We start from the raw sequence: 283,058 nt of genomic DNA on the forward strand, positions 1-283,058 counted from the left end.
TGAGTTTCCCATATTGGCTGGCATATTGAGTGCAGCACTTTCACAGCATCATCTTTCAGGATTTGAAATAGCTCAACTGGAATTCCATCACCTCCACTAGCTTTGTTCGTATGATGCTTCCTAAGGCCCACTTGACTTCACATTCCAGGATGTCTGGCTGTAGGTAAGTGATCACACACCATCGTGAGCATCTGGGTCATGAAGATCCTTTTTGTACAGTTCTGTGTATTCTTGCCACCTCTTCTTAATTAATATCTTCTGCTTCTGTTAGGTCCATACCATTTCTGTCCTTTATTGAGCCCATGTTTTCATGAAATGTTCCCTTGGTATCTCTAATTTTCTCGAAGAGATCTCTAGTCTTTCCCATTCTGTTGTTTTCCTCTATTTCTTTGCATTGATCACTGAGGAAGGCTTTCTTCTCTCTCCTTGCTATTCTTTGGAACTCTGCATTCAGACGGGTATATCGTTCCTTTTCTCCTTTGCTTTTTGCTTCCCATCTTTTCACAGCTATTTGTAAGGCCTCCTCAGACAAAAGCCATTTTGCTTTTTTGCATTTCTTTTTCTTGGGGATAGTCTTGATTTCTGTCTCCTGTACAATGTCATGAACCTCCATCCATAGTTCATCAGGCACTCTGTCTATCAGATCTAGTCCCTTGAATCTATTTCTCACTTCCACTGTATAGTTATAAGGGGTTTGATTTAGGTCATACCTGAATAGTCTAGTGGTTTTCTCCACTTTCTTGAATTTCAGTCTGAATTTGGCAATAAGGAGTTCATGATCTGAGCCACAGTCAGCTCCCGGTTTTGTTTTTGCTGACTGTATAGAGCTTCTCCATCTGTGGCTGCAAAGAATATAATCAATTTGATTTCGGTGTCAACCATCTGGTGACGTCCATGTATAGAGTCTTCTCTTGTGTTCCTGGAAGAGGGTGTTTGCTATGACCAACGCGTTCTTTGGCAAAACTCTATTAGCCTTTGCCCTGCTTAATTCTGAACTCCAAGGCCAAATTTGCCCGTTACTCCAGGTGTTTCTTGACTTCCGACTTTTGCATTCCAGTCCCCTATAATGAAAAGGACATCTTTTTGGGGTGTTAGTTCAATATACAGCCTTGATCCTGAAAGATACCAAATATGGATTGTGAACCAGGCAAATTAAAATGACTGGCCAAAGGAAACCCAGAAGTGCCCCACAAAAGTAATTCAGACTGCCACCAGGGTACAACTCAGGGACTCTTGAGTCCACCCCTTGTATATCCACATGTACTATATTCTCTTCCTCCTAATAAAAACTTCACTTGCTTCACCACTTTCCATCTATGGAAACTCTTTTCTGCAAAGCCAAAGGGTCAGTGGCCTGGTCAGTGACCACTGGCCCAGTGGATAGGATCTGGTGCTCTCACCACTGCAACCCAGCCTCAGTTTCTCGCTGGAAACCCAAGGCCCGCTCCAACCTGTGGTAGGCCAAGGCCACCCCAGATCAGTTTGAGTTACAACCAAATGATCTGGACTGAGGTGGACCTTATATTAGAAGGCAAAAGCCCCAGGGTTACCCTCTAGTCTATAATGTGTTCTGAACTCTTTGAATCTGTCTAGTTTAAGTTGAAGTATAGTTGATTTACATGTGTTAGTTTTAGATGTACAGCACAGTGACTAGGTGTTTTGCAGATGAATTTCCATTATAGGTTATTACAAGATATTGAGTGTCTAATGTTTCTTTGTAGCCACTCTGTCAACACTGTGGGAGAGGAAAGCGTAGATACCAATGAATCTGTCCTTACACAGGTCACTGCATGGAAGCAGCTTGCTAATTCGGTGTTCAGGAAGTGGCAAAGACTTATTCTGTTTCTAGTGCGCTGAAAATAAAACATGGTTATACTGAGGCCATTTTTTATGAAATACAGAGCAATCACCTCTCCACACATGCATTTTGTAAATGGAAAAACAGGCATAGTGTGGTCAGGTTCTGGCTGAATAAGGTTAAATAGCTCATACCCTGGACTTCTTAGCAAATTAGATTGGGAATGTCATTTAATTATATGTCAATCCTCAGACGTTACAGGTATTTTGATCCTGGAAGTAAGATGTTTCTTTAGGACAACACTGCAGTTCTGGGAATTCCCTGGCAGTCCAGTGATTACAACTCCATTCTTTCACCGCAGAGGGCTTGGGTTCAATCCCTGGTCAGGGAACTAAAATCCTGTAAGCTTTGCAGCACAGCCAAAACGAACAAAACAGAAAAAAAGAAAAACCAGTGTGCAGTTATAAAGGTATATTTAAAGATTCATTTTTAAGTGGGACTCAAATATATAAGAACTTGCAATCATGGTAAAGTTCCTGGAAAATCTAAGTTGATTACTGAATAAATATCATCATGAATTTACCAAGTTTTCCATTTTCATTTTTCTGAATTGATCCTGTGTTGTCAGTAACATCTACTTTCAGTATCCCAGCCTCCCCTTTAGTCATCAAGTCATTCAACACAGAACATCATGTAGAAGCTAAAAAGTTGGCAATGCTAATAGCTAGGATAGGGTTAGAAAATACGGTTAGTACTGGGTGTTGATATATGTGTATTCTACTTACTTCTAAATTAGCAACTTATTGGACCAAGATGGCCACCACCACCACCTATGAATAGAAACAAGGTCAGCAATGAAATACATGGTGATAAGGAACCACTGTGGTAACAATGAGTTCTGGTGCACAGTTATTGATTTTCTAATAAGTTATTAGAAAAGCACTCACCTTAGAGCTGAATATAATTTAAAAGGCCTCTGCTAACATCCTTGGAGTCATGTGACTGGAGCTGAGAGCAGTGTGCTAGACTTGGGCTTCCCCAGCGCATTCCAAAAACTCCTGCACAGCTACTGTGCCTTCCTTGTCTACAGTTGTCTTATTGATGTAATCATTCATTATTTGAGAGCGTGTATAAAATCCAAACAAAATTAAATTTTAAAAATAACCAAAAATTACCTTTCCTGCAAAATGCATTTCTTTAAAATGATCTCGTGAATTCCCTGGTGTTTTCCTAAGTCATCTTCCACAAGATAACGGCAGAGGCTAAATCTCTTGTCCTTTTTAGGACCAAAGATACTTTCCTTGCAATGAGACCTTAAATCTGTCTGCATGGAAACTGCTTCCAGAATCTGAGTGTAGTCTGTTTCCAGAATCTGAGTGTAGTCTGTTTCCAGAATCTGAGTGTAGTCTGCTTCCAGAATCTGAGTGTAGTCTGCTTCCAGAATCTGAGTGTAGTCTGTTTCCAGAATCTGAGTGTAGTCTGCTTCCAGAATCTGAGTGTAGTCTGCTTCCAGAATCTGAGTGTAGTCTGCTTCCAGAATCTGAGTGTAGTCTGCTTCCAGAATCTGAGTGTAGTCTGCTTCCAGAATCTGAGTGTAGTCTGCTTCCAGAATCTGAGTGTAGTCTGTTTCCAGAATCTGAGTGTAGTCTGTTTCCAGAATCTGAGTGTAGTCTGCTTCCAGAATCTGAGTGTAGTCTGCTTCCAGAATCTGAGTGTAGTCTGCTTCCAGAATCTGAGTGTAGTCTGCTTCCAGAATCTGAGTGTAGTCTGCTTCCAGAATCTGAGTGTAGTCTGCTTCCAGAATCTGAGTGTAGTCTGCTTCCAGAATCTGAGTGTAGTCTGCTTCCAGAATCTGAGTGTAGTCTGCTTCCAGAATCTGAGTGTAGTCTGCTTCCAGAATCTGAGTGTAGTCTGCTTCCAGAATCTGAGTGTAGTCTGCTTCCAGAATCTGAGTGTAGTCTGCTTCCAGAATCTGAGTGTAGTCTGTTTGACGTCATACTAATGTGTGTGTGTCAGTGTCGTTATTTCACAGACAATGTAAGATTTTCTGGGTCTTCAAACAGTTCTGAAAGCTGCTCCACAGGGGTTGGGGAAGCAAAACGAGTCAACTTATCTATAAAACCCTAGCAAAACTATTGTTTTTATTGATTATACAATTTAACACTCAAGATAGATCTATAGAGAAACATTAAGAAAAACTATTGAACTGTTATAGTTTGCTATTATTCAATTTTCTCTAGCTTAGACAAGTGGTAAATTATCTAACATTATATTAAACTTTCCATACCATGCACTGTAAACCGTAAGAAACTAATTTTTGAAAAAATATATTTATGACAACTAATTCTGAATTTGCATTTGATAATATGACCACGATCTTAGTTTATCTATAGCAAACACATCTATATGGCTGAAGTAGCATTAATAAAGATTAATAAAATTTTCAATGTTTTATTATTCAAAGTTTTATCTCTGAAAAGGAATTTATGTAATTTTTGTTTGTTTAAAAGTAAACAATCATTGCTCATATTTTATGGGTGGGATAAAAAAAGTGGTTTCTGAAGCACCTTCTTTAATAGCATGTGGGAAACAAATGTTACCTACTATTTAGCAGCATTATTATATATATTTTACCTTTTGAAAGGTGAGCTAGGTCATCTCCGTGAATGGTGTCAGTTTTCCACCTGCCAACATAGTGGCCTTAGAGATCCCAGTCATAAAACAGATTTTTATTTTGATTTTAATCTACTTTACATGGTGACCCTCCTAGATATCTGATCCCAAATAAGCATAAAGTTTAGACTGCTTTCATATGCCATTATCACAGGTCTTTGTGGTTGATAGTGCCGGTAAACTGTCATCTTAACTGTGTATTATAAAAATCTGGTAATTTAGACTTTAACCTTCATCAGTGTTGACACCTTTTACTCAGATGGTTCATGGATCACAAATTTTAAAACTCCTGGGGTTAGAATCTGAAAGTAACAAGAACTACTGGGCACTGTTACAACTAACATGTTCTCGGGGCTCACTCATTATAAAGAGTTTCCCTGTATAAAATTTTCATTGCTATAATGATTTCTAAATTTTTAAACTTTAAAAACTAGGTAATGAATAGTAACAGTGTGATTCCATAAGTGTGCACCAGCAGGAGCGCTACAAGGTAAGGCTTTGTATTAAGGACTGTGTGTTTATATGTTTACTCACCACCTACAAAAAAAAGAATTGCTTTCAGGACAAAGATGACATTACATTGAAATTTTTAAAACTTAGTTTTCTGGCAGTACCTCGTAGTTCAAATTTGTATTCCTTGGTTGATAGTTCAGCAGGGGCTCTGTTTAGTAACATGGGGAGACATTCCAAAATACTGAATGAAATAGCAAATTTGTATTTCTTTTTTGTTGTTCTAATCAAAGACTTCCCTCCTTTCACTTTTCATTCAAAAAATGTCACCTCACTGAGCTCATCACGCATTCAGACAGTACCGGGCGCGCAGGGCACCGCTGCTGTCGCTGCTGTGGCCATCCAGGGCACGGTGCCCTGCGCCTCCACACCAACAGGGCTACGTGCACATCCAGAGAACGGACATTTAGGAGCGATAGTACTGCATCCCTTAAGCGATGTGTCGCTGTGGGGAGGCGAACTAACCCCTGGGTAGGGTGACCAACTGGTCTCCATTTGCCTAGATATTCCCAGTGTTGGTACTAAAAGTTCAGAGAAATCCCTCAGTCGTGAGCAGACTGCAACAGTTGGCCACACTACCTTGGAATCCACATCATCTTGAAAACACAGGCAAAATAATACCCACTCACAAGAGTACTGAGGCTTAAGTAGGGACCTATTAATACAGGACAGAAGAATGGAGCACAGCAACACTACCTGTCACCTCCCTACTCCTTCCACCTGACTAGCTCCCTGCCTTGGGCAGCTTACTTAACCTCAGTTTCCTTTATATTGAAAAAGGGAAAAGAACTTTCCGTTTTCCTTATGTATGAATACTACCATTCACCTCCTAGGTCTGTCGAGTGAAAATGCACATCAGCTGCATCAACACAGAGCCAAGTAAGGAAAGCAGACCATCACCATCATCATTAGAATACTCAGCCCATTTTCCAGCAACGGTAAACTGTTGATAAATGCTTATTATTAGAAAGGCGGTTTAAAACCAATGTATAAACTAGGTTAGTGTTTTGGGGCTCTTTTTTCTTTTCTTAGTCAGGGCTGCTGCTTCCTCAGAGAGGAAACAGAGAGCTACACATAAGCATCAGATGTGAGGCTGCTGGAAAGGGTAACAGAGATGGGTTACCACCAACACATGCCTGGGGACTTGGGGCAGAACCATCAGCTCCCGCAGGCCTGGCGCAGCTGCTGCTCTGAGAACAAAGGGAGGTGGCTGAGCAGCAGCCACAGCACAGCATTCCCAGAGGCCTTGCTGCAAAGCTGAGTGAAGCACAACCACGTGGCTTCTGCAGGGAGACAGACCTGGCCCGAGCCTGAGGGAGAGGACATGTCCACCACCCCGGGAGGCCAACTGCAGGGCTGGTGTGAGCAACAGCCCTTCCCTGGGACACACCTGCACCAGGGCTTCTGGAAGAGCGCCTATGCCCAGGATGCCAGTCCGGGGGTGATACAGCAGCCATTTTTGTGGTTACCTGGTGGTAGGTGGATGACGGTCTTCTGTCCCGTTGGCTTTCAGGACCAGCCTGGCTTCTTCACTGACTGCTGTGTCCTGTTTGATCGCACTGGTGAGGGTGAGGGGGCAGGAGTGGGCAATCCTCTGTGCCAGGTCATCTCCACGCTCCTGTGGTGCTGACACAGCCTGGCACCAGTGCTGTCCTCGGCACAGCGTCCCGCAGTGTGTGCCCTCGCACCGGCCTGTGGCCCACAGCCCAGAAGCTGGAGACTCGACTCCCACCTCTTCGTTGAGCTCCCGCGGTTTGTGGCGCAGTCAGCCCTGCAAGGCCTTGCTGCCCGCTAGAGCCGCGGGAGCCACGCTCTGCCCGTCCAACCTCACTCGCCTTCAGCTTCTTAGAGGAAATATTCAAGGGCCTTAGGATGAGGCAACACCAAAGCCGACCTGTTCCTCAGCTGAGTTACCAAGGCCATCTGACAAAGATTTGCAGAGCTCCATTCTGGAAGCAGCACGCTAACAGGCAGGTGGGAGGGCAGTCACCAAAAGATCAACCACAGGAGCAGTGGTGAAGGGGCCTGCCCTGTTACCCGGTGAATGAAAGGCTTTCTGGGGCCTCCGGAGTTGTTCTCATTTACTATTCACTGTAACAAATGAAGTGACAAGGTTCCTGGCTGTTAAAAAATAATACATCCCCAAACCATGGTAACAGAATTCAGAAATTACACTAATATGCTACATTCTAATTTGTCTTTCACTGAATAGACTTCAAATATGTAATCTGGGGGAAGAGGGAAGGAGAAGGAAGCATTTATTACTTGAAGCAAAAACACTGGGGATATTTCCCAAAGCAGTGTCTCCAAATATGTAATAGTTTTAAAGTTCATGCATAGATTAAAATTTAAATATATACCTTTTTGAAACCATGAAAATAAAAAAAGAATTGTCTTCTTTCCTTCTCAATTTCCAATCTTGTAAATGACAGCATAAAAATCCCCCACCACAAAACTATTAATCTGAAGTTTAGTTTTTCATTTTCAAATAATAAACTTAGGAAATTCCCAGTGTTTAAGGGCCCACACTTCCAGTGCAGGGAGCAGAGGTTCAGTCCCTGGCTGGGGAACTAAGATCCCACATACTGCATAGCATAGCTAGTAGTAATAAATTTACTCCCTTTTTACAAGAACTCCCATATGCTTTTTGAAGCTCAGTTTATATCAAGTTTTGATCTGTAAGCCTAAAAAAGTGTTTAAAAACCAGTAACTAACATATAAAAAGACTCCACATCAAAAGCTGGACTACAGCTAGCAACCGAAATTCCTTCATCACAGTGGTTCTGCTCAGGGCTGTTCCTCTCTGCTGGAGGGACACAGCCTGGGGAGGGTGCAGGGGCCATGGCTGGGAGGGAAGAGGCTGGCGATGCTGCTCTGATCCTACAATGGACAGGACAGTCAGTCCGACAGACTGACCAGGCCCCAAACGCAAACAGAGCCCCAAAGTCTCACAACTGAAGGAGCGCAGGCCAAGCCACATAGATGGCAAGCTGCGCCAGTCAGCACAGAGTTCAGCCTGGAGAACGGCAACTCCCGGCCACCGTCACACAAAGCAAGGATCTCCAGCCACAGCTATTTCGTGACCCTGTAATTAGTCAGCCTTTTGGAGGTGTGCTTATTTTCACAACAACAAATATGGTATCTACTTCCATGTTTAAATTGTTTCTGAATCATCACGATGTTTTAACATTTAAAAGAATTAAACAGTTCTACTTGCAGTGGTATAACAAGTTTTAATTCAAAATAGACACTCTGAAAACAATAAGTAAAAAAAAAAACAAAAAAAAACAACTTGAACAAGCTCTTTGAATTTACAACAGAGCACACCAACAATCACACACACGGCAGTTTCACAATTGCCTCAAAAATGTACATTACAGCAATGACATGCAAGAATTATACTTTAAAAATCCACGTGGTAGACTGTCACATCTTCCAAGCACGAGGCACAGGGGCCTCTGCCATGCATCACTAGCACTGCAGCTCAAGGTCAAACAGGCTGGTCTCCATAACTGCTTCTGATGCTTTATTTCAGATTTTGTGGAAAAAACAAGGCCTAGTTGGCCGAAGGACAGTAACACACTTGATTCCTTAGCAATAGCCCATCCCAGTAACCTGGACACCAGGCTATGGGAAAGCCCATTTTCCCAGAATGAATAAATTTACCTCCAGGAAACTGTCAGATTTAATACACCAACTAGGAGACTAGCTCCAGTCCATACATTTCACCTTGTTCCCTGAAAACCTGTGTTTAAATCTTAGTAGCCACACTCAGGGGTCAACATTTTATTCCTGAGTAACACAGACTTTCCCGTTCACTGGTTTATGAACAGTTAGGTTAGGAGGAGAGCTTGTGTGTGTGTGTGTTTTCAGTGTTTGTTCTAAAGGCACTAAAGATTTATTGTCTTGTCTTTGAATGGAGAAGACTTATCACCATATCAAAAAGACGGGGAAAGTCTACAGTGAGAAGTATTTTGTACCTACAGAATTACTTTATTTGTAAAATAACTTGATTTAAATACCGGTTCAGTATATTTTTAACAACTGAAAACATTTGGTTTTCTGAGTTACAATCAAAAACAACTGTTAGGACGTAAACAACTGAAAAAACGTAAATCAAAATTATAATCTAATAAGCAAATACCTTACAAGAAGAAATCAGCATAAGTTAATGCAGTGCATCCTTAAGGAACCAGACATGTCACGGAGGCTGCTACTCACTTCTCTAAACATTTACTGTATCGTCTGCTGCTACTTGGGAAGCTGAGGGAGAGCAGTTTTAATTTGCAGTTAATCAAGTGTTCTGAAACAAGCTGAAATTTCCTTAAATGAAAGATAAACATAGATAGATTTCGGTTTTTATCATACGATACTGACACTACTGGGAAAACAAGGCGTGCATGAATTATCAAAAGATTTAATTTACATGACAGAGGAAAAAAACAAAAAATAATTGTTACAAAATCAAACTGCAGAAAACAAATTTGAAAGAACTATTCACTTCTTTATACAGAAGTCTTTCTGAGCACCTGAAAGAAATCTAAAGAGCAGCATAAAGACCACTGAAATCGATTAGTTCAACATACAGTGAAGAAAATAACATTTTTAAAAATCTCAATTGAAAAAACTACTAATTATCTAATACTTTAGATTTCCTTTTTTTTTTTTTACAAGTTTTGTGGTTCATGCTCAAAGTTCAATCTGTGTTTAACATTTTTAAGTTCAGACATGTCAAAGCCTAAAAGTACAGAAGGCTTGTGATTTTTTATTGCTTTCATGCAAATATACCTTCTTTTTCCAAAAAATGAAGCCACATCAATTTTCCACACCCATAAAAGTGAGGATAACAATTCTATTTCCTTTTTACTAGGATATGGTCTCTTGTGGAAATAATCCCTAAGAAACTGCTTTTTGTCTTCGTAAGAACGGTCTTCGTACTTTTTAGGATTTAATGCTAAAACCTGAAGAGCATCGTCACTAATGGGCGGTCCCTCCGTCCTGCCCTCACTCCGCTGCCGTTTAACAGGTGCAGCGCTTGGCGCCTTTTCCGGGGCCGGGTCTGCGTCCGCGTCTATGATGAGGGGCCGCTCCGCGCCATCCCTCTGGTCTTCGGCCCCGGAGTGACCATCGGGCAGCTTTCTCTTCACTGAGAAGCTGGCGTCATGGATCACCTCGCCGTTGACTAAGAGCAGCTCGCTGTTCTCCAGGAGGCCGGGCTGGCCCTGCAGGTCGGGGCTGCTGTCCTTGGGGGCGCTGCGGCAGCGCAGCAGGTGGATGGCAATGGCTGCCAGCGTCATGTTGCCGGTGTAGACCCCGCAGCAGTGGATGCACTTGAAAGCCGGAGACTTCAGAATCGTGTGGACTGTGGGCGTGATGTGGTGCCTCTCCTTCAGATGCAGCTCGTATGCCTCCGTTGTCACAAAGGTGCCAAAGCAAAAGGGGCAGGTCAACACCTGCTTGCCGGGCCTCCCAGATGCACCTTCAGCCTGGGGCCTCACCTTGATGTACACGGGCACCAGCGACTTGGAGTGTATCCCCGCCAGGATGGCCAGGTAGACCTCCCGCTCGCCCAGCTCCTCCCTGGGCAATATGGTAATAAAGTCAAGGTGGGGAAACAGCAGGTTGCCGTTGGCGTCGATATCCAGTTGAAAACCTTTGTTACTGTAATCCATGGGCAGCTTCTTCTTCCCCAGGTGCATGGTCCGACTGTGCTCTGAGAGGCCTCTGATATCATGGAAGGTGCACGGGCAAAACAAGCAACCCAGGCCATGCATCAGTAAGTGATGGATAAGCTCCTCCTCCGAAACTAAGCACTTACAAGACAGACACCGCACTGTCTTCTCTCTCATCCACTTCAAAAACGGCGCACATGCCGCCAGCTTCTCTGGCTCCAGTTTATCGGCAGCTTTGGACTCACTGTGCTTATGCGCCACTTCCATATGGACCTGGTACACGTTGGAAGGGAAGAGCTCGTTGCAAACGGGACAGGTTTTCCATTGCTTGGCCTGTTTGAGCACGTGATTCGCCTCTGCCACAGACGAAGAGGCCTGAACAAACATACTCTGAGTGGCATTTACCACCACGGGAGGGGAGGGCATGCCAGCCATGGAACTGGCCATTTGGGCAGCTGTGCCTGACTGCAGGAGCTGGATGGGCATCTGGGGAGGGGCAACGGTGGCGACGCTTCCAGGGGGCACAGGCAGAGTGACAGATACCGGGGCAAGTGTGTATGTGGGAATGCCGTTCACTTGTTTCCCTGTGGGGATGAGTTGTCGAAGAATAGAGCCCGACGTCAGGAAAGTGGTGTTTGGCGAAGCACCGGGTCTAATGGTCTGATTTGCAGGCAGAATGTTGGTATTCACAGACTGATTAAGCTGTAGGACCCCAGGCCTCACTGACTGGCCCACAGGAAGAACTCCTGACATGACCGGCTGACTGAGCTGAAGAACACCAGAGTTAATGCCCTGGTTCACAGGAAGAACGGCTGACGAGACTGTCTGGTTGGGGGGAAGGAGTCCAGGTGGGACTACCTGGCCAGGCGGGAGCACCCGCAGCGGGACCGTCAGCCCTGTGGGTAGTGCTCCCGAAGGGGCCGTCTGTCCAATGGGGAGCACCCCTGACTGAACCACCTGGCCAGTAGGGAGAACCCCAGAAGTCGCTGTCTGTCCTGAAGGGATGACCCCAGCAGGGGTCACCTGTCCTGCAGGAAGGACCCCTGACGGGACTGTCCGACTCACAGAAATCACCCCTGGCGAGACTGCCTGAAGCACTCCAGGAGTGACAGAGGGGTTGACAGGGAGGACCCCAGACCCAACGGGTCTGTTCACCGAAAGAACTCCAGGTCCAACTGGCCTGCTTATGGGTCCCACAGGCTGGCTGAGTGGCAAAACCCCCGGGCGGATGGTCTGATTTATGGGGAGGACACTGGTTCCAACAGACTTATTTACAGGTCCAACCGTCTGACTCAAGGGCAACACGGGAGGGTTTGCTGCCTGATTAAGTGGCACTCCATGAGAGAGAAAGACAGGCTGAGGCGTCGAGGGCGGCAGAGTGAGGCTGCTCTGGCCCACTGGCAGAGGGCTGGAGACCAGAGTCACGTGAGGCTGGGCTACGGCCGGCGGAGAGTGGGTGACACTGCCCACAGCCCCCGCAGCCCCCGCAGCCCCCGCAGCCGGAGGGGCTACACCCTGAACCGGCTGCACCATGGTCTGGCTCTGGCCATTCTGTGGCAAGGAAAGATGGAAGCAAGATGAGGCTGGGATGCCCGGAGCACTGCTATTCGGTGGTACGGCCATGTGTGCAGCTGGTTTGGGAGCAATATGCATCTGCTTCAAAAGGCCAGTCTTCTTAATATGTTCTGAGATCACAGACCTAAGCTTATTCTCCAAGTCCCGGTGTGTATCGGATGTCAAAATATGATACATTAAAGCGTCCTGGCTGCTGGCATTGGCGTTGCACTTTTTACAGTAATACCTGTCAGAAGGGGGCAGCTTCTCTGCACAGAGGGTGTCGTCAGCTCCTGGATGCTCACCCATCTCCTCAGTTCTCAGGCCAAAGTAGGAGTTAATCAAGTAGTGGAAATGTGCTACCAGCACATGCTTCTTCATGCTGTAGTACAGTGTGTTTGAAAAGTTACATTTTAAACATGTAAAACTTATCACATCACTCCTAGATGATTTAGTTTCACCTGAAATATTCACTGTGTAATTCTGGACTTTCCGAGCAGGTGCATGGAACATTCTGAAGTGCCTTCCCACAACTCTGGGTTGAGAGGAAAACACGCAGTTTGGGCAAGGGATCACCAGCTCCTGGTCAATTTCATCTTCATGGTAACGATGTAAATGATTTTTGAATGAAGTAAGCACTTTTGTGGAGTATTTACAGAGGCTACAACAGTATGGTTTTGTTCGATATCTCTGTTAAAAAAAAAAGTCAAGCATAGTTTAATAAAACTACATAGTTTAATAAAAATCAGATGCTACACAATCTACAGTTAACAAGTAAACAATTTTTTTTTCTTCTAACTTGCTGGATCTAGGACTGTGTTGTAAGGAAAAGCACCTACAGATAACACACATCACAAAACCCTTTTCATTTTTTTTCCTAAAATACTTTAAAAATGTAACAACTGTTCTCAGCATTTAGGCCATACATACAAACTGTGTTTGGTCCCAAAAACATAGCTACCTGAACCCCGTTTCCAAAGCCAGCCATAAAAATCACAAATCTCATTATTTAACCCTGTACTCTGAATCATCTGCATCAATTGAGCTCAATTCTCAGCAAGAAAAAATTACTTTCTCCCTTTCTCATTCCACTTTTCTCAGTTCCAAGTTGCTTTTACTCCAAATTCTAAAACTTCTGGAATGTTCTAACATAACCAAAATTGATAATTGTTAAACCGATCACCCGTCTTTCATTTCCCAGATTCCAGGAAAAGTTATGACCAACCTAGACAGCATACTCAAAAGCAGAGACATTACTTTGCCGACTAAGGTCCGTCTAGTCAAGGCTACGGTTCTTCCAATAGTCATGTATGGATGTGAGAGTTGGACTGTGAAGACAGCTGAGCGCCGAAGAATTGATGCTTTTGAACTGTGGTGTTGGAGAAGACTCTTGAGAGTCCCTTGGACTGCAAGGAGATCCAACCAGTCCATTCTGAAAGAGATCAGCCCTAGGAATTCTTTGGAAGGAATGATGCTAAAGCTGAAACTCCAGTACTTTGGCCACCTCATGCGAAGAGTTGACTCATTGGAAAAGACTCTGATGCTGGGAGGGACTGGGGGCAGGAGGAGAAAGGGACGACAGAGGATGAGATGGCTGGATGGCATCACGGACTCGTTGAACGTGAATCTGAGTGAACTCCGGGAGTTGGTGATGGACAGGGAGGCCTGGCGTGCTGCGATTCATGGGGTCACAAAGAGTTGGACACGACTGAGTGACTGAACTGAGGAGACAAATGGACAGTGACAACCACTGAAGACAGAGGGGCTGTGGCTCACTCACGGTGAATAAGCCTGAGGTAAGTTCAAGCCACAGATTGCCACTCTGACAATGTGGTATCTCTATGTAAGGCAAATATGGGGAATTCAACAAGCCTGGGGCACATGAACAGACAACTGTACAACAGCTGGCCAACTGAGCAGCACAATGTGTTCTGACATCCAGGAAGCCTTGCTGGTGTGCCGTGAAAGCAGCACGGCAGGCACCAGATCCCAGAGCTGGAGCACCAGAAAACACTGGGCCTAGCTTCACAAGCAGGAAGGCCGGGGCGTGGACAGGTTAGACAACGGGGCAGAGGTCTTCCCGCTCTGCAGCTGTTTCCCGCTGACACAGTGGCTGCTGGCCACCCCCGTCCTTCCCAGACATGTGCCCGGAGACCACTCTCTCACACACACACATACAAATTCCCCTCCTGTGGGTTTTGTCCCTCTCTCTGCTAGTCACGCAGTCTTCCTCTTGGGTCACTGATCAGAGAAAGCACCCGAACACATTCAACAACATGTCACTACTGCCTTTTCAGCAATTAAGAAATCTCAGGTTCTGACACTTCCAGGAGAATCTATAAGAAACCTAGGGGACAGCCAACCACACATCACATTTTAAAAAATATGTTTCACCAATTCGGACACACTTTTTTCTATTTTAATATCTCTGAAATCTGGAAACACCTTACAACTGACAGTTTAATGCTGTACTTTAGTTTCATTTGTGGTTCATTTAAAATGGAGCCATGTTATACTCCACAAATACTGTATTGAAAAACCAGATACACCAGTTAAAGAGTCAATAGAACTAACAACTTGTTAATATCTGTTAGTACCGAACAGATCTTTGGATCAAGGAAAGATTTCTTAAATAAGACATCATAAATACAATCCATAACAGAAAATACATGCCTCCTGAGAAATCTGTATGCTGATCAAAAAGCAACAGTTAGAACCGGACATGAAACAACAGACTGGTTCAAAATTGGGAAAGGAGTACATCAAGGCTGTATACTGTCACCCTCCTTCTTTAACTTCGATGCAGAGTACATCATGCAAAACACCAGGCTGGAGGAAGCACAAGCTGGAATCAAGGTTGCCAGGAGAAATATCAATAACCTCAGATAGTCAGGTGACACCCTAATGGCAGAAAGCAAACAGGAACTAAACAGCCTCTTGATGAAGGTCAAAGAGGAGTGTAAAAGCTGGCTTAAAAACTTAACATTCAAAAAACGAAGATCATGGAATCTGGTCCCATCGCTTCATGGCAAATAGATGGGGGGAAAAAAGGCAACAGTGACAGACTTTTATTTTCTTGGGCTCCAAAATCACTGCTGATGTTGACTGTAGCCATGAAATTAAAAAACACTTGCTCCTTGGAAGAAAATCTACGACAAACCTAGACACCATATTAAAGAGCAGAGACATAACTTTGCCAACAAAGATCTGTCTAGTTATGGTTTTTCCAGTAGCCATGTATGGCTGCGAGAGTTGGACCATAAAGAGGGGCTGAGCATCAAAGAATTGAAGCTTTCAACTGTAATGCAGGAGAAGACTATTCAGAGTCCCTTGGACTGCAAGGAAATCAAACCAGTCAATCCTAAAGGAAATCAACCCTGAAAATTTATTAGAAGGATTGATACTGCAGCTGAAGCTCCAAAACTTTGGCCACCTGATGCAAAGAGCCGACTCACTGGAAAAGACTCCAATGCTGGGAAAGATTGAGGGCAGGAGAAGGGGATGACAGAGGATGAGATTGCTGGATGGCATCGTCAATTCAACGGACATGAGTTTGAGCAAACTTTGGGAGATGGTGGAAGGACAGGGAAGCCTGGTGTGCTGCAGCCCGTGGGGTTGCAAAGAGTCAGACATGACTGAGTGAATGAACAACAGTAGAAAAAAATTATAAACAGGATTTTATCAAAGTAAGAAATCTTCTCTTTGAAAGATACTTTAAAAGATAAAAAGACAAACCACAGGCTAGAAGACAATATTTACAAACCACATATCTAATAAAGGACTTGTGTCCATAAAACACACTGTGGACATGTTCAAGTCTCAGTAAGGAAACATATGACCCAATTTTTAGAAAACTGGCAAAACATTTAAGAGTCGAATCCTTTAAACTAAAGAGGGTATCCAGATGCCAAAGAAACACACGTAAAGACGCTCAACAGTGTTAGTCACTAGGGAGATGCACATTCAAACCAGAGAAGACACCACTACGCGCCTATTAAAATGGAAAATAAGCAGCTAAATCCAAAAGCACAAAAACCTTGACAGAGTCCAGTGAGGACGCAGAGCAGCCGGGACACCCACCACTGGTGGGAAAGCAACACGGTACAGGCACTTTGGAAAACAGTCCGGCAGTTTGTTACAGAGATGGACCATATAGTGTACAACCCAGCAAGCTCACACCTGGCAATTACCCAAGAGAAGTGAAAGCAAATGTTTAAAGAAAAACCTGTATGTCAAAATTCTAGGAAAGTGATCAATCAGAAATAACTGGAGTGTGAGACCTTGGTTCACTGTAACAGAAAAATAACCAAGGAGAGAAGCAGAAAGAAGCGGAATCAGGCATCCTGGGCACTGCAGGATGCCTTGTCTCCGAGATCATCCCTGTCTCCCCATCTGCCTAAGGCCATATCTTCAGGTCCCATAACAGCTGGGCTTCATTTCCAACATAACACGAGCATCTCCATCCCAATCCCAGATATCCAGCACGTCTCATTTCTCTGCAGCATGAGCCACATAAGCCCGCCAAGTAGCACATTCCTGCTACCGTGGCCGAAAACCTGTCTGTTCAAAACTCCTATTTCCCAGACACAAATTAAAGAAGGCTATCTACAAATGCAGAGCAAGGTACTAAAACTAGCAGGTAACACAGCCTCTACCACGCCAGGTAACAGTGGTTTATTTTTTCTGAATATGGTACCTATTTAACATATTCAATCTCCACTATTTCATATTGTTAAACTTTTTGTGCCCATTCACACAAACAAAAACTAAACTTCCTAAGGAAAAGAACCCTAACTTTCACCTCTTTGCATCAAGCACTCAGAATAGTTGTAGCAGGAATTCAAAAAATGTTTCTTGATGAAGAGCATATAATTATACATTATACTGCATGTTACATATAATCTTTTAGGAATTCAGATGAGAAAAATCAGACAGGCCTAAGAAAATATTCACGAAGCCACGGTATTCAAAACAAGGCATATTTGAAAAGCCATGAGCTGTTCTGAGCAGAATAGCCAAATCAGAGCAATTTCAAGGAATCTTGTGTCTGTTGGTAGAGAGGGGAATGTCAGGTCAAGGAAGGAAAGAGACACTGAACAGGCAGAAAGCAGGACTCAAGAGGACAAGGTGACAACAGAAATGTTTACAAATAAAATTCTGACAGAAAAACGACTGACGAGTTACAGAAAGCTTTTTTAAGCCAGAATTCTCAAGGGCAACGCTATTTGGACAAATGGGCGGGGGAGGCAATGAGCGGAGGCTGGTCCCCTTGGGGCGAGCTGCCTGGAGTTGAAGAGGTGCTAACCCAGCAGCTGGGCGGCAGGAAGGTTTTCCAGAGGAAACACTTTACAATGGAGAATTCAGCAGTATGACACACAGTTTAGCTGGAATCTGCTTAACTATGAGGTTTCAAATTTATTATAAATTGTGTTCCCTGATTCAAACTCCATATTTTTCATTTTTGAAACCACAATGGATGCTCATACTTGAAGTCATTTCTTTTTACTCAGAATAGTTACATAACTCAGAAGCCCTTCTTATATCAGAGGCATATAATAATAATATAATAATTTCACTGTATCACTTCATCAACTTTATATGCAGCGAACTCTCACAGCATCAACAATCCTGTATTATAAAACATTTAACTTTTTCTACTTCCCTAAATGTTTACATTATACCCTCCTCCTCCCTTTCATTCATCTGCAACCCCGAAACACATGATATTCCTCAAAACTAAACCAACACTTACCCCATGTTCTGAGGAAACATGAAAATTGGAAATAAAAATACATACCACTTTCTTTCCAGAAGGTTCCCACAGAGAAATATCTCCCCATGATGTGTTATAAAAGTACTTCTCTCCTGGGTCAAAGCCTTTAAGGTCCTTTTAGAAAGGGAGAAAAAGAGAGATTATTATGTAATTTCAGAAGATAAAGAAGTAAGAACCCAATGGGATTCTTTGGCACTTAAGAAATCTACACGCAAGGGACTTCCCTGGTGGACCAGACGTTACAAGTCCCAGCACTCCCAATGCAGGGAGCACAGGTTCAATCCCTGTCAGGGAAATGAGATCCCCTGTGCTGCACAGTGCGGAGAAAGGGAGGGAGGGAGAGAAAGAAAGGGACATCTACGTGGGAAAACTGACATGAAAATATACCCCATGGCAAACTCTGACAGAGTTCCCATCAAGCTGGAGACCTGGGGAAAATGCTGAAATAATCCAAGTTAATAGTACAGCTTCTGTACTTCAGCAGCTGCCTTTCAATTTATGTCAAGTCCTTACAGAGTTTATACCTAGTAAACGTATCTTCTGAGTTTCACAGTGTCTTAAATTCAATACACTTTTTTCTTCCTTTCCCACACTCTCTTGTTTGCGCTTCACTAAACTGTCCTATTACAGAGCTGATCTCCTTCCTGGCCACACTTGCTGGGGTGCTAGATTCTTTCCATGTCTTCAGTCTTCCATAAATTCAAAAACATACTAAATATATATATATATGTAGTTTTAAAAATACAGTCTTATAAGAAATAAGCAGATGAGATTTCCCACAAATAATTTCTGAAAGAGAAAAACCACATGAGCAAACACTGTCTTCCCAGTGTGAACCCCATGGAGAAGTGTGTCTGGGGTGGGATGATGTGGGCACGTCAAGTGTTGGTAAGAAGTCAGACAGTGAATATGTAAGGCTTCGCCAGCATGCAGTCTGTCTGAAACAACTCAAGCTCACCACTGCACAAAAGCAGCCACAGACAGTACGTAAACACAGACAGGCAAAGCTATATTTCAAGAAGTTTATTTACAAAATAGATAGCAAGCCAGATTTGGCCCAGTTTGCCTACCTCTAGTCTAAACACTCAAATAAGAAGTATAGAATGTCAGACTGAGTTAAAAACCACAATCCAATTATATGTTGACTGACTGGTTCAAAATCAGGAAAGGAATACAAGGCTGCATACTGTCGCCCTGCTTATTTAAGTTCTTTGCAGAGTACATCATCCAAAATGTCAGGCTAGATGAATTCACAAACTGGAATCAAGACTGCTGGGATTCATCAACCTCAGATATGTAGATGATACCACTCTAATGGCAGAAAGTGAAGAAGAACTAAAGAGCCTTTTGATGAGGGTGAAAAAGGAGGGTAAAAAAGCTTGCTTAACACTAAACATTCAAAAAACTAGGATCATGATATCCAGTCCCATTGCTTCATGGCAACTAGAAGGTGAAAAAGTGGAAGCAGTGACAGATTTTACTTTGGCTCCAAAATCCCTGCAGATGGTGACCACAGCCATGAAATTAAAAGATGCCTGCTCCTTGGAAGAAAATCTACAACAAACCTAGACAATATATTAAAAAGCAGACATCATCTTGCCAGCAAAGGTCCGCTGCATGAAAGCTATGGTTTTTCCAGCAGTCATGTACGGATGTGAGAGCTGGACCATAAAGAAGGCTGAGCACCAAAGACCTGCTTTCAAATTGTGGTGTTGGAGAAGACGATTGAGAGTCCCTTGGACAGCAAGATCAAACCAGTCCTAAAGGAAACCATTTCCTAAAGGAAATCAACCCTGAATATGGAAGGACTGTTGCTGAAGCTCCAATACCCTGGCCAAGTGATACAAAGGGCAGACGCATTGGAAAAGACCCTGATGCTAGGAAAGACTGAGGCAAAAGATGAAGTGGGTGGCAGAGGATGAGATGGTTAAGACAGCATCACCAGCAAGAATTTGAGCAAACTCCAGGAGATAGTGGAGGACAGAGGAGCCTGGCATGTTACAGTCCATGAGGTCACAAAGAGTGGAACACAACTTAAGAGACTGAACAACAGCAACAATTATATGCTGTCTACAAAAATTTCACTTCAAATACAACATCATAGAGAGGTCAAAGATAAAAAGAAGGAAATCCATGTCACGTGACCACTACTCCCAAAAAAGCTGATATAAATCACCAATGTCAAAAAAAGAGAGGGGAGGACTTTTTCCAGTGGCAAGTGGATAAGAATCCACCGGCCAATGCAAGGGACACCAGTCCAATCCCTGGTCCAGGAAGATTCCACATGCCAGGGTGCAACCAAGCCCACAACCTGCAACTGCTGAAGCCCTTGCACCTAGAGCCCGCGCTCTGCAGCAAGGGCAGCCACCGCAATGAGAAGTCAGCACCCTGCGACGAAGAGCCCGCCCTCGCCACAACTAGAGAAGCCCGCACAAAGCACCGAAAACCCAGCGCGGCCAAAAAATAAACAGAGATACCACTACGGTTCCTACAGATGAGAAAATAATATGAACACCATAATGCCAATAAATTCAACAAATTAAACTGACAAGGACAAATCTCTTAAAAGAACATAAGAAAAAGCTCACTCAGGAAAATCAGATAACCCGATAGCCTGATGTCTAGTGTAGAAATTGACTTCATAACTAAAGCCCTCCCCACAAAGGAAACTCCAATTCCAGACAGCTTCACTGGGAATTCTACTAAACATGGTATTATCAATTCTACATAGACTCTTCCAGAAAATAAAAAGGAAGAAACAACTCCCAATTCATTTCACAAGGCTGGCCAAGACTTGACAAAGATGTAACAGAAAATGAAAACTACAGACCGTACCCTTCAAGAACATAGATGAAAAATCCTTAACAAAATGTTTGCAAATCAATCCACATACTAAAAAGGACCAAGTGGAATTTATCCCAGGGATAGAGGTTGGTTTAACAATTTTTTTTCTTAAAAAATAAAAACCATGTAATTCACTAGACTAAAAAAAAGAAAATTGTATTAATATAGAAAAGTCATCTGACAAAATTCAACCATCAGTCAATTTCTGCTCTAAGCAAAGTAAGAATAAGGAAATTTCTCAACCTGAAAAGGGGATCTCCCAAAAATATGTAGCTAACAACTATGCTGCATGGTAACATAAAGAACATTCTTACATCTATTTTAAGTTTCATTTCAAAAATTTTTTGAAAACCAACACTATCGAAAGTTAGTAAGGATGTGAAGCAAGGGAAACCCTCCCACATTGCTGAAAGGAATGTGAAATCACACAACTACTTTGGATAATACCAAATCTAGGTATTTATCCAAGAAATATCAAAACAGCGGTCCACAAAACACACTTTTATAAGAATATTTGAAAAAAAAAAAAAAAGTGCTAGCTGCTTAGCTGTGTCCGGTTCTTGGCGACCCCACCAGTCTCCTCTGTCCATGGTATTCTCCAGGCGATACTGGGGTGGGCAGCCATTCCCTTCTCCAGGGGATCTTCCCGACCCAGGATCAAAACCACGTCACCTGCATTGCAGGCAGACTGTTTACCATCTGAGCCACCAGGGAAGCTCTGTAAGAATATTTATAAGAACCTTACTCATAATAACCCCAAACCAGAAACAGCCTAGGTGTTCACATGAGAAGAATCAACAACTACTTACAGAATGGGATCCTCCACAGCAACAAAAACGACCAGCTACAGAGAAACAACACAGAAGAATCTTCCCCAGGAGCACCTATTCTTTCACTCATGTAACACATCAGACAGGCAAATCTCATCCACAGCGAAAATTTTCAGCATGATGGTAGCCAGTGGGGTGGGGTGGGGTCTGACTTCCACACCGGGTCCTGTGCCCTGACAGGCGCTTGCACCGCATGAGTCAGGCCATTTCCAAACCCGTCGACTGGAGACAGCCACGGTGCATCTCACAAGCATGTAAATTCCCCTCCCACTAAAAGCTGTGAAGAAATACTGGACTCGTGTTACGATGCACCTATGCTGAAAGAGTTTAAGGGGAAATTTATCAATGCCTGAAACTTAGAAATGCATCAAAGTATAAGACAGAAGGACTTCCCTGGTGGTCCAATGGTCAACACTCTGCACTCCCAGTGCATGGGGCCTGGGTTCAATTCCTGGTCAGGAAACTAGATCTCACATGCTGAAACTAAAGATCTCACATGCTGCAACTAAGACCCAGTGTAGCCAAACATAATTTTTTTTTAATAAGGTTGACAGATGGGTGTATATACATATGCATGTTAATTTTATAGAATTTAGGTGGGAGGTACATGGGTTTTCATGGTACAATCCTTTCAGTACTTCTGTAGGCTTCAATTTTTCATAAGAAAATACTGGAAAAGGAAGAAGTAAGCAGTAATGTTCTATCGCAGGAGGTAAGTCGGGTTTAAGGGAAGAAGTGCTTTCCACTGTCAGATGCAGGAAAAGGAGAGCTAGTCTGGGCTTCCCTGGTGGCTCAGTGGTAAAGAATCTGCCTGCCAAGCAAGAGACACAGGTTCAATCCTTGGGTGGGGAATATCCCCTGGAGGAGGAAATGGCAACCCACTCCAGTGTTCTTGCCTGGGAAATATCATGGACAAAGGAGCCTGGTGGGCGACAGTCCATGGGGTCAGAAAAGAGTCAGATTCAATTTGTGACTAAAGAACAATAAAACACAATTATTAGGAAATAAACATTAACTATTTCAATATTTTTTGTAGATTAAGATATAGGAACATAGTGTAACATTAAAAAATCTGTTTATACATATAATGATCTCAGAAGATTGTCACAGGAGTGGGTTTAGTGCACCTTTTTTTAAAGCCTCCCTAATTCAGATCCAACAACATCAAATTTGCAAACACTGGTTTAAATGTTCCGACCTGATCTAATACTTGATGCACAGAAATTAAGTGCAGGAGCTGCCTCAGAAATGGCAGCTCTGCATAGAGCAGCAGAAAGCAACACAGTGTGGTGCAGTGTAGCAAGAGCAGGAGCAGCCAGACTTCCAGGCCAAAGGCAGGCTGCCCCAGGGCTTCCAAAAGCAGGGGCGGGGCCACAGAGAGCTCCAGGGAGGGCAGCGCCACAGAAGACTGAGAGGAAAGGCTTGCGAAGTGACAATCCACAAGTCACAAAGCCAGCTACGACCATGGATCCAAGTTCCTACCAGATGGTCAGCCTTAACCACTTTTAGCTCATGTCGCTCAATAAATCTGACAGATACTTTAACCAAGGGACCTTCTATTTCTAAATCCCCTTTTCCTACCACTTCTTTTAAGATTTCCGGCCCCCATGTGGCAGTATTTGTATCTCTGACAGTTCCTAATTGCGAAAACACAGGATGACAAAAGCTGCTAGGAACAGTAACAGTTTCTAATTTTTTAAATTCATTTATTTGGGCTGCACCTGGTCTTTGTGGCTGCACGCAGGCTTTCTCTAGCGGTGCCGAGCAGAGCCTGCTCTCCAGCTGCGGTGCGCTGGCCTCTCCGGATGCAGAGCACGGGCTCCAGGGCCCGTGGGCTTCAGCAGCTGCAGCTCGTGCACTCAGCCCTTGCAGCTCGCCAGCTCTGAAGCGCAGGCTCGATGGCTGTGGTGCACAGGCCAAGCTGCCCCACACCATGTGGAATCTCCTGGACCAGGAACTGAACCCATGACCCCCGCACTGGCAGGTGGATTCTCAACCACTGGACCACCAGAGAAGTCCAGAACATTACTACTTTTAAATAAATTTGGATACTGTTAATCACCTCAGTATCCATGAACATTTGATATATAACAGTAATTTAATGGAAGAGATTGCTTTCAACTCTCAGATAATGCTTTATTTACCTATGAATTTTTAGCCACCAGAAAAACTGTAATAACTCCCAAATAACTTCATGACTCCTCAAGGGTTCACATCATATATTAGCAATCTCTACCCTAAGCAGCACACACATTCTACACGGAAAGAACATCTAATGTCTCCTCCACTTTCCTGGTCCCACCAATTAGGTGTGGGTGGGTGTGTGTGTGTGTCTGGGTGTGGGTGTGTGTGTGTGGGTGTGTGTGGGTGTGTGTGTGTGTGTCTGTGTGTCTGTGTGTCTGTGTGTGTGTGTGTCTGTGTGTGTCTGTGTGTGTGTGTGTTTAAACTGAACAACCGGTACGAGTCTCCTCTGCATTTTAATTAATGAGATCCAGGCCTGGCCCTGCCTCACTAAGGTGACCAAGCACCAGTATGACTGGGACTGGTCTCTGTCGTGGGTCCAGCACCTTCAAGGTATGCCACATACTCTCCTAGCACAAGTTCTGAGAAGTTTTTTAAGGTTTTACGTGAGGAAATGTGAGTAAAATAATGAAGATAATTGATGTGACTATTTTACAGCATTAAAATGTAACTCTGGGGAAGCTCACATGACATGAGTCTCAGCGTCCTGGTGTTCACAACCGAACAGTTTGCTGGCTGCACACCAAAATTAAAGCAACCTGAGAACTGAACAAAGATACGAAAAGAGATAATCAAAGAAACCAAAAGTTGTTTCTTTGAAAAGATCAACAAAATTTACAAATGTTTAGCTAGACTGACAGAAAAAAGAGAGAAGATAAAAATAAGTGAAACCAGAAATGAAAGTGGGTGTTTTACAACTGACCTTACAGAAATAAAAGGATTAGATGAAAATACTAGCAACAACTGTCTACAAACAAAATAGATAAACTAAATGAAACAAACTCCTAAAAACACACTAATTATCCAAACGTATTCAAGAAATAGAAAATTTCAACAGACCTATAACAAGTAAAGATTGAATCAAGGGCATGATCAAAAATATCAAAACAAAGAAAAGTCCAGGGCCAGATGGTCTCATTGATTAATTCTACCAAATATTTAAAGAAGAATTAACACCAGTTCTTCTCAAACTCTTCTCCCCACAACAGAAGAGGGGGTAATACTTCCTAATTCATTTTACATGGCCAGCATTATCCTAATAACAGAGCTGAACAGAGACATCACAAGAAAAGAAAATTACAAATATTCTTTATGAATAAAAATGAAAACTCCTTAACGGATACTAATGAACAAAACCCTACAGTGACTACAGATTATACACTATGACCAAGTGGGATTTATATCAGGAATGCCAGCAGAGGCAGCGTAAGAAAATCCATCAGTGTAATATACGAAACATAACAGAACAAAGGGGAGAAAACCCCACACAACTACCTCAAGTGGCAGAGAAAGCATCTGACAAAATCCAACACCCTTTCATGATTAAGAAAACACTCAGAAAAGTAGAACAGAACTTTCTCAGCATGACAAAAGGCACTGATGGACACCATGATACTCGACAGTGAGACCGAAAGCATTCCCCCAACACTGCGAACAAGACAAGGATGCCTGCTTTCACCACTGCTACTCAGTACTGTCCTGGAGCCTAGCCAGAGCTCTTAGACAAGAAAAACAAATAAAAGGTATCCACAATGAAAGGGAAGAAGTATAACTTTCTATTCACAGGTGATACGATCCTATTAAGAATCCAAAGTGGGGCTTCCCTTGTGGCTGAGTAGTAAAGAATCTTCCTGCCAATGTAAGAGACATGAGTTCAATCCCTGATCCAGGAAGACCCCACATGCCGAGGAGCAAATAAGCCTGTGTGCCCCAACTACCGAGCCTGTGCTCCAGAGCCCGGGAGCCGCAGATACTGAGCCATGTGCTGCAGCTACTGCAGCCCCAGCACCTGGAGCCCGCGCTCTGCAACAAGACAAGGCACCACAATGAGAAGCCTGCGTACCACAACTAGAGAGTAGTCCCCACTCTCTGAAACTAGAGAAAATCTGTGTGCAACAGTGAAGACCCAGCACCGCCAAAAAAAAGAATCCAAAATAAGCTACCAGAGGTAATAATAAATTCTGTAAAAATGCCAGGTACAAAATGAACATACATAAGTTAGTTGTTTTTCTATACACCTGTAATGAAAAATCTGGAAAGGAAATTAAGATAGCAATTTCATTTACAATACCATCTAAAATAATAAAATGCCTAGGTATAAATATAACCAAAGAGGTGAAAGTCTTGTAGACTGAAAACTACAAAACATTATTGAAAGACATTAAAGACCTAAATAAATAGAAACACATCCTTTATTCATGGGTAGGAATACTGCCAAGATGTCAATACTATCCAGCGTGATCTACAATATAATCCCAATCAAAATTCTGATAGTCTGTCAGAAATAGAAACTCCAATCCTTAAGTTCATATGGAATTGAAAGGGGCCCCTAACAGCCTAAACAATATTGAGGGAAAGAAAAAACAAAAAAGTTGAACAACTCACTCTTTCCAACTTCAAAACTTAACACAAAACTATGGTATTCAAAACACTGTAATACTAGTATAAGGACAAACATACAGATTAATGAAAGAGAACTGAGAGTTCAGAAATAAATCCATGTAGCTACAGCCAAATCATTTTCTACAAAGCTACCAATTCCACTCAATGGGGGAAAATTAGTGAAATCAGTGGCTCCGGAACAACTGGATTTCCACGTGCAAAAGAAGAAAGGTGGACCCTTGCATCACACCACATACAACATTAATATAGATCAACAACCTAAACAAAAAGAACTACAACCATCACACTCTTAGAAGAAAACAGAAAATCTTAACTTGAATCTGGCAATGGCTTCTCAGATACAACATAGAAAGCACTGCAAACACACAAACAGGACTCCATCGAAACATAAAACTTTGTGCATCAAAAGATATTATCAAGAAAGTAAAAAGAGAATGGGAGAAAACATCTACAAATCATACCTAATAAGGGTTTAATATCTAGAATATATAAAAAAACTACACCTCAACAACAAAAGGACAAACAATCTGATTTAAAAATGAACAAGACTTGAAAGCAAATCTCCAAAGATACACAAATGGCCAATAAGGACATGAAAAAATGCTCAAAATCATTAGTGCCCACAGCGGCGAGCAAGGGAGGGAAAGAAAGAGGACGAGAGAAAAAGAACAAACAGCAAGGCTGTGGCTAAACTGGAACCCTCATGCGTGGCTGGTGGGAACTGAAAAGGGTACAGCCACTTTGCAAAGTTAGGTGGGTCCTCATAAAAGCTAAACAATTATTACATGATCCAGCAAAAAAATGAAAATAGGGCCTCAAACAGACACGTGAGCCAAAGTGCACTACAGCGTTATTCACAATAGCCAAAAGACAAAATCAACCCAGGTGTCTATCAACAGATAAACTGATAAAATGCAATATGTGGTTATATAACGGACTGTTACTTAGCCATAAAAAGGACTAACATTTTGACACATGCCACAACATGAACCTCAAAAACATTAAGTAAAACAAGTGAGTCACAAAAGATCCAATATTGCATGCTCCACGCACATGAAATATCTTTAATAGACAAATCTATGGAGACATATAGTAGATTACAGGTTATCAGGGGCTGCGGTGGGAGCATGGGGAATTATTACTTAATACTTAGAGTTTCTGTTTGAGATGATAACAACTAGATGATGGAATCTAGGTGCAAAACAGTGTGAGTGTAATTAATGGTACTGAATTTTACACTTAAAGATGGCTAAATGGGCAATTCCCTGGTGGTCCAGCGATTAGGACTCGGAGATTTCAACACTACAGCCAGGGTTCAGTCCCTGGTCAGAGAAATATGATCCCACGAGTCACACAGCAATGGCAATTTCATGTTATATCTTACCTTTATAAGTACACTTAGAAGATTTAAGGGGAAAAAGAGATTAAAATAGTTCATTACTTACCTTATACTGATTACATACTGAAATAATATTTGTAACATACGAGGCTAAATAAATTAAATTATTAAATTAAAAAAACAAAGAACTGGAAAAGTCAAAGAGCCACTGCAGCCTATGCAGGTGCACAGGGTCCTGGGCTCAGAGAGGTCAGTGCAGGCTGAGTCCCTGCTATCACCATTCTTTAAGTGTTGATAATTTTAACTCTGAATTTGTTCTATGACGTGAAGTCTGACAGGACGATGAAGCACATGCCAGGGGCTTGAAGCTTCAGCTCACACACGGCCTCAGCGCCGCTGTTTCTGGGACAGAGCCTGTCCCTGCTCTCAGCTCCCATACCCTCCACACCCCCCGCCCCACAACCGCTCTGAGGCTCTCGCCCACCACCCGGGGCGCCAGCTGAGCTGTCAGGAGGTCCACATTCCACAGTCGCCCTGCTGAGGGCCAGGTTCAGACTTGGGGAGAGGAGGCAAGGTGGTTACCAGCCTCACCCTGGGCTGGCAGCACCACGCCGTTTGGCAGATAACTTGGCGCCTAGGGCCCACTCTGAATACAAGTACCAGAAGCATCCTGGCTCAGAAGCTGAAATCACGTGGGAGCCATCATCTGCCTGGGACAGCATACTTGTGGGGCCTGCTCATGGCCCCACATTTTCATTTTGCACAAGGCCCTTCAAAATAGCTAGCCTTTAATATAACTGATCAAATGTTGTTAACTTTTTAAGAAACTCTTCAAGATACTCTAAGGAGTTGCAGGGTTTAGGTCTACTTTTAGAAAAGGAGATAAGGTTCATGGAAGAGCCTGTTTTCCCTCAGGTTTACTTTCTTCAGCCAGGTTTCTGACAAGAACTATACAGCCTATGATTTGAGGTCCTAACTCTCAGGATGAATGGAGTCATATACACTTTAGAACTCCAAGAAGGCAGAGTGAATTCTCACTATGAAGTCTGAAATGCTGGATAAGGAAACAGAAAGCACCCTGACAGGTGTCAGACAAACGCCCTCCTGTTTCATTTGGTCAGTGTTGGTTTTCATCACTTTTAACCAAGAACTTTAAGTATTACAATGGATTAAGAGTAAGTACATATGACATTAAAAAGTTCTTAATGTGGGATTCAGTGAAAAGAAAACACAAAGCTAGCACATGGTTAGAGCATGTCCTGTCTCTAAAAATCTGAAAAGGTATTAATATAACAATGTTTACCATGGAAATTCTAGGGTAACAGCGTACAAGCAAGTTATTTTTTTCTCTATGTTTCTATGTATATCTCCTAGTTTTTCTATAATGAACTTTTATATTGCTTGAGTTTTCAGAAAGTCTGCAGAACTACAAATTAATAAAAACAAAATTTCCCCCCAAAAGAATTAGTAAAATTTAACCCAATAGTTAATTAACTAAAAATGCTGGTATGCCATTCAAATGTCTTACTTTTGTGAAATATACATAGATCTGTGTCAGCATAGTCTTGGAAAGAAAAAGTTAAGTCTTGAACAAATTGAGATGAGTAAACAATCTTAGACTGACTAAGGAAGCAAGTTAGTGAGCAATGTCCAGTTTTATGCAATGTCAAAATCAAAGGACTCCACGATGAAGAATTTTAGTTGCTACTGACATTTTATCTAAAAAAAAACACTAAGTTTGTAACAGAATTCCATTTCAAAAGTGAATTCCCATTAAAGGAGACTAAAGAGAGATGACAACCAAAGGCAACACCTGACCTGAGGGACACAGACAAACACACAGCATCAGGTATTACGAGAGGTTTGGAGAAAAACAGAGCAGGTAAGATAATGAAGTGGAAAGAGCAGAATTTTAGGGGGAGATTTTTCTGGGGCAGCAACGTTTGACAAGCGAACTACTTGAGGTGTTTTCTTCAGAAAGTTTACTTTAGAACAAAAATCAATTCTGACCATTAATGAGAATCCTGGTAATTATTAGTCTTTCAGCCCCTTTTTATAAATAAAATCAATCTGGTTCAAAGTCTGAGATTTAAAAATTAAGAAACTGAACTCTTCCTGGGCCAATATCTTGAATCAAATTATTCTCAACTCTGAAAAATTCAAAGCAGACGCAGTCCCTATTTTCAATAGGTATGAATTAAACATGCACAGAATGGCTATAAAGCTACATGCTGCTGCTGCTAAGTCACTTCAGTCGCGTCCGACTCTGTGCGACCCCATAGACGGCAGCCCACCAGGCTCCCCCACCCCTGAGATTCTCCAGGCAAGAACACTGGAGTGGGTTGCCATTTCCTTCTCCAATGCATAAAAGTAAAAAGTGAAAGTGAAGTCGCTCAGTCATGTCCAACTCCTAGCAACCCCATGTACTGCAGCCAACCAGGCTCCTCCATCCATGGGATTTTCCAGGCAAGAGTACTGGAGTGGGGTGCCACTGCCTTCTCCGATAAAGCTACATGGCAAACTTTATTTAACAATTTTTATTTATTTATGCCGGCCATATATTCTCGTTATAAAATTATATGAGAACAGAATTCATCATAAAGAATGTGACTGTGACTTTAATTTTTAAACTTTTGTAAGACTGCATGTATTAAATTCACAAATCAGAAAAGACAAAAGAAAACAAACAACCCTACCATGTAAGTATGCATCCCCATTTGGGATTATTCTAATACTGAAAAACTGATTCAGTCTTTTTCTGTTAAATTTAAGTAATTCAACATATTCCCCTCAAAGATCAAAAACAAATATATGCTGCAACTAATGGCTGCATATTGTCACCCTGCTTATTTAACTTCTATGCAGAGTACATCATGAGAAACGCTGGGCTGAAAGAAGCACAAGCTGGAATCAAGATAGCCGGGAGAAATATCAATAACCTCAGATATGCAGATGACACCACCCTTATGGCAGAAAGTAAAGAACTAAAGAGCCTCTTGATGAAAGTGAAAGAGGAGAGTGAAAAAGTTGGCTTAAAGCTCAATATTCAGAAAACTAAGATCATGGCATCCAGTCCCATCACTTCATGGCAAATAGATGGGGAAACAGGGACTGACTTTATTTTCCTGGGCTCCAAAATCACTGCAGATGGTGACTGCAGCCATGAAATTAAAAGACGCTTACTCCTGGAAAGAAAAGTTATGAGCAGCCTAGACAGCATATTAAAAAGCAGACATTACTTTGTCAATAAAAGTCCATCTAGTCAAGGCTATGGTTTTTCCAGTGGTCATGTATGGATGTGAGAGTTGAACTGTGAAGAAAGCTGAACACCACAGAATTGATGCTTTTGAACTGTAGTGTTGGAGAAGACTCTTTGAGAGTCCCTTGGACTGCAAGGAGATCCAACTAGCCCATCCCTAAAGGAGATCAGTCCTGGGTGTTCATTGGAGGGACTGATGCTGAAGCTGAAACTCCAATACTTTGCCCACCTGATACGAAGAGCTGACTCATTTGAAAAGACCCTGATGCTAGGAAAGATTGAGGGCAGGAGAAGGGGATGACAGAGGATGAGATGGTTGGATGGCATCATCGACTCAATGGACATGGGTTTGGGTGGACTCCAGTAGTTGGTAATGGACAGGAAGGCTTGGCGTGCTGCGGTTCATGGGGTCGCAAAGAGTTGGACACAACTGAGCGACTGAACTGAATGACTATAAACTCCCTCCTAAAAGTAACTAAAAACTGGAGCCTAAAGCAGTCACTTTAAACCATAAAGACATAAATAAGAAGGAATGCTGTTCCTGGGCCTCATTTTAAGAGGTAGCACTTTCCACCTTGAGGCGTCTGACCTTTTCAAAGTCCCGTTCAGGGTCCCATTCAAAGAGTCCCCCTCAGCCCAGGGCCTCCACGGTTGCCGTCTTCTCTTCATCCATTACTCGTGTCCTCTTACCTTCAGCAGCTCCTTGCAGCTGTCAAGCCCAATGTCCACAAGAATGCTTTTCACCTTTTTCCGTACCTTCCTGATGTTGTCAAGATTCTCCACGGGAATTTGAAACATTTTTGAAATTTTCCTTTAAAGAAAAGAAAACAAAATTATAATAAGTGTATACACACACCCCCACACCCTCACCCCCCCACACCCACCCACACGGCACTAGTGGTAAAGAATCCGCCTGCCAGTGCTGGAGACATGAGACGTGGGTTCATTCCCTGGGTCAGGAAGACCCCCGGAAGGAGGGCATGGCAGCCCACTCCAGTATTCTTGTCTGGAAAACCCCATGGACAGAGGAGCCTGGTGGGCTGTAGTCCATAGGGTCGAAAAGAGCCGGACACAACTGAAGCAACTTAGCATGCATCCATATACCCACACACACACACACGTATGTGCATAAAATTTTTAACAGGGTAGGTAAAGAAAGCAGAGTAATTTTCAACAGATTATTCTGGGACAATTAGATTTCTACAATCAAAGAATAAGTTGGATTCTTTCCTATTAGTATACACAAAAATTAACTCGAAATGAGTCCTATACATCCATGCATAAGTGAAAACTTTAAAAGTCTCAGAAGATAACACAGGCATAAATTTTCATGACACTGGATTTGGCAACACGTTCTCAGATATGATATCGTAAAGCACTAGGAACAACAGAAAAAGTAGCCAAGTTGGACTTCATCAAAATGAAAAACGTATATGCTTCAAAGAAAACCATCAAAAAAATGAAAAGAAAATCCACAACATGGGAGAAAACATTTGTAAATCTTACTTCTGATAAGGAACTTATATCCAGAATATATAAAAAAAACTCTGTGACAATAATTAAAGGACAAATATGCCAACTTAAAAACAGGAAAAGAATCTGGATATTTCTACAAAGACCATATACAAATGGCCATTAACCACTTAAGAATATGCTAAACAACATTAGCTATGGGGAAAAGCAAATAGAAATCATCCTGAGATAACTCGTCACACCAACTAGAATGGCTGTCAATCTTAAAAGGAGCAGTAACAGTGCTGGCAGGGATGTGAAGAAAGCAGATCCCCCGTGCACTGCTGGCAGTAACGGCAGAAAAGTGGTGCAGCTGGTTTGGGAAAGTCCAGCAGGTCCTCAAAGGATTAAACATGTAAGTACCATATGAACCAGCAATACCACCTGAGAGAAATAAAAAACCTGCATCCAAACAAAACACTGCACAAGAATGTTCACAGCACTATTGCTCATAACAGTCAAAAACTAAAAAAGCGCAAATGTCCATCAACTGATAGATAAATAAAACGTGGTGGATCCGAAGAATGGAATATTATCTGGCCATAAAAAGTGAAGTGCTGATGCATGTTACACTGATAACCCTTGGGAAATATTATTCTAAGTGAAAGGCATCAGACACAAAGGACCACATATTATATGATTCAATTGACAGGAAATGTCCAGAATAGACAAAATTTACAGAGACAAAAAGGAGAACATTGGTTGCTTAGGGCTGAGGAGAACGGAAGGTGATGTGGACAAGGTTTCTTTCCGGAACAGTGACAATATTCTAAAATCGACTGTGGTGATGTTATGCACAACTCTGTGAATGTACTAAATAAAAACTACTGACTGTACACTTTAAGCAGATGAACTGTATGGAACGTAAATTACATCTCAGTAATGCTGCTTTTGGGCTTTTCTAGATTAGTTGGTAAAGAACTTGCCTACAATGCAGGAAACCCAGGTCTGATTCCTGAGTTGGGGAGATCCCCTGGAGAAGGAAATGGCACCTCACTCCAGTATTCTTGCCTGGAGAACCCCATGGACAGAGGAGCCTGGTGGGCTATAATCCATAGGGTTGCAAGAGTTGGACACATCTCAGTAACTAAACCACCACCAACTCTGCTTTTAAAATATCTGAAAAGGCATAAAAATTAAAATAAATCCTGTGGTAGCTGACCAGGATAAAAGGTACAGCTGTGACCTTATTATCTGTAATAAATACAGATTCTAAAAATATATATTTGTTAATGTGTATGCGTATATTGAACAGCTCAGGCCATTGCAAGAGCCTGGAAGTAGTTACACACCAGTAGCAGACCACGCCTTGGGCTCAAATCTTCCTTTCTAAATATCACTTTCCCTTAAAAGGAAGCAGGGCTCCTTGGAAAAATGGCTGATTTCAGGGCTGGAGCACAGAAGAGACAAAATGATCCTAGAATGTCTTCTGCCAGAAAATAAAGGAGTTGCTCGGAAAATGGGGAGACATGTCAAAAGTACTCAAAAGAAGTCAGCTTGAAGAAGTTTCCACAAGCCAAAAATATGGGACAATGTGGGTACCAAATAAATGATGGTAACAGATTATAACCTGCAGCCCTGAAGTTTCCAAAGATAATGTCACCGTATCTCCCATCTACATGCTTTCCTCAGAACATGTCCATGACATTCCTCCTAAGCAGCAGGGGCATCTACACTCCCATTCCTTGAACCTGGGCAGAACTCGGCAGCTCCCTCGACCAATAAAGCATGGCCATGTGAATGCCCAGGCTAGACCACAAAACGCCACACACTTTCCTTGCCTTTTGGGTACCATTACTCTTGGACTCTACACTCCTTATTGCAAGAAGCTCAACTAGCCCACATGGAAAGGTTCCGCATCAACCACTGGACATGAGAGTGAAGATGCTCTTACAGCCTGCAGCTGTCCACTCACCCCGAGTCTTTTGAGTTTTCTCAGGTGAGGCCCCAGACATTGTGGAACATAAACGAGCCATCTCCCCCTGCTCCCACCTGAAGAATTACTGAATTTTCATATAAAATATTTCACTCCATGAAGTTTTAGGGTGGTTTGGTATTCAGAAACAGTTATCAAAATATAACCCACTAGAACATAAACTCAAGTTCATGATAACAAAAATAATTAAATTTAAAGTTTAGTCAACAACAGGGTGTTTTATATCATTTCTAAGCATCTCCCCACAAAATACTCATTAATAACCAAGGGGAAAAGAGTAATTCACAGAAGTCTGGAAGACACCCAATTAAGAGACAAAATTCCCTGTAAACTTCAGAAGTATCCAGATGATACAAGAGCACCATTCATAATAGCCAAACTGTGGAAAAAATCCAAGGGTCCATCAAATGGTGAACAGATGAGCAAAACAGGACATACTCATACCACAAGACACTGCAACAGTACATATAACTAGGCACTGATGCACACAACAGCATGAACATCAGTATCTCAAAAACATGATGCTAAGTGAAAGAACACAGAGGCAAAGTCCTCATACTGTCTGAGTCCATACATATGACACGTCCAAGAGAAATCTACAGAGATAGAAGGTAGATTAGTGGTCAGCTGTGGGTAACTGCACATGGATAGGTTTTGGGGGAACATGCTGGAAATGTTCTAATACTAGATTGTGTTGTTACTTGCACAATTCTATAAATTTACTAAAAATCAACTAAGTATACTTCTTAAAGAGATGGGAACACCAGACTACTTTACCTGTCTGCTGAGAAGTCTATATGCAGGGCAAGAAGCAACAGTCAGAACTGGACATGGAAAAATGTACTGGTTCTTGGGAAAGGAGTACAAGACCGTGTATCGTCACCCTGCTTATATAACTTATATGCAGAGTTGTTGTTGTTCAGTCCCTAAGTCATGTCTGACTCTTTGGGACCCCATGGTCTGCAGCACACCAGGCTTCCCTGTCCTTCACTATCTCACAGAGTTTATTCAAACTCATGTCCATTAAATCAGTGATGCCATCCAACCATCTCATCCTCTGTCATCCCCTTCTCCTCTTGACCTCAATCTCAAATAACCCAGCATCACGGTTGTTTCCAATGAGTCGGCTCTTCAAATGAGGAGGCCAAAGTACTGGAGCTTCAACTTTCAGCAGCAATCCTTCCAACGAACAGAGTACATCATGGGAAATGCCAGGCTGGATGACTCACAAGCCGGAATCCAGATTGCTGGGAGAAATATCACAACTTCAGATGTGCAGATGATACCATTCTAATGACAGAAAGGGAAGAGCAGCTAAAGAGCCCCCTGTTGAGAGTGAAAGTGGAGGAGTGAAAAAGCTGGCTTAAAACTCAATGTTCAAGAAACTAAGACCATGGCATCTGGTCCCATCACTTCATGGTAAATAGATGGGGGAAAAGTGGAAATAGCAGCAAATTTTATTTTCCTGGGCTCCAAAATCACCATGGACAGTGACTGCAGCCACGAAATTAAGACACTTGCTCCTTAGAAGGAAACCTATGACAAATCTAGACAGCACATTGAAAAGCAGAGACATCACTTGCCGACAAAGGTCCATAGTCAAAGCTATGGTTTTTCCAGTAGTCATGTATGGATGTGAGAGGTGGACCATAAAAACAGCTCAGCACCGAAGAATTGATGCTTTTGAACTATAGGAAAAGACTGTTGAGAGTCCCTTGGACAGCAAGGAGATCAAACCAGTCAATCTTAAAAGGAAATCAACAATGAATTGGAAGGACTGATGTTGAAGCTGAAACTCCAATGCTTTGGCCACCTGATGTGAAGAGCTGACTCACTGGAAAAGACCCTGATGCTGGGAAAGACTGAAGGCAGGAGGAGAAAGGGACGACAGAGGCTGAGATGGTTGGATGGCATCACTGACTCACCGGACATGAGTTTGAGCAAACTCTGGCACATAGTGTAGGACAGGGAAGCCTGGTGTGCTGCACACCATGAGGTCGCAAAGAGTTGGACACTACTTAGTAACTGAACAATACTTAGAAAGAGAACATGCAAGGAAAAACTAAGGAACTGTTTCAGAGTGTGAGAGACTAAAGAAAATTAAATACAATGTGTAATTCTAACTAGATTCTTTACTATAAATGATGTTTCTGGCTGGCAAAACTTCAATGTGGGCTGAGGATCAGATGGTAACAATGCACTGATTTTCTGATTTTGATGGTTGTGTGCTGGGTATGTAGAATGTCCTTATTGTAGGAAATGGACAATATTGGAGTCATTTCGTGTCTTTTCTGGCAACTGAAGTTTCCAGTGATTCAGGGGAAGTTCTCTGTACTACACCAGCAACTTTCTATAAATCTGAAACTATTTCAAAAAAGGTTTTAATGCACAAACTATAAAAGCTACGAACAAAATCAGTTAAATTTGAGTTAAAGAAATGTCAGGTAAAATAATGCCAATTTTCAAATGATCAAAACAATAACTTAAAGATTGATAATATCCACTGGTAGTGGCATCACTGACCTGATGGACATGCATTGGAGCAAGCTCCAGGAGTTGGTGATGGACAGAGAAGCTTGATGTGCTACAGTCCATGGGGTCACAAAGTGTCAGACATGACTGAGCGACTGAACTGAAATGAAATGAACTGACTGGTAGTGAGGGTAAGTAGAAAAACATTAATTTCTCCATGTTTACACACCAACTGGCAGTGTCTCCCAAGATTTTTAAACAATTTCTCTGGCTGGAAATTCCACTTCTAAACCTTTTACAACTCCTCCTCCCTCAAGGATAAGCTTGGAACCCCTTCTAAGAACTCCCAGAATGGCCAGTTTATACTTATTTCATTGCACTCACCTCACTACATTGTAATTATTTCCTTATATACCTATTTTCCCTTTTGAACTAAACATCTTCAGGGCAGGAATCATGTTTCTCTGCACATCTGGGCCTATCACAGAGGTTCAAAATGGACAGGCTATTATGGAGGACTGGTGAGTTGGAGTCCAAGACATTCTAAGTAAATAGATAAGCATCAAAAAAAATCACTGAGGAGGAGCCTGGTAGGCTGCAGTCCATGGGGTCGCTAAGAGTCAGACACGACTGAGTGACTTCACTTTCACTTTTCACTTTCATGCATTGGAGCAGGAAATGGCAACCCACTCCAGTGTTCTTGCCTAGAGAATCCCAGGGACGGTGGAGCCTGGTGGGCTGCCGTCTATGCGGTCGCACAGAGTCGGACACGACTGAAGCGACTTAGCAGCAGCAGCACCAAAGGAATATCTGAATGTATTTGGCAAAAGGTAAGTAAACCTGAAAACATGGACCGGAATAAAACGAGACATGAAAGTGGCATCAGAGCTAACAGTGGGAAGAACTTTTCCTACTGGATAATAAGAAAATGTGAAGTATCGAGAAGCCAATTTGGAATGGGTACATTTTTCAGACCAGTTACCTATGTAAAAGTTATACTTCAGGTTCAGTAGAAAGCGAGTTTGAAGGATCACTTGGCATTTTAGAACCAGAAGATACAAAAATCACAGCAAGTAAAGTTTTAAAAAAATAAAATTATTAACAATAAAATGCACTGAACTGGGTTCTAGGCTTCAAAAGCATAATTTAAAAGGCAAGTTGTCAAGAACCTTGTGGGAGCATTCTTAAAAATTAAGCACAGCGTCACTTTCAAGCCCAGACTGGCTTCTCTGGCCAGAGCAGCCTCAACAGAAACTTCCCTTCACCTTTTCCACTCACTCCACCAGATGTGCTGGTCTGTCCTTAAGAGTTCCCAGAGCGCTTCTTTACCAAAAGCTGGCTGATAAATAGGACTGCCCAAGATGAAGACCATCATCCACCTATATCTACAACAAAGAAGCTAAATGTATTGCTTGCAAAGAAATCTGGCCTCACACAGGAAGTGCTGATCTTATCACAGTTGAGAAACAGCAGTACAGGGACTGGCCACATTTCACAGGATGGTTCCCCAGCTGCTCCTGACAGGCCATCTCTCAGGAAGAAGGCACTGAAGAGGCTTCCAGTGACCAGGCAAGTTTTAAAGGGCTCTGCAGGTACTTGCTCAAGGCTTGGGAGAAGGGCCAAAGTCTTCGTGAACCTGCAGAATAGGAGGCTTTTCATTCTCAACTGTACACGCTCCCATCCCCTCATCACTGTTGCTGTGGTTCCCTCCCTCAAAACAAGTACCCAGGTCCATTCTTAATTTTTAAAAAAAGTTTCCTGTTTATAGCATTTACTGTTTTAGGGAAACCAAGTAAACATAATAAAATAAAAGACACGTAAATCACAGAAGTTCTGTCAGGATCCTTGGTCTACTGTTGCCAACCACTTTGGGGTAAAAAAGCTGACTTTTACCATAATTTATCCATTCTCTAAGAGATGCAAGATTCTACACAAAAGGCCGAGTGGATTAATTAACTGGAAAAGAAGCTGCTTAATGCTTCCATGTATCTATAGATCCTTTACTGATGCTATTCTCTATATATTCTTAGTACTCAATTAAATCTGTATTTTCACCATTAGGAAACAGCAGGCTAATGCAGCTGTACTACCTACCAGGTTCAGTTCACAGTAAATTATTCTTTTCTTTTGTATTTTACTATTATTTTCAGCTGTGCTCGGTGCTTGCTGCTGCACACATGCTTTCTCTAGTTGCAAGGAGTGGGGCTTCTCTTGTTGCAGAGCACGGGCTCTAAACCCACAGGCTTCAGTAGCTGCAGCATGCAGGCTCAACAGCTGCACCATGCAGGTTCAGCAGTTGTGGCTCGTGGGCATATTAGCCGCACAGCAGCTTCTGGAATCTTCCTGGATCAGGGATCGAACCTGTGTTCCCTGCACTGGCAGGCAGATTCTTACTCTATCATCAGGAAAGTCCCATAGTAAATTACCTTTAATTTCGCAGCATGTGGTAGACATGAATTTACCAAAAATCGCATTAAAGTGCAAAAGAAAATCGGAGAAAGCAATGGCACCCCACTCCACTACTCTTGCCTAGAGCATCCCAGGGACGGGGGAGCCTGGTGGGCTGCCGTCTATGGGGTCGCACAGAGCCAGACACGACTGAAGCGACTTAGCAGCAGCAGCAAAAGAAACTATTATTTTCCAAAGAGGCACTTAAAGGGTTTTTGTTGCTTTTTAGTATCACAATCATTTAAGAATATCCCGTTATCAAAAAATAAACTGTAAAAAAAGTCATTCTGGTAATAAACAGTAATTTTTTAAGTCATAGAACTTTCTTGTAAGTTCCTGTGAAATCTAAGTTCTGAAACGATTTCACTTGCAAAACAATCCAGAACAATGATCTCACAAGCAAGACTCTGGAGCTACACTGCCTGAGTTCAAGTAAACTCCACAGTTTACTACTAGTTGTGTGATCTTTAGCAAGTTACTTAATCCCAGGGACTGTTTCTTCTGTAAAACAGGGACTGCACAACCGACTCAGTAGTTTTGAGGAAGAAAATTCACTTAACACAATAAAAGCACTTAGAACATAAGACTGTGAGTTTGCTATTATCTAACTCCAAAAACTTAAAATGCAACATCCAAAAAACTAGGATCATGGCATTCTGTGGAAGCAGTCACAGATTTTATTTTCTTCAGCTCCAAAACCACTGCTGACAGTGACTGCCGCCATGAAATTAAAAGACGCTTGCTCCTTGGAAAGAAAGCTATGACAAAACTAGACAGTATTAAAAAGACATCACTTTGCCGACAAAGGTCTGTATAGTCAAAGCTATTATTTTTCCAGTAGTCATGTACACATGTCAGAGCTGGACCATAAAGAAAGCTGAGCACCTAAGAATTGATGCTTTTGAATTGTGATGCTGGAGAAGACTCTTTAGAGTCCCTTGGACTGAGAGATCAAACCAGTCCATCCTAAAGGAAATCAACCCTGAATATGCACCAGAAGGATTGATGCTGAAGCTCCAATACTTTAGCCACCTGATGCGGCCTCGCTGGAAAAAACGCTGATGCCACAGAAAGACTGAATCCAAAAGAAGAGGGTGGCAGAGAATGAGATGGTTATAGATAGCATCACTGACTCAATGGACTGAATCTGAGCAATCTCTGGGAGATATTGGGAGGACAGAGGAGACTGGAATCCTGTAGTCCTGGTGGGGGGAGGGGAGGTGGTGTTGGCAGTCAGACAGGACTTAATGACTGAACAAGCTCCAAAAAATATAAGCGAAATGCTAAAACTACTCGAATACAGGGTTTTGTTGTTTCTTTTTAAGTAACTTTTAAAACACATGATATTTATACAATACATGAAAGCAAGAATCAAAGGTCTGGGTTCAAATACAGGAAGATTCCTTCTCTGACAGGCACCTTCAGCAAGTCCTCATGATTCAGTGTCCTCCTTGTAACACACTGCCAACAGGTCTGTGATAACCAGAGTGGCAGCCACATCAGAATACTGGGGTGTGATCACTCAAAGTGACTACAACCATAAATTCACCAGAAACATATTGCAAACTTGGATCAAATTAAAAAGGTGTCCCAGATATCTTCATATAGATAGGTATCTTCCCTGGTAGCACACATGGTAAAGAATCTGGGTTCCATCCTCGGGTCAGGAAGATCCCCTGGAGAAGGGAATGGCTACCCACTCCAGCATTCTTGCCTGGAGTATTCCATGGACAGAGGAGCCTGGCGGGCTACAGTCCACGGCGTCACAGAGTCGGACACGACTTTCACTCACTCACTACTGGAGAGGAAGGTAGAGTGGTTACAAGAATTTTGTGTGTGTGTGTCTGAGCTGCTCAGTCGTGTGACTTTTTGCGACCCCATGGACTACAGCCCACCACGCTTCTCTGTCCATGGAATTCTTCAGGCAATACGGAGTAAGTTGCCATTTCCTTCCCCATCCTCTCCCGACACCAATCTTCAACTCCTAACCCTAAAACCAGCTCTCACATCCTTACCACTGCTCAGTCAGACGAGTGAGCCTGTCTCCTCCCAACTCCAGTCCCCCTCCAGACTAGCACCAGTACCCTTACGACACACAGATCGGTCACTTCCATGTCTAAAGGCCACTATCTCAACAAACTCCCAATTACAACGAGAATATTAAAGTTCGTTCATAACATGGCTACCTACTCAGTAACAAGTTACACATATTTGTAAACATGTATGTCTAAACAAGTTACACATACATTACTTGACTTCCAACCAAAGCCCAACAGCGCTCTCCTCAACTCGCACTTTTTACGTGGTCCTCTCCCCCAGAGCGCTCCTCCCGACTCCCGGTCCCACGTGCGTGCTGAGCCCTGAGGGGCTCGCCGGTGCCCTCAAGCACTTGCCCATCTGCATCATAAATCACCACACACAAGAGTCCTCCAGGTCTCAAGAGGCTGCCATTACCCATTCCATTCAATTATAAACAGTTTTAAGAGCATTCCGGCAAGCCTCCCATTCAAATTCAAAGAAAATACTTTAAACGTTTAATTATTTAGCAACTGTTCAGTTAGAACTAGCGGCTACTATTTTCGACGTTCCCAAGCCAAGAGTCAGGAGAAATTCTGCGCGCTCTACGTAAGCGCGGTGAGCGGCGGTATGTGAAAAGTTCAACTGTAATGTCAACATCTGCACATCATCAGTATTCACACTGAGAACTCCAGGGTGAAGGAATTGGGGCTCCTCTCAGCTGTGCGCTCAAGAAAAAACCCGCCACAACGCAGGCAGCTGAGCGCGCTTCAGCCCGGCCCGCGTCCGCGCTCGCTCCGGGCGGCCCTCCGGCTCCCAGCCCGCCCCCTTCCCCGGCCCTCCACGGCCGCCGCCCTGTCCCCGCGTTCCCCTCGCCCAGATGCCGTCCCCCGCCCCGCCTCCCGGGCCCCATCCCCGCCCCCCTCGACCCCGGCCCCACGTGACGCGGAGGGACGACGGGCACCCTTCGGGCCGCGAGCCCCGGGCTGGCAGAACGTCGCGGGATTCGAGAGGCGGCCACCGGCCGCCGGGTGTGGGCGGGGTGGGGCGGGGCCGCCGCCGGGACTTCGCAGGCCGGGCCAGGGGCGTCGCCGCGGGCCGGGCCGGGGTTACCTACCGCTGGGCGCCCGCAGCGCCGCCGCGTCCCTCGCACGTCTCGCCGCGCCCGCTGGGGCCCCGCGCCCGCCCGCCTCCGCCCCGCGCGGCGGGACCCCCGCTCGGCGCGCGCCACCCCGCGCGACCCCGTCCCCTCCTCCCAGCTCGGCCAGAAAGAGAAAATGGCGCTCGATTGGCCTCCGGAAGTGACGCGCACCCTCATTTGCATGCCGATGCAGTCAACCAATGGGAGAAGAGCATGCATGGGACCCCCCACTGGGCACTGTCCCAAAGGCCCCTTTGGGCCCCTGCCTTAAGCTGAACTGGAGGCTCAGCAGTGGGAATGGGGTTTTGTGTTGAAGCCCCCTCCCCTGACCCCACTCTTGCTACAGTGAACTGGCCTGCTAGCCTCTCACCATATCTACAAACTCTCGTGAGAGTTTGAGGTGATGGCGTCACTAGAGGGGGCGGAGCCCGTGCGTCGTCCTTCACGTGGCCAATCACGTGGGTTTCCTAGACCTTGGTCTTCATTTGCATGAGGTGGGGTGGAGCTAGTGGCAGTAGCAGGAATAGGTGGCCCCGCCCACATCTCAGAGCCAATGGGAAACCAGCTGTGAGGGGAATCCTGCCCTATCATTGGAGGATAGAACTTGAACTATCAGAACTTTGACAAGGATGCTCTTGGTACATCTTGGTGAACTGACTGGATAGGGTCTCCTGACTTCGTAATTATATCCTAAGGAAATTAATTTCACACTTTTTCTTGAGAATTCGTATTTTTAAGTTAGAGCTACTACGTGCTGTGTAGGAAAAAAGTTAATTGCATACATTTATAAAAATTCTTAAATGGCTTGAAAGTTCACTTTTGCCCAGCTTTGTAAAAAAAATGTGAAGGGATAATATATTTCTCAAAATGAATGTACCATAACGTGAATGGAGCTTTCAAAATGCCTATGGGTCTTCAACTGTTGAGTAAAGTGCCCAAGGGGTAAGAATAGAACCGCATTGCCCTCTGGGAACTTGAAGTTTAACGGGGAAGCCTGCTGTGCAGGCAAACAACTTTTTTACTTTATCGCTCCTCAGTGACTACTCCAGCCTTTCTCCCTTCACTGAAGCTGCCAAGCCATTACCTGCCCCTCCTCAACTTACTTTTCAGCACAAGACCATGTCTACTTCCAGAACACCAAGACCACCAAAAATGGTCTCCATCTATCTACTCCGGCCCCACGTGCACACGTTTTCCTCAGCACGGTCCTGATCAGAGTATGCGTCGGTTCACGCTCAGGACCAGTCCCTTCATTCCTGGGCCTTGTTTGCCCTGCCCGGCACCTCATTGCCCAGACATTCAGTTCAGTTCAGTCGCTCAGTTGTGTCCGACTCTTTGCGACCCCATGAACCCCAGCATGCCAGGCCTCCCTGTTCATCACCAACTCCCGAAGCCTAGTCAAACTCATATCCATTGAGTCAGTGATGCCATCCAACCTTCTTATCGTCTGTCATCCCCTTTTCCTCCCACCTTCAATCTTTCCCAGAATCAGGGTCTTTTCAAATGAGTCAGTTCTTCGCATCAGACCGAAGTGTTGGAGTTTCAGCTTCGACAGTCCTTCCAATGAGTATTCAGGACTGATTCCATCCTTTAGGATGGACTGGTTGGATCTCCTTGCAGTCCAAGGGACTCTCAAGAGTATTCTCCAACACCACAGTTGAAAAGCATCAATTCTTTGGCACTCAGCTTTCTTTAAAGTCCAACTCTCACATCCATGCATAACTACTGGAAAAACCATAGCCTTAACTAGACGGACCTTTGTTGGCATTCCTCTCCCCTAATTTCAGCTTCTCTCTGTGGGTAACTTCTGCTCAGTTTAACCTAATGACTAAAAACATAACAGGCACTAAGTAAATGTATGAATTAATTTTAAAATATTCTTGAGTGCTGGGTTGATATCACTCAACCACAATTTGTTTTTTTCTCTACAAGAATCCAAGCCATAATTGAAGGAGAATTTGCTCTTTATAGTTATTTATGAATTATGATTTAATTTTATAATAAATCACAGCAGTAAATGGGTATGATGTCCCTATACATCTTTCTTGAAGAAATAGGTGGGATGAAAAGTTACAGCCTTCTGGTCACCCTTGACCCAGACCACGCAGCTCCAGTGGGAGGATCGTATCACATTTCTCCAAATGTCTTGCTGCTTCCACTCCTCACCGTGTGCTCTCTTGCACCACCCTCACCCGCATCTAAGAGTGGGAAATTACAGGTATCCCTTGACCACCAGGGCTTCCCTGGTGGCTCAGCTGGGAAAGAATTCCCCTGCAATGTGGGAGACCTGGGTTCAATCCCTGGGTTGGGAAGATCCTCTGGAGAAGGTAAAGGCTACCCACTCCAGTATTCTGGTCTGGAGAGTTCCATGGACTGTATAGTCCATGGGGTCACAAAGAGTCAGACGACTGAATGACTCTGGCCACCAGTGACTTCCTAACTGTTAAAGAACAGATTTTAATCCTCATCTTCCCTTTCCTGAAGCCCTTCCCTCACATGACCTCTAATCTTCTCCACCCTAGCTAATTAGTCCTCACACCTTTACTAGCTTCCCCTTCTCAGCACATCCTTTAACATTTGCCCCATAATTCCTGGTCCACGTTCATCACCACGTCCTGGGTGCCAGGCATTGTTCCAGGTACTGGAACCCCCATCCCTTTCAGTCATCACTCTCCGTCCTCTCCCTTGTTAATCTCAATGGCAGATTCAAACTTCATTATTTTGATTCAGTGTATCCACCTCTCTCCTGAGTTCTGACTGCCAACGGGGTAGCTCCACTTGGGTGTCCCACCCACACCGCAGAGTCCACGTGCTCAAGGCTGAACGATCACCCCTCCTCCACAGTCCCTCCAACAGTAAGCAGTGTGCTTACCTAGCCTTCATTTTTCCCATCTTCAATTCTCTGACTTTACATCCTAATGCTCCTCTCCTATAGCCCTCCTACAACGTGTGCCTCTCCTGGTGGGAACACCTGCAAAGCTCAGGTCAGCTCAGGCATCTCTGGGAAGCCTTCCAGTCAGCCATCCTAGAGATCTAGCGAAAGCAAGTCTGACCCTGTTGCTTCCCTTCTTCCCTTCAGCCATTCTGACAGTTGCTCAGCTTGAACACAAGCTCTCCAGTGCTGACCATCCCCAGCCCATCTCCCGCTCACACAAACACTGCACTGTATTTGTTCATTGGATTCCTTCCTTTTCCATAACCTGAACTAATTTCTATTCCATTGCCATTCAAGGCTGAGTTCGGCTGGCTTCTCTTCCAAGATCTCCCTGACCACCAGCACTGCACACATACCTGTGGCAAGATGCGATGGGTTCCTCTTGATATTCACAGAACACTGCACTAACTGTATGATCCTCATTTGCTAATGTATCTGTCTCTCTCAAGGAGTGCTGTACCAACAGGGGCCATGTCTCCTGGTCATCACTGTATCCCTGATGCCTAGGTTACTTTAATATAATTCATAATAATATTTTGATAAACATAATAAAACTTTAATAAATGCTGAAAGAATTCATTTTTCTCCCAACACCTTGTAAAAATTTTTGAACATACTGAATAGTTAAAATAAATGTACAGTGAACACCATCACCTAGATCTTACAATTAACAATTTTGCTGTATTTGCTATATCACCCAGCTATCCAGCTATTCATCTTTTTCATTCATTTTTTTATTGAAGCGCAGTTGATTTACAATGTTTGTAAAGCAAAGTTGATTTACAATTTACAAGGAATTGCTGCTTTATAGCGAAGCGTTAAACACATATAGACATTCTTTTTTACATACTTTTCCATTATGGTTTATCATAGGGTATTGAATATAGTTGTCTGTGCTATACAGTAGGACTTTGTTGTTTATCCATCCTATATATAATAGTTTATATCTGCTAGTTCCAAACTCCCGGTCCCTCCCTCCCCTACTCCCACCCCCTGGACAGCCACAATTCTGTTCTCTGTGAGTTTGTTTATGTTTTGTAGATAAGTTCATTTGTGCCATATTTTAGATTCTACATATAAGTGATAACACATGGTATTTGTCTCTTACTGACTTACTTCACTTAATATAACCTCTAGTTGCATCCATGTTGCTGCAGATGGCATTATTTCATTCTTTTTTATGGCTAAGTAGTTTTCCATTTCATATACGTACCACACCTTCTTTATCCATTCATTAGTCGATGGACATTTATGTTGTTTCCATGCTATTGTGAATCAACTTTTCATCTCTTGTGCCATGTTTTTTTTTTTTTAATGCACTCAAAGGAAATTGCAGTTTTGGTCTCCTATGTCCCTAAACACTTCAGCATGCATGGATATGTTACAAATGACATTTAAAACTACAATTAACAACTTTCATGTTGAAAGGACTGTCCCTCCCCATGACAGAGGAATGAGCAATATGACCCAGAGGGACTCAGTCATCAAATCATTCAAAATCAGAAGTTAAACCTGAGGGCGTCTATGCTGGACATGTCACAGAACAAGCAAGTTTGTTCCACTTCTTCTCAGTCTACTTCATTTCAGTACCAGTACCAGATGCTTTGCTTTTAGTTGTTCAGTTGGGTCTAAATAGCCTGTGCTGGACTTTTTCTACACTCTCATCTGGTTCCTTCTATAATCAGCATCAGCTTTTGTAAAAATAATTGTCCACCACAAAAAGAGCAATCTGGGTGACTACCTAGCCCCAGAGCCTGACATGCCAGCCCACAGGGGGAGACCTTTGGGAGGGTGCTGCCTTGAGGGTCCTAGCTTCCAGATAAAAGTGACACATTATATGTGTGTGTGTGTGTGTGTGTGTGTGTTTTCCTCTGGGCAGACCCAGCCCCACATCAGGGGACATACCTTTGCAAGCAGAGTGGGCTGGATTTCCAAGTCACATAGGCAACTATACCTGGCAACGCACAAAGAGACAACTGTACACATGCCCATCTACATAAAATACATCTCTAAGGTTCATCCAAATCCACTGACATTTCTATGGAAAGATATTCTTTGTGAATACCTTAGATGTGATCTTGCCTTTCTTACCTTTGTTTTACATTTATTTGTGTCTGCTAGACACCAAGGAGACAGTAACGAGCAGAAAACAGAAGAAATTCAATCCCTGCTTTCATAGAGGTTAGAGAACCATGAGGGAGATTGTCATTAGTGAAATGAGAACACAGTCAAAGTTTAATTATAACCTGAGCAAACACTCCTGAAGAAGGTAGACTCTCCAAGCATCCACATCCCAGAGACCTGATGGGAGGCGCATTCTTGACAGAGGGGCAACCTTAAGGCAGAAGGATAAGTCGGCACGAGTGGGTCAAGGCAGCAAGTGGTAGTGAGGGGAGGCGACTGCAGGCAGTGGGAACAACCCTGTGAAGTCCTTCCCTTCACTGTACTTCCAGTCTGTCCTCCAACCGGTTCTTTCCGCTTCTCAGGTTCCCCAGAATTATGTCTCACAAGCTGCTTTAATCAAATTAATCCTGCCTTAATGAAGAAATAGCAAAACATTGGGAATTTCTGATCTCCCAGTGGTATTTTTAAGTTTTTTATTAGAAGAGAGATATAAGCATTTTTAGGAGGAAAAAGTCATCATTTTAAAATTGGTTTACACATACTTATTCCCAAACTGAAAAATAAATCATCATAAAAGGTAGTGAAGGGGAAGAAGAATATATAATTTTCAAGAAGCATAGAGATGTTACTGTCTCTCACAGATGAGGAAACAGCAGCTCAGAAAAATTAAGTAGGTATCTGAATTCACATCCCCAGCTGCGTACAGAGACAGGACTTCCAACTCTTCATTCTTGGTCTTCCCATTTTTCTGCCCAAGTGTCCACAGCTATCGATAATCAACCGTGAACATCTGAACCCGCGAGGCAAGCACAGTGTAACCTCCCGCCTGAGCCAGCAAGCCTGCACTGAAGGCTTCTAAACCTCTTTTCTGGTCATCTTCTTCCTCCATGTCTAATTTAGCCTCACTTCTGGGTTTTGCACAAGTTCAGAGCCATCAACAGGCGACACTGGGACTTCATCTACCAAGCCATTTCTCCGTGTCCTCTCCACTGTGATTGAAACAGCTTTTACGGCTCACATGCCTCTCCATTCCTGCCTTCGTCATTGTCTTTCCTTTCATGAAGTGCTGGTTCCAAACAGCTGAAAATGGAGGTGATTTTTGTTCATTTACATATCAGGACATGCTCTGAGTTTCTTTTAAAGAGCCATGGGAAAAAATGATTTCCGAATTGTTTAGAGGAAAAGTTTATGTTTACGTTTTAAAATAAAACATCAGTGAAGCTCACTTTGAGAACTCACTCTGAACCCCAACAAAGCAGATGGCTCTCCAGGGGACATGCTCAGGTTCTCAAGTGCTCTGCAGAGCACCCTGGCAGGTGCAAATGAAATAGCAGGCAGTTAAGAAAGCTTTGAAAGTAGACATTTACAAAAATTCAAACTATATATTTTATATAGAAAACAACAGTATAATACCTAATTCAGAATTTCTCCTTTATCAAAATTGTCAATTAATAAATTTCACTCTTTTCCTGTAAAGGCAGAATGCTCATCATTCTTCTAATAGGCACAAGGCTTAAAACTTAGCCTTTAAGATAAAAGCAATTTCCTCATATCTGTCTCCAACATTAAGTGCATCACACACAAGCTTGTCTGCACAATACAGTATAATGTTTACATGTACTCTCTATCAATTCCTTTTTGCTTCCTTAGTGGTTTCCTCCTATCCTTCTCTTTTGGGTTTTACTGTCCTTTATCTAACTCAAATTGTAAAGTCAGAAGTAAAATTTTTGTCTGGCCTTGCCCTGCTACACTGCTAATGCTCAGAAATCATAAATGGGAACCAATACTGTCTGCCCAGTGGATGGTCTACGTTCGCACTAACTCTTGTCCATCCTGGGGTACAGCTGCACCGCCAGTGGTAGTTGCAGAAGGTGAGGATCAGCTACCAACGGAGCCCTGTTTTGATGCTCTGATAATACTGAACTCCAGCTTTCAGAGGGGTCTCCATGGTCCCAGGAGTCATAGCCACTGTCAACAGCAGTCCCTTGTTCCCCTGCCCCTCCCTCCAAGCCCAGACAGACACCCACCAGGGCCCCTCCCTGGTCTCCCCCATTAAAATAACAAGCAACCCAGTTTAAAAATAGGCAGAGGACCTCAACAGACATTTTTCCAGAAAAGACACACACATAACCAACAGGCACCTGAGAAGATGCTCAGTGTCACTGGTCATGAGAGAAATGCAAACTAAACCGAGATGTCACCTCAGCACCTGTCAGAATGGCTACTGTCAAAAAGACAGTAACAACTGTCAGCGAGGATGTGAAGAAAAGGGAACTCTCGTGGACTGCTGGTCGGAATGTAAATTGGTGCAGCCTATATGGAAATTCTTTCTAAAATTGAAAACAGAACCACCATAAGATCCAGCAGTCTCTCTGGTGGAATTCAGGAGAGTTGAGTGGAGGACTCCTGGCTTGTGGTTCTCAGACCGAGAGAAGGCAAAAGGGTGTTTTGTTTGCAATGGTCAGTTCAGAAGAGACCACACCACCCGGTCCTTCAGCGCGTTCCCTCCCAGGGCGACAGATCCGCTCCCTTCAAAGTCGCTCAGGAGTCTGGCCCGAGCACCAGAGACTGGGTTCACACCTGCCAGATTCTAGCAGGCGGTCAGTTCCCGCAACGCAGGAAACCATTTTCTAGATTTTCTTTTAAACAGGAACCTTGCTTCCATGTTCTGCTTTACAAGCTTGCAGAAGAACGTTGAGCGGTTTTCTCGCCGACAGTCGGTGAAGCGAGCGGGACCCGGCCTGGCGGGAACTGCGACCTGGCGGGCGGGACCCCGAGAGAAGGCTCCCCGGCCGCTGCCCGCCGCCCCCGGGCCCAGAGGCGCCTCTTCCCGACGCCGCCCCGCCCCGCCCCCCAACCCTCTCCAGCCGGGGCTCTGCTCCCGGCTCAAACCATCCGGAGGTGTTTCCCGAGACCTGGAGACCCGCGTCCCCCCCCCCGACACCGCGGGGTCTGCGCAGGGCCCTCGGAGGAGCCTGCCCGCGGCCTGGGGAGGGGGAAGCCGGGGTCTCCGCGCCGCGTGTCCAGCGCACCGGGCGGGGCCGGCAGCGGCTCCCACTCGGCCCGGGGAGCCGGCACACAGCCCCCGCGCCCGCGCGAGCTCCAGGCCGCCGCTGCAGGTGGAAAGAGCGGGATGAGGGGTTGAGGCGAAGCTCTCCCCCTTGGCTCGGCGGCTGGAGTGGTTTCCTCCTCAGACCTCGGAGCCGACGAGGCTTCAGGGTTCCCGCCCTTCAATCCAGTTGCACTGCGACCCCCGCCGGGGCGCGGGAGAGTCTGGACGGCAGACCCCCGTCGTGAGAGCCGAGCGGGGCGCGAGCAGCGGGGCGAGGGCACCGGGCCGGGAGCGCCTCCTCGCACAAGACCCAGGGGACCCACGGAGGTCCGCGCGCGTCTCCAGGCCGCGAGCCAGGGGTCGCGACGCAGGCGTGCCTCGGCCACTCCGCGGCGACCCGCGCCGCCCCAAGCCGGCCTGAGGCGCCCGCGGGGCTCCGCTCCACGTGTGCGGAGGGTCAACGCGCGACCCCGCGAGCAGCGGGGAAGGGCGAAGGGCGCTCCCCGGGGAGATCCTGCCGGAGACGCTCGGTGGGCCACAGCGCGTGCACCCGGGCCGGCAGCGCCGTGTCTCCAGGGAGCTCCGTAGAAACGCAGATGCTCGGGCCTCAGGCCTGCGTCCCCGGAGAGGTGGTCGGCCGCGTACGGTGTTACCGGACCCCGCGGTGTACACTGAAGCTTGGGAACGGCTGACCTACCTGACGAATTAACAGACGCTGATGGAGTTCCTTAGCTTGAGACGCCTGGACTCGGTCCCCGTTTCCGCAGCAGTTTCGCAGAGAAAGAGTTCACCGACGTGCTCATGAGACTGGTTCGAGAGTTTCATTAGGTCAGCTCTTGCTAACTTCTCGTGATTAGCGTGGACGCCAGACGTCTTCCGAGGGCTCCGGCAGCCCTCAGGGGCGGACTGTCCGGCAGAACCCGAGCGGAATTCAGCATCTGGGGGCGGGGGGTGGGGGCTGCCTGCTGCCTTCTCGGGGCACTAAGCACCGGCCAGCAGGAGCCGGGTTGGCCCGTTTCCGTTTGTAAGATGAGGACTGAGTTTGCAAGCCCGCGCCTTTCTGCGCCCCTCCGCTCCCTCTCACCCCCCTGCCTCTTTCCATCCCTGACTTGCTCCACTGCGCCCGCCTCACTGCCCCGGGACACACTCTCCTGTCGCATGCTGGAAAGGACCCCGGAGACAAAAGGAAGGCAACAAACAACCCCACAGGTAGCCAGAAAACAGCCTGCCCACCGGGGCATCTGCAGGTCAGGTATGTAATAGGATGCGCAGTTCCCAACTGAAGGCTCCCTCTTCCCATGATGGGCTCCGCCCCGCAGATAAGGGGGGTGCAGCAGAGGTCAGGACCTCGGGCTGCCTCTGGCTGTACCATTTACCTTCTCATCAACAGTGTGCAAGTGTTCACATGTCTCCACATCCTCGCCAACAACTGTAATTCTTTTTAATACTAGCCATCCTAATGGATGAGTTGCTATCTTGTAGTTTTGATTTATTGTTCCTAATGTCCTGTTGTTCCATCGTCCCTAATGGTTGGTGCTGTTGAGCATTTTTTTCATATGGTTACTGGTCGTTTGTACATCTCTGGAGAGAATTCTACTTAAGTTCCTTCGCCTGTTTTTGAACTGTGTTTTGTTGCCACTTGTGTTGTAAGCACTATCCATTCTAGATTTTAATTCCTTATCAGACATATGATTTGCAAGTATTATCTCCCATTCTGTGGATTGCCTTTTTATTTCATTGATAGTGTCTTGGCACAAAAGATTCTCACAAAGTCCAACTTGCCTGTTTCCTTTTGATGCCTATGCCTTTTGTGTCATATCCAAGAAATCAATGACAAATTGAGTGTTTTGAAGCTCTAGTATTTTCTTTTAAAAGTTTTAGTGTTAAGTCTTTATGTGGCTTATGGGATCTTAGTTCCTCAACCAGGTGTTGAACCCATGCCTTTGGCACTGAAAGCATGGACTCCCAATCACTGGACTGCCAGATAATTCTCTATATTGTTGTCTTGCATTTAGGTCTTTGATACTCCTGAGAAATATATGCTGGTCAAGAAGTTAGAACTGGACGGGGAACAATAGACCAGCTCAAAATTGGGAAAGGAGTACGACAAGACTGTATATCGTCACCCTGCTTAACTTACACGTAGAGTACATTAAGAAAAATGCCAGGCTGGATGAATCACAAGCTGGAATCAATATTGCCAGGAGAAATACCAACTTCAGATATGCAGATAACACTCTTGGCAGCAAGTGAAGAGCAACTAAAGAGCCTCTTGATGAGGGTGAAAAAAAGACAGTGAAAAAGCTGGCTTAAAACTCAACATTCAAAAAAAAAAAAAACCATGGCAGCCAGTTCCATCACTTCATGGCAAATAGAAGGGGAAAGGGTGAGAGATGTTATTTTCTTGGCCTCCAAAATCATTGTGGTGATTGCAGCCATGAAATTAAGATGCGTGCTCCTTGAAAGGAAAGCTATGACAAACCTAGACAGCATAACAAAGAGCAGAGACATCACTTTGCCAACAAAGGTTCAAAGCTATGGTTTTTCCAGTAGTCAGTAGGGATGTGAGAGTTGGACCATAAAGAAGCCTGAGAGCTGAAGAACTGATACTTTCAAATTGTGGTGCTAGATTCTTGAAGTCCCTTGGACAGCAAGGAGCTCAATCAAACCAGTCGATCCTAAAGGAAATCAACCCTGAATGTTCACCAGGACTGATTCTGAACCCTCAATACTTTGGCCACCAGATGCAAAGAGCTGACTCATTGGAAAAGACCCAGATGTTGGGAAAGATTGAGGGCAGGAGGAGAAAAGAGTGGCAGAGGTTGAGATGGTTAGATAGCATCACTGACTCAATGGATATGAATTTGAGCAAACTCTGGGAGATAGTGGAGGACAGAGGAGACTAGTGTGCTGCAATCCATGGGGTTGCAAGAGCTGGACATGACTTAGCGACTGAAAAAATGTCGAACTTCATACTTGTTTCGGTCATGGCACTTGCTTAGTTCCCTGACCAGGGACTGAACCCTTGCTCCCTGTGTTGGAAGTATGGAGTCTTAACCACAGGACTGCCAAAAAAGTCCCCCACTTTCACACTTTTGTATGTGGTATCTAGCTTTCCCGGCATCATTTATTGAGACTTCCCTTTCTCCATTGTTTCCTTTGTCCACTAAACGATCTTGGCACCTTTGTCAAAAACCATCTGGCCATTTATGTGATGGTTCATTTCTGGGCTATTCTATTCCATTAGTCTATATGTCTGTCTTAAAGCCAACACCCAGTTTTGATTACTGTTGTTTTTGCAGTAAGTTTTCAAACTGGAAAATGAAAGTCATCCAGTTTAATTCCTTTTTCAGGATTGTGCTGACTGCTCAGAATCTCAAGATTCCTTATGAAATATAGCATAAGCTTGACAATTTCTAGAGGAAAAAAAATCAAGATTTTGACAGACTGATCTGTAGAGTGCTTTGAGTAATACTTCTGTTTTCATAAGTCTTCCAATCAGTTAACTTCTTTCAGCATGTTTTGCAATTTTCATTGTACAAATCTTTCTCATTTATGCTTAACTCCTAAGTATTTCTTTTTGGCAGTACTGTAAATATTATTGTAATATCAGGTCTTGGGTTGTTGTTGTTGTTGTTGTTGTTTTGCCATACCATATGGCTTGTGGGATCTTAGTTCTCCAACCATGGATTGAACCTAGGCCCCAGCAGCGAAAGTGGAGTCCTAACCACTAGACTGTCAGGGAATACCCTGTAATCACTTTCAGATCACTCATTGCTCATGTATAGAAATGTCACAGCTTTTTGTGTGCTGACTTAATCTTACTGCTTTGCAGGGATCATTTATTAGATCTAACAGCTTTTCTCTGGTGTGGTGTCTTTAAGATAGTCTATGTATAACACCATATCATCTGCAAACAGACCATTTACTTTTCCCTCTCTAATTTGTAGGCCTTTTCTTTTCGCTGCCTAATTTCTCTGGCTGGAACTTTCAGGACTATGTTGAATAGAAATGGTTTAAACAGGCAGGCATCTTGGTCTTGCTGCTGACCTTAGATGAAAAGCTTTTGGTCTTTTACCACTGGGTATTGTTTGCTATGGATTTTCTAATATAGATTTTATATTAAGGCAGTCTCCTTCCATTCCTATTTTGTTGAGTGTTTTTTCATGACAGGTGTTGAATTTGTTTTTTGCATCATTTGAGATCATGTGGTTTTTCCAATCATTTTGTTGATGTGGCATGTTAACACTGATGACTTTCGTGTGTTGAACTTTTGCATTTCAGGGATATATCCCACTTGGTCATAGTGTTTAATCCTCTTGATATGCTGTTGAATTCTGTTTGCTAATATTCTGTTGATGATTTTCACATCAATGCTCATAAAGCATACTGGATTTTACTTTTCTTTGTCATGTGTGTGTGGCTTTGGTGTTGGAGTTATACTGGCCTTCTAGAATAATGTGATAAGTGTTCTCGCCTCACTTTGGGGGGAGAATAGTTAGCATACTATTATGAGCTCTGTTACATGCACAGCCCTGCCAGGCTTTGACAGTTACATCTAGAATTCAGGCAGGATTTCACAAGGACTTTCCTCACGTCTCAGTGGTTCTTCCTCCACTTTTGCTTTTCTGGTCACTAAAACACCCACACCCCACTGCTGGTGGCTTGTGACCAAGATTCACGTGTATCTGATGTAATCTGCTTTGAAGACCCAGTAGTTGAGCATGGGAGCCAGATGGGGACAGTGACTCCTCCCGAGCCTCCTTGGTCCCAGTAACGTGTGACGCAGGCATCCAGCCCGCAAGCCAGTTTGCAAGTCGTGGGTCTGAGCAGGGACCGATATCAGGAGCTCAACTTCTGGAAATGGAAGGACCAGTCTACACAACACGAACGCCACCACCACGCCGACCGTGATGACGTTTGGTTGCTCTTCATGCACCTCTCAGCCCACCCAGAACACGCGTCACCTACAGGGGCCTCTCCCCACTGCACTTCACCGACTCATGTCTGCAGAACCCACATCAAGCACTTCTCCAAAGTCAGTTCATGGACCATCTGCAGAGTGGAGACATAGGGGATTTTATGTTTGGGGCTGAGTGAAGAGACTTTATTGAACATTTCAGAGTTCCTTCCATACATATTCTTCGCAGAGCAGCTTACTTTATTTTTTTTTTAATTTTAGTTTTTTATTTTTTAAATTTTAAAATCTTTAATTCTTACATGCATTCCCAAACATGAATCCCCCTCCCACCTCCCTCCCAGAGCAGCTTACTTTAATAAGCTGGATCTAATAATGTCACAGTTCATGTTGAGAGGTGCAATGCATAAGTCAGTTTGAAAATGAAGACAATGCGGCAGGGACCTGCATTCTATAAAACTGGGAACCGATATGCAGAGCTAAATGAAATAGTGTAGGGTGCAAGTTTTTCCTTCAGCTACTGAAAACTCTGAGGTCTTCAAACACTGGTGAGACTACCTGCATGCAGTTCAGAGGGTAAAGTGAAACATTGAATGGCTAACTCAAGAGCTGCTGCTCACACAGCAGGTTCAGCGAAGCTCCTGGTTAGACAGAGCTGAGTTTTCTAGAGAAAGTGGAGTCCAGGCTGCTGCTGCTGGGATGCTACTAGAGGAGAGTCCGTGGGCACCCAGAGCTGCCATCCCCGGGGAACGTGACAGCACCTCCCTTCTGCCCTCTGCACCTGGGGCTCAGAATCGGTCCTAACACCGTACATGGCTGTTCTAGGAGGGAAGACAGCAAGATTCCTCTCACCAAGACTCAGGGCCCAGCGGCAGGAAGGCTACCAAGAGCCTTGCACTGAGACACTGCACTGAGTGTCAGCTGGGTGGGCTACAAAGGGAAGGGGCGTGTGTATGCATGTGTGTGCTCTCACACTGAGACACTGTGCTGTGTGTGTGTCCGAGTGTATATGAGTCTGTATGAGAGCTGGGAGGACTACAAAGGGAAGGTGTAGAGGTATGTGTGCGCGCGTGCACGTTCTCACACTGAGACACTGTGTTGAGTGTGTGTCTGAATGTGTATGAGTGTGAGAGATGGGAGGACTATAAAGGGAAGGTGCCCTGAGGTCTAGGGAAGCTTGCTGCCATCCCGCTGGTCGTGGCCAGTTTGGGGCTGTCTCTGCTGCAGGGCAGGGCTCCTCCCAACGGAAGCTACAGAAGACGACACAGCTTTTCTTCAACACGAAGGCTACAGCAGCACCATGAACTTTCAGGTAGAACTGAGATGGCATTTCTCCAGCCTCCGAGGGCACGTGTGTGAGCTCTGGTTCCAGCCTGGCAAGACAGGAGCACCAGAAACACCCCGGAGGCACCCCCAGTCCTTCGAGGCGGGCGCTCCCACGTGCGCCACACCACCCGTCAGCGCAGGTCCCGTGCACATCCTCACACTGGCCAGTCCTCCTTCTGGACATCTCTGGTCTGGACAAGAGGCTGTGTGAGCACTCACCTTCCTACGGAAACACCCACACAGGTACCCGCACCCTCCAAGGCACCACACGCACCAGCCGCAGAGCCACGTGCCCAGAGCGGGTACGCACGTGGCTGGCCGGTGTTCCAGGACACTTGCTGGCCCTCCAGCAGGGGCCGCATCCCTGCCGGGCACTGCACCTCGTCCCAGGTGCCGACAGGGAACGGAGCATCCAGGCCACACCACTGCTGCCGGGATATGGGCAACCTTTCCAAGAGATGTTATGAGAAGGGGGATCACACACCCTGAAAGCCGCGCTACAAACGTCTCTTCTGTATCTCAGCAGGAACCCTTCTCCAATCATCTGAACTGGGTTGGAAGCATTTTCAGTACTTCAAGGCTGACACTTGGTGAGTCGAGATGCCCCAAGTTTAGGACACATTCTCTGTGTCAGACTCAGATGGTTATTTCCTAATGAGGCTCATCTAACACATGCACTCTGTTTGGAAGTCACAGAACAGAATCTCACATTCAGAAGAACTCGTCAGCAACTCAGGGCCAGGACCGACATCTCCATCAAAAGGCACTAATATGGCGCTAACCTGACTGCGGAGAGGACAGCCATTTACAGTACAAGGTGAATGAAGCAGGCAAAGCAGCACCTCTGTGAACAGAGGCCACGTGTGCATCCCAGGACTCAAGTGTCCACGTGTCTGTGCGTCTAGGAAGACCAGGGGAGCACGGCAGCCACCGATCTAGGGGCTGTGGAGAAACCAGTGAGTGAGCAAACGTGCACACGTGGATCCCAAATAAGGAAGCCTGACTGCTCGCCATACACCAAGAGGGTTTTACACCCTTCCCACAGGCCTCCCCTGCAACACTGCACAAACGGTGCAGACGGCACCCACAGTGCGCACGCGCCCGGAGCCAGGTCACGATCCACTGCCTCCTGGTCCTTTCTCTCCAACTCAGTTCCTGCTCTGCTTCTTGGAGCCCCACTCGTACCCTGGGGCGCACTCCTCAGGAGGCCCCTCGATCGTCCAGGGGCCTGTCACTCCCCACCCTGCAGATAGTTCTTGGGAGAGAGGTCACCGTCCACGTGGGGCTTAGCCTTCCTCCTCCTCGTCTGCTTCGTCAGGTCAGCCATGTGCTCTGGCCACAGGGGGTCCATGCTCCCATGCCCTCGGTCTCTCCTCCTCTTGTACTCCAGGATCTGCTTGTTGAGTGCCTCATGGTCAATCCCACACAGGTTCAAGCGTGCAGCAGGACCCAGGGTATCACTTGGCGAAGCAGCATCCAGGGCCTCGGGGTCACTGGGGGAGAAGGGGAGTTGTCACACCGGGCACAAATACCACATGGCATACGAACACTCCATCAGCCCCCTGCCCACACACCGCACCGCCACCTCTCCAGTGGGGCTGTGGAGCCAGCACAAAGCGGGCTTTGGTCCAGCGGTCTCCGGTCCAGCACTTCTTAACCAGCACTCCCGGGGCCTGTATGTGGCTCAGGCCCCCATGCTCCTGATGCAGACATTCTGGGCTGACATCAAGTGTCAATGCTTCCCACTTAAACATGGCTAGGGCACTAGGCTAGTTAAAGAGAATCATGGGGAGCTGGTCTTTAGTTACCTGATGAACCAAAAGAGAAGACACGTCCATTCTGAGGGCAAAACCAGAGCAATCTTCACAAAACCCCAATCGCCACAGCACGCCCCTCACTCTCAGACCTGGAAGGGCTCCACACCCACAGGCGCTCCACCTGCCTCACCCAGGTCTGCTCCCCATTGAGCTGGAACTGGAGACTCACTGCCACTCAAGGCTTTTGCCCTAGCTCAGGGGTCCACGTGTTGCCCCCCACCCCCTGGCAGGCTGGCTCCTGCAGGCCCCTGAGACCCTGACGGTGCCCAAGTGATGCGCACATAGATGATCTAAGGACACCGGCTAGACATCCGGCGGAGCTGCTCCCTCACCTGGAATCCTCACGTCACCTTCTTAGAGGCCTACCTTGATGTTCACTGCTTCCTAGCAAAACGCAGGCTCCAAAGACACTGCCATCCACTCACAGCATTCCCCAAGCATTAGAGCAGGCCTGCTGGGAGCAGGCACTCGACATAACGCACGAGGGAACAGGGAGGGTGAGCTGCAACCACCAGCACTCAGCGTCCAGGCCCCAGCACTCCCAGTGGGCCCGGAGGCCCTCCTGAGAGCCTCCCCAAGGTGCTGGGTAATTGGCCAGGCTGCCACTGTGGCCTGCCATGGGCCAACCCTGGGTTGGGCCTCAGGTCAAGACCCTGGGCATAAACCAGGGCCCACTCCCACTACACTGGGCTGGGGGCGGGCAGGACTGTGCAGCGGTTGTGGAAACCAGCACGTCCATAGCTGCATGTGCCCACATCAGAGATACACGTCCACGTTACCACCTGAAGTCACTTTGCACAAAGTCTTCTTTTTCACCCCGGGGTCCAAAATCAGCAATTGCCAGCAGCCGATCAATCTGAAACGGAACAGACAGTGGGTTACTGAAGAGCTGTGCTTCTCCACCGCCTGTGCCCGAGCGGGGTGCCAGCGGACTGCAAGCCTCAGGCTGCCCAGAGCCGCGGCCACCTCAGGGCCCGGCTGCGTGACAGGGCTCCCTCCCTGACGTTGCCCATGCCTGCAATCTTAGTTACACTTGTTCTGATAATGAACCGAGTCTTCTCAAAAGACTGTACTTAAAGCATGTAAATGTTAGTCAAATTTACAAAGGAACCAGTTAAATATTAGTTGAATTACTGACACTGGTTTCTAATGAGGTTTTGTAAAATGCTTCAATTTTGCCACAGAATCTGCTTGAGGCAAATGTGGCTATGTGGGAGTCACAAAGCCCGGCATTTGACTCTAGCCCTGCGCGGTGTGTGGGGCCAAGGCTGGAGATGTACTCTGCTTCTCAGCAGGGCCCAGCGAGGGCCCCCACCTTCACCTGCCTGCTCTGAGTACCGCCAGGTACTCCCACCCGGGCTGGGCACTGAGGCCTGACCTCCCACTTCAGTGCGAGCCCAGCCAGCCTGACCCACAATGGGGTCCTGACATCCACGTGAAGTCATCACCAACAACTGATGCTATTAAAACCACAAGGTGAGAAGAGGCAGAACCGGCCACAAGTCAGTCCACAAAAAACCCAGGAACAGGAAGATGATGCTACATCGAGGACAAACAGGCCTCCTCTGGTTAAAACTGGGAGTTAACTCACATTCCTGATAGCCCATGGTGCTGAGCACCTGAGTGTGCACACTGGTACTACCGCCAGTAATGAGCACCCGAGTGTGCCCACTGGCAGAACCACCAGTGCTGGGCAACCCTGAGTGTGTTCACTGGCAGTACCAGGAGTTTTGCTGAACTACCTAGATTTCAGTTTGGACACAGCTGATTACCCAGCCTCTTTCAAACATCCAGACCTGTGACCTGAAGACTGCATTCTATCCTGAGAATGCAAAGTAAGCTGTTCAAACTGGAGCAGTAGCAACTACTTGCGACTTTTGTTGCAACCAATATTAGAAATAAACTGACTGACAGAAGACTCCAAGTTTCAGAGTTCAGAGTTTCCAGAACTAATTTCAAATTTCTGTGCCTCTCCAAGCTGCTTACCAATGGATGATTTTAAATCTTAAAAATGTACAGAGTCTGAAAAACTCTGCTCTGACTTAGCCAGGGGAAGCAGTGACCATGCCCTTGACGGTCACCTGCCCAAAGCAGAAACCCACTCTGGTCCAGCCTTTACTCCTAACTACAGTGAGACAGAGTGCAGGGCAATGCGGCCAGCCACGGCCTGACCTTCCCTTGATGGCTCCACGTGCAGGACCCGGCATCACCATGTGGCTCGTGTCCGACCCTTCAGCACTTCCCTTGAGCACGTGTGGTAGAACAGACAGGCACGAAGTGGACAAAGGCCCCCCCTAGAGACACACAAGCGTACAGGTGGGAGCATATACCCTCCCTCCAGTGACTTTTCTGGAAAGGAACTTACACAGCCAGGGAGCACCTTGCAACTATGAAATCTTCCTCCACAGAGAGTGAGACGAGTCACAGTTCAGTGAGAGCAGGGAGCCCACCCTCCGGGACAGGCTGGGCTCCTCCCACAGCCCTGCACGGGGACTCCTGCTGGGGTCTGCACACCGCAGCCGAAACCCCACCTGGGCTGACAAGCAGCTCTGCATCTTCACTCCTGCTCCCCTTCTAGCGAGGAAACCACACACCCACGAGGCTATTATCCAAATAATGTTTCCAGTATAGGTTGTACGATGAGAAACGAGACAGCAATGTACAACCGGATCTCTGTCCTCTGTGGACCTGCGCGCTACCTAGTCTTACACTGAACACGCCACCAAATCCCCCTGCAGCGCTGCAGGCTTCTTCAGTGAACCTGTGAAGGTGTAAGACACCTCAATAACCCAGGAACTACCACCAGATGGAAACTGCATGCACGTTGACAGGTTTTTAACCTCTAAAACCTGTACTTAAAACAAGGAAAACAACTATGAAACAATGACAGTTCCAGGACAGAACGTAAGTGTGTCAGCCTTGACGGTGTAAAGTAACCACAGACAGACTGAAACCCAGGGAAACGAGAGGAGGCGGCACACTCAGTGGGCAGCTCTGACTGCGTCACGTTTATGAACCGACAGACAGGGTTGCAGTTTTTGAGTGTGATACTCAAACTACAACTATGGGGTTGCAGTTTTGACAGTGATACCGACGAGCATCAAAAAATTAAAGCTATGTAATGTGGCTTCCTCTGGGGAACCAGGCTGAGGACAGTGGCACAGGAGCCCTACTTTTCATTTGTACCTTTCCAAATATTACCTTTTAAAATCTGTACACATTATTCTTTTGAATATTTAAAACTTCAACGTAAAGCTTTACGCATACAAAAGTTGACACAGTAAAGAGAAAATTATGTAAAAGCCTTACTTCCATCACAGCTGCGTATTTTTTGTCCTGAACAAACACTATAGGCGGCACATTCCTCAGGGTCTGCTGGGACATCAGAAGATGCCTGGAGAGAAAACATGGTCTGAGCAGCTGAGGTGACATCTGGCGGAGGGATGCCAGAAATAGAAATGTCATCCCACAAAGAGGTGAGACGTGAGTTTTGTTCATCACAGTATTCAAAGATGAAGTATTCCTTAGCCAACCGCCACATTTCAACAGGGGTATAAAACTTGGGATGGCCTGCCGGGCATCACTGCCAGCTTCCTGTCCCTCCATTCACACCACCAGCAGCAGCACCACAGAAGGGTGGCCGCCAGCCCGCCCCCCCCACCAGATGCCAGACACAAAAAACACTGCTGGGACAGGCAAGCACAGCTGCTCAGCGACAGAGCGGGCACCCAGTCACGCGGAGACCTTTACACTGAAGCCTGGCGGTCCAAAGAGGTGGGAAACGTTCTGTTCAACTGACTTTTCTGATTGCTGCTGCTGCTGAGCCGCTTCAGTCGCCTCCAACTGTGTGCGACCCCATGGACTGTAGCCCACCAGGGATTCGCTCTGTCCATGGGATTCTCCAGGCAAGAACACTGGAGTGGGTTGCCATGCCCTCCTCCAGGGGATCTTCCCGACTCAGGGATCGAACCCGTGTCTCCTGCACTGCAGGTGATTCTTTACCACTGAGCCACCAAGGAAGCCCTACTTTTCTGATTACCTAAAAGCTAATCAGAAAACGATGCTGCTATCTCAACACTTGTTGGAAATCTCTCGTTTCCTTGTTTCTGTGAAATGTAAAACCTGAGAGTGACTGACCACTCTTTGATGCCCGGCTTCAGAGACCACGACACTGCGAGGGATGCAGAGCGGCTGACGCAAGAACACCAGACCCGCAGGACCCTGCTCGCAGCATCTACCCGCTCGCCTTCTAGAAAGGAAGCATGGGGCTTCCCTGAGGTCCAGGGGTCAAGAACCCTGGTCCAGGAAGAGCCCACACCCGTGGGGCAACTAAGCCCGTGAGCCCCAACTATGCAGCCTGTGCTCCGGAGCCTGTGCTCTGCGACGAGAGTTGCCCCCGCTCCCCACAGCTGGAGAAAGCCCGTGTGCAGCATCGAAGACCCAGAGCAGCCAAAAATAAATAAAACTTTACGCAGAAAAATGAAAGCCTGCCGTTCAGGGGAGGCAGGAGGCCCAGGGAAAAAGGAGAGAAGCATGGAGAAAGCCCAGTTCTGAGGTTTGCCACGTTTTAAAGACTGAGGAGAAAACTGAGTAACTTTTTTCCTACCACCCAGCTCAGTGGTTCTCACAATTTTTGGTCTCAGAACCCCCTCTATACTCTTAACAATTACTGAGGACACCAAAGACCTTTTGTTTATGTGGGTTACATTAATCAATACTTAACACATTAGAAAATGAAGCTGAAAAATGTAAAAATATGTATTCATTAATTCATTTAAAGTAACAGCTGTATTTTAAATGAGATTAAAAAGAGTGACACTGCTTACATGGTTTCAAATTTCTTTGAAACCCAGCATAATGGAAGCCAGCTAGATTCTCACCTCTGTATCTGCATTCAATCTGTCCTACTCTTTTGCTTAAAAAAGAGGGAAATGTAAGCTCACGGATCAGAAACTGAAAAAGGAAGAGTATGTGAACAGTCCTTCAGAAAGGTGTCGATGTTCTCTGATGCTACTCAGAATCTCAACAAAAGTAGTTTATTTAAGGCTGCAATGTGGAATCTGAAACCAGATGGATGGACAAGTCACTCTCTGTACATTAAAATCCTGTGATCCTCTTGCCCTCTGAATTGGCCTTTCCCCATTGTTGATTCTGTAACATCATACATTGGTATTTTTCAGAACGATGATGCACTTTACAATAGATCGTCTCCAATCTCATCAAAAGGGTCTTATAAACTGCAAAGCTGTCAAATTCACGGTAGTGGGTACAGGCTTTCTAAAATTCTCATTTTCACTGAAAGCTTGCATTTTATCACTGGTCAAACATGGTCAGTTGTTTTCTTGAAGTGACAGGTTCACTTTACTCACTTTGGAGAAAATGTCTGTTAAATTCCTACATCTTAATAACCATAATTGGTTCACTTGTTCTTCCAAGTGAAAAATGTATATTCCGGGTCACAATCAGCAACCACAATATTTTTCCAAGACAACCACCAGGACTTCATACTTTCCACCACAGATACTAAAAAGATGTGCTGAAGGGTCAGATTTAATAAAGGGAGTAACTTCTGCTTATTCACCAAGGGTATTCTTAATGAAGCTGGCAGTTGATTACTGTGAGTACATGCTGACGCCACAGTGACGACCAGGACATCCTCAGTGCAAATGTCCACACAGCGAGAAAGGAAAATCACACCTCACCATGAAAACAGCTCTAACCTTATGAACATCCCCCCACAAAGGACCTCAGGGGTCCCTGGGGAACCAGGTCCCACTTAGAGAACCACTGACCTGGCTTGGGGCTTACATGAAGATGTGAATTCTGCTCTGAAATTCAAGAAAACACTTCCCAAATTTTCCTTAAAAGCAAAAGTGGTGAACACACCAGCCGGCAGGCAGGGTCAGGCAGACGGCTCACCTCATGTGCGCAGCACTCCTCCGCAGGACGGCCTCCGTGTGTGCGTTCTGAGTCTCAGAGAGGGAGGCCCTCCAGAAGACACGGCAGGCAGAGAAGTCTGAAGTCAGAGAGACCTGAGCCCCCCACCCCCGCCCCAAATCACTGTCAGTTCACCTGGGCTCTCGTGGACACAGGGGGTCAGGAGATAGGCACTAACCCAAGGGCAGTCCTGGCTTCGCCCCCAGCACCAGCACCCAGCGCCAGGGCCCCAGGCCCCTGCCGCTCCCCGCGCCCTGACCTGACTCCAGCCCCCGCCCCACCCCAGAAGCGCCTCAGTGCCCTCTGCCCTCCCTGGGTGAACCCACTCCACCCTGATGGTGAAGCCGGCAGGAGCCAGCTCCCCGTCCTTACCCCGAGGGGAAGGCACACGGGCCACCACTCATCTGAGCCAGGTCTTCCTCTGATGACCCGCCTTACCCCGGGCAGAGCACCAGGTGTTGTCTGCGCCTGACCCCACGCCTTCCTCCCGACACCTCAAGGCGCACACCGAGCCTCCCTTCTGCCTCTCCCAAGCACGAGGCGCCTGCCGGGGTGTGAAGTCCCGTGGCTACCTTGCAGACCTCCACGTTCAGGTCGCACAACTCCTGGCTCACTTCAGGGGTGCACAGCAAGTCTGTGAGCGCTTTGTAGAGGAGGCCGTTCAGGGCCCGCAGGCGCACCTGGTCTTCCTTCCGGGTTCTCCGAGAGGTGCTCTTCGTCAGGAACTCCAACTGGGAGGACTTGTGGGTCTGCATCAAGAAGAAATGCCAACATTACACAGAGGCCAACATGACACCTATACACGAACCTTACTGACAACGAGGGTCACCTTCAACCACCTTAGCTTTCATGAGGATATACTTCATTTTACAGACCTGGACCCGTCTAGATTTTACCTAGCATCCCTTCAAAATTAAAAGTATGGCCAAGTACATATATTTTTCCAAAAAAATTCTCAGTGAAATGCAATCCACATACCATAAAATTCTCCCTCTCAACAAGTACAATTCAGTGGTTTCCAGTATCAGTTCAGTTGCTCAGTTGTGTCCGACTCTGCAACCCCCATGGACTGCAGCATGCCAAGCTTCCCTGTCCACTACCAACTCCTCAAGCTTACTCAAACATCGAGTCAGTGATGCCATCCAACCACCTCCTCCTCTTGTCCCCTTCTCCTCCTGCCTTCAGTCTTTCCCAGCATCAGGGTCTTTTCCAAAGAGTCAGTTCTTCACATCACGTGGCCAAAGTATTGGAGCGCCAGCTTCAGTCCTTTCAATTAATACTTAGGACTGATTTCCTTTAGGATGGACTGGTTTAATCTCCTTGCAGTCCAAGGGACTCTCAAGAGTCTTCTCCAACACCACAGTTCAAAAGCATCAATTCTTCACCCCTCAGCTTTCTTTATAGTCCAACTCTCACATCCATACATGACTACTGGAAAAACCATAGCTTTGACTAGACAGACCTTTGTCAGCAAAGTAATGTCTCTGCTTTTTAATATGCTGTCTAGGTTTATCATAGCTTTTCTTCCAAGGAGTAAGCGTCCTTTAATTTCACGGCTGCAGTCACCATCTGTAGTGATTTTGGAGTGCAAGAAAATAAAGTCTGCCACTGTTTCCTTTGTTTCCCCATTTATTTGCCATAAAGCGATGGGACCAGCTGCCGTGATCTTTTTTTGAATGTTGAGTTTTAAGCCAGCTTTTTCACTCTCCTCTTTCAGTTTCATCAAGAGCCTCTTTAGTTCCTCTTTGCTTCCTGCCATAAGGGTGGTTTCATCTGCATATCTGAGGTTATTGACATTTCTCCTGGCAATCTTGATTCCAGCTTGTGCTTCATCCAGTGTGGCATTTCACATGATGTACTCTGCATGTAAATTAAATAAGCAGGGTGACAATATACAGCCTTGATGTACTCCTTTCCCAATTTGGAACCAGTCTGTTATCCCATGTCTGGTTCTAACTGCTGCTTCTTGACATGCATGCAGATTTCTCAGGAAGGAGGTAAGGTGGTCCCATTTCTAAGAATTTTTCACAGTTTGTTGTGATCCACACAGCCAAAGGCTTTAGTGTATTCAGTGAAGCAGTAGGTTTCTAGTATACAGTGTATTTTTTTCTAAAAGGGACCATTCGTTACATACACTTCCAGGATACACATACAATGTATTTCAGAGATACTGCAGGTTCCTTCCAGACTATCACAATAAAGCAGATATCACAATACAGTGAGTCACACAATTTTTCTGGATTCCTGATGCATATAAGTTATGTCTGCACTACAGTGTAGTCTATTAAGTGTGCAGTAACAATATATCTAAAGAAAACATACATGCCTTAAACTGAAAACACTTTATTGCTAAAACATGCTGACACTGACCTGCCAAAGCAGGGATACCACAGACCTCAATCCATAAAAAACACAGTAACAAACGCAACACAAGGAGTGCCTGCATACCTACACATATCTGTGTTACACACACACAACTTGAATGGATGTCACCATGTTAGAATCTGATAACAGATACGACATTCTGGAAAACCGTGCTGTAATTTTTTTAAAGGTCAAATCCCCACGTTAGCAGTGATGCAGGCTCACCCCTCCAGTACTGATGCAGACGGACCACAAGCTGGAGTGCTGCCCAAGGCAGGGCCTCCTGCCCTCTGAGATACCAAAATGCTCGTCACTGCTCCTCCTACTTACCAAGTGAGAGCCCAAGGAAGGACCTTCATACCAGAACTTCTTCCTGTGGGAGAAAGTGAGAACTCTTCTGGATACAATGGCAAATTGGGTAAGAAACAGTTACAAATGCTAACCATAGGTTATGATATCATCGCTGTTTCTAAAGGGCTAAGCCTGAACATACACATTAAGTTCCTGGGGTTCTAAAAGATTTAGATATCCACCTGACAGCAGCATGGGTTTTTGGGGAGAGACAGGAGGCAGTTTTAATTCAGCTCAAAGTTTTACCTAAAGTCTACTTCTAGTCCCAAAGATGGATAAAGGGGATCTTAAAAACACACCTACCACATGCATGACAGCACTGTCCTACTCAACAAAGCTGCTGCCTGGGAGCTGGTTAACAACTGACACGGTCACACATCGACAGCTAGGTCAGCAGAGGGCAAATGGGAGAGCCAGGCTCCTGACTGCTGCAGACAAGCAAGGGAAGGGGGTGAGGACCGTCTGGGCACCAGCAGATTAGAGACGGAGGTCAGCAGGAACTCAAGTTCCACTACTTACAGCTACAGGTGGTGACATGGAGAAACATTTATAGATAAGCATATACCCTTGGCTTAACCTGAACACATATTGTTTTCACTTTGTCAGCTGAAACGGTATAAGAGACAAACACCCCAGGAGCAATGACATACTCAGCTCCAGATCATGGTTCTGATGCCAGTGTCCAGTGAAGGAACCAGACAGAGCTCCCTGGAGAAGCGGCTGGTTCTAGCACTGAGGCATTCTGCAGCGCCATAAAGTAAAGAAGTGCTAATAAATTTCTTTAAATGTAAAAACTACTTCACGGGTTTCCCTGGTGGTCTACTGGCTAAGAATCTGCCTGCCAACACGGGACACGGGTTTGATCCCTGATTCCGGAAGATCCCACATGCCACAGAGCAACTAAGCTACTGAGCCCACACGTCCTAGAGCCTGCAATGAGAAGCTGCTCACCGCAGCTAGAGAGTAGCCCCCTCTCCCCACAACTAGAGAAAGCCTGCGGGCAGCAACAAAGACCTAGCACAACCAATAAATAAATAAAATAAAATAGATAAAAACTACTTCAAAACCCCTAACAATGAAGCATGTCAAAGGAACATAGGAGCCACCTTAAAGAGCTACCAATGGTCCAAAGCTGGAACAACTGGAGCAAAAGTAGTAATGGGTTCTAAGCCATGGGTGCATACAGATAGGAATTAACAAATGGACTAAAAGAGACACACGTTCCATCAAAAGTCTCAATAATTCATGAACCTAACTCACACTACTCCTTAGGTGTGAGCGGCATACAGTAACTTTCCCGCAAAGACGACAGTATGGAATCAGAGCAGGGGAGGTAACTTTACAGTGGATAAACTTTGACAGACACAAAGGACCCCAGTCAATGATCAAGACCAACATCAACAGAGATAAACCATGTTGATATCATGTATGTGTTCATATGTGTAATGATGTGATGAAACCATCACTTTACATGTATCGTCTTCCCCCCAAACCAAAACCCCAGTATAATCAAGAGAAAAACATCACACCAGTACCAACGGTACAGAGAGGCATTCTACAAATATCTAACCAGTGCTCCTCAAACTGTGGAGGTCATCAAGCACTAACAGTTGGAGAAACTAACACTGTGAAGAGGAATCTAAAAAGATTTCCCTGGATAGGATACTGGAACAGAAAAAGGACAGGGGAAAAGGAAGGAAAGGTGCACAAAGCTCGGACTTTGGTTAATAATAATGAATCAGTGCTGGTTCATCCATTGTAACACATGTGCCACACCAACATAAAAGACTAATACAGGGGAAACTGTACTCATATGGGAACTCTACTCATCTTTGCCAATCTAAAACTTCTTAAAAACAAAACATATACATATACATATATACACTTACACACACCTACAATAGAATCAAAATGATATGGAAATTAACAATAATTTATTATACTTATCTCTTATACAACGCAAACTATCCTGATTTTTTTTTATTCTTCAAAAAATGCTCACAGAGGAAGCATTAATGTCGAAAGGCAATTTTTACGTATTTTTCTTATTTCCCTATAATGAAACCACTCTCCCGACAAAAAGCTTCTAATAGTAAGAATCACCATCCCTCGGTGTCTGTAAGGAACTGGTTCTAAGACCCCACAAACACCAAAATTCGAGGATGCCCAACGCGTTGCGTTTGCTCACAAACTCCGCGCATCCTCCTGGACACACTAAGTCATCGCTAGGTTACTTACCATACCTAATCCCATGTAAATGCTACCAAAACAGTTGCCAGCAAGGTAAGCTCAGGTTGTGTTTTTTAAAACTTCGTGGAATTTCTTCTGAATAGTTTCAATCCAAGGTTGGTTGAATCCGAGGATTTGGAACCTCGGACCCACGGTGGAAGGTAAACATCACTTTGCTTTAAAAGCTCACTTTGCTTTTAACAGACCTAAAATCATCACAACTGTATCAAAGTAAAGAAAAAACGCAGGGAGGAAAAACTGCAAACGGCAGCCGTGACGGGTGGCTTTCACACGCGGAGACTGCGCTCAGACTTGGCTGCGCGCTCGGGCGCCTACTAGCGCCCAGGCGGAGGCCTCACCCTTGAGGAACCCCATCGGGGCCGCCGCCCCAACGCCCTCCACCCAACTCGGGAACATTACTTGGTTTTCGAAGCAAATTTCTTGAGCAGGTTCTTGCCACAGGACACAGGCGAGCTGTGCAGACCTCGAGCACCGCTCAGGAGCCCCAAGTAGAGCCCCGGCCGCCCCCTGAGAGCGGCCCACATGTTTGCTCAGAGACTACGGACAAATGGCGACGCAAGGCGGGGCGACAGTGACGAGCAGGCGTGGGGCGGGGCAAAGCCAGACGGGGCGACCTTTGCGGGGAGATGCGGGCAGGAAGACAAACGCGGCGGGGTTGTGACCAAGACGTGGGCGGAGCAACGTTGCCAAGGAGACGTAGGGCGGAGAGAAGCGAGGCGGGGCGACGTGTGGGGCGGAGCTACGCTTGCGCGGCGTCGGCAGGGTGACGTTGCCAAGGAGACGTAAAGCTGAGCGACGCTGAGCTGTTCGGGGTGCGGGGTAGGATACTTTGACAGGGGCGTGGGTGTGGGCGGTGTACCGTTGCCAAGGAGACGGGGCGAGGAGCGCTCGGGAGGAGCGGAAATATAGGCGGGGCTATACTGACGAGGAGTCGGCGGGGCGTCGTTGCCAAGGAGGCGTGGAGCAGAGAGAGACGCGGTGCAACGTGTGGGGAGGGGCTACGCTGACTTGTTTGGCGTGGGCGGGGCGACGTTGCCAAGGCGACACTCAGGCGAGCAAGGCTGGGCAGGGCGACGTGTGGGGTGGGATACGTTGACAGACGTGTGTGTGGGCGGGGCAACATTACCAAGGAGACACTCAGGCAAGAAACGCTGGACGCTGTGACGTTAACTGTGACGTGTCGTGGGGCGAAATTGACGGGGAGACGTGGGGCGGGGCGAAGCGAGAAGGGGCGATGTATGCTGCTAAGTCACTTCAGTCGTGTCCGACTCTGTGTGACCCCATAGACGGCAGCCCACCAGGCTCCCCCGTCCCTGGGATTCTCCAGGCAAGAACACAGGAGTGGGTTGCCATTTCCTTCTCCAATGCATGAAAGTGAAAAGTGAAAGGGAAGTCGCTCAGTCATGTCCGACTCTTCGCGACCCCATGGACCGCAGCCTACCAGGCTCCTCTGTCCATGGGATTTTCCAGGCAAGAGTACTGGAGTGGGGTGGGCATGTGTGTGGGGGCGGGGCAATATTACCAAGGAGACACTCTGGCAAGGGACGCTGGACGCGGTGATGTTAACTGTGACGTGTCGTGGAGTGAAATTGACGGGGAGACGTGGGGCGGGGCGAAGCGAGACGGGGCGAAGTGTAGGGCGGGGCTATATAGACTAGGGCGTGGCTGGCCGACGTTGCCAAGGAGACGTGGAGCGTTGCCACTCGGGGCGGAGCGACGTAAGGCCTTGAGGCGACGTGGGGTCTGGAAGACGCGTTAGGGGAACCCGTGAAGCGGCTCTGGGCCAAGTGCTGGGCATGCTGGGAGTCGCCGGGAGACTGTGGGCGGGGCGAAAGGGCGCGGCGGTGTCTGGGGACAAATAGACTGGCCCTGAGGCGGCCGAGCGGAGGCGCGTGCGGGGAGGGGTGGGACTGCGAGTGAGCAGGGGTGTGCGTACACGTATCGTTAGGGAAGTGGGCCGGGCCGGGACTGATAGAGGACCGTGCACCGTGGGCGGGGCGGGGCGCCCGTGGGTGGGGCGGGGCGCCCGTGGGTGGGGCCAGATATCAAGGTGCGGAGCGGAGCGCCACGACGTAACCTGAGGAGCGGGGGCGGGACTTCAGGATGTGCTGGGTGCTGGCGAGCCATGAAGCCGCCGCTCTTCCAGCGAGTGCCGCGTTAGCTGGGCCTTGCTGCTGGGAAGCGCGCAAAACACCCGGAGGCGGAGACTGCAGAGCGAGGAATACTTTATGCACACGCACGGAGCTAACAGAGACGGGGTACAGAACATCAAATGAGAAGCAGGGAAGTAAGGTCCGTCCTCACTAGGTGATTTAAATGAAAACCCGGCGTCCTGAAGCAGAGCTCCTGCTGCTGGCACAACTAGGAAGGATCAAGTTCCTTCCTCTCTATGCTACTAATTCGTTTGCTCACTTCCTGTGACACCTGCTCGTCAGTCTATGTGGAGGAGAAAAACAGCTTCCAAACTGCTGCAAAAAGGAGGCATCCTCACCCCAGACCCCTCTTCGAGGTCACCCCTGGTAATTCCGCTCTAGGCACTCTCTCCCCGCTCCTTTGCTCCCGCTCAGCACAGACCTCCTGGCACTGCTTGGTCTTCTCCCCCACTAGTAAGTAAACCCTTGAGTGGGAACTTGGCACATAGACGGTGCCCAATTATCCTTGGTTTTTTTTGAATGATTAAAACAATAGTGATTAGACTGTCAGGGAAAACTATGTAATCCAGTCAATTTACCAGAATTTATCAAGACTGAAAGCAGCACAACTCACTGGGAAACCCATAGACCGAGTGCAGACTTTTGGACTGTGGACGAGTAATTCCCTGCGCTCAGTTTCATCACGAATGATAACAGAACTTCCCTCTTAGAGCTGCCTTGAGGATGAGGTGGGCACGTGAGGAAGGCATTTAGCAAACTTTCAACAGGTGATAAGTATTATGACTAGTCTTAAGTGTTTCATCTAAGTATTAATGCAGTCTATATAATGGACTCAAACAAAGTATACAAAAGTGTTTCTTTCCCATTTAATCTGCTGTTTCCAGCCCACTGAACTCTTAACTCACATAAATCATTTAAGCAGCACTTCGTTAGGAATAGGAAGGCCACTGAGAGAAGCCAGGATGCTTTCAACCAAATTTTCCATTATCTGTCGTCTTGCTTGATGAGTTGCACTTCCAATGTGAGGTGTCAGAGTGACATTCTTCAACTTCAATAAAGGATGATCTCTGAAATACAGATTAATGGAGGAAAACAGTGTCATTTGGTTTAACTTCATATTCTGGCTTCACATCCCCACTCTGAGATGAAGAAGGCTTCGGGAGGCCTCATGGTGTACTGAGATGATACCTAGATGTACTCTAGATGATCACTCCTCATCTATTCCTGGTTTGGGTGACCCAACGTTTCTGGATGTAAAATAACATATCCTAACTGCACCCACACCATTAGTTCACAATTGCTGAACATGCGTGATGGATTAAATGATAGTGACCCGCAAGATAAGAAAGAGCCTTGGGGAGACAGATGCTGATTCAGGCATGATGGGACAAGATGAGTGCACCTTTAATGGGAATGGCATTCAGAGGGAAAAGATTTCTTAACTAGGATTACCAGGTTAGAAGGAGCTCTCTTCCAGGAAGAAGGCAAAGAATGGGAGACAGCCTGGAAAGATGAGGTTTTAGTGAAGTGGGTCAGGCAGACTCAAGCATAATGATGGATAATATTAGAACTCAGGATTGGAAAAGTGCTGTCACCAACAGAGCCTCTTTATTTCAATACAGACAGAGGCCAAAGTAGCCACGCGACAGTGATTCCACCCCCCCAAGCCCCCCACCCCCGGCCCAATAGCTACTGAGGCTCAAGGGGCATGCCCTTGGGAACTTAAGGACCCCCAAACCTATGGAAGTTCTCTACAGGCACCTGTAATTTATGCCAATGCAGTCCAACCACCCTCACCTCCAGGACTGATTGAAGTAAGTCATTGTGGTACAGTTAGCAGGGATAGGACTATTCTGAAACACTTGTCTAACCCCTATGAAGCAGGTGGGCCCTACTGTATAACAGCACGCAATGGAAAACAGTCTAGGTACAAGGGTGTGAGACAGGGTGATACTGTCCCACCTGACTTGGAACCCAACACCTGCCCATAAGAATATCTGAATGTATAGGCAAGAGACATCGGTGTTGAGAAGGCATAGCAAATACCTCTGCAGTTGTTATTGACTTATGTAATTAAACTGCATTGTACCATGAATGTATAGCAATATGCTGTAACACTGGCACTGTTGGCAAGATTTAACTACCTCATGAAAGTAAGTCAGATGATAATACTGACATTGATGATCAATGGGAAATGACTGGCCTGAGAAATTACTGGATTTCACTAAATATCACCTAACTTTATATACTAAATAGTGCTACATGAGTTCATCATAACATACAAATAGCGGTAGATGAAGACGTTCAGGGCAGCAAGTAATCAAAAATACAATGGATTAGTTGTTTCTTTAAATCTTATCCCTGCCCCACAGTAACTCCTTCAAATGTTAGGCATAGTCATATCAATACTATTGCTGAACCTATCATATAAATACGGTAATAAATGTAAATACTCAAATAAATATCATTTTGGTGTGAGACAGCCTAGGCCAAGGGCCTTGCTGTCCATGGGGGTCTCAAAGAGTCAGACACGACTGAGTGACTGAACTGAACTGAAGGGCCACAGGAGTGGCCTGTGTGATTAAGAACTGATTCAGTAGGCAGGTTTGGAGTTCTTGAATCCTGCACATTCCAAAGACAAGGCTGGCCTTTGACTGGCCTCTGGGAGATAACCTATGAGCCCTTCAGCCTGCCTGGTAAGAGTATCTGATACTTGGGATCTTGGACAAAGTCAGAGAGTTGTTGCTAGTGGTTTAATTTGTGGTGAATGCGGTTTTTGTTTGCCTAGAACTCTTGGCCAGTCTGTACCAGTTTGACCTCTGTAGGAGCTGGAGTCTAAGAAGTCAGTCAGACAAGTGGGTAATCCAAGCCTACATGACTGAGCCCAGATACAAGGCTCAGTGAGCTTCCCTGGATGGAAATACTTAATGTGTGTTGTCTGCATCACTGCTCGAGGTATAAGCACTGTCCACACAACCCTGCTGGGAAGATAGGCCTGGGTCTCCTGGGCTCCACTCTAGAAGTTTTCTGCCTTTGCTGATTTTAAACGTATGTCTTTTCACTGTAATAAACTGTTAACTGTGAGTATAAAAGCTTTTCTGCGTTCTGCAGGTCTTTCCAGCCAATCATTAAAACTGAAGGTAGTCTTGGGGACCCCGGTCCTACTGGCAAATGAAACTTCTTAAAATAATTTGTAGTGAATCCTTTTGTAAAATAAAGAATATTTATGTAGTATGACTAAATAACCCCGGATTTCCTACTTTTTTTTCTCACAGTGAGCAGCATCAAAATGTCTCCCTGAAAAACAAAGATGAAAACTCAAACATATCTGATAAATATCTTGGCAAAAGAGCTTTAACAAAAATGATTTCACATGGGACACTGGGAGTACATCACCTATTAGGATAAACTAAGCTTTGGGATTTAACACTGGTATTTACCCTGTGACTTGTGAGAAAAAGCTCTTTTTAGCAGGTTAGTCAACAGGGGTGATCGCATGATGTCTCAGTTTTGAGTAAGTTGGCCACTGTCTAAAATATTCATGCTTCTTTATTTATATTGAAATTATTTTTTGTTCTAGATTAGCAGCTCTCTTCTAAAGAGCCTCTTGGTGAAAGTGAAAGAGAAGAGTAAAAAAGTTGGCTTAAAGCTCAACATTCAAAAAACTAAGTTTGTGACATCCAGTCCTATGTCTTCATGGCAAACAGGTGGGGAAACAATGGAAACAGTGGCAGACTTTATTTTCTTGCACTCCAAAATCACTGCAGATGGTGACTGCAGCCATGAAATTAAAAGACGCTTGCTCCTTGGAAGAAAAGCTATGCCTAACCTAGACAGCATATTCAAAAGCAGAGACATTACTTTGCCGACAAAGGTCCGTCTAGTCAAAGCTATTATTTTTCCAGTAGTCGTGTATGGATGTGAGAACTGGACCATAAAGAAAGCTAAGTGCCAAAGAACTGATGCTTTTGAACTATGGTGTTGGGGAAGACTCTTGAGAGTCCTTTGGACTGCAAGGAGATTAAACCAGTCAATCCTAAAGGAAAACAGTCCTGAATATTCACTGGAAGGACTGATGCTGAAGCTGAAATTCCAATACTTTGGCCACCTGATGAGAAGAACTGACTCATTGGAAAAGACCCTGATGCTGGGAAAGACTGAAGGTGGGAGGAGAAGGAGACAACAGAGGATGAGATGGTTGGATGGCATCACCAACTTGATGTTTCAGTAAGCTCGAGTAGCTGGTGGTGGACAGGGAAGCTTGGGGTGCTACAGTCAATGGGGGTTGCAAAGAGTCAGACATGACTGAGTGACTGAACTGAGTGGCTTGCTTACTTGGCCTTTACACTCTTAAAAATTGAGAACCCCAAAGAACATGTGTTTATGAGGATTATGTCTATCAACATTTATTGTATTAGAAATTAAAACTGAAAACAATGTAATACACATCATTAACTGAGTGATGATGTCATCACACATTCTGAGGAAACCCTGCTGTGCTCTTATGAGAAAACATGAGTGGAAATGAACAACTGCTTATGAATCAGAAAAACAGTTCTGATGTGGAAACTTCTGTCTCTTTCTAGACAGGATTCTGATTATGAATTATTAATGAAGCCAATTAAACCTTTAAAAAGAAAAATAGTTTTGACTTCATAGACCCCTTAGAATGGTCTCCAGACCACATTTTGAGAAACTATTCTCAATAAATTATTGTTTTTCTCAGAAATGTCTAATTTCTAAGGCCAATCTGGATAAACTTAGATATCAAATTTGGTCAAAACATTCATCTGACAGCAATTTGCTTACTGGATGGAAATCAAAGTTAGGAATAGCTGGTTTAACAAATGACAGCATCAAGATTCAAAATAAATAAGATAATCAAGACGCCAGTCCCACTAGGCTGGATCACACAGTCAAAACATACAAGCAAATGAAATTCAATGCAAATAAATGTAAAATTCCACACTCAAAGAAAAACTTGAGAAAATAACAATTTCAACTTTAACTAAAAAACTTAATGAGTTAAGGTGTAGTGAGGCTGTGAGGAAACATGCTGCTAACACAGCCTCTGTGTAACTTCTCTGCAGTGGTCAGACCACAACATGAATACTGTGTGCAGTCTTCAGCAGCGTATTTTCAAAGGACTGGGAGGCAATAATAAGGACAACGTGTCTGGAAAGGACATCACTTAGGCTACAAGTAAAGGATATGAAGATATTTAGCCTCAAAAGAAAAAAAAAGACTATGGTGAAATGTGGTGAAGGTTTGTAAAGAGAATAATCAAAGTTAGCCTCTGATGCTCCAGAGGGCAAACCAGGATCAACGGGTAAAGGAAGGACTATTTGGCTCAAGCTGAGAAAGACTATTCTGTGCGCTCTCCATCCATGAGGTCTGGGCCCCCAGTGCCCTAAGTGCCCTGTCTGTGGAGGCGCTGAAGCAGAGGCCTGACCCACTGCAGAAATGGACGGGTCACCAGGGGCATGTTCCAAGGCCAAGAACCTACGTGATTGCAACAGGCAGCTCAACGTGGCTGCAGAAGCCAGAAGCAGCAGCTGTCTGAGGCACCTCCCACCCAGAGGGGGAGAACCGTAGATCCAGTCTGGCTTCCTTACCTGGGCAGGGGCTCTGGGTGTGTCACATCCAGCGCTGCCGCCTTAATGAGCCCGGTCTGAAGGGCTTCCACCAGGGCGTCTTGATCAACTAGCAGACCTGGGAGGACGAGACCCCTCCTCTGTAGGCCCAAGTTAGGCAGTGCTCTCTAGTCACCCTGAAACACACCTTGATCTTGTAGGAAGTTTGACAAAAAGCACGTGAACTTCATTCTGCCAGTCTCTTCTCAGACGCTGAGAGCCTGCCATGTGCCAGGCAGTGCACTAAGCCCTTCACAGACGCTGTCTCACTGACTCTGCCTACCCAGCAGAAGACAATACTCATTTCACAGGTGACATACTCAGCCGAAGTCATATGCTTCTCACACGCCCACCCAAGTCTGAGCCCAGGTCTGTCTGGCGCTGAGCCTGGGCCCTGCCGCTGCACCACACCACCTCCCAACCACCAGAGGATTCCAGGAAACAGCCCCCAGATGATAGTTTTATATACATGCTAAAAAACCAAGCAGGCACAAACATGAACCATAACTGCATTTCAAATGTGAAATAGCAGGGCCTGCTTGAACAGCAGCTGAGAAGGAGGCCCTTTCCCTCAAGCAGAGAAGTCCCCTTCCCAGTGGCTGGTTGGGCTGCCCCACTGGTCAAGACACAGCACCCAGCCTGCGCGTGCTGCTGCTGGAGACACCTAGCTCCAAGCTCTGCCTGGGGTGTTTGCTTTTCTAGAATCTTTGTCTCCAACCTCTGACATCACCAAAAGAACATAATGCACTGGTCCTTCGTGCTTGTCGACAGGGTATGAATTTTCGAGACCTTCAAGCGCACTAGCTTGGCCCTGTGGGATTTCACGGCAAGCACTATATTCTGGGTTTTATGGGTGAGAGATCCAGGTAGCTTCTGGTAGTGCCAAGTCTCACACGTCCTCTGGCCCCCAACCCCAAAGGCAAGTCACCGGGAAGTGTGATGCCAGCACCAATCCTCACATGTGCTCATGTCCCCAGCATTGAGGACCCAGTTTTCTCCTTTACAAATGCTCCAGAGAACTTAGTTACAACACAGGACCTATGGCTTCCTGTACACACACACAAAGCTCTATGCCAATGTCAAATAACCAAACAGGCTCAGAAAATTTATCCCCATAATTTTTGCTTGATAACATGTGGAAAGTCAAATTGTGATGGCCCTCCCAAGGAGATGCCCACACTGGGATATGAAACTCCCACAGAGGGTCAGCGTTCTCATTCTTTATGTTACTAATTTGAGGCTCAAAATGATGTGAAGATAAAAATCAGAAATATCTCTAAAGTATAATCCCTTTAACGCACCACCCACAAGTCTAGTGGATTTTTCAGACCATTGAGGGAAAAGGTTGACTGGAAATATTGAGAGAGTGGCCAGGGCTGGGGGTCCTCCTGCACAGCCCTCCAGCCCACATACAGCTGGAGTGGGTACCTCTGCCGATGTTGATGAGGATGGCGGTGGGCTTCATTAACCTCAGCTCTCGCTTCCCGATCAGGCCCTGGGTGTGTGGCGTCAGGCTCACAGCCAACATCACAAAGTCCGACCACTGAAGGAGGTCATCCAGCCTCTCACAGTAAGTGGCCCCAACAGCTTCTTCCTCCTCCAATTTTCTATGAAGGGAACAAGGGAGAAGACCATGTTCTCTGCTTAGAAATTCATCCGTTTGCCCCAGGAAGGAGTTTCTGAGAGGGCTGCAGATTCAGTATGTCCCCCATGGGGCCAGACTCCATGTGGGTTCAGAGGTGGCTGGACCCTGAGCTCAGGGCTTACCCATGGAAACCTGTGCCTCTGGGTGCTCTGAGCCCTGTGTCTATGGCATTTCACACCAGACTGCAAGCCTCTTGTGGACAGGAGCCTTCTCTCACTCAGCTCTGAGCCCCCAGAGGCTGGTACAGCCAATGGTGTCAGACACGCTTTCAGCGACATGAGACACTGCTGGATATGGGCAAACACGTCAGAAACTCCAGAAAAAAAACAACAAAATGGGAGAGGGTCAGGAGTGCCATGTGTTCAACAGAGAGCAAGGACCCAAGGTTCTGGTGCAGGCAGCTTTTGTGCTGTTTGGGGTTCAATCCTAGCTGCTCTGCCCACCCCAGGCAGTTGATTACTCAACAGAAACGCCAAGCTCCAGGAGGTCTCAGCGTTCTTGGTAGCCACTCCTGTCCTACAAATCTGCAATACAAAACTATATGGATTCTTTCTACACATCTTGGCCAGGGGACCACCTGGAGGAAAGGAACGGCCAGCATGCGCAGCCACTATGAAGGCCCTGCTCGTATCACATGCCTGTCCCCGAAGAGCCCTGGCCTCTGCATCAGCCCTCACCACACTGGGAGCCATGACAGCTACTGAAGCCTCACCACTGTCCACTGTGTCCACATCGACTGAAGAGGGTGGTCCTGATGTAAGGTCTCCCAGCTCACCCTGCCTCTGTGAGTAGAAAGCTATTCCAGGGAACAGAAGCCACTGAAAGGCTCTGAACAGCGCCCTCCTCCGGCTGGTCTGCAAATGGGCTGACGTTCAAGAACAGACAGCGCAGCCCCTTGGGGGAGTGGAATGCAGGTGAGAAAAGCCAGGGCGCAGGCAGGAGCCAACAATGAAGTGAGAGCAAACAGGCAGGTCTCAGACAGAATCAAAAGACTGGGCACTGGGCCAAATGCTGCTCATGGAGTATGAGGAAGACGGTTTCAGACCAAACACTGCTGGGGGAAACCCTGTGCCCTTGTGTTATGTGTATTAAAGTGAGGGCAGCATCTCTCATGGTCAGAGAGAATCAGTTTACAAATTTAAAAAGCACGTAAATGTAGGTGAACCAAAATCTCTTTCCTCAGGTGAAATCTCTTCCATGAAGAGAAGCTTACCTGCCACATTTTTAGGGAATCATAAAAATGCTACAATCCATTCTTTGATCATCGACCCTGCTTTTTGGAGACAGAATAAGGGAATCAAATAAAAAGTGGAGAAATACTATATCGAAGCCATACTGAAGGCAGTGATGATGTAAGTTCTGCTCAATTAATTTCAAGTCCATTTTCTGAATTTTACCTGCGTTTCCTATTGTGATAGACAATCTTCATTTCAAATGCTCTGGCCCTTTGAGCAATCTTATAGCCAATGCTGCCCATGCCGATAATTCCCAGAGTGGCCCCTGTCACTTGTTGACCCATATAGTCTATAGGAAAGTTCTCTGTATGTGGTGAAACAGCCAACTGATGACCTAAAATAAACAAGGTGCAGAGTGGGCAATGTGGACAGCACCACACACAGAATCCCCACAACCCTCACGGGACCTCCTGACTGAGAGATGAGGTTGAAGGAAGCCCAAGGTGGACCCTGGGTGCTCAGGCACATCTATACAACAGCAAAATGTTTCTGCAGGAAGAAGGATGGATCGGACAGCAGTTTCCACATCACAAACCCAAGCCTCCTGGCATGATGCTTTAAACGAGCAACTTCTTTCATATTAAGGGAGGATCTGTGGTTAAAATTTGTTGGTTCTGGTGTGTGTGTCTGTACGTTTGTGACCACATGTATGTGTATGTGACTGCGTATGTGTTTATATATGGCTTATGCGCATATGCAAGTGCGCGTATGTATGTGAGTGTGCCATGTGAACCAGCAATCAGAAGAGAACCAGCCTGGTTCTTGCCTCCTCTCCTCAAGCCCCTTCATCTCAGAGCTCCACCAGGATGATGGCCAAGTGCTGAGTGGCTGAGCTGTCCTTCCTAGAACACTCCCAGTGACGTCCAGTGTGTGAAGAGGTGGGGTCTCACCTACTCATGTGTGGGCCTTCACCCCAGGGTAGCAGGCTGACTACCACCCCAGGACGTTTCCATAGTGGTGCTGAAATTACCTCACACGTACAGGTACCCCCATGGCACAGTAAGTAGGATGTGGTGGAGGAAGACAGTGTTCAGACAGACCATGTGGACTGCATGCGTGCAGGTGCTGAGCCCGGCCCTCACTAGGCTGTAGCAACCAAGACTGGCTCCCACCCCAGGGCCACAAGTCGTGGACACAGTGTGAAGAGACCAGGGCTTTACCAGGTGTGATATTAAACATCTGTCATCTAACCTGGAAAACCAACATCTCCTGGCTGTTTACCTTCCACGACTCTCCGAGCTGCGGCAAGCAGCAAGGCCATCCCCAGGTCTGCCGTGGGGCTAGAGACAGCATGTGGTGTGTTGGCCACCTTCACACCAAAGCTGGCCACGAGCCCCAGGTCCAGGTGGTCCAGCCCTGCCCCTGCGCTGGCCACGATCTTCAAGGAGGGCAGGCTGTGCAGGAGCTCCTGGCTGACGGCCGGCCTTCCACCCCAGATGTACACAGCTTGGATCTTGGGACCCAGCTGTGCTTTATTTTCCAAAAAGTCTTGCATGGTAATGAGATTAAAGTGTCTCTTCAGGTCTTCAACATGATCTTCACATATACCATGTGGCCCTTCAAGATCAGACACCAGAACTCCAGGGAGGTCCAGATCGCCCATGGCCTGCAGAAAGACAGGTACAATTTCTACTGTCAGAGAAGAGTTTTTTCAAGAGAACAACGTGTATGCTCTTCTACTATTCTTTAGATTTTCTGAACTCTAAGACTGGAGTTATTTCCTGGATGAATTCCTGTAAAGTCTGAATCACAGCAGACCAGGAGCCTGAAGGCACCGACACCCACCAAGCCACGTTCCTCCTTTTGGACACGGTTCTTTCTTTCTGCCCTTTGGCCGGAGCAGCTGCAGTGACTGACTGATTTGTTATATTGTGAAAGTAAAAGATATTTGTTATTGTCTGTCAAATGAATTAAATGATGTTTTATGCTCCTTGTTCCTAATTTAAAATAAGATTTTTTTTTAACATTTTATAGCTTTCTTCCAAAAAGAAAACCAGCTGCTTTCAAGAGTTGAGGCTAATGAGTGCATTTTATCTTCAGGTCACAGACTTGGCTAAACATGTTTAATATGTGTTCAAAGTTCAGAGCATAATTGGCTAAAAAAAAACTTGTGTTACTTCTTGGACTTTGAGCAAAAGATTAAAAGAGTCTCATTCAGGATAAGACTTTAGTTTTACAGAGAGCAGGTTCAACTTCTGCCGGCTCCCAGTTGGCCATGGAGCAGTGACACACATCCATCACGCCATCACTGTCAGTGGGTGCACACAGTGAAGACCCGAGACCATGCACGTGACTCGCGCCCTCTCCAAAGGTGAAGAGGAGGTGAGAGTCGAAGCGGGGAGAGACGGCGGTAGTGGGGGGGTGGAAGCGTTGGGCAGATTCAAGAGCTCACCCTGCCCCTGGGCTCTGTCCCTTGCTCCATAACTCCTTTCACCAGCACCAGCCTCTAACCATCTCCACTCACAGTTAGGAACTGGCCAAGGAGCATGAGACAGGAAGTGGGATCCCCATTAACTGCTTTCCTAGAAGGGAGCACGGGTCCCACCTGCTGCTGACCCTGGTGCTCAGAGGAGAGGGCAGGGTTCAAAGAGAGAACTTTGGCTCCAGCAGCGCTCTGCAGCTGATCCAAGGTCTCTCAGGCTTCCTGGGTTCTTGGTGAAACTGACATGATATTTACAGGTGTGTTTTACAGCTGCGCCCTGAGATCACATCTCATTCTCCTCCGCTAGTTTCTGCACAGAGAGAAGTAAGTGGACTTGCCTCTAGCAGACGTCCTTGGATGCCCAGTATTGACATGATGGTTGGTTAGGACATTCTGACAACAAAAGAATGCACCACAAAGAAGGTGTATTGTTAGGCACCCACATTTTGTCCAAGTTGAAAGATAAACCCATGGGTGAAATTTTGGAAAAAAAAATTTTACAGCTTTGTTTTTAGTTAAGAGAGTGATAGTTCAGACATGTATATTTTCTAACTGCTATGTGCATGCTCCTTGCACTGTTTAATTTGAACTGCTAACACAGATTTAAAATTAGTTACTTTCTCCTTGCAAAATGATTGCTCAATTAAAAAATAAAAGACTTTGTATTAACTTTGCTGAAATTGCCTTCCACAGACCCAAGGCTCTAAACCCAGGATTTTCTTATTTTAAAGCCTCTTTAAAATTGCGACCCAGAAAGAAAAATAAAGTAGAATGAACTTCCAACCTCTTCTTTCAAGGAAAAGTAAGAAGGACATGTGCATGGCACTCATGAGGGAGGTGCAGAGAAAGGCATGTAGATCCCTGACCAGTGACCGTGGCTGCCCAGCTGGACTCTGAGCCCAGAGCGGGACAGGGCAGGGAGCACCAGGTGACCCAAGTGAGAGCGACTTCAGTTCACAGAAGGGGCAATGGTAGGGCCAGGTAAGGGGGAGGGGAGTAAGAGAGATCTTTCTAACTTAAAAGCAAAAATGAAAATAAAAACCAACTGCAACCAAAGAAGTATTTTTAGTTTTGGGAACAGAGAGAAAGAAACAAAGATGGGGTGAGGGCAGGAAGGAAGACAAAAAAGCAGGACCACAGGCACTGGTTCAGGCCACTCTGCCTGACTGTGATTCTCTCTGAAACTTGCTCTCCTCCAATGCAGAGTGAGGGGAACACACAGCCTTGCATCATGGCCCAGATAATGAAAGACAGCATTCAGAGCCTGCAGGACTGAGGGCAAGCCTTCAGTGAAGGAGGTTGCTGATGTTCAAATCTGAAGAACAATGTAGACATCTAGCTAAGTATCTAGAAACAAACTTACACCAAAGAGAGAGACTGAATTCATATAGCACAGTAAAATTTTTAAAAATTTTCTTAAAACTCTTATTTCCTCACGAAACTTCCTCGCAGTATTTGAGAGACGAGTCCAATACCCTCCCATCATCCTCACATCCCCAACATGCCAAGACTTGCTTCAAGTTGGCGCCCACTGACTTTATCTTCTCTCCCTGCCACTCTGTCCTCTGATCCTCTCTCTAGTCCCTTTCAAAGTCTATCCTCATCTTGAAGGAGGAAACAGACAGAGCTGGACTCCATCTAAGGCCACACTACGAACATTAGGCTACACACATGGTCACCCTCCCAATGGACTCTGAACTTTGTGCCCGGTGTCTATAGAAATGGCATACCAATGGAAAACCAGATCCCCTCAGATAAAAGAACCTCAGGACTTGGACTTGGACTCTCCCTCGCCTAAAAGAATATGCTAATTATCTCTGTAACAGAACAAAGTCGTAAATTCCATTATGTTTACCAGGATATGACCGTACGCCTATTGAAAGGCCTATGTTTAACTATCTAGGCTTATGACACATGAATCATGGGTTAACTTTGATCATATATCTCTTTTATCTTGTCCAGACTAGTTTCAAGGAATTTGGGGAGGTGGGTTTGATCAAGTACGCTTAGGGTATATAAGATTTTCACAAAAACTGGTCAGGGTCGTTGGTTAAGAGAAGACTCTGCCTTGGGCTCGCCAGTGTAATAAACTGCACTCCACTATCTGCATCGTTCTCCTGAGTGAGTTTGTTTCTGGGAACGTGTGGCTACCACAATCTCACCTATGGAGCAGCTCTCTGCCCTCTCTCCCTGGGGATAAAATCACAATTGTTTGTTCTCTGTCCTCTACAGATCCCTGATTCTGCTCTAAAGAGGCTCAGAAAAACAGACTAGAAAAAAAAAAATCTGTAACGAAGAGTAGGAGATGCCATGTTTAGCCCCTCTGCTTTTTAAAATCATCCTTATGCTGATATTCTGGATTTGCTGCAAATGATCTATTCACACATGACTAGATAAAGGGACCTGAAGATTAAGATATACCAAACGGCATACCCTTGAGGGTGTGTTTGCCATTTCCGACTTAATGAAAACTGCACTGTTTACACCCTTGGTGTGAGGCTTCTCCAATCACCAGGTTATCAACAAATGTAACTTAAAACCAACACTGTCACAATGCGTCTCAGCAAAAAACGGTTGCTTCCCTCCTAAGAAATGGTTTGTCAGGGCTTGCTAAATATCAGAGAAAAGAAAGGCAAGATTAAAAAATTAAAATTTGACTAATGTAGGGAACAAACTGTAAAATCTTATGTGGGTACCTGGATCTTATTCATTTAAAGCTTAATCTGCCACTGCCTAGAGTTTAGAAAAAAAAGTACATACCTGTTCAAAATGACCTTGAGAATCTCTGAAGCCACCTTAAGTCTTCTCTGGAACAAGGGAGGTATAAATAACAACATGAGAGTTTCCTTATTAAATTCTTCAGGATTGTGCCCTGGGGGCCCAGAAGGGTCTTAGGAGGCTAATGCTGCCCACCTGCCCCATGTGAAGTCCAAGGTCAGTCATGTCTACGCGGCAGAGCTCGATCCAGTCTCCCCCCACACCGCAACATTCTAGGGGTACATTTACCTTCTAAAAAGACTCCAGATTTAAGGGACGCTCCAGCCAACCCAATCTCCCAGGCAAAACCTGGACAGTGAAGACTCAGGTAGTGCGGAGCCCCGCCCCTCCCCTCCGGAGCCAACCCCAGCTCCGCCCCAAAGCCCACATCCCGCTGGGCCTCCTCTGCGAGCCCCGCCCCATCCAACTACGCCACGCCTGCACTTCCAGCATTAGGTCCAGAGGCCGAGAACTCTAGGCACAAGAAGCCGCCTGAAGGGCAAATGGCGCCTAGATGGACGGCTTTGGTGGAGCCTCCTGCAGGAGCAGAGTCTAGATGGTAGAGTGTGGGGCTGTCCGTGCAGGAGGTTGCAGGCCAGTCTCAGCGTGAGAAGTGTGAAAATCAACATGGAGAAACCTCACTTTAGAGTTGGGAGGCCAGAAGGGATAGTTCTGGGTACCACTCTTCCTTGATTGGAGACCCAGCAGGAAGAAGGGCGCAGCCTCACTGCCTACAAGAAAGGAAACCGTCCTCCCAGTCTGGAAGCAACCCAGCTAATGGGAAGCCACTACACTTTCAACTCCAGGTTCCCTCCAATGGACTCTTTATTACAAGAAGCCATGCCCAGCTCCCCTTTTGTTGTTCAGTCGCTCAGTCGTGTTTGACTCTGTGACCCCATGGACTGCAGCATGTCAGGCTGCACCGTCCTACACCATCTCCCAGGGTTTGCTCAAACTCATGTCCATTGAGTCGGTGATGCCATCCAACCATCTTGACCTCTGTCCTCCCCTTCTCCAGCCTTCAATCTTTCCCAGCAAAAGAGTCTTTTCCAATGAGTCTGCTCTTCTTATCAGGTGGTCAAAGTATAGGAGCTTCAGCATCAGTCCTTCCAATGAATATTCAGAGTTGATTTCCTTTAGAATTTGATCTCCTTGCAGTCCAAGGGACTCTCAAGAGTCTTCTCCAACACCACAGTTCAAAAGCATCAATTCTTCAGCGCTCAGCCTTATTTATGGTCTTAACTTTCACATCCGTACATGACCACTGGAAAAACCATATCTCTGACTATAGGGACCTTTGTTAGCAAAGTAATATCTCTGCTTTTTAAGAACACTACCTAGGTTTGCCATCGGAGAAGGCAATGGCACCCCACTCCAGTACTCTTGCCTGGAACATCCCATGGATGGAGGAGCCTGGTGGGCTGCCGTCTATGGGGTCGCACAGAGTCGGACATGACTGAAGCGACTTAGCAGCAGCAGCAGCAGGTCTGTCATAGCTTTTCTTCCAAGGAGCAAGTGTCTTTTAATTTCATGGCTGCAGTCGCTGTCCGCAGTGATTTTGGAGCCCAAGGAAATAGTCTGTCATAGTTTCCATTGTTTCCCCATCTATTTGCCATGAAGTGACGGGACTGAATGCCATGATCTGTTTCTTGAATGTTCTGAGTATTAAGCCAGCTTCTTCACTCTCCTCCTTCACCTTCATCTCTCCCTTCTCTTCTATAAAAGGGATTCTTCTCCTTTGTTCTCTGGACTTGTCTTTCTTTTGCCATTGATTGCCTGTTTTAAATCGTAGTTTTTGCTGTTCCTGAATAAACCCATTTTGCAAGGCAATGCTCTCTCAAGAGCCTTTTTAGGACCTTGAGATGGAACAGTAAAACACAACATCCTCTTTCAGTCTCCACTCTATTCTGCTCCACTAAAACTCTCCTCTCCTCTTTCAGCTTCAGACAGTTCTAAGAAGTTTCCTACCTTAGCTGCTATTGATTCTTATTATTAGTCTAGTGTACATTTGTCTTCAACTTGGGGCCTCTGAAATTTGAGAGAAAGTCTCACTTTAACAGTCTTACATTTGATTTAAAACATTTCCTCTTTTAAAAATGCAAATCCTTCTAGAAGAGTAATAAGGCTCTTCAATAATTTTTTATTAGTAACAATTAGTTCTGTCAAATTGCCTTCTTTTCAACTCAAGACAGTTGCTCCACAGGAATGAGGGCTCTGTTTGGCCATGAGTGTCCTTTCCCAATTAGGAGACATGGGAACATCTTCTCCCACTAAACATCTGTCTTGCCCTTACTTGAGAATTCCAGACTGCGTTTTTTAATGCTTATGTTTAGTCATTTTTAAAATGAATAATTCAGTTTCTAAAGATAAAATGTAATTCAAGACATCTGATTAACTCAGAGATGATTTAGCCTATTTATTCCCATCTTCTTAATGATCAGATACTTTTAGAGGAAATGAAAGGAGAAATGGAGAGCTTTGGTCAAATAATCAGTTTTTCTTGGCTGGACTAGTGACTTATCAACTCATTCCATGAGGCCCCTATACCAAAATCAGACAAAGATACTGCAAGAAAACTACAGACCAATATCCTTTTGAGTTACAGACACAAAAATTTCAATAAAATACCAGCAAACCAAATTCAGCAACATATTTTGAAAAACTACTGAGACCAAATAGGACTTAGCTTCCCTGGTGGCTCAGAAGGTAAAGAATCTGCCTGCAATGTAGAAGACCTGTGTTCAATCCCTGGGTTGGAAAGATCCCCTGGAGAAGGAAATGGCAACCCAGTCCAGTATTCTTGCCTGGGAAATCCCATGGACAGAGGAGCCTGGCGGGCTACAGTACATGGGTCGCAAAGAGCTGGACATGACTGAGTTGTTGTTCAGTCGCCCAGTCATGTCTGACTCTTCATGATCCCTGCAGATGCCAGGCCTCCCTGTCCCTCACCATCTCCCAGAGTTTGCCCAAGTTGATGTTCACTGCACTGGTGATGCCATCCAGCAGTCTCATTCTCTGACGCCCTCTTCTTCTGCCCTCAATCTTTCCCAGCATCAGGGACTTTTCCAATAGTTTTCTGTTCATATCAGGTGACCAGAATACTGGAGCTTCAGCTTCAGCATCAGTCCTTCCAGTGAATATTCAGGGTTTGTTTCTCTTAAGATTGCCTGGTTTGATCTCCATGCTGTCCAAGGGACTTTCAGGAATCTTCTCAAGCACCATAGTTCAAAGGCATCAACTCTTTGGTCTTCTGCTTTCTTTACAGTCCAGGTCTCACAACCATATGTGACCATGGGAAGACCATAGCCTTGACTATATGGACCTTTGCCAGCAGAGTAGTGTCTCTGCTCTTCAACACACTGTCTAGCTTTGTCATTGCTTTCCTGCCAAGAAGCAATTGTCTTCTGATTTGATGGCTTCAGTCACCATCCACAGCGATTTTGGAGCCCAAGAAGAGGAAATCTGTCACTGTCTCCACCTTTTCCCCCTCTATTTGCCATGCAGTAATGGGGCCAGATGCCATGATCTTAGTTTTTTTTACTAAGCCAGCTTTTTTAGTCTAGCTTAGTTTAGCTTTTTTTAGTTTAGTTTTTTCAGTCTTAAGCCGGCTCTTTCACTCTCCTCCTTCACCTTCATCAAGAAGCTCTTTAGTTCCTCTTTGCTTTCTGCCATTAGAGTGGCATCATCTGCATATCTGAGGTTGTTGACGTTTCTCCTGCTTATCTTGATTCCAGCTTGTAACTCATCCAGCCCAGGCATTTCTCATGATGTGCTCAGCATATAGGTTAAACAATCCTATAGACAGAGGAGCCTGACTGAGAGACTAATACTAGTACTTAAATAAGATTTATCCTAGGAATGCAAGATTGGTTTCAGTTCAGTTGCTCAGTCATGTCTGACTCTTTGCGACCCCAAGAACTGCAGCACAACTCCCAGGCCTCCCTGTCCATCACCAACTCCCAGAGCTTGTTCAAACTCATGTCCATTGAGTCAGTGATGCCATCCAACCTCATCCTCTATCATCCCCTTCTCCTCCAGCCTTCAATCTTTCCAGCGTTAGGGTCTTTTTCAATGAGTCAGTTCTTCACATCAGATGGCCAAAGTATTGGAGTTTCAGCTTCAGCATCAGTCCTTCCAATGAACACCCAGGACTGACCTCCTTTAGGATGGACTGGTTGTATCTCCTTGCAGTCAAGGGATCTCAAGAGTCTCCTCCAACACCACAGGTCAAAAGCATCAATTCTTCGGCACTCAGCTTTCTTTACAGTGCAACTCTCACATCCATTCGTGACTACTGGAAAAACCATAGCTTTGACTAGATGGACCTTTGTCAGCAAAGTAATATCTCTGCTTTTTAATATGCTGTCTAGGTCTGTCATAGCTTTTCTTCCAAGGAGCAAGCATCTCTTAATTTCATGGCTGCAGTACCATCTGCAGCTGACCATACTGACCATACTAGAGCTGAAAAAAGTAACATCTGTCACTGTTTCCATTGTTTTCCCATCTATTTGCCATGAAGTGATGGGACCGGATGCCATGATCTTACTTTTCTGAATGTTGAGTTTTTAGCCAACTTTTTCAGTCTCTTCTTTCACTTTTACCAAGAGCTTCTTTAGTTCTTCTTCACTTTTTGCCATAAGGGTGGTGTCATCTGCATATCTGAGGTTATTGATATTTTTCCCAGCAATCTTGATTCCAGCTTGCGGTTCATCTAGCCCAGCATAGCACACGATGTACTCTGCATATAAGTTAAATAAGCAGGGTGACAATATACAGCCTTCACGTATTGACGTACTCCTTTCCTGATTTGGAACCACTCTGTTGTTCCATGTCCAGTTCTAACTGTTGCTTCTTGACCTGCATACAGATTTCTCAGGAGGCAGGTAAGATTGGTTTAACATACAAAAATCAGTGTAGTACACCATATTAACAGAATAAAGTACAAAACTCATATGATCATCTCAATAGAAAAAGCATTTGGCAAAACCAAACAGTATTTCATGATTAAAACAGACAGGGCTTCCTTGCTGGTCCTGTGGTTAAGAATTTGCCTTGCAATGCATGGGACACCAGTTAGAGCCCTGCTCTGGGAAGATCCCACCTGCCACAGGGCAACAGGGCCCATGTGCTATAACTACGGAAGCCTGCGAACCCTACAGTCCATGCTCCACAACAAGAGAAGCCATAACAACTAGAAGCCTAGGCACCACAACTACAGAAAGCCTGGGCATGGCATGGCAATGATGCAATGCAGCCAAATAAATAAATATTAAAAAGTAAACCACCACTCAACAAAGTAGGAATAGAAATGAACTTCCTTAACCTCATAAAGGATATCTGTGAAAAACCCACAGCAAACATGATATTGAATAGTGAAAGTCGGAATGCTTACCTCCTAGGATAAGGAACAAGACAAAATGTCTGCTCCTGCCACTTCTATTTAACACTGTACTAGAGGTTTTAGCCAGGGCAGTTAGACAGGAAGAAATAAGAAGCATCTAGATTGGAAGAGAAGAACTAAACTGTCCCTGTTTGCAGATGACATGATCTTATATGCAGAATATCTCAAGGAATCCACTAAAAAAAAACCCTTCAAAATAATAAATGATTTATCAAGGTTGCAGAGTGTAAGTGTTAAGTCACTTCAGACATCTCTGACTCTTTGCAACCCTATGGACTGTAGCCCACCAAGCTTCTCTGTCCATGGGATTCTCAAGACAAGAATCCTGGAGTGGGTGGCCATGCCCTCCTCCAGGGGATCTGCCCGACCCAAGGATCGAATCCACATCTCTCATGTCTCCTGCACTGGTAGGCAGGTACTTTACCACAAGCACCACCTGGGCAGCCCAAAGAGTACAAGATCACTACACAAAAATCAATTCTGTCTTGTAATGTATAGAAATATCAGATCACCATGTTGTGCACCAGGAACCAACAGAGTGTTGTAGGTCAATTATGTTTCAAAAAACAAACAAAAAATTTATAGAAAAAGAGAAGATTTGTGCTTACTAGAGGTGGGGGGTTGAGGGAAGGAGAACTATAAGAAGGTGGTCTAAAGGTACAAATTTTCTGTTTTAAGTAAGTGGGCTGAGCTTTGCTGAGCACCGAAGAATTGGTGCTTTTGAACTGTGGTGTTGGAGGAGACTCTTGAGAGTCCCTTGGACTGCAAGGAGATCCAACCAGTCCGGGATATTCATTGGAAGGACTGATGCTGAAGCTGAAGCTCCAATAGTTTGGCCACTTGATACGAATAACTGACTCATTGGAAAAGACCCTGATCTTGGGAAATATTGAAGGCTGGAGAAGGGGACGACGGAGGATGAGATGGTTGGATGGCATCACCAACTCAACAGATCTGAGTTTGAGTAAACTCTGGGAGTTGGTGATGGACAGGGAGGCCTGGCGTGCTGCAGTACATGGGGTTGCAAAGAGTAGGACAAAACTGAATGACTGAACTGAACTGAACTGAAGTAAGTGAGGCTTCCCTGGTGGTTCAGTGGTAAAGAATCCACCTGCCAATGCTGGAGACACAAGTTCATTCCCTGGTCCAGGAAGATCCGTCATGCCTGGGACAACTAAGCCCATGTGCCACAACTACTGAGCTTGTGTTCTGGAGTCCTGGAGCCATGCCCACTGCACCCCAAACCACTGAGCCTATGTTCTGGAGTCCTGGAGCTGTGACTACTGAAGCCCAAACGCTCTAGAGCCTTTGCTCTGGAACAGGGGAAGCTGCTGCAATGTGAAGCCCACACACCATAACTAGAGTGGCCCCTGCTTGCCGGAACTAAAGAAAAGCCTATGCAGCAACAAAGATCCAGCACAGCCAAATAAATAAATAAAGTTACATTTAAAAAGATGGAAAACTACTACAGATGTACAACATGATTAATATAATAAACAAAGCTATAAATTGTATATGAAGGTTGTTAACAGTGTAAATACTAAGAGGCCTCATCAGGGGAAAAATATTTTTTCTTTCTTTTTTATCTATATAAGATAATGGATGCTCACTAACCTTACTATGATAATCATTTCATGATGTACACAAGTCAAATCATTATGCTGTACACTTTAAACTCATAGAATGCTGTATGTCAGTAACAGCTCAATAACACTGGAATAACAAATAAAACCAAATGAGAAAATCTATTTCTCTACATTGATTATGAACAATCTGAAAATATTTAAAATAACAATTCCATTTAAAGAGCATCAAAAGGAATAAAATATTTAGGAACAAAATTAATACAGAGTGCAAGATGACCATTATATCTACTACTGTGGGCAGGAATCCCTCAGAAGAAATGGAGCAGCCATCATGGTCAACAAAAGAGTCCGAAATGCAGTACTTGGACGCAATCTCAAAAACAACAGAATGATCTCTGTTCGTCTCCAAGGCAAACCATTCAACATCACAGTTATCCAAGTCTATGCCCCAACCAGTAACGCTGAAGAAGCTGAAGTTGAACGGTTTTATGAAGACCTACAAGACCTTTTAGAACTAACACCCAAAAATGATGTCCTTTTCATTATAAGGGACTGGAATGCAAAAGTAGGAAGTTAAGAAACACCTGGAGTAACAGGCAAATTTGGCCTTGAGATGCGGAATGAAGCAGGGCAAAGACTAATAGAGTTTTGCCAAGAAAATGCACTGGTCATAGCAAACACCCTCTTCCAACAACACAAGAGAAGACTACACATGCACATCTCCAGATGGTCAACACCAAAACCAGATTGATTATATTCTTTGCAGCCAAAGATGGAGAAGCTCTATACAGTCAGCAAAAACAAGACCGGGAACTGACTGTGGCTCAGATCATGAACTCCTTATTACCAAATTCAGACTCAAATTGAAGAAAGTAGGGAAAACTGCTAGACCATTCAGGTATGACGTAAATCAAATCCCTTATGATTATACAGTGGAAGTGAGAAATAGATTTAAGGGCCTAGATCTGATAGATAGAGTGCCTGATGAACTATGGAATGAGGTTCCTGACATTGTACAAGAGACAGGGATCAACACCATCCCCATGGAAAAGAAATGCGAAAAAGCAAAACGGCTGTCTGGGGAGGCCTTACAAATAGCTATGAAAAGAGGAGAGGCAAAAAGCAAAGGAGAAAAGGAAAGATATAAGCATCTCAATGCAGAGTTCCAAAGAATAGCAAGAAAAGATTTAAAAAAGCCTTCTTGAGCGATCAATGCAAAGAAATAGAGGAAAAGAACAGAATGGGAAAGACTAGAGATCTCTTCAAGAAAATTAGAGATACCAAGGGAACATTTCATGCAAAGATGGGCTCGATAAAGGACAGAAATGGTATGGACCTAACAGAAGCAGAAGATATTAAGAAGAGGTGGCAAGAATACACAGAAGAACTGTACAAAAAAGATCTTCACAACCCAGATAATCATGATGATGTGATCACTAATCTAGAGCCAGACATCTTGGAATGTGAAGTCAAGTGGGCCTTAGGAAGCATCACTACAAACAAAGCTAGTGGAGGTGATGGAATTCCAGTTGAGCTGTTTCAAATTCTGAAAGATGATGCTGTGAAAGTGCTGCACTCAATATGCCAGCAAATTTGGAAAACTCAGCAGTGGACACAGAAAGGAAAAGGTCAGTTTTCATTCCAATTCCAAAGAAAGGCAATGCCAAAGAATGCTCAAACTACAGCACAATTGCACTCATCTCACATACTAGTAAAGTAATGCTCAAAATTCTCCAAGCCAGGCTTCAGCAATATGGGAACCGTGAACTCCCTGATGTTCAAGCTGATTTTAGAAAAGGCAGAGGAACCAGAGATCAAATTCCCAACATCCGTTGGATCATGGAAAAAGCAAGAGAGTTCCATAAAAACATCTATTTCTGCTTTATTGACTATGCCAAAGCCTTTGACTGTGTGGATCACAATAAGCTGTGGAAAATTCTGAAAGACATGGGAATACCAGACCACCTAACCTGCCTCTTGAGAAATCTGTATGCAGGTCAGGAAGCAACAGTTAGAACTGGACATGGAACAACAGATTGGTTCCAAATAGGAAAAGGAGTACGTCAAGGCTGTATATTGTCACCCTGCTTATTTAACTTCTATGCAGAGTACATCATGAGAAATGCTGGACTGGAAGAAACACAAGCTGGAATCAAGACTGCCGGGAGAAATATCAATAACCTCAGATATGCAGATGACACCACCCTTATGGCAGAAAGTGAAGAGGAACTAAAAAGCCTCTTGATGAGTGTGAAAGATGAGAGCAAAAAAATTGGCTTAAAGGTCAACATTCAGAAAACGAAGATCATGGCATCCAGTCCCATCACTTCATGAGAAATAGATGGGGAAACAGTGGAAACAGTGTCAGACTTTATTTTGGGGGGCTCCAGAATCACTGAAGATGGTGACTGCAGCCATGAAATTAAAAGACGCTTACTCCTTGGAAGAAAAGTTATGACTAACCTAGATAGTATATTCAAAAGCAGAGATATTACTTTGCCAACTAAGGTCCATCTAGTCAGGGCTATGGTTTTTCCTGTGGTCATGTATGGATGTGAGAGTTGGACTGTGAAGAAGGCTGAGCACCGAAGAACTGATGCTTTTGAACTGTGGTGTTGGAGAAGACTCTTGAGAGTCCCTTGGACTACACGGAGATCCAACCAGTCCATTCTGAAGGAGATCAACCCTGGGATTTCTTTGCAAGGAATGATGCTAAAGCTGAAGCTAAGCTCCAGTACTTTGGCCACCTCATGCGAAGAGTGGACTCATTGGAAAAGACTCTGATGCTGGGAGGGACTGGGGGCAGGAGGAGAAGGGGACGACCGAGGATGAGATGGCTGGATGGCATCATGGACTCGATGGATGTGAGTCTGAGTGAACTCCAGGAGTTGGTGATGGACAGGGAGGCCTGGCGTGCTGTGATTCATGGGGTCACAAAGAGTTGGACACGACTGAGCGACTGAACTGAACTATAAAAATCATAGAAATTAAAGAAGGCCTAAATAAATGGAAAGATATCCCATAATCACGGATTGGAAGACTTAATACTATTAAGATGGCAATATTCCCTAAATTGGTGTACACATTCAACAAAATTCCTATCAAAATCCCAGGGGTGTATGTGTTTCTTTCTTTTTTTTTTTTTCAGAAATTGACAAACTAATCCTAAAGATTATATGGAAATGCAAGGGACCCAGAATGGCCAAGCCAATCTTAACAAGGAACAGAATAGGACTAACACTTCCTGATTTCACAGCTTATTACAAAGCTATGCTAATCAAGACAGTGTGGTACGACATAAGGCTAGACATACACATCACTGGAATAAACTTGAGACTACAGAAATAAATCCTGATATTTAAAGTCAACTGATTTTCAACAAGAGTGTCGAGGCAACTTGATGGTGAAAAAAAAATCTTTCCAAGAGATGGTTCTGTGACACCTGGATATCCACACACAAAAGAACAGAGCTGTCAATCCCTGGTTGGTGAACTAAGAGCCCACAAGCCACATGGAATGGCAAAAACGAAACAAAAAATCAAAAGAGTGGATTTGGACACCTACCTAACACCATACACAAAAACTTATTCCAAATGACCACAAACCTAAAAAGAAGAGTTAAAACTGTAAAACTTTTGGAGAAAGAGGAGTAAATATTCCTGGTCTTGATTTAGGCAACGGTTTCTTAGATATGACACTCAAAGCACAAGCAACAGAGTGAAAAAATGGTACACTGGACTTCTTCAGAATTTTAAAGTTTTGTGCTGCAAACAATACCAATAAAAAGTGAAAATTCAATCTACAAAATGGGAGGTAATATCTTCATATCATATATCTGATGAGAGATTTCTATCCAGAATGTATAAAGAACTCCTGTGACTCAATAATAAAAAGACAACTAATCCAGTTTTAGTGACCAAGGGAGATAAACAGACATTTCTCCAAATGGCCAACAAGTATATTAAAAGATGCTCTATATCACTAACCATTAGAGAACGTTGTGACGTAATAAAATGCCACAACTAGCAGGATATCATTCCAAAAAAACAGCAACAAAAACACACAAATAACAAGAGTAGACAAAGACATGGAGAAATCCAATACCATCATGTCGCTGTTGGAAATGTAAAATGGTATAGCCACGTCTGAAAACAGTTGGCAATTTCTCAAAACATGTAATTATAATATGATTCAGCTACCCCACCTGTATATAACCAAGAAAAATGAAGACTTAAATCCATACAAAAATTTGTACACAGGTGTTCATAGCAGCATTACTCATAACAGCCAAAAAGTGTAAACAACTCTAATGTCAATTAATTGAAGGACAGATAAAATGCAATATATCTAAACAACAAACAACAAAAAGGAACTAAGTACAGTTGATCCTTCAATGATGACCCTCTGTGAAGTCAAAACTCCTTGCACAGCTATATAGTTGGCCCCTTATATCCCTAGTTCCCCAGATTTACCCAACTGCAGACCATGCAGTGCACACAGTACATGTGTAAGTTCAAATCCGTGTTGTTCAAGGGTCAACTGTGCTGATGCCTGCTATTATGTTTATACAATGTGGGCGAACCTTGAGAACACTATGCTACGTGAAGGAAGTCAAGACTACATATTTATGTTTCCATTTACACAAAACATCTAGGATAGGTTGCCTGCATGCATGCTAAGTCGCTTCAGTCATGTCTGACTCTGTGCAACCCTACGGACTGCAGCCTGCCAGGCTCCTCTGTCCATGGGATTCTCCAGGCAAGAACACTGGAGTGGGTTGCCATGCCCTCCTCCAGGCGATCTTCCCCACCCAGGCATGGAACACAACTGTCTTTTGTCTTCTGCATTGGTAGGCGGGTTCTTTACCACTAGCACCACCGGGGAGGCAATGGCACCCCACTCCAGTACTCTTGCCTGGAAAATCCTATGGACAGAGGAGCCTGGTAGGCTGCAGTCCATGTGACTTCACTTTCACTTTTTACCTTCATGCATTGGAGAAGGAAATGGCAACCCACTCCAGTGTTCTTGCCTGGAGCATCCCAAGAACAGGGAGCCTGGTGGGCTGCCATCTATGGGGTCGCACAGAGTCAGACAAGACTGAAGCGACTTAGCAGCAGCAGCACCAGCGGGGAAGGCCCTAGGATAGATTAGAAGTTGCCAAAAGCCAAAGGGATGAGAAGGATGTGGGACTAACTGCTGTGTCTGCTCTGCTTAATCTCTCAGAAGTGTTTGACTCTTTGAGGCCCCATAGACCGCAGGCCACCAGGCTCCTCTGTCCATGGGGATCCTCCAGGCAAGAATACTGGAGTGGACTGCCATGCCCACCCATAATTGGATTGCAGAGTTCCATAACTCTGTGAAAAACCATCTTATTTTAAAACGGTGCATCACTTGATGGTAGTAGTACCACATAGTGAAAGTCGCTCATTCATGTCTGACTCTTATGCGACCCATGTATAGGCCATGGAATCCTCTCGGCCATAATACTGGAGTGGGTAGCCTTTCCCTTCTCCAGGGGATCTTCCCTACCCAGGGCTCCCACACTGCAGGCAGATTCTTTACCCACTGAGCCACAAATGGTATGTGAATAATATCTCAACAAGCTTTTAAACGAAATAAGTATCTGGAGTGTAATGCTGCACAATGATATGAACATACTAAATGCCGCTGAACTATATAGCTAAAATGGTAACTTTTATGATTGCAGCCATGAAATTACGCCTACTCCTTGGAAGAAGAGTTATGACCAACCCAGACAGCATATTGAAAAGCAGAGACATTACTTTGCCAACTAAGGTCTGTCTAGTCAAGGCTATGGTTTTTCCAGTGGTCATGTATGGATGAGAGAGTTGGACTGTGAAGAAAGCTGAGCGCCAAAGAATTGATGCTTTTGAACTGTGGTGTTGGAGAAGACTCTTGAGATCCCTTGGACTGCAAGGAGATCCAACCAGTCCATTCTAAAGGAGATCAGCCCTGGGTGTTCTTTGGAAGGACTGATGCTAAAGCTGAAACTCCAGTACTTTGGCCACCTCGTGCGAAGAGTTGACTCATTGGAAAAGACTCTGATGCTGGGAAGCACTGGGAGCAGGAGGAAAAGGGGACGACAGAGGATGAGATGGCTGGATGGCATCACGGACTCGATGGACGTGAGTCTGAGTGAACTCCGGGAGATGGTGATGGACAGGGAGGCCTGGCGTGCTGTGATTCATGGGGTCACAAAGAGTCGGACACGACTGAGCGACTGAACTGAACTGATATTATTTAAATTTTATGATAACAATATGACCAACCTAGACAGCATTTTAAAAAGCAGAGACATTACTTTGCCAACAAAGGTCGGTCTAGTCAAGGCTACAGTTTTTCCATTAGTCATGTATGGATGTGAGAATTGGACTATAAAGAAAGCTGAGCACTGAAGAATTGATGCTTTTGAACTGTGGTATTGGAGAAGACTCTTGAGAGTCCCTTAGACTACAAGGAGTTCCAACCAGTCCATCCTAAAGGAGATCAGTCCTGGGTGTTCATTGGAAGGACTGATGCTGAAGCTGAAACTCCAATACTTTGGCCAACTGATGCGGAGAGCTGACTCATTTGAAAAGACCCTGATGCTGGGAAAGATTGAGGGCAGGAGAAGGGGAAGACAGAGGATGAGATGGTTGGATGGCATCACCGACACAATAGTCATGGGTTTGGGTGGACTCCGGGAGTTGGTGATGGACAGGGAGGCCTGGCATACTGCGGTTCATGGGGTCGCAGAGTCGGACACGACTGAGCAACTGAACAACAAAAAATGTTTAGAAATACTAATTTCAATAACTTATTTGGGGGGCATTTGCGTCTTACCAGTACTCTTCTGTTAATGAACCGCTTTTCACAAGTAAAGCAACTGTGCTTGCGTCTGGAAAGCAGGGCCTCCAAAATAATTAGGGGGCTCTGTGTGGGAGTGAACGGCGACGAGCCCTTCTTCAGAGAGGTTATCCTCTTCGTTCACTCCCTGGTCCCAGTCGCACCGAGGAAACTCGAACGCCGACTCACTGGAGACACAGTAGGTCTGAAGCAGCCGCCGCCTCTAAGACGCTCATGACACTAAGCCCACCTTCAGCCCCAGTACCTGAGTGGAGTCCACGCCCCTGCCCGGCCCGGGCGCGCGCACGCACTGGCCGGCGCACACGCTCTGCGGGCGCGCGCACGCACTCGCCGGCGCTCACGCTCTGTGGGCGGGCGGGCTCACTCGCCGGCGCTCTCGGCCTGTGGGAGCGCTCCGCGCCCGGAAGGACTGCTGAGCGGGAGGGTCCGGTGTGGGCAGAGGTGGGTGCGCGGCTGGAGACGGTGGGGAGGGGGCGGCGAGTGATGCGCGGGTGTGCGATTCCAGGGGTCCCCTCGCCTTGGTTTCTTGGCCGGGGGGCAGTGGCGTTCCTGTGGCGGGATCGGGGTCGGAACTTGGTAGACGCGGGCCTGGCCCTGCGGGCGGCGCATCGACTGCCCCTCGGGGTGAGCCCCCGTGAGCCGGGGGCTCCGTGGGCTCCGTGGGCTCCGTGGTGAGGCTCCGTGGGCTCCGTGGTGAGGCTCCGTGGGGTGGGGCCCCCGTGGTGAGGCTCCGTGGGGCGGGGGGTCCCGTGGGTGTGCCATGGGGGGGCTGTGAGGAACTGGCCGGTGATTTCCCTCCACTCCCCCGCAGACCTGTCGGCTCAAGATGTCGTACATGCTCCCGCACCTGCACAATGGCTGGCAGGTTGATCAGGCCATCCTTTCGGAAGAAGATCGCGTGGTCGTCATTCGATTTGGGCACGACTGGGACCCTACCTGCATGAAGATGGATGAGGTTCTGTACAGCATTGCTGAAAAGGTAAAGCAGCCACACCTCCCGTCACGTCCTGCCGCCAGGTTTGGTGTTTGCATCCTGTCGGATTGCTGTTGTTTTGCCGGTAAGAATTAAAAGTACAGCCAGTTCACCGGTTAAGGAGAAGCAGTAGGATTCACAGAAGTACAGACATACCTTGGAGTATGAGGATGGGTTCCCTGAAATTGGTCAGAATAGCTTATATCCTTACTGGCAGAAGTTTCCATAGATTCTCAAATTTTTAAGAGGTTCATGATGTCTCTCCCTGAAGAAGTGATTCTTATTAATTTATAGGGATTTTAACTCATAGGTGTTTTCAAAAATTTACATCTATAGTGCCAGGAGCAAAACACGTTTGCAGCATTTGGCTGAGTGTAGGAGCTTACTTTGAATGGCTTAGTTTAAAAAACTTGACTTTTTTTTGGTACCGTGTTTATTTGTTGTATGTATTGAGCAGAACGTCTATGGTAACAACATAGTAAATTCCCTTCTTTTTCTTTGAGTCCCTTCTTTACCCTAGGGTGCTCTTTGTAAGTGACTTGATTTATAGCTTAGAGTGATACCAGTGTAGGAAACATTGGGAAAAGGTAGAACTGTAATGTTAGAACTAGTTTTCCTAATCCTTAAATTTAGTACAGGGGGTTGTCTGTGGCCCTTTGCTGACAATAAAGAGCAATTGTAGGGTACTGTTGAGTAACTAGGGCTTAATTCTCTTTCTGTAATTGTCTCATGGGTATTTTAAGGTAAATTGATTTAGATTTTTGCAACTGTAGTAATAGGGCAAGAGGCAAAAATATTAGGGTATTAATAAGAAGTTTAATATTCAATGTTAATTTGAGAGGTTATTCATTTTATTAAAGAGTATAAAAATAAGGGAAACATTGAAGCCATCATTTATTTCACAGGAGTAAGATATGCTAGTATGGGCTGGATTAAAATAACTCCTTTGAATAAAGAGTAACAGGTGTAAGGATATAGTTTGTATTTAGGAATTGAAAAGTAGTCTGACCTGCCATCAGTAATTTTCACTGTCTCCTCTTTGGTAGGACAGGCAGAGTGAGGTAGGGGTGATGGCACTCTGAACATTAGGGACTATCTTTCTGTGTCTGTCACCGAAAGTGCATCTCAGAGAGTCTGATCCTGGAGATCTGAGATGAGGTCCAGAAACTCCCCCAGGAATTCTGAATCCCTTCAAGGAGATCCAAGTCAGAGCAGGAGTCTGTGGTGATAACCTTACCCTCCTCTTCCTCTTGGACAGAAAGGTGTTGAGGGAGCTTGAAGAGATGCCTGGGGAACTCAGGAGAGCAGGGTTCTTCCAATTGGGTCCTCCCTGTCAGGTCCGAGGTCAGGAGTGAGGTGGTGCCCAGAAGTCATTTCCCCATGACTTGAGCCACAGTGGTTAAGGGCAGAGACTGCAGAAGTCAGTGATGATGGATGAAGACCCTGTTTCAGTAAGTGAATCACTGCTGTGTGGACGCTGACGTAACTTAGGTGTGTGTTCTGGGTTCTGCCTTGCAGGTGGCGAGTAAGCATCAGGGGATGTCCAGACCCGGTGGCCCTCAGCATGAGGCTAGAATGGCAGAGGCGTGAGGGTTGTTTGCTGTTCATATCTGAGCAAAACTCAGCAAGATACTCTTAGCTAGGAGACAGATTTTGTGTCAGTGTAAGTTTTTAGGGACTTTTACCAGAATTGTTCTTTTCTAATCCCTATGTAGTGGTCAGAGACCAGATTGCTATACTGCTAGCAGGTGGCTCTTTTTGGAATGGAACCTGTTGGTAAGAACAGTTTAATTGGGCTCACTTGGAGTATTTTTCTCTAGTCTTTTAAGTTATTCTTTTTCTTTTATCCCAATTTCTATTTTAATAAACTTCTAATACTATGTAATAGTATAGTCTTTGAAAATGCAAACTTGAAATGCGTTACACAACTGTTAATGTTCTATTTTCTGCTTAGTGTAAGGGCAGAATATGAGTTTATAATTTTGGAAGCCCTTTTTGGGGATGTTCAACAGGAATTTTTGAAATTTAAGGTTTTAGTATAAAGAACAATTTAACTGTCTATCTCCCTCTGCAGAAATGGCAGATAATGGGAGATCTTCCTCATCTTGTTACGAGCTCTGTTTGGATACCCCAGCTGTTTTAAAGTGAGTAAAATTCCAACATTGAGGCTGGACTTGATTATACTATTCTCCTGGAATGTGTTTTATTGACTGACTGCTTCAGCAGCCCCAACCCCACCTCATGCTGGATTAGTTTTGAGCTGTACTGAAAACATAGAGATACGTTGAAAGATTTTGCAGATGTTTGCAGTTTGGTAGAATTATTATCAAAATAAAGTTCCAGGACTTCCCTGTGGTCCAGTGGCCCCGACCCCAGGCTCCCAAAGCAGGGGGCCCAGATTCAATCCCTGGTCAGGGAACTAGCTCCCATGTGCCACAACTAAAGATCCCACGTGCCACAACTGAAGATCCCATGTGCCACAACTAAGACCTGGTGCAGCAAAGTAAATAAAAATAAATATTTAAAAAATTAAGTTTTCTGATTAGTGGGTGATTTTATGCACAGCTTCAAGGTAAGACTATTTTTGTCTTGCCATTTTGGGGGAGTGTACTTTGCCAGCACTGTGACCAAGTCCCATTATGTGTAAGAATAAATGGGATGTTTAATTCTTGTATGTTTAAAGAGTTCATACAAGTAGAATTTAAAATATGCAAAACCTCAGTGATACTATCTCATAGTCAGACCTTCTAATTTGTATATAAGGTAAATGTATTCGTGGAATTATTTAGGAATGACTTCGGGGCTCTTTCTTAAACATGTCATAAAGTAGGTTGAATCTGCAGAAGTTTATGCTCAACTGAGAAATCTCATAGGAACCAGTAACCAATCAGAGCAAATAATAGTTTGAGAAAAGGAAGTTATCATGCAGTTTTTTGATGGCTTTGAAAGGAACTATCTAAAAGTGTAAATATTGATACTTCAAAAATACCTGGTACCAATTGACAGTCAAGAACATTTGTCCAGAATTTTAAGTGGGTTCTTAGCTAATGGAGGAGCTTCATAGAGAAAGTAGAAGGCAACACTGACAGCCTTCAGTCTTAGTGACATGCGTGAGTGGCATTGAGTGGCATGCAGGACTGTGGAACTGCACTGTGACTGTGTGAGAGAGGGGCCAACTGGCGCCGCAGGGCTAGAGGACCTGTCAGGTGACCTCCTCTAGGAAGAACAGACTGTCTTTTAAGGCAGGTCTGTTTGAACTCCGGATTATGTAATTAAGTCCATAGTGACAATAAAACGTTTTCTGAGTTTTGAAATATATGTGTATTTCTGAAGTTCGTTCATTCAGCTAGTGATACTTACTGGTGCCCCGGGTATGTCAGGTCCTGGTTGGCTCGAGGACCACCAGAAAAGACAGCAGATGTGGCTCCCAGCCTTGTGAGGCTTCACGTCTATCGTGATGGGATTTATGTGGAAGGAAGAGATGATGAAGGCCGGTAGTGTCATTTGTTTTTTGACTTCTGAATGAGCTATCGTTTCCTTACTCATCATTGGAGGCAAAAGAAAATAAGACCTTTTTTAAGGGTCTCAACATAAAAACAAACATTCACAGCGTGAAAATTGTACATCATTGAGTTGTCATGCTTTAGGAAGCTATGCGCGTGTGTGTGTGTGTGTGTGTGTGTGTGTGTGTTGGTTATACTGTGATGTTAATACCTAACTTTTACATTGTAGTATTTGTTTTTTTAATGAGAGAAGAAGTAAAATATCTCTGCTTAGTAAAACTTGATGCAGGCAGGACTTATGAAAGGCAGGAAACCTAGGTTTGTTTCCTGGGTCAGGAAGATAACCCTGGAGAAAGAAATGGCAACCCACTCCCATACTCTTGCCTGGAGAATCCCGTGGACAGAGGAGCCTGGCAGGCTATGGTCCTTGGGGTTGCAAGGGTCGGACACGACTTAGCAACTAAACCACAGCCACCAGAACTCATTAACCAGAGGGTAACTTTTACCAGGAGGCAGCCGTGCAGCGGAGCGAGTGGCTGCTCCCAGCAGTCCTCCGTCTGTGTGTGCGTGTGACCCCGTGCGGCTCAGCTCGCCTTCTGCCTTCTGCAGGGGTGTTCTCTCCATTCACCAGGAAGGGAAGATGTGGGAGAGGCTCGGACAGACTGCTTTTCTTCCCCTGCCTTGGCACTGACGTCTGTCAGCAAAAGGGGTGCTCGTGAATGTAAACTTCCTTCCCTCCTTTTTGTGGAAGGTGGTGGTTTAATGTCCATAGTCAGTATTTCTTAATATTCCCCAAAATAGAGAGTAGAGCATAGTGGACTTAATACCTAATACTTAATACTTGTCGCAGTTACCAGTATTCTGTCAGTCTTGTACCATTTAATCCCTCAGTTTTTGTACTGTCGTATTAAACCATATCCCACGCTATTTCACTGGTAAATTACAGTCAGGTTTTTAGAGTTAGTTTGGAGGAAGAAATGCGCATTTTCTGTGCAGTTCCTGGGGCTGCTGTAACAAAGCATCACAAATTGGGCATATTAAAACAAGAGAAATGTGTTGTCTCACAGCTTGAGGGTCAGAAGTCCGAGGCTGGTGTGTCAGCAGGACGTGCTCCCACGGGAAAGTCCCTGCTGTTCTCCCCATCCTGGTGTCTCCCCTCCTGGGGTACTCCTCGACTTCTAGGTGCCTTCCCTAGCCCTCTGGGTTCAGTTGGCATGTTTGTGTTCTCCCTTGGCTTGTTTCAACCAGCCGGGTTGGATCACAGCTCAAACTCCAGTGTGACCTCTTTTGACCTTCACTGATGAGCTCTGCAGGCACCCTGTTCCCAGGTAGGCCACCTTCTGAGAACGAGGGCTCAGGGGTTCAGTTTGTTTTCTTGTTGGGGTAAAAGGACATACATAATTCAACCCACAGTATTTTAAGTTGATAAAAGCTTTCTAAAAGGCACTGAGACAGAAATCATAAGGAGCGTTCAAAATGTCATGTCCTTTATTCTGAAGATTCTATTTTAGGTGTTTATCCTTAAGAAATAATGAAATATGTATATAAATTTAAGGGTAATAATGTTCATATGTGAATAATTGATATTAATGAAATTTTATTTATATTCATGAAAAATTTTTAAAAATAACAGAAGAATGGTAAAATAATGGCATAGCCATTTGATGAATGTTAAGTAGCCATAAAGTTTTGATTGCTTTCTTATATACAGTATACAGTTTATATGAGGACACTCATAATTAAAGTGAGATACAAAATATTGTAGTGTGATCACCATATGATCACATTTTATTAGAACAGCATAAACATATAGACCAGAAAATGTGGGAAAGAATATAGTAAAAATATGTTCTCAGCAATTAACTCTGGGTGTTGGGATTGGATGTAATTTTATTTATGGTTTTCTGGGTTTTCTAAATGTTCTGTGATGGACTTGCAATTAAGAAAGAAATTAAAGAATATTTGTTACCTACAATATGATTTGAGTTGTTAGGCCCTTAGTATGTGCAGGTGTCCAGACCTAAGTTAGAGAGGATTGTGTGGCTGAATTCCAGGGGCATATTTTAAAGCATTTGTTTGCTACATACAATTAAATGTTTGTAAAAGTTTATGTAGCATTTTACTGGAGCAGCATGAATGATGTGTCTGTGGACTTTTCCTGCAGGACTCTCGTAACTTGCTGTCTGGAAAATGTTAAGCGTGCTAATGGACAGTTGCTCAGGACTGTGATGCTAGTGAAGTGATGTCCACATGGCAACTCTCCTGGGAAAACCTGTTGCAGAGCTAGTTTGAAAATTGTCCTGTTATATACAGATTCTCTTGTTTTTGTTTTTTAATGTGCTTTTACAGAAAAAAAGTTGATTTGCTATTTCAGTTCTTTCCCCCCCTCAATCTCCTTTACTTTTAGGTTAAAAATTTTGCAGTCATTTATCTTGTGGATATTACAGAAGTACCTGACTTCAACAAAATGTACGAGTTGTATGATCCGTGTACTGTCATGTTTTTCTTCAGGTATGTTCACTTATCTTAAAATTGTTGTTTAAATTGAAAAGATGGTCTGGGCATTTCATGCAATCAAGGTATCTTTAGAAGGAAGTTGTAATGTGGTCGTATCATAATACAGTTTGTATCACCAGGCAATCAATGTGATCTTTTAAATAATTTTCAAAGTAACAATTCCAGTTTTACCATTTACTCAGTAACAAATTACCCTTTTGAAATAACTGCCCAGGAACCTAGGTGAAGTGTAATTAAATGGAGGACATTCTTTCTGACATTTAAGATACCTTTAAATTTAATCTGTTGATGAAAAATATGTTTACAGTAACTCACTTTTTAAATTGAAAAATGTGTTTACAGTAACTCAGTTTTTAAATATATTACTGACTGTTTAGCATCCTTTTGTGATATCCAAGAGGGAAACCTGTACTTCTTTAGTTTGCTTATAAATACAACATCTTATAAAAAGATCTTTTATCAGCTGAAAAATTCTTTTGTGGACCCTAGTCAGTATCATTGGCTCAAGTAATAGAATCTCCCTGATCGCCTTGAATAAATTTACACCTATGATATGCAAACTTTGCATGAAAAGAGAATGCAGAGTAGCTACTGGTTAGACACAGGAGTCTGATGCAGATATAAACACGGTTTTTGCTTTTTCTGTAATAAAGTTAAGTAACAGCATGAGTGGAAAAAAAATTTCTGTTGTGGAGGTTTAATTTGGAAAGAAATCACCATATGACACTGTTTTTACTTGCCTGTCAGAATTTCTTATGTTACTCCAGAAGTTAGTAGGTAGCAGTATAAACACTAGGCCAGCTCTAGAAGCAGAGCTTCCTAGTGAGCGAGGAAGTCTGGCTGGGGTGTGCAGGGTGTGTACTCACTCTCTGTTTTGTGTAACAAACTTGGTGGTCTGTAGGTCAGAGTCCAGGCAGGGTCAGGGTTCTGACATGAGGTCTCCGAAGGCCAGAGTCACGGTAGGCTCCCATCTAGGCTGTCGGTCAGGGAAGAATCCACTTGGCTCAGGGGGCGCTATTGGTTGGATCCAGTTTCCGGTGGTCACAGGTCTGAGGTCTGTTTCTGCTGGGACCCTCTCTGCTCCTAGAGGCTCCTCTGTCTTTGAAACCCTGAGCAATGAGTTGAGTTCTTTTCATAAGCTGCTCCAACATCCTGTTCTGCTTTCAGAGGGCACGTGTGATTGGATTAGATGAACCCCTTAATCCAGGAGAATCCCCTTATTTTAAAATCAACCAATGAGTAACCATGGAAATAGCTGCAGATCCCCCTGTGCGGTATCAGGTACCAGATGATGGGTGTGGTCGCGTTGCAGCCCAGTTCCGGGGGTTCAGGTGGGAGGTAGGGGCTCTTTTTTGGGTTCTGTGCACTGCAGCATGCCAGGCCAGGCCCACCCTGGCTGCAGAGCTTCATGCCCCCGCCGAGGTCCCCACCCTCGGGTCCCGTTGCAGAATCAGGTGTGGATGAGGCTTCTCTGGCCAGCTTTGGAGGTTGCTCCTTATCTGTGGCCCCTCCTCCAGGACGCAGTGTGGACAGTCCTGAAAAACAGTCTTCTGGGCTCACAAGGACGGAAGATGGGGAGGAGGGACCTGGGGAGGAGGAGCTTTGGTGCAGCACTGGGTCATCCTCCTGGCCCAATGCAGGTTTTTATTTTTTGCCTTTTCGTGAAGGGTGTTTGCAGCTGGTTCATTTTTCAACTGCTTCCTGCCAGCAGCATTTTGGGGTTGTGTCAGCTCTTCTCACTGCATGCTCTTCCCTTTCAGCCTGAGCAAGTAGGATTCCTGTCCTGGGCTCTGGGGTGCCCTGTGCCCAATAGCTGTTTCCTCAGGGAAGAGCCTGTCCTGTGACTGGACACTCTGACTTTAGGTCTTCCCTAAGTTTCCGCAGAAGGTTGTGTGGCCTCTTTGTCAAGAGTTGAGCAGCTGTTTCTGGATTTCAGCACCTTCTGCTATCTGGAGAGGCCGAGAAATTTTTCTGGTTAACAGATCTTACACCAGTTTGTCTCTCTTCTCGTTTTACTGTAAGCAGCACGAAACTCGACAGCGCCTTCTGGACACTTAGGTGTCCTCAGCTGGTATCTGCGTCCATCACTTTGGAGTGTTGCAGGCATCCTCTTCTCCCTGTAACGCATCCCCACTTCCTCCCAGCCCATGTTCCTAGTGACAGGCTGTTGAAGGCAGTCTGGGTCTTTTCTGTCTGCCCCTCAGAATTCTCCCAAAGTCCTCCCATCTTGGATCCTGCCTTCCACCGCGTGTGACCAGCCTTGAGGGGCAGGAGATGCCTTGCTGGGGAAAGAGGTTGAGTAGTGCTGGGGCTGGGTGTGTATTTTGATATTTTAGAACTGATGCTGCACTCAGGAAAGGAGACAAAGCCTTCTGCTGTTCCTGCAACCCAGAATTCTAAGACAAGTAGTAACAATTTTAGTTAATTTATTCACCAAATATGTATATACATAAGTCTTGCTCAGTTTTATGTCTGTGCTGGGACATGAATCAGATCAGACAGGGTGCCTGCTGTCACAGAACATCCTCTGATGGCAACAGCAGAGCAGATAGCACCGGAAACCAGGGAGAAGTGACAGGCGACAGCATGTATGCGTGCCAGTGGGAGGGGCTTCCCCTCACCCACAAGCAATCATAGGATCTAGAAGTGGCCTTCGTTAACATGAACTCCCTTGTAACAGAAGAGGTGCCTAGGAATAGCAAGGCACCCATTTCAGCTTTATGGCCGTGAAGTGTCTTCAGGAACTGAGGACCAGAGTCCAAATATCCCATCACTCTTACTGCAGACAGTTCCAAAGGTTTTGGCAGTATTGAGCCAGGAACTGTGGATAAAACCAAATCCATAGGAGAGTATATCTTTTGAGTGACCGCATATATATTTCTCCTGTGTCACAGTACTGCAGCAGACATTTGCAGAGGCACAAATACTGGTTGTCATCGGGCGGCAGGGAGTGTGTAGAGGTTGCTGAGTAAGTTCGGCGTGAGCCCGGCAGGGGCACAGGGCAGAACGGCCCACACATCTGGGGACCTGCAAAGACACGGGCATCACAGGTCGGGGTGGGGAGTGGCAGGTGTGGAAGGGAGGGCAGGGCCAGGCCCAGATGCCTGGATTCCTGGGCCAGTGTGACTCCTGGAAGCGAGTTTTTGCAGCAGGAGAGTGATGTCCAGTTTGCTTCCTGGAAGCTCGCTCTGACTGGAAGGAGACCTCTCTGCAGCCCCAGGTGGAGCCCACGACAGGAAACAACAGCTGGCAGCTAGACCCATAGCCTCTCAAAAACAGAAAGTTAAATCGATAACCATTAGTACAGCTGATACAACAAGGGTTAATATCTTTATTTCATGAATTGCACATATAAATTCATTTTAAAAAGTAGCTTCTTGAAAGAGCCATCTATGGAGAATCGAGAAATGCAAAATGTCATTCACTTCACAGTCAATAGGACTTTCAGTAACATTTACACTAAGCGTTCATAAGAACACCATGAAAAACTCACACATTGCTTTTTCAGGTAAGTTACTACAACCCCCTGGAAAACTGTTGGCTTACCAGGTGACTGAGGCTGTGTCCTTTAACCCTTGATTGCCCTGTAGGTGATTTGTCCTAAGGAATTACAGAGCACACAGAAGGAACATGTGTCCTTCTTAACAGTATTTAGATGGTTTATAGTCTTCTTCTGAACCATGGTGGATCCTCTTGATTGTGCTGATGTTTGACAAGAGCCTGTGATGGAGGTGGGGATGTAAGGCATGTTTCCGTGTGGTTCTTTTTCAGAGGGATTCTTGCGAGCACTGACCCCTTCCCTCTTACAGGAACAAGCACATCATGATCGATCTGGGCACCGGCAACAACAACAAGATCAACTGGGCCATGGAGGACAAGCAGGAGATGATCGACATCATCGAGACGGTGTACCGGGGGGCCCGCAAGGGCCGTGGGCTGGTCGTGTCTCCAAAGGACTACTCCACCAAGTACAGATACTGAGCCCGGCCCACCCAGTGCACATGGTGCCCTGGGGTCATTCTCATGTGGAAGTATTTTCAACTATTTAAAGCCTTTGAGAAAGCGTTTGGCAAAGTACACGGAGCTTAAGGAGCTGGAGGGTTTTGCAGTGTGGGTGGCATTGCCTCGCCTTTCAGTCTGCCTGGTCACTGTATTTTTGTATCAGCAAATATCTGTAAATATCTAACTGAAATAAATAAAATACACAGTGATGGGGATGGTCAAAATTATTTATTTACTAAGAAACTTAGTGTATAGATTAATGATTTTGGTAGTCAAGAATTGACTCTTTACCATTGAGTGAGGCTCAGTGGGTCTCATCATGCCAGAGGCTGGAGTCAGATCCAGCTGTCAGGCTGGTCCTCCAGGGCCTGACGGGGAGTCTGTTCCCACCCCTCTCCTGGCTCTGGTGGTTTCTGGCATCTTAACTGTCCCTTGGCTGGTGATGCTTCACCGCAGTCCCAGCTTTCATCCTACGCAGTGTTCTCCCTGTATGCATGTCTGTTCAGATGTCCCACTGGGTGAGGGCCGCCCTGCTCCAGCACGACCATCTCCACTCATGACGTCTGCAACAGTCCCATCTCCACAAGGACACATTCTGAGGTCCAGGGGTGAGAACTTGCAGCGCAGGAATTGTCAGGGACACAGCTGAACCCTCAATAGAACCAAAGGCTTGAGTTCAGGAACACCCTTAATGAAAAATTACATTTTATTCTGGTTATAAAAGCAGTACGATAAAATAATGATTTTTGCAGTCTTCCCTTTAGACTAAGAGCTGATTGTTATACTTGCTAAGATCAAATCTAATGTGCGTACATATACTGTATTTTATGTGGAAACCAGACCCTTCAATCCGTGTAGCTACTTTCCTCATCACAGTCTCAGGTTCCTCTCCTATATTGCTTACCCAAGCAGCATTTGTTAGTTGGGATCTTCCCGGGCGCATCTCAGTGCACACAGACTATGAAGTCAAGAGTGGACTCCTGGCGGGGGGGAGCACACCTGGAGCCCACACCTGGCTTCACAGCCATCCTCCGTCGCTTACTGAGGACCTTGGGCAAGTGCTCTCCCGTGTGAAGAGGATGGTAGAGTCTGCTGTCTGACACCTGTTGTACTCAGATCAGTCACAGCATTCCCTGGGGGCCCTCTGCTGTGAAAAGGCTCACTGCCTTATCAGATTGACTCATTGTTGAAACATGAGTGTACTTACCAAAGAATGAAATTTTTAAAAAGCCACACACACACAAGTATGTGCTTTTAGAAACGGATATAGGGACTTTTTTGCCAACATTACTTTGCCAACAAAAGTCCATCTAGTCAAGGCTATGATTTTTCCAGTAGTCATCTATGGATGTGAGAGTTGAAAGAAAGCTGAGTGCCGAAGAATTGATGCTTTTGAACTATGGTATTGGAGAATACTCTTGAGAGTCCCTTGGACTGCAAGGAGATCCAACCAGTACATCCTAAAGGAAATCTGTCCTGAATATTCATTGGAAGGACTGATGGTGAAGCTGAAACTTCAATACTTTGGCCATCTGATGCAAAGAACTGACTCATTGGGAAAGACTGATGCTGGGAAAGATTGAAGGTGGGAGGAGAAGGGGATGACAGAGGATGAGATGGTTGGATGGCATCACTGACTCAATGGACATGAGTTTGAGTAAACTCCGGGAGCTGGTGATGGTCAGGGAGGCCTGGCGTGCTGCAGTCCGTGAGGTCGCAAAGAGTCGGACACAACTGAGTGACTGGACTGAACTGAATTGATAGGAACTTCCCTGGTGATCTGGAGATTAAGACTCTGCACTCCCAGTGCAGGGGGCTCAGGTTTGATCCCTGGTCAGGGAACTAGATCCCACATGCTGCATCTAAGAATTTGCATGCCGTAACTAAAGATGCCAGTACAGCCAAATAAATATTTTTTAAAAATTTAAAAATGGATATAAAACTCAAATGCAAATATGCAGTTTAATGTCTCCAGTTTTAATTTTCCCCAAAATAGTATAATACTGTATCATATGAGATGCTAAAGGAAAAAAAATGTGATCCTAAGTACCTGGCATATGAAAGACATTTGATAGTATACTTCTGACATTTATTCAAGCAAGACCATTAGCCAGTAATTACCTGAAAAGATGCTCACCGTCATCAGTCACCAGGAGATGCCACTTGACACCCATGAGAATGGGTATGAACAGATTCAAGAGTCCGTTACTACAAGTGCTGACAAGGATGTGAGAAATGGGGTGACATGCACTGCTGATGGGAAGGGGCAGTGGTGCAGTCACTGTGGAAACCAGTGTGGCAAAATTCCTCAAAAATATGGCATGGAATTACTATCTGACCCATCAGAGTCACTCCTAGGTATATATCTCAGAGATTCAAACATGTATGTCCACACAGAAATTTGGACACAAATTTTTATGGGAGCATTTTTCATAAGCGCCGAAGACAGGCATCTCAAACATCCGTCAGCTCCCCAGTGGATTGAACAGTGTGCTCTATCCATGCAGCGGACTAGCACTTGGTCATAAGAGGGAACGAAGTACTGATGTAGGCTCCGAGCTTGGAAAACATTAACATAAGTAGAAGAAACTGGTTATTATGTCGTGTGTGATCCCATTTATAGGAGAGGTCTAGAATGGGCAAATCCATAGAGACAGACAGCTAATTAGTGTTTGCTTAAGACTGGAGGATGGGGAAATTGGGCAGTGGCAGCTGATGGGTACAGGATTTCTTCTTAAGATGATGGAAATCTTGCAGAATTGTGGTGGATATACATGTCTGTGAATATATGAAAAATCACTGAATTGTATGCTTTAGTTGGATGAATTGCATGGCATATGAATTCTCTCTCATTGATAAAGCTTTATTAACAACAACAAAAAAAATCGTACTTCACGTTTGTAAATTTACTCTATTATAAATTTGTTTTATTTACAAGTTGTAATGACTTCACATTTGGCTTTAAAAATTATCTTTTCACTGGTGCTGTGTAAGTATAATATCACTGAATTATGATTTGGCCTCTTTATGTTTATATCTTATTGTAAAAAGCTTATTAACTATAATACTAAGCTTATATCTTATTACCATCTACCTCACCCTTAACCAAGTAACTTATAAGTCATTTCTCAAATCCTTCCATGCACCTGCCCGGTAGACAGTTTACAGAGAGGGAAACTAAACCGTAGTTGCCCGTAGTTACAACTGACTGGACTTGCCTGGTGGTTCAGTCAGTAGAGACTCCGCCTGCAGTGCAGGAGGCCCAGGTCCGATACGAGGGTTGGAGGATCCCTCGGAGAAGGAGGTGGCTGCCTACCCACCCCAGTTCGGTTGGTAAAGAGTCCTCCTGCAATGCAGGAGACCCCAGTCCAACTCCTGGATCAGGAAGATCCCCTGAAGGGAAAGGTTACCCACTCCATTATTCTGGCCTGGAGAATTCCATGGACTGTATAGTCCATGGGGTCGCAAAGAGTTGGACACGACTGAGTGACTTTCACTTTCATTTTCACCCACTCCAGTATTCTTGCCTGGAAAATTCTATGGACAGAGGAGCCTGGTGGGCTACAGTACATGGGGTCCCAAGAGTCAAACACGACCTAGTGCCTAAACCACCACCACAACTAATTGCAGAGGACATTAATTCGAAACCTAGATCTGTAGGGCTATCAAACCTTGCCTCATTGCTGTGCACGTTGCTTTTTTCAAGTTGAAATGAGCTAGTAGAGAAAGGTGATGATACCCCCCGGTTGTCTGGGCACAAAGAGACTTCTGTTTCCCATTCTTCCCAGGATGAGTTTTATTGCAAAGTCCAGCAATTAGACAAGGCAGCTAACACAGAGGCAACCAACCTAGAGGTACAGAATATATTCAGTAATAGAATAAGCAGTCAGGTAAACTAGAGAGACAAGCACACACACAGGAGACATGAAAGAGTATTGCAGCATTCAGTTCAGTTCAGTTGCTCAGTCGTGTCCAACTCTTTGCGACCCCATGGACTGCAACACGCCAGTCTTCCCTATCCATCACCAACTCCTGGAGCTTGCTCCAACTCATGTCCATCAAGTCGGGGATGCCATCCATCTCATCCTTTGTCGTCCCCTTCTCCTCCTGCCTTCACTCTTTCCCAGCATCAGGGTCTTTTTCCCCTGAGTCAATTCTTCGCATCAGGTGGTCAAAGTATTGAAGCTTCAGCTTCAGCATCAGTCCTTCCAATGAATATTCAGGACTGATTTCTTTTAGGATTGACTGGTTTGATCTCCTTGCAGTCCAAGGGACTCTCAAGAGTCTTCTCCAACACCACAGTTCAACAGCATCAATTCTTCGGTGCTTAGCTTTCTTTATTGCCCAACTCTCACATCCATACATGACTACTGGAAAACCATAGCTTTGACTAGACGGACCTTTGTTGGCAAAGTGATGTCTCTGCAGAGTTTATTGCAGCATTATTTGGAAACAAACGACAAATAGTCAAAGGACTATTATATTGCGGTTAGTTACATTGATCTAGACCTATACATATTAACATAGGCAAATCTCAAACCCCTGAATGGAAAACTAGGTACAGAAGGACACTGGGTTATGATGCTATTTACATAGTTTAAGACATTCACAACAAAGATCTGAAACAGTACAACAAACAGCTATGTAGGCATCCACGTGTCCATAGGCTAGACTGCCCAGTTCTCTCTCTGCCGAGCCGGTAAGAGATGAAGTGCTCGGGCACCGACAGAATCAAAGCATCTACTGTCTACAACTCTCCTAGAAAATCGCACTGCTGATGTTTCTGAAAACCACACTCAAAGTTTGGTTTCGTGGGTTGCTTAGTTAAAACTCAGGGTGTATATTCGAGACCTCCTCGGACTTCTTGTGACTATATGAGGTCTTGAAGATCAGCCTAGGACCTTGACTTGCTTTAGGTGGGTATCATTTTGAAGAGTTTTCCTACATGATTTTTAAATCCAACTGATCCTAGCACTCTTTTTGGCAATTTTACATTTTTCGTCAACGTTTTACAAAGAACACTCACAGTGCCCTCAGGAGCTCAGCGCTGCCTCCCCATACCACCCCAGCCTACAGTCACTGCTGTTGTCCCCAGTCTTCCCTTTGGCCTCTGGTTTTCTTGTCAAAAAGTGATCAAGCTCTCACACATCTCTGTGGGCAAAAAGCATCATAGAAAAGATTGCAAAGTATTTAGAAACTCTCAAAATTCATTCATTAGTTTAAAAAAAAGTTTGAGTAGCTCGTGGGTCCCAGGGCTGGCAGCTGAGGTGAACAAAATCAAACCGGTTGCTGCCTTGTGGAGGAGATGCAAATGATTACAAAGAAGTGAAATAACAACTGTGACAGTCAGCCAGAGACCACATGAAGGACATCAGACCCAGACAGACATTCAGGGAAAGGACCTCTCAGGAGACCATGTTCAGCTGAGATCAGATACAGGAAGTGCTGGCTGGCGTGGATGTGTGTCTGTGTGTGTGTGTGTGTAACTCCGGTCCAGAAGGAACCTCAGAACCAGGCCCTGTGGTGGGATGAGGCCCTGGGGCTGGAAATATGGTGTGGTTGAGGGGAGCTAGCAGCTGCAGAGAGGCTCTGCTAGGGAAGGTGTGAGTTGATGGAATTTACTTCCAAAAAGCTTGGGCGGGGGTGCTGAAAGGAGATTTGGGGAGAGTTAAAAATCTATGGAGATAGATAAGGGCAATTGTAGAAAAGGAATGAAATGTAAGAATTTAAAACTTGCAGCACTTCTGCCCTATAGATTCAACTCTATTATTAAGCTTTATATTCTCACAAGTTCATAACTTTGTGTTGTTTTAAATTACACATTCATGAATATAGGATTTTATATTGAAGCAACTCCATTTTACTTAGGTGTTCAATGAATAAACTGCTTTCTACTAAAGTGGTGTTAATCCCATTTAGATTAGAATAAGAATATTTAAGTACACGTAAATCTGTCTACTATTTTCCCTCTTTTTCTTATGAAAACATTCTGATTTTTTCTAAATATATGTAACAGGGTGCTAGAAAATAGCAATTCTTCATAAAAGTATTAGGAAGATACTGAAACAGATATGATATTAAAAAATGCCGAGTAATCTCTTTAAAGATAGATATCTGTGGTTTGAGTGAATAATTGAGATGTTAAATGGCCAAATGAGCCAATAAAAGGGGATCAGCTGAGAACTTTCTTTGCAAAGTTAATAAATTTTTGACAATGTCTATGTTTTATTTTAGTTAATAACTAAACAGAAGCTTACTTTCCTACTTACTTAATTTATTAAAAATCCTGGACTTTAAATTATGTTCTGTATTATTCATGGAGATGCAAATCTGTTTGGTTTATTTTAATTCAAGTAATTTTCTCTAGTTTCTGCTAAACTTAAAATTACACCTAAGATGCTTTGAAATCTTTCACATAATCAAATGGAAATATGATTTTAAACCACCAAGAAAACTAAATTTAAAAACTTTGGGTTTAAACTTTGGGTTTGCATTACTGTTGAGGGTATAAAATGACCTTTCCTTTCTTACATGCATTCTGCTCAGTGTGCTTGGCCTGTGGTCATACTTCTGGCCCTAGAGAAATGTGCAGAGAATTCGAGGATAGCCAATGCTCATTAAAGGAACTCACTTATACTAGCCAGAAAGTAAGAAATAATCTCAACCGCAAGGAATGGTTAAGGGGATGGTTAAATTATTTCAGCCACATAATAGAGTATTAGTAACCATACAAAAGTGTATATGAAACTTTCACAAGGGGAAAAGTGTTTATGAGAACAGGATATTAAATTACAAGCAATATGATGAACTATGTAAAATTGCCTGCATAGAAAAAAGTATTGATAGTGTGTAATTCTAAATTGTAGGAGTGCTTTTGACTTTTGTATGCTGCTGCTGCTGCTGCTAAGTCACTTCAGTCATGTCCAACTCTGTGCAACCCCATAGACGGCAGCCCACCAGGCTCCCCCATCCCTGGGATTCTACAGGCAAGAATACTGGAGTGGGTTGCCATTTCCTTCTCCAATGCGTGAAAGTGAAGTCACTCAGTTGTATAAAGAGTATGATTTCTTTTATATGCAGGGATAATGTTATTTTTTTATAATGAGAGCCTACAATGGACCCTGTTTTAGGTGATCATAGCTTTTTTTACTTTGGCTCAGAGATAGGTGAATTGACAATTATTTGAAAGCCTCTCTAACTGACAAGATAAAGATGGGTGCAATCTTTGTGCACCTCTTTGGTCACGACCTCTACGTGGGGCAGCAGGGTAGGGGTGGGGGGCAGGTAAGGGTGTCCTAGGAAGCGGTCCAGAGCTCCTGCATCAACTGCTTCTCTGGTTTTCCTTTGGTTTGGAGAACATACCATCAGGGTCTGCTTGGACTGGACGGGTGAACATGAGTCTTCCCCAGAATCATGTGACTGGAATTATTGAACCGGAATGAAGATGTTGAAGAAGCAACTTCTGTAGAAAACTGCTTATGATATTCTTAAGAAAGTTCTATATAGAGCTTAATTCTGGGGGAAAATTGACCTGTTCTATCTTATTCTTTTCCCCCATGATCCACAAATGTTAGGTGTGTCCTGTCATTTTACAACCATCTTTGTTAAGTGGTTGATCTCTTGCCTAATTACATTCTTATTGCCCTGCCTTTGTTCTTTTAATCTTTTATTTTACTAAAATGAATTCTTAAATACTAAAAATAAGAACTTGTGTTATATAGTTATTACTCAAAAGGTACAGTTTTCACTTCTTCATATTTTCAAATGACTGTTCTGTCTTCAAGTCTATAAGAAAAAAATGGAAAGAAGTAATGATTAATTTAAATATCAGTTAATATGCAGTTAAATAAATTGGAATCCAACACTATCAACAAAAAAATGTACCTTCCTTTCCTGTAATTACTAGAACCGTTTTATACAGGAAAAATTCAGTATATAGAAAACCTGAATGTTAAACAATTCTCATTTGAGTCAGACACTTGTGTGGGTGCACAATTTAAGGCAAATAAACAGTGCCTGCTCTTCCAATGGCAGAACACTACTTTGCATCGACAGCGTGAAGACATTCTCCTGGAACAACTGCCTGCCCGCTTCCCTGCAACAGGACAGGTGTTCAGATGCTGCACCGGAGGGGGCCAGGAGAATGTGAAACAGTAGTTGTGGGGGTCATGGACTCCCCTACTCACAGCAGGAACACAAGTTTAAGGTGCTTATCAAATCCCCTGAAATCCACAGCAAGCACCCTGTGTTAGGAACCCCTGACCCAGCAGAAGCAAAAAGCACAGATTTAGCCAATCAGATTTAGACCTATTCAGGTACTTCCTTTGATTTAAAAGGCATTAGCTGACCTCTCATGCTGCTTCAGATAATGGCTGTATGTGCATTGAAAAGGTGAAGTTTTGATCCTACTTATCCATTTAACTTGATGCCTAACCTATGATGGGTTCTGACCAAACTTAAAACAGCCCGCTGGCATCTGGGTGGTGACAGAAGGGGCCACGTTCCTGGCCACGGGCCCCCTCGGGGAAGCACACCCTGAGAACATAGTGCTCGGCACCCGCAGGGAGGACAGCGTTCCAGGGCAGGTGGGTCTGTCTGAGGCAGCCCCCCACCTGCGTAGAGCCAAGTATCCTGCAGACACAGATGGAGCGCCCACCCCCAGACCTGCAGCTCGTGTGTCCAGGACAGATTCCAGCGATCTTTTCCACCAGAACAGCAGATGTGGAAATTTATAAAGTCACTGACAGGTGAACTTGCTCTGATTCAGCAGGGTAAGCACAGATGATCTGCCAACTGACTTGGGATAACAACTGACAGAGAAATGAAAGCAAGGAAAGCGACCACATCTACCTGTTCAGCTAAAATTAGAGCGTGCTCACAGAAGCAGAATATTATGTCAGTAAAACGTGCTTGAGCATCTTAATAAAATAAGGCTGTGTCTCCAGGTATGTTACACAGACAACGCATTCAGTCTAAGACCTGAGGCCAAGCATTTATCTACATCTTCAGGAAGTGCAGAAAAAACAAAGACACCAATTGGAAAAGATACACACACCCAAATGATCACTGCAGCATTATTTACAGTCGCCAAAATAGGGAAGCAACCCAAGTGTCCAACAGATGACTGAATAAAGAAGACATGGTTACCGTGTCATAAAAAAGAAGACTTGCCATTGGCAGCAACGTGGATAGAATTGGAGGGCGTTATGCTAAGTGAAATAAGTCAGACAGAGAAAGACAAATACTGTATGTTATCACTTGTATTGTGAAATCTAAAAAATATAACGAACTAGTGAATATACAGACTCACAGATACAGAGAACAAGTGAGTGGGGAGAGGGGAGCAGGGAAGAGGCAGTTAAGGAATTCAGAGGTACAAATTATTATATAACATAAGCTACAAAGATACATTGTAGCTTGGGAAATATAGCCAATATTTTATAATAACTATAAATAGAGTTTAACCTTGAAAAATTGTGAATCACTACACTGTACACATTACATGTACACCTGTACATAGAATATTGTACATCAAATACAATAAAAATTTCAATAAAAATAAAATGAAAGTGAAAGATAAAATAGTAAAAAAAGATGAAGCAAAATTCCACCAGAAAAGAAATGCCTGCATTCTGGAGGGTAGAGTGGGACCCTCAGGAAGTGCTCATGAACCACGGGGAGAGCCTAATGCATCTGTGTCTTTTTAAATGGTTCCACGAACGTACTGTCTCAAACAGAAGCCACTAGTCATCATTCCCAATCTCTCACTGCGACTTGTGTTTTGATTGAAGGCTAATTTGAGGGATGAGGGTGAAAAGTACTTTAATAAAATCCACATTTAAATAGTGGTTTTTCCTTTAAATGTGCACTTTTTAAGGAACAATGAGAGAATGTTTCTGTTCAACTTAGAAAAGAGCATTTGTGAATTTTGAAAATCACTCCTGGAGGTTTTTCATGCAGTGCAGAAGCAGTCGTTCCCTTAGTGAGCAAATACGGGGCAAAGGTTCAAGAGGAAAGCAGAGGCCATGTGGCAGGCGAACATCAGCGCCCTAGGAGGCCTCACCTGTGTTTCTGAGCAGGACTGTCAATCCCAGCTTGGGCCATCAGGTCATTCACGTTCTTCTGCAAGTCTTCAATGCGACCCCCCATTTCTTCCAGTACAAGGTCAAGGAGAGCAGAATATGGACACGGGCACCTAGCTCGGCCCCTCAGAGGCCGATGGCCACGCCCTGCGGTGCACGTGAAAGGAGGGCGTCGAAGGCACGAACACCTCAGGGCAGTGCTCGCTAACCGTGTCCTGCACGGGCTCGGAGCTGCTGTCCTGGCACTGTGCGCCCAGTTCTGAAAACTTGGCTCCCTTTCTTTGCACATAGATTCTAGGATGTGAACTTGTCTGGTATGTTTAACTGTGTTTTAACCAAACTCTAATCAGCATGTAAATACGATGAAAATTACCTCTGTTTAAAACAATTTCCTACTGTTTATTTTTATCATGTTCAAGAATCTTCTTTACCCTGTTGGGCCCCATCTACAGGATCAAAAGTTGCAAGTAAAGGGTTCCCTCAGCAAATGATGCCCATGCGTTTTAAGGCAGGAGTTTAATTGTGTGATGTGACTTCACTTGGGGAAGTCTTAGGGCAAGTGTCTCTTTCTCTGGGTCTTCTTAAACCAGAAACAAACAGTCTACCTAACTTTGATTGAATTCACATCTAACCAGATAGTCAGCTGCTGAAGTTACAAAGCAAAACAAGGCCAGGAGAGCCATTATAAAGATCCCTAGGCTGGAGACCTACCCAGTGCATGTTCAGGGTTCAGACTGTTTGAGGGAGTACAAACGCTACTGAGCAGACCATCCAGATTTATTTAAGCCTGCTGGAAAAGCCCATTGGATAGTAAAAATACTATATGTATGTCCTGTGTTTTATCCCTGCCTTACATAAACACCCTGCATTGCTGGTCAAGCAGGAAGTATTACCTTCGGGTAGTGATTAATACGTCAGGATCTTTTGTAAAAGCACAGATGGAAACACCAGGAAGCTCCGCGTCAGCAATTATCCACCAACAGCAGAAAACAGAAGATAGTCCCCAACAGTTCAACAGTCCAAAAGCATTGCAGTATTTGTTATGAAACAGAAAAGGATATTTCTGAGGTTTAATGTTGCCGTCAGAGCTTGAAAATGTTCTTGAAGCTCCTGAAATAGATTTTCTGCCTGAAAAATGGAACAAGACAAGTGAATATATATTTACCTGTGATGCAGAGCATTCTAAGAACCATGGAAGGGGAACCATCCCTATAAACAATGAGTTGATTTCTTGTTTGACGCTAATTTTTTTTTTATTGAAGTACAGTTGATTTACAATGTCATGCCAATCTCTGCTGTACAGCAAAGTGACTCAGTTATACATATATTCTTTTTTCATATTATTTTCCATTATGATCTGTCACAGGATATTGAATACAGTTCCCTGTGCTGTATATTAGGACCTTGTTTATCCATTCTAAACGTCATAGTTTGCGTCTGTGAACCCCATGCCTCCCCCTACCCTTGGGAACCACAAGCCTGTTCTCTGTGTCTATGAGACTGTTTTGTAGATAGGTTCATCTGTGTCTCATTTTAGATTCTACATGTAAGTGATATCATATGATGTTTGTCTTTGTCTGACTTACTTCACACAGTATGATCATCTCTAGGTCCAACCATGTTGCTGCAAATGGCATTACTTCATTCCTTTTTTATGACTGAGTAGCACTCCAGTACTCTTGCCTGGAAAATCCCATGGGCGGAGGAGCCTGGTAGGCCGCAGTCCATGGGGTCGCTAATCGTCAGACACGACTGAGCAACTTCACTTTCACTTTTCACTTTCATGCATTGGAGAAGGAAATGGCAACCCACTCCAGTGTTCTTGCCTGGAGAACCCCAGGGACAGGGGAGCCTGCTGGGCTGCCGTCTCTGCCGCAGAGTCGGACACGACTGAAGCGACTTAGCAGCAGCAGTGTTCCGTTACACACATACGTGCACCACATCCTCTCTACCCATTCATCTGTCAATGGATATTTAGGTTGTTTCCATGTTTTGGCTTTTGTGAATAATGCTGTGAAGATAGGGGCTCATGTGTCTTTCTAAATTATAGTTTTGTCTGAACATATGCCCGGGGTGGGCTTGCTGGATCACACGGTAATTCTGTTTTTACTGTTCTAGGAACCTCCCGTACTATTTTTCACAGAGGCTGCACCCTACCATTAGTTGATTTTTCACACGGTGCGAAGGCTTTCCCACACAAAGAGAAAAGAAAATCAACCAACAGCTTCAACCAACAGCTGGGACAGTGATAGCCAGACGGTAACTAACTAAACAAGCAGGCATGACCCGTAAGGCACACCATCCACAATTAACTCCAGGCCATCAGACATTTAAATACAAGCAACAAACTATCAGACGGACGTTCAGAAGATAGCACGGGAGAAAACCTCTAACCTCGGCTTCTCAAAGAATTCTTCAGGAGTTTTCCCCAGAGCACACCGCGCGGGTGCGCGCCGCCCCTACACTCTTGGGTGCTTGTTCGGCGGGACTGGGTTTGCAGAAACCTGTTAGGGGGCCAAACTGGAACACCATCCCTGTGCCTGAAGGCGGGCATACTCAGGCTGCCCTGAGTTTCCGGGTGGAAGTCTCACCCCGTCCAGGACACACTCCCTCCACGCACAGTGTTATCTCCGCTTTAGAGCCAAGAACACCGAAGCGGGTCTCCCCTGGACTCTCCTTTCCTGCGTGGAACTAGGCCCTCTGTCTGGAGCGCTTCCCGGCAGTCAATCAGATTTTTTTTTTGGTCAGAAAAACGTGGATTCAATCGTGTACTCCTAACCAAATCTTCTTAATGAGACTACCAGCCCTGGGCCGTCTCATCTCTGGCACTGCAGCCCCTTTGCAAATGGGAAGCACAGGGGGTGGGTGGGGTGGTGGCGCCTTGCGGGCTGGGTGGAGGGTGAGGGGGTGCAGCCTCGGGCGCGGGGCGTCCGTCCGGGAGGGGCGCTCGGCGCGGAAGGGTCCCCACTCACCACGTCCCGCAGCGCGCGCCCTCCGGGTGCTTCGGGGCCCCGTGCGTCCATGTCTGCGGCCGGCGGGCCGGGGCTGCAGGCGGGCCAGCTGGTCCTCGGCCGGCCGCTCCGCGGGGTCCGCTCAGCCGCCCTGGGCTCCCGGCGGCGATGGCCGGGGACTCGCGGAGCAAGACCCGAACCGCGCGAGGGTGGCGGCCTGGGCGGGGCGGGATCTCGGCGGACAGGCCTATCCCAGCTCCACTGTTTATTTTCATTGCTTCAGAGCCCAGAGTGAGCACGACCTTTTAATGACCATCCTGGCAGAGAATGCACAGCATAGAAATCGCCGTTTTACACGTTTCTAAGGCACGGTGCAGTGGCGTCAGGTACCACCGCGTTGTTGTACGACCACGACTGCCATCCGCTCCCTGAGCTTTCTCCTCGCCCCAAACCCAGGCCCTGCGCCCGGGGACACCACCTCCCAGCTCCCCAGCCCCTGGCACTCACCCTTTCACCAAGCAGTGCTCTAACCTGCCTCCTGGGAGATCCTGGAGGCGGGGTGGGGGTGTGGGGCTGAGGATGGAGTTTGGCCGCAGCCCACTGAGGTCCTGCGCCTGGTGATCTTCCACCCAGGAGACTCTCTTCTCCCTGAACCTCTGCCATTTCTGCCCCCAACTGTAAGATTAAGAATAGTTTTGTTCTGGGATTTCCCTGGTGGTCCAGTGATTAGGACTCCAAGCTCTCACTGCCAAGGGCCCAGGTTCAATCACTGGTCAGGGAACTAAGATCCCACAAGCCTCCTAGGGTGGCCAAAAAAAAGAAGAAAGAAAGGCTAGTCCTGTCCTGTGACCAACGCAGAATGGCCAACGCTTGAGTCTCTGCTCTGATGTTTTGAGGAGCTGGAAAGAAGTTGTCACTGCTGCCTTCTCTCCCTCTGTGCCCTGCAGGCCTGTCTGGATCGTGGCTCGGGGGCACTTCATGGGTGATGGCCCAGGACCCTGTGCTTGGCAAGTACCTGCTTTGTTTACACATCTGCACCTCTCTGCAGGCAGGGCTGTGTCTGTATGGGTGCCCCAGCACCCCAGGGGTCTTGGCCGAGTGACCACACAGTGATATCTGGCTGCTGGATGTGTGTTGAAGCACAGCCTTGCATGCAAAGAAACCCAACATCCTCTTTCATCAGGAGAATGCAGATCAAAACTACCAGGGGAGCCACTTCACACCCATTGTGTGTAATGTGAATCAAAAGGATAATGACAGGTGTGGGCAAGGAGTGGCAGAGTCTGTGTCACACCCAGGTAGGAAGGTGCCTGGTGCAGCCAGTCCGGCAGGTCCATAAAAGGTTGAACATAAAGCTACCAGGCAACCTCAATTCTGTCTCTGGGTATGTGCCCGAGGGAAAAGACAGCATGTATCCACACAAAAACGTGTACAGAAAAGTTTATAGCAGCATTATTGACTATTAATGATAGTCAACAGGTGGAAATAGCCAGATGTCCACCAACAGATGAATGGATAAACAAAATGTGGTCCCTCCTCAGGATGGAGTACAATTCAGGCATAAGAAGGAATAAATCCCTGACCCCTGACACAGCGTGGATGAACCTGGGGAGCATGATGCTCAGTGAGAAGCCAGTCAGGAGAGGATGAGTGGTTAGACTCCACCCACAGGACAGGTTCAGCCTGGCAGATCCATAAAGACAGGAAGTGGAGGGGGAAGGGGAGAGACTGCATCATAGTTAAGGGGTTTCTTTCTTTCTTCAACTGCAATCTCTGTGATTCAGTGGAAACCTACTCAGAAACTCTCTGATAACCCTGAGAATCCAATCTCTACTGGAGAAATGGGACCTGTCATTCTCTATCTAGCACCTACATGCCTTAAGAAGGGGTCAAATTCTTGGTTCTGCCTTTGTGGAACACAAATTTATTAATATGGAAATGAGAATCACTCAACAAAAACTCATTTTGTTAAGGATGTTAAATCCCAGGAACTAGGTTCAGGGGAAAAATTCTCTAATGAAGCTGATCTCGCAAATCTACAACAGGAGAGTATTCAAGTGTGCTGCGAAGCCGCAGAAACTAGACGATGCTTCACTGGTGCAAAGACAGGCTGAGGAAGAAAACAGAGTCTGGTTAAGAAGTACACAGGGCTTCCCTGGTTGCTCAGTGGTAAGGAACCTACCTGCAATGCAGGAGACCTAGGTTCGATCCCTGGGTCAGGGAGAGCCCCTGGAGAAGGGAATGGCTATCTACTCCAGTATTCTTGCCTGGACAATTCCACTGACAGAGGAGCCTGGTGGGCTACAATCCATGGGGTCACAAAGAGTTGGATGACTGAGCGACTAACACTTTCACTCACAAGAAGTACACAGTGGAATCAGACACAGACCACAAGAGCAGCAGCTAAACATAAAACATAACTTTAAATCTAAAGCTAGAATTTTAACTCTGAGAGATGAGAACATTGGTGTGACCGATGTGACCCCACCACTAAGGCTGAAGAAGCCAAAGCTGAAAGGTTCTATGAAGACCTGCAAAAGACCTTCTGGAACTAACACCAAAAAAAGATGTCCTTTTTATCATAGGGACTGGAATGCAAAAGTAGGAAATCAAGAGATACCTGGAGTGACAGGCAAGTTTGGCCTTGGAGTACAAAATGAAGCAGGGCAAAGGCTAGGAGAGTTTTGCCAAGACAACTCACTGGTCATAGCAAACACCCTCTTCCAACACAAGAGATGACTCTACACATGGACATCACCAGTTGGTCAATACTGAAATCAGATTGATTATATTCTTTGCAGCCAAAGATGGAGAAGCTCTATACAGTCAGCAAAAACAAGACCGGGAGCTGACTGTGGCTCAGATCATGAACTCCTTATTACCAAATTCAGACTCAAATTGAAGAAAGTAAGGAAAACCACTAGGCCATTCAGATATGATCTAAATCAAATCCCTTACAGTTATACAGTGGAAATGACAAATAGATTCAAGGGATTAGATCTTGAGGGATTAGTGCCTGAGGAACTATGGACAGAGGTTCATAACATTGTATAGAAGGCAGTGATCAAAACCATCCCCAAGAAGAAGAAATGCAAAAAGGCAAAATGGTCATCTGAGGAAGTCTTACAAATAGCTGAGAAAAGAAGACAAGCAAAAGGCAAAGGAGAAAGGGAAAGATATATCCATCTGAATGCAGAGTTCCAAAGAATAGCAAGGAGAGATAAGAAAGCCTTCCTCAGTGATCAGTACAAAGACACAGAGGAAAACAATAGAATAGAAGGACTAGAGATCTCTTCAAGAAAATCAGAGATTCCAAGGGAATAGTTCATGCAAAGATGGGCACAATAAAGGACAGAAATGGTATGGACCTAACAGAAGCAGAAGATATTAAGAAGAGGTAGCAAGAATACACAGAAGAACTGTACAAAAAAGAGCTTCATGACCCAGATAATCATGATGGTGTGATCACTCATCTAGAGCCAGACATCCTGGAATGTGAAGTCAAGTGGGCCTTAGAAAGCATCACTATGAACAAAGCTAGTGGAGGTGATGGAATTCCAGTTGAGCTATTTCAAATCCTGAAAGACGATGCTGTGAAAGTGCTGCACTCAATATGCCAGCAAATTTGGAAAACTCAGCAGTGGCCACAGGACTGGAAAAGGTCAGTTTTCATTCCAATCCCAAAGAAAGGCAATGCCAAAGAATGTTCAAACTACCACACAATTGTACTCTTCTCACACACTAGTAAAGTGATGTTCAAAATTCTCCAAGCCAGGCTTCAACAGCATGTGAACCAAGAACTTCCAGATGTTCAAGCTGGATTTAGAAAAGGGAGGGAACCAGAGATCAAGTTGCTAACATCTTCTGGATCATAGAACAAACAACAAAATTTCAGGTAAACATCTACTTCTACTTCATTGATTACACTAAAGCCTTTGACTGTGTGGATCACAACAAACTGGAAAAGTCTTCAAGAGATGGTAATACCAGACCACCTGACCTGCCTCCTGAGAAATCTGTATGCAGGTCTAGAAGCAACAGTTAGAACCAGACATGGAACAACAGACTGGTTCCAAATTTGGAAAGGAATACATCAAGGCTGTATACTGTCACCCTGCTTATTTAACTTATATGCAGAGTACCTCATGCGAAATGCCACACTGGATGAAGCACAAGCTGGAATCAAGATTGCCAGGAGAAATGTCAATAACCTCAGATATGCAGATGACACCACCCTTATGCCAGGAAGCAAAGAGGAACTAAAGAGCCTCTTGATGAAACTGAAAGAGGAGAGTGAAAAAGCTGGCTTAAAACTTAACATTCAAAAAAAGATGATCATGGCAGCTGGTCCCATCACTTCATGGCAAATAGATGGGGAAACAAAGGAAACAGTGACAGACTTTATTTTCTTGGGCTCCAAAATCACTGCAGATGGTGACTGCAGCCATGAAATTAAAAGATGCTTACTCCTTGGAAGAAAAGTTATGACTAACCTAGACCTCATATTAAAAAGCAGAGACATTACTTTGCCGACAAAGGTCTATAGAGTCAAAACTATGGTTTTTCCATTAGTCATGTATGGATGTGAGCGTTGGACCACAAAGAAAGCTGAGCGCTGAAGAATTGATGCTTTTGAACTGCGGTGTTGGGGAAGACTCTTGAGAGTCCTTTGGACTGCAAGGAGATCAAGCCAGTCAATCCGAAAGGAAATCAGTCCTGAATATGCATTGGAAGGACTGATGTTGAAGCTGAAGCTCCAGTACTTTGGCCATGTGATGCAAAGAACTGACTCACTGGAAAAGATCCTGATGCTGGAAAAGACTGAAGGCAGAAGAGGGGGACGACAGAGGATGAGATGGTTGGATGGCATCACCAACTGGATGGACATGAGTTTGAGCAAGATCAGGGAGTTGGTGATGGACAGGGAAGCCTGGCATGCTGCAGTCCATTGGGTTGAAAAGAGTCAGACACTACTGAGCGACTGAACGAACTGAACTGAATGTAAGAGGAAGTTCTATCCTCTGAAGCATGAATGCCAGCGGAAGCGGCCAGAGGCCCCTCTGAGTCCATGTGAATGGCTTAATTTCTAAGGCCTTCAATCTAAGATGCTGCTGATTTTAAGATGCACCATCATTGCTAGAAAGGAAGAAATGCTGCCAATTAGCTGTGCTGGTTTTTATGTTATATTCATTAAAAGAGCTCTTTTATAGTTATTGATGCTGGGTGATGGATACATGGAGTTCACTGCTACTATCTCTACTCTTGTGTATGTTTGAAATTCTCACTTAAAAATTCTGTAATAAAAGAAGAGTTCTTTCAGGGTACTTATTTGAATATACAGATTTTTAAAAACTTCCTATTTTATACTGGCATATAGTGATTAACAATGTGATAGTTTCAGGTGAACAGTGAAGAGACTCAGCTATACATATACCTGTTCTCCCCCAAACTCCCTTCCCATCCAGGCTGCCACATAACATCAAGCAGAGTTCCATGTGGCATATAAAAGGTCCTTGTTGGTTATCCATTTTAAATATGTCAACGGATACACAGATTTTGAGCATAGATTTTTTTTTGCTTCCTTTTATTGGCTGTTGCAATATATCATAATTTTAAATTATTTTTTTAAAAATATTTCCTTTACTTATTTTGCTGTGCCAGGTCTTAGTTGCGCCATGTGGGATCTAGTTCCCTGGCCAAGGATTGAACCCAGGCCTTATGCGTTGGGAGTGTAGAGTCTTAGCCATTAGACCACCAGGGAAATCCCTTAACGTCTATTTTTACTGCAACATAAGCACTATTTTCTAACCCACTAATTATTTATTATACAATGCTGGCCCCATTTATAGCAAGTGCCTTTCCCAGAAGCAATTAACCTGAATCATGAAGACTTCCTGTGTACGTTGTGAATTTTGAAACAGTGGTTCTCAGAGCTGGCTGTACAAAAGAGCCACGCCAGGAGGCTGCCTAGACTCAGCCCTGTAATAACTGTCAGCAACCTGAAAAAAAAAAAAAAAAAAAAAGCCTTCCAGGGGTTTTTTGTGCGAACAAGTGGTCAAATCTGCAGAATGAAGAGACTTAAGAAAACAGAAAAGCGGAAGTGGCTCAAGCCTCCCACAGGTAGAAAGGGTCTTCATCTTCTCAAACTTGGACCAAGCTCAATGTCCTACTGCCGGTTGTTTAGAAGTTGAAACAAGATAGATTTTTGAAAGATTCTTTCTTTTGCCTGCTCAAAACACACTTTGATTTCTCCCCCAGGCCTCGCGCTGACCCTTGGGGCGGCGACAGGACCCGGTCTACGCGGCCACTCGCTACAGAACAGGCGCAGCCGGGCCGCGTGAGCCCGTGGCCCAGAAGTGTCTTTGCCAGGCAACTGTTTCCTGACCTGGCCGACCCCTGACTTCGCCCGGGTCCCGCCCCACCTGGCCGGCTTTCCGGCTCGCACTAGGACCCCGCGGAGACGGCCCCGCCGCCTGGTATGGGCGGGGCTACGCATTGTGACGTCACTCAGAGGCGGGGCCCGCTGCGCGGACGGACAGACTGACAGAGGACAGACTGCGGGGATCCGGCCGCAGGGGTGAGCCGGCAGGGGTCCGCGGAGCACGTGGGCGCGGCTGCAGCGCCGAGGCTGCCCGGCCTGCGGCTGGGGTGCGGGGCGGCCCCGGCGGCGCGTGCGCCTGGGCCGGGCCGCCCTCTCCTGGCCCTCTGAGCCCCAGGCTGTGCGACTCCCGCCCCGGGACCCGAGCCCGCACCCCGGCGGCAGGTCCCCCCGCCGGCCGCAGGCTGGCGGCCGGCGCCTCGGCTCTCCCGCGGAGCCCGGGGTGCGCGCCCGAGGAGGGGTCGCGCCGCGCGCGCGAGCCGGCGGTGCGCCCTGGGCGCGTCCTGGGCCTCGGGCCGTGCGCGGGGCGCGGCTCCTCTGGGCGAGGCGGCCCGGCTGAGTCCTTACTTCTTTTCCTCTCTCCAGGCCCGCGGCGGAGGATGGTCCCGGGCGGCGGCGGCACGTGGGGGTGACAGCGCGCGCCGCGAGCCCGGGAGCGCGGAGGGCGCGCGGGCCGGGTGGACGTCAGTCAGCCGGCGGGCCGCCGGGCGAGCGGCATGGAAGCGGAAGGCTTGGGCTGGCTTCTGGTCCCGCTGCACCAGCTGGTTTCCTGGGGCGCAGCTGGTGCCATGGTCTTCGGAGGCGTGGTGCCATACATCCCGCAGTACCGGGACATCCGGCGGACTCAGAACGCCGAGGGCTTCTCCACCTACGTGTGTCTGGTGCTCCTGGTGGCCAATATCTTACGGATACTCTTCTGGTAGGTGGGGTGCCCCGCGCAGATGGCCTTCTCTTGTCTGCGTGAGGCCAGTGGGTGGAAGTGTCTACTTCCTGGGAAGCAGCTGTGAAACGATGAGACTGTTTCCCAGGGAAAATGGTAGGAATGGAGAGAATCGCATAGTCTCAGACCTGCGTTTTCATTTCGTGTGGCTCCCACCGTCACAAGACACCCAGGGCCTTCTCTGTGGGGCTGCGTCTAGGACTGGGTCCCTGCCTTCAGGCATTTGCGTGCCATCTGGGGGCAGTGGAGAGAAAAGGAAGGGAGTTCATGAACACCAGTGACCGAGGGCGGGCTGCAGGAAGAACAAGGCACTGGCCCAGTGAAAGCTGTCAGGAGGGGCGTCTGAGCTGGACAGGAAGCAGTGCTCCCGGCGTCTGCCTTGAAGGGCCGCCTTTCCTGCCTTCTCTGTTGTGTGTGGGGTTTTATGTTGGTTTTTTTTAATAGTAAGTCAACTTTCTGGCTAGTACTTAAGGGAGTGTCTCTTCTTGCTCCTCCCAGTCAGGTTGCTCTTACTGGCATTTGCATTCTGGTAAGGAGTAGGGTGTTATTTTAACAGCTGTTGAAGCCAGATGTAACTGGGAAGGTACATTTTCAGAGGAAATGAGAAGAGGTCTCCCAGCCTCCTGATTTGGGGAAAACCCGGGACTGTCCTTCCTGCGGGAGAGTCCCAGGCCCTCTGTCAGCGCAGGCGGTAAGGGCGTGTAGTACCAACCTGGCGTCCGAGTGCTGCTTCTGGCTCCTGTTGACTTTCGGGTCACTGTTGGAGAAATCAAGCTTTCCTTCTGATTAATTTTAAGTCAGCCTTACTGAGGTAGGATTTACATGAAAGAAAAGCGCAATCTCGCATGTGTAGTTCGATGAGTTTTGGTCGGTCATCAGGGAGTGAGTCCCCGGAGTACAGAAATTCTCAGCTCCTTCGCCCTCTGGACCGCCTGGCCCCAGGCAGCCCTTGGGCACTCACTGTGTTTTTGCTCAGTGTGGGGTTTTAAAATGTGAGATGGTGAGTGACCCCTTCTTCCAGGAGAATTTTTCAGACCATGAGCCCTGCCTTTGGGCCATCTACTTCTGAAGGAGGGTCACTCCTTCAGATAAGTGACTTCAGAGGTCACTTATCTTTTAACTTGTTTGGCATCTGTTGAAAAACTGCATTTTGAAGACTCTTCCTTTCTGCTTGGCTGAGGGCAGCACTCTCTCACTGCAGCAAGACTCCCCCCTTTCCCTCTCTCGGCTGCTTGCCGCTGGGTCTGAGGGACACAGAAGCAGGGCCCCGGACCGCTGTCATGCTGACGCTCCAGCCCAGGCTCAGCCCAGCCAAGGTCCCCCAGCTTGGGAGCCGTACTTCCTTTAGGCAGGGGCAGGTCTCCTTCAAACAGAGGAGGATTGAGCTGCCTCAACTGGCCTGTGTCGCTTCAGGGGTTCAATGGCTGCCCTGTGAACACACAGGATTGCCTTCAGCCAGGATCCCAGAAGTCTGTGAGATCCTATGGGAAGAAGGGAGGGCTGGCAAGGGGCACTGGTCTCTGCTCCAGCGTCCCTTTCACCTGGGAATGTGCTTTCCCTGTACTTCGCACCTGGCAGTACATTGTAGTTCGTGTGGTTAAGCTCAGCAGACAGGCTAGGCTTCGCCTACAACTTGTAATGAGTGTGTGCGTCTCTGCCCACCTGGTCCTAAGGTCCCTCTGCTCTGAGGGACCTTGCCTGTCACCTGTTTCCTTCCTTTCTCTGGAGCCTCCAAAGCACCTACTCCTGGGTCCTCTCTAGGCTTCATAGATTAACAGAGTCCCCTCCAGGCTTCATAGGTTAGCAGCCCATTTCATTTAACAGGTTTCTGAGGGTTTCCCATGAGCCAGACCCTGGGTGGATGCTGTAGGGTTAAAACTTTAGCAGCAACGCTGTGTGGAACATACAGACACACATACATGGGTTCTGGGTGGTGCCGAGGGACAGAGCTCAGGCCAGGGGCTCCGGGTGGGACGGAGCTGGGTCAGTGTAAGAACAGTGGTGGACATAGAGGAAGTAAAGAGTGTAGTTCCCTAGAGCTTGCCGGGAAGGCAGTCCTAGAAACTCTTATCTGCCTGGGAAGCCCCTGGGAAATTTCTAGCATGCGGCATGTGAGTGGCTCTGCAGGCCTGTTGGAGGCTGACCAAGCTACATAAACCCCAGGTTTCTGAAAGTCACGAGACTCTAATGCTTTCATTCTTATGATTCTTTCCATCCTTTTGCAGAACCAGCATTCAGCAGATCATGCACAGTGCTAATGGACAGGACTTGGCATTTGTGTTGTCAGAAGCCAGGAGGACTGAGTGATATTTGCAGAGAAGGGAGGGAGAGACCCGGGGCGCAGGGATGGTGCTGCAGGGCCTCTGACCCAGGGCCTGATTTATCTGGGAGCTAGTTCTCCAGCCACACCCCTGTCTGATCAGAGAGATTGTAACACTGTACCAGAGGTGTGGTGACATTGTATTGGAGATGTAGTAAAATTGTATCCGAGACTCCTGGACACTGTATCAGAGGGGTAGTGGCAAGCTGCTACTTAGGCAGCAGGCGGTCCTGGTGGGAGCAGGAGATAGATACCCAGCTCCTCTTCCACTTGAGCTTTTCTCTGGGGCTTTGAAGGCGCATCAGAGGTGTTCCTGGTGGAAACTTTTCTCAAGCCCTGTGAAACTTTGCACGTTTTCTGCAGTGTGTGTCTCCCTGGGAATGACAGGTGTGTGCTGCACCCTGGGGGGATGTGCATGGACCAGCTCCCCTGAGCCGGGCTCTCCCATCATCTGCATGAGAGGCTGTGCCAACTTCAGTGTCAAAGCAGGAGGGGAGAAAGGGCTCTCTGACAACGTGCCAGCACAGACTGTAAGGGTTAAATGGAGAAGTTTAACCCACCTGATGAGTACAACATAGGGTCTATTTTAATGAGCTTTTAAAAATTACTAATGATGTTGAATTTTATTTGTTTTGTCACTTGTATATCTTTTGTGGGAAGTTGAGCTTTTTGAGATTTTGTGTCTTGTTTAGCTTGTCTTCACCCTAAAAGCAGTTAAATATTCATCTCTGCCACCACACTTACTTCACTAGAAATCTCTCTCTTTACTGTAAATATTGAATTCACCTAGATTTGATGTTTTGGTGTGTGGTATAAGGTGAAGCACAAACCTTCATCTTTTCCCCAGTTCTTCTAGTCACTCATTGTTTCTGTTGAACAATTAAAGAAAATGGAAGTGGCATTTATTATACAATGGCCCAAATCCCATGTCTTCAGTCTTGTAACTAAATAGAAGTGTTTACTGTGATGCCCACCTGCTCCAGTGCCCCCAGCCCGATACAGACGCTTCTGTGTCTCCTCTTCTGGATTATCTATGGGTCTGTCAGCCCCTGGGGTCAGCTAGGTAACCAGTGGGGGCTAGTTCCTAGAATTGGCTAGAAATGTCCTCAAACGGCCATAGGGCTTGAGGGTCTGCACTTCACAGAAGAGACGAAGCCCAGAGGTGGCGGGTCACAGCACGAGGGCCAGGGCAGCGTGGTGGCCGGAGCAGCCTGTGCAGAAGCACGTGGGTGGCCGCAGCAGCGGCAGCTCTCGGTGACCGCCTCCTTGAAGGGATGGGTGTGAGGGAGGGGCCGGGGAGGTGGGCCACTGTCTGCCTGTCGCCTGGTTTCAGGGTCAGGTGGAGGGCCATCCAGGGCCTCCCGACTCTGACAGTTGGTACCAGCTCAGGTTTGGGAAACTGCTCCCAGTGGACTCTGCCCCAGAAAAGCCAAGTAAGACTGGGGCCTGGGCTTGCAGGGCGCTGTGCCCAGGCCTCACCTTGGGGTGACAGGTTTGCAGGCTTGCAGTGGGCTGGATCAAATGTCCCAGCCCCCTGGTTCTGGTGGCCATGTTTGAGACCCCCAGCTGATATGGGGAGGGCAGTGCTGTGATCACCCCTTGGGGACTGGGGTCTTCTAATGGGCCCACTGGTGCTGGTCACTGGACTGTGGCTCTGGCCTTCAGGAATTTTTGGCCAAGGTGGTAAAATGCTCAACACAAAAGTCAGCAGGAAGGCCTGGGGTCCTATAGCTGGGCAGGCTGGGGCTGGGAGAAGAGGGGGACATGGGGCTTCAGTGGGGGTCTGCCAGGCCTGCACCCATGCCCTCGCTGACTTCACCTCTTCCCTTGTGAAGGGTAGGGGCCTGGTGCCCTGCTCTGCTCACACTTCCGACTGTGCTGGCCTGACTGGCCCTTCTCTTCAGGCAGGGGGCGGGGCTGCTCTTGGTCCCAACCCTAGGATGCACCTTCCTGGGGAGGCAGGTGATCTGGAGCCTGGGCGTCTCACTGGCGGCAGCAGCGTCTCTGCAGGAGGGTGATGGATGCCTGGCTGGGCTTTTGGGGGGTGGGCAGTGGCAGGAGGCCCGCTCACAGTCAGTCCGAGGCCTTGGGAAGGCCCCAGCGATTCCTGGGGAGGGGTATGCGGCATGTCTCACTCCTGCACATGATCCCAGGCGTTTGTGGAGACCCGGGTATGGCTGTCCAGGACTGGTCCAGGCCCTCCCACCCCGGCGCTGTCTGACCAGCACACGGCGCTCTGCCTGGTGCCTCCCTGATGCCACGGCATGTCCCCCACAGGTTCGGGAGGCGCTTCGAGTCACCACTGCTCTGGCAGAGCGTCGTCATGATCCTGACCATGCTGCTCATGCTGAAGCTCTGCACCGAGGTCCGCGTGGCCAATGAGCTGAACCTGAAACGCCGGGTCTTTTCAGGTGGGTAACCAACCAGCAGCTTCGGGGAGAAAGCCCAGTGACTCCAGGAGTGGCACTCAGCCGGAGCTCCCGGGGAGAGACTGGGCTGCCCAGGCAGTCGCGGTCTCACCAAGTGGCGCTGGCGTCTGTCACGGCAGCCGTGTTCTCCATCAGTGACTGACTCGACAACATGTCCATGGAGCTGGGACTTGGGCAAGTGATCAGCTCTCCTTAATGTGCCCTTGGCTGTGGCCGTGGTCACACTGGACCCTCATCGGGCAGGAGGTGGTACTGCTGGTCTGTTTCTGGCTTGACCAGGCCGGAGGCAGACCTTCCCTGCGGAGGCGGTTTATCTCTGAACTTGTGTGTGGCTTGTGCTCTTAACACAGCCTCTCCGTTTTTGTCTTCCTCCTGAGTCAACTGGGATCAGTTATGTACCTTGTTAAACATTCACCTGGCGTCATGCTCTGTGGGCTTTGGATGGGTACACAGGGTCCATGAGTTCAGGTTGGCGAATCCCGTGCTCAACCCACGTGCATTTTTTGGCAGCTTAGAAAATGGAAGATACTGCTCCTGATTTTGCCTTTTCCTTTGACAGTGATCATTCCAAGCAGATGTTCTGTGTTTGACCAAGTGGGCTGGTGGGCTTCTCTCTGCAGGGGGTTCAGTGCTGCACTTCTTTGTCTAATGACTGACTCTAAGACAGTTCTCGCTTTGAGTTCGTCCGAGGCTGTGTGTGCATAGTCTTAGTTGCTGCTTAGGGAAGTGTATTCTCCGGAGTTTGTTTAGTTCTGGGACTCCTGTGGACTGTGCTCCTGCCCTACTCGTTTTCTTTTTCCTGATGGTTATTTTCTTTCACTTTGAGCGAATCATTTCCTCTTGTATAGCTTCTGCTTTTAGTGTGAGTCTGTGTAGAAAATGGGTCGGCCTCCAGCTCCAGTGAGTAGCCTGGACCGCTGAGTGTCGCTTAGGCTGTAAAGGTGATCAGCACTGCCTGTTTCTGCTGCTTCTCCCCATCAGTCACTCCCCGCTGTGACTTGGGAACGCTCATCCGAGGTGGTGCTGACCATGCTGCTGCTGGTGCCCAGGAAGCAGGGCTCCTGTATCGCGGATCCCTCACTAGGGAGGAGCTGCAGCTTAGTTTCCTCTGAGACAAGGGCATCTGTGATATGTGCCCCTTGAACCTCGCCTATAAGGGGTGCAGGATCTCATGGCCAACCGCGGAGTGGGCCATGTGCGTGGTCAGCGCGTCCGTCCTCACCGGGTAGGGGAAGGCCTGGGGAGACGTTGGTGCCCTGGAGGCTCAGCGCCCTGAGCCTCGGGTTCCGCAGCAGTGACCTTGTTAGAAGCCATGTGAGCCATGATGACAGCAGGCGCGGGGCCCCCGCGTCGTGCAGTGAACTCAGAATTTAACACCTAATGGCTGCTCGCGGGCGTTGGCCGGTGTGCTAGCGGGCGCCCTCGGCTCTGGGGGAGGGGAGGGCTGTGGCTCCTGACCCCTGGGCCCAGCGCAGCCTCAGGGAGGGCCGTCTCCTCACCTTTGCCCACACCAGCCAAGAGTTTGAGAATTCAGTACTCGAATCTAGGGTGATTTACATATTTTTGTGTGCACTGTTTAAGAGATACTTAAGTCTCTGCGTCCTCCTAGGGAAGCCTTTAATGAGTGTGTGGGTTTATTTCGTCTCATCTGCCAGAAGCAGGCTGTGAAAACGCCAAGTGGTTTGGGTTGGGAAGCTCTGCAGCCCATGGGCCTCTGTCCTGTGCTTTCCCCACCCCTTTGGCCCCCTCCATCTGGCAGGTGGCCAGCTTCCGCTTCCGGAATGTGTCAGCTAGGGCTGTGAGGGTGCCTCCGGCCCCAGGAGGCAGACTTCCAGGGGAACTGACCATGCACGTTAAAATAACTCAGGAGGAGAGTCTGAGGAGCCCAACTTCAGCTATAGGATGGTCAGGCAGCCTGCAAAAAAGCTTGAATGTTTTCCAGCCATCTTTTATAAAAGTTTTCAGTTCTGAAGGTCACCCATTCAACTTGAAAGTTACAATTAAAGAAACATTAGTGGTATTAAGGAGAAAAAGCAGGTTACTTAGAAAAATATCTAATTTGTTATCTGATGAGTGACACCTGCTCAGTAGACATTTTGGGGGAGACAGGACACAGCACGAAAGTCTCCATCCCACTGCCCAGAGGCCACTGTTTAGAACATTGTGGTGTTTTTCCCCAAGTTTTTCTTCTTCAGTCTCCAACATCACAAGATTGGGATCAGTTTCAAAATTAGGATCAAATGTTTTAAAACCTCTCATTCACAGAAGCTTTTCAGTGCCCTTGTGTGCAGTGGAGGCAGGAACCAGGGGGGTGGGTTCCCCTTTCAGGATGTCCAAGATGGGGCGGCATGCACGGAGGCCACGTGTTTCAGGGAGAAATCAGCTGGAGATGCTAATATAAACCTGCTGTTTAATGTGAACCGGGAGTGGAGGGTGGCGTCTGTCTTGACAGTGCTGTGTTTTCCTTTTTCACTGTTTATTGTGGAGAATTTCAAACATGCAGAAGTGGGAGAGCAGCATATGGTGCTCTGTGTGGGGCCGTGACAGCCTCCGACCATTTTCCAGAGCCCATGCACATCCTCTTCCTGCCGTTTCTGAAGCAAATCCTCGATACAGGCCATTTGTAGATGGTCTGTAGCGTGTCTCTAAAAGATAAGACTTTAAGAAAGCATGACACAATATCATCATTCCATGAGACGTCAGCTCTTCCTTATTATCAAACCACCGTCTGTGTGAGTTTCCAACCGTCTCTTGTGTTTCCTAACTGTTTGGCCAGGTTGTTTCCTTAGATCAAGATCTGGTTATGGGCCATACACTGTGATTGGTCGGTGTCTTCTTGTTGTTGTAATTTGTCTTCTTAATCTATATGGGGGTGCATGCTCAGTCCCTTCAGTCATGACTGACTCTGTGACCTCATGGACGGTAACCCGCCAGGCTCCTCTGTCCATGGGATTCTCCAGGCCAGGATACTGGAGTGGGTTGCCATGCCCTCCTCCAGGGGATCTTCCCGACCTAGGGATCGAACCCCTGTCTCTTATATCTCCTGCATCGACAGGTGGGTTCTTTACCACTAGTGCCACCTGGGAAGCCCTTTTAATCTATAGTTCTCCCTAAATCCCCTTTGTCCTTGGAACCTGTCTGTTGTTTGTTCTACGTTGTACACTTCGTGCCCAGCACGGGGTCAGCGGACCAGCAGCAGCACTTGGAGGGTCAGGGCTGCAGAATCTGCACAGAATCAGGCTGCTGAACCAGGGCTGTGTGGGCTGCCCTGTGAAGAACATTCTGCAAGGTGATTTGATCCAGGTCCACCCTTTTGATTCTGCAGGACTGTTGTGCTCTTCCTCCAGGAGGCACCCCTGGCAGCTGGCCTCTCTGGAGGGTGGCCACGGGGGCCCAGGGCCCAGACCCGACAGTCTGTCCCGGCCGCCCAGCACCCCACTCTACTGTCCCTGTGCCTCTAGAGGTACTTCCCCGTGGGTGCTGATCAGCCTTTCAACAGTTTGATTTACAAAGGAGAGGCAGGTGAATGTTCACTTGTTGTTCAGTCACTAAGTCAGGTCCGACTCTGCGACCCCATGGACTGCAGCATGACAGGCCCTCCTGTCCTTCACTACCTCCCAGAGTTTGCTCAAAGTCACGTCCATTGAGTCGGTGATGCCGTCCAACCATCTCATCCTCCGTCGTCCCCTTCTCCTGCCCTCAGTCTTTCTCAGCATCAGGGTCTTTTCTAACAAATCGGCTCTTCACATCAGGTGGCCAAGTATTGGAGGTTCAGCATCAGTCCTTCCAATTCAGGGGTGATTTCCATATTTCTTTATATTTACTTTTCAAAATCAGTTCCCAGCGCTTTGCAGTGGTGAGTGTGTTTGTTTTACTTCACCCCATGATCCACGTGGCAGAAGTCCCCTGCCCCTGTGGTCAGCTGCCCGCCTCAGACCCTCTGCTGCTGGCTCTTGCCCCTGGCATGGAGGTCCCCTTGCTGTGACAAGATGCTCTGAGCTCGCTGTCCAGTTTCCTGCCCCAGACCTGGCCTTGGAGGCCCCAGTCCGGGCCCCTGGGACGGCTGTTGGATTGGGGTTCTTCGGGGCCCCAGTGGGTGGGGCAGGGAAGTTTCCAGGAGGCAGAGTGCCGTTCTCAGCTTGCTTGCCTCTCAGCTCCCGGCGGGTGCCATCTTGAGGTCGTGCCAACAGCGAGGCTGCTGAGTTGTTTAAATAGGGTCCTCAGGGTCACACGTCCCTCCTGCCAGATGCCTGTGTCCTGCAGTCACTAGAAACAGCGAGTGCCTCCCAGTGAGTGGGCCACCAGCCAGATACCTGAGTGAATTCAGTTGAGATTTGCCCCAAGTCTCAGCACTCTGGTGGAACTGGCTGGGAGGTAGAGGGGGTGGGCTGACTGCGGAAGAGGACAGGGTTCCTTGTGAGCTGATGAAAGCCCTAGAGTTCTGTAGTAGTGGTGGTGGCAGGACTCTGAGAATGTTCTAAACACACTCGAAGTGTGAATTTTTTATGGTATGTAGTTATAGCTTAGTCCAGCTGGAAGAAAATGTTGGGTGGGGAGAATCGCGTACCATCCCGAGAATGAAAGCTGAGGATCCCCCTTCCCAGGAGGATGCTTATCCACAGACTCTTCTGCATTTTCAGGGGCTCCTTTGTGTTCTTGGACCTCAGGGTACAATCCTGCTTCGGTCCAGCCCACTGCCCAGTGCTGACCTAGGGTCTTCTGTTCTTGTGTTGCTGGACCACCATGAACACACCTCCTCGTGGGCCCTGGGCCCCCTACCTCTCCGCTGCAGCCGTTGTCCACCTCCTCCCCCTCCCACACGTAGCCCCCACGTCGTCTCTCCAAGGCGCCCCCAGCAGTGAGTCTCAAACTGTGTTGAGGACCAGAGTGCCCCGGGGCATTTGCAGAGCTGCCTCTTGTCTGTCAAGCACCGTCCTGTCCTCTGGCCGCCCCAGAGCTGACTATCCTGTCTCAGCCCCGCTGAAACTTCTGCTTTGTCGTCTCTGGCTCCTGTCTCTGTGGCTGCTCGACAGGTGGGCCCCAAATTTGGGGACAGGAAAGGACATTTTCACCCCAGACTCTGCAGTTTGGGCCGTTTGCTCTCTCACTGTCTCTTGCCTCTGTCTGTCCTCCCCGTGTCTTCCTCTGGTTCTGGATCTCTCTCTCTCTTTGCCTCTCCCACCCTCTCTCCCTCTCTCTCTGTTTCTCTCTTAGCTCCTCACTCGTGTGTCTACGTGGTGCTGGCTGTCAGCTGGACCTCAGCTGTGCTCTGCTGGAACGCTCCCACGTGGGCTTCTCATGAGAACTGGCCTTCCTCACACTGTGGAGTCATGTTTCATCGGGAGTGTCTGGGAAGAACCGGGTGGACACTGCATCTTTTTAAAGATCTGGTCTTGGAAATCACACAGCGTTGCTTCTGCCGACCTGCACCTCAGGCCCACCCTGAGTCAAGGGAGCAGGGGCCCTCCTCCTAGTGGGGAGCGCAGGCTCTGAGGGCAATGTGGTCTGGAAGCGTTGCAGTCATTTCTGAAGCTTGGTGCCTGGTGTGTCTTCAGTACAGATCTTGGGGGCACGTGATCACAAAACATTGCCAGTGTCTCTCGGCTTCAGAGCGCCCTTTCCTCCATCTGTCCTACATGAAGGTGTTTTTCTAAAACATAGATCTGATCATGTTGCTTTCCAACCGAAAAACCTCAGGTCGCTTGACGCTATGCACAGGATGTGACCTTCCCACCCAGCTTGCTGCTGGCTGCCCTGACCAGGGTGTGTGTCTGGCTGACCCCAAGCCCTCCACCTGGCCACGCCCGATGGTTCTGCTGGGCAGGTGTGAAGCTCTGCTTGTCAGCTCAGCGGGATCAAGCCGGGAGAGAGAAGGGCAGCTTTGCGCCCAAGCCCATAAGTGGCTGAGTGGAACGCCCTGTCCTGTAGCCTACCCCCCTTCCCTCTTTTGGTACTTTGATCTTTAGAGGAGGTGCCCATTAATGGTGAACTTGGTCTAAATCAAAGACAGAAGCAAAAATCTGGGAGAATCGGACCAACTCTGGGGACTCAGAACCCAGAAGGTGCAGAAAGGGGTTTGGAAGGGAGGAGGGGTAAGGAGAGGAGACAGTAGTTCCTGTTGGTTTATGAACCACCCCCTCTATCCCCCCAGCTCTTCCCTGAGCAGTATCAGCTGTCCCCGGGTCTAGGCAGAAAGGCTGGTATTTGCTTTTAGCTGATTACTTGAAAAATTTCCAGTTTGGGGTAGTTTCCATTGCCTAGTGCAGACCCATGACCTTTGCTCCTGCCTTTGCTTCTGACCTTGGTGCCTGACCGCCATCCTCAGCTCCACTTGCAGGTGGAAACCCCCTGGAGGAGCTCTGGTGGTCTTCAGGGCCTCTAGTCAGTCCGTTGTCCTGGGGTGGCCCAGTCTAGGGAAGTCTCAGGTGGGGCGGGAGTGGGTGGGAAGGCAAGGTGGCTGGCAGTGGTCCTTCCTGGGCCACCGCTGGGGGCAGCTGCCAGCCCTGTTCCCTGACTTGATGTGATGTCCAAGCGAGCAGGTTCACATGCTGAACTAGATGTCTGCTCACAGTGGGTGTTGTGTTAAGTGCCCTCGGGAAACAGCTTTGCTCTGAAGAGTCTGGACCCTGGGACAGCTGTCTTGCAGCCAGGGTTTGTGTCCAGATGAGTTTCTGGGGGAAAGGGGAAGTAGGGTCTGCTGTGTCTCGTCAGCACCTCCGACCCTAGAAATTAAGTGAGATTTGGTGACGTGTCATTTTCCCCTCTGTCCCGGGGACTTATTTTGAAAGAGAACAGGTTTGGAGAAAAATAGTTCACAAAGCGGATTTCCTAATGCACAGAAACCAAAAGCTTGTCTTCTGTTCCAATTTTTTTTTTTTTTAAAGAAATGCAACAAGGACTTACCAGTGTTAAAACCGGTCTGTTTTTGTCTCTTCTTCCTTTCTGTTTTCTCTCTCTTTCTCTTTTTAAATGTAGCTGCAGATAATAAAGATGGAGAAGTCAGAGTCCCCCCCGGGCAGTCCTTTCTGGGTATGTACCACGCAGCATGCGCCACCCCTGGAGCGCGGGGGCCGCTCCCTGCTCTAGCTCTGTCTGTCTCTGTCTCCACTCCCACCCGTGCCGCATCCTCTCCTTGCATGGGCATCACCCACCCCGCGTGGCTGCGTCTCCAGCCAGCTAACTAACACAGCCTGCTGTTTTCAAGCATGAAGTAACCACTAGAAACCTACCCATTTTCTGTGTGTGTTAATGGGGGGAGGATGCAGAGAGGTAAAAAGAAAGACGTGATCTGAACACAAGTTTTGGAATTCCGTGTGTTAAGCTTATTCCAAAGTATTTTATTTTTGATTTTATGGTAAATGGTGTTGTTTTCTTAATTTTCACTTTGGATTGTTCATTGTTACTTTGTAGAAATGGAATTGATTCTCACATATCGATCTTGGGACCTGCAGCTTTGCTGAACTCATTCATTCTAATAGCTTTTTAATGGATAGTTGAGGCTTTTCTATATGCAAGATTATGTCATCCACAGATAGAGAGTTTTACTCCTTCTTCTCCAATCTGGAAACTTTTTATTTCTTTTCTTGCCTAATTACTGTGCCCAGAAGTAGGAGAGTAGATGTGCTTGTCTGGTTACTGGTCATAGTGAGAGAGCATTTCCTTCTCGATATTGAGTATGGTGTTGGCTACGGATTTTATAAAGAAGCCCTATATTAGGTTAAGCAAGTGCCCTTCTATTCTGAGTTTGTTTTCATCGTGAGAAGATATTTGAGTTTGTCAAATGCCTTTTGTGTCTGTTGAGGTGATCATGTGGTTTTGGTCATTTATTCTACTAATTACAGTACATTATGTTGATGGAGTTTTGTATGTTGAACCAACCTTGCATTCTTGGGATGAATCTCATCTGATCATGATTTATAATCATTTTTATAAGTTATTAGATTTTGTTTGCTAGTATTAGGTTGCTTGGGTTCCTTTTTTTCCCCCTTCTTCATATGATAATTGGTTTTAGTATCAGGACAGAACTGGTCAGTTGGAAATGGGAAGCGTTCTTCCTCTTCTATTTTTTAAAAGAATTTGTGAATAATTGCTATTAATTATTTATTAATTAAAAGTGTTTTAATTGAAATATGTTTGACAGGTAAATTAAAGGTACATGTTGACACATTTACATACTGTGATGTAATAGCCAAGTAGTGGTAGTGAATACCTCTATCACATTACATCTTTACCATTTTTTTTAATGGTTGGACAGTCACTTTTCATCTCCTGGCAAGTCTGCTGGTTGGATGATCACTTTGAGTCTCCTGGCAAGTCTGCTGGGTACGACTGTACTCGCTGTACAGTGCAACAGACCCGGGGGCTTCTTCAGCAGTTGCTTCACGTTTATCAGTTCTTTTGCGTGTTTGGTGGGATCAGACAGTGAAACCAATCTGGGCTTACGCTTTCTGTGGAAAGTTTAAAAGGACTAATTCAGTCTTTACTTGTAAATCTGTTCTTACTTTCTGTTTCTTCCTGAGTTAGTTTCAAGAGAAATTCTTTCTTGGAATTTGTCCAATTAATCTGTTATTTGTTGGCATATATTGTTTTTATAATCTTTTTTATTTCTGTAAAGTTAGTGGTAATGATCTCTCTTTAACTCTTGACATTGGTAACTCGAGTCTCCTCTCTCTCTCCATCTTGTTTTGTTTCTTGCAGCTAAACGTTCGTGCATTTAATTGATTTTTTTCAAAGAGGCAACCTTTGGTTTTGTTGATATTTCTCTATTGTTTTCTAGTCCCTAGTTTATTTCCACTTTAGTGTTTATTATCTCTTTCCTTCTGCTTGTTTTGGGTTTAGTTTTTTTTTTTTTTTTTTTTAGTTTGTTAAGCTGTAAGGTTAATTTATGGATTTGAGATAGTCCTTCTTTTTTTATTGACATATAGTTGATCTTCTTTTTTAATATAACTTTTATGATCATAATTTCTTTGTAAGTAATGCATTCACTGCATCCTGTAAGTTTTGGTATGTTTTCATTGGCCTTAAAATGTTTTTACATTTCCTTCAGGATTTCTTCTTTAACTCATTTGTTACTTACGAGTGTGTTAATTTCCACATATATTAATGAATCCCCCAAATTTCCTTCTATTATTGATTTCTAGGAGTTTCCCAGGTGGCACTAGTGATAAAGAACATACCTGCCAATGAAGGAGACCTAAGAGATGCCAGTTTGGTCCCTGGGTTGGGAAGATCCCCTGGAGAAGAGCGTGGCAACCCACTGCAGTGTTCTTGCCTGGAGAATCCCATGGGCAGAGGAGCCTGGCGGGCTGTAGCTCATAGAGCTGCAGAGAGCTGGACGCCGCTGAAGCGGCTTAGCCTGCACACATAGCATCCGTGCACTGATTTCTGGTTTAAACCATTGTAGTTGGAGAAAATATTTTGTTATCATTCCAGTCATTTTAAATTGAGGCTTGTTTGATGGCTTGGCCAATAGTCTCTCCTGGAGAGCGTTCCCTGTGCGCTTGTGAATGATGTATGTTCTACTCATCAGGTTGGGTGGAGGAGCGTCTGGTTAGGTTTCGTAGTGTTGTCAGCTCCCTTCTTTCCTTAGTCCTCTGCCTAGTTGTTACGTCAGTTACTAGAAATGTGTATTGAAATCTCCAACTACCTTATTTGTTTCTCTTTTCACCTCTGTCAGTTTTTGCTTTTTATATTTTGGGGCACTGTTGTTAGGTGTGTATGTGTATAGGTTTATCTTAATGATAGATTGGCCCTTTTATCATCATAAAATTTTCCTTTATTTCCAGTGATCGTTTTGTTTTAAAGTCTGTTTTTTTCTGATAGTATAGCCACTGTAGATCTCCTGTGATTGCTGTTTGTATGGTATATCTTTTTCCATTGTGCTTTTGACTTATTTTTTATATCTTTGAATCTAAAGTATGTCTCCTGCAGAAAGTATACGCTGCTGCTGCTGCTAAGTCGCTTCAGTCGTGTCTGACTCTCTGCGACCTCATAGACGGTAGCCCACCAGGCTCCCCCGTCCCTGGGATTCTCCAGGCAAGAACACTGGAGTGGGTTGCCATTGCCTTCTCCATAGAAAGCATATAATGGATATTTTAAAAAAATTCATTCTGGCTGTTCTGGCCTTTGATTAGATTGTTTACTTCACTCACATTTCACGTCACTGTGTTTGAATTTACACTCGTCATTTCACTTTCTGCTTTGTGTCCTCCCATCTATCCTAACCTCCACCAGTTCCTTCTTTGTTACTTTCTTTTGTATTAAGTGAACACTTTGAGTGTAATATTTTAATTCCTTTAGTAAGCCTCAAATATATATATATATATATAATAGTATACTACATTGTATCACGTTATGTTATTTGCTTCGTGTTTGACTCAAACACCAAAGCTTATGATGTGCATCTTACCAAAATCTACTTTAAATTTATACTAACTTGATTTTTTAATCAATTAAAAGAGAAGAAATATGCACTTTTACTGCCTTTTACCTACATGATCACTATTACCTATACTTTCTGTGTTTCTCAAGTGGTTTATAATTACTGCCTGAGGTCCTTTCTTTCAGAATGAATAATTTATTTTTAGTATTCCCTATAAGATGGGTCTGCTAACAAGAAATTCTCCCAGATCTTTTTTTATCTGGAAATGTCCTTGTTTTGCCCTTTTTAAAAAATGTTTTGCGGAATTCCCTGGTGGTCCAGTGGTTAGGACTCTGCTCTCACGGCCTAGGGCCTGGAGCCTGGGTTCAGTCCTTAATCAAGGAACTAAGATCCCATAAGCTGTATGGCCAGCAAAAAAAGTGTTTTGCTGAATGTAAGAATTTTGGTTGACAGGGTTGGTTGGTTTGTTTGTTTTTGCTGCATCTCGAGTGTGTTTTTCATTTTCTCTTGCTAATTGCTCTTTCAGCCATGCCATATGACTTACGGGATCCTGGTTCCCCGATCAGGGAGTGAACCTGAGCCCTCGGCAGTGAGAGTGTGGAGTCTACCACTGCACTGCCAGGGACGTCCTTCTCTTGCTGATTTCAAGGGTTTCTCCTTTGGCATTCAGCAAGTTGACTGTGATATGTGAGGGTGTGGATCCCTTCGCGTTATCCTTTTTGGGATTTGTTAAGCTGCTTGGGTGTGTAGACTGATGTTTTCATCATACCTGGGCGTTTTCAGTCATCATGCCTCTGGCTGTTTTCCTCTCCTTTCTCCCCTCCTCTCCTCCCAGGTACACGTCACATACTTGTGCACTGACTGCTGTCCCTTGTGTCTCTGAGGTCTTGTTCAGTTTTCGGAATTCTGTCTTCTCATTCTCACTGCATGATCTTTATCAACCTGCCCTCAAGTTGGCTGGTTCTTCTGCCAGCTCAGCTCTGCTGTTGTGCACCAAGATTGTGTCTTTTGACCTCAGTTTCTGGACTTTGCAATTCCAGAATTTTCATTTGGTTCTTTTTAGTCATTTCTGCCTCTCTATTGATATTCTCTATTTGGTAAGACATTGTCAGTGTACTTCCTTTAATTCTGTTTTATGAAACATTCATTTATTTGTGGCTGCACAGGTTTTTCGTTGTTGTGTGCAGGCTTCACACTGCGGTGGCTTGTCTAGTTGTGAAGCGCAGACTCGGTAGTTGTGGTGTGCCAGCTTAGTTGCTTTGTGGCATGTGGGATCTTCCCTGATCAGGGATCGAACCTGTGTCCTATGCATTGGCAGGCCAGTTCTTATCCACTGAACCACCAGGGAAGCCTTTCCTTCTATTCTTTATGTGTGGTTCCCTTTAATGTTTTTTTAATGGAACGTTTACGGACTGCTTTGAAGTCTTTTCTGCCAAGTCTAATGGTTCTTCTGTCTCTTAAAAAGTAGTTTCCTTTTTTTTCTTCTCTGTATGGGCCACTTGCCATACTTTGTTGAAAACTGGCTATTTTAGGTAAAATACTGTAGCAACTCCAGACACCGACCCCACTGTGCTTGGGGGCTTGTTTGCTTGTCTCTGTGTTTAGTGACCTGGCCCAAGGGTGCCAGGAGCTGACCTTGACTCTCCTTTGTCCCCCTGTTAAGCTTCTGGGGAGTGGTGGGGTGTGACACTCTGACCAGTAGCTGCTCGCTCTGTTGATCTGACAACAGCCTCAGGCACGTGGGGACCCACCCGTGCCCGCTGCTGGGGTTCCTGGCCCCGGGCTCGCGCCACTGTGTCTGCGTTTGTTGGCGCGCGTTCCCGGGAGCGGCGGGGCGGGCTGGCCGCACGGGGGCGCGCGGGCCACGCGGCCTGGATCGAGGGTCCCCTGCGCGGAGCCGGGTGTCCGCGGGTAACTGGGTCTCGGCCTGATGGGCGGGGCGGGCGTGAGGATGGGGGCGGCTGCGGCCCGGGGCGGCCGTACCCCGCCCGAGACGGGAGGCGTGCGGGTCTGACGCACAGCCTGCCCCGCGGCAGCAACCAGGCCTCCGCGTCCGCCCCGCCGCCGGCCGGGCCAGGCGCCCCGGTCAGAGGTCCGGCCCACGCCGACCCCAGACCCTTTCTCTTTGCGATGTGCCCTCACGATCTGAGAGCCTGAAGCTGTCCACTGAGACTGGCCAGGGTGTTGTGATTTTTTCAAAGTCGGCTCCGCGGAGCTGCGCTTTCCTGCAGCAGAGCCCACGTAGGGGAGCCCTCTGGACCATCCCTGGGGGAACAGGGGCCCAGGCCAGCCGCGCGCATCCTCAGTGGATCCTGGGCCTGGGGCAGGTCACCGTCGCTGACCCGGGGTGCCCGCTCATTCGTGGTCCTGGTTTTCTCTGTGGAGGAAAGCGGCAGGCCGACTGCAGCATCCCCAGGTGGCCGAGTGGCTAGAGCTGCTGCTGGAATCGCTCTGATCCAGGGCAGGAAGGGCGGCCACCCTCTCTCCAGGCCGCTGCTTGCTCCGGCATCAACGGTGGCCGGTCTATACCCTTTGAGACCAAATCTCTTACATAGTCGTTTGGAGCATAAAAATACAATTCGATAGGAAATCAAGTCCTTCTTGCCACTAGGACGCAAACTCCTGGTGCAGATTCTTCAGATAGCAAATGGCTTCTTAACTCAGAAGTGATTGGACTGAGCAGGGAAGGAATGGCTTTGTGGATCCAGGGAGCCTCAGACCTTCTGTCAGCCAGGTGGGGATTTCTCCACGTTTACATAATTGCGAAGCTTTAGGGATGTGCTGGTCACCACCAGGCATCTTTAGCAGCAGCTCAGGGGCAGGCGAGCTGGGTGTATTGGAGGCCCTGTGCTGATTGACTGGCCCCCACACCTGGGACCTTCTTTCAGCTCTGAGTGCCTTGCCATCCAGACTTGCCCTTTGGGCCCACTGACTGGAAAACACATCCGGGGAGAAAGCACATCCCGCTTGAGCTGGGGGCTTGCCAGGGGAGTGAGGAGGGGAGGTGATTTCTGTTAACACCTCAGCTCTCGCCGGCATCCTCCTGTCGGCGTTCTGCCTGCGTCCCTGTTCTCCGAGCACCGTCTGCTTATGCACAGAGTGGGACCCAGCGGCCCAGGAGGAAGGTGTCACCTGAGTGGCTCTATTTCAGGAGGAGGGTGCCAGCCCGCCCCCGTGCCTGGTCTAGAATCAGTTTTGAGAGGGAGTGCAGACCATTCTTCTTTCTTAGCTTATTTTAAAAATTATTAATAAAACAATCTGACGTAGGAATCCCTAAAGAAGTATAAGAAATGCTTGATTCTTCTGATTACAGATCAGTGATCTGTGCATTTTACTAAGCGTCTTCTGGGCTCTTCTAACTTTTTCTGACTGAGCTCTGCAAGCGTCACTCCATGCTTTCCGTATCTACGCAGGGTTATCCTCAGCTGACGTTTTTCTGTATGTAATTGCCTGCCTTTTTCTCCCTGCTGCTTGTTTTAACTCACCACAACACATCAGTTACAGTTAATGGGTAGAAGGGTCATTAAATGTATTTTAAATTGTCCAGGATTCAAATGACAGCACCTCAAACTTAAAGTTTGAAAGAACTATTTTTATCTTCAGTGTGAGAGAATATATTCTCTAAAGTGAATATGTGTGTCTGTATACAACTTGAAAGTGTACCGTTCATTGGTTTTTCGTACATTCACAGCGTTGTGCAGTGACCACCACCATCTCATTACAGAACATTTCCATCAGCCCAAAACAGACCCCACACCACCCAGTTGCCTTACCCCAAGCCCTGGTAACCACTGATCTGTTTTCGTCTCGGTTTTGCTTATTCTGGTCACGTCATGTGAGGGAATAATACAGACTGTTGTGTCTGAATTCTTTAACTGAGCAGGTGTTTTCAGGATTCACCCTGCTTGTAGCCTGTGTTAGTACTTCATTCCTTTTCAAGGCTGAGTAATATTCCGCTGTGTGGCTGGACCACATTTTGTTTATCCATGTGTCCAGTGATGGACATTTGGGTTGTTTCTACCTTTTGGCTTGTTGTGAATAGTCCAGTTGTGGATAGTCATGGGAAGTTTTCACGTGAACAAGAAGGTTTTCAGCTCTTTGGGGGCGTTTACATAGGAATAGAGTTGCTGGGCTGTGTGGTGACTCCACGTTTCATCATTTGAGGAACTGCTGGACTGCATTTTGAAGTGGCGGCACCATTTTACATTCCTGTCAGCTGTGTATGTAGTTCCCAGTTTCTCCACATCCTCATCAAGACTTCCTATTGTCCTTTTCACTTTTGCCATCATAGTAACTGTGGAGTGATATCTCATTATGGTTTTGACTTGAGTTCCTTACAGTTCGTGATGTTGAGCATCTTTTCATGTGCTTGTTGGCTATTTGTGTGTCTTTAGAGGAATGTTTATTTGGGTCCTTATCATTTTTTAATTGGGTTGTTTGTCTTATTGTTGTAAATCATATATATTCAAAAGGAATGTTTACTTCTTTTCTCCCGGGAGTTGTAAGTGGTGCTTGTTTTGTAGACTGTCAGGCTTTGGTGTCCTGCAGAGCCTCTCTTGGTCCTGTCCTCTCCAAGGGACCGGGGCATCTGTGTCTTCCTTGCGGCAGCACTCATGCTTCCTCCCCCGGCCTCTCTGTAGCGGCCGTGGTTGGATGACTCAGGTACTCAGGAGCCCTTGAGTATGGCCCCCCAGGGTTGCCTGGTCCTTGGCCCGTGCACTGAGGATGTGTTGAGAGCATGTCCCTTGGGGGTGTCCTTACCTACCTGCAAGTCCAGGAGGCAGAGAGGTGGACGGGCTCCAGCAGTGTTCCCTCCCGGCTCTATGACCTGGAGGAAGCCCGTCCGGGGAGAGCCGGGGGCTCTGTCGCGGGGTGTGGAGGCCCTCAAGGATGCTGGTGGCGGCCACTGCCCCAGGTTGTGACGGAGCAGGGTTAGGATGCTGGCAGTTCCCTCGTGTGAGGATACGGGACCCGTCCTTGCACCTGAGGGAGCCCGAGTGGCAGAGATGGTCAGGGAGACCCGGGAGGGCCTTAACCAGGAAGCTGGCCCCTTCTTTGCCCCAGAGAACTGGCAGATAAAGCCGCGCCAGGTCTCATCCAGCCCACGTACAGTGCTGAGACTCAGCCATGAGGGTGGGCTTCCCGAGACGGAGGGCCTGTCCCCCCTGCCCTTGCTCTTCAGGCCCCTCTGGAGCTCCCTGTCCACTCAAGCAGCTCTGTTTCCTTTTAGCAGCTTTACTGAGGTCTGATCAGCATGCAGTGAGCGCATCAAAGTGTGGAGCTCTGGTCAGCTTGGGCCTGGGTACAGCCTTCGCCCAGACCAAGACAGTGAACATGCTGGTCACCCCACAGTTTTCCTCTTTGTGACCCCCCCACCTCCCCCGAGTACTAATCTGCTTTCCTTCACCATTCATTTGCATTTACTAGAATTTGACACGTTTACTGGAATTTCACCAGAATTTGGAACCATCCAGTACATACTGTTTTGTCTGGTTTCTTTCACTGAGCATAATTGTTTTGAAATTTGTCCAGGGTGTAGAGTGTATCAACAGTTGGTTCCTTTTTATTGTTGAGTTATATGGTTATATTACAAGTTTTCTGTTTATTAACTGGTTGATGGATATTTGGATCATTTCCAGTTTTTGATTGTTACAAATGAAACTGTGAATGAACTCTCGCGTTCAGGTCTTATATGAACATGTGCTTTCTTTTCTCTTGGGTATATACCTAGCAGTGGACTGGCTGGATCATATGGTAAGTGTATGTTTAATTTTTAAAGAAATTGTTGCACTGTCTTCCAAAGTGCTGTACCATTTTGCATTCCCACCAGCAGTGTGTGAATTCCAGTTGCTTTGCATCCTCATCAATACTTTGTATGGACCTTTAAAAAAATTTTTTTTCCATTCAGGTAGGTGTGTGGTGGCATTTCATTGTTGTCTGTCTTTACATTTCACTGATGACGTCACGTCTTTTCGTGTGCTTCTTTGTCATCCTTATAATCTTCATTGGTGAAGTATCCAGGTCTTCTGCCCCTTTAAAAGTTGTTCTTATTGAGTTGTGAGTGTTTAATGCTTTGGATACAGGTCCTTTCATCGGATACATGGCTTGCAGGTTCTTGTCCCTGTCTGTGCTTTGTCTTTTCATTCTTTCAGTAATTTCTTCTGACGAGCGGAAATTTTTAATTTTTTATGGAGCCCAGCTTATTAGTTTGTTCTGTTGCTGATTGTGCTTTTGGTGTCAGATCTGAGGCATCTTTGTCAAACTCAAGGCCACAAAGGTTTCTCCGTTTTTCTTCCTGGTAGTTTTAGGTTTTACATTTAGATCTGTGATCTAATTAACTGTGAGTTACTTTTTGTTTCTGGTGTGAGGTATGGATTCAGCTTTACTGCTTTTGTGTATGGATGTCCAAAGACTGTCTTTTTTCCCCGCTAAATCACCTATGCATCTCTGTCAGAAGTCAGCTCTCTCTGTGTGGGTCCGTTTCTGGACTCTGTTCTGATGAATTGATTTATTTCTCGGTTCCTGTGCCAGCACCACGCTGTCCTAATTACTGGCTTGGTACTGAGGCTTGGATCAGGTAGTGTTAGTCCTCCGGCTTTGTTCTCTGTTCTGTGTGCTTTGCCTTTCCATGTGGATTTTAGGGTCAATTTGTCACTTTCTACATTAAGCATGCTAGGACTTTGGTTGGGGTTATCTTGAATCTATAATCTGGGGAGACTGCATAATCATTATGATTGTGCAGAGGGCGTTACCACAGCCACGCTGGGGCTGCTGTCCTTAGAGAGGCCTGCCTCCCCAGCAGGCCCCTGAGTGATGTCTGGGAACTCTGATTTTGGGAGACTTCCCATTGTTCCCAGAATTGGCAAGAGGTGCTCTCTGTGCTTCAGTTGTCTGGACACCTGCTGTCCTTCTGGACGTCTGCAATTTCACTGTGTGTTAAGCGGAGGGTGTCACGTGGCCAGCCCCTGGTAAAAACTCTGGGCACTGAGGCCTTGATGAGCTCCCCTGGTCGCTGTCTGTTGCTGGAGGATCAAGCTCATCCGAGGGAGAGGCTCCTGGAAGCCACAGCTGGAATCCTCTGGGCGCTGCCCACCTGCCTTTCCCTTCGTTGGCTCGGCTGTGAGTCCTGTGGCCGTGTGTCACAGCTGGGACTACGCTGGCACGCTGGGTGAGTCCCCCTGAAGAGCACCGTGCCCAGGGCTGGCCTTGGAGGCTCTGACATGACAGCGTTGAGACTTCCAGCATCGGAGCTCCATAGGCTGTCCTCCTACCTGTGGCTTCTTTGGTCGCCCTCAACAGTGTTTTGTAGTTTTCAGTGTACCCGTCTTGCACGTTGTCAGATCTGTCCCTAAGTATTTCATATCTTTTATGGTATCGTGTAAGGTATTGCTTTTTAAACTTAGTTTCTGATTGTTCACTGCTAGTATGTAGAAATGCAGTTAACTTTTATAAGTTGCTCTGATAGCCTGCAATCTTGCCGAGCTCATTTGTTCGTTCTCATGGGCTTTAATGGGTCCCTTATATATTTGATAAGAAGATCGTGTCATCTGTGAATACGGATCGTTTTACTTCTTCCTCTCCCCCCTTTTCTTGCCTGATTGCTCTGGATAGCGCCTCTAGCACAGTGTTGATTAGAAGTGATGAGAGCGAACTTGCTTGATTTGGTCCTGATCTTAGTGGAAACACATATGTCTATTTATAGCCAGCCCACCTTAGTGTAATTGTTATATGGTTAGCTTTCCATGTGCTAAAACCCCCTGCTACATTGTCCTTCTTTGTTTGAGTAGTCCCTGGTCGTGTGTGTGTGTGTATGTGTGTATGCGTTAGTTGCTCAGTCATGTCTGACTCTTTGCAACCCCATGGACTGTAGCCCACCAGGCCCCTCTGTCCGTGGGATTTCCCAGGCCAGAGTACTGGAGTGGGGTGCCATTCCCTTCTTTATGCGGGGGATCTTCTCTATGCAGGGATCAAACCCAGGTCTCCTGCATTGCAGGATGATTCTTTACCCTCTGAGCCACCAGGGGAGCCTTATCTATTAATAAGATTTAAATGATAAGAAAAAAGTCATATGTATTCACCCACTTAGTTACCCTTTCCAATGGTCAGTTTTGATCAGATATCAGACATTGTGAATTTAGTGTACTGAATATTTTTGTGGGCTTTAGACATTCTGAGATTAGTTCTGGGAAATGCAGCTGGTCCTCTGTGGGGCTTTTGGTCTTCTTGATCTCATCACACTCTGCCATCCTGTCTTGTCTCGGATATGTGATAAATATTGTTAAAATGCATGTGAAGGTTCTTTCTCCTTCCTTCCATGTTTCGCTGATGTATCCTCTTGGAAGGGGCCAGCCGCTCCCAGGTACTGGTATATTTTTCTGGAACGTCAGAAACAGTGGTCCACAGGGGAGTTCCTGAAAGAGACGTTTCTCTGCCTGAGATATGGCAGGGATAGGCTTCAGAAAGTGGGAGTTGATTGTGATTTGTCCTCTTTCCCCCTGACCAACTCTGATCCTGCCTCCTCATGCCCTTTCCTGTCCTCGGGGAACTTTGTCTGCACCCCTGGAGGGCACGCAGCGGTCACCAAGTAATGCTGGCCTTGGAGGCACAAACCGGCCTCCTGAATCTTGTTCTTTGAGTGCTGTTTGTCAAATGAGTATTGAATTGGGCAGGTTTACTCCTTTACTGGAATTCATGCTCATTGATGATGATGTCTCACTGCAATCATTAGGACCCTTTGAGAAAACACCCTTGAGTTATTTATTCAAACCATGTCTATTTGGTCCCTTGGCCCCTAACCATAGAACTGTAGGCAAGTTGCATAACTGTTTCTAGGCCCCCTGCCCTCACTCAGAGGCGGGGCCTGGTGATGCTGTGGGACCGCACCCATGTCCCCTCCTGGCCCCTCCTGCCCCACCCTGCTCCGCCTGCCCTCTCGCCTGGGCTGCCAGCTGGTTCCTGGGTGTGGTCCTCCAGCAGGCCTGTGCTTCAGCTTCAGAAGGCGAATGATGGTTCCACGCTGGAGTCGGGTTTACTGCCGGGGGTTGTCCCAGCAATGCTGGTGGTTGCGGTGACCACACCGTCGTCACAGCTGCAGCAGTGGGTGCTCAGGTGGTGGGACTGTCGGGTGGTAATCTGAGAGCTGTGATGCCTGAGTATTGTCTGGAGTGTGGAGTCTGACCCACATGGTTGAAGGTCTGTAAACCTGAACGGCAGGAATTAGGCTCATTACTGCAACTCATCCCAATTACTCCCCGTTAGAAGATCCATGTTCTTGTCGCTGAGGTTCTTGCATTGTATGTGCCTGTTGACTCGTGTCTGACTCTTTGCCACCACATGGACTGTAGCCCACCAGGCTCCTCTGTCCATGGGATTCTCCAGGCAAGAATGGGTTGCCATGGCCTTCTCCAGGGGATCTTCCCATCGAACGAATCTCCTGCATTGTAGGCAGCTTCTTTACCACTGAGCCACTGGGGTTGCCCCTCTTGAAGTGAATTATTTGGCTCTAATCTTTCGGAGAAGGCAAGTCCCTAAGCGTTGAGTCCTGGGAGCTGGCACGTGCAGTGTACCTTGCCAGCTCTAGGTTCCTCCTGCGTGGCCTGGCTTGCCTGCTCAGGGCCCTCGCGGGTGCCAGGCTGATGGGGAGGCTGCTGCTCTGTCTGTTGTGCTGGGGGCAGAAAGTGGGTGAGGGCTCATCTGACTATATGTTTCAAAAGGAATTCTTTAAATTTATCTGAGGCTGTGTTTTTTGTCACAAATGAGTTTAGTTACATAAAACACAATTTTGTATCTTCTTTGTGTAAACATAGATCTTTTTGCAGACTTGGCAAATGGCAGCCATGTAACTGAGCTCTTTGGCGGGTGGCGGCCAAGGTCTGGGCACCTCGCGCTCCCAGGGACGCCCTCTCCCCACATCTTAACCCCACTATTTGGTTTCTGTGTTCCCCTGCATGTCTGTCACGGTGGACTCAGGGAGGGGTCCTGTCCTCGGTGTTCATTGAGGGGAGGGGCTCGACAGGGCACTGGTGCCGCTGAGCACCACGGGGTGACCTTTGACCTTCGCTGGGCCTCATTTCTGGCATTTGTGTGGATGAATGTTTTTGGCTAAAACAGCTTTGCTGAACCTGCCTGTGACATGGTGGGACAGGGGCCAGCAGACTGGAGACAGTGATGGCCTGAAGGGAGCGAGCAAGAGAGGGGAGGTGGTCACATGGGCGCCGCAGCCTGGGGAGCCAGGGTGAAGCCCCGGGGCCCTCCCTGGAGGGTGGGCGGACATGGGTGACGCGAGGCTCTTCTCTGGGCACCATTCCCCTCCAGGCTTGTGCCGACATCCTGGACTGGGGGCGGATATTTGTTCAAGTACCTGAGTACTCTCAGTCACGTCCTCCTCACGCTGACCTCACCCTCCTCACACTGACCTTGCCCTCCTCACCCGCGTCCTCCTCACGCTGACCTCGCCCTCCTCACCCTGACCTTGCCCTCCTCACTCGTGTCCTCCTCACACTGACCTCACTCTCCTCACACTGACCTCACCCTCCTCGCTCTCGTCCTCCTCATGCTGACCTTGCCCTCCTTGCTCGCGTCCTCCTCACACTGACCTCGCCCTCCTCGCTTGCGTCCTCCTCACACTGACCTCGCCCTCCTCACCCGCGTCCTCCTCACGCTGACCTCGCCCTCCTCACCCGCGTCCTCCTCACGCTGACCTCGCCCTCCTCACCCGCGTCCTCCTCACGCTGACCTCCCCCTCCTCACCCGAGTCCTCCTCACGCTGACCTCGCCCTCCTCACCCGCGTCCTCCTCACGCTGACCTCGCCCTCCTCACCCGAGGCCTCCTCACGCTGACCTCGCCCTCCTCACCCGCGTCCTCCTCACGCTGACCTCGCCCTCCTCACCCGAGTCCTCCTCACGCTGACCTCGCCCTCCTCACCCGCGTCCTCCTCACGCTGACCTCGCCCTCCTCACCGGAGTCCTCCTCACGCTGACCTCGCCCTCCTCACCCGCGTCCTCCTCACGCTGAGCTCGCCCTCCTCGCTCACGTCCTCCTCACGCTGACCTTGCCCTCCTCACCTGCGTCCTCCTCACGCTGACCTTGCCCTCCTCACCTGCGTCCTCCTCACGCTGACCTTGCCCTCCTCACCCGCGTCCTCCTCACGCTGAGCTCGCCCTCCTCACGCTGACCTCGCCCTCCTCACCCGAGTCCTCCTCACGCTGACCTCGCCCTCCTCACCCGCGTCCTCCTCATGCTGACCTCACCCTCCTCACCCGCGTCCTCCTCACACTGACCTCGCCCTCCTCACCCGAGTCCTCCTCACGCTGAGCTCGCCCTCCTTGCTCACGTCCTCCTCACGCTGACCTTGCCCTCCTCACCTGCGTCCTCCTCACGCTGACCTTGCCCTCCTCACCCGCGTCCTCCTCACGCTGACCTCGCCCTCCTCACCCGAGTCCTCCTCACGCTGAGCTCGCCCTCCTCACCCGAGTCCTCCTCACACTGACCTCGCCCTCCTCACCCGCGTCCTCCTCACGCTGACCTCGCCCTCCTCACCCGAGTCCTCCTCACGCTGAGCTCGCCCTCCTTGCTCACGTCCTCCTCACGCTGACCTTGCCCTCCTCACCCGCGTCCTCCTCACGCTGAGCTCGCCCTCGACCCCGCCCCCAGTTCACGTCTGTTTCTTTTGCCCTAGACTTCGACCCCCACCACTTCTGGCACTGGAGCAGCTTTGCAGACTACGTGCAGTGTGTCCTGGCCTTCACTGGCGTGGCGGGCTACATCACCTACCTGTCCATTGACTCGGCCCTCTTTGTGGAGACCCTGGGCTTCCTGGCCGTGCTGACCGAGGCCATGCTGGGTGTGCCGCAGCTCTACCGCAACCACCGCCACCAGTCCACGGAGGGCATGAGGTAGGGGCAGACATCAGATGTTCAGGTGTGGCTGCCAGGTCATCAGCTCTGCTGGGAAAACTGCCAGTGCATGAGCAGTTTCGGTTTGCTCGTTGCTCTCCTGATCTCTTGGTGTGCAAGCAGGTGAGTTTTTGTTCAGCAGGTGAGGGGAGGCCAAGAGCTTCCTGTGAGGCAGCTCACTGTGAGCCGTGGATGGGGTGGGGGTCCACGGATGTCTCCAGAAGGCAGAAGGTTCAAGCCCTTTAATGCAGGAGATAATAACACAGCAGCCTCTTCCACTTTGGCACCACCAGGAACAGGTCCAGGCACTCCCCAGTGAAGCAAAAATAGTTTATTTGCAATAACATCAGAAAGTGTAAAGTGCTTAGGAATTAACTTAACCAAGGAGGAGAAAGACCCATACAGTGAAAACTGCAGAGACACTGCCTCTCACGCGTTCAAACGGTGACTGTTGGAAGAACAGCAGGAGTTAGTGAGGATGTGCAAAAATTGGAATTCTTCTGTTCTGTTCATGGGAAGCAAAATGGTACAGCTTCTGTGGAAAACAGTGTGGCATTTCCTCAAAATATTGAAAATAGAACTACTATATGCTAAGTCATTTCAGTCATGTCTGACTCTTTGTGACCCCAGGGACAGTAGCCCACCAGGCTCCTCTGTCCATGGGATTCTGAAAGGCAAGAATACTGGAGTGGGTTGCCATGCCCTCCACCAGGGGATCTTCCCGACCCAAGAATTGAACTGGAGTTTCTTATGTCTCCTGCATGTGACCCAGCAATTCTGCTTCTGGGTGTATAACCAAGAGAATTGAAAGCATGGTCTTGAACAGATACTGTAAGCCCATGTTCATAACAGAGCAACAACCAAGTGTCCATCAGTGGTTGAATGGATAAGCAAAACGTGGTCCGTCCATACAGTGGAAAATTAATCAGTCTTAACAGGAAGGAAATTCTTACACAGGTTTCAGTAGGGTAATTTGAGGACACGATGCTCAGTGGAATAAGCCAATCACAAAGGACAAATACTATGTGATTCCACTTATATGAGCTTAGAGTTGTCAATTCATAGGAGGTATTATGGCAGAAAGTGAAGGGGAACTAAAAGGCCTCTTGATGAAAGTGAAAATGGAGAGTGAAAAAGTTGGCTTAAAGCTCAACATTCAGAAAACTAAGATCATGGCATCTGGTCCCATCATTTCATGGGAAATAGATGGGGAAACAGTGGAAACAGTGTCAGACTTTATTTTTCTGGGCTCCAAAATCACTGCAGATGGTGACTGCAGCCATGAAATTAAAAGACGCTTACTCCTTGGAAAGAAAGTTATAACCAACCTAGATGGCATATTCAACAGCAGAGACATTACTTTGCCAACAAACATCCGTCTAGTTAAGGCTATGGTTTTTCCAGTAGTCATGTATAGATGTGAGAGTTGGACTATGAAGAAGGCTGAACGCCGAAGAATTGATGCTTTTGAACTGTAGTGTTGGAGAAGACTCTTGAGAGTCCCTTGGACTGCAAGGAGATCCAACCAGTCCATTCTAAAGGAGATCAGTCCTGGGTGTTCTTTGGAAGGAATGATGCTGAAGATGAAACTCCAGTACTTTGGCCACCTCATGGGAAGAGTTGACTCATTGGAAAAGACTGATGCTGGGAGGGATTGAGGGCAGGAGGAGAAGGGGACGACCGAGGAGGAGATGGCTGTGGCATCACTGACTCGATGGACGTGAGTTTGAGTGAACTCCGGGAATTGGTGATGGACAGGGAGGCCTGGCGTGTTGCAACTCGTGGGGTCACAAAGAGTCGGACACGACTGAGCGACTGAACTGAACTGAACCATGGTGGTTGCCAGGGCCTGGAGGAGGGGAGACGGGGGAGTTATTATTTAGTGGTTACTTACCTATAGTGCTTTTGAGTGAGTGTCTCTCTGTACAGATTTTTTAGTGACTTGTCTAAGTAATATATTATGCATATAACTTACCACATAATTGTGTCATCATTTTACCACTTTGGATGCAGGGTAGAAACTTTACCTCCTTTGATGATATATTTAATACATTATGCATTATATACATAAAGTGTTCACCTCCGCTTATAATTTTCTTCAATATTTTCTCTTCATATTTAGAACATCAGATAATGTTTAAATTTTTGCTTCAATCAGTGTAATGCACAAAATTGAAGAGGAATGGGAAAGTCTATTGTGTTTATTTTTGCTTATGATATTCTGTCTTCCTTCCTACGCCAATATTCCTTTTCTTGTTGGTTTTTTTTCCCCCTTGCTTTGAGAAATTTCTGGCAGGCTGCAGTCCACGGGGGTCTCAAGAGAGTCGGAAATGACAACTGAACAACAACCCTCTAAGGCTGTCAGGTGGTGGCAGGGTTTTCACTTTTCCGAGAATGTCTCGATACCCTTTCATCTGAAGGATGTTTCTGCTGATGTAGGATCTGGTTTGATAGTTCTTTTCTTTTCGACCTTGAAAAATGTGCCATTTCCTTCTGGTCTCCATGGCTTCTGATGAGAAAGCCATTGTCATTTTGTTGTTTTTCCCTATTGTTGTTCAGTCATTAAGTCAGGTCCAACTCTGCGACCCCATGGACTGCAGCACGGCAGGCTTCCCTGTTCATTGTCTCCTGGAGCTTGCTCAAACTCATGTCCATCGAGTCAGTGATGCCATCCAACCATCTCATCCTCTGTCGTCCCCTTCTCCTCCTGCCTTCACTCTTTCCCAGCATCAGGGTCTTTTCCAGTGAGTCAGCTCTTCACATCAGGTGTCCAAAGTATTGGAACTTCAGCTTCAGCATCAGTCCTTTAAGTGAATATTCAGGGTTGATTTCCTTTAGAATGGACTGGTTGGATCTCCTTGCAGTCCAAGGGACTCTCAGGAGTCTTCTCCAGCACCACAGTCGCATCAGTTCTTTGGCACTCAGTCTTCTGTATGGTCCACCTCTCCCATCTGTGCACGACTACTGGAAAACCACAGCTCAACCATGTTTCCGCTTGCCAGCTCATCCGCTTGACTGATGACCTTGAGGACATGGACTGCATCCCATCCCCTTCTTTCCCCAACATCTGACAGTGTTTGGAAAATTACAGCAGTTCAGTAAATATTTGTTGAATGAACTAATGAAGGATTCAAATAGTTGATTCTCTAAGTCACTTTTGGGAAATAGGAGAACCCTTGGGGATGCGTTTATGAACATGGAAAATTTACCACTGTGGGTACCTAGCCAATTGGGCTAATTCGTAGAGAATTTGTACCCAGTGGCGAAAATTGCAGAAGGCCCCAGTGGGCACCACGTCCCTGGTGGGCACCACGTCCCTGGTGGGCACCACGTCCCTGGTGGGCACCACGTCCCTGGTGGGTACCACGTCCCTGGTGGGGCTGCAGTGACTCATCCAGCTAAGGTGATGTTGGAAAGATGCCTGGCCGGACTGCAGAGGTTGGGGCTGCTCCGCAGAAGTGCCGCCACAGGCGTGGCCATCCCACTTCTGGCCTCAGTGGGGTGGGGGGCAACCACTTCTTGTCCTCAGTGACAGGACAAGCAGAAGTTCCTGGCACTTGGAGGGGAGCCTGGGGAGCTGTGTGGGGGTGGGCAGTGCTGTCTGAGGAGGTCCTGACTTTAGGACATGAGGGATGAGCGTGGTCTTGTGCTCTGTGACCGCAAGCCCCTCTCCCCTGGTGCCCGCTCACCTGACTCCGCCTGCCCACCTCCTGAGGGTGCTGGTGTGAGGGCCTTGGGGCACAGGCTGTGATGAGATTGAGGTGCTGGTGTGAGGGGGTCAGGGTGTGGGGTATGAGGGGGTCAGGGTGCTTGTGTGAGGGGTGGGGTGCTGGTGTGAGGGGTCGGGGTGCTGGTGTGAGGGGTTGGGGTTTATGGGTGTGGGGTCAGGGTGTGAGGGGTTGGGTGCAGGTGTGAGGGGTTGGGGTGCTGGGGTGTGAGGGGTTGGGGTGTGGGGCATGAGAGGTCGGGGTGTGGGGTGTGAGGGGTCGGGTGTAGGTGTGAGGGATCGGGGTGCTGGGGTGTGAGGGGTCGGGGTGTGTGGGTGTGATGTGTCAGGGTGTGGGGCGTAAGAGGTCGGTGTGAGGGGTCGGGGTGCTGGTGTGAGGGGTCGGGGTGTGGGATATGACGGGTCGGGGTGTGGGTGTGAGGGATCGGGGTGCTGGGGTGTGAGGGGTTGGGGTGCTGGGATGAGGTGTCAGGGTGCTGGGGTGAGGTGTCAGGGTGCTGGGGTGAGGGGTCGGGATGCAGGTGTGAGGGGTCGGTGTGGGTGTAATGGGTCAGGGTGATGGGGTGAGGGGTCAGGGTGCTTGGGTAAGGGGTCGGGTTGCTGGGGTGAGGGGTCAGGGTGCTTGGGTGAGGGGTCAGGGTACTGGTGTGAGGGGTCGGGGTGTGGGGTGTGAGGGGTCAGGGTGTGGGTGTGAGAGGTCAGGGTGCTGGGGGGTGAGGGGTGGGGGTGCTGGGGTGTGAGGGGTCGGGATGTGGGGTGTGAGAGGGGTCAGGTGCAGGTGTGAGGGATCAGGGTGCTGGGGTGTGAGGGGTCGGAATGCTGGGTTGTGAGGGGTCGGGGTGTGTGGATGTGAGGTGTTGAGGTGTGGAGTGTAAGGGGTCAGTGTGAGGGGTCGGGGTGCTGGTGTGAGGGGTCAGGGTGCTGGTGTGAGGGGTCGAGGTGCTGGGGTGTGAGGGGTTGGGGTGCAGATGTGAGGGGTTGGTGTGGGTGTAGTGGGTTAGGGTGATGGGGAAGGGTTCAGGGTTCTTGGGTAAGGGGTTGGGTTGCTGTGGTGAGGGGTCAAGGTGCTAGTGTGAGGGGTCAGGGTTGCTGGGGTGAGGGGTCGGGGTGCTGGGGTGAGGGGTCAGGGTGCTGGGGTGATGGGTCAGGGTGCTGGGGTGAGGAGTTGGGGTGCAGGTGTGAGGGCACAGAGGCAGAGGAGTTCCCCTGGGGCTGCAGGCAGCGGGAGCCCGCACTCTGGCTGAGTGGGTATGAGAAGGCCTGGAGGTGCCACAGTGCTAGCCCTGCGTAGGGTGGAGGCCCGGTCGTCAACCAGCGGGTCCTGAGCAGGCCCCAAGCTTGCAAAGGAGGCCGGCGTCGCTGCTCCAGTTGGCTGCCTGTGCAGGGTCCTCTCCAGACTGCGCTCGTCCTCTTTAAGGAGACTGACCTGATAACAGGCAGCTGCCGGCCCAAGAGCGGGCTCTGGGGCAGCGTGATGAGGATGGATGGTTCTGCGAGGACAGCCGGGCTCTGGGGGGTCTGCAGGGCCGGTCCTGGGGCCATCCTGCACTGCTGCCCGTGCCCCCTGCCAGCTGATGGTGCAGGTGACGTGGGGCTGTGCCAGCAACGGGTGGTGATGGGGCCCCGGGCCCTGGGCTCAGGGCAGGGCTGTGCTCCTTGCTCCTGGGCATCGAGCTGGGGTCTGTGCAGGGTGACCTTGCTCTGTGTGCTTTTAAAGACCCAGCACCCGGGGACTGAGGAGCCTGGCAGGCTACAGTCCACGGGGTCTCTAGAGAGTTGGAAATGACAACTGAACAGCAACCCTCTTTCTTAGTGAGCAAGCTGAGTGCTTGGAGAGAAGGTGCAGGTGTGGAGCCTCATGCAGTTTTGTTTCCTGTAACATTAGTTCTTCTTCGCAGAAGTCTGTGTAAGAGAACCTGTAAGATGATGGGATGTTCACGCGACAGTGGAGTAAATCTGAATCCGCTGTGTAAACAGGCCGCCCCAGCGTCTGCTTCTCTCAGCCCAGCTCACGGGCACCTGGGCTCTGCATGTCCTCTCAGGGGTCTTCCCTCAGCCCCAGCCCAGTCTCTGCTCTGTCCCTGATAAAGTTCTTCAGTCTGGTTGCGGCACTGTCCCCAGGGCAGGGGCCGCCTTTCCTTGCCGTGTCCCCAGCACCCAGAAAGGCTTGGCCATCGAAGGGCAGTGAGCCCGACTCCATGATCCTGGGCAGGAGGCGCCAGGTGTCCCTGTGCAGCTGGGGCTGGTCTGACCTGTGCCCCCAGGTTCCGCGCCCTCTGCCTGAGCCGTGGCGGCCGGAGTTCCCTGAGCGTCCACCCCGACACGTTGCAGCCGGATTCCTGGGGGGCAGATGGCTGGCTCCCAGGCGGAAGTGAGGACGGTGGGGTCGTGAGGGAAGTGCCCCTCACCTGTCCACACCCCGGCCTGGAGGAGAGAAGGTGGCGTGCCGGGTGTGCACGTGGTGGCCCGGTTCAGCCTGAAACCAGAACCTGCCCCAGCCCGCGACACTCTGGCTGGTGGACAGCCCCACTGGCGAGGACACAGGAGCCCCCTGAGATTGGCTTCTCCCATCCAGAGCTCAGGACCAGAGCCCTCCCACCCTTTCCGGTGTCCACGCCTGGACTCCAGACTTGGGCTCATGGCTGCCCCTGGCCCCCATCCCCACTGCCCAGCAGCTGCACCGCATGGGCTGATCTGAGCATCCTCAGGTGTCCCCCAGCGAGGTTTCTGTTTCACCCCCAAGATGGAGCAGCCCTGGACCTGCTGGGACTCAGAACTCTCGAAGCCCTGCGGTCAAGGCCAGCTCAGATCTGCTGCGGGACACTCGGCCTCAGACCATCAGGGGGTGCGAGAGGGGAGGGACTGTGAGGTCCTGCTCAAAGACCAGCTTCAGCCATCTCCCAGGGGCCCTGCTCAGAGGGTGTGCGCTCACACACACAGGTGTGCACACTCATGCACACATTCACACACGTGCACACACATTCACACACACTCACATGCATGCTTTTGCTGCCTCTGCCTTGGAGGAAATGCAGGAGGTACTTTTGAATGATTTCCCTTTACAGAATGTTAAGCGATTGTTGGAATGATGCTTCTGAACCAGTAACAGAAACTGACGCAGCTTTGAAATAAGGTCACTAATTAGCACTGCGGCCCTGAATGGCAACTTGTAGCCAGGTTCCCTCCTCCTTCCTCCGCATTTTGCTGCATGAGAAGATGTTCCCCAACAAGTAATTACTGGAGAGCCTGGGGGTGGGTGAAGGAGCCAGCATGGGGAAAACCAGTGGTGGATCCAGTTATGACCGAGGGGAGGGAGGGGCAGGCAGGAGGCCGGTGGGTGGAGGGGTGTTCAGAGACAGCGCTGGCCCTGGCCGCGGGGGCCCCAGGAGGAGGTCACGTGTGTGGTATTGTGAGGCGGGGACGCTTCTGGGTGCAGCAGTTCAGGCCGGCTGCTGACGCGTCCCAGCCGGGACACTCTGGGCTTTGACAGCAGCGTCCAGCATCAGGGAAGTGCTCACCTGGTCCAGCTCCAGACCTGCCCTCAAGCCTGGGGCCTCAGCTGCTTGGGAATCAGGGTGGCATCTCCCTGGGGCCACATGTACGTCACTCTCAGCCCCCCACCCATTGTCCTCTGTGTCGTCCTTGACGTGGTGAGCCTGCCATCGTGAGTGGAGGTGCCGTGCACGATGCCCACTAGAGTGCACATGTGGGTGTGCAGGTGCACCTCCACCACAGCACACACCACACTTGCACACCCAGGGGCCAGTCAGGAGAGGAGGAGGGCTGGAATTAGAGTCCAGCGAAAGCCCTGGAACTTAGACAACTTCATGGAGCAGTAACTTGTCACACCATCACCCATCTAAAGCTCCGCATCCAGTGGATTTTAGTGCATTCACAGAGCTGTGCAGCCATCGCCAGTCTAATTTTAGGGCGTTTCGTCACCTGAAAAGCAGTCTCGTGCCCGCTGGCAATCACTCTCCACTGCCCCCACCTCGGCCAGGCCTCAGAACCACTGATCTGCTTTCTGTCTCCACGGCTCTGTCCGTTCTGGACGCGTTAGAGAAATGGAATGACACGGCACGTGGTCCTCTCTGCTGCTTTCACTCTCCGTCACGCCCCCAAGGCCACGCACAGTGAGCGGCCAGTGTCCATCCTTCCTGAGTGACAGTCAGTGTGCGCACAGGTCAAGCTCTGCTGATCTCCTCTTTAGTTGGTGGACGTCTGGGCGGTTTGGCATCTTCTTGGCAACCATGAGCAGTGTTGCTGTGAACAACAGTGTTGTCTGTGTGCCAGTTTCTGCGCGGACATGTGTTCCTCTGTCTTGGACACACTTAGGAGTGGAGCTGGTGAGTCGCGGCCGCACCGTTTTATGTTCCCGCTGGAGGTGCAGGATTCTGGCCTTTGCACAGCCTCACCAGCACTGGTTACCTTCTCATCATAGCCGTCCGTGTGGGTGTGAAGTCAGGTCTCCTGTGGCTTTGATTTGCATTTTCCTGATGACTGATGACATCAAACACCTTTCCCTGTGATTATTGGCTGTTTGTGTATCTTCTTTAGAGAAATGTCTCTTCAGATTTTTGCCCATGTAAAAATTTGATTGCTTTCCTTATTGACTTGTAGAGATCTTTAAATATTCTTATTGGTTTGCATTCATCTTCTCCATTGCAGGCCATCTTTTTACACTGCAGCACAAAAGATTTGAATTTTGATGAAGTGTATTTTTTTTTTTAATTGCTATGCCTTTGGTGTCACACCTAAGAAACCTTGTGACCCTTGGTCACAGAGACCTACTCCTGTGTTCTGGGTAGGCTTTGAATTTTGGGGGAGCTTTGGATGGGTGGGACGGAGAAGGCAATGGCCCCTCACTCCAGTACTCTTGCCTGGAGAATCCCATGGACGGAGGAGCCTGGTGGGCTGCAGTCCATAGGGTCGCTAAGAGTCGGACACGACTGAGCGACTTCACTTTCACTTTTCACTTTCATGCACTGGAAAAGGAAATGGCAACCCACTCCAGTGTTCTTGCCTGGAGAATCCCAGGGACGGGGGAGCCTGGTGGGCTTCCGTCTATGGGGTTGCACAGAGTCGGACACGACTGAAGTGACTTAGCAGTAGCGGTAGCGATTGGATGCGGGGAAGGAGGGAGGTGTGGGCGGGGCTCGGCGGTGGGAGTGCGGAGCGGCAGGGACGCACGGGGGCGCCAGCGAGGCCAGTGCAGGAGTGAGGGTCGTGCTGCGTGGGCGCTGGCTGGGGAGAGGTGTTCTGGACGGCTGGCCGGGGCAAGGGTGAGGTGAGAAGTATTTTAGGAATAGTCGTCGGGCTGCTCGGTTTCGGAGGAAAAAAGCTGGTGCCAAGAGTGAAGTAACGGGATCCCGGATTAAACTCGTGGGGAGGATCAGGCACAGGGCGCAGGCGCTGGAGCTGGGGCCAGGGTGAGGAGGAGCCGCGGGAGAGGAGTCGGCTCCCAAGCCACCCACCCTGCCCACCCCCAGCCGAAGAATGCAGCCTGGGGACAGTCTCCACCTGCGCAGACCAGCTCCCACAGCTCCTCCGTGCCCTGGGCTCCCTGTGCTGTCCGAACCCCGGGCTGGCAGCCCTCAGTCGAGGAGGGGTCTTCCTAGAGACCCCGCCATGTGCAGTGGGCACACTCCGGCCTTGATACACACTAGGACGTCCCTGGCCTGCTGGACGGTGGTAATTGGGCCTCACGGCTGGCCCACCTGATAGCTGTTGAGGGTAACAGGTGACCTGACCCCGTGGGGGAGACGGGGTCTGGGCCTGTGCACATGCCCACAGGGGGCAGGGTCCAGGGTGACCAGGGGGTTCGGAACATGAGCTTGTAGTCAAGTGTCCACTCCTGGCACGTGGGCTCCCGCGGCTCAGGGTGGTACTTGGACTGGGAGGAACAGTTTGATTAAACATTTGCCCTGAGCCCTCAACACGCGGGGCTGGTTGTGGGGCCTTGGAAGGCTGTCGGATTCCTGCTTCTGGGGCGAGAGCCAACTGAGGGCCAGGGCCAGGAGAGGCATCTGGGCACCTAAAAATGTGTGTGTATGTCAGGCAGAGCCCAGCTCTTGGCGTTGCCCACACGTCTCCGCTTGCTAGGGCGAAGGTGCACCTGGGCTTTCAGGCCCAGAGAGACACCAGCTGGGACGGGCTCAGCTGTGCCTTCTGCCACCCCTCTGCGGCCTTTCCACCCTGCGAGGCATTTGCTGTGTGTTCTTGGGTGAGTCACCCAACCTGTCTGTGCCTCAGCATCTCCCCTCTAAACGGGGCACTGCACAGGCCACCACGTGGTGTCTGTCTTGGGAGGGAGGGTCCTTGGGTCTCCTGCTAAGTTCTGGTGTCTCTAGGGGAGACTGTGCCTTGGCTCTTAGCACTGTAGAATGAAACTAGACTGATTTACGACGTTAGTTCTCTTCCCATCTTCACAGCTGTTTGCAGAAATTGGGCTTGCTTGTCAGAGCTTCTCCTGGAAATGCTTGCTCTATGGGGGTGGGTTTCCTTTGAAATGGAAGTGCTGTGAGCTGGAGAGCTGTGAGTAGCCTCGCTGGCAGGCCAGCATCTCTGCCGCTCTGGTCTGCCGCTGCCAGGCAGCCCCTGTGCGCCCCCCCCCCCACCTGCTGTTCCTTCCAGACACCGCTGTGGGTGGTCCCATCCAGTCCCCTCCGTGTCCATGATGTAGAGTCACCTGCAGGCCACTTGGCACACTACTACTTCACTCTCAAATTCTGAGTTGGTGCTCCAGAGCAGGACAGAATTCAGATGGAGAGAGGGGCACAAGTTTGTGGGGAAAGATGCCACATAGAAGAGAGGACAGCAACAAGACACCCTCCCTCCCGGTCCTCAGCCTCTGTCCAGGGTCCAGTAGGTCTCATCCACAGGGACCAGTCAGCAGAGGCCAGTACACTCAGGATGGATGCTCCCCAGACTACCAACCTCGGGTCTTTTCATGCCGGGCCCATGTCTCCCTTGGGTGCACCTACAGACAGGGCCGGATGGGTGGAGCAGTCCTGGGTACAGGAGCGGGCGGACTGTGGGAGGACGCATTACATGAACGACAGGACGCATCTTTTTTTCCCACATCTGTCATTCTGGACTCCTGCACAGCCCCAAGCCCAGAAAGGTGCACAGGGCAGAAAGCTTTCTGTCTAGGGCATGGAAAGGGGTTCCCCCAGGACCTTTGGGGCAGACCGCCACCCAAGTCCCATGCTGGCCACTGATTGCTGGCCATGCTGTGCAGATCTGAGTGGTTTTGGAAACTGAACTGAATTCAGCCATAGTCCCCAAATAACAGCCACAATGTGCAGCTCGAACTGAACTATGTCAGTTTCCTGCTGGAACAACAACAAAAAAACATTCTCCACAGGATTGCAGTAAGACAGAGTCTCCTTACTTAGTGTTAAAAATCTCCAGAATGTTAACCAAAATTACTCACCATGAAGATTAGGAAAATCTCAACAACTCTCAAAAGACCACAGACAACAAAGAATCGACACAGAGACTGGAGTTACCAGATCTTAAAGGCACTGGTGTAACTATTCTCTAAAGAGCAATAGCAGATACTCCTGAAATGAATGCAAAGATAGACCATCACAGGGGAGAAATAAAAGCTATGAGAAAAGTAACTAGAGATTTTTAAATTGAAAAATACAGTAGCTAAACAGAAAACATACTTCATTAGTAGAATGGAGATGACAGAGCACAAATTAATGAACTTGAGGATTGATACAAATCATCCATTCTGAACAACAGGAAAAAAATAATAGGGGAAAAAAAAGAACAGACTCAGGGACAGCAGCAAGATGTCTAACGTTTGTGTCACCTGAGACCAGGAGAGGCGAGAGTGGCACAAAAGAGTTGAAGAAATGATGTCTGAAAACTTCCCAAATTTAGTGCAAGATCCATGTACGGATTTTAAGATACTCAGCAAGTCCCAAACGTGCATTCTGTCACAGACTGTGAAACCAAATTCAAATGGTGAAAACAGCCAGAGAAAAAGGACTGGTGACGTATAGTGATCCTGCTGTTTGAATGCAGAGTTATATCAGCTAACTAAGAACCAAAGTCTTTAAACACTGTGTGAGCCCACACGGTAAGCCAGCAAGAGTCGCAGGGCTGCTTGGACGCAGACGCCGGGCCGCAGGGTGGATGGGGGCCGGGCTTGGAGCCTCAGCCTGAACCATTCTCCTGAGTAAGGGTCCTGGAAGCTCCAGCTTTCGAGAGTGCAGGTTGGGGGAACTGTCCACTTTCTGCCCTGCTTCTGTGTGGTCCGTCTGATGCTCCAGTGGACAGAGCTGGGGATTTGGGGATCACTACCCTGGACACGGGTCACGGCCCCTTGCCTGGCTTTACTGGTGAGAACCAGCCTGGGGTCAGAGGCCTCCCAGCCCCAGGTGGATGGGGCCACCTCAGGAGCATGGAGTGCCTGCCCTGCCCTCAGCATAGATGGCTCAGACCTTCATCCTGTCCCTGGGGTCCTCAGAGCCGAGAGGCAGCTGCCCCCACAAACTGTGGCCTGGCTTAATCAGCCACATAAGGTTCGCCTGCTGTGGAAATGGGTCTGATTTAAACATTTTATGCAGGGAAACAGTGTGCTGGCGCGTGCTACCTGGCCGGCCGGGTGTTAGACGTGGAGAGGTGTGTGCAGACACGAGCGGTCCGTGACGCGGGACCCCTCTCTGCTCCAAGGACTGGTCTGAGACTCTGGGCGTGCCATCGATGACCAGAAGGGGATTACTGTCAGGCTATCTTTGGAGCGAGGAGCCTGGCTGAGCCAGGAGTTCCCAAAAGAGGCCCCTGGTCTCCTGCTTAGTGCCCTGGGTGCAGGTGTGGGGGGCAGAGGGCTGCCCCCTAGGCCAGTTCTCGTGCTGCGAGCTTGCCTTGTGGGACATGGTGTGACGGGCCTCTCCTGCCTGAGGCCATCGCATGTCACCTGAGGGCCACACACCTGCTGTGCCTGCAGCCAGGACGGGACATTTGTGAGCCCACGTGAGCTTGGCCCTGCGGCGCCCTTCTCTGCCCCACAGACCTGAGGCTTCTCCTGCTCGAGGGCCTTCCTGTCCCTGCGGCCATGCATGTGGTGGCTTCACAGCCAGGACAGGAGGGTGGGCCAGAGTCTGGCATGTCCCCGGACTGACCCCTGGGTTAAGTCCCCTGACCCTGATCTATGACCCCTGACCCCAGTCAGTGACCCCTGACCGCTTCTGTGTCTCTGCAGCATCAAGATGGTCCTCATGTGGACGAGTGGCGACACCTTCAAGACGGCCTACTTCCTGCTGAACGGGGCGCCCCTGCAGTTCTCAGTGTGTGGGCTGCTGCAGGTGCTGGTGGACCTGGCCATCCTAGTGCAGGCCTACGTGTTCACCCGCTACCCTCTGAAGCCGGCCCCCCATGCGGCCCACCCCGCCAGTGCCAAGGCCCTCTGAGGCGGCCAGAGGATGAGGACGCGGGGCCAGGGCTCCTGGCCCGGCCACCTGTGCCCCACATGGGCAGTGGGCACCGCAGCCCCAAGACAGGCCCGGCCGTGGGGGACTCGCCTGGCCTCTGGCTCTTGGGTATGGTGGGACCTGGGGGCCAACGCTGCGCTCTGCCGCCCAGGACTCCACAAGCAGGTCTCCCCAGGTGGGGCTGCCGCGCTCTCAAGCTAACGGAAAGCAGGCCTCTCTTCCACTTCAGCTCAGGACACAACTGGGGAACCTGGGGTGCCCCGCGGGACCCGGGATCTCTGGGAACCTCCAGGTCTCGGGCCCCGGGGCCCTGATGTGGCAGGTGGGGGGGCTTGCAGCCAGGCCAGGGGGGTCTCAGGAGGGGCGAGACGAGGTGGGAGTGAGAAACAGCACCGGGAGCCCGGGTCCCTGCCTGAGGGGCCCACGGTCTCAGGCTGGCTGGGGTGATGCACCGCCGCGTCGGGCTCAGCCATGTAGGACGCAGGGCTCCGGCTTCCTCACTCCAGGTTGGCACCTTTCCAGGCCCTGGTGGCCTTGCTGCTCCACCAGCCCCTTCTGGTGAGGCTTCTGTGGACTCAATCGCGTCTGGCCAGGCTGTGGCTGGAGTGGGCCCGGGCTGTTGGGAGGGGGGCCTGGGTGCTGGTGGGCCCAAGGCACACCCAGGAAGGCTGGGGGCCCAGGTCCGGGGTTGGGCTGCCCCAGGCATCCCTTCCCTCTGGGAATTGTGCCCTTGCAGACACAGCCCAAGGCGTCCGTCTTCCAGGCCTGGAGGCGCCTGTCGGTCAGGGCAGGGGGCGGCGGGGCAGGCTTCTCAATGCTGTGCAGAGGCCCCGCTGCTGCCCCCACCTTCTGCGCAACCCTCTGCGTCTGCTGTGTCTGACATGGGCCCTCTTCAGTCTACACAGGCATCTCAGCCTCCCAGGCAAGTGTTCTAGACACTTCTGCAGGCTTCCCACAGGCACTTCCCCTCCTGCTGGGCGGAGGGCCTGTGGCATCCACGTTTCCTGGGCTGCTACCAAAGCACCCACGTTTGTGTGGTCGGTGGAAGGCGTGTGAAGCCGTCTCCTCCTCCTGAATTTTCCTCAAAAGCTCCTGAATGTTTGAGGATCCCGTGCAGCTCTCTGGCCTGCAAAATGCTCTGAAAATGTTTATTTTTTAAAATGAAAGGAGATGTCTGTCACCGGGTGCGGCGGTGCCGTGCGTGCCCCTTGTGGGAGCCCCGTGGTCCTGTCAGGGTGACTTTAACTCAATAAACTGCTGTGGATCCAGTGTGGCCTCGTGAGTGGAGTTGGAGCACAGCCCAGGGCAGAGTCAAGGGCCCATCTGTCCTTCACCTCAGGGGATCCCAGGGAAGTGCTGCGCCAGCACCCTGCCCTGGGGGAGAGGACTGGCCTGTGACACCGAGGTCGCCCCTCAGATCCCTGGGGACAGCGCTGCCTGTGACACCGAGGTCACCCCTCAGATCCTTGGGGGAAAGGACTGGCCTGTGACACTGGGGTCGCCCCTCAGATCCCTGGGGACAGCGCTGCCTGTGACACCGAGGTCGCCCCTCAGATCCCTGGGGACAGCGCTGCCTGTGACACCGAGGTCGCCCCTCAGATCCCTGGGGAAAGTGCTGACGTTTGACACCGAGGTCGCCCCTCAGATCCCTGGGGACAGCGCTGCCTGTGACACCGAGGTCGCCCCTCAGATCCCTGGGGACAGCGCTGCCTGTGACACCGAGGTCGCCCCTCAGATCCTTGGGGGAAAGGACTGGCCTGTGACACCGAGGTCGCCCCTCAGATCCCTGGGGACAGCGCTGCCTGTGACACCGAGGTCGCCCCTCAGATCCTTGGGGGAAAGGACTGGCCTGTGACACCGAGGTCGCCCCTCAGATCCCTGGGGACAGCGCTGCCTGTGACACTGGGGTCGCCCCTCAGATCCCTTGGGGAAAGGACTGGCCTGTGACACCGAGGTCGCCCCTCAGATCCCTTGGGGAAAGGACTGGCCTGTGACACCGAGGTCGCCCCTCAGATCCCTGGGGACAGCGCTGCCTGTGACACCGAGGTCGCCCCTCAGATCCCTTGGGGAAAGGACTGGCCTGTGACACCGAGGTCGCCCCTCAGATCCCTGGGGACAGCGCTGCCTGTGACACCGAGGTCGCCCCTCAGATCCCTGGGGACAGCGCTGCCTGTGACACCGAGGTCGCCCCTCAGATCCCTTGGGGAAAGGACTGGCCTGTGACACCGAGGTCGCCCCTCAGATCCCTGGGGACAGCGCTGCCTGTGACACTGGGGTCGCCCCTCAGATCCCTGGGGACAGCGCTGCCTGTGACACTGGGGTCGCCCCTCAGATCCCTGGGGAAAGTGCTGACGTGTGACACCGGGGTCGCCCCTCAGATCCCTGGGGAAAGTGCTGACGTGTGACACCGGGGTCGCCCCTCAGATCCCTGGGGAAAGTGCTGGCCTGTGACACTGGGGTTGCCCCTCAGATCCCTGGGGACAGCGCTGCCTGTGACACTGGGGTCGCCCCTCAGATCCTTGGGGAAAGTGCTGACGTGTGACACCGGGGTCGCCCCTCAGATCCCTCAGACAGTGACCTCCCTGGGCCAGCAGGACCAGGCTGAAGGAGGCAGCCCCCTGGTCTCCATCAGTTCACACAGTTCCCTTGACAACGGAATGTCTCAAGAGGTTGGGGAGCGTCTCCTATAAAGGCCAGAAGAGGTATTTCAAGGAAAATGCACAATTCTGTATAGAACATCGAGTTGGAGCTGTTTCTACTAAGCAGCTTGTTTTAGAGCATTTACAATGGGGGCAAGGCAAAAAAATCCACCCAGTCAAGATATATGAAAGGGAATAAAGTTTTTTCGATGAGTCACGCCAGCCCTGGAGCGTCTGAGGGTGAAGTCGGCCGTTGGAGCTGACCTGAGCTGGTGACAGTTGACACGGCCACCCCGGGCAGCACAGGGTCTCAGTGTGGACCCCGGATTCCCTGTACTGAGTGGTGCAAGGCAGGGGTGCTGCTCTGGCATGGATGTTTATTTCCCATCTGATAATGTGTTAATTCAGAATAACTATTTTAATTAAAAATTATTCAGTAAAAGTTTAAATACTTTTTTAAAAAGGCAAAAAAATATATGGGGTGCCTCTTTGGGGAACCCATCTTTGTTCCTGAAAACTTACCTGTAGCCTCCTCTGTGACTTGACCGATGAGCAGAGAACCAGCTCAGAAGCAGCTCCTGTGTTCCTCTGAGGAGCTGCCCTTCCAAGACAGAGCAGAGCGGGCGGCTTCCCAGGCCTGGTGCCGCACGGGCCAAGAGGGCTCTGTGTCCAGACCCTGGACAAGCCGTCCACTAGGGCAAGGGAGGTATTTTTAATAGTAACTTCACTTGGGGCTCCCAGTGAGAAAAATATATGAGGGTCACTTTCATAGCTCTTCTTCTCAACAAGGGGGACACTTTGGAAATGGGAATGAGACAGTGCTGCTGCCCCGGCTCCTGGGCAAGTGACCGCATCACTCAGAGTGAGAGCAGGTGAACAGCTCGGAGAGCCGCCCGCCTGCCCACAGCCCGCGCACCGCTCGCTGCCAGTCCTGGACTCCAGCTGGCTGGGAGGAAACTGGCGGGGTGGGGGGGGGGGGGAGGTGGGCATTTTCCCCTTAAGTAAGAGGCACCGGAGTTGGGCCTATTTTGGCAGCAGATATGGGGGTTTCAGACCCGCATCACTGACGGTAGAGTATGTTCAGCCCTGGAGTGGCCCTCTGGATCCGAGTGGCTCCCTGAGCCCCAGGGGTCAGCTGAGGCGGTGGAGGGCCAGTGCGGGCCCAGGGAGGCTACAGCATGCGCAGGAGCAGCCCTGAGGGTAGGGGGCTGCTTGCTGAAGGTCCCTGGAATGTCACTGACACAGACCACCCTCTTTAAACGTGTACAGACGTGTTCAGACAAACCAGAGAGCTCTGGCAGGAAGCAGCCGTGGCGCATCATGTCTTGCAGGACTCACAGAGACCGTCCCAAGGAGCGTCTTGGTGTGGGCTTCCTGGGTGAGTGTGGGGCCACAGGCTGGCAGGGACCAGGCCCGTTCCTGCCCCCAGCCCCAACCCTATGTGGCCTAGGTTCCTGCCACGGCCAGCAGAGGCCCACCAGCACTCGGCCCGAGGGACCGTGTGGGAGGGTCGCAGCAGGGATGCGAGGAGGAGCAGGAAAGCCAGGGCGAGTGGCCTGCCTGGGTGCTGGGGAGCAGTGTGCCCCCGTCCCCACGTGGTTCTCCAAACCCCTGGAGGCTTGGGGATCCACTCAGATCCACAGGGCCACTCCAGGGCACTCACAGCCCACGGCACCTATCCTGTGACCCACGGTGGCTTTGGTTCTGCAGGGCTCCTAGGGGCCCTCAGAGCCACCGCAGCAAAGAGGGGGTGTCCCACCACTGACCGAACCCTTGGAGGGACAGTCGGTGAGCCCCCCTGCCCAGGAGGAAGTCGTTTCCTCCAGAGGAGCAGGCGTGTGGTGGAAGAGCCGCATCAGCACAGACCCTCCCCTCCCCGGAGAAGCAGCAGCTCGGTCACGACCAGCTTCCAGCAGCTGCACGCCCGGGAAGGGGGCCAGGCGCCCGGGGAGGCCGTGGGGCCCCTGGCTGATATGCAGGCCTGCAGCGTTGCTGGGCATTCCAAGGGGAGAGCAGGTGAGGGCTATGGAAGGGAGGTCAGAGGTCAGGGCTGGCAAACGCCCCCCTCAAAGGAACTGGAGCTGTAAGCGCCCCCGTCACTTGGCGGGACGTGGCCTCTACAGAGGCGGCGGGAATGCCCCCCTCTGAAGGGGCATGGCCCCCAGGGGTGACGGCAGGAGCAGGAAGGCACTGCCCTTTCCCCACAGCTCTCTAAGTCTGCCCCCCAACCCCGCTGAGCCCCACAGTGATCAGCAGGGCAAGGTCAGGGTGAGGCTGAAGGACAAGTGTGGCCTTCTGGCATTTGCTACAGGCTTGGAACTTCTGAGACTGTGGAATTTATTTTTAGTTGGCCATGGAGTCAAAGCTCTGGAGACAAAAAAGGAAAGCGCAGAACAGGCTGGTGGTGCTCCTAGGGTGAAACTCTTTACTCCAAGCACAGGATGGCTTTGACCCTGGAGTCAGGCCGGGTTAGGCCCGGGCCAAGTTCTGGTGTGCGCGGGTCAGCAACATGCAGGCTGACGACAGAAGCCCGGCCCCAAAGCCGTCCCGCCGCTCCGAGCGTGGAGGCGGATGAGGACGCTGTGCTGCCCCCAGGCCCCCGACTGCCCCCGCAGGTCAGGTCGGCCCCGCCCGTGCCCACGGCCCCTCCGCAGAGGCCCCGGCCGAGCCGTTGCCGTCGGGGCTCTGCGAGCCGTCGTCCTCCGTGGCGGTGGCGGAGGCGGAGGCGGAGGCGGAGGCGGAGCGCGTGCTGTCCTCGCGCAGGGCGGGCTCGGGGCTGGCGGCACGCTGCTGCTGCTCCTTGAGCTCCGAATAGGAGCGCGAGAAGGTGTGGAAGATGGAGGTGACTGGGAAGGCCATGAGCAGGATGCCGCTGAGGATGCTGCTCAGCGCCACCACCTGCCCGGGCAGGCTGCGCGGCACCATGTCGCCATAGCCCACGGTGGTCATGGAGATGACTGCCCACCAGTAGCTGGCCGGCACGCTGGAGAAGTCGCGGCGCGCACCCAGCTCGCGCTCCGCCAGGTGCACGAGCGGCGCAAAGAGGGCCATGGCCACGCAGAGGAAGAGCAGCAGCAGCCCAAACTCGCGCGCGCAGCGGCGCACGGTCAGGCCGAGCGAGCGCAGCCCCAGCGAGTGGCGCGCCAGGCGCATCACGTAGAGCACGCGCAGCGCCCGCAGCAGCCGCAGCACCAGCCCCGCACGCTCCAGCAGCTTGTTGCCTCCCACGCCGGGCCGGGCCGCCAGGCCCACGAGCAGCGACACGTAGAAGGGCAGGATGGCCAGGATGTCGATGATGTTGAGCGGGGTCCGCAGGAAGGCGCACTTGCTCTCGGCCTGCAGCGAGCGCAGCAGGAACTCGAAGGAGAACCAGGCCACGCACACCGTCTCCAGCACGAACAGGCTGCGACACTTAGGGGAGCACTCACCCTGCAGGGAGAGGGGGACTCGTGTTGGGGGCATGGAGGCCTATCCTTCCTGGGCTGCCCTTTCTCCAGATGACTGCACTGCAGGGCAAGGGTTGTGGACAAAAAACCAATTACTGTTTTTTTTTTGTTGTTGTTGTTTTAAAAGAAGTACTAGGAGGTAGGCTTCCTGCGAGGGAGTGAGCGGAGCTCAGGTGACCAGCTCCCCAGCAAAGCTGGGGAATTTGTTTACAAAAAAAAAAAAACCACCTAAAGTTCCAGAAGCCGTTCCAAGGACAACAGCAAATGAAACATTTGTTCAAGAAAATCTATGGAAATTCATTTAAAAAAGAGTCTTTGATATTTGAACCAAGACCACCCCCCCCCCCAAAAAAAAGTCCCAGATCATGGAGGAGGCTGCTCAGGGAGATACCAAAAAGAAAATAAAATAGACTTCACTAAAATAATCCAACCAATCATTAAACACACAGCAGAGAACAGTAACATGAAGTGGGGAGGGCGATATCCAGTGTTCCTGGATATTTTATCACCTAAAATGCCCAGTTTTCAATAAAAAAAAAATCACAGGGCAGGCAAAGAAACAGTAAAGTATGACCCATACTTCAGAAAAAAGAAAAAAATCAGGCAACAGAAACTGCCTATGAGAATGACTAAATGTCAGATTAACTCAAAGCTTCAAAACTGCCATTATAAATATGGTCACAGAACTAAAGAAAAGTTGATTGCCGGTTCATAGCATCAGATGGAGAATATCAGTGAAGAAAAATTTTTAAAGAGTCAAATGGAAAATTTGAAGTTGAAGCATACAATGACAGAAAATTCAGAAAACTACAGGAGCTCAGCAGTGGAAGTAAACTGCCAGAAGAAAGGGTTAGAGAGCTAGGAGATTGCCGGTGGCGATTATGCAGGTTGAGACCAGCGAGAACCTGGGACACACGGGCTGGGCCAGCACTGTGGCATCAGGTACCAGCGGGTTTGGGGAGAGCGAGGAGAGCGTTTGAGAAACAGTGGCTGCAAACCCCCCAGATCTGCTGAAAAGCAATGACCCACACACCCAGGAGGCTCGCTGAGTTCTGCCAGGGAAGAGACATCACAGGAAAAATACTGATAAGGAGATAAGGAGAGAATCTTGAGAACAGCAGAGACAGCGATGGGTCACCTGAGAGGTCACTCAGGTGAGATCACCAGTCTAACATCTCAGCAGGAAGCAGTGGATAACCGTGTTCACACAACTCAGAAAACACCCGCCTACCTGAGGCTCCTATATCCAGCAACACTGTCACCAAAGCATGAAGGCGAAATGAAGACTAGCCCAGAAGAACAGACACTGAGAACTGCCTTATAGAACTCTAAAGGAAGGTCTTCAGGCTGAAACCCAGTGGTCCCAGCCTCTTCTCAATACCAAAAGCAGGAGCAAGCAAGATAAAACAGATAGATTAAACGTGCCGACAAACGTCTGTCTAGTCAAAGCTATGGTTTTTCTAGTAGTCATGTACCTATGTGAGAGTTGGACCAAAAAGAAGGCTGAGCACTGAAGAATTGATGCTTTCGAACTATGATGCTGGAGAAGACTCTTGAGAACCCTTGGAGAGCAAGGAGATCAAACCAGTCAAACCAGTCAATCCTAAAGGAAATCAACCCTGATTATTCATTGGAAGGACTGATGCTGAAGCTAAAGCTCCGATATTTTGGCCTGGTGTGCTGCAGTCCATGGGGTGCAAACAGTTGGACATGACTTAGCAATTGAACAACAAGGCTACAATGAGGTTGTGTGTGGGCCCTGGTCCAACAACAGGACTGGTGTCCTTTTGATAGAGGAGGTAAGGAGACACACACACACAGAGGCAGGACCACGTGAGGACACAGGAGAGGACTGTTGTCCACTTGCCAAGGGGAGAGGTCTCAGGAGAGAGCAACCTGTCAACACTGGGATCTCAGACTTGATTGTGAGAAAACAGGTTTCTGTTCAGTAACATGGTCAGTTCAGTTCAGTTCAGTTCAGTCACTCAGTCATGTCCGACTCTTTGCGACCCCATGAATTGCAGCACGCCAGGCCTCCCTGTCCATCACCAACTCCCGGACTTCACTCACATCCATCGAGTCAGTGATGCCATCCAGCCATCTCATCCTCTGTCGTCCCCTTTTCCTCCTGCCCCTAATCCCTCCCAGCATCAGAGTCTTTTCCAATGTGTCAACTCTTCACATGAGGTGGCCAAAGTACTGGAGTTTCAGCTTTAGCATTATTCCCTCCAAAGAAATCCCAGGGCTGATCTTCAGAATGGACTGGTTGGATCTCCTTGCAGTCCAAGGGACTCTCAAAGAGTCTTCTCCAACACCACAGTTCAAAAGCATCAATTCTTCGGCGCTCAGCTTTCTTCACAGTCCAACTCTCACATCCATATGTGACCACTGGAAAAACCATAGCCTTGACTAGATGGACCTTTGCTGGCAAAATAATGTCTCTGCTTTTCCATATGCCATCTAGGTTGGTCATAACTTTTCTTCCAAGGAGTAAGTGTCTTTTAATTTCATGGCTACAATCACCATCTGCAGTTATTTTGGAGCCCAAGAAAATAGAGTCTGACACTGTTTCCACTGTTTCCCCATCTCTTTCCCATGAAGTGATGGGGCCAGATGCCATGATCTTCGTTTTCTGAATGTTGAGCTTTAAGCCAAATTTTTCACTCTCCTCTTTCACTTTCATCAAGAGGCTTTTTAGTTCCTCTTCACTTTCTGCCATAAGGGTGGTGTCATCTGTATATCTGAGGTTCTTGATATTTCTCCCAGCAATCTTGATTCCAGCTTGCACTTCTTCCAGCCCAGCATTTCTCATGATGTACTCTGCATATAAGTTAAATAAGCAAGGTGACAATATACAGCTTTGACATACTCCTTTTCCTATTTGGAACCCGTCTGTTGTTCCATGTCCAGTTCTAACTGTTGCTTCCTGACCTGCATACAGATTTCTCAAGAGGCAGGTCAGGTGGTCTGGTATTCCCATCACTTTCAGAATTTTCCACAGTTTATTGTGATCCACACAGTCAAAGGCTTTGGCATAGTCAAGAAAGCAGAAATAGATGTTTTTCTGGAACTACCTTGCTTTTTCCATGATCCAGCAGATGTTGGCAATTTGATCTCTGGTTCCTCTGTGATACTTAGTTACAGCAGCCCTAGAAGACTAGCAGCTGAGAGGAGCCACCCCACAGCCAAGGTAAGGAGCAGCGGCTGCACTTACAGCCGTGAAGAGATACGCCACGTCCAAGGTAAGAGAAACCCAAGTTAAACGGTAGGCGCTGAGAGAGGGCATCAGAGGGCAGACAGACTGAAACCACAATCACAGACAACTAGCTAATCTGATCACATGGACCATAGCTTGTCTAACTCAATGAAACTAAGCCATGCAGTGTGGGGTCACCCAAGACGGATGGGTCATGGTGGAGAGGTCTGACAGAATGTGGTCCACTGGAGAAGGGAATGGCAAACCACTTCAGTATTCTTGCCTTGAGAACCCCATGAACACTATGAAAAGGCAAAAAGGTAGGACACTGAAAGATGAACTCCCCAGGCCGGTAAGTGCCCAATATGCTACAGGAGATCAGTGGAGAAATAACTCCAGAAAGAATGAAGGGATGGAGCCAAAGCAAAAACCACACCCAGCTGTGGATGGGACTGGTGATAGAAGCAAGGTCTACAATGCTATAAAGAGCAATATTGCATAGAAACTGGAATGTTAGGTCCATGAATCAAGGCAAATTGGAAGTGGTCAAACAGGAGATGGCAAGAGTGAACATCGACATTCTAGGAATCAGCAAACTAAGACAGACTGGAATGGGTAAATTGAACTCAGATGACCATTGTACCTACTACTGTGGGCAGGATTCCCTTGGAAAAATGGAGTAGCCATCATAGTCAACAAGAGTCCAAAATGCAGTACTTGGATACAGTCTCAAAAATGACAGAATGATCTCTGTTCATTTCCAAGACAAACCATTCAATATCACAGTAATCCAAGTCTATGCCCCGAGGAGTAATGCTGAAGAAGCTGAAATTGAACTGTTCTATGAAGACCTACAAGACCTTTTAGAACTAACACTCCAAAAAGATGTCCTTTTCATTATAGGGGACTGGAATGCAAAAGTAGGAAGTCAAGAAACACCTGGAGAAATAGGCAAATTTGGCCTTGGTGTACAGAATGAAGCAGAGAAAAGGCTAATAGAGTTTTGCGAAGAGAACGCACTGGCCATAGCAAACACCCTCTTCCAACAACACAAGAGAAGACTCTACACATGGACATCACCAGATGGTCAACACTGAAATCAGATTGATTATATTCTTTGCAGCCAAAGGCAGAGAAGCTCTACAGAGTCAGCAAAAACAAGACTGGGAGCTTACTGTGGCTCAGATCATGAACTCCCTATTGCCAAATTCAGACTTAAATTGATAAAAGTGGGAGAAACCACTAGACCATTCAGTATGACCTAAATCAAATCCCTTATGATTATACAGTGAAAGTGAGAAATAGATTTAAGGGACTACACCTGATAGACAAGAGTGCCTGATGAAATATGGACGGAGGTTTGTGACATTGTACAGGAGACAGGGATCAAGACAATCCCCAAGAAAAAGAAATGCAAAAAAGCAAAATGTCTGTCTGGGGAGGCCTTACAAATAGCTGTGAAAAGAAGGGAAGCGAAAAGCAAAGGAGAAAGGAAAGATACACCCATTGAATGCAGAGTTCCAAAGAATAGCAAGGAGAGATAAGAAAGCCTTCCTCAGCGATCAATGCAAAGAATTAGAGGAAAAGAACAGAATGGGAAAGACTAGAGATCTCTTCAAGAAAATTAGAGATACCAAGGGAACATTTCATGCAAAGATGGGCTCAATAAAGGACAGAAATGGTCTGGACCTAACAGAAGCAGAAGATATTAAGAAGAGGTGGCAAGAATACACAGAAGAACTGTACAAAAAAGATCTTCACAACCCAGATAATCATGATGATGTGATCACTAATCTAGAGCCAGACATCCTGGAATGTGAAGTCAAGTGGGCCTTAGAAAGCATCACTACGAACAAAGCTAGTGGAGGTGATGGAATTCCAGTTGAGCTGTTTCAAATTCTGAAAGATGACGCTGTGAAAGTGCTGCACTCAGTATATGCCAGCAAATTTGGAAAACTCAGCAGTGGCCACAGGACTGGAAAAGGTCAGTTTTCATGCCAATCCCGAAGAAAGGCAATGCCAAAGAATGCTCAAACTACCGCACAATTGCACTCATCTCACATGCTAGTGGCTCCCTGGTGGCTCAGGGTTTAAAGCGTCCGCCTCCAATGAGGGAGACCTGGGTTCAATCCTTGGGTTGGGAAGATCCCCTGGAGAAGGAAATGGTAACCCACTCCAGTATTCTTGCCTAGAAAATCCCATGGATGGAGAAGCCTGGTAGGCTACAGTCCACAGGGTTGCAAAGAGTCGGACACAACTGAGTGACTTCACTTTCACTCACATGCTAGTCAAGTAATGCTCAAAATTCTCCAAGCCAGGCTTCAGCAATACATGAACCATGAACCTCCAGATGTTCAAGCTGGTTTTACCAAAGGCAGAGGAACCAGAGATCAAATTGCCAACATCTGCTGGACCATCAAAAAAGCAACAGAGTTCCAGAAAAACATCTATTTCTGGTTAATTGATTATGCCAAAGGCTTTGACTGTGTGGATCACAATAAACTGTGGAAAATTCTGAGAGAGATGGGAATACCAGACCACCTGACCTGCCTCTTGAGAAATCTGTATGCAGGTCAGGAAGGAACAGTTAGAACTGGACATGGAACAACAGACTAGTTCCAAATAAGAAAAGGAGTATGTCAAGGCTGTATATTGTCACCTTGCTTATTTAACTTCTATGCAGAGTACATCATGAGAAACACTGGGCTGGATAAAGCGTAAGCTGGAATCAAGATTGCCGGGAGAAATATCAAGAACCTCAGATATGCAGATGACACCACCCTTATGGCAGAAAGTGAAGAGGAACTAAAGAGTTTCTTGATGAAAATGAAAGAGGAGAGTGAAAAATTTGGCTTAAAGCTCAACATTCAGAAAACGAAGATCATGGCGTCTGGTCCCATCACTTCATGGGAAAGAGATGGGGAAACAGTGGAAACAGTGTCAGACTTTATTTTTCTGGGCTCCAAAATCACTGCAGATGGTGACTGCAGCTATGAAATTAAAAGACGCTTACTGCTTGGAAGGAAAGTTATGACCAACCTAGATAGCATATTAAAAAGCAGAGACATTACTTTGTTAACAAAGGTCTTTCTAGTCAAGGCTATAGTCTTCCAGTAGTCATGTATGGATGTGATAGCTGGACTATAAAGAAGGCTGAGCACCAAAGAACTGATGCTTTTGAACTGTGGTGTTCAAGAAGCCTCTTGAGAATCCCTTGGATTGCAAGGAGATTCAACCATTCCATCCTAAAGGAGATCAGTCCTGGGTGTTCATTGGAGGGACTGATGTTAAAGCTGGAACTCTAACACTTTGGCCACCTGATGCGAAGAGCTAACTCATTTGAAAAGACCCTGATGCTGGGAAAGATTGAGGGCAGGAGGAGAAGGGGACAATAGAGGTGGAGATGGATGGATGGCATCACCTACTTAATGGACATGGGTTTGGGGGGGGCTCTGAGAGTTGGTGATGGACAGGGAGGCCTGGCGTGCCGCGGTTCATGGGGTCGCAAAGAGTCGGACACGACTGAGCGACTGAACTGAACTGAGCAGAGTAATAGAGAACACAGAGTGTCTGGGAAGTATAAGCCAAGCCACAGAATGGAAGAATATGTGTACACATCATACGTGATAAGGGACTGGTATCAAGAACACAGAATTCCTCCAATTCAATGATAGGAAAAAAAAGACAGCCCAGTTTAAAACATAGGCAAGAGATCTGAATAGACCTTTGTCCAAAGCAGATATACAAGTGACTGAGAAGCACATAAAAAGGGGCTCAGCACCATTCACCACTGGGGAAATGTTGGGCAAACCCACCCTAAGGTCCTAGCTCACCCCCACCAGGACAGCCAGAGTGTAAGAGTCGACAACACGTGCTGGAGAAACCAGGCCTCTGCACTGCTGATGGGAGCGTGCCGCAGTCTAGCCACCTTGAAAAGAGCCTGGATGTGCCCCCAAACCTTCCTCATGGAGTGGCCACACAGCCCCACCATCCCACTCCTAGGTGTGTGCCCGGAGAAGTCAACACAGAAGCCTATACTTGGATGTTCAGGGTCGAGTGAGTCGCAACAGCCAAGAGCTGGACACAACCCAGGTGTCCTGCTGCTGGACGGACTGAAAATCTGGAAGCGGCACACACACTGGGACACTGTTGGGCCGTGGAGGAAACGAAGCGCTGACTGCTGCCACAACGTGGATGAGCCCTGAAGCCAGCTCAGGGCAGAGGGCCCAGCCACGCCAGACATGCTGGGTGGCTCTGTTCTCAGGATCCAGAACAAGGACATATTCAAGACACAGCCTTGGTAGCTCAGGGCTGGCAGGAGTGGGGAGGGGCTGAGAAGTGTGTGAAGCAGCCACCAGGGTCTTCTGGGAGATGGAGATTCTCTAAAATCAGACGGAAGTGGTGGCTCCAGAATTTGTGCACACTCCAGAAACGGCGGAATCGTACACTCAAGAGGGGCAAACTGTGCAGTCTGTGAGTCATGTAGCAGCAGAACTATTGTTAAGAAATAACGATTAGGGCTTCCCGCGTGGCTCAGGGAATCTAGAATCTGCCTGGCAACGCAGGAGGCACGGGTTCCATCCCTGGTCCAGGAAGATCCCACATGCGGCGAAGCAACGGAGCCAAACTGCTGAGCCCACGCTCTAGAGCCAGCGCGCCACGGCCATCAAAGCCTGGGTGCCCGGAGCCCTGCTCCACGAGAGCAGCCACCGCGATGAGAAGCCCGAGCACACAACCAGAGAAGAGCCAGCCCAGCAGCCAAGACCCAGCACAGCCACAGATGAGTACATGAAATGACATGAAAGACTTCCACCCCGGCGGCCCCGTGGGCCCGCAGCCCCGTTCCACCTCAGCCCTTCTGGGCAACCTGGCGTCACTGGGGCCAGGCTCTGAGAGGCCGAAGCTCCTCCGGGCAGCTCTGATGCCCCGGGCCTCGGCCCTCCTGCTGGGCCTGGGGCCTCGGGACATGGCGGGAGTTAGGCGGAAAGGGGCCATGGGGCTGACGGGGCAGACGCCCAGGCAGCGGGAAGGGAGACTCGCCATCCTCACCTGGAGTCTGATGACCTCAGCCCACCGGGTGCTTGGGGGTCCCATGACCCACACCCCAGGAACACCCGCACACAACGTCCCCTCGTCTGGGCTGGACTTGGGCTCCTGGCCCCCCCATCATCTCTTGGCCAAGTCCAGCCGCAAGCCCCCATTGGGTGGGTGGTGGTCCTGAGTGCAGGAGGAGGAGGGACGAAGACCGGAGGACCCCCTCGGGTGGGCGGGAGGCGGCCCCTTGGTCCCCAAACCTGCCCGGAGACAGGTCAATCCAGTGGATGCGGCCTGCGAACCCCTGCGCCCGACCACTCTCTTAAGGACCATTCAGGAGGATAAGTGGAGGGAACTATTTTGGGAACTATTAGAAAATGACCCTCAGTTCAGTTTAGTTGCTCAGTCGTGTCCAACTCTTTGCGACCCCATAAATCGCAGCACGCCAGGCCTCCCTGTCCATCACCAACTCCCGGAGTTCACTCATACTCACGTCCATCGAGTCCGTGATGCCATCCAGCCATCTCATCCTCTGTCATCCCCTTCTCCTCCTGCCCCCAATCCCTCCCAGCATCAGAGTCTTTTCCAATGAGTCAACTCTTCTCATGACGTGGCCAAAGTACTGGAGCTTCAGCTTTAGCATCATTCCTTCCAAAGAAATCCCAGGGTTGATCTCCTTCAGAATGGACTGGTTGGATCTCCTTGCAGTCCAAGGGACTCTCAAGAGTCTTCTCCAACACCACAGTTCAAAAGCATCAATTCTTTGGCGTTCAGCCTTCTTCACAGTCCAACTCTCACATCCATACATGACCACAGGAAAAACCATAGCCTTGACTAGATGGACCTTAGTTGGCAAAGTAATGTCTCTGCTTTTGAATATATTATCTAGGTTAGTCATAACTTTTCTTCCAAGGAGTAAGCGTCTTTTAATTTCATAGCTGCAATCACCATCTGCAGTGATTTTGGAGCCCAGAAAAATAAAGTCTGACACTGTTTCCACTGTTTCCGCATCTCTTTCCCATGAAATGATGGGGCCAGATGCCATGATCTTCGTTTTCTGAATGTTGAGCTTTAAGCCAACTTTTTCACTCTCCTCTTTCACTTTCATCAAGAGGCTTTTTAGTTCCTCTTCACTTTCTGCCATAAGGGTGGTGTCATCTGCATATCTGAGGTTCTTGATATTTCTCCCGGCAATCTTGATTCCAGCTTGTGTTTCTTCCAGCCCAGCGTTTCTCATGATGTACTCTGCATATAAGTTAAATAAGCAAGGTGACAATATACAGCTTTGACGTACTCCTTTTCCTATTTGGAACCACTCTGTTGTCCCATGTCCAGTTCTAACTGTTCCTTCCTGACCTGCATACAGATTTCTCAAGAGGCAGGTCAGGTGGTCTGGTATTCCAATCTCTCTCAGAATTTTCCACAGTTTATTGTGATCCACACAGTCAAAGGCTTTGGCATAGTCAAGAAAGCAGAAATAGATGTTTTTCTGGAACTCTCTTGCTTTTTCCATGATCCAGCGGATGTTGGCAATTTCATCTCTGGTTCCTCTGCCTTTTCTAAAACCAGCTTGAACATCAGGAATTTCATGGCTCATGTATTGCTGAAGCCTGGCTTGGGGAGTTTTGAGCATTCCTTTATTAGCATGTGAGATGAGTGCAATTGTTCGGTAGTTTGGGCATTCTTTGGCATTGCCTTTCTTTGGGATTGGCATTAAAACTGACCTTTTCCAGTCCTGTGGCCACTGCTGAGTTTTCCAAATTTGCTGGCATATTGAGTGCAGCACTTTCACAGCATCATCTTTCAGGATTTGAAATAGCTCAACTGGAATTCCATCACCTCCACTAGCTTTGTTCATAGTGATGCTTTCTAAGGCCCACTTGACTTCACATTCCAGGATGTCTGGCTCTAGGTGAGTGATCACACCATCGTAATTATCTGGGTCGTGAAGATCTTTTTTGTACAGTTCTTCTGTGTATTCTTGCCACCTCTTCTTAATATCTTCTGCTTCTGTTAGGTCCATACCATTTCTGTCCTTTATCGAGCCCATCTTTGCATGAAATGTTCCCTTGGTATCTCTAATTTTCTTGAAGAGATCTCTAGTCTTTCCCATTCTGTTCTTTTCCTCTAATTCTTTGCATTGATCGCTGAGGAAGGCTTTCTTATCTCTCCTTGCTATTCTTTGGAACTCTGCATTGAGATGCTTATATCTTTCCTTTTCTCCTTTGCTTTTCACCTCTCTTCTTTCACAGCTATTTGTAAGGCCTCCCCAGACAGCCATTTTGCTTTTGTGCATTTCTTTTCCATGGGGATGGTCTTGATCCCTGTCTAATTTCACACATCTGGCCTATTTGGCCAAAATCGGGTCAGCAGTAAACCTACACCCCCAAGGTCCTTCCCTCCCCCACGTTTCCATCAGTCTCCCAGCACCCTCAGAGCAGTGCCTGAGGTGCACCCACCCAGCTGCGCACGCATGGGCCTGCCCCTCGGGCCCTGGGGCCCCCGGCTCCTCCAGGCTCCGCCTTCGCCTTTCCCTGATGAGCCTCCCCCTCAGTGGCCGAGCCTCTGGGCTTCGCAGGTAAGAAGGTCAGGCGGGGCCTTGGCAGGATCCCCTCACCAGCAGGCAGCAGTCCCTCCATGCAGGTGCCCATGGGTGCACAGGTGCTGGCTCAAGCGTTGGGGCCGGCTCAGCCCACGGCCATTTCTCCCACACCTTCTGTGGCTGCACCCCAAACCCACTCCCAGGCTCGGGGCTCCTGCGGGGGAGGACAGGTGGCCAGAAGTGCCACCATGGGTGGGGGTGGAGCCCAGGGGACAGGCCCTTCTGGAAACAGTCACTTTTTTATTTTGAATTAATTACTTTATTTTAATTGGAGGCTAATTACTTTACAATATTGTAGTGGTTTTGCCAAACATGGACATGACTCAGCCACGGGTGTACATGTGTCCCCCATTCTGAACCCCCCTCCCACCTCCCTCCCCATCCCATCCCTCAGGGTCATGCCAGTGCACCGGCCCTGAGCGCCCTCTCATGCACTGAAAACCTGGACTGGTGATCTATTTCACATATGATAATATACATGTTTCAATGCTATTCTCTCAAATCATCCCACCCTCACTTTCTCCCACAGAGTCCAACAGACTGTTCTTCACATCTGTGTCTCTTTTGCTGTCTCGCATACAGGGTCATCGTTACCATCTTCCTAAATTACATATATATGTGTTAATATACTGTGTTGGTGTTTTTCTTTCTGACTTACTTCACTCTGTATAATAGGCTTCAGTTTCATCCACCTCATTAGAACTGATTCGAATGCATTCTTTTTAATAGCTGAGTAATATTGCATTGTGTATATGTACCACAGCTTTCTTATCCATTCGTCTGCCGATGGACGTCTAGGTTGCTTCCATGTCCTAGCTAACAAAGTGGTTTTTGAACCGTTTTCCAAACTGCAGCCTCCATGGCCTGGCACTCCCGTGGCACTATCGCTGCCTCAATTTTCTAGGAGAATAAGCAGGCACCCTGACTAGCTTCCTCAGTAACTTGGGCCGTGGGGCAGCCAGCATCCTGGGTGCGGTCAGGAGAGGCCTGGCCTGGCCGCGCTCCCAATCCCAGCTTCGTTCTCTTTTCAGAGCATCGAAAATTGTGGTATCCATTCTGCTAAGGAGCCTGAGTGCCATTGTTCCTCAAGGATAAACCCAGGTGTGAGGGTGACGAGACAGACAGGTCAGGGTGGACTGCTCACCACAAGGACAGCGCCGAGCTTGGCCGACACCTGTTGCCCGGCATGAGGCCCCCGATGCCAGGAGCGCTTCACCACAGACCCCAAGGCAGGTAGACTCTGCCTGTGTTTATCCAGGGTAATCAGACTCTGAAAACATGTGCCCCCTTGCTGCCCAAGTGTGTTCTGGACACTGATTCACACCCCTCTGTTGATCCAGCGTGGACCCTGTGTCCAGCAGAGGAGCCAGTCTGAGCTACTGTCTGCAGCTGGGGACACACCGGCGCGTGGCAGGATGCTGAGAAGGGTGAACGCTCCGTCCTTGCTAATTTATCCACTCATTAACAGCTTTGTGTGAGATTTTCTCTCTGCCTCCTATGAGCACTTAAAGGAAAATATTTATTAACTCAATTTACTAACATTCATAATAACTTGCCTTTGAACTTAGTTGAGGTTTATTTTTTTCCAATTATCTGTAATAAAAGACTCTCGTAATGCAAATAGATAATTAGGAGAAGGAATATTAAATCCACTTAGGAGAACAAATTGTATAAAAAGATCAAACAGTCATTTACATAGAAGTCACGACTGCGCTCACTTGAAATTACCTGCACTGAAGCAGAGCCGTCAATTCACCTTCCTGTCAACATCCTGTGGACTAGCTTTATGGGGTAACACAGAAAGAAATGAAGATACCTTGCTGTGAAGTCCTCTACCCTCTGCCTGCCCTGGCTGGAAGGAGCCTGTCTTCCAATTGGCCCTATCGACCTCCATGGTCCCTCCTGAGCGCGATGCACCAGCCTGAACCCAGCGAGGGTTCAGGAATCAGACAGAACTGCGGTCGCCAACATCTCACACTTTGGTGCCCTGAGGAGCAGACGCCCAGGGCCCCAACGTCCCCGCGGAAGTGACCAGCATGAGCTGAGACGGACACAGACAGCAAGCTGGTGACAGCAGCGCCGCCCACGGATCAGCAAGCGGGGCGTCCACCTCGGGGGAGAACGGTTCCCCACCACCAATCTGAATGCTTCCTGCGTCACAGACAAGGACACAAAATCTGAAGCCACTGCTCCTCATTTGTTCCCCAATCTCAGTCCCTGGTCCTGGGGTGCATCCACAGCAGTGGCTGTGCTCTTGCCGAGGGCACAGGTGCGCTTTCTCCTCTCTTCTGTGCTGGGTTTGGCCCCACCCGTCCGTGCAGGCGCCCCCATCTCACAGCTGCATGAGTTTCCCTGAGAACCTCTGGTAGCACCGACTTAACCGCACCTTCCTGGCTGCCTGGGTTCAGACGTGGCTCCTCCACAAGGGCAGAGACTCCCAAGCTGGACAGCTGGTCCTGCGACAATTCCCGGCTCCCACAACCCGGGCAGGAGGGGCCCTGGCTCCTGCGCCCAGTGCTGACTCGGTTCATCGGGAGGTGATATTTTCCAGGAAGGCGGCCCTCCCCGCCGACTGTGTCTGCACATCCACCCTGCAGCCAAGATGAGAGACACGTGGGCAGGGCACAGCTCCTCACGGGTGGGACCGGGGCCATGGCCAGTACTGAACGGACATCCTGGGGGTGAAGGATGGAGGGACAGGTGGGCAGGGAAGGCTGCACAGGGCGGATGTGGTGAGGGGCCCCGTGAGGCCGCCTGCTTCTCTCCCACTGAGAAATCCCGAGATGCTCATAGGGAACTGAGAACAGACCACACAGGGCAGGTGGACGAAGGCGATGGAACTGTGGGAAGTACAAATGGAGGTGAAGACGTGAGATGTCGGCTTCTAGGGGTGATCGAACGGAAATTTACAAAGCAGGAGGTGAATTTTTTTTTTAAAGAACCAGGCAAATTGTTACCAGGCCACCCAGCACCGGTAGGTCAGGGTCCGGGGAACTCGAGCTCACAAAGGCACGGCAAGGCCTCCTCAGGGCAGCACCTGGGGCGCGGGTTTGCAGGCCCCAGATGGGCACAGCCCCCCAGATGGGCACAGCTGAGGACCTGATCAGGGGAGCGGCTGAGTAGTGGAAGCTGGGTGAGCAAGTGTTCGTCCCAGCAGGGCTCGTGACAGGAGGGGCTGGGAGCAGGAGGGGACATGTGAAACTACAGGACAGGACTGCCTGGGGCTGGGAGCAGGAGGGGACATGTGAAACTACAGGGCAGGACTGCCTGGGGCTGGGAGCAGGAGGGGACATGTGAAACTACAGGGCAGGACTGCCTGGCTGCTACCGTTAGGGGACCAAGTGGCTGCAGACGCCGCCTGCGCGCTTCTCCTCCAGTCTCACGAGAGGGTCAGAGCAGAGGTAGTGAGGTGCACTCAGGCTTCGGTAATCACCTCGCAGTTTATCTTCACTTTCTTCTCCTTACAGCTTTGTACCTGCCCAGCCTCCGTGAAGAGCAGGCATCGTGTTTACAACCAGGACACTCTGAGGGGCGTGTTCTTTGGGCCGCTGGGGGAGCAGAGGGACAGGCCGTCCAGGCAGGCGGGGGGCCTGGCTGACCGTCCAGGCAGGATCTGAGCTTTGGTGGCTGGTTCCCGCGGGCGCGCCAGGTTTATTTCTCCAGATGCTCATTTCTAGGTTGTATCAGGAAGAGCAAGTCTTCCAGGACCCCCTGACCATGCTCCTCAGAGCGCCGCCCCCTCCCCAGGAACTTCCACCATAGGGGTGTCCCAAGGACACCCTGACCCTGACCCTCACCAAACTTCTCATGGGTGTCAATAAGTTAGTATTTGTGGTAAAATAAACAGCACAAGCTCTTCGTTTGGGAACAGCCAATTTGATGAATTACAGCAGGCAATGTCTTCTCATTAAAAATGTACATTCATGTTATAATTAATATCTAGGGCTTGAAAAGTCACTCGGTCACGTCTGAGTCTGTGACCCCATGGACTGAAGCCTGCCAGGCTCCTCCAGACCAGAATACTGGAGTGGGTAGCCTTTCCCTTCTCCAGGGGGTCTTTCTGACCTGGGGATTGAACCCAGGTCTCCAGCATTGCAGGCAGATTCTTTACCAGCTGAGTCACCAGGGCAGCCCCATCTAGGGCTTCAGTGGAGCCTGCTGCTGCTGCTAAGTCGCTTCAGTCGTATCCGACTCTGTGCAACCCCAGAGACAGCAGCCCATCAGGCTCCCCCGTCCCTGGGATTCTCCAGGCAAGAACACTGGAGTGGGTTGCCATTTCCTTCTCCAATGCATGAAAGTGAAAAGTGAAAGTGAAGTCGCTCAGTCATGTCCTAGTCTTAGTGACCCCATGGACTACAGCCCACCAGGCTCCTCCGTCCATGGGATTTTCCAGGCAAGAGCACTGGAGTGGGGTGCCATTGCCTTCAGGTGGAGCCTAGTGTCACCTGAATGCTCAGGTCTGTTCCCACCACTGCCTGGCGCCGGATAATCTCCCTGCCTTAATGGTGTGGCTTTTAAAGAAAACGCTGCAGGCCTCGGGGGGGAAGAGCGGAGGTCAGGGCTCGGGGGCACCTGAGAGGCCCCGGGACCCCCACCCACATCGGCTCCACGTTCAGCGCTCTCACAGCTCTCCCACGCTGCCAGCCACAGGGCAGGGGGACCCCAAGCTCTCCTGCAACACAAGGTGACTCCTGTCCCCCTCCCCCAAGCCCCAGCTGCCCAGCACGTCCTCGTCACTGCACAGCAGGGCCGCCCAGGAGGGTGGGCGCAGCGGCCTGGGGGGCCCTGGGGGCCGGCCAGGTGGGTACGGGCTGCAGGGACCTGCAGGCCCCACCACCTCCCCCTCAGGCCATGTCCACCCGTCTGCCCACCCTCCTGGATCTGGAGCAAGTGACCGTCCCTCCTGATCTAGGCGGTTGTATGGAGAGCAGGACCCTGGCCTCCCCAGCGAGGCAGCTGAGACAGGAAGGTTCTTGAAGCCGAGGGCAGTGGCCAGAGGGGGTCAGCGCAGACTTGGGTGCAGGGAACCCCGTGGGGACTCCTTGTGGCTAAAGGAGGGAGGGCGGGAGGTAGCCAGGGGGTTGCCCCGCCCCCGCCTCCCAGCCACCCCGCCAGCCACCTCCACCACCCGGGGGGCAGAGGCCTCGCCACAGGCTCTGCTCGCATCCTGGGTGTGGCAAGGCGCCTGCGGACAGCCACACAGCGCGGGTCGGCTGCCTCTCCAGCTGTGCCTGCAGACTGGCTTCCCCCATCCGACCCCTACCCTCCGCAGACCCACTGTGTCCCCCACAGAAGCCGGTGCCTGGACACAGCCTCCTTGCCTCCACCTGCCCCATGGCCCACGTGTGCTGCAGCACCCTGTGTGCAAAAGGGTAAAAGCTGTCACTTAATTCTCTGTGCAAAGCACTGTCGAAAGCTGTTTCACAAGCATTATTCAATTTAATCTCAACAACTCTGAAGTAGCCCCATTTTATAGATGAGAAAACAGGCTCAGAAAGGAGACCACGTGTTTTGGGGTCTTCAGTAGTCTGTATAGGGGCTGGGGTGGGAGCCTTGGTCTGCGTTTAAGTCTGAGAACTTAACCAGCACCTGTCTGCCTCTTGAGTGACAGAGAAGGTGAACCCACAGCCTTGGCTAGATCATGGCGGAGTCTTGGGACCGGCCTCCAGTTCTGCACGTCAGGGGCTTGGCAGCTGCCACACCCTGCAAACAACAACTAAAAATCTGAACAGACTGAAAAACACAGACTTCTCAGGTCTGTAAGAGAAGGGAGGGCACAGAGCAAACCACTGCCCCCAAGACTGGAGTGACAGATGGGTGAACCCAGGGAGCCAGGCTTCTGGGGCGAGACTCAAAGCCGCCTGGAAGCAGTGCTGGGAGGAAAGCCTGAACTGTGAGCTTCAATTGCTGGAGGCTCAGTGTGAATAAGTCTGAGAGCTGTAAGCTCCAGGGTACCTGTTGAGATTTACCAGGAAATTTGCTGCCAGAGCCCGCCAAGGTTCTCAGTAAATATGGGAGAAAAGAAGATACGCAGATGGCAAGCAGCACATGAAAAGACGCCCCACTCACATGTCGTCAGGGAGATGCAAGGGAAAACAACACGGAGACACCACGCCTGTCAGAAAGGCCCATGTCCAGAGTACCAGCAGCCCAGACGCTAGCGGCAGGGGAGCAGCGGGGCCTCAGTCAGCATCGCTGGCAGGCACTCTGGGAGACAGTTTGGTGCTTTCGTAAAAACTAAGTCTATTTTACCTAGTGATATAGCAACCACACTGCTTGGTATTAACCCAAAGGAATCAAAAACTTATGTTCACATGAAAACCTGCACAGAGGCACTTATAGCAGCTCTGTCCATAACTGTCAAACCTGGAAGCAGCCAAGAGGTCCTGCAGTCAGCAGTGGGTAAACCATCTCCAGAACATCCAAACAATGGGGTATTATTAAAGGCCAAAAAGAAACAAGCTATCAAGTCGTGAAAAAATGGATAAAACTTAAATGCATATTACTAACTGAAATTACTAACTGAAAGAGGTTAATCTGCAAAGGATTTCAACTATGGGACATTCTGAAAAAGGCAAAACTACAGATAAAGTGGAAGGATCAGCGATGCCAGGCCCTGAGGAAGGGGAGGGGTCGGGGAGGCACAGAGGGTTTTCAGGGCAGGAAAATGGTTCTGAGCGATACCGTTATAGTGGATACAGGTCATTGTACTCGTGTCCAAACCCACAGAGTGAGGTGGAGCCCTAATGTAAACCATAGGCTTTGGGCAGTTGCCAATGGAGATTCGTCACTCTCAGGGAGGCTGATGATGGGCAATGCTGTGTAAGGGTGGGGCGGGGGCCCACAGGAACTCTCTGCACCTTCCTCTCAATTTTGCTGTGGATTTAAAACTGCTTGAAAAACTTGTCTTAAAAAAAAAAAAAATCTTGTAGCTTCTATTCTAGGCATTTGAGCACAAGTCTTTTTTTCCCTCAGACTAAAGCACAAATCCAAAACAGAAATCCCCTATTTTTTCTGCCAAATTTACGTGGAAAGTGGAGGAAAATGCCCCAAGCTCCATGTTTATCCCCTGGCACATGTGGCTCTGTTTCCAGAGCCTTTCAGAGTCTGGCAGGAGGGTCCCCCATGAAAACAGCCAGTGTTCCCTCCAACGCGGTGGCCGATGACTGCTGGGGCTCGGCCTGCAGTTCTAGGGGCTGGCGGGGGCGCCAGGGCAGAGGGGGGGCTGCTGCTTCACCTTCCTCGCAGCCCTGGGGCCCCCCTCATTTAACAGAAGAGCACGATGATCAGGGCTGGACCTATCCCAGACCCAGCTTCGCCTGCAGCGGAGTATCTCCCACCAGGTCGTGTCGGTTCCTGGATCAGACCTTTGCAAATAAGAAACCCAACCGGCCAGACCCATGGTCCAGCCCAGGGCCCTGGGAGCCTCTGTCCCCAGCTCAGTCCTGGGGCTCAGGGCCCTCTCTGGAGTCGGTGGCTGAGCCGGCAGCCGGCTGGGGTCCATCCTCCCTTCCTCCTTTCAGCTTCTTGGGCCTGACCACGGCAGGGAGCACCACAGCCCGTGGGCATGGGGTGATAACCGGACACAGACGGCCCCTGCTGGGTAGGACTGGAGCCTCCTGGATGCGGGGCCCGGCGTCCGGCTGACGCGCGTGAGAGGCCCCCACGGTCCTGCCCTGCCGCAGCGGCCCCAGTACAGCATTCTTAGCCCTCGTGGACAGGAAACGAGCCATCAGGGACTGGGTCAAAGCCCAAGTCCCTGCGCTCAGGGGCTCCTTTGCCACTGGCTCGAGCCCTGCTGCTGTCGGCGCTGAAACAGCAGCTCATCGCTCACGGCCCTGGAGCTGGACATCCGCGGTCCGGGCACCTACACGCCTGGTGTCTAGTGGGTCCCTGCCTCCTGGTTTACGGAAGCACCTTCTCACTGTGTCTGCTCCAGAGGAACGGGTGGGCAGCTCTGGGTGGTCACTGTTATAGGAAACTAATCCAATCACAAGGCTCAACTTTTGTGACTCTGTCACCCCCAGAAGCCTCCCTCCTGACATACTGGGCTTGGGATTCAGCCTGCGAATTCTGGGAACTTGACATTCAGACGGCAGCATTCTGCCCCCAGCACCCAAAATTCATGTCCTTCTCGCCTGTATTCCATCCTGCAGCCCCCAAAGTCTAAGAAACTTCACTATCAACTCTAAGGCCTGACGTCGTCCAAGTCGGGGGTTGGGGGGACTCCAGGTCGAGTCATTAGAGGCAAAGCCCCTGAGCCTGTGCGCAGACAGTGACGAACCTGTGCCCCACGGAACAGGCTCCAAGCCCGCTGCATCGGTTCTGTTTGTGCGCTGGGGAGCCCTGACTGACAGCTTGGAGCAGTGAAGCCCTCAGCCCGGCTCAGGCTGTTAAGCTCAACGAGCTTGTCTGTGCCCACACGTAGCAGCAGCTCTGTCGCCAGCTTCCGATGCTGTTGCCAAGTGTCTTCGTGAATTTGGTGCTCGAAGTTGCACTCATGAAATCCATAACTAATTATGTGGGTCTTGATTTAATCATATGAGCTTAGAGTTAAAAATCGACTTGCAAGCCAAACACCAGCCTCCGTGAAAAGGAAGTGATGGGTTGAGCACAGCCTCTGAGGACGCGCTGTTCCCCAGGCCGGTGTGTGCACCCGGGCCTCACTACCAGCAGGCCCAGCACCGTTTCCAGGCAACGCCCCGCAGGGAGGAATCCGAGAGCTGACTGTCAGAACAAAGGCCTCTCTGGTTCCGAAGGCCTGTCCTCCGCATCTGATCACTGCGACATCCAGCGGGGTGGGCGCCAGTGTGCACACCCATTCCTGGGGTCGCCTAACCACGCTGGACACACCTCTCACAGAACCGAGTATCCAGCAGGGACGGGGTGCTCTGGGCACACCTGAGGTCTGCGTGTTACCTGACAGCAAGGTGTTGGGGGAACAGCTAGAAACATGCTCTGTCTCCTTCACTGAGCCCCCAACACCCTAGGAGTGAGGCCAGAGGCGCTGCAGACCCCAAGAAAGCAGAATGGGGAGCTCGCCTCCCTCTAGCTTGGGGCTCCTATGGTGACATGCAGGAGGGAGGTCAGGGGTCAGCCCTGGAGCTGGAGCCTCCTGGCCACAGGGAGGGGACCGCGGCAGGAGGGGACTGCGGCAGGAGAGGAGAGCCAGCTGAGGGGCCCCGGAACAAGGGAGGGAGTCCCCTGGAGGAACCAGCCCTGCAGGAGGCCCGGTCCCAGCAGGACCACGAGGCAGAGACTGGCAGTTTGAGGAGGCCATTGGTGGTGGTTTGTTTTGTGGCAGCGGGGACACACGCAGGTCCACGACGGAGCCAGAATCAAGGCCTGACCCTGAATGAGTCCCCAAGAAGCAGGCCTCAGTGCTCACTGAGCCAGCTTCAGACAGCGGGGGCCAGAGAAGGGGCCTGGGGGTCGCGCAGGGTGGGCACCCAGGCTGAGCCCAGCCCTCAGCTGCTCTGACCTGGACCCCGAGGCAAGGAACATGGAGCTGGGGACCCCCCACCCCCTGCATTTCAATGGGCGGGGCAGGAAGCAGCAAGGGCTGGGGCTGCATGCCCCTCGGCCTGGGGCCCCCCTCGGCCTGGCGCCCCGGTAAGCCTGGGGCCCCATTTGGCCTGGGGCCCACTGCTCTCTCCCTGAGCGTGAGGGCCGAGGGTCCTCGGTACCTTGTGAGGCGCCCGATGCAGTGGAACCCTGGCTGCCCCCCCCCCCCGGTGGTCTGCGCCCCGCCGGCCCCCAGAGCCCCGCCGGCCCCCGCCCAGCCCGTCCACCTCCATCTCCAAGGGCCTGCTGACTCCAAACGCCTCAGGGGGGTGGACTCACACAGGCTCTGCCCTGACAGTTGGCTTGTTTCCCTCAGCACAGCGTCTTCAAGGTTCGTCCCACAAGTATGCTTTTCCCATCATCCAGCCTATAAACAACGAAAAGCAGAGACCAGCTCTCGTTCAGTTACGACGTGTGAGAGCAGATTCCTGACAGAGCCACCACTGGCCACAGGGGCTGCCCGGGCATCGAGGAGACACGGGGATGGCCACAGCCTGGACTCTAGCAGGGCAGACTGCCCAGAAGCCCCCAACAAGCACACAGGCCCCGCACAGCCTCTGCCCACTGCTCTCAGCCGGCCTGAGCAGTCTGGCTGCAGAGTCCTCCCTGGGGCGGGGAAGGTGCCCCGAGGCAACACGAGAGACTCCGTGACATCAACAGTGAGACATGCCCGGGGCCAAGGCAGAGTGAGACGTCCCTGTGCCCAAAGGGCACACCCCGGCCGCCCCAAAGCCAGGGTCTCTGTGCACGGGGGCTTCCTTCAGCGCCATGGGGGCCCCACTCACTCAAGGGGGCATCTCATGGGCCAGCAGCAGGAACCACGGAACCGTTTTCCTCTGATTCCCTGAATAATGGAAGATAATAATCTTTCCTCTCCCTCCATGCTTTTCTTCACCAACACATAAAAATAATCATCAAACACTAACACTGCCAGAGATGACGAGCAACAACCCCAGACTGATGATAAGGGAGCCTCACCAGCCACCTCTGATTCCTGAGGACACTTCCTGCTCCCCAAGATCCTTTTCCAGGAGGAAGCTGGGTGCATTGATCTGGACCATCCACTAGAGTGTGGGTGCCCCGCAGAAGCATCCTTGCTAGTGGAAGACTCAGGCTCAAGGGACAGTCGGTGCTGAGCCCCTCAGAGGACGCTTTCTGGAGCCTTCAAGAGAAGACTTGAAATTTTAAAAGCAATTACTTAGCTACTTAATTAAAACCAGAGATCACATATAGATAATATTTTAGGCCAGGCTAAATTCTACTGGGGAAAAAACCCAACAATCAAGAAAATAATGAAGGGTTTCACGTTCTTCTCTGCCCTACATCTCCAACGCTTTGTGCCTGGAAACTTCCCTGGTAAGTCAAGGCTGCAGCAGCACGGGAGACAGCAGAAGCTCCCCGGAAACATAAACACAGAATCATCACAGATGCCAGCTGGCCCACTGCTGGGACAAGCCCCAGACCTGAGGGCAGGACTCACCAGACACATGCACACGTGTCCACAGCCACGCGTGTTACAACAGCAAGAGGGGGAAGCGACCCAGGTGTCACGGATGGATAACGGGTGCATAAGGAGAGGGGACACTACTCGGCCCTAAGAAGGAAGGAGTCTGACATCTGCCACGACGCCGTGAACCTGGAGGACACGGTGCCTGCATGATTCCTCTTAAACGAGTCCCTAAGGTTGTTAGATCCACAGAGGCAGAAGGTCCAAGGCGGGTTCTGGGGGCTGCGGAGTCAGTGTTTAGCGGGAAGTTTCCGTCTGGGAAGATGAGCGATTTCTAGCAATGGATGGTGCACCTGTGACTGTAGTTAACGCCACTGAACTGTGCATAAAAACAGCTCAGCTGGTGAATTTCACGTGTATTTTGCCTCACACACTCAGTGTTGATGAAACATAAACACTTTTCCTTCCTGTAGCAGTGACACCACCTACTGTGACTTGGCACCTACTGTGTGCAGTGTGCCGGGATCTGGCAGTGCACACAGGTATAAGTCCATGGATTCACCAACACATGGACACACTCAGCACGTGCTCACCCACACTGGGGTCCTTACTTCCTAACCTGAGGACTGATTTGGTGAGACAGTGTCGGGTGGCAGGAAGTGATGTTTCTGGAAATGACGAAGAGGTGGGTGATGGATGTGAATGGTGGCTGACGTGGGGACCGGCAAGGAGACTCAAGGCCGGCTCAGTCTCTGGTGACACAGCCCTGACTTCTGTTCCCTGATTCTGGCGTAAATGGTTTCCTCCTCGGATTGTGAGTTATTGCTACTTAGAAAGTCCAAACACGTCTTTAGAAGCAGAATCCAAAACCTGGGTATAGTTAAGACAGCTGGAAATGACAGCCCAGGAATCAGACACCCAAACAATGAAGGAAGCGAAACCAATTTCCTAAAATTTACATTTAAATTTGATCTGCAGTCAGGGTCACCAGCTCCCAGTGGAGCCCACTCATAGCTGTTACCAGAGGACCGGGCTCTGCATCTCTGAATAATGAGCTGACCACATGGGGTGAACTTGGACATGACCCTGGACAACGAGGGGCTCTCGGGGAGGGGCTATGGGAGCCCTGACCTGCTCCACCTAGACGGGGGTGGGGGTGTTCAAGTCCAATGCCCACCCCTGGAAGCTGGAGCTGCAGAGCAGGCAGGCAGCGAACCCCCCGCCACTCCGTGAGGAAACGCAGGTGACGCTGCAGGGCGACACAGTCACATCGTCAGACACGCAGCAGCTCCTCTCTCCTGACCCCAACCCCGACGCCATCCACTCCGGCCTCCCCGAACGCATCTGAGACCTTCCGGGGCGCGTGCAGCACACAAACACCCATCCCCAACCCGTGGAGGACACTTCCACCTGTACCTCTCAGGTCAACAAGGGGGCGTGAAGTCCACCAGCTGCTCAGAGCCAGTGCGGGAGCTGGGCGCCTGGAAGAATTCCCAGGTTCCCTTCTTCTGGTCCAGGATGACGGGACTTGAGTTTACAGCACAGCACTCTAGAGCGGGCATTTTAGCTCCGAATTGTCCAAGCTTCTGGGCCTGGCTGGCAGACAGGATGGGTGAGAAGGCTGCTGACCTGCGGACTCACTGAGTTCTCAGAACTGGCAGGAATGTGGAGCCTCTGCCAGCAGTGGACAGCCTGGTGCCCCCGCGTGCCAGCGGCTCTCTCCCCCGAACCGGAGCTGGTGCGGTGGTTCCAGGGCCCATGGTTTCAACCAACGGGGCAGGGGTGCCTAAGGCCACCAGGCCGTGGGTGCCCCTCCCTCCCCTGGCCCGGCTGCCTCCAGGCCGCAACTCGAGTCCAGCCCTAGGTCCCCGCTGACCCCCACCACCCGGGCCGGTTCCGTCTCCGCCACCCCCAGCCCTGCCCAGTCCAGCCCGGGTGCCCTGCCAGCTGCCCCGGCCTGCACTTACCCGCTCCTCTTCGGCGCGGATGTCCGGCATGGTGCTGAGGCAGAGGCCGACCGCCGTGACGGCCACGAAGGCCACGGACACGCAGGCGAAGAGCTTGCCGGCCGGGCCCGAGCGCGGGTCGTCCACCACGTCGCGCAGGCGCCGCCGGCCGCTCGCCAGCCGCCCGCCAGGCCCCGGGGCGCAGGCCGGGCTCCCTGGCGCCGCGCGCTCCGCCGGCCCCGCGCGCGCCTCGGCCGCCTCCTCCTCGCGGCGGCGCAGGCGGCGCAGGCAGCACCGCTCCAGGCGCGCCTCGTCGATGCCCCAGTAGGCCAGCTCGTCGCGGAAGGCCAGGGCACACGGGCCGCGCAGCAGCCTCAGCTTCCCGGCGCGCAGCAGCGCCACGATGGCGCGGAAGGCGCACGGGCTGCGGTCGAAGAAGAACTCGTCGCGGCTCACGTCGTAGTCGTCGCACACGCGCAGCAGCTCGTCGTGGCCGCGGCAGGCGCGCAGGCGCTCGAGGCGCGCGAGGGGGCAGCGAGCCAGCGCGGCCCAGGCCAGGCGCACGCGGCAGCCGCCCACGTTGATGATGACGTGCCGGGCGCGGGCCCCGCCGCCGCCGCCCCGCCGCTCCGCGGGCCCGGGCAGCGGGGCCATGGCCCCATGCGCCGCGCCGCGCCGGGGTCAGGAGGCTGGGCCTGCAAAGGAACGGGCGCGTGTTAGGCCGCAGGCAGGATGGAGCTGGGGGCACCCTGCCTGCGCGCGACCCTGGGACCTGGGACCAAACGGAACCCAGGGCTCCACCGGCCCGGGCGCTCAGTTCTCCGCTGCATCCCTGAGGCCCTCCTTTACATCTGCGTATCTGTTTGGAAACAGAGTCCCTAACTCAGGAACCACATCACAGAAGTTGCATGGACTCCTGTGGGTTCTTTTCCACACTACTGAAGAGAGGCTCCGGTCCTCCCCGAACCCTGCCAGGATGGCCCCCCCCCCCCAGTGCTTGTTAACACGATGGGGCCACGCTCGGGCACCAGGCGCTTCCCTGCACTGTAGCCACAGGGACGGAACACAGGAAACAAACAAGGACCAGCCCGGAGCCTCTCTACTGGGGAGTATGAGCAAGGACATGGGCGGGGCAGTCCTCTGGGGGGCAGAGAGACGGTTCTCAGAGTGTGGACTGAGGGCTGACAGCGTTGAAATTATCAGGAGAACCTGCAAAATATATATGTTCCTGGCTCTCCACATAAATTCAGAGTGACTGGAAAACTGCATAGTAAGGACCTCCAAATATCCTCCCGTTAAAGCAAGGATGGAAAAAAAAAAAAACAACACACACATCAGAATTGACTTTTTTGGAACTCCAGACACTAACCAAAGGGTAGCAGCAGCCGGGGGAACACTTGAGGAAGAACCCCTGAATCTCGGTAACAATGTTAATTCAGCGTCTTAACCTGCCCCTAGCTTCGTGATAGCCTTGAAGGTGACACCCTGCATTCCTGGCACCACGACTGGCGCTGGGACGGGGAGTGCACCCCATTCAGGGGGAACCGTAACTGTTGGGACCTTTCTGGTGGCCCATCAGAGGGCCTGCCTGTACCTCCCCTGACTCAGGGCTCTCTCAGGGCAGAGGTGGCCGCTTGAGCAGCTTGTGGAAATCATTTACATGAAAATGTTTGCCGAGACAAGGGATGAATTTTGTGTCACGGCAAACAACAGGCTAACCAGAAGGCTAGGGAGAAAAGGCTGGGGAATGAGACGCTTTGAAAAGCTCTGACAAATTCCTGGAAACCTAGAATGTGGCTCACATGCCTGGGGCTGTGGGCATGCTCTGGAAAGACTGAGAAGCCTCCACCTTCCCCTGCACGCCCCCTGCAGGCTCTGCACCAGCAAGACGTGAAGGTGGGGGGCATGCAGTGAGGGACAGCCTGCTGGTGTTGAAGTGCCCGGACACACACAACTAATCTGCAGAAACCGGTTTTTGTTCTGTTCCAGGCACTTGAGACGCTCTGTCCAATCACTGTCTGACCATGAAGCTGATGCAACAGAGACATCCGCAAGACAAAGACAAAAATGCAGACTTCGCACAATTCATTCTGGAAACAACAGCCCTGAAATGCCTCCCCATCCACCATGTGGCTTATAGGAGGCATCTAAGCACTGTAGATTTTTTTTAAAATAAAGACTTAATAGAAAAAATGGGCAAGCTATCACTGAGCTTATAGTAAAGGGGAAAAAATAGACTTTAAATATATGAAAAGATGCTCCAGTTCATTCCTAACAGCAAAAGCAAACATCTCAAGTTGCCACAGGTATTGCATTGTAGGGTGGGAGAGGTTGAGGACAGTTCATTGCATTCGCTTCTGACAGGTAGTAACTGGTAAGCCGTCGTGACAGGAGGTGGGAGGTTTGAACTCACCCTGTAGGAAGCAGGGATGTTTGTCCCTACACACTAGGGAAAGGGTCTCTATACCCTAGTGAAAGAAATCTGCCCTGGGGAGAGGATTAAAAGGTTTCTCTGCCTGGCTCTTTGAAAATATATGTCTAAAAATCCTACCTGCACAGTAGGTATGAGGTTGAAACTTCTGTCTCAGTTACAGAAACCCAAGAAATTATCACCCGTGAGAGGAGGTCTCATGTTGGCCACATCCAGAGACTCTGGTTAGACCACACACAGAATCACCTGGGGCAACTCTGCCCCCAGGGGCATCAGGGAGGCCTGGGATGATTTTGGTTGTCATGACCAGAAACGACAGTTCCCCACTGGTGTCCGGTGGGAAGAAGTCAGGGGTGCCACGAGACCACACAGTGCACCCACACGATACCCCAGAACAGGGCAGACCCAGCCCAACGCCAACAGCACCGCGGGTCTGCAGGGACGGCCTTGCCACTGAAGCCTCATAGGTTCCCACTGGTGAAGCCCTGAGAGATGAATTTACAGACCGAAATTATAAAATACACAGGGCAGAATCCCACCTGAGCAAACACTGGCAGACACAGGAATAATAGGGTTGGGCTCCAGTGGTAGGATTATCAAAAATAATTCAGTACATCAAAGAAGGAATTGAAAACCCCAGAGGAAGAAAAATATTGTCAAAAAGACTATGAGAATCTGATAATGAAACCCAGTTTCCAGAAGTGAATAGATAAGACTGAAAATAGAGATGGTCAGTTTGGGGTCAGGCTGGATCAGGTTGAGGCCAGGCTGAGTCAGGTGAGGCCAGGTTGGGGTCACATTGGGTCAAGTTGAGGGCAGGTTGAGGGCAGGCTAGGTCAGGTTGGGTCTGGTTGAGGTCAGGTTGGGACAGGTAGAGGTCATGCTGAGTCTGGCTGAGGTCAGGTTGGGTCAGGTTGAGGTTAGGTTGGGTCAGGTAGAGGTCATGCTGAGTCTGGTTGAGGTCAGGTTGAGGTCAGGTTAGGTCTGGTTGAGGTCAGGTTGGGTCAGGTAGGGGTCAGGTTGAGGTCAGCTGGGTCAGGTTCTCTCCCAGGAACCCTCCAAAAGGAGTCAACAGAAGACAGACAACACAGACAAGAACACACATGGAAGATAAAGTGAAGTTATCAATACTGTTTAGTAGGAATCCCAAGGGAAGGAAACTGAAGATAGGTGACATCCAGCCGCAGCTTGGAGTGACCACAGGATGGCGAACACCCCCACCAGGCACTTTCTGGGGAGACCTGGGGACCTCAGTCGAGAGGACCTGACTTTGCGGTACTTTGGGGGAGATGTCACCCCATTCCTGGATCCTGGGAGCTGCAGGCTGGGTGGTGCCCATTAGGGATGCTGCCTCTGGGGGGTCTGTGAGGGGGGCATCAGAGGAGTGTGTGTGTGTGAAATGAAAAAGGGGAAAATCACACAAGATTAGACAGGGGTCTCAAATATCAGAAGACCAACCCACAGTTGGAGAAATGTTTATTCTGTAGCTGAATTTACCAGTTTGTATTTAGGCTTAGAAACATGAACTGAAACAGATTAAAACCTGTTTAGTAGAGGTGAACCTTTGGATCTCACAAGAGAACTGAAGTAGTCTTCTCTAGGAAAAATGTCTTTCCTTGTGCAAAACAGATAGCTTCGTATTTGGAGGAGGTGACCTTTAAAATGAGCAAATTTGGAAAACTCAGCAGTGGCCACAGGACTGGAAAAGGTCAGTTTTCATTCCAGTCCCTAAGAAAGGTAATACCAAAGAATGCTCAAACTACTGCACAATTGCACTCATCTCACACGCTAGCAAAGTAACACTCAAGATTCTCCAAGCCAGGCTTCAACAATACATCAGCTGTGAACTTCTAGATGTTCAAGATGATTTTAGAAAAGGCAGAGGAACCAGAGATCAAATTGCCAACATCCGCTGGATCATGGAAAAAGCAAGAGAGTCCCAGAAAAACATCTATTTCTGCTTTATTGACTATGCCAATGCCTTTGACTGTGTAGATCACAATAAACTGTGGAAAATTCTTCAGGAGATGAGAATACCAGACCACCTGACATGCCTCTTGAGAAATCTGTATGCAGGTCAGGAAGCAACAGTTAGAACTGGACATGGAACAACAGACAGGTTCCCAATAGGAAAAGGAGTACGTCAAGGCTGTATATTGTCACCTTGCTTATTTAACTTATATGCAGAGTACATCATGAGAAGTGCTGGGCTGGATGAAGCACAAGCTGGAATCAAGATTGCTAGGAGAAATATCAATAACCTTAGATATGCAGATGACACCACCCTTATGGCAGAAAGTGAAGAACTAAAGCAGCTCTTGATGAAAGTGAAAGAGGAGAGTGAAAAATTTGGTTAAAGCTCAACATTCAGAAAACAAAATCATGGCATCTGGTCCCATCACTTCATGGGAAATAGACGGGGAAACAGTGTCAGACTTTATTTCTCTGGGCTCCAAAATCACTGCAGATGGTGACTGCAGCCATGAAATTAAAAGACACTTGCTCCTTGGAAGAAAAGTTATGACCAACCTAGACAGCATATTATAAAGTAGAGACATTACTTTGCCAGCAAAGATCCATCTAGTCAAGGCTATGGTTTTTACAGTAGTCATGTATGGATGTGAGAGTTGGACTATAAAGAAAGCTAAGCACCGAAGAATTGATGCTTTTGAACTGTGGTGTTGGAGAAGACTCTTTGAGAGTCCCTTGGACTGCAAGGAGATCCAACTAGTCCATCCTAAAGGAAATCAGTCCTGAATGTTCATTGGAAGGACTGATGTTGAAGCTGAAACTCCAATACTTTGGCTACTTGAGGAACTGACTCTTTCGAAAAGACCCTGATGCTGGGAAAGATTGAAGGCAAGAGGAGAAGGGGACAACAGAGGATGAGGTGGCTGGATGGCATCACCGACTCTATGGACATGAGTTTAGGTAAACTCCGGGAGTTGATGATGGACAGGGAGGCCTGGTGTGCTGCAGTCCATGGGGTCACAAAGAGACGGACACGACTGAGTGACTGAACTGAACTGAAATGTACCTGGGTGGGCAGCCACGCTGCTGGGCCCCTGGGGCCCCACATCCTCCCGCGGGTGCATGTACTGATGGACTCCCAGGCGTTAGCACCTGCATCTTTTGTGGGGACATTCTCGGGCTCCAGGGTCCACCTGCCTGCCCAGCACAGGCCAAGCGGGAGTGAATGGTGAGGGAGGCTCCTGCCCCAGGAGGAGCAGGGCAGGGTCAGGGGGAGCTCTCAGTGGGGACAGCATGCCCCAGAGATGGGCCACTGCAGAGCTCGGAGAGGGCTTTGTCTTCTCGCTTGAGAGCCAAGCTCAGTCAGGGAAGCACGGCGGGGGGCACTCAGGAGATGAGGTGCAGAGCCATCAGCCCCCGGGTCTGAGGGGAGGGGACCATGCTCGCCCCCCGACCGAGGCCGCTCCGGTCCTCGTCTGGCCTGGTGTCCCTCCACATGCTCACTTCCGATACAGCCGAAGTGCTTCACCTCTGAGTTGACACGGGTTCACGAGAACGAACACATGAGACCAGCCACGTGACAATCGGAAAACGTGATCTAAATGAGAAACACTTTTCTCCAATCAATCAACTAGCACATGACTGTGGCTGAGCTAGTTTAAAACGAAAATGCGCCCAACCTCTTGACAATAAGGAGGACACAGGTTAATATTTGGTGAGACACTGCATTGTTTTTCAATTCTTATTGTCCTACCGAGACAAACATCACATGAATTCACATAAAAATCATCCACGTGTTAAGTACAAAGACCCAAAGGTAAAGAACTAATTTCAAATAAAACATGTTTGTTAGGAAATTTCAGTCTTAAAGTACTATTAGGATCATTCCCATAATTTCTGTCCAATTGTTAACCTCCAATGTGTTCAACCATTTTTTTCCTGGAATGCATTTTTTTCTATATGTCAAAATTACACAAATTGCAAATTATACTTCTAAAGTGTATATATGAACAGAACAAAAAGCACAATAATTAGATCTAGTTTTAGCCATGCTGTTGACAGAAAGATTGATGATTATTTTTCAGTTATGATTTATGATAACTTCGTATGGTCTCCAAATCTGTAAGGCATATAGAAATTTGATTACTAATAACTCTTATCCATAAAGCATGATGTATATAGCAGAACCGCATATAACTGCCTCAAAGGTTTTTTTAAATTAAACTTTCAATTTTGAGATTGTAGAGATCCTTTTACCCAACTTGTGCAGTGGTAGCATCTCGCAAACCTGCAGGGTGCCGCCTCGGACACAGTCCAGACACGGAGCGTCCATCACACCAGGCCCCCAGCACCTCCATCCCTCCCAGCCCCACCCCGGCCTAACGTGGCCCCAGTGGCCCATGCTCTGTCCCTGTGCTCCTGTCATCCCAAGCAGGGTGTATAAGAGGACCCTCGCTGGCAGGCAACCCGTGAGGACTGGGTCTTTTCGCTCAGCGTAACTCTGAAGATTCACCAGATCGTGGCTGGTGCAGTGCTCACAGTTGCATAACCCTCTCGAGGTGAAGGACAGCTGGCTCATTTCCAGGATTTGGCTATTAAGAGCAAAGCTGCTATAAACATTTCCATAAACGTCCCCTCATCATGTGGTTAAACACCCAGTGGAGCTTAGATTTTTACTTTTTGATAAAGTCTAATTTACATTTTTTTTCCTGACTGTGCTTTTGGTATCAAGAACAATGTGCTTGATCCAACATCCCAAAGATAATCCAGTGTTGTTTTCCCAAAGTTAATAGTTTACATTTTACACTGAAGTCTGTCATGCACTTTGACATAATTTTTGTACAAGGTGTGACCCTCACAGGAAATGCATGTCAACCCCATTCTTGGAGGTGGGCATCCGCAAAGATTTTGAAAGCAAGCCATAAAATGTTTGTTAATCTTGTGATTTATAATAGAGTCATTTTAGAGAAATTCCGCTTGCTCTGGAAACAAGCTACAACAAAATAAAACCAATGTAATTTTTTCCTCTAGAAATTTTATCCATTTACATATAGAGTGTCTAATGCGTCTCCATGTTCTCAATACTCTGTATCTTCCACATTTTTTTGTAAACTGTGTACAAGTATAAACATGTAAACAGTCAGATGTTTTGGATATCCGTTGACTCTGATTTCTAAACAAATGCTGTTTCTAAAATTACTCTTAGAATAGCAGCCACTGAAAGTGCTTCTAGTCTCTCCAGGATGACTCGGATTTTTCATACTTTCTACCCACTGTAGGCACGAATGGCTGGGAGGCCAGCAGCCTGGGGGCGCACTGTGCTCACAGCTGACAGGCGGCTGCACACCTGGTGTGGGTGCCTGGAGCCCTCTGTTCAACCTCTGCCCTCAGGAGTTTGAATTCAACAAGCCTAGACGGCAGCGAATCTACCTCTAAGCGTCTGTGAAGCTCCGACGGTGGTACTGAATAAAGAGGAAAGAAACGCCTGATCCGCTCCGAGAGTGGATGTGAGCACGCCAGTGCAGCTCGTAGGTTCCTGAGGCCAGATGAGCTCTCTCCCTATGCGATCGCACCTCAGCCCCCAGCACCGCTTCTCCCCAGAGCAGCTCACTTCTGACGGGAAGCAGGACAGGCCCCAGGTGAGCAGACCACAGAAAGCACAGCTCCCGTGCGAGAGCACGTGCGTCAGTGGTCCTCACAGACGGGCTCCTCCAGGCAGGCTTGGAAAGTCTGAGTACATAGTGGCTGGACTGGAAACCTAAGTCAAGCCCCGAGTCTATAGTGCACACACTCTACACGGCGACAGAGGAGGGAAGAGGGAAAGACCACGCAACACCACGGGGAAACAAGATGCCCGCACGGTCTGGTGAGAAGGTGCGCACACCTGGCACCCGGGTGGCAATGGAGGGCAGTGGTCAGTCTCAGCAGCATCTGGCTCTGCCCTGGGCAAGACAAGCTCCAGTCAGACGCCCAGACCCAGGGCCCTGCGTCCGGAGAAGACGGGAGGCCTGGGCTCTTCAGAGTCAAGGACAAGGAAAGGAACAGGCGGGAGGGACGTCACAGCAGGTGGAGTGAGAGGCCGCGAGATGTAACCACACGAGATGCGTAGACCTTGGTTATAGTCTACCAGAAAGCCTACGAAACACAGCTTGGGGGCAGCTGGGAAAATCGGAAATATTGGTTATTGTTAATTTTCTTAGGTGTTATAATAATGGAATTGGTTATGGAAGAGAATGGCCTTATTTTTAGGAGATGCAGACTCAGCTACTCAGGGATAACTGTCTTGGCTTCTGTAAACTGCTTCCGCATGGTTCATTCATCTCCCATATATACGGACACACGCACATATATACACAAAATCTCATATATATAATACATATACTTCCACACAGATGGCTAGGTTTTCACTGTACTACTCTTTGGACTTTAATGTATGTTTGAAATTTTTTACTCGAAAAGAGCGAGAAAGAAACAGCGCCCGCACAACCCAACCCCACAGAACACAATTCTGGTGACGTTCCTTTCCTCCTTACGAAGTAAGATGCAAAATAATGTACAACATCCATTTTTATTTATGGAGCTATTAATAATGATTATGTTGTGTGACAGCTAATTTTATGTGTCAACTTGCCTGGGTCATGGGGTGCCCCAGATATTTGTCAAATATTTTTCTGGGTGTTTCCAGTAAGGTGTTTTTGAATGGGATTAACATTTAATCTGTAGAGTGAAGCCAACTGCCCTCGCAGACGTGGGTGTCGTATACGAAGGTTTTTTGAGATAGAAGCCCCAGACGTGGGTGTACATGAAGGTGGTCAAGATAAAAGCCCACTAGGCAGCCAGGCCTGGCCGCCCCCTTAGCTTCCTCGGCCACACAAGGCCACCCACTGCCCACGCTGGCTTCTTGGTGCCACTGCTCTTGGCGTTTCTGTGCAGGACACTCACATCCTGACTGGGCTGAGGGTCACCCCATCATCCCTTCCTGGCCTCCAGGACAGAGCCTGGCCCAGCCTCGGGCCCTGGAGCCCGGGCCAAGGACTCTGACCTGCCTTTGTGCTTTTCCCGGTCACAGGTCACTCGGAACCAGCACACTGGTCGGAACCACAGGGACCAGACGACTTGACACACGGCGTTTGTTCACGTACACAGCATGCTTTGACCTCCTTGGCAATGGTCCGTCTGTGGGGAGCTCTGTGAAAGCTTGTTTCTTTTAAAGAACCAGTCCCAGATTTGGGTTTTTGATCTAAAAACTTGTAGTTACTAATTTCTCACTTTGCAAACATCACTCACACGTGGGCGTCAAAAGGAAAACAGCTAGAGTCACAACGGAAGTTCCTAGCGACCGTAACATCACATCCAGCTGCACAGGAGAGACTTAGGCCCAGCAGCGAGGGGGCCTCCATTCACTGCAAGGCTGAGAAACACAGAACAGCCCATCCCGGCCGCTGCAAGGGGAGCGAGGCCTCTGTCTTGCCTGCCAACGGCAGGTGCCAGCTGGCAACAGGCGGGCAGGTGAGGGGGACGTCCCAGATCTCGGCAGGTCAGCATGTGTGACGAGGCCAAGACGCTGTTTCTCTGAAAACAGTGCAGGGTGTGTGCCAGGTGCTGTGCAGGCTGGGTTCTCACCTGTAGGTGGGAGAGTCTCGGGTGGAGCCGAAGCTGGGAACCTCGGTGCTGCTGCTCCAGCCAGCTCCTTGAAAGCTACTGAAACCTCTCCAGATCTCAGGCTCCAGCTGGTGAATCAAGGGAGTAGATGAGATGATCCCAAGGCCTCCTCCAGATTCAAGGTTCATAAATAGCAGGTAAGAGTGGAGAAGACAGAAGGCCTGGTCTCTTGGAAAAAAGCCAGAGAGAGCAGGAGGATGGAGGAGGAAATAAGCAGCTTCAGTCTGGGTCCTGGGACACAGCCTTTAAGAATAAAGGTTTCCTCAATGACCCTTGCGCTCCTGGGGTAAGACGGACATCCCAAGGAGGATGAGGCTGGATCCTGGCACCCAGGGGACAGGACGGGAGGGCACAGCGCCACAGGCTCTGCTCGGCCCGAGCTCACCGTCTTGCCAGCAGTCCCCTCCCGCCCCAGAGCTCCTCACGGCCGCCCCGCTCTCTCCGCACACTCTGTCTGTCTCTGTCTGTCCTGCCCTCCTCCCCAGCGAGGCCTCAGGCTCCAGGGGGCTGTCCTGTGGGGACAGGCATCCAATTGGCCAGTCCATCCGGCCGGTTCTTGCCCCAAAGCTCTCTCCGCCTCTCAGTGGGCATGAACCTCTGAGGAAATCGCTGTTTTCTCAGGCCCCCTCATGTTGAGATTTCCTGGGCCATGGTTTGATTCAACAGCTCCATTTTCCCCGTGGGAGGCGGGGCCGCACACAGGACCCCTCACCTCCGGCTGGCTTCCCCGCGTCAGGCTCATCCTGGGGGGAGTCCCTCCTCTGCTGGGGTTCCTCTGGCCCTGAGATGACAAGCCTCCCTCCTGCAGGCAGTACGTCTAGACCCTGGTCAGCCACGGGCTTCCTGGAGAGTCCAGGACACGTGGCTCATCGCCTCGCAGACACATGGTGGGTCTGGGGTCCTGAGGACTCTGAGGCCGGCTGCGGTCAGGACCCCTGGGAAGAACCTGTGTTTTGGGGACGTTTACGTCTACTCCAAGCACCCACGTGGTTACATCGTGATGGTCACTGTATTTTCCTCAAACGCTGTTCTCACTCCAGTCTACATGGTGTTGGGCGCTCTGAGGACAGGGTTTTGAGTGGAAACTTAGTAGCTTCTCAGAACCTGCTCCTTGCCTCAGCTCCTCTGTCTCCATCAGTGAACTAGACAGACAGCCGTGGTGTCGCATGATAAACATACAACTGCCAGCTTCAGGCTCAAATGCGAGGCCCTGACCACGTCTCCCCTGCTTCAGGGCAGATTTCTTTCTTCATGGAGGCCAATCTGTGTCCCGTGTCCTCACCCCACCTCCCAGAGTATTCCCTGTTCCAGCCCCCAGCCCCAGCTGTGGGGATTCTTCATAATCAGCAAATGAGCTACTCAGGGATGGACGCACCCTCCAGCCCCAGGCAGCCCCCAGCACAGCCCACTCCTCGCCCTCCCTCCTGGACGAGGGTCTCCATGGTGCTCCAGCCCCCCGCCAGGGCGCCCTCCCGGACGAGGGTCTCTACGGTTCTCCACCCCCCCATCCACTTCACGGGGCTCTCAGGGGACCAACAGCACGTCCCTCCAGAGCCCTCCCCTCTCTGGCCCACCTGGGGCTCCTCTGCCTCCCCACCTGCTCCCCCAAAGGCCTGATTCCCTCCTGGACGTCTCCGAGCTGCCCCAGAGCCCAGGAGTTACTGGGGCTTAGGCCACTGCCCACCCAGCTCAGGGCCCTGCTGACCCCATGTGAGTCCCACGGCCCCTCCAAGAGCAATTGTCTCCAAGGTGGCTTGGGCCCCCTCAGCCTCGGCCAAGTTCGGGTCCCTAGACTTGGAGCATGAACCTCCTCTTGGATTTAAGGATGTTTCCCAGTGACTGAGCACCTACAGGTTGGAAAAAGCAATTATGTTCCAGGAAGATCGTAACTGCTAAGTCTGTTTCGATGTACAGGTTGAGGACTATAATTAGCACATCTGTATGCAAACGTGTGCTGCATCTGTTTTCTCTGACATCTCCGTTCACACAGTGCCTCTGCTCCTGCGCCCAGAGGAGCGAGGGTGCCGCGGAGCCCGGGCTCTGCGAGAGGCTTCAGAGCTGCCAGGGTCTGGGGGGCGGCCGCCCCGCCGCCGGGGGTGGCTCACGGCCGACAGTTGGAGGAGGCGCCACTGAGGGGGCTTCCACTGGAGCGTGTCCCTCTGCAGGGTGTTGCAAATCCCCCCAGAGCGTCTCTTGGGGACAGGGGACAGACCCTCAATGTGTCAGGGGCCCCACACTTGGGCCCCCAGTCGGCTTGTCCCCCCAGTCAGCTTCTAAGCCCACATAATAGAAGCTCTTTGATGCCTAAGAAAGACCGAGAAGTTACAGAGCCGCCGTCCAGAGCTCATCTCCCCGTCCCTCTGGAGGGGGCCCCGGGGGCTTCCTGAGCTAAAAGGTCAAGGCTCTGGTCCAGCCTGGCCCTGGACGCTGACCGCGGAGCAGACCTTTGTACAGGACGGAGCGACAGAAACTGCAGCGAACGGAAAGGGGAAGGAGTCACGGCCACCACCTCTCCTGCCCTCTGCCGTCACTGGCAGGGCGGGAGGGCGGGGGTATTGTGTGGACCAGCATGTCCCCTCCTGAGACGAGGGGCTGCAGCCTGAGGGCACAGGGCTGGCCGAGACCTGCCCGTAGACCCTCTGTGCTCCGAGGCCTGAAGTGCGGGTCCCCAGGCTGGCCCCCAGAAGGAGGGCTGAGGAAGACTGAGACCCCCCACGACCGGGGAAGAGTAGCAGCCTCCTCGCGGCCTGGACTCCCTTAGCTCCCTGGGCAGCAAGCAGACAGTGTCTAGATCACTGAGTTTTTACTTTACAGTCAGGACAGTTCTTAATTGGTAATTTCTTTCTTAAATCAATTTTATTAAGCAAGTGATGAATCATTCCCACACCGTCTGCTGCAGAATGTGATGTATGTAAGCCACTTCCATGCGACCCCCGTGGCGCTGCAGGTCCCAGCTGGCTGTTGCGACGGGGACACGAGGACAAGGGGGACCCGGGCCACCTGCTCCAGGGACGAGGAGGAGACCTGCCTGAGCTCCGCCAACGGCCAGACCCAGGTCGGAGGGAAAGCAGGAAGGGCCGGAAGAGGACAAACCAGCCTGAGAGGCCGTGGGAAGCAGCTCTGACGGCTGTGGGGCGACAGACAGACTGACTGACTGAAATATGAGCGGAGTCTGTCAAGTCGGCAAATTCTCACAGGCTGAAAACATCCTTCTGAAGTGTCAGCAACTTGAGAGGCAAAGCACGCCTGGAGAGATGTGCTGCCTCAGAGACAGAGGAGAAACACGACCCAGACGTGGGCCCGAGAGGCTGGGCGTCAGGGGGTCGGTGGCGGGGCGCCGCTGGACTGGCTGCAGCCTGGTCCCCGTGCAGGACAAGGTTCATTTCACGGAGCTTTTTGTGAAGATCTTAACATGAGGGGAAGCTGGGTGCAGATACAGGAAAAGTCTGTGCTAATTTTGCAGCTTTTCTGCAAGTTTAAAATAGTTCAAATAAAAAGTTTCTTTATATCTAACTTTTCCGGTTTCAACCCTGAGGCACTGGAATGAAAAGCACCTTGGATCTGAATTTGATGAGTTTCAGTGACGCCTTCACATCCCTCTCCGTAAATATTAGCGCTAGGATTTCGTCAAAGGGAAAAGCTGCTGGCATGCTCAGACCACTTCTCCCTGTGTGTGTGTTGATCACTTAGTCGTGTCTGACTCTGCAAATTTATGGACTGAAGCCTGCCAGGTTCCTCTGTCCATGCAATTCTCCAGGCAAGAATACCAGAGTGGGTTGCCATTCCCTTCTCCAGGGGATCTTCCTGACTCAGGGATCGAACCCATATCTCCTGCATTGCAAGCAGATTCTTTACCATTGCCTTCTCCGTTTGAACCACCAGTAGGACACAAAAAACATACACAACAGAATTTAAAATTAGATCAATTGGACTTGAATAAAATTAGACTTCTGTGCATTGGAAACCTATCAACAGATAGAAAAGACAATGCACAGAGCAGGAAGAAAAATTTGCAAATCATATACCTGATCAGAATTTAGTATCAAGAAGATACAAAGACCTCCTACAGCTAAATAAAAAGAGCAACAACTCAGCTTAAAAATGGGGTAAGGACCTGAATAGACGTTTCTCCAAAGAAGGCAAACAGCCAACAAGCTGAAAAGATGCCCCCATAGCACTGGTATCTCGGGAAACGCAGTCAAACCACAGTCCTGCCCAGCATCCCTCCAGAGGCTTCTCCGACGCACGCTGTCCTGTGGGCATTCAGCCTTCTCCACTGGCCTCCTCATGTGGTTGCACCCCCTCACCTGCCTCGGAGTCAAGGGGGTCCAGCCATGCCTCTCCTCTGCCAGCACTGTGACTTCCGGGCTCTTATTTTTCTCCTCTCTTCTCTTGATTTGCAGATGCCTCAGGTTTTCACTGGGCTTCCCTGGTGACTCAGTGGTAAAGCATCTGTCTGCCAGTGCAGGAAACACAGGTTCGATCCCTGGGTCAGAAAGATCCCCTGGAGGAGGAAATGGCAACCCACTCCAGTGTTCTTGCCTGGGAAATCCCATGGACAGAGGAGCCTGGAGGGCTACAGACCATGGGGTGGCAAAGAGTCGAATACAACTTAGCAACTGAACAACAAGTTTCATTCTGGCCTCCCCAGTGGCTCAGCACTGAAAGAATCCACGCGCAATGCAGGAGACATGGCAGGAGCCTTGGGTTCGATCCTTCGGTCGAGAAGATTCCCTGGAGAAGGAAATGGCAACCTACTCCAGTATTCTTGCCTGGAGAATCCCATGGACAGAGGCGCCTGGCGGGTTATGGTTCACGGGGTAGCAAAGAGGACACAGCTGAGCAACTAAGCAACAAACGAAAACCCAACAATTTCTCACTCAGCACTCGTGTTCACCGAGCTGCTAGCCCAGCCAGGCAACAGGCCAGACCCTGGGCTCTGAGGGGCTGGACCAAGAGTCACTGGGATCCTGGCAGCCTGGCCAGACCTCGGGCTGCTGGACACCCAGCTCTGCCACCCAGGGGCAGGTCACCCTGGCTCCAGGACGAGGTTCTGTCTGGGGCACCGGGGTCCCTGCAGGTCGAGGCTGGTCCAGCACCGCAGGTCTCCAGGGCGGCGCTGCAGTTGCTCTGATAGCAGCTCCACAGTCTCCATAATTAGGACCTCTGAGGAGATGCCTTCGAAGCCCCTAAGTGATCGGGGGCAGCTGTGACTTCAGCAAACAGCATTTTTAGAAGAAATGCTGCTTCCTGTTGGTCAGTGGGAAGACTTCTTGCCTTCTCCTTTCATCCACAGGTCAAAATAAGTAAAAACACGTCCTGCTCCTGCAGAGTCTCAGTGCCCCTTGCCATGTGAGTCCCCGAGGCCCCCTTTAAAGGAGGGCACAGCTGTGTGGCTCCTGCAGGGACCAGGCGTGAGTCAGTGACAGGAGACCCTTCCTGGAAGCACCTGTGCTGGCTACACTTCTCCTCCTGGAGGTTGGTCCCTCGGAGGCAGGGTGTATCCCAGCCATGGTCCTGCTGCACTGGACAGGCTCACTGGGGCAGGGCTGGACCAGAGGTGGAGGGGGCTCCATCCATGAAGCTGGGAGGTCCTCCAGGCAGAAGCAGTGGGGAGGTTTGGCAGCAGGCCCTGGGTGGGAAGCTGGGGGGTTGGTGGTGGGGGGCAGAGCCTGCAAGGGCTGCTGGTGTCATCCCTGCTGCACAGCTGGGCTGAAAAAAGACGATCCCACAGACAAGGTGTCTCACTTCCTGACTTCATCACTCACCAAAGGAGTCCCGTGGGCGTCTCGTGGTTACAGGTTCAGACTTGGCACTATCAAGGCTGTGGCCCAGTTCAGTCCCTGGTCGGGGACCTGAGATTCCACAAGCCATACGGCACAGCCAGAAAAATAAAGTGAAATAAGAACACCTTACAAAACTGTAGCAAACAAAAGTGTCACTGGCATAAAGCTGGCTTTATGATCAATGGAATGAAACTGAGAGCCAGGAAATAAACCCTTGAATACACGGGTAAATGGTGCCAAGACCATTCAAGGAGGAAAACCATCTTTTCAACAGATGGTGTTGGGAAAACTGCATATCTGTATGCAAAAAAGGAAGCGGGATCCTTATACCCTTACATAGGATACAGGATACAAGCTTAGATCCTATATCTTACACTATATAAAAAAAATTAACTCAAAACAGATCAAAGACTTAAACATAAGAGCTAAAGCCACAAAACTCTTAGAAGAAAAAATAAGATCAAGGTTTCATGACACTGGATTTGGTAGTGATTTCTTGGATATGACACCAAGCGTGTGCTGAGTCCCTCAGTCGTGTCCAGCTCTTTGCAACCCCATGGACTGTAGCCCAGCAGGATCCTCTGTCCATGGGGATTCTCCAGGCAAGAATATTGGAGTGGGTTACCACACAGGGTGGTAACCTCAAGGGGATTTTCCCAATCTAGGAATTGAACCCAGGTCTCCCATATTACAGGCGGATCCTTTACCATCTGAGCTACTAGGGAAGTCCAAGAATACTGGAGTAGGTAGCCTATCCCTTCTCCAGGGGATCTTCCTGACCCAGGAATCGAACTGGGGTCTCCTGCACTGCAGGCAGATTCGTAACCAGCTGAGCTATAAAAGCAGAAGTAAAATAAGGAAAAGTAGATTAACTGGATTTTATCAACATTAAATAATTTTGTTCACGAGAGAACACTATCCACAGAGTGGAAAGATAGCCCACAGATCAGAATATAAGGAGAAAATATTTTCAAGTCATATCAAGCACTGGTATCTAGAACACATGAGAAGTCCTGAAACTCAAAAACAGCAGCAACAAAGTGATTTTTAAAATGGACAAAGGGCTTGAATAGATATTTCTCCAAAAAATTAAAAAAAAGCACTGAAAAGATGCTCTAATAACACTGGTCATTAGAGAAATGGAAATCAAAACCACAATAAGATACCACTTCACATCCATTAGGGTGACTATTATAAAGAAAAACAAAGAGAAAAAGAGGAGTGGGGAAGATGTAGAGAAATTTGAGCACCTGGGCATTGGTGGTGGTTGTTCAGTCGCTAAGTTGTGCCCGCCTCTTTGCGACCCCATGGACTGCAGCCCACCAGGCTTCCCTGTCCCTCACCATCTCCCTGAGTCTGCTCAAACTCATGTCCATGAGTCAGTGATGCCATCCAACCATCTCATCCTCTGTTCCCTTGGAGGTGGGAATATAGATTGGTACAGTCACTATGGAGAACAGTATGGTGGTCCCACAAAAAAATTAAATACAGAATCACCATGTGGTCCAATAATTCCACCCTGTGTGTCCACCCAGAACTGAAAGCACCCGCGCTCCCAACAGTGAAAGAGGGAGCAACCCAAGCGTCCCCGAAGAGTGGGTGGGTCAGCGACACGTGGGAAAGACATGGGGAATGCTGTCACGTGTCATAAAAAGGGAAGAAACTCCAACACACGCTGCAGCGCGGGTCAACCTTGAGAACATCAAGCTGAGTGAGAGAAGCCAGCCACAAAAGAGCACATGCCATGTGAAGTCCCTGGCGGAGTCAAGTTCACAGACAGGAAGCAGGGTGGGCGGGGTGGGGGAGGGGAGCGAGGGCTTCATCAGGACAGAGTTTCAACAGGAAAATGAGAAAGTTCTGGAGACAGAGGATGGAGGTGGGGGTAGGAATTCAAATGCTTCTGATGCCACTAAGCTGTACACTTTAAAACGGTTAAAATGGTAACTTCTATGTTATGTTTATGTTGTCGATTTACTTGCGAAGTCGTGTCCGACTCTTTGTGACCGTATGGACTGTTGCCCACCAGGCTCCCGTGTCTGTGGGTTCTCCAGGCAAGAATGCAGAAGTGGGTTGCTCTGCCCTCCTCCGGGGGGTCTTCCCCACCCAGGGATCGAACCTGCACCTCTTATGTCTCCTGCGTTGGCAGGCATGCTCTTTACCACTGAGCCACCAGGGAAGCCATATGTTATACACAGTTTACTGCAATTAAAGAAAACAACAACTCTCCAAAACCACGCAGCTTCTTAGACCTTATCGCTGATCAATTTTCAGATTACAGGCATTGCGAAGAAAGCACTGTTTTTGTGTCCGAAACAGGGAACAGGAAACAGGAGCTCGGCCTCTGCCTCGTGCACTTTCCTCCCTCCCGGCACACGCAGTGGCTCCTCAGGGCTCCCATTTCTGTTCTTTCCTCTCGGCTACAATGTCCCTCTCAGAAGGCCACTGAGAGGGTACAGAGCAGACCGTGCAGAGCTCGCACTAGACTAGACATGCACTAGGCTTGCTGGAAACACCCGCTGTGCTTTGTGTTGTGAGCTCAGAAGCAGAGACTCTATGGCTTCTCAGAAACTGACAGCTGCACACCCCCTGGGGCCCCTCCTGCCTGCCCTCCAGGGGCATCACAAGTGTGCGGCCTCCGGGGCACGGGGGTGCTCCCCCAGGCCATGGCTAACGGCTCTGGGTTCTCCCCAGAGGAGGCAGGATGGGCTGCAGTCTGACCCAGACTGAGCATCACGGAGGCGATTCTGCAAGGACTGGCCTGCAAGGGTCTCAGCTCTAGCCCCGGGCCCACTCAGGCCCCTGCCCAGGACCAAGCTTTAGCCTGCTGGATCAGCCACCGACGGACACGTCAGCAACTTTTCCACAGTCCCTGCCGTCTAAGTAGTGACAAGACCACGCACGCCCTACTCTTTTGAAATTATTCAGGATAAAGAATAAAGGAACCACAGAAACTGGAGGCCGATTGTCCGCTCCCTGAGCCCGGCTTTTCCAGCTCTGCAGGGACCGCACCTGGGGCCCGCACATCGTCAGCACCTACCGCCCAGCCCAGAAACCCCGCCAGGAGGGGCTCGTGGGCTTCTCCTCAAGCCAGTGGCCCAGGGCCAGGCCTGCCCCCGAGAGCCGTGTGACGTTCGCCCGTCGGCCTGCTGTCCGCCTCCCCATTTCTCTGCCAAGACGGCCGAAGAGGTGGGGTCACGGAGAGGAGCTGGTGCGACGGTGCAGGGAGCATGGCTGTCACTTGAGTGCAGGCCAGACGTGACCATTTCTATGATGACAACACACGTGTGCCGCAGGGCTGGAGGCAGGGCCGGGGCCCAGGGTGCACAGGCATCCGGGCCGGTCCAGGTCCCCAGGGCTCGTGTGGAGCTCGGTGGACCGGGAGGGCTGCCATGGTGATCGAGTTGGGATGATGAATTGGTGTCATTTAATTTTTCCACACCTTGACATTAACGGTGAGCGTTCCAAAAATAAACAGCTGTGCCACTTACTTCAGAAATACTTCTCTTCAGTTCAAATAGTTTCCTAACTTACGAATGCACACGTGCTATCAGAGGGTGTGAGGAGGAGTAGGGAGGGCTGGCCAGGCTCAGGGCGGGGAAGCCATGCCCCTGGGGGCCTCTCCTGCAGGTTCCGCCCTGCGGGTTCTGTCGGTGCCTTCAGAGGGTGGTCCAAGTGACCTGGGTCAGGAGAGAGAACGAGAACCCACTCACATTCCTGCCTGGACCAGTGGCCAAGCAGGGCTAAGTCTTCCCAGGGACGAGAAGGGGCAAGCAGCCCGCTGTGGGTGGCAGGAAGGGGCAGGCAGGGCGGGGGTCAGGGAGCGCCCTCAGCCACCCCCAGGGGCACTCATGGTGCCAGACCCCACCTGGGGTATGTGACCCCCTGAGTGTCCCAGGGTCCTAAGGGGGTTTTCACAGGAAGATGTGAATACACAGAGTTGCCAGCAGCCTCAGTTACCAGGGGACATGCCCCGAGCCCTGGCTCTGCCTGACGGTCCGCACTCAGCCCTCTCGCTCCCCTCACGCATGCGGTCAAGCTGCTTTGATGTGACTAGAGGATCAACTTAGCCCCAAAGTGTCCTATTATCCCGCTAAGGTCCAGCTCCCAGTGCTGTGCCCTGTCTGTCCATCCTGCTAGTACCCAGGTGCCCCTGGCCAGCTGCCAACACGGAGGAGGTGGTTTGCTGTGAAGGTGTGGGAGGAGGCTTCCCACATGGACGCAACACTTCCCTCTGAGTCACAAGAGGATATGTGTTGATGTTTCTCATTCTTCTCTACATCAATTTGCATAAATGAGTCTTGGAGGTTCATCTTCATGAAAAATAATGTTCCAATTCTAAAACTAAGCCATGGGAAAGTGGAAAATCTGACAGTACAATCAAATAGAACCTTTTATGCAACCAGCACTGACGACCATCACAGACGGGGGGCTTCCCACTCCTTTACGTGCATACTCCAACAGGTTGGCTGAATTCACACTCCGGCTGGGGCAGCAGGCAGTGGGTGGGGAGGGCAAGGACAGATGGACACCTGCAGGACGAATGTCCACAGCAGGGGGGCAAGGAGGTCCCCAGGGCAGCCCTAGAGTTCGGGGGTCCTGAGTCCCCTCCGTTCTCTCTTCTCCATCTCTACGAATTCGACAGAAGTCTGAGAAGTCTCACACGGTCTGGCTGGCTGTGTGGGGGTCACGGGGCCCCAAGGCCTTAAGGAAATGTCTAAGTTTTTGCTAAATCCTGGTTTTCTCGCTGGTGCTGGGAATCCAGTGGAAATATGACCTTGGCTACTCTTAGCTGCCAGCGGAGCTGCCCGTAAGAGCATCCCTCAGCACTTCCCTACCCCTGGACACTATTCTAACGTTAATTTAGTTAGACACTTGCGCAAATGCTGCAGAGAACACCCTTTTGCATTTTAAAGTCACTTTCTCTGGGAAGACTTCCCTACCCCCAATGTGAATATATTTTACAGTACATTACTGACACAAAAATAAATTTTCATTGTAAAAAGTGTTTCTACTCAGCAAATGCCCTGGAGATTCATTCAGAGTTCTGGGTGTACCGAAAGCTCACGCCTCTTTTATTGCAAGTAGTACTTCATGGTGTGGATGGACCACAGTTAACCATTCACCCATAGAAAGAACCTGGGTTGTGTCCAGTTTTTGACTATTGCAAACAGAACAGCTATGAACAGTCATGTACAGGTTTTTATGTGAGCATGAACTGTCATTTCTCTGGGATAAATGCCCAGGAGTACAAGTGTTGGGTCCCACTGCAATTGCATCGCTGATTACATAAGAAACTGCCAAACTGATTTCCATAGTGATTGTTCCATTTTACATCCCTATCAGTGACACACAAGAGCACTTCTCCACATCCCTGTCAGCGCTTGGTGTCTCTTTTTTATTTTCATCACTTTGATTAGGGTGTAGCGATATCTTTTTGTGCTTTTGATTTGCATTTCTCTGATGGCTAATGATGTTGAACATCTTTTCATGTGCTTATTTACCATCTGTATATCCTCTTTGGTGAAATATCTGTTCATATATTTTGCTCATTTTTAATTGCATATTTTTGGTTTTGTTGCTGTTGCTGCTGCTGTTGTTTTTGGCAATTGAGTTTTGAGAATGCTTTATATATTACAGATTTGGGTCCTTTACTGGATGTGTGGTTTGCAAATATTGTGTCCCGCTCTGTAGCTGTTCCTTTAATGCTCTGAAAAGGGTTTCTGAAGAAGCAGTTTTTCTTTCTGATGAGATTCAGTCTTTTATGGAACATGCTTTTGGTGTCGAGTCTATGAACTTTTCGCATGTGTATGCTCAGTCGCTCAGTCATGTCCTACTCTTCGTGACCTCTTGGACTGCAGCCCACCAGGCTCCTCTGTCCATGGGGTTCTCCAGGCAAAAATACTGGAGTGGGTTCCATATCCTACTCTAGGGGATCCCAAACCCAGATGATTCTCTGTTTTTGTTTTTTTTTCTAAAAGTCTTACAGTTTTACATTAAAGTCTGTGGTCCATTTCTGAGTTAATTTTTTGAACATTTATTTCATTAAAAGTATAGCTATTTACAATGTGTTTGAGTTAATTTGTATATAAGGTATGAGGTTACAGATGAATTCTTCTTTTCTCCTAGGATGAGCGATTAAACAGCCACTTGTTGAAACGGCTACGCTTCCTCCAGTGAACTGGTTTTGTGCCTTTGTTGACAGGCAATCAGGTGTGCCTGCGGGGGAACCGCTGGGTTCTGAGCTCCATCTTCTGCCCTCTGCCCGCACCACAGGGTCTCATTACTGCAGCCACGCAGACTGCATTAATGCTGGGCAGAGTCCCCATCCACTTGGCCCTTCTTCTCAAGAATGTTTCAGCTAGGTTAGAGACTGCGCCTTCCCATACGAATTCTGGAATAAGCTGTGATTTTATATCTGGTCTGTTGATACAGTGAATTATACTGACTGATTTTTACATTTTAAACCACACTTGCATACCCGGATTGGATCTCACCTGGCCCAGTAACTTCATGCATCACTAGATTCAACGTGCTAATATTTTGTTTAGGATTTTCTGTCTAAGTTCATGAATGATATGGATCTTTAGTTTTCTTCTAATGCAGTCTGCAGGTAATATTAACCTCAAAGTGATTTGGAATGTTTGGTAGGATTTTCTAGTGAAACCCCCAGGACCTGGAGATTTCTTTTTTAAGGAGTTCTTGAAGAACTCATACAATTTACACAGTTATGTTACTGATATGATATCATATGCAGGCAGCTTTCCTTTTTCTCACGTAAGCATTGCAGGGCCGTGAACTTGCCTCAGCACTGCTCCGACTGCATCCCACTTATTTTGACTTGTCTCTTCTTTTCCTTTCAGTTCTCTACATTTTAGAATTTCCATTGAGACTTCTTCTCTGACATATTAATTTTCTATGTGTGTTATCTTGCCAAGCACTTATAAGTTTTTCTGTTGCTCTTCTGCTCTTCTCCTTGAAGCTGTAGGTTTGTATTTTTTGCTGTGTTGAGAGGTTTTCAGGCATTCTTTATTCAGATCTTCTCAGCCCCACCCTCTTTCTTCTCTCCTCTGAGACCTGATGGTACAAATGTTGGCATTTCTGCTATTTTCACACAGGTGCCTACGAATCTGTTCCTTTTCTTTTTTTTCAGTCTTTCTTTCCTTTCTGTTGTTGAGACTGGGCAGTTCTGATTAATCTCAGATTCACTGCTTTTATCCTCTGTTATTGACCCCAGGCAGCACGTGCTCTGTTGGGTTGGCTGGGTTTTCTTTGGATCTCAGCTATCTGACCAGGGGTCACACCCAGGCACCTGCACTGGGAGATGGACCGCCAGGGATGCAAGGTTTTTTCCATTCAATCAATGCATTGTTCAGTTCCATAACTTCATGTGTGTATTTTTTATAACTTGAATTTCTTTGCTGAAAATTTCTTTTGTTGTTGTTGTTGTTTGTTTCAGGAAAACCCATAATTGCTTGGTGAAGCATTTTTACAAAGCCAGCTTTAAAAGATTGGTTAGATCATCTCAGCATTTACTGATGGTCTTTCTTAGTCAGGTTTTGATATTTCTTGTTCTTGGTATGATGAGTGATTTTTTTTTTTTTGTATCAGAGACAGTTTTGCAAGTTGAATCCAGTTGTTCCAGCTCCATTTGTTGAAAAGACTATTCTTTCCCCTAAGATCATGGCATCTGGTCCCATCACTTCATGGGAAATAGATGGGGAAACAATGGAAACAGTGACAGACTTTATTTTGGGGGGCTCCAAAATCACTGCAGATGGTGACTGCAGCTATGAAATTAAAAGACGCTTACTTCTTGGAAGAAAAGTTATGACCAACCTAGACAGTATATTAAAAAGCAGAGACATTACTTTGCCAACAAAGGTCCATCTAGTCAAGGCTATGGTTTTTCCAGTGGTCATGTATGGATGTGAGAGTTGGACTATAAAGAAAGCTGAGCACCAAAGAATTGATGGTTTTGAACTGTGGTGTTGGAGAAGACTCTTGAGAGTCCCTTGGACTGCAAGGAGATCCAACCAGTCCATCCTAAAGGAAATCAGTCCTGAATATTAATTGGAAGGACTGATGCTGAAGCTGAAACTCCAATACTTTGGCTACCTGATGCAAAGAACTGACTTATTGGAAAGCCCCTGATGCTGCGAGAGATTGAAGGCAGGAGGAGAAGAGGGTGACAGAGGATGAGATGGTTGGATAGCATCACTGACTCTATGGACATGAGTTTGAGTGAACTCCAGGAGTTGGTGGTGGACAGGGAGGCCTGAAGTGTCGCAGTCTAGGGGGTCACAAAGAGTCAGACGCGACTGAGCGACTGAACTGAACTGAACTGAACTGATTCTTTCCCCACTGAATGGTCTTGGCTCTGCTGTTGAAAATCAATCTCCCCCAGATTTGGAGGTTCATCTCTCCCCAACTGTATCCCATTGATCTGTATGTGTTTGCTGTATCTGGAAACACGAGGCCTCACCTTTCCACCTGTTCCTCCAGGGCAGAGAGGGCTTCTTTTTGGTCATGTTCCTTTTGGTGCGAAATAATCTCCCAGGAAAGGATGCCGACCCAGTGGGCACAGTGGGCCCCTCACCTCCTGACGGCCTATCTGCAGGCAGCCCTGCTCAGAGGACACATCAGGCGCCTCTGTGCCCGGGACCAGGCCTGGGCTCAGGTGCGTCTCAGCCACTGGCAGGCAGGCAGGTGTTTCCTGGAGTGAGGAGCCAAAGCACCCCCACCAGATGTAGGTTTCCTGTTAAAGCAACACATCACAATTCCCGGAGACAAAAATTCACCTTGTTCATTGTGCGTGCTGCCCAGCTCACCTCTGCATTTTGAGACAGTGGAGTTCTTCTAATTGTGCTTAGTTGTGCCTGACTCCTTGTGGCCCCACGGACTGTAGCCCGCCAGGCTCCTCTGCCCATGGAATTCTCCAGGCAAGAATACTGGAGTGGGTTGCCATTCCTTTGTCCAGGGGATCTTCCCCACCCAGAGATCAAACACAGGCCTCCTGCACTGCAGGCAGATTCTTTACCACTGAGTCACCTGGGAAGCTTCTATGACTATGCCAAAGCCTTTGACTGTGTGGATCCCAATAAACTGTGGGAAATTCTGAGAGAGTTGGGAATATCAGACCACCTGGCCTGCCTCTTGAGAAATCTGTATGCAGGTCAGGAAGCAACAGTTAGAACTGGACATGGAACAACAAACTGGTTCCAAATAGGAAAAGGAGTACGTCAAGGCTGTATATTGTCACCCTGCTTATTTAACTTCTATGCAGAGTACATCATAAGAAATGCTGGACTGGAAGAAACACAAGCTGGAATCAAGATTGCCAGGAGAAGTATCAATAACCTCAGATATGCAGATGACACCACCCTTATGGCAGACAGTGAAGAGGAACTAAAAAGCCTCTTGATGAAAGTGAAAGAGGAGAGTGAAAAATTTGGCTTAAAGCTCAACATTCAGAAAACGAAGATCATGGCATCCGGGCCCATAACTTCATGGGAAATAGATGGGGAAACAGTGGATACAGTGTCAGACTTTATTTTTCTGGGCTCCAAAATCACTGAAGATGGTGACTGCAGCCATGAAATTAAAAGACACTTACTCCTTGGAAAGAAAGTTATGACCAACCTAGATAGCATATTCAAAAGCAGAGACATTACTGTGACGGCTAAGGTCCGTCTAGTCAAGGCTATGGTTTTTCCAGTGGTCATGTATGGATGTGAGAGTTGGACTGTGAAGAAAGCTGAGCACCGAAGAATTGATGCTTTTGAACTGTGGTGTTGGAGAAGACTCTTGAGAGTCCCTTGGACTGCAAGGAGATCCAACCAATCCATTTTGAAGGAGATCTGCCCTGAGATTTCTTTGGAGGGAAAGATGCTAAAGCTGAAACTCCAGTACTTTGGCCACCTCATGGGAAGAGTTGACTCATTGGAAAAGACTCTGATGCTGGGAGGGATTGGGGGCAGGAGGAGAAGGGGATGACAGAAGATGAGATGGCTGGATGGCATCACTGACTCGATGGACCTGAGTCTGCGTGAACTCCGGGAGCTGGTGATGGACAGGGAGGCCTGGCGTGCTGCGATTCATGGGGTCGCAAAGAGTTGGACACAACTGAACGACTGAACTGAAGTATTAAAGAAGACAACGATACCTATTTCCTAACTTTCCTCATGGAAAAATGTCTTTTCTTCCCTCTTTTGGTGGGAAAAAAAAAATCAAGGAAATTTGTTCACAGTCAGAAACGGTCATTTTCTTGAAGTAACTGTGAACCAGCTAGAGAAAGGGGCCTTATAGTTTCCCAATTGAATATCAGAGGCTACAGAGGAAGGCCGTTCCTTCTGATGACTAAATAGCTAATCTACATAATGTGCATAAATTTTTAATGCATTTTATTTTACCAAAGCATTTCACTCCATTGCATTAATTGCTGTGATGTTAAATAAAACATTCAGGTTTAAAACTTGTCATGCACTTTTCCCCGTGTTAATCTATGTGCCTCCTCGACCCCCCAGAAGGAAGGGAACCCTCTTCCTGGCTGTCACCAGAACCAGGTTTGACCCTGTTCAGGGAGATGACGTGTATCTGCTTGTCCTCCGGGTGCAAGGTGATTCTGCCCTGAGCCCCGATAGAGCTGGGGGGCTCTGGGGCAGGTGAGACTGGCAGGCGCGCACTTAGCAAGCGGCAGGGTCTGAGCCGGGCCAGGCCCTCTGCACCGGGCGGACCATCCCGTGCTCCACTGAGCCTGGCTCCAGCCACCACTGCTGTCTGAGCTCAGATAGGAGGCGGTCTGGCTTCCAGACGCACTGGACAGGCAGGACTTTCCTTGATTTTGAACCTGTTTGGCATCATGACCCAGAATACAGAGAACTGCACCCGGAATACGGGCGACGCTGGCACTTTCTGTCCTCCTGCTACAAACACGCCAACACAGTCCACACAGCAGTTCCGCTGTCCCAGTGATGGGCAGCACCCAACCCCCAGACGCCCACTGGTGTGGGAGGAGTGAGGGCACGCCACCCAGAGGCAGGCCCTCCGTCCACACAGTCTCCCCGAGTCCTGCTGGGGCCAGGTGGCCAGGTCAGTGAGAACTGAGTCAGGAACACAGAGATCACAGCCTCGCCCACCGGAAAATCCTTTACAAAAATAAATTTGCCTCTTCAAGCTAGAATTTAGTCAGAAGCACTGCACCACTCAGAGCAGCCTGAGGGTCTCTGGGCCCCAGAACCCCAGCCTCGGCTTTCACGAGCCCAGCACTCTCTAAGTCTAATCTAAGATTTAAACTTCATTGTTTAAATATCTGACAAGGTTAAAAATATCCAGGAAGGTCATTAAATTCCGGGAACTGCAGCCCAGGGGTCTGGCCACTGGAGCTTGTCCGCTTCCTCCCTGAGCCGACTTGTCCAGGGAGGCGGCACAGAGCTGAGGACAGGGCCAGGGCCAGGGCGGGTGTGCCCAGGAGGGCAGGTGCAGAGGGGAGCGAGGGGCACAACTGCTACTTCGAGAGGCCGAGGGCCAGCGGGCGGGGCACAGAGTGGCGTGGGCGTCAGGGGCCAAGGGACCATCTGCCCCTCCATGTGCAGTTTGCCCTTACTGTCTTAGCTCCATGGATTTAAAAAGCAACGTAAAGGTCTTCTGTACTATTTATACATGACATTTCAATTTGCCTTTTTTCTAAACAGACAATCAAATTAAAATATTGGGAGCTTCATTTTGAGTGGATGCATTACTGACTCTGCTTTAAGACACAGGTTCCTCCTCTGAAAATCAGAGAGCTGGCACGGTTCAGAGCAGCCTTCTGGTCTGACACGGGAGGAATCAGAAAATATAAAACAGCAGCAGCTGAACTATTTGCCCACATCTCAGAGCCAAGGAGGCTTAAGACGCCTGCCCTCCCAGCCACAGACACCCATGCCTCCCTGCGTGCGTCAATGGCACAAGGCGCCAAGTACTGGCTATACCTTGCAGGTGACTGCACGTGCCTCGCCAAGTGGGGAGCTGGCCTCTGTCTTGTCTGCTTAGGCTGAGAAGGGCTGAAGCTCTCAGAAGAGTTGCTGGGTGGTGAAACAGACACAGCTGTTTCTTTTACGCCCACACAGGACCCCTTTCCACTGTGTAAGGGTACACTGGTCACCCACTGCCGGGCCGGGCGGGACCGGAGCCTGAACACTGACCGGCTCGACGGTGAGGCTGCAGGTCCCAGGGCCCTCCATGGAGCCGTGGGCATGGGGCGCCTCCTCTCGGCCCGAGCTGGGGACACCCCGTTTAGCCTGACCCTGAGGGACCCCGCAGGCAGTGGGAACTCCGTGGCTCTGTCCTAAGATGTCCCTATTCCTCATGAATGGCCCAAGAGGACACGGTGCTCAGATGATCAGGCGCACATGGCTGCTCTCCTCGGACCCCCACAGAGCCCACCAGCCCATCCGTCAGGCTCCCCAGTGCCCTTCCTGGCTCATGTGACCCCCCCACCATGTGCATACATCTTGAGCTGCCTCGCCTGCTCCCCTTCACCCCCGCCCGCACATCCCCGCTGAGGGAGAGGCTGAGAATCCAACTGCCCACCTCCCTCCTGGTGCCTGGATGGAAGAGCAGAAAGGGCAGAAAGGGGGCTGCCCGCACCCCAGATGCAAAACCCTCCAGGGACACAGACCCGACCTGCTTTTGCCAGGGCAAACCCCAGCATTTTACCACTTCCTCCCAACCCATGTGTTCTGCATGACCTATTAATCATGGCACATACACCTGTAATTATGATAATGCAGCTCCCAGCCATACCCTGGGTAGAAACTCTTAATTAAACTCAAACAATGAATCAACCCGCACATATTTTTCTAAGCATCTGGCCTGCGCAGGCCTCGGTGCCAGCCAAGAACTTGCTTCCCTCCTTTTCTCCCCTGCCTACAAAAACATCCAATGTTTTTTTTTTTTCTCAAATTATGGAAATCTCAAGGTATTAAAAAAAAAACAAAAACTTCTGCAAAGTGGAAGTACACAAATTGTAAGTCTAAAAGGGTCGGAACCCCTGGGCGCTGGCCTTGGAAAGGGTCACTCTCCGAGCCTGTGCCCAGGGAAGGTGCTGATGCACCCATCCTCCATTGGCCGTGTAACCCTTGGTGAGTGTGTGGCTGGTCAGCAACGGGGATCCAGAGCAAGTGGACTCCAGCCCCGGGGGGCCACAGCGCTCCCCCGGGCCAGTGTAAGAGAGCCCAGAGCAAATCTATCCGCTGACTGCCTGGGGACTACAGGTGTAGGGGAGCCTTTGGAGGTCGCGTGCGCCGCACAATCCTAGAGGTGGGGGCGGGGCAAGGAGCACACCCTCTTCTGCTTGAACCCGTCTGGGCTTGTGAGGTCCACCCTGGATTTCTCAGCAAGGACGGAGAGGAAGACCTTGGGGGTTCTCTTAACTGACCCCCTTAGCAGCGGCCCCAGAGCAGAGGGAAGAACCGGCTGCCACTGCCGCCCCTTGGAGGCCGCCTCCCAAAGCGGTCACTGCCACGCGCACCAACAGGGTCAAAACCCACTTCCAACGGCCAGTGGCTCCAAACCCTGGCTTTGAGTGCAGGGCTGAGGAAACCAGGTCTTTGCAACCCAGGGAGAGAAGGAGAAGGGGAGGCCCACAGAGAAAGCCAAAGGCGAGGAGAGTCTGCCAGGGCACAAACTCAGCTCAGGGCTGGAATCTCCGACGAGGGGACAAAGGTGACAGGAGGGGCCACAACCCACGATCAGAGTCTTGTCCTGAGAGTCAGAAACCAGAAACTGAATCTACTGGAGCACGGGGGTTGGGAGGGGACTCCCTGGGTCACCTGAGACCTCCGGAGGGCAAACCCCCAGGCCCTGGGACACTGCAGGGTTCTGGGAGACTGGAGGCTTGGGTGAGCATTCGAGGCATAGAGAGAACCCTGGCTCGCTCTTCTAGACGCCCCCCTACCACCGTCATCCCTGCTGAAGCCCAGGACCCCTGGGCAACCGCCTCTATGCGGACCCGGGCCTCCCTGCGCCCCCAGCCCCGGCGCCAACCCGAGCTCAGCGGGGTAATGTGGGAGCCTCCCTGGCTCGGCTCCGGAGGGCTCAGGGGCGCTTGGGCTCCTAGTTAGAGAATTCAAGGCTACCGGAGAGGGGCTCCCTCTCTGGGATTCAGGTCTGCGTCCGGGCTCCGGCTCCGGCTCCTGGCCAGGCAGAAGGCAAAGCCACGAGTGTGTATGTACGTGTGTGTGCGCGTGTGCGTGTGTGTGTGTGTGTAAGACTACATCTGCGCGCATCGCTGTGTATACGGGGGCGACGTTCCCCTCTGCAGGGCAGGGGCGGCAGGAAGGGGCTAGAAAGGAGCATCCACGCGCCGAGGACTGCATCCCGCGCCCTCTGCGCGGAACCGGGGGCTCCCGCAACCAGCCAGCACGGGCGCGGGGGATCCCTGGTCATCCCGCTCGCTTTGTCGCCCACCCTTCCTCTCACCTGAGCTCTTGCAGATCCCTCGCGGAAAGACGGGACGGCAGCTGCAACCAGACCCCGGCCACGGCCGCCCGGACCTCCATGAAAGCGCACGAAGCTGCCCGAGCCCGTGCGCGCCTGGGGCCGGACGCCAGCCCGGCTGGGGACTCGGAGCAGAGCAGGGGGCTGGGGGCGGCACCCAGCCCGGCACCGCCCTCGGCTCCGGGGGCCGCGGGTGGGGGGAGGGGAGCTTACATGTCCCTCTCGGAGTCTCCTTTGCCCCAACCCGTCTGCGCAGCCGAGAGGAGACTCCGCGCGCGGGACTGTGGCCCCCTTCCCCTGTTCCCGCCCGGACGCTCGGAGGCAGACGCCCGCGCCCCTCCAGCCCCGCTCCTGTATCGGGATCTTACGGCGTAGACCCCTTGTCCCCGCTGCGGCCCCGAGAGACTCCAGTGTAGACCTCTCTTTCCCGCCGCGTCAGCCTCCTGTCTCCTCTCCCCTCGGGACCCTCCGCTGTAGACCCTCTGCGTCCCGGTCTCTGCCCCGGAACCCCGAGTAGAAGCCCCGAGCCCTCCCGCCCCCGCTCTTGCATCGGATCCTCCGTGCGGACCCTGCGCCCTCGTCCCCAGCCCGGCCCCGGAACACTCGGGTGCGGATCCAGGGCCCCACCGCGCACGCAACTTCACCTCGGGGCCCGACTCGGCTGGCTGCCGCTCCGCTCGCCCGGCCGGCGGCCTCCTCCGGGCGGAGCGCGGCGTCTCGAGAGCCCGCTGCCCGCGGAGTCCGGCACCGCCCCGCGCGCCGCCCCCAGCCCGGCCTGGCCCTGGCGATCCGCTGCGGTGGCGTGGCGCCCCCTCGCGCCCGGCCGCGGGTCCCCAGGGCGAGCGGACCCCCAGTCTGTCCGGCCGGGAGCCAGGAGCCCAGGGCCGTGTTCCCCCAGGCGGAACTCTCGGGGGCATAGGAGGCGCAGACCCCTCTCTGCGCACTGCACCCACCGACGCGACAGGCACACGCGCCCACCCTCACGCACAGTGGCGGCTCCAGAGGCGCAGACGGCGTCCCCCGTAACCACACGCCGAAGCGGCCCTTAGGGTAAAGGGGCAGACGAGGGGCTCTCCACGTGGGTGTGGTCGCCAGAGCCGGAGGAAGGCCGCTTGTGGGGTCTGGAGACTCGGTCGGTCACCGGAATAGCCTCCTCTCCGGGGCCGGCATTGCCAGATGCCTATGAACTGCGCCCTGATCCTGACGCGGCCTCTGTGAGGGGCTCTCATCGTGGGCACGGGGATGTTCCTCTCGGACTTGAGCCTGGACACTGAGGCCTTGGACGGGTTTTTTGCTTCATGTGTGTGCGTGCTAAGTTCCTTCAGTCATGTCTGACTCTTTGAGACCCTGTGGACTGGAGCCTGCCAAGCTCTTCTTAGAGCCAGAGAGAGGGCTGGCCACCTCTCTACCCCAAAAGGCCACCTCTCCTACAGGAAGTGGTGGCTGACTGTCCCATGTTTGGGGCAGCTCCATCTGTTAGCAGAGTCTGCCCAGCTGAGCAGAATCTGTTGGGGGAGGGGGTAGAATTTGTCCACCAGGAATGGATGTTGTAGCTGCTGAGGCAGAACTCCATGGAGGATCCCTGTAACAGAGACCCCTCCAACCCTGCGGGACACGAAAAAGTAACTAAACAAAGAAGATAGCTCATGGAAGTCTGGGGCCATGTCCGGCCACAGCGAGTGCCCTACAGCTGGGTTACATAGGTGTGTGTGGCTGGGCATGTATAATTTCTAAGACCCTTGCCCTTCATGGGGGGAAATTTCCAGACCCAGTGCCACCTGGCTGCCCCTTCAGACCCTGAGCCTGTTTCCAGCCCTGGGTAATTGTGAGGAGCAGAGTCAGATGAACTGTCCCCTCCCTCCCCAGATGCCACGCCTCTGTTCATCTAGCCTAACCGCCAGCTAGCCTGTCTTGGCACCATGGCGTGTTCTCAGCCAACTCCGGGTTTTTAGTCCATGAAAATTTCCATCTCCGCAGTGTCTGTTGGTGCTGTTGTTCTTGGTTTCTGACCTATGGTTTTCAGTTACACAGTTCTTTAAAATCTAGGTTCAATATATTTGTTTCTCTTAAATTGTTTGTCAGCTTTTACTAACCTCTTTGGTGAGCCTGTCAGGTGTTTTAGAAGCTTCATCCAATCATACAGCACATTCGCTATTTCCTCACCTTGAGCTTCCCGGGTGGCTCAGTGGTAAAAACCCGTCTGCAGAACAGGAGATGCAGGTTCAATCCCTGGGTCGGGAAGATCCTCTGGAGGAAGGCATGGCAACCCACTCCAGCATTGTTGCCTGGGAAATCCCATGGACAGAGGAGATGGGCAGCCTACAGTCTATGGGGTCAGTAAAGAGCGGGTCATGACTGTGACTAAACAGCGCCTTGAGCTAGTGGGAAAGAGGTAACTCAACACTGTCCAAAGAGGCGAGCTCGAAGGCGAGCTCCACGGAGCTCTGTCTCTGTTTGGTGCCAGCCACAATGACCTTGCCTGATCACAGTGCCAGGGACTCTACCCAGCCCGGACGACTCTGGCAGCACACACTTTCTATTTTCTTCGGGACACTGTCTTGCCGCGTCTCGCTGTTCAGTGAACCCAGGGCAGGATACGGGTGTTTGGCCCTCCAGCGGCCACGTGTCTGGGGATCCAGCTCTGCTGGTGTTTTATAAAGTGCCTGCTGGTCCACAGGACGGGACCAGAGGCAAAGCTGAAAAACATGGCGAATCATTACTTTTCCTGCACGTTTGTTCAGTCATGTCTGACCCTGTGTGACTCTGTGGACTGTAGCCCGTCAGGCTCCTCTGGCCATGGGGATTCTCCAGGCAAGAACACTGGAGTGGATTGCCATGTCCTCCTTGCAGAACATGGTGCATCGCTGCTTTTCTTAAATAATATTAAATTCATTGCTGGTTGATGCATTTGCATTTTTGTGTGGCTTCTGTTTTAGGAAAGGAGCAAACATTTACAAAATGTTTTTGGAATGTAATACATGCCCGTTGTAGAACATGAGTAACCTTCTGTGAAAAACACAAAAGAGAAAACGAGAAATCTCTACACCTCTCAGCTCCATCACCCACACTTTATCACTGCTACTATTTGGAACCTATTTTGGTACCAAAACATTTTGTACCCTTTAAATGTAAGAATGTTTTTGTTTGTTTCTATACAAAAATAGCATCATAACATCTCCTGGTTCACTGTATTTAACAGGATATGAGCATCTTCAATGTTTTCCAGGATCCAACATAATTATAAATGATTATCATGTGGCTGGTACCATACTGTAACTCAAACTCCATTGTGTGATATCTATGTTTTCTCCAGTTTTCTACTTTTACAAAATACTTTGGCCAAAATGGCTTTCATATATATTTTAACCCACTTTCTTGACTATAGTTGCGTATGAGTAAATACCGACTGGTATGTTATTAGCAGAAAATCCTTGGTGTGAATGTAATTGAAATCATTTCGTTGAAGAAACAGAAAGTTGACATGCATTTCCTTGTCTCTGTCTCAGTAGGCAGTAAGGCCCTTGCACAGGGCCTTTTTATCTTTACTTCCTTGTCCTCCACATGGGTGGGGCCTGGCACCCACATGTTTGGAAAGTGTTTACTGTGAGGGTGGAAGTGACGAGGGGAATGAAAGCTGTTAAAACGTAGATGTCTAATTCCCTTCTTTACCAATATTTTCCAAATTAGTTATTTTCTTCTAGCTATTTATATTTAACTTTCATGAATTTTCATTTATTGGCTCCTTTTCAAAACAATCAGTCTGCTTTTTTTGGTAACAGCTTAATTGAGAAGAATTCCGACACCACACAATTTATCCCTGTAAAGTGTGCGATCCAGTGGGCTTTAGGTTGTTCACATAATTATAGAGACGTCACAACCGATGGTAGAACATGACTACCTTCGCCTAAAGAATCCTGGCCCCTAGTGACACAGACCCCCTTTTAGTCCATCTGTCCATGTGTCCATCTGTCCATGTGTCCATCTGTCCACCTGTCCACATGTCCCCTCTGCAGTTAGCAGAGCTCCTGGACCCGGTCAGCCTCCCAGACACGTGACTCTCTGTCTTCCTGTTCTTGGCTTTCTTTTTCGCTTTCTCTTCCTGTCCGTGTCCATCCTGGCCTGTGTCAGCGCCCCGCCTGAGCATGGAGAGGAACCAGCCCTCTCGCCGTCGTGGTTCCCCAGCCTGAGTCGCCTTTCCCTGGTTCACTTGGCTGCTGCTTGGAAGCCATTCTCTTCCTGCCTCTCTCGCCTCTGATGTCTCTTTCTCCAGAGCACTTGCCGCAGTGCACGTGTCCTCCTCAGTTTGCATTTCCCACAGACAGCCCTGATCAGTGCTCCCGCTCCCCACCCCCAGCCGCGGGTGGCCGTCTGGCTCCTGCGTCCGCTCCGTGCTCCGCTTTGATGATCAGATGCTGCCACCACAGGAGGATGGGCCTCTGAGCCGCCTCGGCTTTCCTCCCTTGTTCACCCGTTTCATCCCCCGCCTGCCGCCCCTGCTCTGTGCTTCTCTTCTTCCATTTCCTCGTCTCACTTTGAGCTCCACGCAGGGGCTCCATCTGCTGAAGGGACGCCGTCTGCTTCAGCCCTTCATCTAGGAAGGCCTGAATCTCCTTGAACCTGTGGTTCACAAACAGGGTGGGGTTCACCCAGGAAACAGAGGTCCTTCCAACACGTGTGCACCATACAGTTTTGCCAATCAGCTCAAAAATTAGAGACACCAAGGGAACATTTCATGCAAAGATGGGCACAATAAAGGACAAAGCAGTGTGGACCTAAAAGAAGCAGAAGATATTAAGAAGAGGTGGCAAGAATACGCAGAAGAGCTGTACAAAAAAAGATTTTCATGAACCAGATAACCACAATAGTGTGATCACTCACCTAGAGCCAGACAACCTAGAATGCAAAGTCAAGTGGGCCTTAGGAAGCATTACAATGAGTAAAGCTAGTGGAGGTGATGGAATTCCACCTGAGCTATTTCAAGTCCTAAAAGATGATGCTGTTAAAGTGCTTCACTCAATATGCCAATAAATTTGGAAAACTCAGCCGTGATCACAGGACTGGGAAAGATCAGTTTTCATTGCAATCCTAAAGAAAAGCAAATCCCAAAGAATGTTCAAACCACCGCACAACTGCACTCATCTCACATGCTAGCAAAATGATGCTCAAAATTCTCCAAGCCAGGCTTCAGTAGTACTTAAACTGAGAACTTCCAGATGTTCAAGCTGGATTTAGAAAAGGCAGAGGAACCAGAGATCGAATTGGCAACATCCGCTGGATCATCGAAAAAGCAAGAGAGTTCCAGAAAAGCACCTACTTCTGCTTTACTGACTACACTGAACCCTTTGCCCATGTGGATCACAATAAACTGGAAAACTCTTAAAGAGATGGGGATACCAGACCACCTGTCCTGCCTCCTGAGAAATCTGTATGCAGGTCAAGAAGCAACAATTAGAACCAGACATGGAACAATGGACTGGTTCCAAATTGGGAAAGGAGTACTTCAAGGCTGTGTATTGTCACCCTGCTTATTTAACTTATATGTAGAGTACATCATGTGAAATGCCAGGCTGGATGAAGCACAAGTTGGAATAAAGATTGCCAGGAGAAATATCAATAACTTCACATATGCAGATGACACCACTCTTACGGCGGAAAGAGAAGAATTAAAGATCCTCTTGATGAAAGTGAAAGAGGAGAGTGAAAAAGTTGGTTTAAAATGCAACATTCAAAAAAAGAAGAATGGCATCTGGTCCCATCACTTCATGGCAAATAGATGGGGAAACAATGGAAACAGTAAGAAACTTTATTCTCTTGGGCTCCAAAATCACTTCAGATGGTGAGTGCAGCCATGAAATTAAAAGACATTTGCTCCTTGGAAGAAAAGGTATGACTAACCTAGACAGCATATTAAAAAGCAGAGACATTACTTTGCCAACAAAAGTCTGTCTAGTCAAAGCTATGGTTTTTCCAGTAGTCATGTATGGATGAGAGAGTTGGACTATAAAGAAAGCTGAGCATTAAAGAATTGATGCTTTTGAGCTATGGTGTTGGGGAAGACTCTTGAGAGTCCCTTGGACTGCAAGGAGCTCCAACCAGTCCATCCTAAAGGAAATCAGTCCTGAATATTCATTGGAAGGACTGATGCTAAAGCTGAAACTCCAATACTTTGGCCACCTGATGTGAAGAACTGATTCATTGGAAAAGACCCTGATGCTGGGAAAGATTGAGGGCAGGAGGAGAAGAGGACCACAGAGGATGAGATGGTTGGATGGCATCACTGACTCGATGGACATGAGTTTGAGTAAGCTCTGGGAGTTGGAGATGGACAGGGAAGCCTGGTGTGCTGCAGTCCTTGGGGTCGCAAAGAGTCAGACATCGGTTAGGGGGTGGGACCCACATATCTGAATTCTCTTAACCCCATGCATCTAAGGAGCCAGGCCCGTGGAGGCCTGGGTCCTCCTCTCCTGACCCGTGTGTCGTCCAGGCTGTGGGCCCTGCTTGGCTGCGCTTTGTGTGTAAACTTCTGAATCTGTTCTCAGTGGGCGATTCTCATGACACTCCTCAGCATTCTCTTGCTGTGAGAGCTTGTGACCCCAGGACACCTTGGGGTCTCCTCAGGAGCCCCTCATCATTTAATTTAAACCTACGGTAGTGCCAGCATCTTTCTGCCTCTGTCAGTTTTGTGCTTGTAAATTTAATATTTAATTTCACTCATGCCATACTTCTTGGAAGCAGCCTCAGATTGGATGCAGTAACGTTTTAAATGATTTAAATTGCTTAACCCTGTACAGAATGCTGAGTGAGGGTCTGACTGAATGGGACTTCCTTTTCTCCTGAGCCATTGAGCATGAGTGACTCTCGCCTTAGTGAACAGGGCAGAGACCTGGGCTAGTCCCGTGCACGGACACGCCACTCACACTCACCCGAATCACAAGTCTTTGTTCACGCCTGCACCCTGCAGCCGGGCTGGACACCCTGTTCTGCGGTAGCCACATGCGGGGGCATCTCAGAGAGCAGAGCCCGAGATGGGAAGAGCCTGAATATTGACACCTGGGGCTTTTCTGTCCTGACTCAGCTTTTAAATGAGCTTTAAATTCTTCCTCTCAAAACATGAACAAACCATTGTGCCCCCCACACCCTCCGCCACACACACCAATCTCTATGGAACAATGGTGGCTGAGGCCATAGAACAGCAGTGAGGAGAAGTGAGACACGGGGGAAGCTGCAGTCTGCCCCGAGCCCCACCACACGTGCTCGCACACACATGCACACACACGTGCGCACACGCACATGCAACAGAGCAAAGAGCTGTTCTGGATGGACTAGCAACAGGCAGCAGGTGGCCCTCAGCCTGGGGCGAAAGTGGCCTCCTTCCCGAATAACAGTGAATGAATCAGGAACGGCCAGGAGAGACAGAGATTTCCAGCAAGTAATGGGAGCGGCGCAGGAGATGCAGAGGAGGGTCAGCAGGGTGGATAAGACAAAAATAATCACACCTGCCAGAGCAGTGGCCTCCCAGCCGCCCTTGACGGCGCTTTCCTCACCCTCAGAGGGCAGCGGCCGCCACCATCAGGCCAGGCTGCAACCGCCCCCACACCCTCCGCAGCTGCTTCGGCCGCCTCCTCGCCAGGATGGTGCTTAGAGCTTCGGAACTGAAAGCCAGGCAAGCAAATACAGAAAGTGCAGCCGCCTTCAGCGCTGTGACCCTTGTCTGTGTGTAAATGCTGCTGATATCAGTGCCTCTGCCTAAGCTGGCTCCCCAAGTCCACCCACGTGCCCAGGTGTCCAGGCACCCAGGTGCTGTTTTTGCTGAGATTAGACCTGCCTGTGGCCTCACCTGGACTCTCACTCCCGCTGTCAGAGGACTGACTGCCATTCATCTTGCCATGTGGGCCGTTTTCCTGTATTTTCCTCTTAAATCTCTGCTCCATTGCCCCCAACACTCAGCATGATCATGGCCTGTAAGGAGGTGCTGTATTTCAGGCAGAAGTGCCTGTCCATTGGACTTTTCCCTGGACAAGTGTTCAGCTCCGCACCCTTGCTATCGGCTTCCTTGTGCGCATTCATCCTCACAGCCTCTGAGGTGGGTGCCTCAGCCTGTCTGGTCTTTAATTATCGACCAGCGACGTGGCTCCTGGCCTCCACAAAGACCCCGGTGGGGATGCGAGGTTTGTGCTTTGTGCTGGCTTTGGGCTTTTTCTTTGCTGAGGAATAACAAGTCCCAATACTAATTACAAGGAGTTCCCACAGTTCTGACAACACTTCCATCTGTGGCTGTCCTGCTCGCATCTGCCACCAGGGAACAGGCCGCCCACGGTGGTTACACGGCCGGGGCGCAGTGCCTTCCCTGGGGACGAAACGCGCCGAGTCATCTAGCAGGAAGCACGGTCCGTGCTTCCTGGGGACCAGGAGTCCGGTCAGCTTCCTAGGAGTGTCAAGGACAGGCCCAGAGCCCTGGGGACAGTCCGTGTGCCTGTGCATGGGTGAGATGGGTGTGTGAGTGTGTGTGAGCCTCAAGTGGCAGGCACTGGCGTGTGCGTTCAGAGAACAGACACAGCACTTCCCGCGGGAACTGCTGGGGCTCCTCCATCCCAAGCTGGCCGCTGCCCCCTGCCCCGCACCTCCTTGCCCCCTCCGCTATCCCAGGGGAGGACCCTCCCAGATGCAGAAATGTGTGCTGTTGTGGGTGGGCTGGGGCTGGCCCCTGGGTGTCAGCGCCTGGCAGACAGTCTGTCTGGGAGCGGCTGGGATGGGAGGAGCCCTCCAGGAGGGTGGCCCCAGTGAGCCCCAAAGCAGAGAAGGGCCAGGCTGACGGGTGACACGCTTCCCCAGCTTCTGGGGAGAGTCTGCGTCTGCCCTGCCGGCTTGGGGCCTGGGGGCCTCGTGGTGAGGGAGCGGGGACACGGGTGGAGGCTGCAGGGCCGTGGCTGAAGAGCTGGTAAGGGGCTCGGCATCCAGGTTTCCTCCCTCCAAGGAGTGGGGGCGCTGTGGGAAGGACCCGCCTGCCGTCCTGAGGGACAGCCCCGCTGTCCGGGAGCCCCCTGCCCCATGTGAAGGACGGGCACGGCCGCGTGCCCTCGGGCTGGACTGGCTTCTGCTGTGGCCCCGGGGCTGGAGGCCCTGGGCCCCAGGTTCCCGTCTGAGAGTCGAGCTGGGGGCTCTTCAGGCACAGTTTCCCACTCAAAAGTGGTCGACCAGCTCTCTTCGCATCACGAGGGCTACATTCCTTACCTCTCGAAGCAGACAGGCCTTCAGTGTGAATTTCTAGAAAGTCACATTTCCAACCTCAAATCCTTTTCGGGAGTTATGATCACGTTTCCAGCTTCAGATCTGATCAGAGAATATGGGCTTGGACTGAACACACTGAGGCCTTGAGGTTTCATTTACTCAGGCAGCCCCTTCCCCAGACACAGCTGTTGCGTTAGCAGGTGGGCTGGCATAGACGCATACCTCGCTTCTCACGGCCAAGGACCTGAGCTGAGGCTGTGTGCAATGCGGTCGGGCCCTGTGTCCCTGGCCTACCCCTCCGCTTGTTCTTGGCAGGACTGCGCCTGGACTGAGGCCACTCAGGGCTCCAAGGGGAGAGAAAGTCCTGACAACACTCTCGGGGGCGGGGGGCAGTCTGGCCCTGAAATGGGTCGCTGTGTCCATAGGCACGCGCTCTTGGGACATCAGGCTGGGGTCACGGGAAGGCAGTCCAGGCCATGCTCCCTCAGCATCTGCGGAGGCTTTCCATGGGGCTCTGTGCCCGAGGGGGCTCAGCATGTTCCTCCCCCGCGAGATCCCAGGGACCCCCAGTGGTTTAACCAAGGCCAAGTGTCCCCAGGCGAGCAACATCGTGGTGAACAGTGTCCACACCCCAAATTCTCCATTAAACCAAGAAAGAAAATTGCTTTCAGGGCCGGAAGGGGCTGTGAGTCGCTTGGATTTCATCTCAGAGCTTGTCTGGTCCCGTTTCATTCACAGGAAAGGAAAGGTTACCGAAGTCTCATACAGCTTAGAGCAGGAGAAACCGCAAAGTTTGGTTTGTTTTCCTAGTTTCAGGGCTGACTGAGAGGAACGAAGATGGGCACGGGAGAAAACAGGGAAAGATGCGTCACCACGTCAGGGGCCGCCCTGGGAGCCTGCGCAGCGGCCCATGGCCCGCAGCGGTCCTCCAAAGCCCCAACCTCAAGAACAGGAACTGCAGCAGCTAAAAATAGGTGTGCTCTGGGTGACAAAGGCAGCCGTCTTCTTCCTTCTCCAACTTGAATATTTCCAGCTCCGTTAAGATCTTTCCTAAGCTGTAGCTGCCAGCACTATACCCTTCTGTGTGTCTGCGGATGAATTGCCCCGAGCCCCCGCTCTCATTCCCTGTGGGGTCCAGGGCTGAGACAGCATGTGAAGTAGGGACTGTCAGCTCAAGGCCTGGGACGCACAGGGAGCCTGCCACACCCAGGAGCTACAACTGGGCCTCTTGGGGGAAACTCGCCACCAGGCAGTGTCTTGGGGGACCTATAGATAGATGTGATGTGCAGGTAGAGAGGTGTGACATTGCAGGTAGACAGGGGTGGCTGTGTGAGTAGACAGGTGTGTGACTGTGCAGGTAGACAGGTGTGGCTGTGCAGGTAGACAGGTGTGACTGTGTGAGCAGACAGGTGTGACTGTGAGTAGACAGGTGTGACTGTGCAGGCAGACAGGTGTGGCTGTGTGAGTAGACAGGGGTGGCTGTGTGAGTAGACAGGTGTGGCTGTGTGAGTAGACAGGTGTGGCTGTGTGAGTAGACAGGGGTGGCTGTGCAGGCATTCAGGTTACTGGCACACACTTCCTTGGTCACACGTGTCTCCTCCAAGGTGGGGAAAGCCAGCCGCTGCCCCCGACCCCTGGTGAGCCAGCGCCTGGCCAGGCCACAGGCCACTGCAGGAAGGCAGGAGGGCTGCGGAAGCCGGGCCGGCTTCCCTTTCGCTGGGTGGGGGCAGGGGTGAGAGGCCGAGGCCCCCGCAAGCCTCCTCCACCTGCCCGCAGGCCACCCTCGCCCTGGCTTTGCTGAATCTCTCTGGCCTACTTTCCGCACACACCTCGCTCCACACGTCCGCATCGCTCCAAGGCTCCCTGATGCCTCCTGACGGCCCTGTGCTCCTGCCAAGGTCCGCGGCCTCCCTTAGCCTCTGCCCCAGTTACAAGGCAACAGCTCCCTGAGGAGCAAGACCTGCGAGGGAGGCTTCTCTGTGTCCAGGGGGACGGGAAGTTCAGGGTCGGACGCGTCGCTGTCCTTCAAACATTCCTTGGACGCAGCTGGGCCTCAGGTGGGACCGGGTGGTCTGGCCTTGCCCTGCTGCCCGTGTTTCCAGGGCTCCGACGAGGCTGGCAGTGGGCGTGAGGCCTCTGCGTTCCGGCCACTGTGCGCAGCCGTCCCACCGGTCCCCAGGCCGCCCAAGGGGCCACACTCCTGCGGGTCCCCTGACCTAGGGTCCTTTTCCCTCAAGGGCCCAGGAGAAGCCCCGGTGACCTGTGACCCTGGTCTGCAACTGCAAGCTCGGTGAAGACAGCAGAAAGGCTGCACTGTGACACCCTCTTTGGGAGGCTGTGTCCAGTCTGCTCAGCAGTGGAGCGAATGCTCAGGTTCCTGCAGGACTGGGGCCCGACCCGGCCTGCCGTCTCAGAGGAGCAATTGTGGTCCGGAAATGCACAGGCCATGGAAAACCAAACCAAAGCGCAGTGAGCCTGTCCTCAGCTGGCCGTGGACACACTGGGCCCGGGCCCACTGGTGCTGGGCTGCAGGGGGACACCACCAGGCGTGATGCTCATGGCCAGGGTGCTGGGGTGCAGTGGAGGCCCTGCCCCAGTCTGGGCTGGCCGCTCTGCTGGTGGGCAGTCAGTGCATCCACAGAAAAGAACCCAGCCTGAGAGGAGTGCCCAGTGCCCGAGCCACAGGTGCGTGTGGGCGCCGGCTCAGGGCACGTCCCGGGACACGCCCTGTGTGGCTGCCCCTCCGAGGGCTCGGGACCACGGAGTCCCTGAGGTTGGGGTGCCGGTTCTGCCACGGGCTCCCCCGGCCACCATCTGTGTCTTTTCTCTGGGACAAAGCACAGCCCTGAGAGGGACAGCTTCCTGTGTGTTCACGTCCAGCCTGAGGGGAGTCCTTCTGTGGATGCACCCTTCTCCTTGAGCACCCAGCTGGGACCTGTTGGATGCAGAGAGAGTTCTCTGATGGGCTGGTGTGCCAGCCGCAGACCCCGGGACATGTCATCGCCCCAGCCCCTCCTGCGGGGACATCTACAGGGCAGACCCAGGGGCAGGCTCCGCATTTGAATGAAAGGGGAGAAGAGTCATTCATTTCTCAATGAAACAGGCTGGAGTGGTGGGCCCTGGGCACCTGGGGTGCCATGTCCAGGGGGAGGCCGTGACTGCAAGATAGAGAGGTGGGGTGACTCTGGGATCCTCTTGGGAACAGGAGCTGGTGACTCAGACGCTGAGGCCACGTCTCCCCCTGAGGGAGGCTGGACTGGGGTCTCAGGAGCAGGTAATGGGCCCCGTCCTGTGGGACGCCCTTCAGTGATGTCATCGCAAGTGTGACGCCATCACCCACGTGATGTCACGGTGAAGCGGGCGCACAGTGAAAGGCAGTGCTGACAGGGGTGAGGGGATGCTCCTCAGGCTGGCTCAGGTGTCTCTACTGTCCTTCAGATTGCTCCCTCCCCACGTGCCCCTTCCCCTGCCCACGGGGTAAACTTCCCCACTTATTATCAGAAGTGGGAAATACAGTTACCAGGTGAGGAACTGTGAGTAAAAATCTTTCTTGGAAACAGGCAAGGGTGCTGATTCCAAGTCTGCTCTGGGTATAAAGCTTTACTCTTTGACAGCAAGGTAACAAGTGTTGACAGGAAGTCACTTTTTGGAAAGACCTACGTGAAGAACGTTGGAAGGTCCTCTAAGCACTCCCACCAAGTCTCAGCTGGACACCCCTGCCGCCCCCACCTCCCCAGCCAGCTCCGAACCAAGCGGCGGGCCCTAACTTGACGGCAGGCGAGCGACCCCCTGGGGACGCCTCTCGTCCTGCAGAGGTGTGTGCGTCCCTGCAGGTGACCTGGACGGGGGTCTGCTGGGACCCCAGCCCTGGGCTCAGCCTGCAGTTCCCGGTGCCTCGTTGGAGCCCTGAACCCCTGCCCACCCCCACCTCCCAAGCACCATGGAGTGAGGCTCCCACAGCGACCTCAGGGCAGGAACTGGGGCACAGAGACCAGGGCTGAGAGGACGGGGGCCAGCCCCTCCCAGCCCACAGCCGCACCACCCACCCGTGACGCTAAGCCCAGCCGTCCAACGTGTGCTGCCTTTGAAAGTGCCCAGGACTTGTCACTTTGTTCAGGTTAACTGTGGACACTCATGTGTCCCTGCAAGTGGTTTTCAGGGACCCACCCTGGCCAGGCCAGCCCCTCATGGCCTTGAGGGTCAGTGGCCCTGGGGCGTCCATGGCCAACCTGCCCTTGGTGGACACCAACAAGTCTCAGGAACATTATGGCATCACCGAGGCTCCAAAGGCAGGACCCAGCATTTGAAGGGTTGCCCTGCTCGCTTATTTTCCTGTATTTGCTGTGGAGTGACTGGAAAATTCCCCATCCGTCAACACCTACGAACCAGAGATTACCAGAACCAAAAATAAAAGACGCCCCACAGCTTTCCAAGGAGGCGCCGTGCAGTGATTGAAGGCTCCCAGCCCTCCTCCAACGGCCCAGCAAGGCCTCCAAGACAGCCAAGCAATTAGAGAAACAGTTCAGCAGGGAGGAAAAATACCCAGTGCTGCTAGCTTTAGACTCCTCTCGTTTGTCAGGTTGGACACTGGCCACGTTAGAAAGCTGAGCATGTAGATTTGAGAAGGAAATGCAGCAGCCCACTGGTTCGAGTAAGAGCAGGTCCTAGAAGGCAAATGCTATGAAGCACACAGAAAGAGCCCTCATGGTGTGCTGCGCCTTGCACGCCTTCCAAATATAGCCGAAGCGTAACTGAAAGCTCCTGAGCCTCTACCTTCAGCACAGGAGCAGACGGGCAGGTGGGCACACCCTGATGAGACCGGGGCTTTGCAGGGCGTCCTCAGGCCCAGAGGCCTCCATGGGCCTCCCTGGAGGTGGACCCTGCTCTCACCCTCAGCCGCTGTCCCGCCCCTGTTCCCAAGGAGATGGGGGGCAGGGCGTGGGGTCCCCGCTTGCCCAGCGGATGCCCCTGCTCTGCCCTGGACAGGGTGCGGCTGGAGGGCAGCGAGGGCAGTGGCTGCAGAGCCCAGGGGGAGCAGCCCCGTCCCTTATGGAGCGTCAGCGTGCACCCAGGGGGCTGCCCACGGGGAGACGCACAGGATAGTTCTCAGGGGAGGCCCCGGGTGCCCAGCCCTGGGCCGGGACGGATGGGTAGGTGGGGGAGGCAGAGCCCAGAACGTGGCTGCAAACCGAGCCCAGAGCATGCGTGTGGTGTGTTCAGCCAGGGCACAGTGCATGCCTGCGTGTGTGTATGTATGTCTGTGTGTGTATGTGCCTGTGTGTGTCTGTGTGTGCCTGTGTGTGCCTGTGTGTGCCTGTGTGTCTGTGTGTGTGCCTGTGTGTGTCTGTGTGTGCCTGTGTGTCTGTGTGTCTGTGTGTGTCTGTGTGTTCCTGTGTGTGTGTGTCTGTGTGTGTCTGTGTGTCTGTGTCTGTGTCTCTGAGTGTGTGTCTGTGTGTCTCTCTGTGTGTCTGTGTCTCTGAGTGTGTGTGTGTGTCTGTGTGTCTGTGTCCGTGTGTGTCTGTGTCTGTGTGTGTGTGTCTGTGTGTCTGTGTCCGTGTGTCTGTCTCTGAGTGTGTCTGTCTGCGTCTGTGTCTGTCTGTGTGTGTCTGTGTCTATGTCTCTGAGTGTGTGTCTGAATGTGTATCAGTGTGTGTGGCGGGGGTTCACTTGGCTCCAGAGTCTGGACATTTGCCGTCTGATGAACCGCAGGCCGGTTTTTGCGTAGAGCCTGTGGGGAAGGTCTAGGAAGGCCAGCGTGGTTCAAGCCTGACGGTGGTCGTTCCCACAGTGTCCTGGTGCTCAGCAGCACCTGTTTCCCCAGGTCACTGTTAGGAGCGAGACCCAGGAGAGTGAGTGTCTGCAGTTGGGGCCGGGGTCACCCCTCCGTGTGGGCTGCGGATCTCACCCTGTGACCACGTTACAGAGGGGTTTCCCTTCATTCCTGAGATCTGCTCAGTCTGTGTGGAAGTGTAGGTGAGCGCATTTAAAGCAACTGAAAATCAGAGCAAAGGCGGCGCTGGTTTGTCTGGCGTCAGGGTGGACCCGGGTGAGCGGGCTGCTGCTGGTCTGCAGGGGCAGCTGTACCCGGAGCCTGCGGGACCGGTCTCCGGCGCCGCCCTGGCCTGGGCTCATCGTACCAGCTCCCAGACGACTCATCCGCATGCAGCCAGGTTCCAGAGGCTGGGCCTCCCGTCTCTGCACCCAGGCAGCTCTGTGTTGATTTGATTCTGTGAAACGAAGGAAGACGCTGAAGAGGTCATAAAGGGACCAGCAGAGCCGAGGTCTCTCCCCAAACAGGCCGCAGAGCGTCACTGATGACGAACCTTGGCAGTTTAACGTCTGCACAGGGATGTGCTGGCGGCCTGCACGGCCGTGCTGTTATTAAAATGAATGTTCTGAACCGACCGTGAAGCAATGTATCACAGGAGATGCTTCGGTTCCTAACTGCTGTCCTGGAGGTTGGTCATCCCGGCCGCCTGGGTCAGTGCCCCAGTCCAGCAGGGTCAGGCCCCTTGGCGGAAGGGGCTGCCCCGTACCGTCACCCCATCACTGGCTCAGCCTCACCAGCTCACACACTTTCTAACACAGGTGTCAAAGGGTGTGCTGTTGGCGTGAGCTGCCGGCATCCAGGGATGCTCCTTGGGCTGGTATAGCCAACACATGGGAGGAATTTCAGGCGAGAGCTCAATGCCAAGCTGTTTCCAGGGTCCACTCGTCTGCTCTTCCACTAGGCACCGGCAGAGTGACTCAGCAGCGGAGCGGAGCGCTTGTGGACCTGCACGGAGGGTCAGGGCCCCCACTGACCCGGCCGGTCCCCGCCCCGGCCCTGGCTCTGCGTGTGGCCGGGTCCAGGGACTGTTCTCCTCTCAACACACGTGTGTGTTTACAGTGCAGCAAATGCAAACAGTTAAGTTCATACGCGTGCGGGTTTCATGTGTACACTTTTTCTGATACAGAAATGAAACTACTGCTAAATACGTTAGATGTATATATATGTATAAATATATATATGCGCTGACTGCGAGTCCCAGGGGCTCCCCTCCCCGCAGCACACGCAGGAAACCTGGCTGTCCCTGACTTCAAATCTGGGCCTGCTTCTCTGGAACATGGGCATCTCAGGGGAGCCGCAAGGGCCCAGAGGCTGCTGCCCAGAAAGTGCTCTGGAGCTCGGTCTGGCCTCTCAGGTGGCGTGTCACCCGGTGACCTTGTCAGCCCGCGTTGTTGTGCGGAGCTCAGGCTCCAAGGCCGGATCCTTAGGGGCCTTCGTCTGCACTCAGGCGGCCCTGTTGGTGCCAGGCCGCGGCGGGCGCTCAGCTGGTAGAGGTCAGAGCCTGAGGAAGCCATCTCCTGTGAATACGGTGCTAGCCCATATGGGCTGTGGCATGTGCGTGCATGTGTCTCGATGGGGTCCATAAGGTCTCAAGGACAAGGCGTGCACTGAGGTGTGTCCAGCATGGGCCACAGACACTGATGACCTCAGGCCCAGGGGCCCCACGGGAGGCAGACAGCAGGGAGATGGCTGCCTGCCAGTGGGTCTGCAGCTGAGGGTACAGGGACCACAGAATCGTCCGTCTGCCTCAAAGCAACTGGCCTTGTTCTGTGCACCTTTAAGACTCAGACTGAGCGACTTTGTTCACAGTGTTGTCACCTTTTATTACGGAACATTCCAAACACACGCAAAGTAGGCAGAACTTGAGGTTTTCCTGGAAATAGCGCTGACCTTGCGCCCCTTCCAAGCCTCAGCTCTCCTGCTGTGCCTCGTACTGTCCAACGCAAACCTCAGCATCATGCCATTTATCATAAATATTTCAGGACATCCTCTTTAAGGGGGCTCTGGAAAGAGGTGCACTTCGCCTAAGTGAACAATATTCATCTGTGTCTCACATCTGCTCACATTTAAAGTTTCTGTTGTCATGCTGTGTGTTTGTGCATGCTCAGTTTGTGTGAATTGGGATCCAAACAAGCCCATGCACCGGGATTGGCGGGCGTGCTTGTCTTCAAACTGCGCCGAGCACGCTCTGCTCCATCTCTCTGGCTTTTCCTGAGAACTACCTTTTGAAGGAAACAGGGTGTCTCTCCAAGTCTCTGGCAGCCCGCCTTCGTTGGTTATTGGTGAAGAGACACGGAGGAGACATAGGCGCACGCCACTAGGTGAAAGGCGGCAACCTGAAAAGGCTGCCCTGTGTCCAACGTTCAACCACAGGGCTTTCTGCAAAAGCTACGGACGCAGTGAGAAGGTCAGTGGTCTAGGGACCAGGGAGGGAGGGATGACCAGGGGGGCATAGAGGATTTTCAGGGCAGTGAAAGCCTCTGAATGAACCCATCGTGATGGACACATGTCATTACACATCTGTCCAAACCCACTGAGCATACAATGTCCAGAAGGAATTTTAACGTGAGCTGTGGACTTGGGTGATGATGTACCGATGTAGGTCCATCAGTTGTACAAATGTCCTGTCTGGTGGGGAAGCAGACAGCGGGGGAGGCTGTGTGCAGGGAAGATGCACAGGAAAGCTCTGAACCTTCCCCTCAGCTGTCCTCTAGGTTTAAAACTGCTCTAAAGATTAACTCTAAACAGCATGTTTAAGAAACTAAAAAAAAACAAAACCGCTTTGAAATGTTTATGTGGGTGGACTTGGTGGACTGAAGCCATTTTCCTCCTCCATCTTTGATGGTCGATGTTGTTGTCATTCAGGGACCAAGGCGTGTCTGACTCTTTGTGACCCCCTGGCGTCCCAGACCCTCACTATCTCCCAGAGTCTGTCCAAGTTCATGTCCACTCTACTGGTGACACCATCCAACCATCTCATCCTCGGTTGCCCTCTCCTCCTTCTGCCCTCAGTGTCTATTTTATAAGGTCACAATCAGATTTATCTTAAAAGGCCAGGCACATGACCACAGGAAAGCACCATAAGTGCTGGCTGTGACTGTTACCCTGGGTGCCTTTTTCCTTTTTTTACTTAAAAACTTTTCTCCCTGGGCAGCGTTTTAGGACAGGATGTTTAGTATTTAGTTACTGTTGGCTGTGCTAGGTCTTCGTTGCTGTAAGCGGGCTTCTTGTTGTGACGGCTTCACTGTTGCGGCGCACAGGCTCCTGAACACACCTGCTCAGGAGTTCTGGCGCATGGAATTAGTTGCCCCGAGGCACGCGGGATCATCCCAGACCAGGGACAGAAGCCGCTGTCCACTGCACTGGCGGGCGGACTCTCAACCACTGGACCACCAGGGAAGTCCTGGGCAGCAGTTTCAAAGTGGAAAAGCTTTGTTTAGAGTCAGGCTGTGCCTCTGAATGTGCCTGCGCACACATGACCCTCGTGAGGACGGACGGCGGGGAGGGAGTCAGGATCCAGGAGAGAGGACGGACCTCGGGGAGGGAGTCAGGATCCAGGACAGAGGACGGACCTCGGGGAGGGAGTCAGGATCCAGGAGAGAGGACGGACCTCGGGGAGGGAGTCAGGATCCAGGACAGAGGACGGACCTCGGGGAGGGAGTCAGGATCCAGGAGAGAGGACGGACCTCGGGGAGGGAGTCAGGATCCAGGACAGAGGACGGACCTCAGGGAGGGAGTCAGGATCCAGGAGAGAGGACGGAGCATGGCGGGGCAGTCAGATTATCTGGTGGACTTTTGGACCAGCTGTATCTGAAGCTACACCTCACTTCTTAGACCAGTCAGTCAACAGAGAAAGACAAGCCCACTGGAGCTGCAACTGTTCCTTGCCACTGTTGCACGTGAGGATACAGCCACAGCCAACCCTCACCTTAACCGGTGATTACCCCAGAAGAGAAAGGCTTGCGCGGCTGCTGACCTCGAGTTGAAGCAGGCCTGCTCTCTACCTGGTGGCTCAGCAGTGCTGTCACTCATCCACGCCTCAGGCTGGCGCCGCTGACGCCCCAGGCCCCGGCAGCTTTCTTATGCCTTCCTGGGCTCTGTGCCTCCACCTGCAGGCCAACCCAGGGTCACCAGGAAGGGCCAGAGGGCCGTCCCAGGGGAGGCACGACGGTGAAATCGCCCTGGTACTGCCTTGTGTGTGGAGGCCGGAGGCGAGTGGCTGGGGTCTCAGGTCAGCAGCGCCAGGCGGGCTCTCACTGGCGCCATCTGAGCACACAGGCCTGCAGGTGAGACCCGAGACCCTGGGGACAGGACCACGCTGTCCATGCTGCTGGCAGACAAGCCGTACGTGACGAATTTTACAACCTTGTCAGCTCTGAGCTTCTAGAATCAGAACTGCTCTGCTTTCCTTCGGCGTTAGATCTAATTTTCATAAATCTATTAGAAACAGCAGTGGTCCTCAGCTTTTCTAAAGCTTTGGTGCGTACGGAATGAGCAGCAGCCATGGGCCAGCTTGGGAGGACCCTGCTTCTCCATTCCAACGTCCAAGGCCCTGCTCACTCACCCATGAACCTCCCCACGTCTCTGCCCACGACCTCCCTGATGGGCGCTGGGGCGGGGCGGCGGGTGGCTGGACCCTGCTAGGAGGGAATGGGGCCGGGAAGAAGGCTTACAAAAAAGACTTTTATTAAATGAAAGAAAAATCTGTTTGGGGGGTCACCTATGAAACAGATATACAAAACTTTACATCTGATCTCAAGAAGGAGCCGAAGGCGGTGGCCTTTGTCCCGATGCCCATGGGAGTAAGGAGGTGGCCTGGGCACGAAGCCACAGGACCTGGTGTCAGTGAACCCCACGGGTCATAGCGCACCGGGAGCCCTGGCCCATCTGCACTCTGCGCAGGTGTGTGCGTGCCACGCAGCCTCACTTAAACCCTGCACGTGCCACCGCTTCCATCAGGAGAGCCAGGATGCCGGGCTCCTGCGCACCATCCCCTGAGTCTCGTCGGCGCCCCAGGCCTCCCCTAAGTGACGTGCTGCGGCAGTAACGGCACAAGCGCCCCCTGCCTCTGATGACAGACCCCACGCTCCAGCCCACACCCCTCCTCTGATGACAGACCCCACGCTCGGTCCTGCTGTGTGGCCTGGCCGAGCTCAATGACAGTCTCTGGCGTGGCCCGCGCTCCCCACGATGCTGTCCTTAACAAGTTGGCCTTCCTGTGGTAAAACTTCTAAAAACACCTATTTCTGCAAAATAATGTTTCTGCAGGTGGAGCTCTGCAAACAGACACGTCCTTCCATGGGTGAGCTGCGGGCCATCCCAGGTCACATGAGGTCACCCAGCTCAGCCTCCAGCGCGGCCGCCATCTCGTCTGCTTCCGAGCTGCCCCCCTCCTCGTCCTCGCAGCTGGACGCCCCGCTGGACTCGCTGGCCGCGTCCTCTTCGTTCAGCTTCCTCTTGCGGCCCCTGCAATGGGAGCAGACGCGCTGTGAGCTGCGCCCAGCCCTGATGGCCAGGGCCCATAGCAGGTGACACAGTGACCATGCCGCACGAGGACAGGAGAGGGCAGGTGGGACCAGCCGCCGGAAAGGGGCATTGGGTCAGTCGCCAGCAGACAGGTTCACGGTCTCGGCCTATAGTCTATTTAGAGCTAATTTCTGGATAAATTTCTGACTGCGGCCAAGATTATCTTGCACTTGACGTCTAATTGTTGCAGCACCATTTATCGAAACAGAAACTTCAGTTTTATAAGAGTACGTACATCCCCTGACACACACCTCTGGTTTGGGAAAACGTTCCAGAAAGAAGAAACCCCCCAAAGTGCTCTCTTAGAGCCACAAAGGGCACTGTCAGCAGCCACACAAACAGGACGATGTCGCCTGTTACTCAAGCTCTATCACAAAGATGCTTCTACAACAGACAACAAACGATCCGATCGTGAGAAACACTCCCCAAACAGAAAACAGCAACCGACCCCCGCAAAAGAGAAAATTCAAAAAGGACAATAAACACTGAAAAAATAGCGCGACTTAATTAGAAAGTGAAACGGAGGTACAGTTAGGAAGCACCTCACCTCTCAGGCTGGCAGGATTAGGGGGAGGCCCTGGGCTTTGCGCAGGAGTAGGACTGGCCCTGGGAAGCGAGTTCCCGAGCCAAGACGTGCAACAGGCACGTCTCCCCAAGAGGAGACACGTCCCCGGACAGCCTCCCAGCTATGTCCAGCGAGGTGCTGCGGGGTGGGTGCTGGACGGGAGCTCGGTACCCTCAGCTCCTCAGCTGACGCACCCATGGCCTGGCACCCGGAACCGTCCCCCACCCTGAGGTCACACTCCCCCACACTGAGCTCAGAAGCTGAGGGTCCCCCACATCCTCCACCTCCAGCCCCGCCCAGAGGGACACATCCCGGAAAAGGAGCGGGCAGCGGACACACGTGTCTAAGTCGCAGCCTTTCATCTGCACCAGGTAAGCAAAGCGTCACTCTGGACGCTCTACTGTCGTCATGGTTATGAGAAGAGCTGCAGGCAGAGCAGCCTTGGGGTGAGGCGCATCTCCGTTTAAAAAACCACTCCGTTTTACGCTGTCACTTACAGAGAAACGTGAGGCAGTGGGATGAGTTGACATGTGAACTGTGGGTCTCTGGAGCCTGAGCTCAGAGGCCTCGTGGAGCAGCCGGGTCTGGGAGGGAAGTGGGCCCCCAGAGCGTCCTGCCTCATCCTAGAAACAGCCCTGCAGCAGGCGCACCCGCCTCAGACAGACGGACACAGGACAGGGCACAGCCACAGACCACAGCCGCCTTTCCAATCAGTGCCCACAGTTGGAGCTGGGCGCTGGGCCCCGCAGGCGGCGTGAGGGAAGGGAAAGTCAACTGGGAAGAACCCGTTCTCTCAGGCCCCATTCGCACCTTGAGGAGGTTGGGCTGGGAAGAGGAGAGGGTGCCGGGGCCTGGACACAAGGATGGGGCCGAGTGGGTCCCTGCGATGCTTCCAGGAAAGGCGCCAGCCAAGCTGGGGTCGGGCGCCGGGCGGGGGTAGGCGGGGATGCAGGGCTGCAGCTCTCAAACCAAATCAGAGCAGACGCGGGGCCCCGGGCCGGCCCCCACACTGCAGGCTGACTCTGGACGTGCAGAGATGCTCGAACAGAAGGTGTTACTAAGTGTGATTAATCTGAAGCACCCAGATTATTTCCCTTTGTTGAGTGGTGAACATGCAGATACATTTAGAAATGACACATAGAAACAGTTTTGAAAGACTGCTTACTTCTTTATCGTTCAAACCGCTGCACACAACCCCAATAACCATTCCTCACAGGGGCACCGCCTCCCGGGGACAGAACTGGAGGTCGTGCGTGTGCGCTCATGCGCACAGCAACGAGGCACGTGCAGCGAGCACACGGCCCCAGGCGGGTCCTGCTCAACTGCGGGCGCTGGCACCAGGCGGGGGTGACCCAGGCCCCAGCCCCGGCTGCACGGCCCCAGCCCCGGCTGCACGGCCCCAGCCGCGGCAAGACCCTGAGGTCATGGGCTGTCCCTCCAGCTCCTCCTCGGCCACCTTCCACTCCGCGTGCTGGGAGACCCACAGTGAGTCACCGGGGGTGGGGTGGGGTGGGTGGGGGCGGGCAACCTTCCTGGAGGTAAGAAACATGAAGTGCAGAGACCCTCATGCGCCCCAAGGTGTTTCGACGAGGAGCTGAGGCTGTCAGCGGTGAGCCCCCAGGGGTGGGGATGGGGCCAGGCAGGGCCCCAGGGCAGAGGCACAGGTCCCCACGAGGGGCACTCCGAGCCACTTGTCGATAAAAGCTTCTCAACCACATCTGGAGACACTGCTGCAGGGGCAACGGCCCCTCCACTCTCAGGGCAACGGCCCCATGGGCCTTGGAGCCGAGAAGACGCGAGCCCCAGGGAGGCGCCCGCAGCCAGCCAGGAGGGGGGCCCACAGCCTACTACAGCCTCCACTCAGAGACGAACGCCAACGTGCTGAACCCTGGGGGTTCCACAGGAGGAAGGCTCTGGGATCTTGGGGTCCAACAGGCGGGCTTGCCAGGGACGAAAGTCAGAGGCCACAGAGGCAGTGCCCGCTGGTGGAACAGGCAAGCCCTCAGTCCCGGTTACACAATGTTTGGAATAATCTCACGTCCAACACAATTGAGTTTTAGTGCTTAAATTACCTCAAAGGCTGGAAACAGCTGCAAGCCATGGTTAATAAAGGCCTGTAATTGAGACCAGCTTCCTCTCCTCCCAGCAGAACAAGCAATATTTGTGTTTTGTTTCCACAACCAGCTGCACAGTTCCCTAGGGAAACGCTAACAGATTTAATTTGGAGAAAATTTAAGGCCCGAGAGTCATCTCAGATTTGATGTCGAATAAAGCAACAATGTGAACAGGAACACAAACACGCATGCAAATTTCCTCCCCCAGGGCCCACTGTCTGAGCACTTCGCTATAGAAAAGCATGTAGACCCACACCTGAAGTCTGCTGTTTAGTAAACACTAAATGAAAAACTTATTTTGTATCAACACCTAACCCAGATCAGACAAAATCCACAAAGCACGTATGTCTGAACTGCTGGTTACAACCCGCTGGGTGTTTCTGGCAAAAAGAAAAGAGCAGCATTGCACCTGGCAAGGTCATCAGTTCACCCTTCAAGGCCACGCCGGGTGCAGGTGCGTGCACGCGCGCCTGCGTGGACAGGTCTGTATTCCGCCGCTGTCCCAGCTGCATTCACAGTGGAGGAGCTGGTTATTTCTGTGCACGTGGGCATTAAGTGGAGGTTATGACTGGGCAGGGGGGGGGTGGCAGGGCAATGTGCCAGGAACAGGGCATCAGGAGGGAACGGCAGCCTGGTGCTACCAGGACACAAAAGGACCTGAAAGGAATGTCTCTCTCATTTGGAAACATGGGCCATTATTACAAAGGATGAGGAAACACCTGATCTGATCCAGCAGTTTTGGCAAACCCTGAGCTGAGCACCCCAGGAGTGCCTGCCCTGCAGTGTGGAAGGCCACTGGGGCCCTGAGGCTGAGTGGATGCCGCCTCCCAGGTGGGCTCCCGCCCGGCCCGGCCACAAGGGAGGCTCTGCGCGTCTTCAGGGATGCACACGTGGGGAGCGTGCCACGGCATCAGGGCCCCGGGGCATGCGATCCGGGCCAGGACCACAGGGTGAGAGGGCACACTCCAAGAAAAGCTTATCCAGACCTCATCTGCTCTAACGTTTCTGAATAGCCTGAGCGCGTTTCATGACAAAAGCAGCTGTCTGAGCCCTTGTGGGATGGAGCACAGGGCTCCCCCAGCCCTCACGCCCGGCATAGATGTGGGATCCACGACGCCTGCACCCCTCATACCCTCCACCCTGACAGCAGGACTCCTCACGTGTGAGAACACGGAGTCAAACCATCGTGTGCGGCTGATCACCCAGAACAGAGTTCACAGTTCTCTCCTCGACCCATCGAACAGCGTTCCTACGAAGCGGGGAAACACAGTGCGCCGAGGGGGCTCCAGCAGTGGAGGGCGCGGTGCCGCCTCCACCTGCTGCAGGGCACTGGCCTCTGCCCGCCTGAAGGGGCCGCACTTTCTCCGCAGGTCTGTTCACCTACAGGACGGCCTGCAAGTCAGACCAGATGGCCAGAAAGACACAGATGCAGACACCCACAGGCGCTCATGCAGCGAAGCTGGACCCAGCCGCCTGCTCAGAAAGCAGGGAGGCCTCTGCCCTCTGGGGACCCCTTCAGGGTTCCCACCCCTCCCATCAGGGTCCCTGATGCCAGGAAGACCCAACAGGATGGTGCACACTCACCACGTGGGAGGCGCCCAGCCCTTGCTCACCTGAGCCCTCGGCCGTCTGCAGCGCTCCTCTCCAGCCGGCGGCCCCGTGGCGCCGCCAGGGCTTCGGGCGGGCCGGGCCCCGGCTCCTCCTCCGGAGGCTCCTCCTCTTCCCGTGGCTTCTTCTCGCTGTCGCTGTCGTCGCTGCCCTCACCCAGGATGTCGTCCACCTGACAAGGGGCTGAGCGTCAGCATGGACGGAGCACCATCCCGAGGAACCCGCCCTGCGGCCCCTTCCCAGGACGGGTCTCAGTGCTGCCTGCTCCAGGAAGACACGCAGCAGCTCCTGCAGCTCCAATGTGGGGTCTGCCCGGGCGGGAAGGGGCGGCCCGGGCTGTGCCTCCTCCCCCACTGAGAACTCCAGTGCCCAACAAATCACCATTTCTGCCGGAGCCCCGAGTCAGGGAGGCCCAGCGCCCAGGGCAACGGCCGGTGCCCTTGGAGCCCTGTCCCGGGTATGTGCCCCACACACCTGTGCACACCACGGCTCTACGGGGCCCACTTCCCTGCAGAAGTCGTGGACGCACAGTGGACAGTGGGGACGCCTTGGAGGAAGGCCCTGGAACCTGGCATGGCCAGGATGAAAAACCCTCTGATGAAATTTGGGCGATGGGGTTGAGGGGGGACATCCCCGCCCCAAATAGAGCAGCTCTGAGCAGGAGGGCTCAGACCAGTGACATCTCCAGCTGAAACCTACACGTGCAGCTGAGAAGGGACAAGGCACACACATGCACGAATTAAAACACACACACGCTGCGTCGACAGTCCAAGGGCCGGTGGTGGTGTTGGGCCCACAAGGTCTTCCAGGCGTCCCTGGCAGTGCAGATGGTAAAGAATCTGCCTCAACGCAGGAGACCTGGGTTTGATCCCTGGGTCAGGGAGATCCCCTGGAGAAGGGAATGGCTACCCACTCCAGTATGCTTGCCTGGAGGATTCCGGGGACAGAGGAGCCTAGTGGGCTAAAGTCCATAGGTCACAAAGAGTCAGACGCGCCCGAGTGACTGCCACTTTCACAAGGCCTTCACACGGAATACACCCTCTTCAGTTGAGCTGAAGCCTCCATTTCTCCCATGAAACGTGAGAATGCCCATGAAGGGAGGCAAGGCAAGACTCCCGTGCTGAGAGACGGCACTCACTGCTCCAAACAGAACCACACGTCCACACCCGAAGCACCCGAACTGTAAGAGTCTACAGTCTCCTCCGAGAGGCTGCCCATGGTCCACAGGCGGGGCACCAGGCTCCCCGGGTGGGGCCAGAAAGCTGCCTCCTGCGCTGCCCAACGCTGACCAGTCGCGTCCCGCCGGGCCGCGCCGGGCAGACAGCGGGCAGTGTGGGCTCACCTCCTTGTCCATGCTCTCCAAGTCCTCCTTGCACAGCGTGTACAGCGGCATGGTTTCCGACATGCTGGGCTGGCGCTTCCTCCGGGAAGGACCAGGCTGCTCCCCATCCTGACTGTCGGGCAGGTCGTCACCAAACACCTGCTGGGGGCGTGGCTGCACCGCCCTGGAAGGGAAGTCACAGCCCATGAGGACAGCTGGCCCGAGCCTGACTCTCAGGACAGGTATACACGCGCACACACACACACAGTATACATACACCCAGGGTACACACACCCAGGGTACACACAGCCACCTGGGGGTACACACACACACACACACACACATGGTATATGTGCACTCAGGGTGCACACACCCACCTGGGGGTACACGCACACACAGGGTATACATACACTCAGGGTGCACACACACACACCTGGGGTACACACACAGAGGGTATGCACACACACCCGGGGTACACATGCACACACACAGGATATACATACACCCAGGGTACACACACCCACCTGGGGGTACACATACACACACACACAGGATATACATACACCCAGGGTGCACACACCCACCTGGGGGTACACATACACACACACAGGGTATACATACACCCAGCATGCACACACACACCTGGGGTACACATACACACACACACAGGGTATACATACACTGAGGGTGCACACACACCCACCTGGGTATACACACACAGGGCCCACACACACACATAGGGTATACACATACACACAGGTTATAAACACACCCAGGGTAAACCTACACACACCCCCAGGGCGTGCACACACACACAGACAGTATACATATTCCCAGAGTACACACACCCAGGGCATACACACAGCTGGGGTGCACATACACACAGAGAATATACGTATACCCAGGGTATACACACACACCCCCTCGGGGTACACACACACACAGTATATACACACACCTGAGGCACACACACCCCCACCCACACAGCATATACACACACCCAGAGTGCACATACAGAGCACACGTGGGAAACCTGAGCTGTGAAGACACACGCTGCCTCATGGGTGGCGCCTGCTCAGGTTTCATCAGTCTTTATTTACGAAGCCAAAGCCCAGCAGGTCCAGCCAGAATGCGGCAGGTCAGGCTCTCCTGTCCTCAGGCTGAAGGGAGACACTGACCTCCTCTCTCACCAACAAGCCACACTGCTCAGCGCCGGTCTGGCGGGGTGGGCAGGCAGGGTGAACACTCGCCCAGAAGCCCACATAGGGGGATCTGCGCTCCACGTGAGGTCAAGCAGCCACAAGATCTCCATACAGTCCCACATCAGGTCACATCAGTAGCCACAGCTCTTATGAGTGTGGAAAAACGGCAGCGGCATCTTTCTACTAGAAACACACCTGTTACAGCCTCCCTCCAGATCCAGAAAGGGAAAGGAGGAACGTGAGCGCCCTCCACGGGAGGCGGAGGCTCGGGGTTCCGCTGGGGCGGCTCCCTCGAGTGCAGACTCCGCCCAGCGCACACGCGTGCCTGCCCCTCGCTGCCTCGGGCTGGGGCTCCAGGGACCCTGCAGGCACCGCCAAGATGCTCCCTCCTCCAGGGACAGGACGGGCTTGGCCACCACTCCCCCTCGTGGCCTCCCCTGCCAGATGGCAATCCACCGGGCAGGCGAGCGGCAGGCGGGCACCCGCCCTCCATCAGCCAGAGATTCCCCAAAATCCAAACAAGCCACGCTTCTCCATACGTTTCTTTTCTACTTGGAAAACAGCCGTGTGTGACCCCACGGACTGTAACCCTCCCTCCAGGCTCCTCTGTCCATGGGAGTCTCCAGGCAAGAACACTGGAGTGGGTAGCCATTTCCTTCTCCAGGAGATCTCCCAACCCAGGGATAGAACCTGGGTCTCCAACACTGCCGGCAGATTCTTTACTGTCTGAAGCACCAGGGAACTGGAAAATAGTTGCTCTTCATTAAAAAGGTATTAACATGCAGAGGTTTGCTGTGTTAAGAAGAATGAGAAGTAGGTATTTTAAAGACATCTCCACAGTCTCCTAACACGGTGACTGCCAGTTGCCGAAGCCCCGCCGCTCCTGCCGGCTCTCAGCATCCCATGCTGCCTGCACAGCTCCCCAGGCCGGAACACCCGCGCCACCTACAGAGACTGGCGGGGTCAGACAGCCACGAACCACTCCCCGCCCTGGTGCTAGCAAGCCCATAGCAGCCCCCATGGCCAACCTGGGAGAAACAGAGACACGCACACGTTTACAGCGGCCCTGTCGCTCAGAGTCCAGAGCTGGACATGCCCCCGGTGTCCTCAGCGAGTGGACAGTCACAGAAACTGCCGCACCTCACACCACGACGCCCTCTGAGCAGTTGACACAGCGACGCTGGGGCAGAGTCTCCAGGGAGCCGAGCCAGGCGGAGCTGCCAGCCCACCAGCCCGCGCTCTCGGACGACAGGACAGGGACGGGCACAGACCAGGGGGGCCGTGGGAGGTGGTTGGGGGAAGGGGGCCAGTGGGAGTGGGCAGGGCAGCTGGGGATGGCAGGGGGCCCAGAGGGGGTGGCCACTCCAGGTCTGGACCGTCAGGATGGGCGTCTCAGCTCGATGCGGGCAGCAGGTCTGGAGATGTGGGCACTGGGGGGAGATGGTTAAAGGGTCCCTGGGCTCTCTGCCATTTCTGTTAACTGCCTGTTCCCCCACAATCATCTCCAAAGAAAACCTATACTAAAAAAAACAAGACATTCACAACTTGCAGCATTCAGCTACGAAGGGGCATAGAAGAAGCTGTTTCAGCGGCTGACCCGCTGGGAGACACGTGTGAGGCATGCTGCCGTGGCCCCGACCTCGCACCCTGCTCTCCAGACACGGCCCTGGCCCAGCGACGCTGTGGAGCCGCGCCTGCCACGCAGGCAGCCTGGACCTGGGCCCCAGCCCGGCGGCTCTGAACGGCAGCTGCTCTCCCCTCCACAGTCCCAGCAGCGACCTGCACACGGAGATCCTGGTGAGAGGCGCTCCACCCATGTTCCCCAAGGACCTCTGACTCCAGGCCCCTCGCGGGCTGGCACCTTAGCCCAGAACCAGAACATCAAAGCAGGAGCTCCCGAGACTTACGACTCCCAAACAAGTATCAGACGGAAGCAACCGCCCAACAGCTGTGGTGTCCGGTCACAACCGGGTCTGCCCTGGGGTTCCGGATCAGAACACGCCGGCATGCTGCCCCCGGGAGTGCAGCCCACCCTGCCCTCCGCACACGTGTGGGCAAGGCGCCATGTCCAGGAAACAAGACCGGAAAGGGTGGATGGCCCAGGGGGTGGCCTGGGCTGGACGCTCGGAGGCGAGCCCTGCACCCCGTCAGGCTCACCCTCACAAGGAGGAACCTCGGAGACGGAGCTCACTGCAACACTCTGGAGAGCAGCTCAGAGGGGCAATAAGTACACAGCGCGCACGCGCCACGCTGCGACAAGCGAGACACGCCACACACGCGCGAGGAGCGGCAAGACCAGCGCCACAGAACGAGAGCCCCGCGAAGCTTCTGGGATGACAGAACACAGAGCTGCACCCCAAAACCCAAACGCTGTTTAGGATAAGCTACACGAGCTACTCTAGAAACACTGAGCCACTTCTGTCCAGACGGCGCGCCCTCCACAGACACACACTGAGGCCAGCGCAGCTCCAGGGCCCTCAACCCACCACCCGAACACCTGCTCTCTGTCAGGGAGGACCTAACAGAGAACACGACAATCACCTCAAAGAAAACCCCAGCAGGCCACCCAGTGTCCACATGCCCGAGGAGCCAGCACCGCTCAGCCGGCAGCACGGGGCCAGCGTCTCCTGACCCAGGCAGTGACGCAGCCCTCTCACAGCGACCGCCACCCAGGAGGACCAGGGCAGAGCTCCCAGAAGCCAGCCAGGAAGAAGCATCGACTCAGGATGCGAGGCGACGGCCAGTGAGGTGGAGGCGGGTCTACAGGGCTGCAGCGGCCAGAGACGTGTCCCAGCACAGCCGTGTGTCCGAGATGGGCCAGGGCTGGAGGCTGCCGGGCAGGACCACGGGGCTCAGTGAGCCTTGGGCGAAACAACAACAACTGCCCCATTTATCAGAGTCAAAGATGTCCACGACCTTTAACCCAGCCAGAAAGCAACTCCACAGGAACAAAAGCACCACACGGGCTCACGACGCGTCTATCGAAACGATTAAGTGTCACATCGTCATGAAAAAAAAAAATCAAAGCTCTATCAGTGACCACGCTCTTAGTTTCAAATAACAAAACCACCAACCAACACCTGAAACTGGCCTCAACCAGCGAGTATACTGTCTGTCCACAGCTGGAGCCCAGCAGCAGGACAGATACACAGCCTAGTCTCCAGGGCCCATGTGCCTGCGCAGGGCGGGAGCTGCTCCTGACAGGCCCGCCCTGTGTCCCAGAGATGCAGCCGGCAGGGCAAGGCAGGAGAGCCAGGGCTGCCTCCTGCTCCCTCGCTGACCCTGGGCAGAGGAGGGCCACGTGCCCGTCCAGGCAGAACCACACCTCCTCAGGCCCAGCCCCGCACCAGATGGGAGACCGTGCACAAGGCCTGTCCCACACGCAGCCTGCTCCTCGAGGCCGGCCGTGGCTCAGGGATACCTCCCCGCGAGCGGGTGGAGTACCTGAAGGAGGAGAGCCCAGCGTGGGGCAGGGCGCCAGGTGGCCCAGGGCCCGAGGTGGCTGTGCGGATGAGCTTGCCCGTGCTGGCATCGTAGATCCGGACTTCAGGACCAGGCGGGGCCTTGGGGTGCACGGGTGTTGGGTGGAACAGGGCGGCGGGGAGCAGGCTCTGCCTGTCAGGGAAGGACGCAAGGCCATCCTCCCTACAGAAGAGAAGGAGGGCTGTGAGAGGGGCTGGAACCCACGGGACCCCGGCAACCCCTCCCGCTGGGACGTGACTCTGCAGGGGGCACGCGGTTCCTGGTCAGGCCTAAGGCTCTGCCGCGGCCTTGGATACAAGGCAGCACTCCCGCACTGTCTCTCAGGCTGTCTGCAGCCCTGCCTGTAAACCCAGCGCCTGATCTCATGCAGAGGGGCGCCCGCCAGCCCGCTCTCCCCACACTGTGGCCCACGCACCTCTGCACCCGCCCTCCCCAGCCACCACCTCCCTCCACGCTGGACTCTGCAGAGACCCTGGGACTTCACAGAAGCATTCCCAGCCTCGAAACACCTGGAAACCAGGAATCACGGCGGAATGCCATCTCATGTCTTAGAAGCAGCAATTCTGCTCCTTCTCCAGGTGGTACCAGGGAGAGGGGCTCTCGGTGACAACCCGCTCGGCGGGCACAGGGGAGAGACTGATGGGCGTCTCCGCAGACGGGAAGCCGCGGGCTGCGAGGGCTGAGCAGGCCCGCCGCCCACACGTTTGTCAGGGACTGGGCGCCCAGAACTCACCTCTGCGCCCTGCCCTGGTCGTCACGCAGCGGGAACAGCTGCTCCTCCACCCTGTCCCAGCGCTCCAGGCAGCTCCACAGCCAGTCCGGGTTGACCACGTGCAGCTGCCCGCACTCCTGGGCCTGGCGCACCTTCTCCGTGCCTGCGAGCAAACTCGATCCACTCAGAGCCACGGTGAGGGGTGGGGGGCGGAGACCCTCAGGGCGGCAGGGACAGAGGGGCGGGGCTGCGGGGCAGCACGGAGGGCCGGGGCTGCTGGGGCTGGGGCGGGGTGGGGGGGGAGAGGGGCACGTAGGGGCGGGGCCGGGGCTCGGCGCGGGAGTAGGGGCCCGTCCTAGGAAGCTCCTGAAGGGCCCCGAGCCCCTGCTGCCTCTCTACTTGGCCCCCAACCAGAGCCTCTGGCCAGGAGCTTCAGGCCTCGGGCTCAGCAGGGCAGCGGGCAGGCTGGGGGTGACTCACCGGCCCTTGCGGCGATGAGGTGGGTGGGCCGGGCAGGGTCGTCGGGGTCGAGCACGAGCTGGGTGAGGATGCGCGCGCCCAGCGCCCGGGCGTGGTAGTGCTCCCGCGTGCGCTCCACAGGGAAGTTGGTGGGGTGCAGCCCGCTGAAGATGATGGCCACGTCCGCCAGCACCTTGCTGCGCAGCTCGGGGACGATCTTGCGGATGTCGGGGGCCTCGGGGCTCTCGCCGCTGAGGAAGCGGTCGTACTTGGCGTAGTAGTCGGAGTGCACGCGGGCGAGGATCTCCTCCAGGTGCACCAGGTGGTCGTCGTCGTCCGCGTCGTCCTCCTCCTCCTCCTCCATGCTCTGGTCCAGGGACTCGCCCACAGTGATGCCCGACTGCTCGCTGTTCTGGGACTCGGTCTCGGCCTCCTTGCGGTCGGCGCAGCCGCCGCCAAGCACGCACAGCCCGTCCCTCTCCCCGTCCTCCTGCGCGTCTGCCGGCACGCCGGGGCCGGGCTCCCCGCAGTGGTTGGCGCCCGTGAGCCGCTCCCCGGCCAGGCCTGGGGGGCCTCCCTGCGGCGTGGCCTTCCCGGCTTCGCGGGCGGCCTGGGGCTTCCTCCGGGTCCGCCTCTCCCCGCTCTCCCCGTCGGAGGGGGCGGGCGAGGGCTGGCCCTCGGACTCGCTGCTGCTCCCGCTGTCGCCGGGCACGTCCGGGTCCGGGTCGGGGCCGGCCGGACCCCGCACAGGCCTCTTCTCTGGCGGAGTCTTTCCACGTGGCTGGGAGCCCGCCGAGGTTCCGCGGCCGTCAGCGGAGGGGGCGCGGGCAGTGGGCCGGGCGCCCCTCTCCTCCTCCTGGCAAGGCCAGCACCCCCGAGGGCCCGGGCCCCCGTTGAGCTCCCGAGCGGGCCTCCCAAGGCCGTTACTCTCCACCGCAGACGCTGGCCTTCCTTCCTCCGGGTCCCTGATGGACAGAGGCTGCTCTGCGGCGTCGGCACCTTCAGGACGATCGACCAGGCGAGGACACAGGAGACAAGGCCACCATTACTCAGTGAGCGACAGGAAGCCTCCTGTGGACTTGCTGCCCGCCTGCCCGCACCTGCGGTTCCAGCCACCTCTGGACGTTGGCACACACCAGGAGGTGGCCAGCGGGTGACTGCTCCAGGCTGGCCGCCTCGTCGGTCACTGTGTTAGGGGCTCCACAGGGTCCGAGACGTGTGGACCGCTCTTGGCTCCCAGGCTGTGGTCAGAACGCCCCTGCCTCAGCCATGCAGGGTGCCCTGGGGCCTCCCTCCCCCCACCGGGCCTCCCTCCCCCCACCAGGCCTCAAAGTCCTGCTTCAGCCACTGCAGCAATAACTGTATTCTTAAAATAATTTAAGGGCTAAAGATTATCAGACACTTTAAATGCTCTACTGTCTGGAGGGGCTCCATGCAGGTCTGGGCAGGGTGCAGTGGCCCCGCCTCTGCAGGAGCCCCCACATCGCACCCCTGGGCCCGGCTGTTCTTTCCAGGGAGAACCAGGAGGAAAGGGAGAGTTCAGGTGCATTAAGTCAAGTAGCACTCTTCACGGGACTCAACAGGAAAACACGCTCAGGCTAATACTGTTACACTGAAATCAAACAGTATCAGTGTAACAAACAAACCCACCCAACCTCTCTGATGCTGAAACAAAATAAACTGAACAAAACCAAACCGAACCCTGAAGGAGCAGTAGCCACAGCTGAGCCGGGACCGAGGCTGGCGCGCTGCCCACGGCCGGGGACCACCCACCTCGCTTCCGCGCCGGGGGCTCCCGGGGCGTGGCCGGGGCGTGGATGTCCCCGATGCCCTGGAAGTAGACGTACTTCTTCACGGTTATCAGGTTGGGGGCGAACTTCCAGACGTCTTCTCGGTCGTCGATGATGCAAACCATGGAGTCTCCACAGGGAAAGAGATTTCTGGAAGTAAATATGCATCACTAATTCCCTTTATGGAAGTCAGCCCCCACCAAACGTCTACATCGTCTCTCACGTGGAGCCAACGGAGAGCAGACTAACCAGAACCAGGCAGGAGCTGCACAGACGGGCTTGTTTAACAAACAAGACTCTCAACATTTCCAGAGAAAAAGGCTGCCAACACTCCTCCCCTGTCTGGCGCTCCTCGGGGCAGGAGCAGGACAGAGTGAGGCGGCAGGGCTGTGGAGAGCCCTGCCTGGGGGAGCTGGGACGGACCGACGGGCCCGGCCAAGGCCCGCGCCCTGTGAGAGCTACCGGCTCTGGGCAGAAGGCAGAGCCCCACTCGCGTCTCAGCCGGGCATGAACATGACGTCAGGACAGAACAGTGACGCTGGGGTGCCAGGGGAGCAAGGGTCAAGCAAGCCCGAGGGACACGGGCCTGCTCTGGGGTCTTGTCACCTGGTTTCTGCCCCCAAGGCCAACATTCAGACAAGCAAGTGCAAAGACAGAGAGTAAGAGAATGGTGCTTCCTGCCCATCTTCCAGGCCTGAGGAACAAACCCAGCAGAAGCACCTGCCACTGCTCAGGTTTTCCAGCTGCCACTAAAGGCAGGAAAAACGTTCACATGTCCGAAATGTTTTCTGTGAGTCTGTTTCCACGGGCACAAGGTACCTACAATGACTTACACTGGTGATGCTTTCAGCACCTCTAACTCCAGCGAGACCAGGGAAGAGCTCACGGCCAGAAACCTGCCCCACCAAGCACCTCCGCCTGGAGCTGCCAGGAGCCCTGTCCCTGGATGCCACGTCCTCGGGCAGCTTCTCCCTTGACAAGCATCACACCTTCCCTCGTGCCTGTATCTGCTCATCCAGATGCTCAACCTGTAGGCATGAGCGCTGTTTCCGGACGAGTGCTCCCAGGCTCTCTTATGTACTACAGATGTGAACAGGACATCCTGAACCTGAAACTCAAAATGTCAGCTAAGGCCAACACCAGCCAAAAGACCACACCCTAGCCAGGGGTATGTACCCCCTTACTGGGGAGAGACTGCCTCTCTCTAGGTAGAAAACGGGGAAATTCCTTATACAAGCTGAGCAAGAAATTCGCGATATGAAACAGGCCTTCAGTGAGGGGCTGGAGGCCAGGACGGGAGGGGCCTGTGGGGCGGAAGGAGGCAGGACACTGACGGCAGGGTCAGCACATGCGAGACCCTGAAGGAACGAGGCCCCGGGGGCGGCCGGGGTCTGCAGGCGCTCTGCCCCAGGTGCTCGCCACGCACCCTCGCCCTGCGCTCACTCCCACACGTGTGATCCCGGGCTCCGGCCCGAGCTGCCCAGGAGCCACCGCTGACTGGACATTCAGAGAAAGCAGGGAAGGGAGGGGTCTAGTTGGAAGACAGCGGCCATCCACATGCCAGAGGGGACGCTGGGGACCGGGAGCGGATTCGGAACCAGCAGCCAGTGCTCCAGATGCAGACATCACGACGGCAGGGGCACAGCCAGGCACCTACCTGAGGTTCCCTGTTTTGGAAAACGGGTCAATACATTCGTCCCTCGATAATATTCGATGAGAAAATAGCTTCTTCTCAGGATCTAAAAAGCCTTTGAAAAGAAAACAGGACACGGTCATGTGTCTGAGATGCACTGTCATCCCACTGTGTGTGAGATGGAGAGACACGGAGCCCGCCCCCCTTAGGGGAAGGGGATCGGTCCAGATGCTGACGGCGCCCCCCACCCGGATCCTGCTGGCTCAGCAGACGAGGTGAGCACAGCTCAGTGCTGCCCCAGGAGCCCAGGGTCTGCCAGTAACCAGCATGGCGACCCCACACAAGCCACGGCTCCTGGGAGGCGCCTGTGGCCCGTGCGCGTCCCTGGGCCGTGGTGTTTGTACAGCAGAGGGGAGAGCAGGGCGTCCGGGCAGAGCTCTGAAACTTGCCCCGACAGCAGAACCGCGTGGACATGGACGAGGAAGCACCTGCCCAGCCGCGCACGGCGCCAGTGCTCAGCTGTTCCCAGGGTCACTGCGCGCCCACCAGAGCCCTCGCCCTTTGACAGGACCCCGAGGTCACAGACTCGACACTCACACTGACTGCTGTCTACCGTGTCTGCTGACTGTCCGTCAACTGAGACAGACATGTCCCTGGTGACCAGGCCGGCAGCCCTCACAGAGCGCCCCTACTTCCCCACACGGCCGTGATCCTGACCAGCCTCTCCAGTGGCCTGCGGCATGCAGCTGACAGAGGGACAGGGGCTTGCACTCGGGACTGGAGCGCGACTGCCGCAGAGCAGAGAGGAGGCTCTGGAGGACGGCCTGCCCGCGCCCCAGCCACCACCGCGGGGCCAAGGCTGAGGCAGGCAGAGCCTCTGACCTTCCCTCCATCTGCAGGATCCGCCGTTGAGAAAGAGAGGAGCCAAACCCACACGCAGGCCGTTGAGTGTCCAGAGCGGGACAGAACCCCATGAGCCGCTCACCTGCGATGGTGTGCGCGTACAGCCGGCTGCCGAACGTGAACACGTGCAACTCATACAGCCGGGCCACCTTCTCCAGGAACTCCTTGCAGTGGGGACGCAGGCGTGTGTGCAGCATGGGCTCTCCCCGGCCCAGCTGGAAGTGGAAGATGCCCTGCAGAGAACAAGACCGGTCAGAGGGCGGCACCGACATGCGGCAGGTGACAGCCACCAGGCTGGGAGTTACAGGGGGGCGTCACGGCAGCACAGCCTGCCGCGCCACACAAATGCCTTCCTCTCTTACGCTCTGTAAGGGAGCTCAGCCTTTTCCTGCAGTAACCGCCCAGGTGAGCACTCCGGTTAATCCCAGCGACTGCCCAGAACAGCCAGGTGGCCTGCGATAGCTTCCTGTGACAACTATGGCACCTTAGCTGTCTGAGGACCACACACCAAGGGCCTCACGAAGTCTCAGGACCCCGGTGGACACTCACGTCCCAGCCATTTCACAAGCACCCTGGGCAGGCAGCCAACCACCGCAGATTCCAGGGTCTATCCACAGTGCCTCCCAGAGCCAGAGAGGAAGGTAAGCTAAGAGCCCCACACAACTCAGCCTAACTTCCTTACGGTTGTAAAATGCAACTCCACTGACTTACAGCACAAAACCAAGTTCATCTTTAGGAGACAGATGAGATCAGTAACTCCGACCTGCTCACACGGGATCAACACGCACGTAAGTCTACTCTCCTTAGAAAGGTAAACTCTGATCCTTTCAATTCTGTTTATCGTTCATTTCCCCGTAATAATAAACTCGAAAAGGAAATGACCTGAGGCACTGTTCAGTTTTCATTGGCTATAAATCTGTCACTGTTCACGATGGGGCTACTCTGGTAAAACACCTGGGAGTCGAGATGGTACAACCACCACCCAGCCCCCCCCAGCCCCCCCCACAGCCCCCCCCACAGCACCCCCCCCAGCCCCATGCTCAGTGGTAAACCGTCTGGACGCTGCAACAGAAAAATCCTCAAATCCCAAGTGAGGGTATCTGAGGTTAAGGGTTCAACCACCTAAGTGCTGCCCGCAGGTCTGGGAGCTGCAGTGGTGGGGAATCGGGGGGGCACAGAGAAGCCCCTGGCAGTGGGCATGGTCCACGCGGCCCCAAGGACACCTTGCTACCACTCGTGCTCACACTGGGCATGATGCAACCATTTAAACTCTTATGAAATGAATGGAAATATCCGGCTCCGCAGTGGACAAGCCCCGAGAGGCTGCAGTCGCCACCGCGGCGCCCCACCCCTGCCCACCCAGCTCTGCCGCCTGTGAACACGGTGGTCGTGATGCAGGAAACCCTGAGGCACGTCCACAGGTGACGGCACAGACGGCATGGAGAGCTGTCCCGGGACAGAAGATCCCACGACACAGAAACACCAGCCACCTGAAAACCTGCACTGCTCTGCGGGAGAGAGGGTCCACTCCAGCCCCCACCAGCTCTCCACTGTCCCCCCACCGCGGCCATGAGCTCAGGGGCAGAGCCTGCTCCCTCCCTAAGCCGAGCCCCCAGGCTCCTTCCGAGCACGGCCGCGCCCGCCCCCTGGCCGCGCCCGCCCGCACGCACCTTGTTGGACATCTGCTGGCAGTGCTGCTCCGTCGTGTGGATCAGCGTCTGGTCCAAGTCCACCATGAGCACCAGCTTCCTGTTGCGGTGTAGTCGCCGCTGGTCTTCCCTCCCCAGCTTCTCCGCTTGCTACAGCCGGGGAGGCAAAGAGAGACGGCCGAGGAAGGCCATGTGGAGACAAGGCGGCGCCCCGTCTTCTCAGGAGACAGAACCGGAAGCTGGGGGTGCCCGCTGCACCCATGCGCCCAGCAGCCCAGAGTCAGTTCCCTGGTGCCTGGAGCCCGTTCCGTTTGCTCGAGTGTCCTCAAGCCAGTCTGATCGGGACCGCTTCTAGTTACGTGTGGACCAGTGATCGGGGGCGGAGGGCAAGAGGCTGAATCTACACAGACTTGCTCAGGGCGGGGCGCGGGAGGACTGAGATGCTGTGAGCCGCGGGGCTGCTGCGGCCATCCGATGAGCGACAGGAATCCCACCCTGTGCTCCCGGAAGAGTTTATGCAGAAAGGCCAAGAGCTACTCTGTTACAACAGAAACAGCAGGAACACTTCCTTCTCTTTTCTACCTCAGACTTCCTTGTTTTGTCTTAAACATACTTACATACTTACGCTTAGATTTCAGTAATTCAGAGAAGTCAGAATCACTTCTCTGGCGTGGTCTTTTCCACAAAACACAAAATAGGCGTATGTCGTTTACAAACACAGTGCTTTGACTGACAGCTTACAGAGACGCAGAGCTCCAGGGCTCCCTCAACAAGACAAGAAGCCAGTCCTCATGGGGCCTGTGCTGGCACCCTGTCCTGGCGAGGCTCGCACCTGTGTGGGCCCTGACCCAGCATCAGGAGGCCTCTGGCCAGCACAGCCATGTGACTCTCGCAATGTGTAAGAGCAAGCTTTCCGTTCCCAAACCTCCCCGCAGCACGCGCACGTCTGCTAGTGAAAGCATGCACTGGGCCCCCAGGCCCCCGTGGCCAGCACCACTCAGCCAACAGCGCTTACTTCCTGCACAGCCTTGCTCCCAGGCAGGGGCCTTCCGGTGCCACCAGCTCACGACCCTGCCTGGCCGGGGCTCCCCGCCCAAGGTTGTCTTCCCCTCTGAGCCCAGGCTCCAGAGGCAGCATCCCGGAGAGCTCCCACCCCAAAGGCAGGGAGATAACAGGAGAGGCACGGCCCCTGTCCCGCGGGCAGGCCGCTTGCTTCGTACGGACCATGCGTGCACTAAGGTCACTTGGGACAGTGACGAGAACAGGCCTGCCCTCTCTGCCCCCACCCCTGCCCTGACTGAGAAGTGCCCCCAGGACCACCTTCCCAGCCCCGGCCCCCCAGGACACCTACCTCGGAGCTCACCATGAGCTCGGGGACGCTGTGTACCATGGACACAGTGGCCGTGGACAGCGGCACCTGCTGCCGCCCGTTCTTGCTCTGCAGCCTGCGGAGAGAGGGGCGCTGAGGCTAGGGCTCTAGCTCGCTAACTCACGGGGACTTTAGCTTGGTCTAGTTCTAGTGGACGTGTGCTGAAGTGTCCTCCCCATCTGGAAACACAGGAGCACTGAGGAAGAAACTAAATCACACTCACAAAGTTCCCTTTGAAAATAAAGACGGTCCCAGAGGCCCACAGCATAAGAAACAGAAGAGTCCACACTGCTCCACACACGCGAACCAGGGAAACCCTCAACCACGGGGGCAAACCCGCCCAGGCCGAGACGCCCAGGCCGAGACACCCAGGCGGGAAGTCCAGGCCAGGTCCGGGACGGCTGTCCCCAAGGGACGAGGAGGAGGGCTCGTCACAGCTGCTCCCGCCACACCAGGGTGCTCGCCTCCCGAGGAGGCAGCCGGCCCATGGCGTATGGGGGACAGCAGCGCCGCCGCCTGCACCCCAGCCCTCGGCCCTCGCCCCCACAGGCCCCGCCGCTCCCGAGCGCCAGCACTTACTGGGTCAGGTCCTGGCCACACTCGGCGCACAGGCCCTTCATGACGACGGGGTGACTACATCCTTCTAAGCGCACCAGGACAGCCCTGGAAACGGGGGAGAACGAGCCCGTCAGCACGAGCAGCAGCCCCTGGGCTTATCGGATGCCCCAGGACTGCAGGGGGTCACGCCGCCCCCAGGCCATCTCTCTGGTGATAAAGTGAAGGGCTTTCCCTTCCGTGTGTCCTTCACGTGAAACACGGCAAAACTACCTACGGAACAATAGAAAGGACTCAGGATGTCCTGTCAGATAACAGAAAACTGTCTCAAAATGCATGAGAAGCTTACATGGGATTCTCCTACGGTTTCTGATAAACAGCTTAGAAAAACTGAAACGTTAATATGACAAAGAACAACTCGTTAAAATACAGACAAATAATAAATGATTCTTGTTTCCTGTAGTCATTCCCAGTCTGGAGAAAGGCTAGGATTAATCTAAATTTTTCTGACAGGACTAATATTCCTAGTTTTCAGAAACACAGAAATTGCTGTCTTCTCTGTACATTCACCTCAAACCCTGGTGGCCTGGCGGCGGCCTCTGAAGGGGGCTTTCAGCTCCGCAACCTGATGGCTGTGGGTCAGCGCGGTCCCACCTCCAGACCCGGCGGGTGAGGGCCTGGGCACCTGGCGTGGGGGCCCCTTGGCTGACTCCTCACAGACTCTCTGGGACCTCTCCCGCCTCCCGGGCAGTGACCCCATCCCTGCCGTTCACGACCCGGCTCCCTGTGCCCCCGGCCAGGCACCCCCCAAGGCCTGTGCTGGGCGGGTGGCGGGACCCCTTCCCTGAGGGCCCACTGTCAGCGCCAGCTCAACGCCTCCCAGAAACTGCCCCCTCACCCTGACCCTAGACAGGCTGGGGGAGCGGATGAGCCCCTGCCCTGAGCACACGCAGCTCCTCCAGGTGACCCTGCCCGTCAGCAGTGCCGGCGTGGGGTCTCACCCGCTTCTGTCCTCGGTTCTGGGGTGAGGCCACTGCTGCCACGGCCCCCCACCTTCCCAGATCCCTTCCTGCCAGGGACCCTCCTGCACACGAGAGGGGGACGGGCCCAGGACGCGCCTGAGACCGCGCAGTGGAGCTGGCAGGCGGACGGAGGCGCTCCGCTCCAAGTCAAGGGTGCCCTCCAGCATCTGCTCATGGGTCGGGGCGCTGTGGGCCCTGTGGCGCCTGCGCACAGCCTGCCGCAGGTGGCGGGCCGGGGAGAAACAGTGACTGCTCATCCACCATCTCGCCGACGCCCCTCACGCTTCGGTCACAGGCCCCGCAGACCTGCTGCCCGTGAGGCCACAGGGACACAGCGGCCGGTGGGCTCCCGGTGGGCTCCCGGGCCGGGGGCCCCACACGCCGCTCCTCTCGGCAGGCGCAGCTTAGGCTGACACTTGCCAGGTAAGTTGCGGGAACGCCCAGCCCACATTAGAGGGAAGCCGACCTGACAGTCACCTGTGTGTATCCGCAGGAAGCTGCCCCCAGGACCCACTGGTACCAGAGCGAGAGGACGCTCTAGTCCCTCACAGAACACGGCCCGGTGTGTGCACACACCCTCCTGTGCACACTGGCCATCTCCCGGCCACCGGTGACACCCGCCACAAGGCCAGCACTATCACAGTTGCTGGTGTGTGGCAAATTCAAGCTTTGCTTTTTGGAACTTTCTGAATCCCTACCCTCACTGCTCAGATGTTCTGACCCAAAGTCAGCTGAACACACAGGTGGGGAAACTCACGGACAGGGAGGGCCAACTGCATTTTCTGTAAATTACAGGACCACTCAGATCTGCCCCCCAGGGTCAGAGCTGGGTGTGACACTGTCCAGCTGACTTCGGCATCTCTTCTTGGGCTTAGAGAATGTCCACCCAAAGAGATGCAGTCCCCAGAGAGGGAAAGGGGGTCAGACAGGAGCAACAGTCACGGCCTTTTGGCACGAGAGGCCCTCCCTCCTCAGCTCTGCAGACCTTGCCACGGGCAGGGCCATTTCACCCTCAACCCACCGCACAGTCAAGGGACTGACATGCTGTGAGCTCTAGAAACACTTCAACCAAGGAGACGAGCCTCAGAACGGCAAGCCAGCCACCGACACAGGCCCGCCTCCCCGGTCAGTGCCTGAAGATAGGCCATGGGACAGGCGTCAGTGCGGTCCCCACACAAGGTATTCCCCTCAGCACACAAGGACCAAGCTCTCCGGAGGCTTCTGTGCTCAGGAGCGTCTGTGTCTGCTCTAACGGGGAGCTCAGAGCACACCGGCTGTGTTAGAAGTAGCGCAGCGTCAAGGAGCGGGTCCCGGTGCATTGCCAGGTACTGGATCTGGGCGGGTCAGACGGGTGAGGGGCGAAGGGACCTCTTTAGAGCAGTAAACATCTGACTACTGAAGAGCATTGGGGGGCGAGATGTCCAGACCACGGCTACACTGAAAGGAAGCAGGACTTCTTTGAGAAAGGCTGATTCCAGGGCTGTGTCAGGAAACAGGACCTGGAACAGTGCCTGCTGCCTAGTCCAGGATAATCTGAGTGTTGAGAAAGTAACTGGAAATGGACTATAAGCCACTGAATAAAAACCCATGAGTCCACGCCAATAAGTTAGTTTTTCTTACAGTAGAAAGCCAACCAAGAAAGGAAGAAGAAACGAAGGAATTAAAAACATCACCACTGTACAATCCTGATACAAACAGCAGATTCAGACAGACAGGCCACCGGGCACAGACAGTGCTAGTTGGACGTCAAGAAAAGACGCAAGCACGCACCTACACAGCCTCCTCCTGTGCCGGTCCTTCTCCATCACCAGGCCTGTTTTCTGATTATTTTATGTGTATATTTTCCTTTCCTTTGGAGACTTCAATGTATCCACATGAATTGAAAAAAAAAGTAGACAAGTGAAAAGAAAGGACAAATAATTAACAGAAATACTTTCTGCTAACAGTGCCTTGTCAGAATATTTCCAAATCAAAATAATTTCAATCCACATACGCAATACGAGGACAGAAACAGACTCTTCTTTCGTCTACTTCCCCCACGGGGATGCTCTGGGTGAAATGCAGCTTAAGCAGACAGCAGTGTGGAGGAAACCCGGAGAAGCCCAACAGGGACCGGGCTGGTGTGTCAGAACCTGCTGGGACCCCGTCTCCTCCTCTGTCTAAAAGGTCAGAACAATCCTCGCTCTCCCCGACAGTGTGAGCGCTACAAAAACACGCAATCCCATCACAGGTCACAAGAGCATCTGCCATTTCCACTACATCCAGAGACAAGGTCTCTAAGTTCCTGGAACTGTTCACTGCTGGAGAACAACCTCTGGTGTGGTCAGAATGAGACCAGCTGATGACAGCAATGATGGACCCAAGGACAACTCCAGCCATAGAGCCTGGCTCTGGGCTGGTGCTTTACACACCCTCTCACACCTGCATTCCAGGAGAAATGCTACCACTGCTCAGAGTCTCAAAAGGCCCCGGGACAAACCACTGCAGTAAGATACCCCAAGACCTGGAACACCAAAAACCAGAAAATTACCCACAGCTGGTAATTGTCCCTAGGCCAGCTGCTGGGCTGACTGGCAGCATTACCTGACTGGGCTCCTCTGCTTTGCACGATGGCTGCATGTGAAGGCTCTCTAGCTGCTGTGACCAGTAACCAGCCTGCCTGGGCCTTGCGGTCGTTTCCGTGCAGTCAGAGTAACAGAACAACGTGGAACAGATGTCTTTCCCTCAGGGGTTTTCTACCCAGTGAAACGGCAGCATCAAGCAGCATGTCCATCGTCCAGGTGGTGGGTTTACAGGCTCCTTAGGGCCCAAGCAATGGTCAAGGAAAACCTGACTTCCAAGCAACGCTGAAAGCACACCAGGGTGTCACACACAGAGAGCCTCTCCCTCGTAAGGCCAGGCGGGTGGCTTTGGCAGTGGCAGATGAGAGTGCAGCCCAGCCACCTCCCCTGCACTCTGGCAGGTACAGAAGGCTGAAGACCCGGCTCTGCCTCCAAAGATGAGAGAAGAGAACTGGATGCGAGATGAAGCACCCAGGACTGTGAGGCAGGCAGGCTCTAGCCATGTGGAACCAGGTGGAAAATGTTCAACAGCCAGAGGATGAACTTGCGCCACCAGGAGAGGAACAGGGGCTGGTGCCCACCTCTCCAGGGAAGGGCCAGGGTGGGGAGAAAGGGAACTGAGCGCCCAGGGCACTGGGGCCCCCACAGAGGGAAGCTGCACCCCAGCCACTGAACAGGAGGCAGGGATGCTCACCTGCCCCAGGTTTCCGTCCCTGCAATGGAAACAACCACACCAGTCATGTGTACACAACTTTGCACACAACACTGGTCAACTTATAAACAAACAAACAAAAAAATCCCTGCACAAGGTTAAAACGGATACGACAGCAAGAGCCGATGGTAGGAGGATACTACTGCTTGCCCTGACCTACCTATGCCAGAGCCACACCCCCTTCCTGGGCTATGAAGCAAAACTGCCAGGTTTTACAACCACGCTTCACAAGGTTTACTAGGACCTCAACAATTGCACGCCTCCCAACAATTAACGCTGTGACAACAAGCAAGGAGCAGCCTGCTTCTTCCTGTACGTGCTATGACCCCTAGTTTTCCTAACTTACAAACGTGACGTCTCGGGTGGAGACACCTGTCAGAGAGAGAAAAGAACGCAACTGTCTTTCAAGAACGCAACTGTCTTTCAAAGAGTGCAATTTCGGTGACACAGGGCTTTTTTTTTAAGTTTGTTGCCTCCGATCAGTAGATGACTAGCAGGGACTATCACCCAGCCTCAGAAAAACAGGCAGAGGCGCAGCTGTGCGCCCTACCTTGCAAACTTCTCCCCGAGCGCAGCCCCTTCAGCAGCAGCCCGGGAGACCCGCTCCCACCCAGTGCCCAGCCCAGGACCCGCTCCCGGCCCAGGCCCAGAGCTTCCTCCAGACCTGGCTTCCTCCCCCGTTACCACTCACCCGGGGGCCACGACCTGGCCCGGCTGCGCACACAGCTCTCGCACCACGCCCGCGCGCTCCGACCTCAGCCTGCGCTCCGCGCGCACGCAGCCTCCGGAGCCGGTGCGGACAGGGGCGGGCCCGGAGGGCTGCGTGGAGGCGGCGGCCTCGCACACAGCCAGCACGGAGCCGATGCGCACGGCAGCGCCAGCCGCTACCCTCCACTCGAGCAGGCGCAGCGGCCCGGGGCCGGGGCAGCGCACCTCGGCTACGGCCGGCGGCTGGGAACCCTCGGCGGGAAGGCGGCCGCCGGGCGGTGCCTCCATCGCAGCCAGGCGGAGACGCTGCGGAAGGGCGCCGGCAGAGGCTCAGGGCCCGGCGCCCCTCGCCGCGGGCGGGCGACCCCGGCCCAGGAGGGGACAACGGCGGTAACGCTGCGATCCTCAGCCCCGCACCGGCTTCCACCCGCCGCCCGTCCCGCGCCGACTTCCGGGACAGCGTGCGGAGTCACGTGTCGCCGCGCGCGCGCATGCGCCGAGGGCCGTGGCGGACGCACGCCACGCGGGGCCCGAGAGGCAAGGCCGGTCCCTGGAACCGGCCGCTGCCTCTACGGCGCGGGCGGGGCTGGGCCTGCTGGGGACGGGGCTCCTTCGTCGCGTCGACCTCGTGAGCACCAGCATCCTGCACTGGCGACGGCAGGCAAAGCGGGGACCCCGGGCCGCAAACCGCGTCAGGCGCTGCGGCTGGACGTCCTGGGACTACGAGTCCCGGCGTCCAGCGCGCCCCGCGGTATCACGAGTCCCTGTCTGGCGCCGGGAGTCCCGGCATGCAACAGGGGTGTCTGTCCCGCAGCCCCCATCGCCGGCTCGGGGCCGGTGCCAGGAGAACTACAAGTACCAGTATGCAGCGCGCCCCGCCTTCCTTTCCGCGCTGAGGGCTGGCTGGCGTCTCAGGACGGCGGGGCCGGAGACCCGGCACTCGGTACTCGCCCGGTCTGGCGCCGCGGGTACCGGCACGCTGCAGCGGCCGTCGTCCCACGACCCCTCCCATCACCCTCGGAGGCCGGTCGTCCTGGACTCCGAGGCCCGGCGTGCCGCTGCCCCGGGAATCCCGGGCTGCGTTGTGAACCCCGGCGTGCGGAGCGGGCGTCGTGAACCGCTGGCCCAGCGTACCCCGTACGGCGCAGGGTTGGGGCTTGGTCGCCAGGTCCCCTCGCCCCGGAGTGCGTGTTCTGGGGTCTTTTCCGGCTGGACCTTCACCGTACTGTCCGCCTCGCCTTGACTTCGCCTTGGGAGACCTGGTGCACTGCCCGCAGAGAGCGGGAACCGCCTCGGAAACCAGCTGATCCAGTCCGGGAGCCGTGGGCGAGGTCGTCTGCGGAGGCCTTCAAGGTCTTTCTTGATATGATTTCTGAAGAGCTGCTTTTTCTCTGCTGAGATTTGGACAGAAGCACCTGTCCCAACAGCAAGAGCCCCCCACCCCCACCCCATCCCTACCCCAGGTGCATGAAGCAAAAACTGACACAATTAAGGAAGGCAGACAGCTCAGTATTCGCATACTTTTGCTTCGTTTTATTATGCTTCCTAGATCATGTTTTTTGTTTGTTTGTTTTACCACTTGGAGGTTTGTGGCAAGCCTGCATGGAGCAAGTCTAACAGTACCAATTTTTGCAACAACGTTTGCTCACTTTGTGTCTGAATGTCACATTTTGGTAATTCTCACAGTATTTCAAACATATTTGTTTTATTTGTTACAATTATCTGTGATTCATGGCCTTTGATGTTGCAATTGTAATTGTTTTGGGGTGCTGGCAGCTGCACCCAGGTAAGACAAGGAATTTAACTGATAAACGGTTGTGTGTGTTCTGACTGCTCTACCAACCTGCGTACCCTGTCTCTGTTCCTCTGGCCTCCCTGTTCCCTAAGCCACAACAGTATTGATATTAGGCCAATTAATAACTTTATAATGGCCTCTTAAGTGTTCAGGTGAAAGGAAGAGTCGCACATCTCTCACTTTAAATCAAAAGCTAGAGATGATTAAGCTGAGTGAGGAAGGCATGTCGAAAGCTGAGATAGGCCGAAAGCTAGGCCTCTTACGACAAACAGTTAGCCAAGTTGTGAACGCAAAGGAGAAGTTCTTACAGGAGGTTAAAAGTGCTATTCCAGTGAACACACGAATGATAAGGAAGCGAAATAGCCTTATTGCTGATATGGAGAAAGTTTTGGTGGTCTGGATAGAAGATCAGACCAGCCACAACATGCCCTTAAGCCAAAGCCTGATCCGGAGCAAGGCCCTGACTCTCTTCAACTCTATGAAGGCCGAGAGAGGTGCGGAAGCTGCAGAAGAAAAGTTTGAAGCTAGTAGAGGTTGGTTTATGAGGTTTAAGGAAAGAAGCCGTCTCCATAATGTGAAAGTGCAAGGTGAAGCAGTGAGTGCTGATGCAGAAGCTACAAGTTACCCAGATCTAGCTAAGATGATTAAGGAAGGTGGCTACACTACACAACAGATTTTCAATGTTGATGAAACAGCCTTATATTGGAAGAAAATGCCATCTAGGACTTTCATAGCTAGAGAGGAGAAGTCAATGCTTGGCTTCAAAGCTTCGAAGGACAGGCTGACTCTATTGTTAGGGGCTAATGCAGCTGGTGACTTGAAGTTGAAGCCAATGCTCATTTACCATTCCGAAAATCCTAGAGCCCTTAAGAATTATGCAAAATCTACTCTGCCTGTGCTGTATAAATGGAACCACAAAGCCTGGATGACAACACATCTTTTTACGACATGGTTTACTGAGTATTTTAAGCCCACTGTTGAGAACTACTGCTTAGAAAAAAAGATTCCTTTCAAAATATTGCTGCTTATTGACAATTCACCTGGTCACCCAAGAGCTCTCATGGAGATGTACAATGAGATTAATGTTGTTTTCCTACCTTCTAACACAACGTCCATTCTGCAGCCCATGGATCAAGGAGTAATTTCAACTTTCAAGTCGTATTATTTAAGAAATACATTTCGAAAGGCTCTAGCTGCCATAGATAGTGATTCCTCAGATGGATCTGGGCACAGTAAACTAAAAACCTTCTGGAAAGGATTCACCGTTCTAGATGCCATTAAGAACATTCGTGACTCATGGGAAGAGGTCCAAGTATCCACATTAATAGGAGTTTGGCAGAAGTTGATTCCAGCCCTCATAGATGACTGTGAGGGGTTCAAGACTTCAGTGGAGGAAGTAGCTGCAGATGTGGTAGAAATAGCAAGAGGACTAGAATTAGAAGTGGAGCCTGAAGATGTGGCTGAGTTGCTGCAGTCACATGATAAAACTTTAACAGATGAGGAGTTGCTTCTTATGGATGAGCAAAGACAGTGGTTTCTTGAGACAGAATCTACGGGTGAGGAAGCTGTGAAGATTGTGGAAATGACCACAAAAGACTTAGAATATTACATAAACTTAGTTGATAAAGCAGCGGCAGGATTTGAGAGGATTGACTTCAATTTTGAAAGAAGTTCTATGGTGGGTAAAATGCTGTCAAACAGCGTTGCACGCTACAGAGATGCTGTTCATGAAAGGAAGAGTCAGTCGATGTGGCAAGCATCCTTGTTGTCTTATCTTAAGAAATTGCCACACCAGCTCCAGCCTTCAGCAACCACCACCCTCATCAGTCAACAGCCATCAACATCCAGGCAAGACCCTCCACCAGCAAAAAGATTACGACTCACTGAAGGTTCAGATGATGGTTAGCATTTTTTAACAATAAAGCATTTTTAAGTTAAGGAATTTACACATTTTTTTATAGGCACATGTAATGGACTACAGTATAATATAGAAATAATGTTTATATGTATTGGGAAGCCAAAAATTTGTGAGCCTTGGCAATATTCACTTTTACTGCAGTGGTCTGGAACCAAACCCTTCATATCTCCAAGGCAGACCTGTCATGGTCTTTGATTGGATTTCTCTCGCCCTTTGTTCTTCCCTCCCCTCATTTAAAAACTGTAAGTCATGTACATGCCAAAGACGACGTAATCCTAAAATGAACCTATCTGTGGTCTGAAAATGTTGAACATGACCAGTATTGCTATAGCTACGTCTGTGCTCCTTACAGTCCCATCTCATCCCCTTGATTCCCCACCGGAGGTATCAGCCATCCTCAAGTTCACGTTTGTCTTTTTCCTGTTGTATGATGTTTTGCTGCTTTTGTATAAATGTATGCACAAAGATACTATTTAGTCATGCTTTTGATGTTTATTGAAATGTGTCATATGGTTTTAAATCTGTGAATGGTTTTTTCATTCATCACTATGTATCTGAATTTTATTTGTATTATTTTATATGGGTACAGTTTATTGTGACTTCTATATAATAGCTCATTGGGGGAATGTGACAGGATTTATTCATCCATTATTTTATAGAAGGACATTTAGAATGTTTTCCCTTTTTGGTAATATGGAAATTGCTACAATGAACATATTTCTGCATGTTTCTTAGTATAATGAGTTGAAATCTGAGGATATGTACATAAATGTGGAATTGCTGAATCAGGATATGCAAGTGTTCAGATTTATGAGATATGTCAAAATTGTTGTCTCAGCTTATATTCTCACCACATTCTCAATGACTTGCTATTATCCTACTTAATCTTTGCCAATCTAAATGAAAATTGTTAAAATGAAGTTGTGATTTTAATTTGTATTCGTCTGCTAGCATTTTGACTTAATATCTTTTCCTATTTTTTTTTATTTGCCTTTTGTGTGTTTTGAAAAATGTCTATTCAAGTTTGTTGCTCATTTTTCTGTTGGGTGGTTTGTCTTTTTCTTGTTGAGCAGTGGTAGTTCCTTGTGGTTCCTGAAACAGATCTTTGATTGTTTATATTACCTATACCATCCACCAGTGTTTGACTTGTATTTTTCATGGTCATTTGAGAACAGAAGTCTTTAATTTTAAGAATGTATCCCCTAACCTGAGAGTATAAAGATAGCTTCCTTTTTTACTCCTTAATTTTATAAGAGTTTGCCTTTCACAGCTCAGTCTTTAATAAGAAATGGATGTTCTGTCTATGGTGTAAGGCAGGGATATGACTTCTCTCCCATATGGGTTACCAGTTATCCTAGCTGGTTATTACTGGTTATTACTTCTAGCTTACTGCTGTTGAAAGGCTTATCTTGTTCCCACTGAGCTGCAGTGCCACCTCTGATACTCAGTAAGTCTCTATAAATACATGGGCTTATTTTCGACTTTCTATTTTGGGTTCTTGCCTTGTCTTCATTGCTATAGCATCATAAGAAGGCATATTATTTGTGAGGGCAATTGCCTGTAGTAGTTTACTTATTTAGGAAGAAGTTTTGTGGCTATTCTTGGCCATTGCTTCATAAATTTTTTAATTAATATGTCAAATTTATTGATTATACCTGTTAAGAGTTTTGTTCAGAACTACATGGAATCTATAATTCAGGTTGGGGAGAAGAGACATCTTTGTGATTTGAATCTCCCCATCTATAAACAGTATATCACTCTAGTTATTTAGGCCCCCTTTAAAATCTTCCAATAAGAATTTATGATTTTCTGCATGTAGGATTTTTATATTGGTTACATTTATTCCGGGGCTTCCCTGGTGGCTCAGAGGATAAAGTGTCTGCCTGCAATGCAGGAGACCCGGGTTCGATCCCTGGGTTGGGAAGATCCCCTGGAGAAGGGAATGGCAACCCACTCCAGTATTCTTGCCTGGAGAATCCCATGGACAGAGGAGCCTGGCAGGCTACAGTCCACAGGGTCCCAAAGAGTTGGACACGACTGGGCACCTTCACTTTCTTTTTTTCACTTTACATTTATTCCTAGTTACTTTATTTTTCATTGTTGATACTTTTGTCATTGCATGATACTTTTAAAAATTGATACTTTCTAATTGACTGCTGGTGGTATATGAAAATGTAGTGGATTTTTGTGCAATGATCCATTTACTTTAATAAATTATTTTAAGTGGTATATCAGTAGATTCTTTGGAGTTTTCATATCATTTACAAATAATTGTTTAATTACTCCCTTTCCAAGTTTTATATTAATACCTGCAGGGCGCATGCAAGCTTCACACCCCCCACCCCCTTCCCCGCCATGCGTCACCCTGTGTCTCTCTTCCATCCGATGCCACATCCTTCTGACATAAACTGGTAATCAAGTAAGAAAACGGGTTTTCCCAAGTGCTGTGAGCTGTTCTAGCAAATTAATCCGACCTGAGGAGGGGGCTGTGGGAACCTCTGATTCTAGCCAGCTGGTCAGAAGCGCACGAGACAGCTGGGCTTGTGACTGACATCCTGAGTTGGAGGGTCCTCGGGATCTTGAGTCTGTAAGGAGGACAGAACCAGGGCTTTCGACTGGAGTCTGAAGTGGAGGGCCGTCTTGTGGGACTGAGCCCTTTAAGCTGTTGAGTCTGATTTTGTCTCTAGGGAGACAGTATCAGGACTGAGTTGGATTCCTGGATATCCTGCTGGCATCCAAGAATTGCCTTTTGATTAGGGAAGCCTGCACACACACACACACATTGGAACTGGGTTCAGGAACCCAAAGAACCTACATTCCTCACTTAATAAATGTAAAGTTAATTTTCCACTTTCCTTCCAAACAACATATAGATCTCAGTACACTATACCTCTGTTCTTCTTCAGACTTACACACTTATAATTATCTAATATTTTAATTCTTCATTTTTTACAACTCCCAAATTAGTCATTGTTTTATAGACTGTTTTTCTTTAACCTATGTTTACCAATTGATGGTTCAATCGGTAGAGAATCTGCCTCCAATGCAGGAGATGCATGTTTAATCCCTGGGTCAAGAAGATCCTCTGGAGAAGGAAATGGCAACCCACCCCAGTATTCTTGCCTGGGAAATCCCATGGACAGAGGAGCCTGGAGGGCTACAGTCCATGGGGTCTCAAGAGTCGGACCCGACTTAGTGACTAAACTACCACCATATTAACCAATTTGTTTCTCACCTTTTTTTTTTTTTACATTTCATAGCTTCCTTTTTGGGGTAATTATTATGAAAGAGCTACATTCCAATGAAAAGAAACTTGTCCACCCACATGGTGGATATCTGAAATATTTGCATAATATATTATCAGTAGTTGTGGTATTGGCGAGTTCCCTGAGGGTCACTCTGCTTCTTGTATTTTCTGACTGGACTTCCCTCCCTGGGTCAAGCTCATTAGGATT

General features: G+C 50.2%; 9 protein-coding genes and 1 long non-coding RNA gene across 22 annotated transcripts; 4 read left to right on the forward strand and 6 right to left on the reverse strand.

Annotated features, from left to right (window-relative positions):
* Positions 1 to 8,194: 8,194 nt before the first annotated feature.
* Positions 8,195 to 42,525, reverse strand: ADNP2 (ADNP homeobox 2). The gene is made up of 4 exons (XM_069568965.1): positions 42,398 to 42,525; positions 31,587 to 31,707; positions 18,005 to 18,094; positions 8,195 to 12,897 (listed from the first exon to the last, which is right to left on the reverse strand). Exons 2-4 carry the CDS (start codon positions 31,692 to 31,694, stop codon positions 9,649 to 9,651), a joined length of 3,447 nt encoding a protein of 1,148 aa, XP_069425066.1. The 5' UTR covers positions 31,695 to 31,707; positions 42,398 to 42,525; the 3' UTR covers positions 8,195 to 9,648.
* Positions 42,526 to 57,397: 14,872 nt separating this feature from the next.
* On the reverse strand, positions 57,398 to 70,169 carry RBFA (ribosome binding factor A). Its single transcript, XM_069568976.1, has 7 exons — positions 69,895 to 70,169; positions 67,225 to 67,267; positions 65,103 to 65,279; positions 64,513 to 64,625; positions 61,903 to 61,987; positions 59,376 to 59,449; positions 57,398 to 58,269 (listed from the first exon to the last, which is right to left on the reverse strand). Exons 1-7 carry the CDS (start codon positions 70,017 to 70,019, stop codon positions 58,008 to 58,010), a joined length of 879 nt encoding a protein of 292 aa, XP_069425077.1. The 5' UTR covers positions 70,020 to 70,169; the 3' UTR covers positions 57,398 to 58,007.
* Positions 70,170 to 70,690: 521 nt separating this feature from the next.
* On the forward strand, positions 70,691 to 76,628 carry LOC138428329 (uncharacterized). The gene is made up of 2 exons (XR_011252386.1): positions 70,691 to 70,965; positions 75,229 to 76,628. It is a non-coding gene; the product is annotated as an uncharacterized lncRNA (long non-coding RNA).
* LOC138428324 (probable 2-ketogluconate reductase) lies at positions 71,704 to 99,505 on the reverse strand. Of its 3 annotated transcripts, XM_069568972.1 has the most exons (7): positions 85,590 to 85,746; positions 85,344 to 85,390; positions 81,383 to 81,767; positions 80,324 to 80,495; positions 78,710 to 78,888; positions 77,264 to 77,360; positions 71,704 to 72,715 (listed from the first exon to the last, which is right to left on the reverse strand). In XM_069568972.1, exons 3-7 carry the CDS (start codon positions 81,762 to 81,764, stop codon positions 72,559 to 72,561), a joined length of 987 nt encoding a protein of 328 aa, XP_069425073.1. In that variant the 5' UTR covers positions 81,765 to 81,767; positions 85,344 to 85,390; positions 85,590 to 85,746; the 3' UTR covers positions 71,704 to 72,558. The 3 variants fall into 3 exon arrangements, with proteins under 3 accessions (XP_069425073.1, XP_069425075.1, XP_069425074.1); XM_069568974.1 differs by lacking the exons at positions 85,344 to 85,390; positions 85,590 to 85,746 and adding an exon at positions 99,171 to 99,505; XM_069568973.1 differs by lacking the exon at positions 85,344 to 85,390 and having other exon boundaries at positions 85,590 to 85,726.
* Positions 82,314 to 110,398, forward strand: TXNL4A (thioredoxin like 4A). 4 transcript variants are annotated; one of them, XM_069568979.1, is made up of 5 exons: positions 82,314 to 82,483; positions 98,035 to 99,635; positions 100,006 to 100,173; positions 106,078 to 106,181; positions 109,997 to 110,398. In XM_069568979.1, exons 2-5 carry the CDS (start codon positions 99,408 to 99,410, stop codon positions 110,166 to 110,168), a joined length of 672 nt encoding a protein of 223 aa, XP_069425080.1. In that variant the 5' UTR covers positions 82,314 to 82,483; positions 98,035 to 99,407; the 3' UTR covers positions 110,169 to 110,398. The 4 variants fall into 4 exon arrangements, with proteins under 4 accessions (XP_069425080.1, XP_069425082.1, XP_069425083.1 ...); XM_069568981.1 differs by lacking the exon at positions 82,314 to 82,483 and adding an exon at positions 102,242 to 102,311 and having other exon boundaries at positions 99,080 to 99,635; XM_069568982.1 differs by lacking the exon at positions 82,314 to 82,483 and having other exon boundaries at positions 99,501 to 99,635; positions 100,006 to 100,252.
* HSBP1L1 (heat shock factor binding protein 1 like 1) lies at positions 110,399 to 123,495 on the reverse strand. 2 transcript variants are annotated; one of them, XM_069568984.1, is made up of 4 exons: positions 123,244 to 123,421; positions 121,333 to 121,399; positions 120,253 to 120,346; positions 110,399 to 110,876 (listed from the first exon to the last, which is right to left on the reverse strand). In XM_069568984.1, the coding sequence occupies exons 1-4, from the start codon at positions 123,292 to 123,294 to the stop codon at positions 110,843 to 110,845; spliced, it is 246 nt and encodes an 81-aa protein (XP_069425085.1). In that variant the 5' UTR covers positions 123,295 to 123,421; the 3' UTR covers positions 110,399 to 110,842. The 2 variants fall into 2 exon arrangements, with proteins under 2 accessions (XP_069425085.1, XP_069425087.1); XM_069568986.1 differs by lacking the exon at positions 110,399 to 110,876 and adding an exon at positions 113,968 to 117,974 and having other exon boundaries at positions 123,244 to 123,495.
* A 5,985-nt stretch (positions 123,496 to 129,480) lies between these two features.
* Positions 129,481 to 172,007, forward strand: SLC66A2 (solute carrier family 66 member 2). Of its 2 annotated transcripts, XM_069568977.1 has the most exons (6): positions 129,713 to 129,799; positions 130,187 to 130,520; positions 135,139 to 135,272; positions 142,266 to 142,319; positions 157,350 to 157,566; positions 170,511 to 172,007. In XM_069568977.1, exons 2-6 carry the CDS (start codon positions 130,318 to 130,320, stop codon positions 170,716 to 170,718), a joined length of 816 nt encoding a protein of 271 aa, XP_069425078.1. In that variant the 5' UTR covers positions 129,713 to 129,799; positions 130,187 to 130,317; the 3' UTR covers positions 170,719 to 172,007. The 2 variants fall into 2 exon arrangements, with proteins under 2 accessions (XP_069425079.1, XP_069425078.1); XM_069568978.1 differs by lacking the exon at positions 142,266 to 142,319 and having other exon boundaries at positions 129,481 to 129,799.
* A 3,691-nt stretch (positions 172,008 to 175,698) lies between these two features.
* On the reverse strand, positions 175,699 to 231,701 carry KCNG2 (potassium voltage-gated channel modifier subfamily G member 2). 4 transcript variants are annotated; one of them, XM_069568968.1, is made up of 4 exons: positions 231,585 to 231,683; positions 219,951 to 220,139; positions 200,635 to 201,308; positions 175,699 to 176,807 (listed from the first exon to the last, which is right to left on the reverse strand). In XM_069568968.1, exons 3-4 carry the CDS (start codon positions 201,265 to 201,267, stop codon positions 175,995 to 175,997), a joined length of 1,446 nt encoding a protein of 481 aa, XP_069425069.1. In that variant the 5' UTR covers positions 201,268 to 201,308; positions 219,951 to 220,139; positions 231,585 to 231,683; the 3' UTR covers positions 175,699 to 175,994. The 4 variants fall into 4 exon arrangements, with proteins under 4 accessions (XP_069425069.1, XP_069425071.1, XP_069425068.1 ...); XM_069568970.1 differs by lacking the exon at positions 231,585 to 231,683 and adding an exon at positions 230,923 to 231,045; XM_069568967.1 differs by lacking the exon at positions 219,951 to 220,139 and having other exon boundaries at positions 231,585 to 231,701.
* Positions 231,702 to 250,662: 18,961 nt separating this feature from the next.
* CTDP1 (CTD phosphatase subunit 1) lies at positions 250,663 to 276,383 on the reverse strand. Of its 3 annotated transcripts, none has more exons than XM_069569287.1 (14): positions 275,874 to 276,353; positions 273,680 to 273,768; positions 270,912 to 270,995; positions 270,315 to 270,408; positions 268,985 to 269,113; positions 267,397 to 267,547; positions 266,436 to 266,526; positions 264,762 to 264,928; positions 263,010 to 263,987; positions 262,551 to 262,692; positions 261,779 to 261,979; positions 257,154 to 257,316; positions 255,817 to 255,983; positions 250,663 to 251,464 (listed from the first exon to the last, which is right to left on the reverse strand). In XM_069569287.1, exons 2-14 carry the CDS (start codon positions 273,712 to 273,714, stop codon positions 251,323 to 251,325), a joined length of 2,544 nt encoding a protein of 847 aa, XP_069425388.1. In that variant the 5' UTR covers positions 273,715 to 273,768; positions 275,874 to 276,353; the 3' UTR covers positions 250,663 to 251,322. The 3 variants fall into 3 exon arrangements, with proteins under 3 accessions (XP_069425388.1, XP_069425387.1, XP_069425386.1); XM_069569286.1 differs by having other exon boundaries at positions 274,493 to 276,348; XM_069569285.1 differs by lacking the exon at positions 273,680 to 273,768 and having other exon boundaries at positions 275,874 to 276,383.
* Positions 276,384 to 277,824: 1,441 nt separating this feature from the next.
* LOC138428090 (tigger transposable element-derived protein 1-like) lies at positions 277,825 to 281,832 on the forward strand (the record flags this gene model as incomplete). The annotated part of the gene is made up of 1 exon (XM_069568305.1): positions 277,825 to 281,832. A coding segment is annotated over one exon (1,767 nt), but the record flags the coding sequence as incomplete, so codon positions are not given.
* Positions 281,833 to 283,058: the final 1,226 nt, after the last annotated feature.

Source organism: Ovis canadensis, chromosome 23 (genome assembly GCF_042477335.2).
Source record: "Ovis canadensis isolate MfBH-ARS-UI-01 breed Bighorn chromosome 23, ARS-UI_OviCan_v2, whole genome shotgun sequence".
NCBI classification, from domain to species: domain Eukaryota; kingdom Metazoa; phylum Chordata; class Mammalia; order Artiodactyla; family Bovidae; genus Ovis; species Ovis canadensis.

Excerpts from the sequence above, each read along its gene's own strand:
- ADNP2 (XM_069568965.1), bottom strand. The coding sequence starts at position 31,694 with ATGTTTCAAATTCCCGTGGAGAATCTTGACAACATCAGGAAGGTACGG. Across the intron at positions 18,095-31,586 it reads GCTGCAAGGAGCTGCTGAAG|GACCTTAAAGGCTTTGACCC; the intron begins GTAAGAGGACAC and ends CCTTTCTAAAAG. Across the intron at positions 12,898-18,004 it reads AACCTTCTGGAAAGAAAGTG|AGATATCGAACAAAACCATA; the intron begins GTATGTATTTTT and ends TTTTTTTAACAG.
- RBFA (XM_069568976.1), bottom strand. The coding sequence starts at position 70,019 with ATGTGGGCCGCTCTCAGGGGGCGGCCGGGGCTCTACTTGGGGCTCCTG. Across the intron at positions 64,626-65,102 it reads TGAACGTGGAGGTCTGCAAG|GTCTCTCTGACTTCAGACTT; the intron begins GTAGCCACGGGA and ends TGGGGGGCTCAG. Across the intron at positions 61,988-64,512 it reads AGGAGTGCTGCGCACATGAG|GCATCTTCTGATGTCCCAGC; the intron begins GTGAGCCGTCTG and ends TTTTCTCTCCAG.
- LOC138428324 (XM_069568974.1), bottom strand. The coding sequence starts at position 81,764 with ATGGGCGATCTGGACCTCCCTGGAGTTCTGGTGTCTGATCTTGAAGGG. Across the intron at positions 78,889-80,323 it reads TATCACAATAGGAAACGCAG|AAAATTGGAGGAGGAAGAAG; the intron begins GTAAAATTCAGA and ends TTCCCTTCATAG. Across the intron at positions 77,361-78,709 it reads CCTCATCAACATCGGCAGAG|GTCTGCTAGTTGATCAAGAC; the intron begins GTACCCACTCCA and ends TCGTCCTCCCAG.
- TXNL4A (XM_069568979.1), top strand. The coding sequence starts at position 99,408 with ATGACACTAAGCCCACCTTCAGCCCCAGTACCTGAGTGGAGTCCACGC. Across the intron at positions 99,636-100,005 it reads AGGGTCCGGTGTGGGCAGAG|ACCTGTCGGCTCAAGATGTC; the intron begins GTGGGTGCGCGG and ends ACTCCCCCGCAG. Across the intron at positions 100,174-106,077 it reads TGTACAGCATTGCTGAAAAG|GTTAAAAATTTTGCAGTCAT; the intron begins GTAAAGCAGCCA and ends CTTTACTTTTAG.
- HSBP1L1 (XM_069568984.1), bottom strand. The coding sequence starts at position 123,294 with ATGGACGCACGGGGCCCCGAAGCACCCGGAGGGCGCGCGCTGCGGGAC. Across the intron at positions 121,400-123,243 it reads GGCGCGCGCTGCGGGACGTG|GCAGAAAATCTATTTCAGGA; the intron begins GTGAGTGGGGAC and ends TCCATTTTTCAG. Across the intron at positions 110,877-120,252 it reads AGTCCTGCTCAGAAACACAG|GGTGTTCCTGAACTCAAGCC; the intron begins GTGAGGCCTCCT and ends TTTTTCATTAAG.
- SLC66A2 (XM_069568977.1), top strand. The coding sequence starts at position 130,318 with ATGGAAGCGGAAGGCTTGGGCTGGCTTCTGGTCCCGCTGCACCAGCTG. Across the intron at positions 142,320-157,349 it reads CCCCGGGCAGTCCTTTCTGG|ACTTCGACCCCCACCACTTC; the intron begins GTATGTACCACG and ends CTTTTGCCCTAG. Across the intron at positions 157,567-170,510 it reads CAGTCCACGGAGGGCATGAG|CATCAAGATGGTCCTCATGT; the intron begins GTAGGGGCAGAC and ends GTGTCTCTGCAG.
- KCNG2 (XM_069568967.1), bottom strand. The coding sequence starts at position 201,267 with ATGGCCCCGCTGCCCGGGCCCGCGGAGCGGCGGGGCGGCGGCGGCGGG. Across the intron at positions 176,808-200,634 it reads TCCGCGCCGAAGAGGAGCGG|GGTGAGTGCTCCCCTAAGTG; the intron begins GTAAGTGCAGGC and ends CTCTCCCTGCAG.
- CTDP1 (XM_069569285.1), bottom strand. The coding sequence starts at position 276,178 with ATGGAGGCACCGCCCGGCGGCCGCCTTCCCGCCGAGGGTTCCCAGCCG. Across the intron at positions 267,548-268,984 it reads GCCAGCAGATGTCCAACAAG|GGCATCTTCCACTTCCAGCT; the intron begins GTGCGTGCGGGC and ends TGTTCTCTGCAG. Across the intron at positions 262,693-263,009 it reads CCTCATCGCCGCAAGGGCCG|GCACGGAGAAGGTGCGCCAG; the intron begins GTGAGTCACCCC and ends GTTTGCTCGCAG.